We start from the raw sequence: 243,793 nt of genomic DNA, 5'->3' as shown, positions 1-243,793 counted from the left end.
AGAGCTGTTTGAAGACTACAAGGTTAGAAAAGGCCTCAGCAGAGCAGAGCACGGGGAAGCCCAGGAAGATCCTTGAGGGAAGAGCTTAGGGGAGTCAGACTCCAAAGTAGGTGGAGCAGAACCGGGAGGCTGTCAGGGCATCAAGCCTGGCTCTGCTTCTACTAATTAGCTGTGTGATCTCTGGCAAGTTGCTTACCCTCTCTGGGCCTTAAATTGAGGAAAAAAAAGAATTCCCACTTACCTCTCAGGCATAGAGATAGTAGATGTGGAACTTCCAAGGATGCATCAAATGCCAGCAGCTTGGGGCCCAGGGAATCAATGCCCCTCACGCCCGCCCCGTTCCCCAGGCTTCCCCTGGAGCCTGCCTGCCGCGCTGCTCGGGGCTCCGTGCCAGCTCTCAGCCTGCCCTTCAGGTGGTGCTGCAAACGGTCTCTGCCGCAGGCAGCCTGCCACCCAGTCATGAGCCCAGCTGTCTCCAGTGCGGGGCACTGCTGACTCCAGCCCCTCAGCTGCCCTTGGGGGGCTGTGCCTGTCGAGTCAGCGTGTCTCCCCCGACATGGCCCTCACCTTAGGGGGAAAGTGCGTTTTCCATCTTGGTGATCCCTTGGCCTCTCACGCTGGGCTTCTGCGAGGTCAAGGGTGGCTGTGGAAGCCGCGTTCTGAGGAGAAATGAGCGGTAGCGGTTACCATGGCTGTCTCTGCTCTTCCCTGTGGGTCCTTCTTTGTCCTCCGCCCTCCCACCCACTGCCTGGTACCTCAGCTGCCATCCGCTTGTCCTGGAGCAGGCTTGGGCAGCTGCCCCTCGAGGTCCCAGGGCAGCCGTCCCTGGGGCTCACGCCGGGCTGTGGAGAGAAGGCGTAAGGCCGCACCAGCCTTGCCAAAGCCTGACTGTGTGTCTCCAGAGGCTCCCAGGGAAAGGACTGGACTGGACCAAGGTGCCCACGGGGAAGAGGGAGCCACGGAGTAAACTTCCAGGGAACCCAGGAAGAGGAGGATGAGGGGCCTACCCCCACCTGGGCGAGGACAGAAGCTGTGAAGTGGCCCCGGGGAGCCAGACTGTCCAGTTGCCGCGGTGGGCACCACAACTCGAGCGTGCCAGGCCCCGCTGCCCTCTGAGGCCTCGAGTGGCTCTGTGGAGGGCAGCTGCTGCGGAAGCAGTTTCTGGGCACTTCCCTGGCTCCTCCCAGGCAGGGGCTCCTGCGTAAGCTCCAAAAGTCCCAATGGCGGGGGCACCCTTTGCATCCTGAAAATGCAAGATGGGGCCCGGGAAACATGACCAGCTTAGAGGCCGGGTCCCCCTCTGGAAGGTGGGCGAGGCGTCTAACCCTCCCCAACCTCCTCATCCCTGGTGACCCCCTGGTCCCTGGTACTGCAGTGCTGGCTCGGGGTGTGGGCTCCCTACCCTGACGGTCCCTGCCGCGCTCTCCAGGGAGACAGTGGTGGCGAAGGGTATGCGAGGCCCGACGGGGACACGTGGCTGCAGGGCCCCTGTCTCGGTCAGCTGTGCTCCAGGCCACCAGCTTCCCAAGGGCTCTGCTGGAGGGAGGTCAGCCCACTGCCACCTGTCCTGCCTTTCAGCCCCTTCACCTGCGGCTTCTGTTCCACCTTCGGGAGGGGAGCCAGGGGAGCCAGGCCAGGGCTCTGGGGGCTCCGTGCCCCAGCCTCTCCTCCCCACGTGCCTCCCACCCAGAGAGCCCTCGTGTCCTCACTGTTCTTCATCTTTTCCTGCTCCAGCTCAGGAGACTTCCCTCTCATCCCAGTGCACACGGCGCCCTAGCCTACCTGGAGATGTGGGCGACAGGACATGACAGCCAGCAAGGGAAAGAATAGGGCTTTCCTGAGGGTCAGATGTGGGCTCAGTGCCTGGAGAGAGCCTGACTCTCGGGCTGAGACCAGGACTGCCCCCCCCATGGGCCCCCAGGCCCCTATCTCCCAGTGCACCCTCATTTCAACCTCCACTCACCCCTGCCTTCCTCTGCAGTTGGGCAAACTTCTCCTCCTGGGCAGCCAGCAGCTTTTCTAAGTCCTGGTGTCTGCAGAGCAGCCACTCCACATCTGACACGGAGCGCTGGGGAGAAGCAAGCCAGGGTGTGACCCAGCCCTTGGGGGTGTAGAGAGCCATTCCCTCACCCTCTGCAACCTGGCCCGGGGCCCAGGGCGCAGGGGAGCAGCAGGATCTGCCCTTGGCTGTAGCTGCCAGATGGTGCAGCCAGCTAAGGGGCAGGGCCTCAGCTCACCCTGTGGTTGGGGTCCAGCAGGAGGTCCTCCCGGCAGGCCAGCCAGGCCTCAGCCTGGCCCACCCCTGCTGCAGCTTCTGCGGACGTCAGCTCCCCTCACAGCGCTCCCGGTGCAGGGCCCAGGCCTCCCTGAGTGCCCGCGGCTGACCATCCAGCTCCTGCAGGCACTCTGTCATCTGGGGGGACGGGGTGCTGGGGGTGAGATGCTCAGGCAGAGCCACGGGGTGGGGCAGTGCTGGAGTGCCCAGCAGAGGTGTCGAGGGAAGACCGTGAGGCCTGGACCCTCCCCGTCTCGGCCCCCCTCTCTCCGCCCCCTGCCTGGCCTTCTGCTCCTGCTTAGAGGGTAACTGGGCTGTGTGCCCAGCTCAGCCCCAGACCCATCTCTGTGCTCGTACCCCCAGGGACGTGAAGCGGCCATTGTCCACCAGCTGCTGCCCTTCCTGCTGCACAGCCTGGGCTTGACGGCAGTGCCCCTTGATTTGTTGCCCCAGCTCCTCCAGCAGCTCCAGGAGCCGCTCCGTCCCAGACACATCCCCAGCCAGCTCCTCTGAGGACAGCAGCCCCTGCTTCTCCTGAGCCCATGCTCTGCGGGGCAGGGAGGGGAAGCTGCTGTCAGGGCCAGGAGGGCAGACTGGGGTGGGGGGCAGGGCATGAGCTGCATAGGGAGTTGGGGACTATAGCTCTCCAAAGAGCTGGGGTGACCCCCGCCCTGCAGGGCAGAGCTGAGCCAACAGCCGGGGCAGGATGCCACCTACAGCAGTTCCCGACAGCGTCCGAGGAAGGCGTGGCCCTGGGCAGCCTCCTCCAGCTGCCGACCCCGCTCCTGGACCTTCACATTCAGGGTGGCCCAGGCCTCCTGCACCTCAGCCAGTTGCTTGACCAGGCCCTCCTGAGCCACAGCGTGTAGCTGGCCCAGCTGGCAGGTCTCCATCTGCACCTGGGCCACCTCCTTTTCCGTCGCTGCCAGTTCCCTCTGCAGCCAGAACACAGGATCAGGCCTTACCCCCTGGCAACCCGATGCCTGCTCCTCTTCAGGGAGCACCCATCCTCTGAGAAGTCCACCTCCACAGCCTGGGCATGCAGGCCCTCCCTCCCCACCTCTGGGGTCCCCTTACCCAGGGGAGGAAGTCAGACGGGCAGCCCACGGGGCGTGGACCCTTCCTCCAGGCATCTGTGCCGTTGCTGCAGGGTCTGCAACGGTGCTGGGCTGCGGCCACAGGCATCTCTTGCCACCAGGGCCGCCTTCTCCTGCATCCAGCCCCGGAGCTCGGCTACAACCTGCTCAAAGCCGCAGACCTCACGGGCCATGGCCAGGTTCTGAGAGAGCGGGGAGGGCCTGCTCCGGCCAGGGTCCTCTCTCCCTGGAGATGTAGCCTCCCGGGCCACTTCCTTTTAAACAAGGAGGTCCATGGGGCTTGGTGACTCGTTCATGACCACCGGGTACAGGAAATGTCCCAGATGTGGCAGCTGCTCTGTGAATGTGTGATGTTACTGATGACGGGGTAGGGCCCTGGGGGATTCTGTGAGGAGAGGGTCTTCAGTGCCCAACTCATGAGAGGGGCAGAGGTGGGGGCTTGGAAGCAGGTGGGAATGAGTCCACAGGAGGGAGGAGGTTGTTTTGGGGGCATCTGGCTGAGATGAAGAGGGTCGCCTCAGGAGCCTGCCTGCCCAGGACGCTCAGAGGCGGCATCTCTGGGCTGCAGGCTCTGTCAGGGGCTCGGGGACCTGGACTGCTTTTCTAGAAACTACCAGCTGTGGCTGAGAGTGAAGGTCGTGGAGAAATGCTGAGAATGTCCTCAGCACACAGATCCACTCAGAGCATTTAGATGAGAAGAGTGAATGGCTGGAGCGATCTTGCCCAGTTAGTGGGTGTGGTGAAGGACAAGAGACCAACGGGGCCTGTGTCTTAATAAACCTGAAGCCTATGTTTGGAGGGGGCTTTGTGGTGGGTCAGGAGCTGGCCAGACATGCTTCCTGTTTCTCCCTGGAGGTGTGAGCTGCACCAGGGGGAAACCAAATGGGTGGAGAGACTCGGAGAGGGCTGGAGGTGGAAGACTTTGTGACTTTTGATCTGCTTGGCACTGGGAGTTGGAGGCAGCCACCTTGCTCCACACAGACACACACACACACACACACGGCGGGGCTGCCTATCCCTGGCCCAGGCAGATTACACAGCTGTCCCAGCCCCTTGGCTGCCCCTGGCTGAGACTGGGGCACCTACCTGTGTGCGGGCTTTCACTGCCCGGTCCAGTCTGTCCCAAGCGGCCTCGATGTGACTCCGCTGCCCTTGAATCTGGGGAGAGCACCTGGGTGCTGCCCATTCCAAGGAGCCTGGCTGCTTCCACAGGGCCTGCACATTGGCCTGTCCCAGCCTCTGGACTTCCTTTCTGAAAGCATCGAACTTCTCTTCCAGCACCCGCAGGGTGTAGGGCCAGGGAGGTCACTCTGGAGGTGGCGTCCAGCAGCTCTCAAAGCTACTGAAGGGCTCGGCAGTATCTGCCACTTCTGACGTCCCTTGGCCCTGCCTCTAGGACCACGGGGATCCTCCCAGAGCCCCCCACTTCCTGTGTGGCCCCCTCCCCCTTCTCTGCCCTTGCGGGCCACTCAAATCTACGCTCCTCCAGGTTTGCTCAGGAGTGACTCACCTTGACAGCCTCCAGGTCCTGCCTGTAGTCCTGGGACTTGGCAGTGGCCACCTTGCTGGCCAGCCAGGCGTCCAGGAGCAGGGCTTCCCGCTCCAGTTGGTGGAGCTGCAGCTGCTCCCAAAGGCCTTGCCCCCTGCCCTCCACTCTCTGCAACAGCCCCGAGTGGGTGTCCCTCACCGCGAGCATCAGGGCGAGCAACTTGGGGCTACGGCAGGAAGGACAATCCGCCTGGAGCCCTTCCTCTCCAGGCTGGACCGGCCTCGTGCCTCTGTAGGGAGAGCCCCTCCCTGCTCCTCCCTATTTGGGCCTGGCTCCAACGCACGTTTCTGGGTTCTGCCCGCTCTCGAGGAGGACTGCTGTCTGCTGCAGCCTCTGGATGCGCGTGCTGAACCCCTCCAGGTCTCTCCTGGTGGCCGCCAGCCACCGCAGAAAGGCCTGCGTGGCCTCGGCACTCTGGCCCATATCCTCAACGTCCCGTTCTTGAACACAGCCCCGTTCTTCCAGCCAGGATTCTGCCTCTGGGAGCTGGGGTGACATAGAGGACAGGTTTCCCTGGGCGATGCCCTCCAGGGCTCCCAACTTTTGAGTTCATGGCCTCGAGATTTAGAGCAGTGAGTGGTTCTCAACTTGGCTGATGGGGATCACCTGAGAGTTTTAACAACTCGCTACGCCTGGCTCTCACCCCTTAAGATTCTGATTTGGTCTGGAATAGAGCTGAGTGTCAGCACTTCTTAAAAGTTCCAGGTGATACTGATGTGAATCACTGATTGAGAATCATTGGTTTAGAAAAAACAGCAAAACCAAACCAAACCAAACCCAGTGGGCTGTTTCCTGGGAAACATGCTGAAGGAAGATCTTGGGGGCAGGAGACAACTTAGTGGAGGTGACAGAAGATGCACAGAGAGCCCGGAGCCCCACCTGGGGGTTACCTTCCAGCCCTGCCTACCCTCTGGGTGTCCTCATGACCAACCCCCGCCCTTTCGTGCCCCATCACACCCCCTCACCTCCATCAGGAACTGCTGGGCCTCCTGGCCTGCTGCAGCCACCGTCGCCTCTGCGCAGCCTCTGCCTGCAGGTGGCCCACGGCATCCTCCAGCTGCTGCGCCCGGGCAGCCACGTCGCGGGCAGCAAAGCGCCCAGCCTGCACCAGCTCGTGCCCTGTGCCCACTGCCGCCCGGGTCAGAGCCTCTGGGCTGCTCATCTCAGTCTCCAGGTTCTGCAGAGTCGGAGGAAGACGGGGGATGCTCCTGGGTGCTCCTCGGGGGACCCAGAGTCACGTCTCAAGCCCGGTGGGATCCCACAGCTGCCCCCAGAGAGAACCCTGCCCCTGTGACCAACAAAGAATCCAGGGAGAAGCTTCCAGCCCGAGGCGACTGACGACGGGGCAGGGGCACCCTGGTCATCAGGATCAGGGCCACACTATGACCCGCACACCAGCTCACCTGCTCTGTGCCCCTCACCATGGGCAGGGAGGGCCCCGAGGAACCGAGCTGGGGGACAGAGGGGAGGGACGGCTTTACCGCTGAAGTAGCCGCTGGGCCTGCTCTTCCACGTCTTGGGCCAGGCAGTGGCCTTCCCGGACAAAGGCCTGTGCGTGCCTGGCCTGCCTGTCCAGCTCTCCCTGAGCCCCCAGGAGCTCGTCCAGTCCAGGCTGTTCTGGGCCCCCGATGGGGGCTCTCAGTTTGAGCGCCACGGGCTCCAGCCACTTCTCCAGTTCCTCCGCACTCTGCCGGAGACACAGGGCCTGGGGTAGAATGTGAGGTGGGCACGAGGCGGAGAGTCTAGAGCTGCACCCAGCACGCTCCAGGGCCGCACAGCCTCACCTCACGGGCCTCCTGTAGCTTGGCTGCCTTCCTCTGGCAGTTGGCCTGTAGCTCCTCCCAGAATTCTCTCAGCTCCTGTAGCCGCTCCTGCATGGTCTCTGAGAATGTGAGGCCATCCCGCAGCAACCTCTGCCCCTCCTACAGCCACACATGGCACACACCTCATGGACTCAGGACTGCTGGTGTCAGGGCACTCGTGTTGGCTCCAACCACCAGCCCCCCAGCTGCAGAGTCTGTGTGCTAGCTGTGTGATCTTGGGCAAGTTCCTTAACCTCTCTGAGCTCATTTTCCTTATCCATGTAATGGAGATAATAATGGGTATTTTGTTTAAATGAGATCAAACATTTCAAATACTTAGCAGGGTACTTTATATCAGAGAAAGGCAGCCTGGGGTCAGGGCCTGCCCTTTGCAGGTGGAAGAGGGTAAATTTAAAGGGTGCTGTACTTTGACTCCTACACGCACAGGACTGCTGGCTACATACCCTGACTCTGTCCTCTGATGTCTTTCCGAGAGAGCTGTTAAAACTATCACGCCAAAACACCATCTTTAAAATTCTTGAAAAGGCACTATTTTTGGAGAGGGTGCACAGGGAAGCCACCGCGTCTCACGGCCCTTTGGTGCTTAGCACGGCGTTTGAATGCAGAAAGCACTCGACGGTCGGCCATCGCCGGCTGTGATTCAGAGCCAGCTGCCAGGGCTCTGGGGTCACCCTCTGCTCTGGCCTGTAAGCCCGTCCCTGGCCCCCAAGACCTCTCCGTCTGCAACCTTTGCTAGTGGCGTACACTCGTGTCTTGCTCGGCCCGGAGATTCTGCGGCCGCCGCAACTGTGCCTGCAGCCCGGCTGGGTCCTGCCAGCCCTCTTCCAGGACCACCAGGTTCTTCTCCCTCAGCCATGCGGCCACCTGGGCACACCGGGAGGAACAGGCCCTGCTGCCTAGGGCTCTCCTTCACCCTAACCTCTGGGCTGCCCCAAGGAAGAATGGCTTGTCCCGGGGGCAGCCCCTTCTCTCACCACAACCACTCCCCACGCCGGCCAACCTCGTAGAAACCCTGCAGGAAAGGCTGCAGCTGCCCGAGCTCCTCCAGCTGGCGGTGACGGGTCCTGGTTTGCTCCAGGAGTGCCTCTTTCCTGCCGGAAGGAGGGTGTCAGGGGCCTCAGGTCTGCTCACTGGGACCTGGAGCTGCTACGTGTGTGTGTGCGCGCACACATGCACACACAGGTGCATAGGTGTGCCCTTCCAGCCCAGGACAGCCTTTCTTGTGTATCAATATACCCTGAGTCTGTCTCCTCCTGCTGGGGCTGCCAAAGGGTGTGGAGGGCAGAGGAGATGCAGAGAGTCTTGATGGAATGAAAACAGCCCCCTGGAGGATACCAGAAGCCTGAGAGGGAGGGGGTCAAGACGGCACTGTCCTGGGGGACAGCCGGGCCTGCCAGGAACCACCTAAGGGGGCTGGGGGGGGGCAGGGAGTGTTGACAGAGACCAGCAAACCAACATTTTCCATCTGTCAATCAAAGACCTCGGGTACCCAGGTGGGGTCCACCTGCAGGGAAGAGGAGGGGATGGCCGCCAGGGCACCAGCTCAGGAGCCACAAACACAGTGGGCCCTGGTGGGCTCTCTGGGAAGGACGGAGACCCCCACCAATCTGGAATCCAGCTTTTGGCCAAATCTGCCTTGATCTAAACGTCTGAGGGGCTGGACGAGGGGCAGCTGAACCAGATGGGCTTTTATGAGGAAAAAAGGCAGAGACTGGAGTCTCATAGCTGTGCCAGCTTCAGTTAAATGAGCATAAGAAATATGCTCCCTGCATGCAAACCCACTGCGTGCCAGGCACCACACCGGGACATCAAGGATTCCTTTCTCATCCTGACCACAACCGTAAGAGGCAGGTATTTTTATCCCCCCACTGTAGACATGAGACTCTGTGAGGAATCTGCCCTAAGTCCTGCAGTGAAAGGGCAGCACAGGAACTCAGCGCTGTCTGCCTAACTGCTGTGCTCTGGTATTGCCATTTCATGAGGTCGTCTCTCTTTTGGTTTCTTAAACATGTGCTTCTTTTTAAAAGTCCCCTTTATCTCAGCTGAGTGACCATGTGCTGTTTGACTCCATAACAGGTTGACACACTGCAGGTTCAAGAGCGCTGGGGCCCTGGCATCTGAACTCAGCCCTTGGAAAAGCCTGGTAAGCCCAGGCTAAGGGATACAAGGGCAAGGGAAGAGCCTGATGCCTGTGCCAGCCCACCCACGGCTCCCACAGCCAGAGCCAGAGGTACCTCAGGAGCATGGCCTGGCACCGGCCCAGGGCACCCTGGGCCTCGGGCTGTCCACCCTGGTGCAGGCTGTGGGTGGAGGCTCCCAGCGTGCTGATCTTCTCCGCCTGTGCCTCCAGGTCTTGCTCATGCATCTTCTGCTTCCACAGCAGCGTTTCCACGTCAAGCAAGGAGTCCTGGGAAGTGATACTGTCTACAGGGATGCCCCTTCCCAGTCCCAAGCTATCTACTTTCCTACCGGACACATCCCCCCAATCCCTCAAGGCTGTATCTGGCTTTAGGGCAGCGATTCTCAACCAGGAAAGGCATGGGGGATAAGGGTCAAGTGTTAGGTTAGCAGGTGGAACTCCTCCACATAACAGGGACACCCTCTCCTCTGCACTCCCAGTAAGGCTACGTCAGCACAGGAAACGGCCCCTGATCATCCTCTGAGGACCCCCATGAGTCCGGCTTGCCTGCCACAGGGGTTGGGACAGTTGTGGGAAAAGCAAACCTCTGGGTGTAAGGAAGTGACGGGGGCAGAGGAGAGAAGGGTGTTGGGAAAAGGAGGCAAGAATGCGTCAAGGGCCACAGGCTCACCCTCTGAGCCCCCACAGAGGGCCCAGCCCCAGATGCATAAGAACTGCCAGCAATGGACGGGTAAGCCACCGCTCAGTGACCGACGGGCTTGAGGGTCGGGAGATGCCCTTGGCCTGGGGAGCTCTGGCAGCACTGGCTGGTTTGACCTCTAATGCTGCCCTGGCAAACACTCCCTCACTCCTGCTGGGCACCTACCCCCAGACCCTCACTGGCTGGGCAGGCTTCCAGGCTGCAGAGCCAACTTTCCACATGCTCCACAGAGCTCAGAACCAGCTGTTGAGAAAAGAAAAGGCAAGAGGAAGTGAGCAGAGGGTCCAGTCACTGCAGGTGGAGTGACCCTGTTGGTGGCCCAGTGGGAAACCATGGACCTGGGGCCTGGCTCAACAGAAGGAGTCCACAGCAGGCAAGATTTGCCGTGGGTGAGCTGAGTGGTAGGTGGTGGGCGGTGAGTGGTGGGAAAAGCCCCTGGCACGGCAGCCTCTCTGGCTTTGGCTTTGACGAGGGGCAGTGGGTTTAGTACAGGCCCCAGGGGTGGGGGCGGGATGGAGGCTGCTACCTGTAGCTCCAAGGCCGGATGCAGGTGGAGCTGGTGCTCCTGCCAGGCCCCTTCCAGGCTGTTCAGATCCTGGTCTAAACCAGCCGGGGCCTGGCGGGTGTCGGGGGTGGATGGGTGCCCGGCGGCAAGCAGTTGTTGCCCAGTGCTTCGGGCCAGGCTGATGCTGTCTGTTCGGGCATCCAGCTTGGCCTGTAAGAGGACTGGGCTCAGATCCCAGAGGCTGAGGCTTCCTGAGTGGAAGGGAAGCGGCCCAGTGGGAGGGAGGAGAGGTGGGGAAGACAACTGAGGGGGTTAGAGGGAAGAGGAGAAAGGCAGAGGTAGCCGATGCAGAAAGAACCCAAGAGAAAAGTGGGATCACAGTAAGGGGGAAGCCAGAGAGGAGGCGAGATCCCAGGAAAGGCCTCAGGGTCTGGGCCGCTCACCTTGCGATCCTGATGTTCCTGCAACATGCTCTGGACATCCGCGAGGCTGCCGGGGGTGCTCTCGGCGTCCATCTCAGCTCGCAGCCTCTGGGCCCAGATCAGCAATTTCTGCAGCGTTGCCTGTCACTTCTGAGCTTGGTGCAAGGCATCCAGCGACTTCTTCCTGCCATAGGGTTCATCAGCTAGTCCTAGGGCCTCTGAGCCCCTTTCCCCCGCCAGTGCCTTCTGTCCCTGAATCCCCTCAGCCAAAGAAGGGCCCATGGGCTGGGAATTAATAGGGTGGCCATACAGATGGTTATTAGAAGGATGGAGAAAGACTCTTAGGGAAGGGTGGGGATTGAGACGCTGCAGGGGATGGGTCAGCGAGAACAGTGAGGGAAAGAGGCCTGGGGGTTTGTACCGCTTCTGGGCCCCACTCTGGAGCTGCCACCAGCTGCCCATCATCGCCTGATGCTTGCGGCAAGGGTGTGGGCGGCCTCAGGGCTTCTCTGGCAGAAGCGGCCTACCTCATGCTCTACAGGCTGTGTGGGAAGCCAGGGTCAGCGGCTGGGGCAGGGAGGCAGGTGGTGCTCAGGGGAGCCCAGCCTGTGGTTGTACAGCTCAGTGGACCTGGCTGGCCCCCCGCCCCGCCACGTGCCTGCCCAGGGTCCCACGGAGGAGGTGCCCTGGGCCTGGGGCCACCTCCACACCCAGCTGCACACCTCCACCTGGGCCTGGATGAGGTCTATTTCCTGCTCCAACTCCTCGTGTTTCCGCCTCAGCCTCTGCATGCTCTCCAGATCTTTCCCACAGTCCAGGGCCTGGACCAGGGTGGCCTGGGGAGAAAGGGGGCGTTATTATCAGCCTTTTCTCCAGCTCCTCCCTCACTGCAGAGGGGTCGCTGGCCACAGGGTTTCTGTGTGGGAAGCAAGCACCCAGCCTGATTCCCTTCCCAGGGCCCTCCGCGGGCTGGAGCAGGCCGCTGGCCCTGACCACAGGTCCCTTCCTTCTGTGAGGGAGGAAGGTTCCCAGGAGAGACTTAGGGCTGGAGTTTCGCTGGTGGTAGGAACCTCCACGGGCGTGCTGCTTCCACATGTGTGGTCTCACTTGACCCTCGTTCCTTTGCAGGGAACTGAGATGGGCTGGCCTGGGTGAGGCAGGGACCAGAGGGGCAGTAAGAACAGAGCCCTCTGCATGCTCAGAACAGGGCGCCACGTGCTTCACAGGGGGCTTCTCAGGCCACGTACAACTTCCCCACTCCCACCTCTGCCAGCGTCTAGGCCAGGTTTCTCTGTGGCTGCTGACACAATCCCGGGGCAAACCTCCTGCGGGTTCTGGCCTTGCTCGGGGACAACAGAGGAAACGGTGGGGAGCGGGATGCTCTGGCCTCTGGACTCACAGTGCTTCTGGGAGAGAAAGGCGGCAGGTGAGCCAGCCTCCTAGAAGCGAATGGGGGTTTCTAGGTCCGGAGTTGACCCTGAGAACCGCTGGCAGACCCTCGGACGGCCCCTTGATGGGACCTGCCTCCAGGTACCCAGCTGAAGAGGAGAGGCGGGTGAGGCGGGGGACGCACTGGCTCCCTGGCTGCATCAGCAGTTCCACGGCTTACCTTCTCCCAGATCTGCTGAGTGAGGTCATCCAGCGTTTGGGACAACATGTGTATCTCCAGGGCCCCTTCAAGCTGCCACTGGTGGCAGAGCAGGTTGCCATGGAAACTGTTCCACCTGATGGAGAGGGTGTAAGGCTGAGTCTGAGGTGACCCTCCAGCTCCCTCTCCCAGCCCCACTGCTTCCGGCTCTGGGACTGGCCTGTTGTTGAGCTGTTGTCACCGCTGGCAGGTGGTCTTGAGTTGCTCAGGGTCCTGGTTCTTGAACTGCAGGGACAAGTCATTGATGCTCCTGATGTGTGCATCATCCACCATGTCCTGTGGAGGTGCAGGGGGAGGGCATCTGTGGCACCTGCTCCGAGCCCCTTCTTTGCACTGCATCAACACTTGGAGAGTGTGCTCGGGCCTGAGAGAGCTCGAGGGACTGCACGTTTGGGGAGTGGAGGCAGCTGCTTCCTCTGCCGTGGCCATCCCATCCCATGCCAGGTGCACTGAGCAAGATGCACCTGGGGTCTGTAGCCCAGGGTCATCTCTAAGGCTAGGAAATCTGCTCCCCAGGTCGGGACCACGCAGGAGCAGGAGGGCAGGCATGCACTGATGAACAGAAGCTTTTAAAGTTAAAATGCAGCTTCTCAGGATAAGAAAAGCAAAGGGGTTGAATGAAATGGTGAGTGCCAGCCTCCTTAGGTTTGGGTGTCCCTGTCCCTGGGAGTCACTGGGCTGAGGCTGCCACTGCTTAGACACTGGGTGGGGTTCATGGCTACACGGGGCTGGGGACCCTGACAGTGGATGGACTGCAGGTGTCCTGCCCCAGTAAAAGCACCTTGCACTGGTCTACATTTCCAAAGCGCTTCCCAATAGGTGTCTCATAGGTGCGCAGGGAAGGGGGTTTCTCTCTTTTATAGAAGCTGGAGCAGAGATCAGAGACTAACCTGGTGAATTTATGGCAGAGCCAGGACTCAAACCCAGCTCCTCAAGTCTATCTAACACTCTTTCTCCTACAGCATCTGGCACAGTGGCTGTGAAATTCCACCGTTAGTAAAGGCCGTCTTAGATTGGAGCACTGCAGCCTTTTAAAAAAGTCATATACTTACTTCAGGGGGTGAGGTTAGCATGTCTGGGCTCTTAATACATGATTGTGAATGCACTTGGTCAATTTCTTTCCTCTATACCGCATAAGGGAAATTGATTTTGGTGTGTGTATGAGTAGGGGCTGGGGAGGAGATGCTGAATGAGACTTCTGAGCAACTGCAGTTTATTGATTATCTACTACACCCAGGCGTACATGCATCCTTTTTTTTAAATTTTGAAATAATCATAGATGCACAAGGAAATTGCACAAGTATATAATGAAGGCCCATGTACCCTTCCCCCAGCTTCCCCTGATGGTAACATCTTACATAACTATAGTGCAATATGAAAACCAGGACATTGACTTTGGTATAATTGTTAACTAGACTACAGACTTTATTCAGAGTTCAGCAGCTTTTACATGCATGCACTTGTGTGTGTGTGGGAAGGTATAGCCCTAGGCAGTTTTATCACATGTATAGATTCCTGTAACCACCAACATACGTATATGCTCTCTTACCTATGAGATAAGCAGTATCCCCATTTTAAAGATGAAGAAACTAAGGCTTGGTGAGGTGAGGGAGTCTGCCTAAGCGAGTCAGGTCTTAAGCGCGGAGCTGACATGAGGGCCCACATCTGGCTCCACAGCCCATGCACGGTCACTGCTTCCTGATGTGGGATGCACTGGCAGGGTCCCCTTACCCCGGCCCAGACTCCTCGGAGCTTACGGAGCCGCCTGTGGAGCTGCAGGCAGTGCTCAAGGTCCTGGCCCCGGAGAGCCACCCCTGCTTCAGCTTCTCCCAGTGCCTGCAGCCTCTGGGAGACCTCTCCCACCGGAGGGTGGCTCTGTGCTAGGAGAGCCTCGCCCTCCTGGGGAGAGAGGGGACACCAGGAGATGGTGCCTGTCGCTCTCTCTCCTGCTTTTTCTCCATCACAGGCTCCCCCTGCCTCAGACCTTTCCCCTTGGTCATCCTGGCGTCCTCACTTTGGGGCAGGGTGGGGCTGAGGGCCTGGCTGTTACCTTGGCAATAGAGGTTATGATCTCCTCATGGGCCTGGACCTCAGCCTCGAAGGCCTGGTGTTTCTGCATGTGCCTCAACTTATCTTTCAGGTCCCCAGGAGGGACTGGTTCTTTCAGCTGCTGGAGTCACTCCTGGATCCAGTCCTCGGCCTGGTGGGGGAGGGATATGAATCTCATGTTGCTGATGCTGCTTCGGTCCACAGAGATGTCCCACAGGCCTGCCCTCAGCTGTGCCCAGGTAGCTGGCTGCTGGCCCAAGGGTGGGGCTGGGCAGTGCCTGGTAAATAAGATCCAATGGTCTGAGCCCAGGAAGACAGCCCCAGGCCCAGATGGCCCCTCAGCCACACAAAGGGGCTGACCAGGGAGCTTGGGTGGGACCTCATTTTGGAGGTGAGGCTCGCCTGCCCTGGGGCCCTGGACTTCTCTGCCTCTCTTTGCCCCGGCTTTGTGAGAGCTTAGGAAGCAGCGGGGTCTCCACATACAGGGTCTTCAAATCAAATGTCTGGGCTCCAGCATGGCCTCCGGGAAAGCCATTTAACTCTCCAAACTTTAGTATCCTCCTCACAGGGCTGTGGTGAGGCCTGAACGAGCCTGTGAAGGTGGACGTCATCTGTAAACTGGAAAATGTGGCCCAAGTGGAAGAAGGTACTGGGCTGGAGAGGCCCTCTGACCTGGATGGCGGCCCTGATGAAGGCAGTCATCAGCAGGGAGGCATGCAGGGTGTGTCTCCGGCTCTCGTCAGCTCCTCCACCCGAGCCCGGCACTCCACCACGCTGTGGGGCAGGTCCTGCGCCCTGGGACCCCCGAGCATCTTCACCTGCTCACACAGAGCCGCCTCCGGTGGGCGGGGTGGGACTGGGGGGAACTCGGCTCTCGGTTCCTCATTCGGGGAGGCTGGAGCAGGGGCTAGCCCACAGGGGAGCCCCGCCTTCAGCCCTGCATGGCCCAAGGCTGGTCGGTCCTCCCAGCAAGCCAGAACCAGCCCTCAGCTCTCCCCCCACTGCCCCCACTCTGCTCCCCTGGGACTACCTGATCTGGAGCCATGTGGCCCGTGTCCCTACAGTGTGGCCCACCCCATCCCAGGCCCTCCTGAGCCACATGTCCTACTCTGCTCAGTCAGCCCCAGCCAGGTGCCCCTAGCCCCCCAGGCCACCCCCAAACATCAGCATTACCTGTGGGTACACACTGAGCACCCACGTCCCCCACTGAGAACTCTCCAAGTTCCCAGACTCCAACCACCCCACCTTGACCACGCCCAGGATCCCCCAAACCCATTACCTTCTCGTCCTGGGCAGTCAGCACCTTCTGGAATGTCTCATGCTTGCGAATCAACTGCTCCACCTGTTCCACGGAGCTCCCCAGGGCACTGGTTCTCCGGAAGACCTGGCTCAGCCCACGGAAAAGTCAAAGAGGCCATAAGGCACTGTCCAGACAGCCAGCCCCCCACCCCCATTTGCAGCCGTCTGGGTCGAGGCAGTGCACAGCCTCTGGGTTCCACATCGGGGAAAGGGCCAGAGCCCCAGGAAGCAAGAGAGCCGATGGGGGAGAGGCCAGAGGGGAGAAGAGGGCGTGCTGGGAGGCTATGGGGTGAGGGCACCTGCCTCCCGGGCCGTGAGGGTCTCGTCCAGGCGGCCGCACTTTCTGAGGAAGAGCTGCCCCCGGTGCATGGCCTGCAGCCTCTCCTGTTTCTGCTCCCAGGCCTGGAACACCTGCTGCTGCTTGTCCCGCAGGACTTGCAGCCTTTCCTGGACCTGGGCATGAGCATGTGGAGAGCCTGCACTGGGGAGAGCCGCGTGGACCAGATGGAAGTGGGTCCCAAGGGAAGCCTCTGAGGAGAGGCTGGCATGGCGCACTTGGGTAGGGGCACAGTGATCAGGCACAGGCTCAGACGGGGTAGGCTGGGAGGGGGCACCAGGAAAGGGGGGCCCACCTCCTTGATGGAGGTCCCTGCAGCCAAAAGTGCCCGCTGGCCCACCTGGGCACCCTGCTGGCGCAGCTCCTCCTGGGCCTCTGGCACTGCCTGAAGCTACTGGTGGGCGCTGAGCTTCAGCAGGCCACTGCCGGGCTCCTGGGAGATCTCCTCCACCTGCAGCTCCTGTCACACACAGGTGCCCAGGAGGTGCAGTCCCGCACCTGGATCCCAAGGAGGAGGAGGAAGGGAGTTGGGTGAGGGCTGGGCTGGGCGGCAGAGAACCAGCCTCTGAGGCACAACCGCAGCCTGCCTGGATCCACTCACACACTGAAGCGGCCCCGAGCTGTCCCAGCTCAGAGCCCAGGTGAGGTTCACGAGGCCTGTGGTCACCTCGTTGCTCCGCTGTTGTCCAACCCAATCCCCCCAGGGCTACTAAACTTCCACAGGCGCCAGACCAGCCTCCTCCTTGCCCTGCCCATGACTTCTCTCCACCCTAGGCTTCCCCTTGCCCCTCTTGCTTAGAAGTTCTTCTCCTTCCTTCCATCCCTTCCAAGCTCACGTGTTCATCAGGGGCCAAGGCCCTCTTTGCCTTGTGAAGCCTCCCCTGCCCCCCTGCCCCCCTGCCATCTCACTGCGTGCCTTGTCCTCTGAATCTCCAGTTTAATACTTACAAACACTCTTCTGTTGATTTGTGTACAAACACATGTTAGAGCTGGAGCAGTCTTGGATCCTTGTCCCAACACCTCAATGCACAGATGAAGAAGGGTAAATGGCACATCGTGTGTGAGGGAGTTTTGTAACCTCCAGACGCTCACACACAGGGGGTAACAAGCTAGGGGTAAGTGCCTTGCTCGAGCCCACGCTGCTAGAAAGTGGCAGAGTTGGGTCTCTAAACTCAAGCCTTTTTGCTGTGTCATAGTTTGGGTCTCCCTGTCTATCAGGCACCGGGATTAGGGGACTCCTAGGACACCCATAGCCAGGGCCCACTGTCCCAATCTGACTCTCTGGGGTATTAGGCTCATCCCCCCCAGCTAGATAGTCTCCCTGACGGCAGTGATTCCAACTTTCACAGGCTCTATATCACCTTCTCTCCCCACTCACAGCTCCTAGCAGAGAGCTAAACACAGATGTTAAAAAGATGCCGGCTGATCCAGAGGTCACTGTCTAGGACATTCAGATCTCCAGTTCTGGGCTTTCCTGGGCTGTTTCTCCTCCTGAGCTCTGGCTGGGACCCCTGCCTCCTAACTGCACTCTCACTCACCTGGGCTGGTGTTGACCCAAACGTAAGGAGTCACTGCTGCGTCCCCCGCGCTCAGTCCTCTGCCTGGCCAGACGGACACCCGCACATGCCCAGTGCTCTTCCTCCTCGTGTCCCCACTCGTCTTCCCTCCAGGGTTGGAGGGTCTCATTAGTGCACGCGCACTCATGGTACAACACACACACACACACACACACCCAGAGCCCGGGGAGGGAAGAGCCTTCACCGCTGCACGGAAGCGGGCCAGGAGCCATGCCCGCTCCAGCTGGGCCCGGCGCTGCTCCACGTGCAGCTTCAGGGCCTCCCAAGCTTTCAGCAGGGCCCGCTGCCTCTGCTGCACCGCTTGGGCCTGAGGCCTGGGCCCCAGCTTCTGCACCGTTCCTCCAGTCCTGCAGCTCCTGTAGCTGGGGGCAGGGTAGTGATAGGGAGGGAAGGGTCGCGTCCTCTTAGAGGCTGAAGGGCCTGCCTATCCCACGGATCCCTCCTAGGGTCCTGCCCTCCATGCACTATGGGCCTGACTGGCGGCCCCGAGAGCAGGGGAAAAGCTAGAGAGAAGATGGGCAGGCCTGAGGGGGCCTGCGGGGGAGAGGCAGCCAGACCTGGGTTCACCTGCCGCTCAGTGCCCACGAGTTCACGCTCCAGCCCCTCGTGTCTCCTCAGCTGGGCCCCCAGCCCACACAGATCCCGGGCCACACCACAGGGGAGGCTTGTGGCTTTCTCCCGAGGAAAGGAGATGGCCAAGGGGATCAGGACTAGAGGGTGGGGCGCTGATCCACTTCTAGAAAGAACCCCCTTCCTCCTCCTGGGCTCACACCTGGACCTGGGTGAGGGCTTCCAACAGATCTCTGTGAACTTTGAGGGTGATCTCAGCATCTCAGAGCAGGCGGCCGCAGGCCTGGGTCAGCGCCCACAGCTCCAACCAGGCAGCCCTGTGCACGGGCGTGCGGGAGACGGGCAGCAGATCAGCTATTCACCTAGCACCTCGTTCCGCCCCCTTTGCTAGGCTGGTCAGCCCTCCTGCTCTCTGGGCTGCATCCAGGACTGGCCCAAATCTCCCCTTCTTAACCCCCTCTCCTGTCTGGCCCTGGCCCTGGAGCCTCTCCTTCTAGCTTTGCTTTGAGTTCAGTCCTTTGCTGTTGTCACGCTCAGCACTTAACTGATTCCTGTGTTCTTTGATACTCCTTACATCTTGTGCCTTCGAGTCTCAGTAAGTCAATCAGATTATAATCGTTCCTCTCCATTCCTCATTTACTCAGTAAACTCTCCCTGAGCTTCTAAGGCTGGGTCAGGCTCCGCGCTAGGGGTTATGAACGAGGATGACCTTGCCTCAAAGCTCACAGGTTGGGGGAGGATCCAAACCAGCCAGTGGGCAGCTAGGCAGTGTTCCCACAGCCCCTCCTCCAAGTCCTGGGAGCCAGAGGTTTGGAAAAGTGCCCCTGGGGGTCTGGGCAGGACTCTCTGACCTGCACCCCTGGCAGGCTCGGCTTCCCTGGAAGCATCCCCCTTTCCCGACACCTCAGGTGCAGACAGAGCCAGTGTGGCCCCGGGAGCACATGCCCTCTAACAATCCAGGACCTGCCTGCCTAGCACCCTCCCCCAAACCCATGCCCTGGGTCCGCTGGGCACTCACTGCAGATCCTGCTGCATCTGACGGGCCTTGAGGGGCAGCACTGTGCCCACATTCTAGCAGGCTCTCTGCCAGCTGCTGGCAGGTTGCCACCCATTGGCCCCCCATCTCTACTTGGTGCTGAAACTTTGCAAACTTGGTGTAGAAGCGCTGAGGGGAGAGGGGAGTAGGTGACAGAGTGGCCCCTAGCTGGCGAGACAGCAAGCAGCCTGGGGAGTGAGGCACCTCAGTGACATCTGGACCATGGGGGGTTGGATGGCCGCAGGGCCTGCCCACTCTACCTAGAGGGCCTGTCCTCAGCCAGGGCTCATGACCCAGGGCCCCCTTCGCCACACAGCCCAGCCAGCCCCCTGCCTCCAGCGTCCTGCCTTGGGGCTTCCTCCCTACCCCTGGCCTCTTCTCACAAGAACGACGTCCTCAAGGCTCTCTCCTCCTCTGACTGCCTGCTTCTGGCTGGCCAGCCAGCCCTGCAGGTCCTTGGCCTCCCTCATGAACTCGTGCATCTTCAGGGTCCCCTCCAGCTCCCAGTCCCTGTGGGGATAGCCTGTGGTTCCCCAGAAGTTAGCTGCCCACCCCCCTGGGGACAGCTGGCCCAGCCAAAACAGGTGACCTGAAGGAGGAGGTTATTCATGGTCTCTGCCCAAGCTTGAGGCTCTGGATTCAGGGAGAAGTAAACATAAGAAGGCCAGGATAGGGCAGGTGAGGGTGTGGATGTGGGGAAGAGATGGGGAGCTAGGAGCTGGGGGTCCAAGTTTCTGCCCAGTGGGCCCTCACTGAGGAATTTACAGAAAGAGGGGAGCAACACACAGCAAGGAACCATCTGCCATCTCTGTGGGCCTGGGGTCACGGGCTCCTTCCAACTCGGGGTTACGGTATGGATACAGCCAACCGTGGCTAGGTCCCCTAAACCTGGGGAGGGGTACAGCGCCCCTTACCGTGTGGCTGCCAACTCCTGCAGTGCCCGCAGCCTCTCCCGGAGCCTCTCCTGCACCACGCCCAGCTGCATAGGGGCCTCGGGGCCAGTGAGGGTTTGGGCTCTCTGGTCAAGCTCCTCCATGGAGCTCCAATAAGAGGCAGTTCCTGTTGCAGGTCCTGCCAGCACGCAAGGCTCAGACTGGGTGACTCATTCATCTATTCATCTACCTACCCTCCTGTCCGTTCACCCACTGATCGCACACCCATCCTTCTCCTCCTCTACTCATCCACCCACCCCAACCCATCCACTCACTCATGCACCCATCATCAACCTACCCTACAGTGATGGGGTTCCTTACTGTTCCATGAAAGTGAAGACACAGTCTGTGCCCACAGAGGGCTCACTATTTAGCAAGGAAGGGTGAATGATGGGTCATCTGGGCCAAGGAAGAGAGGCCACAGGGGGCATGGTACTGACCTCAGCATCGCAGTAGAAAGAATGGATGGAGGGGCTTCCCTGGTGGCGCAGTGGTTGAGAATCTGCCTGCTAATGCAGGGGACATGGGTTCGAGTCCTGGTCTGGGAGGATCCTACATGCCACGGAGCAACTAGGCCCGTGAGCCACAACTACTGAGCCTACACGTCTGGAGCCTGTGCTCTGCAACAAGAGAGGCCACGATAGTGAGAGGCCCGCGCACCGCGATGAAGAGTGGTCCCCGCTTGCCACAACTAGAGAAAGCCCTCGCACAGAAACGAAGACGCAACACAGCAAAAATAAATAAATTAATTAATAAAAACCTATCCATTGGAGGAACACAAAACAGTTAAAAAAAAAAAAAAAGGATGGAGTTAAGCAAGCTGCCCAGGATGCCTGGGACGCTGAAGCTCCATGAGGCCATGGCTACACGCACGCCCCTTAGGAAAGGCTCCCTGAAAGTCCTCAGTCAGGACCCTGAAACACTGACCACTAGGGCTATGTAGACAAAACGCCCAGACAGCAGGACACTTCAGTGACGAGAGGAACCAGGATTGCTGTGGGCCTCAGGGCTTGTGGTTCTGAGAAACAGATTGCAGGAAGGAGGAGGGGGCTCCAGGCCTCCCTGGCTTTAATCAGGGATGCTTATGAGGTAGGTTTCAGGCACGGTGTTTGGTTAACTCAAATCATGGTATTCAACGTGTGGGAGGAAGGCGGCTGTGGAAGACGTGGGGAGGGCTGGAACAGGTGACCCCCCCAAGAGAGGAGGAAAGTGCCAGGGGGAGGAGAAGAAGCAAGAAGAGAAGGCAGAGAAATCCTGAGGCCACAGGAGTGTGGACCGCTACAGAGATGAAAGAAGGCGGATGGGCTCTTCGAAGGGGTGGTGTCTGAATAAGGGGTGGGGAACTGGGGGTGAGCAGGGGGCCCTGCAGGATTTGGGTGGGGGTGGGGAAGGGGCTGGACAGTCTTCAGGAAGAAAGAGCAGGGCTCTGTGCCTCCGAGAAGCAGGATGTGCCCTTTGGGCGTGTGACAGACCCCTTCCTCATGGCCCATCATCACCCCAGTCCAGACCATGTAGGGGATGCTCAGGACACATTACCTGGTGCTTCTTGATGAGCCTGACCGTGGCTGTCTCGTCCCCGCCACAGTCCTGACTGCTCACCAGAGGCCACTTCTCCTCCACCCAGTCCTCCAGCTCTGATACGTCCAGGAAATACTGTCAAGAATGGTGCCAACTCACCGTGACGATCTCAGATGGGACCCTCCATCACCCCTTGGGGACATCACACCACTGCTCTCCAGCAGGCAGCAAAAAGAGGCTTCTTTGCCGATGGGGACCCAGCAGCTCTGGGCCCAGAGTTCTCACCACTGATCCAGCTCCCTGAGAGTCCCAGGTCCCGCAGACCTCACTCGCAGAGGCTGCCCGACTTTGGCTACTTCCCCTGACCCCATGCCCTCTGCATCCTACCGCGCCTCACAGGCCTGCTCCAGCTCCGCCCAGCGGCCTTCCAGCTTCTGGCACTGCTCCACGATGTGCTGGGCCTGGGGGCGCCCTGAGGCTGCAAGGCTGCGGACGGAACCCAGCACCCGTCGCACCTGTCCCTGGTGGTCTTTCACCTCTGCGTGGAGCTCCTGCTACAGAACAGCATGAGGGGCTGTCGAATCTGGGCTTCCCTTAGCCATGGGGTGCCCAGAACAGAGCCGTGGATGCAGCTCCAGGGCTCAGTCATGGCAAAACTTGCTGGCAGAGAAGGGCTGGGGGCAATCAGGCACTGCTGAGTAGCGGTGGAGGGCGTCTAGGGTCTGGGAATGGGACAACAGGGATCCTGGGAGAAAATGAGGACCATTACCTGTGCTTGCGGAGAAGACTGTGGGCACCATCCAAGTATTTATCGGAGCCAGCGCTGGGTGCAGGCATATGCGCTGCCACCCATGTGAGCTCCATGTCGCCCAGGTGGAGGAACTGGTACAGCTCAACGGAGGCCTGCAGCTGCAGTCGCCGGGCGGCCAGACATCCCTGAAGGGACTCAAACCTGGGTGGAGGGAGCAGATGGGGGATGCTGGGGACAGGTGAGGGGTCACGCGCAGTCCTTTTCTTGGCCCAGCCAGGGACCCATGAAGAAAGAGATGGGGGTTGGGGAAGCCTCATCTGATGATGGGGAGGCAGCTGGAGAGGGCCGAGACCCCAGCTGAGACAGGCTGGGACCTGGGACCCTTTGCTGCAGTGCTGGCACCTGGACAAACGTCTCCTTGTACAAAGGAATACAGAGAAACTATAAGGGACTAAAAATAACTGCGTGCATGTCCCGTTGGGGCAAATTCTGGACAGAAGATATAAAAAGACCAAAAAAGCCCAACTGCCACTTCTGAAGAGCCAGAACAAGAGCAAAAACAGGGTGTCGGGACAGAAGCAGGGTACTGCTCATGCCCTTTGCACTTACCACCACCAGAGCGGGGGGCAAAACACCTAAGCCACCCCTCCAGCCCGACGCCTGGACACACCCCTACCCGCACCCCATATAAGGAACAAGCTCGAGCAGGCAAACAAGGGAACTTGTTGCTTGTTCTCGCTCCCCGCTGCTGCAGCAGGGGCCCCAATAAAGCCTTGCCTGAGTTCCTCGTCTGGCCTCTAGTCAATTTCTATTGAGGGGAATGACTCTACTCATAAGGGAAGGAGGCTTGGACAACCTCAGGGCCTGTAGGTGCCACCCTGCTGGGCTCCCTGGGTGAAACCACCCTCAGGTTCACATGGTGGCAATTACACACAATGGAGTGGCGACGGAGCGAGCAGGCGAGTACCTCTGGAGGTACTTTTGGGTCTCCTCCACGATGGTTTGGGTATTGACCACCTGGTGGGCCTGGGGAACGAGGGCAACCATCTTGCCGGCCAGTGCCTGGCTCTCAGCCTCCAACTGACGGTGCTGTCTCTGCAGCCCCCGGCTTGAGCCCAGGTCCTGCCCCATTTCTGCACTCTGCAGGGCCCCCTTTAGCTGCTCCACCTTCTCCTTGGCTTCCTGGGGAGGGAGGCCGGGCGCTGCATTAGGCTCTCCACATACAGGCCGGCAAGTGGCCCTTCTTGGGCTCTAAGGCTGCAGTGCACACCAAATTCACCAACGGCCTTTTGGGGACCTCCCCCACTCCTAACCCGCACCTTCTCCCAGAGCTTCATGAACAGCCCCATCCCCTCACACTTCTTCCTCTCCGGGGGACTCAAGTTGTGCCGAGCATGCATGGGTACACAGGAGGCAATCCTGGATTGGCCAGTGGTGGGTAAAGCCAGGGTCAACGGGCCGTAGGCCAGAGGCCTCCAAAGGCTGCAGGACTTCCCAGGGCAGCCCCAGAGTCAGAACACCCCGACTTCTCCCCTCTCCTTCCCGTCCTGGCTGTTCTCAGCCCAGCCCAGCTTTGGTCTCCCTCCTGTGTCCCGCCCCTCTCTTCAGCCAACCTGCAACAGCCCCAGGAGCTGGTCCTGCTGCAGAGCCCACCGGAGCTGCTTCCCATGCTCTGCCATTTGACGGTTCAACTCATCCCACTTGCTGCTCAGGCCCTGAAGCCCGGCCTGCACGTCCTCCTGGGCACGGGGCCTGCTGCTCAACAGCTCTCTCCCAACCTGCAGTGGACACAAAGGCCCGGGGCGTCTTGTTGAGCTGCTGGTACCAGGAGGGGCGGTGGCAGGCTGGGCCCAGGGGGCAGCAGTGGTGGTGGCTGGCTGCGAGCTGCATGCCACACGCCACAAGGGCTCGAGCTGTTTGCGTAGCCCTAAATCTGTGGGCAGAGGTGGGGAGGCTTTCCTCTGACGCCTGCGAACAGTGTGGGATGAGCAGGCACCAGATGGCTGGTGGGAGGGCTGAGTTCAGGCAGAGGCGGCAGGCTGCCTCTTAGACCCAAGGGGAAGGGGTGACAGAAGTGTTCTGGGCTAGTTTGGGTGCCAAGACCAGGGGGTGCCTGCTGAGTGAAGGGGGAAACTGGGGGATCCTAATTCCACGGAGACTGAGGTTGATTCTTCCTTCAGTGACTGTGCTCCATGCAAACGTGCTATGCAGTGGAAACGTGAAGCTGAGCAGGCCCTGCACCCTCTGTCCAGTGTCCCGCACCTGCTGCAGGCCCTCCACGTGCCCCTGGGTGGACACCAGCTCACGCTCAGCTGTTTTGTGCCACCTGAGTTTCTGCAGGATGTTGACAGGCTCTTGGGATGGCTCATCCGCCAGCATCCGCCACTTCTCCTCCATCCACAGCATCACCTCTGCCACGTCCTGCTTCCATTCCTGCCCAGGAACCAGGGGAGAGTGGGTATCACAGAGTGGGGGTGAGGGCTGGTATGAGGACCTCTAGGGAAAGGGGTCTTAGGGCACCCCGAGGGGAAGAGCAGGATGCAGAGCCAATCCCAGGGTGCAGGAGAGGTGGGACCTGGGGTTACCGCTCCCAAGAATGGACAGGGAAACCAAGATGGGGAGAAAGATGTCTCAGGGAAAACAGCAGAAAGAGGCCTGGAGAATCAGGGTCTGGCTTCACGGTGCCCTGTGCCCAGATAGGAGAAGCATCTGGCCGCGTCCCCACTGCTCCAGCCGCATCAAATCATGGACGGTCCTCTGTCTCCAAACAGGCTTAATCTCCGGGAGGCCTGTGAAATAGCCCGGCTCTGAGACCCCATCGTGGGCAGAACAAATGTCTGACAGAGTCAAGATCTGCAGCTGGAGCCCATGGCCCATGCAAGAGCCTGGAGTGTGGCCAGAGGCCATGAGGACAGGGAGCAGCCAGCTGAGGGAGGGTGAGGGGGTTATTCAAGAGGCCAAGGCTTTGGGCCCAGCCCTGCCTTTGAGCAGTGTGGCCTGAGCCTCAGTTTTCCTCATCTGGAAAAACTGGAGCCATAATGCCTATCTCACAAGGGATGCTTGGAGGTCAATGACATAACGTGTGGGAAAGTGTTTTGTAAACTAGAGTGCTCCAAATAGCACACGGCTGTTAGTGCAGCAGTGGACTCTTAAGCATCCCTCCCAGGGAGGCCTCATGCACCTGGGCCGGCCCCTCCCCTGGAGCTGGAGGGAAGCCAGCAGCTGCCGAACCCAGGCCGCGCTCTCCTGGAGCCTGGTCCACTATGCCTGGATGCGCGGCAGCTGCTCTCAGACCCGGGAGGGCAGGCAGAGTGGCGGAGGATATGGGGAAGCTCCACTCTGCCTGAGGCTCACCCCGAAGGTCGGACACGCCACAGCCCAGGGTGCACCCCACTATCCCCCCACTCCCTGTGTACTCTCCAAGGCTCAGGCAACGGTCTGTGCAGGCTGAGAAAGAAACCTGGACTCTGCAGGTGCTGCCCAGTCAGGCCCAGGCTCACTTGTGTTGGCTCTGAGCCAGCTTCTTGCCACGTGCCCGCAGATCCTCTGCTCGAGGGCCCAGGGCATCCAGGAGCCGCTCAAACTCCTGGTGCCGCTGCAGCAGGCTCTGGGCCTCCCCCACGTCCTCCTGGAGATGCAGAGACTGGGGTCATGCCGGGAGGATGGGGGTCAGCACCATCTCACCCAGCGCTGACCCAGTGGCCTCCCACCCAGCCTGGCTTCTAAGCTCCTACTTCCTGGGGTAGGAGCATCCCAGCTGCACACCCCGAGCTCCATACCGCGAGGCTGTCCAGCTGTAGAAAGGTCTCATGGTTGGCACAGGTGGCAGTGAAAACATCCACTTCTCGACCAAACCTCTGCAACTTCAACCCCTCCTGCAGCCGCTGCTGTCTTTGCTCCCAGGAGGCCTTCAACTCCCTGCCTTGCTGGCCCAGGAGCCTCAGGGTACTGGCTGCCCCTCGGGAGTCTGGGGAGTCCAAGGCTGCCATGGGCTGGCCCCGAGCCTCCAGCTGCTGCAGCCAGTCCAGGACGACAGACAGAGGGTGAAACCCCGTCTGCTCCCCTTGGCAACATTCCTCCCCTCTCACCTCCACAGATCATTCATCTTGGAGCTCTGATGTAAGGGTAACCAGAAGGGGGTCTGAGGCTGGTGAGCCCAGGGGTCCGCTTGTCCTGTGGGACAGCTGTACCCTGGGCCACTAGTGAGACACTGAATGTAACAAGCCCAGCCCAGTACTTGGGACTCACTAGTTCCCGTGCTCCCTGCATGTCACACCTTTGCTCCAGCTGGCCACGCTGATGACGATGCCCAGGCAAGTGGATGTGCTTAGGCAGCACACCCAGAAAAATCACTCAGACTGCCTACATGCCTGACTGGGGCCACCACAAGCCTGGGTGGAGCCTGGAGTGATTAGGAAAGGCACCCACTCCTCTCTGCCGGGTTTGCCCCCAGGCTCACAGCTTGGGAACAGGCGACACCTTTGTGTGAATTAGGAAGAGGCTCCACTTCTCTGAGCTGATGCAGCCCAGAAGCAGGTAGTGGAGTCTAGTGAGCAGGGGATGGGCTGGATTTCAGTGCCCACTTGGCCACCCGTCAGGCTCCTTCACGTGGGGCACAGCCTGCAGACTGTACCCACCCCTGTAGGAGGAGAGGAGGCATCACCATACTAAGGAGGTGGGTGTCTTATTCCCGGGGGGCGGGGGGCTGAGCCATTTCACTCCAGGGGTCCGTGGGGTCTGCGTTACCCAGAATAGGTGGGGAGGCTTGACCACCCTGACAATCTACCAGGCTCACCTGCATGGGGTATGGCCAGGCCTGGACTGGATAGAACGTTCCAGGAAGCTCAGACTCTGCCCTAGGTCCCTCCCCAAAGTATGCAAGATGCCTGACCAGTCCTTGGTTAAACCCCTCTTTGTAAACCTGCCTGAAGCACCACTCCCCTGGATGACTGGACACTTCCTGCCTCTCCCTTTCCCGTACCCCGTCCCCACCGGTTGTGGCCAGCCTGAAGGGTGCCCCACCCGTGCCCCTGTCCTGACCTCTCCTGCTGCAGGTGAATCTCCTCCAGCAGGTCTTGGTGCTCCGCCAGAAGCCGCTGGGCTGAGGCCACGTCCACCACCTCCTCTTCTTCGCTGTGCAGCTGAGCCTGGACACCGCCTGCCCGCAGCAGCCACCGGCTCCCCTGCAGGAAGCCCTGGAGGGCCTGCGCCTCAGCCTGGGCCCAGGCCCATCAGGTCACTTGCTCCTGCACTTGCTCCAGCGGCCCCTGCGGCGTCTCCACCTGCCCCTGCAGGGACTGGCTCTCTGTGGGGCCCAGCTCCTCGACCCTGTGAGACAGGGCCCACCGCCTAGTCCGGGCCCCGCCCTGGGCCCAGTGCCCGGGCCTGTGCTCCCCAGGGCCAGTCATGGCGACTCTAAGCTGGCCCCTCACCCTCCACCTAGGGGCAGCAAGCACGTGTGGCTCTCCCTTTCACCATGAGCACGTTCTCATACTGTTCCCCAACCTGTGCCCTGCCCTTCGGACAGCACATCCTGCCCGTCCTCCCCACCTCAATTTCTGTCCTCTTCCCCATTCCACAACCCTGCTCAGGCCTTCACGGTGCTGAACCCAGGCCGTACTTGCTAGCTGCCCTTTGCCTCTATCCTGCACCAGCATCTTCTGCTGGCTCACTTGCAGGACGCGGTGGCTGTCCTCTAAGTGCCCCGGCTCCAGGGTTTCTAGCTGGAGTATCATGTCTTGTAGCTGGACCCATGTGGTTCCACACTCCTGCAGAAAACTGCACACGTGTGTGGTGCATGCCAGCTGTGTTTCCTTCTCTTTCTTTAGGGCCTCCAGCTGCTCCCACCTGGGCAGAGGGAGCAGGGCTGTCTCAGGGATGTCACGTCACAGGGACACCACCCCGTCCATCCTGGGGTCTTGGCTGGAGGCTCGCATGACAGAAGCTGCCAGGCTGGCCATCCCCACGCCCTCTCCTCTCTGCCTCTGACATGTCCAGTCTTTCTTCCTGGCATCTTGGGGGTCAGGTGAGCAGGCACTCAGGCCCGGGCACTGCATCCAGGCTGCCCCCCGCGCCTTGCACTCCTTCCTCATGCTCACCTCCAGCTCAGTTCCTCCTGCTGTCGCTGGATTTTGGGGAAATCACCAGGATATCTCTGCTTCAGCTGCTCAGTGGAGCTGCTAACCTTAGCCCAGAGGCCTCTTCCCACAGCCAGGGCAGTGAGGAATTTCTGGGGGAAAGAGATTCCAGGCCTTGAGGGAACTTTTCTCTTCCCACACTTCCCTTAAGACTAGGAATGACCTCAGATAGGGGCTTCTACAGAGGTGTTTGAGCTGCATCCCTCTGGAAGGACAGGGATCTGTGTCCTTAAAGGGCTGGGAAGGCCCTTTAAAAATTCAAGACCAGGCATCCAAATTGGACAGGAAGAAGTAAAACTGTCACTATTTGCAGATGACATGATTTTACATATAGAAAATGCTAAAGACTCCACCAAAAACCTCTTAGAACTAATAAATGAATTCAGTAAAGTAGTATACAAAATCAAGATACAGAAATTTGTTGACTTTCTATACACTAATAACGAACTATCAGAAAGAGGAATTAAAACAGTCCCATTTACAATTACAACAAAAAGAATAAAATACCTAGGAATAAATTTAACCAAGGAGGCAAAAGATTTGTACACTGAAAACTATAAGACATTGATGAAAAAAATTGAAGAAGACACAAATAAATGGAAAGATATTTTGTGTTCATAGATTGGAAGACTAAAATTTGTATGGAACGACAAAAGATCTCAAATAGCCAAAGCAATCTTGAGAAAGAACAAAGCTGGAGGTATCACGTTACCTTGATTTCAAACTATATTACAAAGGCATAGTAATCAAAACAGTATGGAACTGGCATAAAAACAGATACATAGCTCAATGGGGCAGATAGAGAGCCCAGAAATAAACCCATGCATACTTAATTTATGACAAAGGAGCCAAGACTATACAATGGCAAAAGGACAGTCTCTTACTAAATGGTGTTGGGAAAATTGGACAGCCACCTGCAAAAGAATGAAACTGGAACATTATCTTACACTACACATAAAAATTAACACAAAATGGAGTAAAGCCTTGAATGTAAGACCTGAAATCATAAAACTCCTAGTAGAAAACATAGTGGGGTAAGCTCCAAGACATCAGTCAGATGATGATTTTTTGGATTTAACACCAAAAGCAAAGCAACAAAAGCAAAATAAACAAGTGGTACCACATCAAACTAAAAAGCTTCTGCCTAGAAAAGGGAACCATCAGCAACCTATGGAATGGGAGAAAATATTTGAGAATCATATATCTGATAAGGGGTTAATATCCAAAATATAAAAAGAACTCACACAACTCAATTGCAAAAAAAGAAAATACTAATAATATAATTTAAAACTGGGCAGAGGCTCTGAATAGACATTTTTCCAAAGAAGACATACAGATGGCCAAGAGCTATATGAAAAGATGCTCAATATCACCATCATAATGGAAATGCAAATTAAAACCACAATGAGATATCACCTCATACCTGTTAGAATAGCTATTATCAAAAAGCCAAGAAATAACAAGTGTTGGCAAGGATGTGGAGAAAAGGGAACACTTGTGCATTGTTGGTGTGAATGTAAATTGGTGCAACCACTATGAAAAATAGTATGGAGCTTCCTCAAAAAATTAAAAATAGAACTACCATATGATCTAGCAATTCCACTTCTGGGTATTTATCTGAAGGAAATGAAAATACTAACTCAAAAATATATATGCACCCCTATCTTCATTGCAGCATTATTTATAATAGCCAAGACTATGGAAACAATCTAAGTGTCCATCAGTGGATGAATGAACAAAGAAAATGTGATACACACACACATGCGTGTGTGCACGCATGCGTACTTGAACTGGAATACTATTAAGCCATAAAAAAAGAATGAAATCTTGCCATTCAGGACAGTATGGATGGACCTTGACAGCATTATGCTAAGTGAAATAAGTCAGATGGAGAAAGACAAATACCATATGATCTTACTTATATGTGGGATCTAAAAAAAAAAAAAAACAACAGGCTCAGAGATTCAGAGAACACATTGGTGGTTGCCAAAGCGGAGGAGTAACGAATGGGTGAAGGGAGTCAAAAGGTACAAACTTCCAGTTATAAAATAAAAAGTCATGGGGATGTAATATACAGCATGGCAACTATAGTTAATAATACTATATTGCATATTTGAAAGATGCTAAGAGAATAAGTCTTAAAAGTTCTCATCACTAGAAAAATAATTCTGTAACTATGTACGTATGGTGATGGTTGTTACCTAGATTTATTGTTGTGGGCATTTTGCAATAACATACAAACATCTAATTATTACGTTGTACACCTGAAATAATATAGTGTTGTATGCCAATTACACCTCAATTTAAAAACATTCAAGGCCAGCTCCCTCCCTCCCTCCTCCCAGAGAGGACCATGGCTACCATGGAGCGCTGAGAGTGGGTAAGGGGGAGGCAGAAGCATGGTGGGGAGAGAGCAGGGCAGGAATAAAGAGGGGCAGCAGGGCCAAGCAGCTAAGACCCCCCACCGGCTCCAAGAGGACTGTACCTCATACTTGAGCTGCATGACCTCCAAGTTGGGGCCTGGGGCTGCAGTGTTCGGAACAGCACTGTCTGGTTTGCCAGCTCCCCACAGAGGCCACAGAAGCCAAACAGGGCCACCAACCCTGGGCCCTGCGGTGCTGAGGAGAGGCCGGCCCAGAGGCTGGGGTGAGGGTCAGTGCCCGCCACGGGGCGCTCAGAGCAGGTCCCCCATCACCTCCCAACCAGCAGAGCCCAGGGCCAGGGCCAGAAACGGTCCCTGTCCCACAGCTGGGCTCTGTGCCCTCTGTCAGAGGTGGCACAGGGTAGAGGGCCCCAGCAGAATGTGTGCTTTTGTTCTTGTCCTACTCATGTCCTTTGGCTCTTAGGTGCAATCCATGCTTCTCCCATGGGACCTGACGCCGGTCCTGGGCCCCCTCCTCTCCGGGCTCTCCTCTAGCTGCTCCTGGGCTTCACCGCTGTGCTCCAGGCACCCTGGCCCTCATTTCTGCATTGGGTCTCTTTCCTGCCTTTGCACAGGTCCTGCCTAGAACACTCCTCCATGCCATTTCCCCCTGCCCTCTCCCTGGCTCACCTGCTCTCAGCTTCTCGTTGTTCAAGTCTCTGCCTAAATGTCCTTCCCTCAGCGACACCTTCCCTGACTCCCCATCCTGACCTGGGCTCCCCTCGCACGCTCCCATCACACCCGCGTCTGTCTAATGACTTGTTTCACATCTTCTCTGCCATGACGTAAGCTCCCCAAGGTCAGGGAGCAAGTCCAGTCACTGCTCTGTCCCTGGGCTCATGGCTCAGGGTCTAGCCCCCAGTGGGTGCTCTGTGAACGTTTCTTGAACAAGGGGCGTTACCTCTGCCAGGGTCCGCAGGCCCTCATAGTCCTGGCTCAAGTGGTCCTGTGTCTGGAGGATGGTGTTGGGGTCAAAGTCAGGGTCAGGCTCATCTGGGAGGGCCATCTTCTGGGTGCCCCGGGGGCCAGAGTAGCAGGAAACCTCATGTGGGGCCCCTCGGTTTCTTGGGCCTTCTTTCGGAGAGCTCAGAGCAGACACCACCTGTGCGGACAGGACAGAGGGCAGCATGTCCGGAGGGGGCTCCCCGCAAGCAGCAGAAGGCTAGGCTGGGTGGGGCCAGTGGTTGTACCTGGGATTCTTGTTCCATGATGTGGCTGATGGGCACCTGGCCGGGCAGCACCCCCAGTCTTTCAGCTCCCAGGTGTCGGGGCTCGTCTGGTGCAGGGGCTGCAGGGTCTCTCCCGGGAGCTGGGTGAAGTGCATCCCTGTGGGAGCACAGGTTCTGAGGGCTATGCTAGTCCTGCTCCTCTTCTTGACCCAGGAGTTGGCCAGTGGGGATGGGTGGGGGATTACTTATTACTCAGCCCTGTGCCAGCAGCCCTGGGGGCGAGAAGAGGATGAGGGTCAGAGCTTCCTGTTCAGGGCCTTACGATCTTCTCAGGCTTGCAAGCCCACAGACCTAGAGCTGATGGGCCACCTCCCGGGACTGTGCACGAATAAGCAGAATGTGCATTGTGTGAAATAAATACTATGGGTGTCCAGGGGGGAAAAATGGCCAGAACAGTCTGGGGCTGTTGGGAAAGATTTCATGGACAAGGTGGGCCTCAGTGGGTCTGGCTGGCGGAGTAGGATTTGCAGAGGGGGAGGCAGAGTGGCTCTGGTGGTAGGAGATGGGGCAGAGAGGGGTGGGGAAAGCACAGGCTGGCCCTCCCGATGCGGGTGGATGAGCATCTGGTCTCTGTCCCTCTGTGCCTCTGGCCCTGGGCAAGGGTAGGACACAGCAGTGGCAGCCAGGCTGAAGAAAAGGAATAGGCACAGAGAAAGACTGGAAAGGGGAAGGAAACAAGGGAAGACTGAGAATTTCGAGCAGCTTCACATCTTTCTTTCTGCTGAACCCAAAATGGCCTCTTCTTAACTTCCTCCTTTCGGTCTTCAGATGCCCCTGAGAGCCACACAGAATAAATTTATGATGCTCTGTTAAGGTTCCTACATGGGGTCTTGGTCTTATACCTCTGTAGATGAAGCTCATCTGGACCAGAGGGCAGGGGTACTGGCTGCCCGGCAGTGCTAAAATTTGGGTCCCATCCTGAGGTCTCCCAGTCACATCTCCATCAACTCTGCTCTAGCCTTCAGGAGGCTCCCTCTGCATGGAGGAGGGAAGGCTCTGCTTAGCTGCCAAAGTGGTTCCCCACCCCCAGGAGAGGGGGCATTTCTGTATCAACCACCCCCATTGGGCAAAGCAAGGGTCTGGAAATGCCAGAGACTAGGACTAACCTCTCTATCAATGCCAGGGCTGGCTGGGCAGTAGAGGACACAAGAGAAGGATAAGGCACCTCCCATTCATTCATTTAAACAATTAGCTCAGACTGGAGAAGGAGGCCACACAGAACAGGAAAAAGGCAATACCAAAAGCAGTGTGCGTTAATATAACTAAGTGCTGGAGTTAAACCTCATAGCCACACAGGGAAGGATGGGGAGAAACAGCCTCGGACCAGGAGTTGGGAGGCCTCTCCAGCAGCTGTGAGGGCAGTAATTTGGCCTCTGTGAACCTTGGTTACCTCATCTGTAGAGGTAGAGGTAACCAGACAACTGATAACACACTGTGGATCTATTTTCAAAAATTGTTAATTATGTGGTCCAGGGAATAAATGCAAAGGAAAAGAGATAGCTCGACCTCGGCTAAATTAGAACCATAGACTTTCCAGACCCGGTTAGTCTGGTCCTGGTGGTCAGGACCGGAACCCCAGTCAGCTACCGACTACTCCACCAGGCACCCTCCTAAGATACGAGGACCTGAGCTGCAGCTGTGCAGGTGCATGGGACATGGCTGGGCAGAGAGAGGGCATCTGGGAAATGGAGCTCCCTTGGGATGAGGGTAGAGGGACCAAATGTGAGTACAGGGTCTGAGGGCTGTGATTTACGCATCTTGAGCTACATGTATGGCTTCTTGAAAGACAATTGCAAGCCCTCGTAGGGTGGACCGAACTACCCACCAGGTAGGTATGTGTTTCTTTTAAAACTGGAGGTTCAATGAACTGGGGGGGGGGTTCAGAAAGCAGTCTGATGTAGTGATTAGGCCACCCCAAACCTAAAAAGGCCAAGTCAGGGGAGAGAGCCAAATAGGGCTGAAGGCTGAAGGGTCACCTTAGGCCTGGTGGTGAAAGTAAAGGGACACTCCTGGAGGAAACTGATCAGTGCCTGGGAACTGGTGGGCGAAGTGAGCAACGCCAAACTACACTTCGATGGCCTCCAACCGTGAGCAGACAGGACTCCACTACCTGTGGGCAGGTCGGCAGGGGAGATGATCTGAGGAGGGGTGGGCACCTCCAAGCCCAGGGGAAGGCCAGGTCAGGGGCCACAAATGCCCTCCCATTTCCACCCTCTGTGTGACCATGGGAGAGCGGGCACAGCACGCGCATTTGGTGTCGGAGGCCCGTGGGTCTGGGTCCCTGCCCGGTCGGTGCCCCCGCACCAGGAGCGACGACGCCCGGGCTGCGGCCGCCGGCGCGGGCTCGTCCAATCGCCGCAGCTCGGCCCCAAACACGCGCACTGCGCGCTCCAGCCGCAGGTGGCGCCACAGCAGGGCCTCAGCGGCCGCCTGGTCCTGCCCAAAGGACATGCCCTCCGGCGCTGACCGCCGCTCCCGGAGCCACAAGGCTGCCTCCGCCACGTCGGCGAAGTACTGAGGAGGGCAGGCTGGGCACGGGCCAACCCCGCACTCCCCGCCCGGCCGCCCATTGCCCACCCGCCGCCCAGCTACCTGCTGGATGAGCAGGGCCGCCTGCAGCCGCGCGCCCCGCCCTGCCGCCCGGGCCCAGAGCCTCTGCCACGCGCCCTGCACCGCCGCGGCCCGTTCCCGGGGATCCGCCGCGATCGGGGCCCGCGTGTGCCCAGGTCGCGTCCCCTCCGCACGAGATCAGTGCACACGGCCTGGTGGCGGTGGAGCTCGGCTTCTAGGGCCTGGCAGACAGCAGAGCAGGGAGCTGGGTGAGGGGAAGGGCGGGAAGGCAGGGAGAGGGGAACCGGCAGGGCGCAGGGTAGTGGGCACCTTGTGTTGCTGCAGGGCCGCAGCGATCTGGCTGAGACCTGGGCCCAGGGCAGCATCCTCCACCAGCTGTCCCCGCTCCCTCAACCAGGCTTCCTCCTCCTCACAGTTGTGCAGGAGCTCTGCCCGCTCCAGGGTCTGCTCCAGCAAGGCCCGCCTGAGGGACAGCAAGGGCCACAGAGGGGCTCGGGAAGTGATGGGGCTTGGGGAGGGGGTTCCCCAGCAGGCCCAGACACTCCCCCTTAGACAGGAGTTTTCCTTTTCCTGGATGACTCAACAGAGGAGACAGAGGCCTTGGGGATGAGGGTCAGTGTAGAGGAAGTTGCCAGACAGCACTGTTTTAAGCTGGGCAGGGGGTAATTTGGGTTACAGAAAAGTTATGGAGAGGGTAGGGGAGTTCGCGTGAGCTCTTACCGGGACCTGGCAAGAGACACCAGGCTCTGGTGGAGCTGGGCCAGCACCCTGGCCTTGGCCTGCAGCACTTCCACACTAGTGCCCAGGGAAGAATCCAGCTCCATTGTCTGGTGGGCAGGATGACTCATGTGGGCGCCATGAGCCGAGATCTAGGCCTCCAGCAGGTCATGCCCCTGAAGCAGCTCCACTACCTCTGCCAGCTGCTGCCCACAGGCCGTGGAGCTGGCCAGCACCTGGCCAGGGACAGATGAGTGGTCATTAAAGTCCCAGAGTGCTGGGTCCCTGTGAATGTCAGGGCTGGCGCATCCTGCTGTGTTTCCCAGGAATCTGCTGGTCCAGGGCCCACCTGCAGCTGGTTGAGCTGCTTGGAGGCAGTCTACTTCCTGCAGCAGGGTCAGCACAGCCTGCATGCCTGCCATCTGCTTCCTCTGCCCTTGCAGCCACGGAAGGAGCTGCTCCCAGCACTGAGTGATCTCCAACTGCCTGGGGGATGTGAGAATAAGGGTGGTACCCACTGGGCTGGGGTAAGGAAGCTACCTTGGGGTCCACAGTTGCGGGGTGGGGATTGGCTGTCCTGGAGGAGCCTGAGTACCGTGGCTGGAGCTGTGAGCATCCATCCAGTTGGGGCAGTGTCCCCACCTTTTAGACACAGGCAGAGAAGCTGGAAGGAGGGCTTGGGAGGTTCAGGCCTTCACGGACCCCCAAGCCTTCTTTCCAGTCCTCATCTCAGGTGATAGCAACTCCATCCTTCCAGGTGCCCTGGCCAAAACCTTGATAACTCACCTTCTCATGCCCCACATCTAATCTGTGTGCAGATCCTGTTGGATTCAAAATATATGCAGGATCCCACCAATTTCTCATGACCTTCACTGCTTCTCTGGTCTGATTATTATCTCCTTCTGACTTTGCCCTTTCAGTCTATTCCTGACATGGCATCCAGAGTTATCATTGTAAAACAAAAGTTAGATTGTGTCACTCCTCTGCTCAAGCCCTGTCATGACTGCTTATCTTTTGCTGAGTACAAACCAAGTCTTTACTGTGCCCGGCAGGGCCCAGCATGATCTCTGCCACCACCTCTCGCCTCCATACCTCCCTGACCTCAACTACAACTTGTTCACTTGGCCAACACTGGCTTCTGCGCTGTATTTCAAATATGCCACGCGTGTGCCCACCTTGGGACACTGCACTAGTAGAGTCTGTCCTCATATCTGTATGGCTTCTCACTTCTTGCTGGTCTTTGCTCAAAAGTAAACCTCCTCTGACCACCCAATATAATTCCCTCCCCCCACCTTGGCACCTCATATTCCCCTATTCTGCTTTATTATTTTTTAAAATCACTATCTCACATACTATATATTTTTTCTGTTTTCCTTAGTAGTATGTAAGCTCTATGAAGGGAGGGATTTTTGTTTGTCCTCTTCACTGCTAAATCTCTAACACCTAGAATAGTACTTGGGACATAGTAGATACTCAATAAATGTTTAGTGAATGAATTAATAAGAGGCTGTCTAGAAAGAACAGTGCTTTACCAAAAGGGACCAATTACGGATGGTGGAATTTCAGACATCAGTGGGAGCTAGATCTTTCTGTTTTTATTTATTTATTTATTTAGGCCACACCTTGCGGCTGGGAGGATCTCAGTTCCCTGACCAGGGACCGAACCTGGGCCCCGGCAGTGAAAGCGCTGACTCCTAACGAATGGATTGCCAGGGAATTCCCGGAGTTAAATCTTTTTAAAGGGAGCCCCAAACCCATAAATCATCCCTGCCTCTGTGTCCACGAATGGGCTGTGTAAAGACGGGCATGGTAGGAAGGCCCTAGCCTATTTTGAAGACCGTTCACGTGTCTGGGGCTCACCCGCAGGCCACCTCTGCCCAGCCGTGGTAGTGCTCCTGCTGGAGGATGTCTGCAATCTCGGCCAGGGCCTGGAAGCACCCCTCCTGGGGCAGGATGCCGGCATCCAGCATGCGCAGCCTCTGGGTGGCCGCTTCCACTGTGGCCGGGCTGGCTGGTGGGGCTGCGGCCCAGTCCAGCACCTGCTCTGTGTCTGTTAGAAAGCTCTCCTGGAGGGCCGCCTTATGCTGGAAGCACCGGCCCAGGGTTTCCAACCTCTCTAGTTGCAGGAACCTCTGCTGTAGGGCCTGGCTCCACGAGGCCTCTGCCTGCTCCAGGCCTGCCCAGCTCGGGGACAGCTCTGCAGGGCCCAGGCCCTCGTGCGGCAGGAGGTGCCTGCGATTCTGGGCTCGGAGTGCCATCTGCAGCCGGAAGAGCAGTGCCTCCACGGCCCCTCGCTGCTGCAGCCTCGGTGGCTTCTCCTGGGTGTGGAAGGAGGCAAAGGCCACCAGCAGCTGGCACACGCCTGGCAGGGTGTCTGGGAAATCCCGGGCCTCCAGCTGCACCGGCTTCTCCGCGATTTACCACAGGAGGTCGGTCACCAGCTGCTCACACTGGGTCTGCAGCGCCTCTGTCTCCTGGAGCTGAAGCAAGATCTGGCAGAGGGCACGGGAAAGGGTCAGGGCGGCACCTGGGAGCAGGCCCTGGAATCCAGGCTCTGGAAGCCCTCCCCTTTTGGGTGCTGAGTGCCAGCCAGGCTTGCCCAAGTGGGCAGTAGCTCCTGTCCTCAGCTGAGGACACACTAAAGTGGGGTTCCTCCCAGCCCCCAGAGAAGCGGGTCTGCCGCCATTCTACACTGAGACCTGGGAGTATGGGACCCCCTTCGGCCTTCCTCTACCTTATTTTACTCCCTTTGGCCTCAACTCTGGGGGGGCTGTTCTTTTTCTGAGCCTTCTTTCCCCTCCCTGAGGCCGCCACACCCCTAAAGCAGCTCAGAGCCCTTGGCCTGGATCATCTCCCCCATGCCCAGCTGAGACACCAACCCTGAGAACAGGCCTCCCAAGCCTCAGCCTCTGCCATTGTGCCCAGAGGGTAAGAGCCCCCAGAAACATGGACTCAGCCCAGTAGAGCTGCGCTGCGTTTGTCCTTGCAGAGTCCAGCTCTCTGAGCCTTTTGCTCTCTGAGCCTTTTAATCCCATTAGGAGCTTAGCAACCTAAGAGCAGAGGGGGAGGGGGAGGGGCAGGAAGGGGCATCACCCACCTGGCTTTCCTGTGTGCCAGGCACTGTGCTTATGCTCCTTTGCACACTCATAGCAGCCTTCTATTACCCAGAATTAATTAATTATCTATTGCCCAGGAATCATCATCTCCATTTTACAGAGGGAGTGCAGTAAAGGTAGGTGCCACAGCCAAGGCCACACAGCGAGGAAGGGGCAGAGACAGCCTTCAAACTCGGGTGTGTCTGACTCCAGAGCCCATGTTCACCCCACCTCTCCTCGATGCCACCTTCCCTTTGTTACCAACCTTCGCGAGTCTCCTCTGGACAGTCTGCCCTGGTGCAGGTGGGAGAGGTGGTGGCAGTAGAAGGAGACGTGAGTCATGACGGCGCGCTCATCGGGCTGTAGGGCCACCACGTCCTCGGGGTCCAGCAGCTGAGCGATGCCCAGCTCCTGCTCAGCCACATGGAAAGCACAGTGGAGGTGGTGCAGTGGGCGTTGGGACGCAGGGAGCCGTAGTGAAGCAGATCTGGCCTGGGCAGAGAGCAGGCAGGGCTCTTTACCAGAGTCAGTGACTGCTTGGCTTTAAGTGGACTTGTTAAAAAGGCAAACCAGCTCCTATTGGTCATTCATACCTTGCAGTGCATTAGTTTTCCCCTAATGATTATCTGAGACCCCGGCTGAAGGAATAGGGCTCGGAGAGGGGAGGATGAATTTTGCTCAGGAGTCAGGCTCCTGGGTAGGGGAGGAAGCTCCAAAAGGTCAGGTGCTTGCCAGGGAGAGGACAGAAAAGAGAATCAGGGGCACAGAGAGTGGAGGAAGGCAGGGTCAAAGGCAAACCTGGCCAATTCCACGGAAGGGGGTAGGGGTATCACAGACCGGGGCCTCAGCTGTTAGCTGTCTTTATCTCTGTGCCCAGCGCAGGGGCCAGAGGGACATGGGAGAATGGGTGGGTTGAGAACCCAAGTCCTGGAGCAGTTGGCTCAGCAGGTAGAGGCCTCCCAGAAGGAAGCCAAGGGCTGCCTCAGGCCAGGGTCCAGAGGCACTGGGTCCCCTCCCTCATGCACACCTGTGGGCGTGGATGAGGGCACTGAAGCCGAGCCCATCACTCCAGCTGCGGGAGAAGTCAGTGATGTTGGCGTTGGCGTAGCCGGCCGTCTTCCACTGGCACCAGAGCAGCAGAGCCTCCTTGGCAGACAGCAGGGCTGTGCTGGCCCCAAACTCCTCCTGGAAGGACAGGGCAGCGGGTCACCATGCAGGGACAGGTGGGGTGGGGCAGCAGAGCCCGCAAGCCATGGGAGAGGCAGGCTGGGCATGCTGTGATCCTGCCCTCCCACCTGGAGCATCTGACTGTACTCGCTTTCACTCGTGCTGGGGAGGGAATGGGGGTGCGAGAGAAAGATTGTCCTTACAAAGAAGTGGAGTGCTTGAAATCTGTCACCTCTGAGCAGCTGGCTTTGAGTCGCAATTGGTGACAACAGCAGCAGTAAGTCCCTTTTCTCCAGCCTTTCTGATGGGCCAGGCACTGTGCTAACCTACCCTGGGATGCACAGAATTGAGTCTGGGCTTCATCAGACCGGCTCCTGGTCAACACGGGTTTTCTGCCAACCAGCCACCGGCCTGCACACGTGGCTCTCCACCCAGCACAGCCCTCAGAGGTAGGCGCTATTAGTATTTACATTCTAAGGATGGCATATGAGGTGCAGTAAGAGAGGTCAGGAAGTTGCCCTGGGTTCCCCAGCTGATAGGGAAGGGTCTCTCTTGATCCAGAAACATCTGACAGAGCCCATCTCTGACATGGGGAGCCCATCTGTCTGCCCCCACAATGCCTCATGTGATGGCTTCTTCAGACTGGGAAATGACCATCTATAACTGGTTTCAGTCTCCTGGATAATTTCCTTTATTCTGCTACTCTCGGCTTCCACCTGCCCCCACTCCCGGCCCCATCCCTCTTCCACTCGGTGCTCCTTTCCCTTCTTCCTGGCTCCACCTCTTTCCCTGCCTTCCATTCCTCATCCCTGTCCGGCCCTCAGTGGTCCTCCCCTTCCATCCACTCCCTCCCTCGCCCCTCACACCCCAGAGTCCCCATCTCCTTTTCCCTTGACTCTTCCTCTCCTTTTCTCCCCTCTACCAACTCCTGTTTATAAACTCAGAATGTTAAAGCACAGCAGGCTGCATTTCCTTCCCTGCCCTTTGGGCCCCGGAGCTTGGGTAGGAAGGACAAGTGAGCAGCAGCGCAGGGGAGGGGAGGGGGAAAGAGCTTCAGGGCCTGGAGCTGGGCTCTGCCACAGCCAGGCCAGGTCCAGGTCTCCTGAGTGGCTGGGCTAGGCTAGCAGACATGAACCAGGAGAGATTCTGGGGTGAGCACGTGCGGGTGTGAGGTCAGCCTGGTGCCAGACATGTCTGAGTTTTGCAGGGAGCAGAGCCTGCGCTGGCGGCGGACAAGAGAGCCGGTTGGTTGGTTGGTGGCCGGTCAGGGGATGATGTGGACTTGCTGCTCCCAAGGGAAAGGGTGGCAGGGGCACCTGGAACTGGCCTTGGGGGCGGGGGAGGGGAGTGTGGCTTCCTGGAAGGGCTTGAGGTCAGTTAGAAATTCATCCATCCATCCATTCGCCACATACATGCTAGGCTCTGGGGATGTAGCCAGGCAAGGCCCCTGCTCTCCTGGGGCTCACAGTCCCCTCATGAGTGTAAAGGATGCTCCTGGATTTGAGCCAAATCTCTGGCTTCTTTTCATTAGGATTTCATTCTCCAGGTTTGCTTTCCTAACCTACTAGAATCGAGTTTTAGATGGGGTTTTAGAAACCATGAAACTATGAAAATTGATAAATATAAGGACTTAATGTGTTTACTCTTTCTGATCCAGCTGTGGGAAAAAAAGAGGTAGAATGGAGGAAGATGGGGGACCATCTCTTTGGTTTTCAGGATCCTGGGGATTTGGAAACCTCCAGGGCTGGGGCTCCCTCTATATGTTTAATTTCCCCCAACAATACATTAAGGGGTAATGAAAGTTACAGGATTTCAACGCCCTGTAACAAATTGGGGGTGAAAGATGGGTGGTGGGCACATACCTTGACCCCCTCACTAGTGAATGACTCGTCCCAGATCAGGCTTGAAGCCTGTGAATCTAGTTCTCACTTCAGCATATTACAGTCTCTCTGACATTCTGACTTCTTTGCCCATGGTTGAAGAGTGAATAGTAGTTGTGTGGATGCCAAGGATACGTTGTGGGGATCCTAACAGTTGGGTACAACTACTCTGTCCCCAGGGCCCTGAGGTGAGGCCAGGGCTGGGCACTGGGGGCTGAGACATACCCTGTCCAGGGAGATGTGGGAAATCTGGAAACACAGAATGATGACCAGATGAGTCCCAGGATGAGCATCTGGTCTCCATCCACGATGTTCTCTGGCTCAATGAGGGGTGCTGGCACCTGTGGGCAAAGTTGACTGGGCTCAGCTGCAAAGCCCATATACCAGAGAAGACTCATAGTAACCAAATGTCCAGGGGGCTGGCTGCTGTATGGGAGGGTTCTGGAGTCTGTCCTGCCCTAGGAGATCCCCAGGGGAGAAGCAGGCAGGCACAAGGCCAGGCAAGTAAAGCCTTTCTAACTGGTTGGGGCTTTGGTCCCAAGCCCCCTTAGGTAAAGTCCCAACATGGTGAGCTGGGCTGGACCACAGGAGCAGGAGGACTCCCCACACATGGGCTACAGGTAAACCAGGGCCAGGATCAGTGGTTCAGCTACGGAGGTTGAAATGAAGAGTCGTAAAAGTCAATGTATGAGCTCAATAGACAGCATCGACTGTCTGCCTCCACCACCCAGGGCATCTGGGGATCTCCCAGTGAGTGCTTGGGTCCCTGGCTCACATTTGAATCTCAGCCTTCTTCATCAGTGTTCCATCTCCTGTTAAACATTCAGATTCCCAAGCTCCACCCAATCAGACTCTCTTGGACCAGGGCCCAGGGATTTGTATTTGGACGAACACCTCAGTGGTTCTTATGTGCACTGAAGTGGAGAACCTGCTGACCTAGATTTTGCCACTTGGACAGGAAGGGTTGAATCAAGGAGAGAAAGGAACAGAATAAACATGAAAGTCGCATGTGGCTTGGGCCCCTTCACCCTCTGGCTCAATCCTCCTCTTTCAGACCCCATGTCTCTAAGACCCATGGGATTCTTGCAGTTCCCTGAGATTCTAAGCTCAGTCCTTGGGGCTTTTGTACTGGCTATCCCTGTTGTCTGAAAATATTATTCCCCCAGAGAGTTCCATGGCTATTTCCTTCTCTTCCTTTAAGTCTTTACTCAAATGCTACTCTTTCAATGAGGCCTACCCTGGCCACCTTTTAAAAAATCTTCCCGATTTTGTGTTTAGTGACGTCATGGCAGGGGTATGAAGGCCTCAGAAATCAGCAAATGCTACAAACCAGGGATTTTATCTGCCCCCTTCCCCTCAACTCCCCAGCCCAGATAGCTGATTGTTAAACATTTACCAGCATATTGCTGATCTGGGTTCAAATAAACTGTCTCCCCTGAAACTGTAGGGCCCCTAAGCTCAGGTCTGGGCTTTGTGACATGCAGTACCCAGCACAGGGCAAGGGCTCCAGAAATGAGTGCACCCCACATTCTGCTACTTATTAACTGTGTGCTGGGGGCCAAAGTTTGACCATAGCTGCCTCATATATATGGTGGAGACAAGGCTGTCACCTTCATAGGTTACGTATCAGTGACATGCTGTGTCTCTAAGCTTGAGGGGAGCTGCATAGCCTCTGACAAGGGCTGTGGGGCTTGCACCCTCCCCAGGTTCCCAAGAGGAGGTGGCTGGCTCACAGGCCAGCTTTCTGCTCTTCTGTGCACCCAGGGACCGCAGTGCTCCTGTCTGTTGCTTTGGCTTCTCACCTTCCTGGCCTCCCTTCAGCAGGCCAGGCTCGCAGAGGGGCTGGCTGTGACCTCCATTCCAGGACTTAGGCTCAGCCCAGACAGTCCCACCTGTGACTTCTTAGCCTCCAGGGGCAGCCACCTCGTGCTTTAGTACCTGAGGCCAGGAGCCCTTGGGCCTCCCAATTCCTGCTTCTCAATATAAATGACCCCTGCACAGCCCCCTGACACTGGCCGTGAGGGTCCCTCTGTGTCCCTGGAGCTCCTGTCTCCTTTTAGAGACTATTTCTTTGGCCTGTCCCTTTCTCTCAGGGTCCCTCCTGTTTGCTTAGGTCCCTCCCTGCTGTCTGGTCCAGCTTCTCCAAGGTAGCCCTGCATCTCCTCCCTCCACTGCCTGGCTCAGTGTCCGAGGCTCTTCCCCTGTGTCTGACCTTCCCTCACCCCTAGGGCCCCCTATCCAGGATCTGCTGGCCAGTTGACTGTGGGTCTGCCTGGTAAATAATTTCCTTATTTATGAAAAGAGAAGGTTAAGAGTGCACTGAATCTTTCAGCTTAGACTCCACAATCTCTCATTACAGTCAATGGCATATTCCATTTCCACCCACTGGGGATGATGGCTGTTCCACTTCAGCCAGTGGGTGTTCTCTAAACTGGGAGAACTGTGCAAGGAAGGGCTTTGCTTCCTGGACCTCTGTATTGCAGTTGCTCCTCCTGGATCCCGGCTCCAGATCCTCTGCTCTGCCCTGTGGGCAGCCCAGGAAAGATGATCTAGTCATCCAGTCTGTCCCCACTGCCCACCCCAGCACCATGCTCAGAAGCCCTCTCCCCAGTGCCCACCTTGGCCCTGAGGAAGACCAGAGCTCGGCTGCTGTTCTCTAGGAAGTGTATGCGCATGTGGCCCCAGTTGGGGGGTGGCAGGACATCCCCCGAGATGAGCTCCAGCAGCCACAGCAGGTGGGTGCCATCATCCAGCTCTGTGTACAGGTTCTGAATCTTGATGCCCACCTGGGCATGGAGCAGGCATGGGAGAGGATGGAGAAGGCACAGGGTCAGCCTAACCTCACCTGTCTGCCCCATTCCTGGACCTGGGCTATGCAGCCCAGAGCATCTGCCTTGAGGAAGGAGCATTGGCCTCAGCTGTGCTTCGGGGTCGAAAGAAGTAGCCTCAGCCAGATGACCTCATAGTCGGTCCCCCAGGGTCCACTGGCCAGGGAGCTGGGGAGACAGTAGAGATGGACTGTGGGGCATGCCCAGCTACACTCACCTGGTCGTGCTGGAAGATACTGTTGATCCACTTGGTGAAGTCTTCTCCTGCATCTGCATGTGCTGTGCCTGCAGCTTGCAAATGTGGCCCATCCTCATACGCAGAGTCCGTGGTGGGACTGGACTGGGAGAGCGGTCCAGGGCTCTGCCCCTGGCCTCCTGCTTCACGTGCCTGTAGCCCCAAGGAACTTCTGGGGCTTGTGGGGCTTACCAGCCATCAGGCCTGGAGCTCTCTGGGGATGAGGGGCCACTGGACATTTCCCTAAGCTGGGGACGTTGGGGGCATGGAGGTTGGGGGAGGACTGTGGATACTGATGACTCCCTGGGAGTGGGGGCCCCTCCGTGCCAGACAGTCCCACATTTGGTGGGTGGTTGCAGCTTGGAACCTAGCCAGGTAAGGTCTGGTCCTTCTGGCTGGTGTCCTGAACTTGAATGGCCCAGGGCCCCTTTTGTCCCATCCCACTTTCTAAATTCTTCTTCTAGAACTCCTGCTGCCAGAGGTTTCTCCTGGGCCACAGCATTTGGCTGCTGCTCTTTGGGACAAAAAGGGCAGGTGGAAGGAAAACGGGAAACTACTTACCTTGGTGATGTGCAGGCCCTGGGAGGAGACCTGGCTGGATGGTCGGAGATGGCAGATAGGAGGGGCTGAGCGGGGAGGGAGAGACATCAGGAGAGGCCGAGCCTGCAGCTGGGGCTGCGCCATGGCCCTCCTCTTGGGCCAGCAGGGCAGGGGTCACAGCACACAGCCGGCATTGTTCACCCACCTGCCGCAGGGCATGGCCCAGACCGAGGGGGCGGCTCAAGAATGCTCCAGATCAGTTGCTCCAGGGTTTCCTCCTTCATCATCCCCCGCTGCAAATGCCTTCAGCATCAGGTGGGGGTCCTGGCTCCCAAGACGCAGAGGCCCATGGGATGGTCTCCAGTTGGCTCCAGGTGGGAGCACCATGGGGGCACTGCAGTCCAGGTACAAGGTGCCACAGGGCAGAGCCTTTGGTCAGAGCTTCTGCACCCACTTCCGGCAGGCTGGGGCTGCCCTTCTGCACCCCTGCAGAGCCTCTCCGTGAGCACCCACAGGGGCGGGGATGGGAGCGAGCCCGCTGGGCCACGGCCCTCGCATCCTCTCCTGGGGGACGCACCACAGACACACCACAGACTCGGACCAAGGCTGGGCTTTCCAGGCCCTGACGGAAATGCACCTAACCCAGCCCAGGGCTGCAGGGTGGTACTCCCTCAGGGCTGGGGCCACTTTCTGAAGGGGGTTCCCCCTGGGAAGGGGTAACCCGCAAAGTCCGTGGGAACGACAGAGCCTCCTCCAGAGTTGGAGACACGGTGTTCACTCTTTGGGGCCCCAGTGAGGCACCAGCACCTGTGCTCCTTGGCACTGGCTGGGCCTGAGGCTCCGAGGTGGGGGCTGTGGGGGAGCCCCTCCCCTCCCCCCTCTCCCTCCCTTTCCTCTCCTCCCCTCCCTCCCCTCCCCCCTCTCCCCTCCCTCTCCTCCCCTCCCTCCTCTCCCTCCCCTCCCTCCCTCTCCCTCCCTCCTCTCCCTCCCTCCCTCCCCTCCCTCCCCTCCCCTCCCTCCCTCTCCTCCCCTCCCCCCTCTCCCTCCCCTCCCCTCCCTCCCTCTCTCTCCCTCCCTCTTCCTCCCCTTCCCTCTCCTCCCCCTCCCTGCTACCTTGGACCGCATGCCAGAAGGAGAGTGAGTTCTAGTTCAGGTGGCTTCACAGAACAGTCTGGTTACAGACACCGGGCTGGGCTGTGTGTCTGGGTTCATCCACCCAGCAGCCCCAGCAACACTTCAGGGAGGCGTCCCTGACAGCCCAGGCCGGTGAGAGGAGCAGTGGCCATAGCCTGCCCTTGAGAGCTGGGCAGGACCCATCACACCTGAACCCCAGCCTGTGGCTGGGAGCGAGGAGCATGCTGCTCTTGAGTGAGGGCTTCTCCCCTGTATCCGAGAGGAGCCTCCACCCCTGCTGTCCTCTCTGTGAGGTCCCTCCTGCCACTGACTGCTTCCTGGCACTAGGGATGAACCTGAGCTTCTTCCTCCCCCCAGCCCCAGGTCCAGTCAGGTACCAATGGCTGTTGCTGCTGTGCCCCGCAGCGAGTGCTCCACAGTGCACCCCCACCCGGTTACTCCCACTGACCCTGCAGGTCCTCGTCACTGTCCCCAGTTCATTACCCTGCCTGCATGTCAGCTGACGCCCGGCCCAATGTGCCTTCCCAGAGCAAGACACTAGTTCAACTGCAGTAAAGCCACTGCACATGCTGCCAGGATCAGCTCCTCTTGTGCCGTGACTGATAGCAGCCCCTGTTGAAATGAGAATCCCTGCTGGTCAGTACAGTTCTGGAATATTTGTGCTGCAAGTAACTGAAATTTCAAGTCAAATGGGTTTAAATGATATAAAGGGAATGTACTGGTCCACATAACTGAAAAGGCTGGCAGGAGGAGGACTTCAGGTAAGGTTTGATCCAGCAGCTCAAATGATGCCACCACAGGCTTGGATTCCCTTAGTCTTTCTCAGTGCCTTCTTCATCTTCACACTCCACAGGGTGGTTGCCGTCAGCCTAACCTCACTCCTCTGCTTCCAGCACCGCTGGGCACTTCTCTCAATGCTATTTATATTGTTGCATCAATAGGCTCACTTCTTTGCACTGCATGGTTCAGAAGAGAGAATATCTCTCCCAAGAGTTGGAACAGAAGTCTGAGGGGCCTGGCTCTCATAGACACATGTCCATTCCTGAACAATTTCTGTGACCAGGCAGATGAAATACTCTAATTGGCTCAAGACAATCAGGACCCATCCTGGAAAGAAGGGGTGGGGTCTATCTCCCCAAACCTCATGCCTCAGATTGAGGGTGGAGAAGTGGAGAGTGGTCTGCAAAGGAAATTCCAGGTCTGGATCACCAAAAGGGTAGATGCGTGCAAGTGTGAAAACTCCAGATGTCTACTATGGGTGGTCCAGACCTGTGAGGCATGCCAAGAGGCTGGAGCAGTGCCAGCCAGCCAAGCGCTGCACCCTAGCACTACTGCACCCTGAGGTGCTCGGGCCTGCCTCAGCGCCAGACAGAGGACATCTCCTGTGAGTGCTCAGTGATGCCCTGTCCTCAGCCTCGGAAGGATCTCCTCCACGGTCCCCTCCAGTCTTGGTTTCCAGTCACTCTCAGTTGGGGTGTGAACCTCCCTTGGGGCCTGCTCCCAGACCTGGTCCCTGCCCACAGTGGATGGAGCTGCTTTCCTGCTGAAGAAGCCCGAGTCTACCACCCAGGGAAGATGCAGGAAGAGTCAGGGGTCACAGGGATGGCGTGCAAAGGGGCACACCCTCCCCTTAACTCCTCTGCCTCGTTTCAGAATGGTTCCAAGGGATCCCTGCTTTATTCCTGAGACAGCTGGCACACAGTTAACTGAAAAACCAGAGCCAATGGGAAAAAAGTAGTGATTTTTTTTCAGAAGTTTATTGATCAGTAGACTGGGTCTTTTTTTGACAATTCTAAACAAGATTACAAAAAAACAGAAGCATTGTGTATTAATTGCATTGGCTAATTGACACATCGCCTGGTATACTCTTAGATTCTGCCCATGTTTACCTGGAAAAACACAGTGGTTGTCTGTCCTAAGAAAGTTATTTGCCACATTCCATGGAATGGAATGGAAATAAACAGTGCCTCCTTAAATGCTTTCCTTATCTCCAAGGCAATCTGTCCAGGGTATTGTTCTGGGCATCAAAAAGGAATGTAGCCATAAAGCGGGAAGGTTCTGGTGGTGGCTGTCAGGCCATGACTCTGGTGGTTAAACCCCATCCTAGGCGGCAGGCTCCAGTACAAGACATTCCCAGTGTGGTACAGGGGCGGCCCCCCGAGACCCAGCAGACATAGCAAAGGACCGTGGTCTGGACAGTGGGGCCAGGGCTCTGCTGAAGCCTCTCCTGTGGGCTTGTAAGGCGGGCAGCGGTTGGGGGAGAGCACGAGGCCTTTGGCTTCTCCTCACATGCTCTCTGACCCACCTGGACACCAGTCCCATGAGATGGAATAAGAATCCAACTCCTTAAGGCCCACAGCTCTGTGGGAGGAGTCACAGCCCCCAATCCAGGCATTATTGCTGCATGATGACAAGCGTTCTGGAGAAGCCACTCCAGCCCTGGAGAAGTGAAAGCCAACTGAATGCCTGGCCCTCCCCACAGAAGAGCAGCCCCAACCCGGGTCATCCAAGTGTGTGTGACGAGGAAAGAATCCACGTAGGACGCCAAGCGGGTTGGGCATCAGCGTGTGGCCGCGGAGCTGGGGGGTCTCGGCAGGTCTCTGTGCAATGCTTCTGTACAGACGGGTTCAGGAGGGCCTCACCAGCAGGCTCACAGTTTGGAAGTCGACTTCGGGAGGGGTAGGCAGAAGTTTTCATTTTTTCCCCTAAACTCAAGACTGCAGAGGTTTATGTTGTGCGATACCGTGTGCTGTACAGAAAATAGACTCAAGATTCTTAGGTTTTCTTCTGTGAAATCATGGAGAGCATGAAGATAGTTTCAGAGTTCTGGAGTTTACCTACTTCCACGTCCCCCGCCCCATCCGTGAGCACTCTGCAGAGGGGGTACTTGGACGGTGGGGCGGTTCAGGGAGGACAATACGGTCGGTCAAGGTGCCCAGATCCCAAGGGCTCCGTGTTCCCGGCCCTGCTGCACGGGGATCAGGGGATAACGGGTGTTTTGCACACAGACTCGAGGAACTCTGTGTGGGTCCTGGGATGATATGGGTCCTCGCTTGGCCCCCATCCCTAATGTCTTCCAGTGTTTTTCTTTCCAATCAAGTATTTACGATGGGTGACTTCAGGTTTTAAGAGAAGATATTGAGAAAAATGGACATGTGACTTCCTTTTTCTTCCTTTTTTCTCAGCATTCAGCTGCCAGATGTTCTCCCACCAGAGGTCATGGGGGTGGGGTGGGGATCACCTCACCCATGAGGTGCTTCCATCCACGTAGAACCAGAAACCTCCTCTGCTGCTCTTCTGAAGCAGTATTCCTCTACATCCATATATAGACAAAACTTGCCCATAGGTACATATATACACATTAACAAGTGGCCAAAATACATACTCTTGTGACATACGTGTATATATTTATCTTTATATATGACAACTGAGCTGAGTTAAAGAAGATGATTGTGAATGGAAATCATCTAACCTTGGCATCTCTATACCTTTGGACAAATGAACCAACTCTCTCTCCTCCTCTCTCAACCTTGCCCTCTGCTGGATCCACTGTGCTTACACGTCTGTGTGGTCCTCGTGCGTTCACAGAACTGTCTGCTCAGATTACAGTACTGGAATTACAAATGTCTCTTTTCTATGTGTCTAATTAATTTAAAAGTACTCATTAAGACTAAAACCATGTTACGCATTTACTTCTCTTAAAACTAAATTATGTAGAAAGTAAGCTAGGGAGTCTGAGGGCTGGCATCTGGATAAATGCTTCTCTAAAGTAAACATTTTCTTAAGTCTGCTGTTCTGCCCCGGATGTCGCAAGTGACACCAGGAAAAAAAAAAAACGAGTGTTTTGGAAGACTTAGGTGTGACTGTTTGGATTTCATTCATTTTTGGTGCCAGCAGCGTCCCAGGCTATGCAGCCATCACAACAGTGATGAAATATCATGTCTCTCTTATTGCATAAATAATGGTGAAAGGCACCTGCATCCCCCAGCTGGAGCCCACATAGTTGGGAGGGTGACCTCCACTGGACACAGGCATTTGGGCAAGTGGTCCAGAGAGGTTCACACAGGGCACCCAGGGAGGGAACATCAGGAACTGATGTACAGGTAAGGGCCCAGATCCTACCTCGTGAGGCATTCATGGTATGAACCACAGTCTTTTGAAGAAAAGGCTTTATATGAAAGATTGCATATTGTTTCTGTATAAAGGCCTTTATCCTTTATATAGAAACTATATTTAAAAAACTAGTCATAATAAAAATGCCTATTTTTTTATAAAAATAGTGTCTAACGCTAGTAGACTGACCTCTTCTACCTGACAGGCAGCTTGGGCTGGCCCCCCATCCCCTCTGTGGCCACAGGGCCAAGACACTGCACGCACCAAGCCATGTTTTTTCTGGATTTAAATCCTGCCATTGACCAAGGAGCCTTGGGGACGTGTAACCACGCTTACTGACGACTGGGGAGAACCACCTCTTTTCTTACTCTAGTTTAAGTATGATAAACTTTGCTACAACCTATTGCCAGACAAGTAAAGCTAATCTTCAGATTTCAACGTGACTTGAAATGAATACTAGAACTCTTGCCAGGGGTTAATAAAGGTTGTGATTTCCAAATTTCTAACCAAACTCTGCTGGGAAGGCCCCAAGGTTGGGGGAGCCCTGGGAGGGCCGGCCAGCAGGCGCTGGGATGGATGCTCTCTGCGGCCTGGCTGTGGGCTCTGCGGGCCCACAGAAGGGACGGGGACATGCAGAAATGGTGCGTCCTCCTCTCAGAGCTGGGGCAGCAGTCTTCTCTTTGGTAGACAGTTTGGAGAGAACAGAAACCTTCTCAGCTGTTTTTTTTTTCACTCTAAACAGAGCAAGAGACAAAATAAACAAGCTCATCTTTGCTGCTTCCCGGTGCCCTCTGAGGGACAGCCAGGTTCAAAATGAGGGACAGTCCAGTGAAGCCCAGCAGAGCCCCCAGCTGACACCCCGTGGCTCCTGGGATTCCACATCTGGGCCTCTCCAGGCTTTGGAGGATTCCTTGGACAATTTCCCTTTCTCCTCAACGCTTCCACCCCTGTATCCACCCCTTCCCCCCAACATTTTCATAGAGACTCTGGGAATTTTAAGGTGAAAGGATCTCATCTAGTGTCCAGTGTCTGCCCTCCCCGTTCTACAGATGGGAAAACTGAGGCACAGAGAGGGCAGTGTCTCACCCAGGGTTGCTCGGTGAGTCAGTGGCAGCGTGGGCCTCCGGCCCAGGCCCCCCAATTCTAGCCCCACACCGCCCTCCCTGTGTGCAGCCTGCCCCTCAGTCGGCCTTCAGCAAGGATTTCCTGTGGGAGGGCGGCACGAGGTGCGGGGGCAGGATGTTGGGCAGCTCGTAGCCATCGAGCTTGATCTTGATAAGGTGCTTGGCCAGTGCGAATTCCTCCTCGTCCAGCATGCCGTCGCAGTCACAGTCGGCCAGCTTCCAGATCTTGCCCAGGACGCTGTTGGGCAGCTTGGAGGTCACCATCTCCTTCTTGGCGTTGACGCCCGATATCTTGCCGTTGATGGGCGACAGGGTGTAGAAGAGCTCATCGTAGACAGGCTTGTCTTTGGCCACAACCCACTCCTCCTCATCGGCACCCTCCTTGGCGCCCTCCCCGTAGCCCTGGTTGAAGGGGCCCTCGGCCGTGCCGTCGAAGGCACCGCCCTGCACCAGCTGCGTGGGCATGTTCGTCTCCTCCTGGCTGATGAGGCTCATCAGGGAAGAGATCTTGTTGCTCAGCATGTTGTCCACAGCCTCGATCAGCTTGGGCTTCAGCGAGTGGAATTTGGTGAAGTCATAGGTCTCAAGCTGTTCCTGGAAAAGGAGAAACCACAGATTTGGTAAATGTCCTCCCTGCAGGAAGCAAATGAGGAGAGGGATGGCTGGAGGGGACGAATGCTCCCTTAAAGCAGGCAGCCCATACTCTGGGCTGTCCAGGGCTCTCTCTCTTTGGTGGGGTCCCCCCATCCGAACCCACCAGACATAGGAGTGGCTTTTGGAACAAGAGACAAGATGCATGGGATGCAACATTTTCCTACGGTAGCTAATCTGGGCTGGCAGTGGCATGAGGGACGGTGATCCCCTAGGGCTTTGAGACAAAATTCCTTCACCCTTTTTTAAAAAAAGCACTCTAGAGATCTACTATTTTATCTTTTAAAGTATTTTACATACCTTACATACTTCAGCTGATTTTCACAACAATGCTGGGAGTCAGGAAGGGCAGGTGTTAATAACCCATTTCACAGAGAGCACAAGGGGTGTCCTGGCGGAGTCAAGACAATAGCCCATGCCTCCTGCCGCTCGACTAGCCTCTGTGCTGTAACATGAAGCTGCGACAGAGCTGTCAGTAGAACTTATTTAGGTAAAATGATTATTTAAAGACGATGTTGATCAGTTAAAAAAATGTAGTTTAGGGTACAAATAGGTACAGGTTGAAACTGGAAAGAAAGAGAGGAGTAGCGATGGGAAGGGCAAGTATAAATGCAGCCAGTAGAGCTGAGAAGGACTAGCGTGGTCAGGGCAGGTCTTGGCTGCATCTCCCAGGAAAGCTGGGAGGAGCAGATAGAGCACAGGGTTTGCAGACGGCCCTAGGGGACACGGCAACTGCCTGGCCAGGATGGGAGCCAACTGTAGATGCCACAGAGGCTCTGTGGATGGCTCTGTAGAAATAGTCCTTCCTGCCTTGGTTACCCTTCCTTCCTTCCTTCCTTCCTTCCTTCCTTCCTTCCATCCATCCATCCATCCATCCATCCAATTTGTTATGTGCCAGGCCCTGTTCTGGGATATAAATATGAAAAGCCACAGTCTCTGCCTTCAGGGAGCTTATATTTCAAAAACGGCTTGCCTTAGTTTACAGTGAAACAATGATAACATGAAATAGAAGAAAGTCATGAACAAAGGGAAAAGCCAAGTAATTGAAAGGAAGAGGAGGGGAATCATCACATCAGATAATGGAGGCTGAGAAAAGCTACACTCCTCAGCTGCCCTGGCTGGGGAGCCGGGGGTGGGGGGTCACACCTCATTGTCGGAGGGGAGAAACCACCTGTTCATCACAAGAAAGACAAACCTTCTCTGGCTCTGAACTGTGGAAGTCACTTAGGCAATTGTATAAGGGGCCTCAAAGATCTAGTGAAAATGTCTTCAATAGCAGTTTTGCCAAACAAACGCAGAGAATTCCAGGTATGGCAGTTTTTATATGGACTCTACATGAAGTATTTCTGCTTGGACAATCCTAGAGGGCCAGAGAGGGGCCAGCCAGGTGTGCAGTTTTCTGGAGATGAGACAGGGAGCCTCTCAAGGGAAAGAGCTTTCACATTCCCCTCAGACCTGACTGTTCTGGACAGAAGTAATGGGACAGGGAGTTAAGAAAAAACAAAACTTTGTGCTACCATAAATATTACACTTTCATTGTAAAAAATTGGGGAAAAAACTAGTAAACAAAAATAAGAATCTTAAATCACTTATAATACCATCACCCAGCAATGACTTTTGCTAACATTTTTAGGCATACGTTTATAGCCATTTTTACAAACACACACACACGTGCACACACACACACTCTTTAACTGAAATAAGACCACACTATTTAACAACCTGCATTTTAAAGAAATAATGTATCACAGCTTTCCATGATATCAATTTTTATACAACCTTTAAAAATTTTTTTAATTTGAGTTAATTTTTAAATTGAAGTATGGTTGATTTACAATATTGTGTTGGTTTCAGGTATATAGCACATTGATTTAGTTTTATATAAATATAAAGTGATTTGGTTTTATATATACACATACTTTTTTTTAACATCTTTATTGGAGTATAATTGCTTTACAATGGTGTATATATACATATACTTTTTCAGTTTCTTTTATTATAGGTTATTACAAGATATGATATAGTTCCCTGTGCTATACAGTAAAAACCTGTTACTCAGAGCCATAGAAAGGAATGAAATATTGCTATTCGCAGCAACATGGATGGACCTCGAGATTATTATACTAAATGAAGTAAGTCAGACAGAGAAAGAGAAATACCATATGATATCACTTATATGTGGAGCCTAAAAAATAATACAAATAAACTGATTTGCAAAACAGAAACAGACTCAAGATACAGAAAACTTATGATTACCAAAGGGGAAGAAGGGAGAGGGATAAATTAGGAGAATGGGATTAACAGATACACATTAATATATATAAAATAGATAAATAAACTTATTCTCAATAGCTACATGATATTCAAATGTATAGCTGGGCCTTTCCTCATTTACCCTGTCCATGTAATTGGAAATTTAGGTCGTTTCCAATGGAGAATCAAAATTGTGGTCTCTAGGGTGTGCTGGCAGGGCAGACATTCTAGGCTGTTATTCTGAAGTGGAGCCCTGAGCTTTAGATGGTGGAGAGGACAGAGCGGAAAGCAAAACAGCCTGACATATCTTGGAGAGGTGCCCCCAGCACTCTTCTCAGTAGCCAACTCTGTGGCTGTCAAAGCAGGCTGGCCTGGGCTGCCACCTAGCACTCAGCCTGAGCTCAGCTCAGAGTGGTGGGGTAGCACAGGCCTGGTTCTAAGGTACATTCCAGTTTTCATGTCCTCCATCCTCACTGACAGACCACAGTCACCTGCATGTCATCCGAAGATCAGCACCAAACAATGCTGCTAACACTTTGGGGTCCTGCTGCCGGCACCTCGGTCAGCCAAGGGAACTGAGAAGAGAAAGCCCAGGAGGAGGAGAGCAGGCAGCCTACACAAAAATCCCAGTGCTGCTGGGGTAAACAAGTCTGGATTCCCCTGGGTGCATGAACACCTACCCTATTTCCTCATGAATAAGCCTGAGCTCTGGGCACACACAGAGCCTCTGTGTCCGGCCAAGTGGACAAATGAGGGCGGTGTCCACCCAAACTTTCCACCCGCCTGCAGGGGACATGGATTCAGACTGCAAACCTCTGGAAAACTGGCCAGGGGAAATGGCCACATATTTGCAGGGGTGGACGGAAGCAGCGGCAGCAGCCGTTCCCGCCCCGGAGGGCACATAGGAAGTAAGCCTTACACTCTCATCCGTGTGGTACCCGCCTGCCCAGCCCTGGCCAGGGGGGTGGGGTCCAAGTTAAACCACACCATCCCTGCCCTCCACCAGGGTGGCTCCAAAACTTTTTATTGGGATGAACACACACTGGAGAATTTAAAGAGCTACCCGTCAACAACTGTATGCATCAAAGCCACCAAGCCCGGGATCCTGGAATTCCCCCCCAAGAGACAAAGGTCAATCCCAGCCTAGCCTCTTCTGGGCTCTCCCTTGCCTGCTCACTCCCAGCCTGTACCAGAGCTGTTTTTGAATCCACTGGGAGGGTCTGAGCGGATGGGGATGGCTCTGCTGCCCTCTGCTGTTGAAATGTTTTTTTTTATTTTAAGAACTTATTTTATTATTTTAATTTTTTTTAACATCTTTGTTGGAGTATAATTGCTTTACAATGGTGTGTTAGTTTGTGCTTTATAGCAAAGTGAATCAGTTATACATATACATATGTTCTCATATTTCTTCCCTCTTGTATCTCCCTCCCTCCCACCCTCCCTATCCCACCCCTCTAGGTGGTCCCAAAGCACCAAGCTGATCTCCCTGTGCTATGCGCCTGCTTCCCACTAGCTATCTATTTTACGTTTGGTAGTGTATATATGTCCATGCCACTCTCTCACTTTGTCACAGCTTACCCTTCCCCCTCCCCATATCCTCAAGTCCATTCTCTAGTAGGTCTGTGTCCCAGTTCTCCAAGGAGGACAACTGCATCAGCAATCAAGGTGGCCTTGCTAGTGTTCCCTCATTCTGCAGCACGGACACGTCAGCGCAGCAAAGCAGATTCCCTCCCCAGTGGGTGCAGGGCTGACACAGGCAGATGCACCACCAGGTCATGGGCCTCCCCCAGCACCAGGCAAAAGCCTGCAAAATACAATTGGCTCTTTGCTACGGTGAAGAGTCACCCTAACCAGCTTGGAGAACAGAGACTTAAAGCTGGCCCTGGTGAACTCTCCGTGAGATCCTAGGATGTGCAAAGATCATAATCAAGTCATCTCCAAGATTCTGCCCCTGCCGCTGTCCCAGACACAGTAAGGCTGAATGCCTGTGTTGGGGAAGATGTCAGATGCTCAACAGACTCAGGGATGATGGAGGCCTTGACCCACACCAGGAACCCCCGGAGCTTCCTGGGTGACAGCAAACTAGCTTAAAGTAGTAAGCACACCCTCTGGGCTCCAGGCCTGCCTTGCTCCCTGGGGATTCCCTGAAAGGACTGGGGTGGTATGATCAGGGCCTGGCCGGCTTCCCAAGGAAGAATCCTCAGCCAGCTTCCAGGGGTTTGCTCCAGAAACCACTGGTCTATCAGCCCTATGGGAGTCAGGCTTAGGTCAGAGTCTGAGAAACTCATTACCCTAGAGCCTGCTACGATATAAACATACACTAACTTATTAATTAACCTACTCAACACATATTCACTGAGTGCCTGCTACACCCCAGGGGCTGGGGATATGGCCAAGAACAGGACATGGGTCACTGGCTTCATGGAATTACAGCCTTCTATGGGAGACACTAAATAAGACACTGAGTAAATTAATTATACCAAAGCACAGAGACACTTATGTTGTAACAAGGAGCACAAGTCCCCACAAGGGGCTTTGCTGCCAAAACGTCACTGCCAGCTACAGTCATAGCAGCAAAGACTGTAACCCAGAATGGACCTCTGTAGGGGCAAGGATTTTTATTTTTGCTGTTTGTTCAATGATTTATTCCAGGGGCCTAGAACAGTCCCTGACCATAGTAGACTTAATTACTATTCTTAGGTGAACGCACAAATGAACACAGATGATGGTAGGACTGTGTGGATGGTAGGCCCCCGGCAGGTAGGACCCCTGCTCCCAGTCCCAGGGCACCCAGGAGTCCAATGAAGGGGCCAAGGTGCCTGGTGCGGAGCCTAACCACAGTGTTCTCAGTGAAGGTTCAGGCCCTCCCTGTGTTGCCTGGCTACATGGGCCAAGGCTGCTCCTGAGACCTGAGGTGAGGGACTGCCCCTGTGACCAGCTCTGAGAGGTCTGGATGCCCTCTGACCGGCCAGGCCCAGGCTAGCATGGTCAGGAGTAGCTCTGGTCACAGAGTTTGCTCCCTCCGTTCAGGAGCTCCCTGGAGATGGGCAGGGGAGGCCTGTCAGGGAGACTTCAGGTCTCAGGAGCCGCACCTTGTGGGTCGGGTGTCAAGGGAGCCTCAGGAGGCCAATGAGCCACAGACGTCCCATCAGGCCATCGTGAGCACTGTGTATTTACTCACAGCTTTCATTTCAGTCAGGAAACCAATTTCCCTTCCAAAGTATCTGAAGGATGCCAGGAAACAGTGGTCCTTCAGTTTGGTCGCGGGGTACAGGGCATAACCCAAGGGTGTGAAAGCAGAACCTGCTCAGGAAGAGGCCCCAGGAGCCCTCAAATTAGCCATCTTGTGACCAGAAAAATATCCAATTCATCCTATGAGTACAGGAATATCAACTTTACTTCTAGAAAAAAAAGTATTTCTATGTATTTTTTAAGCCGACTAAATCATATTTGACTAGATCGTATATACCAGATGCATTCACCCTGATCCAGGCGTCACAGCAGTAAGTGTAACCCACTCCTATTTCAGTGTGTACTTTATATACAGAGGGTTTATATTCACAAACCCCTTAGGATCGATGCTTCCCCTCCTGTGGCCTGATCTTGCCTCTGTGCTTGTGCTTCCTCCTCCCTGACCCTCCCCCCCAAACCCACCCCCATCCCCACCCCAGGCAGGCTGGCAGCTCACAGGCCCAGAGTCTCCAGGGTGCAGCCAGTATGCTGTACACTCTCTTTGGCCCATGTAGATTCTTTGAAATTCTGAGCCAAAATTTGAAAACCAGGGGACTTTACATACAAATCCAGATCTCCAGCTTCTCGTGAAATATCCAGGCCTGCACTCCCACAGGGCAGTGACCACTGGGCAGGATGGGGCCTCCCCACCGAGGGGGGCAGGGCACACGCTCCCAAATCTGCCCCCACCGTGCGCCCCCGCAAGTCCTCACTCACTGCACTTGCAGAACTGTTTTCCTCCCGGTAGAGACATGTTTCTCAGGACCCACATCTCTACCAAATGTGAGAAAACAAGAGGTGGTCAGAGGGGGCACCCCAGTTTCCTTTGGCGTGGCCCACTTGCCTCACTTGTTTGAGTTACTTCTGGCTGGTGGCTGCAGGCATCTGAGTTGTATTGCCTGCTTTCCAGAGAGGGCTGTGGCCTCCAGGGCAGACGGGTCCTTGCACCGGACAAGGAGATGGTCGGTCAGGCTCTCTGAGGAGCCAGGTGAGGTGGCCTCGCTCGGGAGGGCATGGTAAGCATCGAAATCAAGGTCACCTAACACCACGGCGGGGAGGTCGACACACGGGTCAGGCCAGGGTGGCAGCACCCACTCGGGGTCACCTGGGGCTGCCCAGACACATGTCAGGGAGACTCTGAAATTAGGCCAAAGGCTGCCCGAAGCTGACCTTTAAGCAAACTCTTCAGTGAGCACAGCCTGCTGTGTCTGGTGAACTCCTGCCATGGCCACAGCCCGCCACGGCCTCCGACAAAGCCCGCAGCAGCGACGCTGCCCCAGCGCGTAATCCCACAGCGCTGGGCAGCGCGGGGGAGGGCCGTCTTCAGGAGGCCCCTGGAAGTGACCTCCAAGGTCACTTTCAGCTCTAATTCCCTTAAGGTTCTGGGATTCTAAAAAACAGGTGTCACTTCTGTGCCAAAACAACCTTGAACACAGCCTAAGGGAGCTGTTCATAGGATTTTTTTCAGGTGAGCTTAATTTACTTCTCGAAATGTCTCCCTTTTTGTTTAAATGTTTCAGGAAGCAAGCAATTTCTGCTTTAATCACAGGAGCCTATTATCATGTATTACTAGGAAGACTAATTTACCATGTTCTCCTCCATTCTAAACCATGAAACCCAAATGTGTACCCAGCCACTGGCCGGACAAGGTGGCAGTGCCCCTCCATCCCCACTGGTGACATTGTGATGGGCCTCCGTACCTGCATTGCCTTGACCTCGGGGAAGTCTCCTGCAGAAATCTGGTATTCTCGCTGCAGCTGAGTGTAGATTTCTGGCAACCTGCTGATAAGCTCTCTCTTCTTGTTTTCTTTTCCAAATACACTTGGCATTTCCTTCTTCAGGTGGCTGATGATGTAGGCATGTACCTGAAGGGGTATATGTCAGTGAGGACGGGCCATTTAGAAGTGCACCAGAGAAGGACAAATAAGATGGCATCTTACATGCATCATAGCACATAACAGGCATCCCCGCAAAATCATGGTGCTCAGGACAGGAGGAGGGCAAGGACCTGGGGGAAAGGTATGGGGGCACCTGAGTGGGAAAGACCTTGGTTCTGGTGATTAACCTCAGAAGACCTAGAGAAAGTTTCGCCAGGGCCAGTGCACGGCAGCACCAGCAAATGAAGCTGGAGGCTGTTGGAAATGGCTGATCTGCATGGAAATCTGTGCCCGGTGAACAGTGAGATGAGAACACCCATAACCTCCCCGTGGACAGTTTAGGCCCCGAGATCACTGAAGTCATTTCTGCACAAGACCAGCTGCCTAGGGCCAGGCCAGACAGCAGAAGCTCCGTCTGAGAGAGGGACCCCTGGTACATGAGGGGGGAGCCCCAGAAACCTTGGTCACACAGGGGTAGCAGGCCTGGCACTGTTACCCGAAGGGTGGTGAATCCTGCTGGGAGGGCTCTACTTGGCTTGCGTCACTTCCTCCCCTAACGTTTCCACCCTTCTACTGATTTCCAACCTTAGGATGTTAAGAAACTCTCGCTACAAAAGTTCTCTGTACAGCAGAAACTAACAAAACATTGTAAAGCAATTATACTCCAATAAAGATGTTTTAAAAAAAAAGTTCTCTTTGTATACCTAGAATTCTACAGAGTAATTTAGAAGTCAAGAAAATAACTAAAATAAGAAAAGATGAAAAACAGGGCAGTGATTACAAAAAGAAAATGACTGTGTAGCTATGGAAAATCCTATTAAAGAAAGCAGACGTCTACTATAATCTTGTGGAAGAATGGAAATTGAATAAAGGGGGTAACAAGAAACATCCCATGGCTCAACTGAGGGCCTCTGTGTATGTACATACACTGGGTACAGCCAAAAACATTTTGCTAAGATTTGAACTCTAAAATAAGTGCATAATGCAAATGCTGACAGGCTCAGACCAGACAACGCTAACTTCTCCATCTACATAAAGGTCATTTTAACATAAGCACACACTGAGCTGCCTGACTATTCCTACAAGTATAGATTGGGAGAGATGCTTCTAAACCTTCCTGTCACTAGTAAACTTATTTATTTATTTTTAAACATCTTTATTGGAGTATAATTGCTTTACAATGGTGTGTTAGTTTCTGCTTTATAACAAAGTGAATAGTAAACTTATTTACTTTTCAAATTAAAACAGCTTAAAATATTTACACGATTCTTTAAGATAACCAGAGAAATCCAAGGTTTGGGAATCCTCTTATTTAGAACGACGGGCTTTAACTGCATTCCTGAGGATATGATGAATAAGTGGTAAAAGTAGTAAGACTGGTAATTTCCTTGCCTTAATTAGTGAATGCCTGGCTTGGTTTGGATGAGGCTGGGGATGGCCCTGCGTAGGTCCGAAGGCCTTGGAGGGGCCGCCATATTCCATCGGGGAGAACCAGCTGTCCTTGCATCATTTCCTTGGCCTCGGCCCTCCTGGATCCTCTGGACTGGGCCTGTGGACCCCTCTCTCTTCCGTGCTCTGGCCTGCCCTGCTCTGGAGCCCACCCCAGCTGAAGCAGGAAGTTCTGCTACCTGCTCAGCTTCCCATCCACGAGGGCATCTTTCCAAGACCCCTTCCCAGAGCCCAGGCCTGGGGCAACTGCCAGGCCCCTGCAGGGCTCCCCAAGCCCCCTCCCCACCCATCAGTGTGGTACCTGGGAACTGCCAGGCCCCTGAGCAGGTAAGGCTGACTCCCCAGCCAGCCCCTAGCTCCCCTGGGAATGGCACCCTGCTCTTGAACACTGCCTGGTCCCCAAGGGCCTGCTTTCCCTGGGCTGGGCTGCAGGTGATGTGCCCCTGCCACAGCCCTCCACCCATCGCCTGGCACCTGCTCCCTCATCCCTGCCCTCATGGTGCTCACCGCTGATGACTGAGGTTGCTGGATAATGGGCCAACCTTGGACGCCAGGCCTCCAGGGCCCTGACATAACTGGGGCAGTTCCTGTGCCAGGCCTCAACTCCCTCCTCCTCCCACCTGCCTGGCTCTACCTGAGTCATGACCCTAAGGTGACCTGCTCATGCTGCAGGCTGCTCTCAGCCTCAAACTCTGGCCTGTCTCGTGGAAGTCCCCTGTTGTACTGCCTCTGCATGGCCTCCCCCTCCTGCCCTTCCCTGGACATCCTAAGACAGTAACCCAGGGTCAGATTCTATGCATGGGCCCTGCCTTTAAGAAGCTTATCAAGTTACAAGGTAAATTATAATCCTTAGAATCACAGAGTATTAAATCTGGAAGGGGCTCCCTATATCTGACTGAATTCCTGGTTCCAGGAAGTTCATATGACTTACTCAAGGCCACGCAACTAGTTAGGAGATGCCAAGCCGGCAGCAGCATTTAACTGTCTTACTGCCGCATTCTCTATCTTATAGAATTAACTGCTTTTTGTGGGTATGAATTAAACATTGTACTGCAGCTGCTGAAATCTGGAATTCAAAGTGAACTATGTCCTATGGAACAACTTTGAGGTTTGGCTTCTGATCGTTCCTAACTCACAGGGAAGCTTTGGAAAGGTCATGTACTCTTCCCTCCCCATACATAAAAAAATGGATACGTTATGGCACACACACTGCGAACACCACGCAGAATGTGGGTAAAGACTGCAATCTTCGAGCGGGACGGTGCCTTGTGATTTTCTAAGGACTCTTGGTAAACAAGGGGCAGCCTGGGTGGCTGAAATCCCTAATCAACTTGAAAAGCTCGTGTCTGCCCTTCTGTGTCAAAGATGTGTCTCCAAACACACGCAGGACCTGGGGCCAGATCCGGCGATGGTCCAGGGAAGGAGGTAGAAACAGTCTGATCTTTTGTTCTTTATAATAAGAGAAAATTAATTGAGAGGAAGAGGAATAGGAAGGAGAAGATGGGAAGAAAGAGGAGGTGGGCAGGATGGGACTGCGTGTTTGAAGGCCGGGTCAGGCGCTGCCACCGCTGCCCACACGCTCGCTGAGCAACCCTGGGCAAGCTGTCTCCTCCCGGGCCTTGGCTTGCTCACCCACAACCTGGGGATTACAGCCCTTACCTCACAGGGCTGTGGTTATGAGAATCGAGAGAGAGCACGTATTTGAATGCACTTTGTCCTCTAGAAAGGGGACTAGAAATGTAGTTATTGACTAATGGCCAAAGACCTATAGCTGGAGGGGTAGTAACGCCAGAGGCTTGTGGCTATTTAGTCCTTAATGAATAATGAATAAACTCTATATATTTAAATAGAACATGATGAACTTGGATTCCAAGTTCTTCATTCACAAGTGAATGACACTGAACCCTGGGAGCATTTGAACATCGCTGTCTTGTTCAATTAGCTCTTTCCCTTAATATAAAACTAGAAAAGCCCCAACTCATCAAATGGTGATGACCAAGGGTAAGTCAAATGGCTCAAAATGTCAATTTTTTTCTGGGCTAATAACTCAATGGGCAGAAAAAGATGTACTCCCCTTTAAACGAACAGGGATCTATAGTTCACATCTACACTCTGCCACAATCTCATTAACTGTGTCCATGACAAGTGTTTGTATATCCAAGGCTGAGAAGCATGTACACAGAGTAATACTGGGTATTTCCACTGTGGGCTTGGAGGGCAACCCCCAGCAGCAAGTGCTGGAAGCTTGAGGTGCTCATGGACAATTGGAATGGAAATGCCCATGGAATCTGGATACTGGGGAGCCGTGTGGGGGAAGTCAGGCTGGGATACACTGTTCTGCACTGGGCAACCTTAGAGTTGCCCAGGTTTAATATGACCTGATGGAGATCTGCATCTTTGCAGGCACAGCTGGAAATCCGCATAGAACATTTAACCTTTGGGGATCAGCACATTATATATATATATATATATATATATATTTTAAAAATTTATTATTTATTTGTTTGTTTATTTATGGCTGCGTTGAGTCTTCGTTGCTGCACGCAGGCTTTCTCTAGCTGTGGTGAGTGGGGGCTTCTATTGTTGCGGAGCACGGGTACTAGGCAAGCGGGCTTCAGTAGTTGTGGCACACAGACTCAGTAGTTATGGCTCATGGGCTCTAGAGCGCAGACTCAGTAGTTGTGGCACACGGGCTTAGTTGTTCCGTGGCATGTGACATCTTCCTGGACCAGGGATTGAACCTGTGTCCCCTGCATTGGCAGGCAGATTTTTGTTTTTTTGTTTGTTTTTTTGTTTTTTTTTTTAATGTCAGTTCATTGGTTTGTTTATTTATTTATTTTTGGCGGTGTTGGGTCTTCGTTTCTGTGCGAGGGCTTTCTCCAGTTGTGGCGAGCGGGGGCCGCTCTTCATTGCGGTGCGCGGGCCTCTCACTATCTTGGCCTCTCTTGTTGCGGAGCACAGGCTCCAGACGCGCAGGCTCAGTAGTTGTGGCTCACGGGCCCAGTTGCTCCGCAGCATGTGGGATCTTCCCAGACCAGGGCTCGAACCTGTGTCCCCTGCATCGGCAGGTAGACTCTCAACCACTGCGCCACCAGGGAAGCCCGGCAAGCAGATTCTTAACCACTGCGCCACCAGGGAAGTCCCTGGGGGTCAGCCCATTTTAAAATTGGGTTTATTATGATATAAAAATTTCAGTTCCTAAACTAAAGACCCAGAAGATGAACCCATGGGGTGGTAAGAGTGTGAGGCTTCAAGATGCAGCTGATTGGCTCCCACTTGGGGGTTCGTTATTCTGTTGAAATCAAAGCTGGCACCAACAGCGCGTATGATTCTGCAGAGCCTCAAAGGGCGATGTGGGGGGCCACCCAGTCATCTGGTGTCGGCCTCAAAGAGACAGGCTCCCCTGGGCGGACACAAGTACTGACACACCCTCAGTAGCTGGGGGCTGCCAACTGAGCTAGTTTTAAATGCTCCCTGGAGGACTAAGCATCAAAGGGATAGTCATCAGCCATTGTAGAATGATTTTTACATAACTTAGCTTGGGTCCATGTGGTGAATTTCAAAATGTCTAACTTCTCCCCAGAAGGAATAGGTGGTGTAGACAGACCAGAAAGCTGCCCCTGCACGCTACACTTGACTAAGAGGAGAACACACTTTGAAGACGAAACTAAATTGCACAGAACTATAGTAAAGCCCCCACATCACTGACCTCTCCTTTTCTTTCTCATTTTTAGTTGCTCCTTCCTCAAATGTTGACTCATTTTTAATGAATGAAGGTTTCCAAGTGGGTGGGAACCTTTCCTATCCTTGGGCAGCGTGCTTATAAAGGGTGGGGTCCTACAGTAAACTTGCCTTGCTATTTACCTTTATGCATTTATCCCATAAACCATTATGATTTGGAGTTTGAACCTTATTTCTTTAACTTGGCTATTTTAATTATAGCTGAATAAAACTAAATTCTTATTTTCTAAACGTATTTTGGGCTTTCCCCAAATAGGTTACTTTAAAAAATCATGAAATGAAACTTGACTGGCATCTTAGATTGTTACATCCTTCAAAGAAGGATGTCTACTGAAATCATAAGATATAATCTTTGAGGCTAACCAAAAAACCCACTCTAAAGGTTTCTGTTCCTTGAAATAGAGAGTTGGGAAAAAAATATAAATAGAAAAAGCAGGGAAATCATTAAGTTTCAAGAGATCTTTAGTAAGAGTGCCATTTTTCATATTATTAAAATGCCATCTTGGGCTTCCTTGGTGGTGCAGTGGTTAAGAATCCACCTGCCAGTGCAGGGGACACGGGTTTGAGCCCTGGTCTGGGAAGATCCCACATGCCGTGGAGCAATTAAGCCTGTGCGCCACAACTACTGAGCCTGAGCTCTAGAGCCCATGAGCCACAACTACTGAGCCCTCGTGCCACAACTACTGAAGCCTGAGTGCCTAGAGCCCATGCTCAGCAACAAGAGAAGCCACTGCAATAAAAAGCCTGTGCACCGCAACCATGAGTAGCCCCCACTCGCTGCAACTAGAGAAAGCCCGCGCACAGCAACGAAGACCCAATGCAGCCATGAATGAATGAATGAATGAATGAATGAATGAATAAATGTCATCTTTATGATACCTCAAGTTTGACTACTGCAGAGCCCAGCAGGACATTAGCAACGCAATTCTGGCTTTATTTCTGGATGGGCCACAAATTCTACCTAATTATGGTGGTCTATAAATAGACACACTTCATACCCCAACTCAGATCTGTCACCTCTCAAGTGACATCTGAAAACTTATCCTTTGCATGCTTTCAAAATGACAGCTCGACACACCTCTAAACTTTGTAGGGTTTACGTGGATGGATAATTTTATAGAATAAACAGAATGACAGATTAATGCAGAATGCAAGGGCGTAATAAGGAGCAACCAGATGTTGTCCACTCTGGATTTCAGGCGAATGCCTTCCAGACCAGGGAGTCAGGCTCACTGGAGTTTGAATCTATATTTTGTAACTTCAGGCTGGGGAGCCTTGGGCAAGTTATGTCACCTTTTTGAGCTTCAGTTCCCTTTTGTGAGAAATGAAGAGAATGCCCAACTTTGTGCACTTATTGACAGGATCAGACCCTCAGGAAGGGTTGGCTTACCAAAGGAAAACTGGATCAAGAGAGATAAAGATTAATATATCAAAACCAAAGAGCATTTTTATGAAATATAAACACTGCAAAGAGAAAAACTCAGGTGACTCCTTGTCCATTTCAGCAACAAGTTCACAAATGGAACACAAAACTGCAGATGGTGTATAAAGTGGATGGCACTGGTTAGTGGCCAAGGCCACTGTGCTGAGTTCGGCTTCTTCTCTGCCCAAGACTGTTTCCTGCCCCCCTTTGCAGTGTGGTGCTGCCCCAGGAACACACTGACACTGAGAAGCTCAGGCTGGAAACATCCGTACTTCAAACATTTTCCTTTATGAAAAGGAACAAGACAGATACTATTCTTAGGAAAAAAAAGACAAGCTTTTTTCCTAGAAGTAAGCTCAGCAAGTTGACCGCCCCCTGCCCCTGCCCCCCACCTCTACACAAGGGCTTTCATTATTCCCGGCATCAGTACACAGCAGCATTCTGTGCCTCTCTAAACCCAGGCCATGCTGGTCCCTTCACAGGGCCCAACACTCAAGGATGGCAGCGAAGTCCCATGTGCTTGGCACCCCCAGTGAGCTCTCTGCTCTTTATTTATTTATATGACTAACGACAGCTGCGTCTTCAGTCACTAGGCCCTCAGCAGCAACTGGTAAATTAAAAATGGCCATGGGCATTTAAAAATAGTTTAAAAGATCTTGAAATCTGCAAAGGCTATGACGTCATTTACCAGGCTTGGTTATAAAATCACGTCGGGTACTACATACACTGAAGGTTAAGTTCAGCTGTATCAGCTGGAGGAGAGAAAGACCACACGCTGTGGCGGGGGGCGGTCACTAAATGGGCAAAAACGGACTTCCTGCCACCAAGCATCAGACCCGGGACGAGCAGGGGAGGGAAATCATTTCAGGAGAGCTGCAAATCAGTGGATTTACAAGCCTTGCAGAACTGGAACAAAAGTGGCTGTAGTTCGGGAAGGAAGCAGATGGTACTGAGAAGAAAAGTTAAAACAGCAGTGACTCACAGAGCACAGATGACTACAGATTAGCTGGGCCGCATGGGAGGAGGGCATGAGCACGCACTGGGTGGGCAGCTGAGTAGAGAGGAAAAGAGCAGATCCAGGGACTATGGGTGGGGCTGGGCAGCCAGGGAGGCGTCTCTTTCGACATAGGAGGGATGCTGCCCTGTGAGCATGCTGGCATAAGGGCGGCGATGACGAGCCATGAGGAGGGGTTGGACAGCTGGTCACCTGCCCGGAAGTCACCCTCCGTGGAGCCCTCCCCGTTCCCCATCCCGCCCCAGCGAGGCCCCCTCCTCAGAGCACAGTGTCCACACCCCAGTCACACACAGCTCCCCATTCTGTAAGGGGGGGTTCTGCATCCCCTCCTCCCCCAGACCAGGCTGCCCAGCCCTGGCCCAGGGCTGCTGAGCAGCTGCTGACTGAATGAGGCAAAGTGATGGTGGACTCCAGAAGGCTGGCCCGTGGGCCCCCAGGCCACAGCAGAAGCCACTCTTGGTGCAGCAAGAGGAAGTGGAGGAGACATGGGTTCTCTGCCACCAGCAGATGAAGGAGAAGTGAGCCCACCGCACTTCCTGACCAGGGTAGCTGTGGATTTGGAAAGGCAGGCCCAGGGACCAGTTCTAGCAGAAGAGACAGGCCAAAGCAGAAGACTGAGAAGAAGACTGAGAGCCAGGAGGGCTGTCTTTTAGTCCTAACTTTGTCACTAATGGATTAGGTAACCCTGGAGAAATCACTTAACCTACCTTGTGCTTGTAAAATTAGGGAGTCAGGATAGACCTCTGGTTCCCAAACTTGGCTGATCATCAGAATCACGTGGGGAGCTTTACACACACACACACACACACACACACGCATGCACGCACGCAAATGAATCAGAAGCTCTGGGGATTTTTTGCTTAAAGCTCCTGGGTGCTTCTGATCATCACCAGGACTAGGTAAACTCTGGAGGCACTTGTAGCATTAGAGGAATATGATTTTATGAAATGTACGATAGTTTTTTTTTTTTTTTTTTGCGGTACACGGGCCTCTCACTGTTGTGGCCTCTCCCGTTGCAGAGCACAGGCTCCGGACACGCAGGCCCAGCGGCCATGGCTCAGGGGCCCAGCCGCTCCGCAGCATGCGGGATCCTCCTGGACCGGGGCACGAACCCGTGTCCCCTGCATCGGCAGGCGGACTGTTAACCACTGCGCCACCAGGGAAGTGCTACAAATAGTTTTTAAAGAACCATGTTTTTCTATACTTTTCCTTAGAGGAGTCACATCCTCCTCTCTCTTCAGAGACATGACAAAATCGACTACTTGAGGGTGGTCAGCAGATTACTGCCCACCCCTGTCGGGCACAGACTCCAGGGGCTGCTGAAAGGCTCAGCCACGAGGTGAGGGAGCGGAAGTCACAGCCTGGAATGGGGATGTGGTGTGCCCCCCGCCCCCAAACCGGCACACTTGGTGGGCTGGGCTGAGCCAACCTTCCTCCTGGGGCCCCTCTGTGTCTATGTGTGACACGGGGCTCTATGCCTCAGGCACAGGGTGACAGGTGGTGGCATCTTGGCACCCCACTGGTCCCATCGATGCCACCTCTCTCTGGTTCAGCGGTTACGTTCCCACCATGCTAATATAACAGCAGCATCCAGGTGGTGAGGGCATGGATTCCGCCCTGTGTGCCAGGTACTACACCGAGCACTCTGCAAACCAGGTCACACTAAACACTCCCAAGCACCCTGGGATGTGCTCTTATTAGCTCCATTTTACAGATTAGAAAACAGGTTTGGAAAGGTTGAGTCACTTGCCCAAGATCACAGAGCTAGGAGACAGAATCTAAAGAGGGATACTGATCGTGGGGCTCTCTTCCTAACCCATTCCACGTCCTGTCCCCCGAGGCTCCTGGAGTGGAGCCTCCCTCAAACTTTCCCTTAGAGAGGAGAGTGTGGCGAGGGTCCCCTGCAAAGGCTGCCGCGGGGGGTCTCCAGCTTACCTTGGCCAGCCTCGCTCGCTTGATGAGGTCATTGAGTTTGCGCACCGCCGCCTTCTGAGGAAGGCTCTGGATGTCTCTGAACAGGTCCTGGGCCTCGGCCTCGAAAAGCCAGCGGTTGTCAGTGTTCTGCAGGGGCTGCGCCCAGAAGGAGCCGATGTAGACGCGCAGCACCTCGGGAGTGTTGATGACCTTGCCCAGGGACCACATGAGGGCCCCGTAGACGCGCATCAGCTGCTGCGTGTCCACTTGGTCAGCCTTGTTCAGCACCACGCGGATCTTGTCATCCTGGCCCCGGAAGGCCTTGATGGCCTCCGAGAACTCGTCTGAGATGTCCAGTTTGTGCGCGTCGAAGAGCAGGATGATCCTGTCCACCCGCTCAGCAAACCACTGCAGGACCTGGCAGAAGTCATACCCTGTGGGGAGGGAAGGGCACATTAGTGCAGGCGGCTGCTGCGGGGACACGCTTGCCGGGAGGACTCGGAACTACCTGGCTCTCCAGCAGCTGCCGAGGAGAGAGCCCCGTCTCCAAGCTGGAGGCAGGGGAGGCCTCACTACCTGAGAATCATTTCAAATGGGGCCCTCTGGGCTGGATGCATCGAGTTAATGCTGGGGACCCTGGGAGCCCTTCCATGGAATGAAATAGGGGATACAGAGAGGCTTGTGGTCACTTTGATTGGGCAATACTTACTTCCATATATGTAACTTCATTTAGTCCCCCAGGAGTCTCTTGTTTCACCTAGTACAGTCTTTTGGCTCAATGGCAAAATTGATCAATGGCTCTGTAAAAATGCAGGCCATGGGTCAAAAGCTCTTAATTTCTGTCAAAGTCTCACCTTTCTGAAAGTTCCAGAGCTGGAGAAGGAAGAAAACCTAGAGGCCACTTGGAGTCCCATGGGGTGTCCAGGAAGTACCACAAAAGAGAAATTGCCTTCTCTTTAAGTTTTTAAGAGTGTTAAGGAGATCAAAGGTTGGCCTGGCCAAAACTGACCTATATTTATCATTTGGACTATTTATATCCTAAGTATGTTGTAAATATTTTAAAAATTGTGTCTCACAGCCATTCCGAGAAATGGTCTCTCGCCAATTTAAATTCTGTTTAGTTCACTTTGGCCACGTACCAATACACTCCAAATCATGCAGCTAAATCAACCCTCCTCTGCTCTCGTGGTCAAGATTTTCAGGCATTTCTCCAGGGAGGTAAGTCCCACGAGAAGCAAACAAGAGGGGCCAGTTCCACAGGTTTATTTTTATTCTCAGTCTGATTAGCTCTGGAATCAGAGCCTCAGTGCAGCCCAATCAGAATCCAGATGGGATTCTTCCTGACTCTACTTTAGTGCTCTTGCCTCTTTTTTAGATTTTGAAAACTTCCAAACACATATAACAGTCTAGAGAATAATGTGATGAACGCTGATATACCCACCTTGTACCTTTAAGAAATTATGACACTTGGTCTTTTTTTTTTTTGCAGCACGCAGGCCTCTCACTTGCAGAGCACAGGCTCCGGATGCACAGGCTCAGCAGCCATGGCTCACGGGCCCAGCCGCTCCGCGGCATGTGGGATCTTCCCGGACCGGGGCATGAACCCGTGTCCCCTGCATCGGCAGGCGGACTCTCAACCACTGCACCACCAGGGAAGCCCGACACTTGGTCTTGTTTGCTTCACATACTTAAGAAAATTGAAGTCTAGTTTATTTATATAACAAAATACCACATAGCAGTGCGAATGAACTAGATCTTCACTTGTCAACACAGGCAAATCTCTCACAAATTGGTGAGTAAAAAATCAGTTTCAAAAGGACATGTACAGTTTGAGAACATTCACTTACAATGTAAACAACAAAGGTCCACTCAACAGCCTATGGATATATACTACAGCACAGAAAAAAATAAGTTACACCAGTTTTGGGATTCTGGTTGACTCTGGGGGTGGAGGGAGTGAGGCATCTAAGGTAGATGAGAAAGTGTCTAAAGGAGAATGAGCTATTAGGCAGAAATAAAGGGGGTCTGTGGACTAAAGTTTCCATGAATTGAAGAACAGGTGTAAGGGGAGTAGGTGGACAAGCAAACTGGATTCAGACAAATTTAAATAAAGAAAACATTCAGAAATGCTGAAGCCCTCTATGCACCCCTCCCCAAGCCCCAGCCTCAACCTCCTCTCCAGGGGAAACCACAGCCCCCAGACGCGGGGCTTTATGTCATCACACATGTGCGTATGCTGCCAGCTCAGGCTTTTCACTTCTCTTTCTCTCTGCATCACTCCCTGACTCCACCGGGGACAAGGAGGACAAAGGTAGTTCCCGGAACGTGGGCTAGAGTTTATTTTCACTGCTGTCAGCAGCCAGTTTAGATCAGAGGAAAATCAAAGACCTATTGAACGGGTCACAGAGTAGTATGTGAATATTCAGAGTCAAGATTCCACTCGAGTTCTGTCCCTCTGAGGCCAGAACAAACCTCCTCCTAAGGCAACACAAGTTCTGTCATTCGAAGCTGACTTGTGTGCCAGAGAGCCCAGATCCCAGGTAGCAGATCCTCAGCAGATGAAAGATGGTGCTGTTCCCTGGGCACCAGGAGGGCATTTTGGAACCACCCACTGAGGGCCCTGCTTGTGGATTTACTTTTCCAATAGGGATGATCGACTTATCTCTCTGACCGCAAGCCTCTCTCACTTGGTAACTGAAGGTTCACAAACAGATGAAAGAAAAGGCTGTGTCCAGAGTGCACACTGGAGAGGACACGAGTTGTATTTTGCTGAACGCCCTTCCTGTCCGGTGGGGGTTGTGGGAGGGTCCCTCGGGGGCCACAGACGCTGAAGGCGTGGCAGACAGACTCTTGCCCAACTCGTTAGCAGGCTGGGGTACAGGTAGGTGATCTAGAATCAGACAATCATCTCCTACCAGAGGATGGTGTTGAATCTTGAGGGAATGATGCAAAGACACAGGGAACATGAGCATTTATTTCTGGCAGAGGTGGCTGAGTTTAGACAGTGATGGTGGCTTCCTAACCTAGTTTTTGAGCCCAGCTCTCCAACTTTCCCGTCAATTCTGCGAACAGCCTGATTTTCTGAAAAATTCCTTTTCTGCTTAAGTTAGCCAGAATCAGCTTCTTCGGTTTGCTACCAAGGACCATGACTGGTAAATAATCTATCCCCACATTTGAATATTTCCATACTCTAGATGCTCTTACAGTCAGTGCCAAAAGAAACTTGCCACTCCAATAGCTGTCACCTCCCCCATGTGCATGCACCGTGCAAATCCAGCCATGCAGATACGTCTCTCCTCCTCCAAGGGCCACCTGGGTTCAGCAGTTGGCCTCAATAGTACCTCATGTGTTTAAACTTTCACTTAAATTTGGGTTCCTAATAGTTATTTTTAAAAAGACTTCATTCTAGTGCTTCAGTGAAATAAAAAGTTACTGGAAACGGAACTGCCAGATGTAAGTTTACTATAAGTGAAGCCAGTACTCATCTCAGGAGGAATGGCTGCATGTCTGTATTCTTCTGTTTTAAAGTAATGTTGAAAGCTTAATAAGATTAAGTAGTATAGGGGAGTAGAACTGTTTTGTTTGTCATTAAGCAGGTGTAAAAGGATTGCTTGTTACACATTAGGCAACACAATCAAAGGTGAAAAAAATCACCAAGTGTCTCAGAAGAAAGCAAAGAATTATCAAAGCCAGGAGAGGTTGGTCTGCTCAATTTTTTCCCCACATACAACTGTTGTTATTATTTTATCATTTTTAAGTGTACAGTTTAGTGGCATTAAGTGCATTCATATTGTTGTGCAACTATCACCATTATCAATCTCCAGAACGCTTTTCGTCTTCCCAAACTGAAACTGTACCCACCAAACAATGTGTCCATCCCCTCCTCCCCCAGCCCCTGGCAACCACTATTCTATTTTATGCCTTTATGAATTTGACTGCCCTAAATACGTCATATAAGTGGAATCATACAGTACTTGCCTTTTTGTGACTGGTTGATTTCACTTAACATAATGTCCTCAAGGTTCATCCATGTTATAGCATGTATCAGAATTTCCTTCCATTTTAAGGCTGAATAGGTCTTCTCAATTCTTATACCTTCATGATATAAGAAAGGCACCAAATATCTGTCTACCAAAAAGTTCCAGCTGATTTTTAAAAAAATTATTTATTTATTTATTTATTTTTGGCTGTGTTGGGTCTTCGTTGCTGTGCGCGGGCTTTCTCTAGTTGCGGTGAGCGGGGGCTACTCTTCGTTGCAGTGCGCGGGCTTCTCATTGCGGTGGCTTCTCTTGTTGAGGAGCACGGGCTCTAGGCGCGCGGGCTTCAGTAGTTGTGGCTCGCGGGCTCTAGAGCCCAGGCTCTGTAGCTGTGGCACATGGGCTTAGCTGCTCCACGGCATGTGGGATCTTCCCAGACCAGGGAATGAACCTGTGTCCCCTGCATTGGCAGGTGGATTCTTATCCACTGCGGCCCCAGGGAAGCCTGTTCCAGCTGATTTTAAAGAAAGGATCTAGGGCTTCCCTGGTGGCGCAGCGGTTGAGAGTCCGCCTGCCGATGCAGGGGACACGGGTTCATGCCCCGGTCTGGGAAGATCCCACATGCCGCAGAGCGGCTAGGCCTGTGAGCCATGGCTGCTGGGCCTGCGCGTCCAGAGCCTGTGCTCCGCAACGGGAGAGGCCACAGCAGTGAGAAGCCCCCGTAATGCAAAAAAAAAAAAAAACAAAGAAAGGATCTAGTTTAATGATATGTTATTTAGTTTGCCTGCTGAAGGAAAATTATTCAGAAGGACCTTGAGACCACTGATTCTCAAAGCCTGGTCTTGCATCAGAATCAAGTATGGGGTTTGTTAAAATTTAGACTCCTAGCCTCTCCCTAGAACCATGGAATCAGAATCCCTGGGGCTGGGCTTGGTGACTTGCATTTTATTTTACTTTATTATTACTTTTTAGAGTATACAGATATAATTTTATTTTTGGCTAAATGAGAGTTGTTTACAAAGCCTCTACAACATATTTATACATTATTCTGGCTTTAGTAAGCATAGGATGGTGAATGAAACTGAAGCCTGCAATGATTTATGGTTTCCACTGAGGACTGGTCATCATTCTGAATAGAAAAGATTATATTTTAGGCACAAGGGAAATGAACTATGTAGTAACTTCAAAATATAATATTAGAAATATTTATGCATGCAGTTCTTCAGTAAACTTAAGAGTTTGCTTTCTTGTCATCTGACACTTTCATTACAAAGTCGAGAAGGGTGACCGGCATTTTATAAGCTCTTCAGACAATTGTAATGCCCAGTAAAGTTTGAGGATCACTGCCTTAGAATGAAGACCAAGGCATGGGATGGCAAAGATGTGTCTGTGTTATTGCTGGTCGGTAAAACAAAACACATTTAAAATAGTTTCTTTTTATTCTAAAAAGTTACCAATACATGGTTAGATGGTACAGCACAGAACTAAGGAAACACAGGATTTAAATCTGCTTATTTGAAGACAGATTTTAAAATTCATGAAAGCTCTGCCATCTGTGCTCATGCTGGGCCTAGGCCCTGGCAAGCCCTTCTCCTTTGGCTTAGGACCTAGAAATCTAGCCCAAATCCTCATCATTCTTCAAAACACCTGGGGGAAACTTAAGTGACATATTACTTAACTTGTATAAGCTCCAATTTTCTCATCTGTAAAACCAGGTTGTTGAATGACTGCATAAGAAAATGCTTTTAGGGCTTCCCTGGTGGTGCAGTGGTTGAGAATCTGCCTGCCAGTGCAGGGGACATGGGTTCGAGCCCTGGCCCGGGAAGATCCCACATGCCACGGAGCAACTAGGCCCGTGAGCCACAACTACTGAGCCTGCGCGTCTGGAGCCTGTGCTCCGCAACAAGAGAGGTCGCGACAGCGAGAGGCCCGCGCACCGCAATGAGGCATGGCCCCCACTTCCCACAACTAGAGAAAGCCCGCACACAGAAACGAAGACCCAACACAGCAAAAATAAATAAATAAATAAATAAATTTTTAAAAAAGAAAATGCTTTTAACATGCTCAGCACAGTGCTGAGACTTAGTAAACTTTCAATAAATATAAACTTTCATTATTAATTCTGCCCCCCTCCCTCACAAAGGTGGACTCACTTACTCCCTCTTCTGAGCTCCCAGAGTCCTTTGCTTATTCTCCTACTAAACAACTTTACACAGTGGATTATAATCCAATGGATATACAGGGCTCTCTCATTAGATCATAAATTCTTTAACCGTAGGGACCACATCTTCCTCATGGTGGCACAAGACAGTGATTATCATTGTGGGCTTTGGACTCAGGCTGCCTGGGATCTAATCTATCCCCATTACTTACTAATTCTGTGACCTTGGGCATGTTACTTAACCTCTCATTTCCTCATCTGTAAAATAGGGCTAATAATAGTATCCATATACTTCATGGGGCTGTGGAGTTAATGTATGTGAAGCATTTAGAATCATCTTGGCACCTAGAAAGCTCTCCAAGATGTTATCTACTGGTTATTTAAAAAATCCTCATATCTAGTCCCCAATGCATGGCGGGGGCACAATAAATATTTGTTGAAGGATGCCTGGCTGGGGTGAGGTATAGTCTACAGTCACAGAGAAAACAAAATTAATTAGGGTAAAGGTGACAATGCAATGATGCTTGAGCCAAGTGAGAGAATCAGTGCTCAGAAAATAGCTAATAGAATATACCTACCGAGCACAAACCATTCATATTTTACGAATAGAGCTAGTGGCCTTTCTTTCCTTGCTTGTGAAACAGAGGGAGTTCTACCAGTTGGTCTTAAAGACCCTGGGTTATGCCTGAAACAGAGCGATGATTCCAACCACAGGATTTCCCCTCTGGCTTAGGAAAGGCCTGTGCACATCTGTGTTGGCTGGGACAGCTCAGGGCAAACATTTGTACTCAACAGGCGGAGAGCAAGGAAGTGCCCCAGAAGTTCTGTTACAGGGGGCAGTCAGAGCCCTGTCACCGCTACAGTCAGCCACGCTATGCTAAGTAGGTCTGTGATGAAGCTACCACTTAAAACAACATTGAAAACCAGTGGCCCTCAGACTGAACGTGCCCTTGGCTGCTGTTTTTTTGGCCTACATAGTGTCCTTACATTTTGAGCTGACTGTCTTTGGTCTGGACAGCACTGTCCACCTGGTGCCTACTTCTGAGTGGAAACACTACAGCTCTGACTCAGCCTTAGAGACCCAACTGTGACCTCCAGCCCTCCTGGGCTCCCGCAGCGTGCCCCTAGCCCCCCAGAGAACTGTACTCCGTTAGTTCACAGGTGCCTCCCAACTGGGCCGGGAATGTCTGAGAGGGGGGGCCCTTCCTACCCTGCTTCCTACACTGACTCAATATTTTCTGTGGGAAAATGTTCAAAATCCCCCCCCCCTTTTTTTTGGGCCGCACCTTGCGTAAGCTTCAGTAGTTGTGGCTCGCGGGCTCTAGAACTAAGAGCAGTTCCCCGACCAGGGATCGAACCCAGGCCCTCGGAAGTGAAAGCACAGAATCCTAACCACTGGACCACCAGGGAATTCCCCTAAACTTCCCTGCTTGAAACAATCTTTTTGAACATGTCTCTCTGGAAATCGAAAATACACTAAACATCTTGGAATTTAACAAGACATTTCAAATACAAAAATTTTTTTAATGAATTAATAATTATCAAGTGCCTAGGATATGCTTGGAACTGTTGCTGAGGGACATACTGCCATAAAAATGAGGCTGCTAGCTTTACCCAGAAGAGCCCCAAACTGGAAATAATCCAAATGTCCTTTGGCAGGTGAATGGATAAACTGCAGTGCCTCTGTGCAGTGGATTACTACTCAGTGATACATGGAATGAGCTACTGACACGTGCAGCCACACGGGTGAATCTCAGAAACACGCCGAGTGGGAGAAGCCAGGCACTAAAGAGCACATACTGTACGATTCTATTCATATTAAATTCTAGGACAGGCAAAGCTAAGCTACAGTGACAGAGAGCAGACCAGGAGTTGCCTGTGGCTGAGGATGGGGCCGGGACTGACTGCAAAGTGGCACAAAAGAAGAAGGAACTTCTCAGGGTGACAGAAAGTTTCTATTTCTTGAAGATGGTGGTGGTTACACGAGAAACATGAGTACATGAGTAAATTTGCAAATCTGTCAAAAATCAACAAGCAGTACAATTAAAGTGAGTGCATGACAATGTACTATACTTCAATAAAACTGACTTAAAAAGTAAAAATAAATAAGAAAGAAAGGAAAAGAGAAGAAAGGAAGAAAGGATGGACAGAAGGCTGGAAAGGAGAAAGAAAGGGAGAAGGAAAGAAAGGAAAAAATCCAAGCCTGCTAAACTTGTTTGAAGATATACATCTCTACAAACTGCCGAGTAGATCAGGAAGTTGAAATCTGTTCATCAGGGAACTATGTCACAAATCTGGCCATGTATGGAGCTGGATTTAGCAACAGTCGAAATAGTCTAACCACAGAGGTTAATGTAAAATTTGGCTTGTCCACTGAAACTTTGAGAGTCGTGTAATTTCACAGTGCCTTGCCTCGTGGCCTAGGTGATTAAAGAGCCTTTCATGCCGACAGATCAGGGAAGAGAATGTTCTGAGTTTATGAGAATCAGTTCCAGCTGGGCAAAATGCAACAAGGCCCAGGGTGCACACAGATCTGGAGTGTGTGTGTGTGCGCACGCGCGCAGGTGAGCTTGCATGTGGGTGTAGTGTATGTATGTGCGCAGGTAAGGTGTCCGTGGAGGGCACAAGAGTCGACACAATAATAGAACTGTCCCCATGATGCTCGATATATGTTAAAAATTCATCATTCAATTATAGACATTTCGATTCTATAAGACTTTCCAATGGAACTTTTAACAGTCTGGAACAAAACAGAGATGTAATCAGTCCAGTTGTTTAAAAATACACTTTCTATCTTTGCAAAAGGACCCCAAAGCTATATAGCTTTGCGAGCTGGGAAAGAGACTTTGTCCTGTGGAAGATCCCAGCTTGGCATTCCTGGCTCCACGTTCTGGGAACAAGTGGGGGAGGCAGGAAGGAAGTGGCCCCTTCCACCCAATCAGGGGCTTCCGTCACAGCCCTGTGGAGACCGTGGTCACCATCCCTGCTGAAAAGACCCACCAGGAAATGGCATCTGGGGTTTCAGCAGTGGCCGCCTGGCTCAGGTAAACACAGGGCGGGGACCCTGAGGAAGCAAATTTGGCAGCCTATTTTTAACAGAACAACAGAAAAAAATGCATCAGTTTCTTCCCAAAGCCAAGTTTCCTCTTACGTGAGTTTTAAACAAAATGCGTGTCAATAAAAGGATGCAAGATAATGGAGGACATTCAGACCGAGGCCAGGTTCTCTCTGCCCTTGCCCTTAGTGCCCTTCTTGGGGTGGGCAAGGCCACTCGCCCAGCCAGCCACAGCCCAGGACTCTGCTCAGACCTCTCCTCCTCTTTGGCGGGGCCCTGGCCTGCTCCTCCCAGAGCTAGCAGCTCCGTTGCATGCAGGGCATTCATACCCCTTCCCCAGCACCTACGGTGTTGGTTCGTGTAACACCGGCCCCTCTCCCAGAGTTCCCCGAGGTGTCATGTCCATCTTTGTGTCCCTCCAGCACCTAGTCAGTTGTCCAGCACAGACTGTCCAGACAGCATTGAGAGTGCTGGCAGTGCCCTTAACTGCCCTTCCTGTCCCCGGGGCTCCGTCCTTTGCCATCCAGCCCTCAAATGATCCCCGCCCCTTCTCAGAACTCAGATAATCTCCCCAACTGTGAGTCCCTGATTACTTCTAGAATAAATGTCTACAGAGTCTTGGCGACTAGCCCCAGCTTACCTCCCCAGCCTTTTCTCACAGTTCTCATACTAAACTACCCTCCCCACCCCAGAAACCACACTGGGCTCTTTGCAGCTCCTCCAAAGCATCCTGCAGGTCTCTGCCTCTGACTTTCCCTTCTGCCTGGGATGTCTTCCCTCTTTCCCATCTCCAGTTACGCATCCCTCTGGGGCACTTCCCCCCAGGAGGCCTTCCCCAACCTGAGTGGAGCTGGACCTCCCCACCTCCTGAGAGGGTCTGTTCTCTGCCACAGCCTGTCTTCTAGATGAGACCGTCATCATGTCTAGAACCCAAAAGCCTAACACAGAACACTGTACACTAAGTCAGCTTCCCTGTGCCATATTCTTCCAGCATCAGTGATGTTTCTTTCATAACACTTATTCTCTATAATGATATATTTATTTGGTGATTATACGACAGAAATTCTGAGGGCAAACACCACCCCTCATTCTGCTTACCACCTTACACCCAGGATCTACCACTGAACATAGTAGGTGCTCAATAAATTTGATTTATTCCTCAGAAAAAAAAAAAAAAAACGTAACCCAAGGCTACACAGCTATTTCCCAGGGGAGCCAGGATTCAAACCCAGGGACGCTGATCCCAGAGCCTGCAATTTTATCCACTGCACTGCACTGTGTGTACACCATGATGGTGGGGTTAGAGGTGATTTTTATTTTCTTCTTTTTGGTCTTTAAAAAAGTAGTTGTTGAGGGCCTCCCTGGTGGCGCAGTGGTTGAGAGTCCGCCTGCCGATGCAGGGGATACGGGTTCGTGCCCCGGTCTGGGAGGATCCCATATGCCGCGGAGCGGCTGGGCCCGTGAGCCATGGCCGCTGGGCCTGCGCATCCGGAGCCTGTGCTCCGCAACGGGGGAGGCCACAACAGTGAGAGGCCCGCATACCGCAAAAACAAAACAAAACAAACAAACAAAAAAAACAAACAAAAAAAAATAAATAAAAAAGTAGTTGTTGGGCTTCCCTGGTGGCGCAGCGGTTGAGAATCTGCCTGCTAATGCAGGGGACACGGATTTGAGCCCTGGTCTGGGAGGATCCCACATGCCGTGGAGCAACTAGGCCCGTGAGCCACAACTACTGAGCCTGCGTGTCTGGAGCCTGTGCTCCGCAACAAGAGGCTGCTATAGTGAGAGGCCCGCGCACCGCGATGAAGAGTGGCCCCCGCTTGCCACAACTAGAGAAAGCCCTCGCACAGAAGTCCTCCCAACACAGCAAAAATAAATAAATAAATTAAAAAGTAGGTTTTTTTGTTTGTTTTGTGTTTTTTTTGCGGTATGCGGGCCTCTCACTGTTGTGGCCTCTCCCGTTGCGGAGCACAGGCTCCGGACGCGCAGGCTCATCGGCCATGGCTCACGGGCCCAGCCGCTCCGCGGCATGTGGGATCTTCCCAGACCGGGGTACGAACCCGTGTCCCCTGCATCGGCAGGCGGACTCTCAACCACTGCGCCACCAGGGAAGCCCTAAAAAGTAGTTTTTAAGTGTTTTACGATGAACATATATTATTTTTGTAATAAAAAAAATAACCATGGAAAAAATCATTGGCCCATATAGGACTGGGCTAGCAATATTATTGAGGTGGCATTCCCTTCCTTCTGTACTGGTGTTTACAACTAGGGTCTGGATTTCTAGTGCTTTCCAGCTTACTGCCATCTCAAGAAACCCTGCGGGTGGTGTCTTTGCTACACACCCCGCTGTGGACAGAGGCAGCCCCCCTTCAGCTGTGCCCGAAGAGCAGCGGGAACACACAGGTGTGCAGTGAGTACAGACACTGCTCCTGCCTCCCTCCTCACCTCCCCTCTCTTCTCCAGCCGGCTTTCTCCTCCTCGCAGCTGACCAGACACACAGTTGGGGTGGGTGGCGTGGGGGTGAGCTGATACTAAGCCCCTTCCCGGATCCAACAAGACTCTCAGAGAGGATGGGCACCGCAGCCTCCACATCTGCCCAGCAGTCACCTCTTTTTGTGGAGGCTCAATGTGTTTTCCCCTCAAAGTTTTCAGACGGTGATGGTCACTGCTTGGAGAATGTAACTGGCTACAAGAATATCCCTGCAGTTACAGAGTTCCCTGCCTCCCCGTGCCTGGCCTGAGGGTGGTCTGGGCACTGAACACACCACATTTTAAATTAAACCAGGGACCGAGCCTGTCCTGGGATGGGCTTGATGTTGTTTATCTTCTAGTTTCTCTTCCCACTCCTCTCCCTTTGGAATTTAGTCCAAGACCTTGTGAATTAACTTTTCTGTGCCTGTTTCCTCCTAAAATAAACAAGCCAGCCCCACAGCCTGTCTCTCCTTCCTCTGGGGGATGTTGTGAAGATAATGATGGGGCAGATGGCGCCACGTGACCCCAAAGAGCCCCCACATCATGAAATCACAGCATACCATGGACAGATGGGGAACTGAGAAAGGCTCTACCTGAACATTTAGCACGGTGAACGTGACTGCTTCTGGTCATGTGACCAAGCCAAAGGGAAAATTGGGTTTCATATTTCATTTTCCATTTCAGGTTAAAAATTAGGTTAAGAAGCAGGTCTGAGCCCTAGAAAAAGACAGCAACAGTACACGGCATTTGAGGCTCTTTGCTGGAGAGAGAAGTTGGTGAAAATCTTCTAGGAAAAACCTACATGTCCTGGAGCCTGGTTGAGCCACTTCACTTTACATGGCCTCAGTTTCTACATCTATCAGATGGGTCAGATGATCAATATGGATTCCTTCAAATCTTAAAGATATATATGGTGGTTCTGAATATCAAGCTTTTCTGAAACAAAATGTCAAATTCTCAGGAAAATCCATTTAGTGCCTGTATAGTAGATACCATCAAGTTCCATTACCAGCATAAGAATGTAAAACCATCTGGATGGTTACAGGAATATTTAGTGACTAACTCTAGGGGATAAGATTAGCAAGGAACACATTTCATTTTATTATATTCATTCCACTGGACTCATGTGCTATGACATTTTGGGCTGATCTGAAGGTCCTTGCATGTTTCCATAGCGGCAGTTAGTTGCCCTGAAAGATTAATTTCCTTGTCATTTAATTCCAAACTCCTCTATACTGAAAGAAATTACTAGAGGAAAAGTCACAGAATTTGAGACTTCCAAGGATGCTGAGGAAGTCATCAGATTCAGCCTTCTAATACTATAATTAATAGAGTCCAGGAATCAAGTGTCACACACATGGAAACTGCCTCTTCCTCATTTTCAAGTGGACTTTGTGTACCTCAGGTAAGAAGGTCTCATACAATATGTCTATAAATCAGACAAAGGCAGTTTGTACGTGCATTGGATTTTCTTGAGGCAAAATGCCAATGGTATATAGACTCCACCCAAGTGTGATGAGGCCAAATATTTACAAACAAGGCTTCAACTTTGACAATGCATCTTGTCATTTTGTGGTTCAGAAGGGCAAACAGACAATGTTTCTTCAAGTCATAATTTTCCGCAGAGAAATGTTAAACCCAGAGGGTGACAACTTGGGATCAACAAATGACTTGCAAGCGACCTCTGACCCCAACCCCCTGCCCTGCCCTGTTCCTCCTTTCAAACATTCCCATGAGTGAGTGTTCTGTGAGCATTTGGACAACAGCCATTCATGAACACCAGCTCCAGCAACTAAGTTATCAGCTAACCCACTCCGAAAGCCAAACCATTACTCAGAGATAGTTATTTCTGAGTTTATGTCACAGATAGAAAGACAGATCAAGTCAGGGGGGAGACCATGTAAGCCCACATTGGGGTCTTTATTTTAAAAAAAGACTCACTTATTAATTAAACAAAAGTCCACGTAGTTACCAACAGTATTTCAAAATGGTCAAATATCTCCGGAAAGGAACTGCTTTGAGAAGATTTGTAAATATGAAAAGATGCTCAACCACAAGAACAGTGAGAATGAAATTAGAATTATAATGAGATGCCATTCACCTATCAGACGATGCAAAGATAAAGCGAAGATTAAAACAAACTCGGTAATGCCCTAAACTGGGGAGGATGTGTGGAAACAGGCACTTCTGTATTGTTGGTGGGAATGTGCACAGGCACATCTCCTAGAGAGGGCATCCTGGCGTCAGTTAACACGGTAAACAGACCACAGTTCCTTGTGACCCAGCAAGGCCACTGCTAGCAGTGTATCGTACAGTTACACGACTGTGCAAACTGTATACACTTGCACTGTACGTGCAAAACTATCTGCATTCTGTGGCACTGTCTGTAACAGTAAAAGATTAGAAACTGCCTGAACGTCATCTATCCAAAGGACACCAGCTATTAATTCTGGCACAGCTATATGATGGAATATGAAGGAGGCAGCTCTAAAGTCCCGACCTGCCTGTGCTCCAAGATCTACTAAGTGGAAAAATCTTGGTGCAGAGCAGTGAGCAGAGGACCTTCTTACTCAGAGGAAGCCCAAGAGGCTGCTGCTGGGTTTTGCTCTAGGAGAGGAACTGGGAATGTGGATGGGACAAATGTTCTTCATCATTTAACTTTCTGTCACTTGAATTTTTCATCTCAGCATGTACACACATCCACACAAAATGGTGGTACTTCCGAAGAGTACTTGAGGCAGGCGAAACGCTGAATAAACGGTCTGACTTGTGCTTTGCATCATGATTTGGATTCGAACGGGATGGTTTTGAGAAAGAGACGAAAAGAATCCAGGTGAATTGGAGGTTTCTAGAGGAAAGTGTCACAGCACATGTGAGAAATACCCCCAGATACCAGAAAGAGGATTATGGCAAAAAAATCTGGAAATGTGACAAGAGCCGGGGCCCTTGCCAAAAGAGGACACCTCCTCTGGGTCATTCTCTGAAGCAGGTTCCCCCAACGGCATTCCGTGGCTGCATTCTCTCAGCACCCTTTCTACAGATCTACTGTCAAGTCTATTGTGCTCTCTGCCACCTCCAAATCAAGTGAAGGAAGAGATGATCACAAACTTGGAAAACCTACCAAAATGGACTTGAGCTGTGTCCCACGTCCCTTTCACCAGTGTGAAAGGATAGGGCGGAGCCAACAGCTCCCACCAGCAGCCCCTCCTGACCTCACTGCTCACCACCTCCCAGCCACTCCCCAGCCTCCAGCCTTCCCTGACCTGCCCGCTCCCTCTGGCCTTTGCCTGCAATGCCCTTCCCACAACTCTCTGCCAGGCTAGCCCCTCCATTCTGTAGGTCTGAGCTTAAATGCCACCTCCTCAGAGAGACCTCCTCTCACTACCCATCTAAAGTAGGACCACCCAGGACTTCCCTGGAGGTCCAGTGGTTAAGACTACGCAGTGCTTCCACTGCAGAGGGTGCATGGGGTTGATTCCTGGTCAGGGAACTAGGATCCAAAAAAAAAAAAAAAAAAAGAAGAAGAAGGACTACGCTTGCTGTGGGACTCTGTAATTGTTTCCTTCAACTTTCTGTATCAACTTCATTTGTTCTGCATTTTAGCTCATCCATCTACCTCAACCCCCCCCCATATGTTTCAGAAAGCAGCAACAGGGTCTATCTTGGTGCTGTTAACACTAAAGCGCCTGGTACCTGACACATGGTATGTGTATGAGCAATGGACCAAGAGGACCTAGCAGAGCATGGTGCAGGGTGGATGTTCAACGTAAGGAAGCTTCTTCCTCTTCCCACTACTCTTTTTTTTTTTTTTAAGGATTTTATTTATTTATTTGGCTGTGTTGGGTCTTCGTTGCTGCACGTGGGCTTTCTCTAGTTGCGGTGAGAAGGGGTTACTCTTTCATTGTGGCGCATGTGCTTCTCGTTGTGGTGGCTTCTCTTGTTGCAGAGCACAAGCTCTAGGCACATGGGCTTTAGTAGCTGTGGCACACAGGCTCAGTAGTTGTGGCTCATGGGTTCTAGAGCGTAGGCTCAGTAGTTGTGGCGCACGGGCTTAGTTGCTCCGTGGCATGTGGGATCTTCCCGGACCAGGGCTCGAACCCGTGTCCCCTGCATTGGCAGGCAGATTCCTAACCACTGCGCCACCAGGGAAGTCCCCCACTACCCTTGGAATGAGAATGCAGGGCAGCGTGTACTACCTTTCCCGAAGACTACTACCAAAAACCACTAAAGGGGGCTTCCCTGGTGGCGCAGTGGTTGGGAGTCCGCCTGCCGATGCAGGGGACACGGGTTCGTGCCCCGGTCCAGGAGGATCCCACATGCCGCAGAGCAGCTGGGCCCGTGAGCCATGGCCACTGAGCCTGTGCATCCGGAGCCTGTGCTCTGCAACGGGAGAGGCCACAACAGTGAGAGGCCAGCATACCGCAAAAACAAACAAACAAACAAACAAAAACACTAAAGGAAAAAAACCCAGGAGGTTTGGTGTGTGCAGGGGAGAAGTGTCAGTTATGTGGAAATGTGCCCCAGTGTGTGTGTGTGAGAGATAAAGAGAGAGAGAGAGACAGACAGACAGACGGGCAGGGGTGTTTATGTCATTGTCTCTTGTGGTTAACATCCGGTCTGAGGGTTGACTGGGCTCAGCTGGGTGGGTCTCAATGGGGGTCTGCCATGAGGTGAAAGTCAGGTGGCAGTTGGGGCTGGAATCATCTTAAGGCTCAACTGAGCTGGTCCTCCACGGCTTTGCTCCTATTTCAGCTGGGCCAGTCGGAGGCTGCCTGAGCCTCTCGGCTGCCCCAGGTGACTAGCTTGGGCTTCCCTCACAGTATGGTGGTCTCAGGGCAGCTGGACTTTTAAAATAGTGGTTGGCTTCCCAAGAATAAACATGCCAAGAGCTCCAGGTGGAACCTTCAGGGCTTCTTATGACTTAGACGTGGGAAGTCATACAGCATCACTTCTGCTGAATTCTACTGATCAAAAAGTGAGCCAGAGGCCATCCCAGATTCAAGGGCATGAATACTGCAAGGCATGGTTCATGGTTGGCAGTGGTGGGAGCAAGAGGTGTCTTTGGAGACTGGCTACCACGCTAGCTATAGGGCTGTGGACTTAACTTCTTTGTGTCTCAGTCTTCTCTCCTATAGAATGGGAGGGCAGTTCCTACCTCATACAGCTTTTGTAAGGAGCAAATGAGTTAATAATATATGGAAAACACTTGACAATGCACCGTGCAAGTGTCAGCTATATTATTAGCACTCAAAAGAGTAAGGAGCAAACCTTTTCTCTGATTAATCTCTGTATCCCAATGTCTATGAAATGTTTTATGAGCATGAGCTGCTCTCTATGGGAAGTACCCTTTCTCCAATTAAAAAAAAATTCATTTTTCATTTAAAAGTCTAGGTAGGTTTAAAATTTGGGTAGAAGCAGTCATTTCTCACGGAGTATGCATTTAAGGTATTAACAAAAACTAAAGATATCTTCCAGGGCTTGGCAAATGCCATTCTGAGTCATGGTCATGATGCGCTCACAGTAGGGGCAGAAGGAGCCACACTCATGGTGTGGAATTTCCTGTGGCACCGACGGAAAAGGAGTCTGAATGTGTTTGTCAGCAAACTTCCCTGAAACAAAAAGAAAGCAGGATTTCCTGTTGGAGGCCCAAGAAGCAAGTGATGTCCAGGACCTCACAACCCAACCTCAGACTGGCCTTAGCTCTGGCCAGAAAACAGGGTCTGCCAACAAATTCATCAGCAATCAGCCCCAGGCACTGGGGATGCACCCTTTTCTGTTGTTGCCAAATTCAAACAAAGCTCAGAGACAAGTCATTGAGTTCAAGCTCTAAATATAAAAATGGCTTCATGATCCGAGCCTGTGGACATAAGTAAGTTCTACTCTACAGAATTCCTACAGAATTCTCTACCATGTCATCCTCTACCTCATACTCCTCAGTATTCCACGCAGCCTCCAGGATAAACCCAGTCTCTTGACGTGTGCATCCACCCGCCACATACACACACTCCAGCCACAGGCATGACTCACATTCCTCCAGAGGGTTCTGAGCTCACACATCTTCCCGTTGTTGCAACCTCCTTCCATTGTCTCGAGGAGAATAACAGTAGTTAGGGCAGCCAGGTTATCTTTCCCTTGACTGTGCACCAGATAAGTACCGTGACAAGATGTCACATCAACTCACTTTATCCTCACCTCATCCTGTACGGCCCTGACCTTGTGGGTTGATGAACTCACACGTTTACCTGGAGTCTCTGATCAAGAAGAGCTGCATCATAAGGTCAGACATACAGATCATTGAAATAGAATTGAGAATCCAGAAATAAGCCTCCACATTTATAGCCAACTGATTTTCAATAAGGGTGCCAAGACAATTCAGTGGAGAAAGTACTATCTTTTCAACAAATGGTGCCGGGACAACTAGATACACACATGCGAAAGAATGAAGGTGGGCCCTAAAGTCACACCATATACAAAAATTAACTTAAAATGGATCAATGACCTAAATGTAAGTGCTAAAACTATAAACCTCTTAGAAAAATATAGGAGTGAATTTTCATGAGCTTGGGTTAGGACAAAAGCACAAGTGGCAAAAATTTAAACAGATAAATTAGACTTCATTAAAATTAAAAACTTTTAATGCTTCAGGCTAGACCATAAAGAAAGTGAAAAGACAACACAGAAAATGAGACAAAATATTTGCAAGTCATATATTTGACTAGTACATAGGACATATAAAGAATGTTAAAACTCGGGCTTCCTGGTGGCGCAGCAGTTAAGAATCCGCCTGCCAACGCAGGGCACATGGGTTCGAGCCCTGGTCTGGGAAGATCCCACATGCCGCGGAGCAACTAAGCCCGTGTGCTATAACTGAGCCTGCGCTCTAGAGCCCGTGAGCCACAACTACTGAGCCCGCATGCCACAACTACTGAAGCCCACATGCCTAGAGCCCGTGCTCTGCAGTAAGAGAAGCCACTGCAATGAGAAGCCCACACACTGCAATGAAGAGTAGCTCCTGCTCACCACAACTAGAGAAAGCCCGCACACCGCAATGAAGAGTAGCCCCTACTCACCACAACTAGAGAAAGCCCGCACACAGCAACAAAGACCCAACGTAGCCAAAAATTAAAATAAATAAATTAATTTTAAAAATAAAGAATGTTAAAACTCAACAATTAAAAGACAAATAATCCAATTAAAAACGGGCAAAGCCTCTATATATACATTTCTTCAAAGAAAATATAGAAGTGGCCACAATGCACATGAAAAGATGCTCAACGTCATTAACCATTAGCGAAATGTAAATTGAAACCACGGTGAAATATCCCTCATGCCTATGAGGATGGCTCTAAGCAAAATGACAGTGTTGAGGAGAATGTGGAGAAACTGGAACCCTCGTACACTACTGGTGTATGAAAATATAAAATGATGCAGTCACTTTGGAAAACAGTCTGGCAGTTTCTCAAAACATTAAATACTGAGTTACCATATAATTCAGCAATTCTGCTCCTAGATTTATACCCAAGAGAATCAAGAACATACGTTTTCTCACTCACTTTTTTTTTTTTTTTTGCCTGTGCCCTGCGTCATGTGGGATCTTAGTTCCCCAACCAGGGATCGAACCCACCCATGCCCCCTGCAGTAGAAATGCAGAGTCTTAACCACTGGACCGCCAGGGAAGCCCCAAGAATGCACATCTTCACAAAAACTCATACATGAATGATCATAGCAGCATTATTCAAAATAGCCAAAAAAGTGCAAACAACCCGAATGTTCACCAACTTATGAATGAATAAAACGTGGTACAGCTGTACAATGGAATCTTTATTCAACCATAAAAAGGAATGAAGCACTGTTTGACTCAGATGAACCTTGAAAACATTTTGCTAAGTGAAAGGAGCCAGACACAAGAGCCACATGCTGTATGATTCCATTTATATGAAATGTCCAGAGTAGGTAAATCCAGAGACAGAAGGTAGATTAGTGGTTGCCAGGGTCTGGGGGGAGGAGAATGGGTAGCGATTGCTAATGAGGACAATGTTTCTTTTTGGGGTGATGAAAATTTTCTAAAAGTCATTGTGGTGATGATTGCACAACTCTGTAAATATACAAAAACAAACAAACAAAAAAACCCCACTGAACTGTTCAGAGAGAGAAAAGTCAGATTTTTTTAAAAAGGGGAAGAAGAGTCCCTTCCCTTAGCAGCTTTGCTGACAGCCTACTTCCCATACCCCACTTCTTGTTCAGAACTCCTGTAGTGCACAGTTCAGAGTGGCTTGTTTGCAGGTCCATCCACCCCAGCCAAGTGTGCGCACCAGGGCCAGGGGCTGTGCCTCATTCCTTTTGAATCCAGGACAGTGCTTGGCACCCAGCAGGCAATCAATATAAATGTGTGTTGAACGAATAGTCTCTAGCACGCCCCTACTATTACCCATTGCTTTTTATACCATCACTTCTAAGATAAAGGAGTGCCAAAAAGATCACACACACAATATCTGTCCATTATTTTAAAATTCTTTTTCCACCAAATATTTTTTAAACCGGATGATCAATTAGTGTTGTCTCTTTTCCACTTCCAGAGAAACATGTGATTTCAAAATTTAAAAGCTAATTATCAATAAAATGACCGAGGTATGGGGAAAAAAGGTAAAAACGCTTAGCCAAACACAGCATATTCAGTCCCTGACCAACAAACTCCATATTTCAAATAACTTGACAAAAATTTCCCCTACTCTGAGACAGAAGACTTTAAGAGGCAAGAAACCAGTACCAACCAATATTAAATTCAGCCTTTGAAAACTCTGGCCTATACCACCACCACCACATTGAGATGGTGAGAGTAATAATAACAGCTAACATTTATTGAGCACTTACTATGTGCTAGGCTGGGTATTATTTTCTGCTTTCTAGGTATTAACTCAGTTACAACAGCATTATGTGGTAGATACTATTATTACCCTCATTTCCCACAGAGATTCACAACTTTCCCAAGGCTGCACGGCTGGTAGATGGCTGAGCTAAACTGGAACCCAGGAAGTCCAATTCTCCTGCCCGCGTGTTTCCCGCTATATGACATAGGACAGCCCACAGGGACTTCAGTCCCTTGACTGGACCTAGAAAAGCAACATGTTTGACTCTGGGTTTACAGACTGAATAGTGTAGGTTCTAAAAAAAAGGGCCTCAGAAAAAAACATGAATATGCAGGAATTGAAATCCATGGGTGAATATCTGATACTTGAAAGTCTATTCTTTTATATATCTTTGGTCAGCCAAAACCTGCAAAACCTTGACCTGCCCACCTCTGCAAGGCCGCCGCCTTCTGAACTTTCAGCCACAGGCCTCCGCCACCTTCCGAGACTGTGGTCCTCCCACCTCACCCCTTCTCATTGAGCTCAATGCCTTATCTATTTCCTTCCTGGCACTCATCACTATTTACAATGATTTTATTCATTTGTTTACCTGCTTTTCTTGTCTGACTCTCCCATTCCATAAGGGCAGTGACCATGTCCATCTTTTTTGCCTAGTGTTTGTTGAATGAATAATAATTCTCTATGTAGGTGACAGCTTTCTTTCAGAACAATTTGGTGCATCAGTGACTGGCTGGATGACCACACTAGGCTGTAGCAACTCCAAGGCAGGGGCGGCACCTTGTTCATCTTTCTGCTCCCAATTCCTAGCTTAGTACCTGGCACACAGGAGCTCATTGCATCTCGACTGAACTTGTTCATTAATCAACTGCTGTCAACGTGGAGGGCAGTCTCTACTGGAGTACCTCAAGGCTCCACCTTGGGTCCTGTCCGCTCAACTTCTGGATCCAAGGGCGAAGGTAGAAGGGCGTGCTGATGAAGCCTGGGGATGCCTTAAAGCTGGGAGGAGCGGCAGTGGACAGGGAGAGGAGCTAAGAGAGCCTGAACAGTCGTAAACCCAAAACCCCAGAAACAGAACAAAAAATTAAGAAACCCTGTACCAGGGTGGGAGGAGGGAGAATTAGATGAAGGTTGTCAAAAGGTAAAAAATTCCAGTTATAAGATAAATAACTACTAGTGATATAATGTACAACATGATAGAGATAATTAACACTGCTGTATGTTATAAATGAAAGTTGAGTTCTCATCACAAGGAAAAGAATTTCTTCTATTTCTTTAATGTTGTATCTGTGTAAGATGATGGATGTTCATTAAGCCTATTGTGTAACCATTTCGTGATGTATGTAAGTCAAATCCTTATGTGGTACCCCTTAAGCTTAAACAGTGCCATATGTCAATTCTATCTCAATAAAACTGAAAAAAGAAAAAAACACCCTGTACCAACCACAGGATGGGAAGGCAGGGACAGGAGTAGCACCTGTAATGAGGGTCACATGTCCAGTGAGCTCAGGTGACCACAGTCTGAGATGCTGGGATGGTCCTGAGCCGTGTCTGTATTGGGTGGTGGTGAACAGAATGAAGGAGGGGATAGTGCTGCCTCGACTCTCCCTTTATTTAATGATTATTTCTACTCTTATTTATAATACTACCCAAGTAAGGCCTGAACTTCTTCTCCTGGGGTACTCAGCAGGCATGGCAGGCCCCCCTCAGAAACTCTCTGTGAAGTCCAGCCTTGGGCTGTGTGGTCCACCTGGAGGACAGGAAGCACCTGCCGTAACCGCCTGGCCCTGGGAGCCGCCAGCCTCTTCAGCCTCCAGCTCTCAGCTCTCCAGGTGCTTCTCAGAAGAGCCTCTGCTGCTGTGGGACCTGGCTAATATCTCGCTCCAAGCCTTCTCACTCTTCTAGGGAAAAAGACTCATTCCTCCATGTACGTGTGTGTTTTCCGCTCTAGTCCTCCCTGTTCCAAAAGCACAAGAGGGGAAGTCACTCTTATCTGGACCTTTCTAAATGTTCTCTCTCCTGTCTTGCGCAGCCTTCAAAACCCAGTCTTTTGTCTTTCAAGCTCAAAAAATGTGTCAGGTAAGTGTGTTTGGACTTCCCTGATTACAGTTTTCGTCATCGTTATTTTTTTAGCATCTTTAAGGATTACCAGTTGGATTTCCATTCCCTGTTTCCTGTTCTGTCAATTCTTTTGTGATGTTATGTTTGGGCACCTCCACTGTGTTGGCATATCCTTGACCTGCTCACGTGTACCTGTCAGTATTCAGATGTCTTTTTTATTCTTGAGTGCTTTCCTTAATGCTGCCAAAATCAGGAGGACATAAGGATGTCTATATGTAAATGTTAAGACATTAATCAATGATTTTGAAGCTAATGTTATGGCCTGTTACGTTATTTGAAGCACAGTTAGATCTCTTCTGTTTTATTCATTATCATCATTGATTGCTTTTACTAGCAGGACATTTTCTGCCCTTCTATTTTTCACTGTCTTCTCAGTTCTATTCACTGATTTATAATGAGAAAGGCTTATAGAGAGAAGGGCTTAAACATCAGAAGAAGGTGCCCTTAGACTTTCATTTGACAAGCTGCTGGTCCTAGGTCCTAGGTCCGACCTGCTGGTAGACCTGTTGGAAAATTCAGATCAAGAGTTTTTTTCTTCTAGAGTTATTTAAATTTTTAAAAGGGAAAAATTGTACTATTTTTGTTATCAAAGTCAAGTCTGTTGAAGGTTACACAAAACCTCATGCTCTCAGGAAACCACAGGAATAATTACTTGCTGCTAAAATAGCACCTTCCAAATGCTTATGTGCTAAGTAGATGGACAAGTATACCAGCTGCCACATTAGAATTTTTCAGTCTTCTCCTTGTCAGAGAGGGATGTTATAATTGCAGCCAGAACCCAGAGGTCTGTACCACGCAGTTGGGAACACACCTGTGTTCATGCCAAGTCCAGAAATAAATCCTAGATGATGTTTAGGTTCAGCACGACATAAACAGTATTTTAGGAAGCAAACAGTTCAGGAGCCGGAATAATAAGAGATTGGGAATGAAAATAAGGATGTGTGGATAAATGTGCTCTTTTCTTATCACATAGAGTCAAAAATCTGGACGCCATCATCAGGGCAAATGATGTTCTCAAGACTGAACCTGGTCAGATTTCACCCACCCACTTCAAGAAAATAACTTAGAAAATCTTAAGAACTCAAAACATTTCTTTATTGGCTACAAGAATCAAGAAAAGTTTGTAGGAATTTTAGGTAGCTCTTACTTCAGTAGAATAAAGTTATTAAAAATATATCAGAATATTTTAACTCCTGCTTGATGGGAATTCTCTATGTCAGGCAAGAAAACTACAAGTTAGTATCTAAGCTCACCCTTCTGTTCCTAAAGATTTTCTGTTAACTATAATTAAACCAAGGAACGTCAGAAGGGTAATGGGTTTCCATATGGAGTAGTATACTAAAAATTGCTTCAAAATCAATTACTCTAGGGGGTTTTATTTATAGAACTCCCAAAGAGGAGATTCAGACATTTACTCCCCTCCAATGCTGACTATGCATTCTTGTTTCACTCTGGAGCACAGAGCAGGGACCTGACTTCTAGGGTCCATGTTAAGGACCTGCTGATGAGAAGGCTGTGCTAAGACACATTCTAATTGGTAAAGGTCACTTCTAACATAAGAGTGGGTTTGCCATGTTTTGCCTCAAACTGAACACCCCAAAATACGAATCATCATGTAGAAATGTCAACTGTTTCTTCTGGTCACCTATGACTTTGGCCAAGAGAAGAGCAATGTCCTCCATGTAATCACACTTGCCCCCTCTACTCAGCACAGAGTAAAAAGGAAGCAGGCTTAGGATGTCACGAGAGAGAAGAATGAACAAGGAAGAAGGGAGCCACAGGTAAGGGGAGGCACGTGACTGAACCCGGGTTCAGGACTCCTTCCTGGAGATATACCCTCACTAGGCCATCTGGTTCCCAGAGCTCGGGGTACCTGGGCAGTTCCCTGGGGTGCCCAAGGGCTGCCAGTGATGACGAGGCCAGCTCCCCAGCTTAGGTCCCTCCTTCCCTGTTCGACCACCAGCAAAGTAGCACGATGCTCCACTGCCCCACCTGCCATCTGCCTCATCCCATGCGGACGGGGAGAACTCTGAGTGTGATGCAGTCAGCAGGTCTTCTTGGGGGTGCTCTGCAGTCACCCCATGCTCATCACCTCCTCCTGCAGCTGCACTGTCTGCCCAGCGTGTGCTCAGTCAGGGCTGCACAACCCTGCAGGCTAGAGGGTAGACTAGGTCCACACAGCAGGGTCAGCCTGCAGCCACTGCCTGAAGCACACAACCCCTCAGCTTGTTCTCCAAAAGCAGCACCTCGTTAACAGCTTTTACTCTGTCCACTCCCCGGATGTCAAGCCTGGTTGCCCATCTGCCCAGCAGCTGGGGAAAGAATTCTTACAATCGCTGTTAGGCTCCGCTTTCCCAGAGGAGTGAGGGCGAGGGGTTCCCTAGTCAGGGCTGGGCTCCTGTCTGTGCAGGACTGTGTGCAGGTTTAACTTAGCAAGTCCTAAATGAAGAGCACACTGTAGACACACAGCAAGGGCTCAACACCTGGTGGCTATTCTCATACTGCTATTGTGAATACACACGTCAAGGAGACGCTACATGTGTAAGAGGGACCTGCTTGATGAGACTCTGCCTGCTGAGGGTTAATCCATCAACTGCACTAGGGGACAAGACGAGGGGCAGCAGCTGCCCCCTTCCTCTTGCACAGACGAAACACCCATCAGGGAGGCAAAGCCCCACCAATACGGTCAATGGCGGATGTTTCAAATGTTCTGTGGGGTCACAGTTTGTCTCCGTGCCTCATCCAGTGTTGACACAGATGACTGGCGAAGGTGGTGCTGTGATTTAGGAGCTGGAGGGATGGAAGCAGACAGGAGCGTGTGTGAGAAGGCAGCGCTGTTTGCAATAGTTTAAGCTGAAGCAGCTTTAAAACAGTACACATCCTTCGGGGTTAATATTCTTTGGGGTTGAAACTGTCAGCTAAGTGACTCCAACCAGCCACGGTGCCTGAACACGGTATGGCACCTAAGCCTGGGGACCCTGGCCACATTGCCCGGTGCTGCCATTGTTTGCCGCTCTGGGTCCTTCCCCATCAGCTGCTGTCTGTCAGGGCGGCAGGGACCAGCTGACTGGTTGGAACCATATGTGCTATTTCTGGGCATAGGATGTGAAGAAGGACATGCCACAGTAAGTCAGGATATGAGTCAGTTATTATAAAGTGTTAAAAAGAACTGTCTTCAAAGCATCCTGAGAGCATTACACCACGCTAACTACTCTGAAGGAGCTATAGGTTGAAAGACACTTAGAATCACTAAGCCCAGGAGAAACCCTGAAGAACATGGATGATTAGCATTGGTCAAAGGCCTGCCAATGAAAAGGAATGGATAAGGCTGAAGCTAAAATCCAGAGGTCCTAAAATTTAGAGGCAAAAAGAAAATTTCCAGGACCACATATATCTCCGGCATACTTCCGTCAGACACGCAGAAGCAGCGGAAACACAGGCAGCTTGAAAAAGCTGTGGGACGTGGGTTTGCTTTATTTTCCTTTTAAAACAAAACATTGTATTTTCAGAGCAATGTTTAATGGGGCCAAATTAATGGTCCTAAATTGGTTTTTAAAAAAATCTATTGGCACCGAGGTGTAAAGATACAAAAAAGATGTCTCTCTGGAGTGCTGTCTGCAAGAGGGAAAATTATTAACCACACGACATCCACAAATCAGTTTAAATAAATGATGTTATGTCCCTTTGATAGAACCTAAGCAGCTGTCAAAAGGAATAAAGTAATTTAAATATACTGGCATAGAATGATCCGCGATAGCTGTTATGGCAAAAAATCAAGTTGTAGCAAATGTGCGTGGCAATCACATTTCTGTTAAAAAAGGTATGTTTGTATATGCCGAAGAAAAAGTCACTAAGGAGCTGGAGAAAACCATTAACAACTGTTATTTGTGGCTTTTTCTACAAGTGCAATGTTCTTGGAGGCCTCAGGGAGGCCTCATGGCTCACTAAGTCCCTGAACGAATGGGTGAAGGCACAGCAAGGCAGTCGGAGGCCGCAAAATCAGCATTTCTCAAACGGCACGAGAAGAGAAGGCTTATAGACATGGGGAGCCCTTTCTTTAACCCTGTCACGGGACCCCTGCTTTCTAGCTCCCAGGTGTGTCCCAGGGCCTGTGTAACGTTCTCTGGCTGCAGGAGTGGGGCAGCTCGCTGGCTGGCCGTAACCCCACTGCTCCTGTTCAGGGGCTGTAAAGAGGCACCAGTGAGAACTGACAGCAGCAGCGCACCCTCCCCAGCCTCCCCCTCCCAGCAAAGCCTCCAGGAACTGTCCTGTTTCAAGGGCCAGGGTGAGGGAACTTGACCTGCCTCTGGGACCACAGGAATCCATCCTAGTGCCCTCGCTGTCAGGCATTTCCTCTCTGTAAGTAAACAGTCCTCTGGTCTGCTCCCAACAGCCCCTTCACCGGGACGGTGGGGGAGACTGCAGGCCCACAGTGCATGGATCCGGAAACAGTACCGCCTCAGCCTTGTGTTGGGAAGGCTGAAGAAGCCCAGACATCCCTGTTCTTCACAAGCGTTTTCTATTCTCCACAAATCTCCTCTGAACGCCTTATTGTCTCTCCTTTCCCACCCCAGAGCTTCCCTTAGGTAATTCCTATTCATCCTCCAGATTCTGGCTCCAATGTCTCTTCCTCTGGATAGCCTTTCCCAACACGCCAAGGCCAGATATCCTCCTTACACTCTGATAGACAGTCCCCATCGCAGAGTGAGTATCCCAGCTCTTGTTCTCTATTTATTTCTGTGATAACGAAACTAATGTCCATCTTCCTCATTAGAACACAAGCTCCCCCAGGGCAGAAACCGCACCTGTTCTTTCTGCAACCCCGGGGCGCGGTACAGCGTCTGGCACCAAGCAGATAGCAATAAAGACTCACTCAATAGAAGGCTGCTGCAGAGGTGACTGGGGTGGAATACACGGCACTGGGGGAGGGAGGAAGAGCAGCTGGGAGGGCTCTCTCCTTTGCTGTCACTAGCTGGCCTTCTTTATTTTTTGTCATGTGTCCAAGCGAGTGGTCAGCAAGCGGTCCCCTCTTAAAGTCTGAAGATTTATGTGAGGTGGGTACTAGTATTACATGACAGTGTTTAAAGGAATTAAGGGGTTATGGCTAAGGCTCCAGAAAGTTTCTCAGTTGAAAGAGCAGAACCTTTGACCATATGACTTCCTGGTTATTTCCTGGGACCTCTTCAGCTCTGGACCCTGGGGCTGCCCAGGGATGCTGGGGTTGCCCTGGAGGATGGATAGGATACGACAGGGGCAGAAATCCTCTGCCAACGTCAGAGAAAGACTCAGCCAGCCCCGGGTGAGGAGTGGGGGGCACGGAAGGGCAGGGTGGGCACTGACCTCGGCTGATGCGCTGCTTCTCCCCAGACAGGATGCCGGGGCTGTCGATGATGCTGATGCTCTTCAGGACCTGATTGGGCAGCTGGGAGCACATGAACCTGGAAGAAAGGGATCAAAGGTGGGATCAGAACCGCACGTTGCAGAGTGCTCTAACCTCGGAGCTCCTTGGCCTCTCCTGGCTACTGACATCTTCTGAAAAGCGGGGGCTTGGGGGAGATTGATGGCACCTCCACTGGAGACTAGATGCTGGTCCACAGGGCAGCCTGGCACCGGCTGCTCCGTACCACCAGATCCCTTACTGTTAATTTTATTTTAGCTAACGTTTATTGAACACAGGTATTTTACAAACATCATCTCATTTGTTCCTCATATTAATCTCATGAGGAAGACATTAGCATCTACCTCCAGGAGGTTATGCAACTTGCTCAGGGTCACTCAGAGCTAAGCTTTAAACCCAGGTCGGTGTGACTCCAAAGGCCACCAGCCCCACCCGCCCCTCCTCTAACCTGCTCCTTAGACAAATGTCCCAGGCTTTTCCTCCCCGGGAATCCCATGCTTCCTTCAGGGTCACTGCCCCACTGGGCTGGAGTATCCCAAGCTCTGTCCAGCCCCTGCTCACTCCCTAATGTGCCAGCGGAGGTACTAGGGCCTGTTTTCACTGCCCGATGCCCCAGGGACATGCTATGGCTCCAGGCTCAGGGTGGGGCAAGCACCTGTGGGCAACACCCCAAATCCTCCAGGTGCTTTGGTGCCCTAAGAGTGGACGAAGGGGCAGGGGTGGTCAGGGCCCTGGCCAAGCATCTCCCAGCCTCCTTCCTTGTCCATCACCTTCCCGCTACTACCTCCTCCTTCTCATCCCCATCCCTCTGCTGTGGTTCCAGTCGGCTGCCCTGGTGTTGGCCTTGGAAGCAGAGTGAAGTGGCAGGAAAATTGCGGCCTGTGCGTCAGCAGACCTGGGTTCAGGTTCAGCTCATCCTTTGCCAATAACTTGCCTGGGACCCTGGGCAAGGGCTTCCCCATTCTGGGCCTCAGTTTTCTCATGTGTCAATGGAGACACTTGGACCAGGGGCTGGCGAGGTTCTTTTAGCTTTAACACGGTGTAACTCTACAGGACCAGAGGGAAATGCTTCGTTACTTCCACCCCAGGCAACCTGGGGGGATCTCTGTTAGGCACTGTGTATGTTTTAAGGCAGAAACTAGAGTGTCTCTCCTTCTCCTATATTGTAAATGGCTAACTTTGGTATCTGTGTGGGCAGAAGGCTTGAAAATCCTTGGGGAAAGCTCAGTTCTTCCATTCAGTGGAAAAGGTGGGATGACTCAGAAAGTAAATATGCTGGGAATGCAGGAGAGGGAGGCCTGCCCGGCCCTCACAGTGCACACATGGACAGCACAGCCCCCAGGCAGGCGTGGGCAGCCCTGAGAGAGACGTGCAATTACTGACATTGCAAATGAACTTTCACTGAAGGTGCTTGGGACAAGTTTCTCAGATATTGTTTCCCACATTTTCAAGTCATCCCAGGAAGATGTAGGAATGATAACTATGATCATTTTGCAGCTGGAAAAGTTGAAGCACAGAGCAGTTACGACATGCGAGGCCATGCCACTAATGCGTGGCTGGCTGGGGACTGCAGCCTGATATTTCTGATGTCAGGTGAGTAGAACTCAACCTGTAAAGTTAAAAACCTTGTAACATTAAAAATAAGGGGTCAAGTTAATTTATGAGAAGCCCCTCATTTCTGATTTTCTCCTGCCCCTCCACCTTTATAAACCCTACTGCCCAATACTCAGACAGCAGATCTGTGAGAATAAAGTGCACCGGGATCACTACACATTCTCTGTAAGTTCACAGAGCAAAAAACGCCATATTCAAGTCTCTAGAACTGGGGTAGGAACAGAGTTCTGAGCACATCTGTGGTGGACTGCATTTCTTGTGGTAATTCGGTCTCTTATCATAGTCCCATCCTTTTTATCAGATGGCTCAAGACATCTGGCAATGCTGAGAAGACTGCACATACGTGAAACTTTTTCACATAAAGTATTCCTGGGAGAGGCAGACCTTTTTCCGGAACCACAAGCTCACACTTGATACCAATTTTTCCAAAACACAAAACCCCTGGATTCTAATGTGAAGTTAACAGAGGGACTCAAAATTTAGAAACCATCCACTCCCTCCGTACAAAGAGACAAGGTTTCAACGATTCCCATGCCTCCTGACGTGACAGCAGAGACAAAATGTGTAAGCCACAAAACAAGATGGTCTGATGTGGTGACATCACCATGCAACATACAGGGAGCAGGTCCAGGGCCAGGAGGGATGACTGCAGACAAAAGGGGGGAGGGGAAGGGGGAGGGGGAAGAAAAGAAGAGGGAGGGGAAGGAGGATGGGGGAGGGGGAGGAGGAGGGGGAGGGGGAGGGGAGGGGGAGGGGAGGGGAGGGGAGGGGAGGGGAGGGGAGGAGGGGAGGAGGGAGAGGGGAGGAGGGGGAGGAGGGGGAGGAGGGGGAGGAGGGGGGAGGAGGGGGAGGGGAGGGGGAGGGGGCTCTCCAGGGGCACCCTGAGAGAGGGTGACAGGGGTTGTGTGTGCAGAGCTGGACTTTGCACAGCCTGCCCAGCATGTGTGTGGGGGAGGTGGGGAGGTGGGCAAAGGAGCACAGGGCACAGTCAGCTTTCAGACCCCTGTGTGGGGGCATGGCCCACACTCTAGGGGTTAGAACCACACATGGTTTTCTTAAATGGTTGTACTATAATCAGAAAAAACTCTAATGCAATGCTGTTAGAGCAATCTTGTCTTCCTTTGATGTTCCATGAAAGGAAGGTGAAAAGTGGGTTATTTATTGGATATAACACAGTCAGCCTTGGGTCAGGCCTTTCCCTGATCTGTCTGATGCAATGTTTCCAAGCACAGATTTGCTGTCCCGAGATGGATTTTCTACTTCTTTCAGAGGGACTAACAAGCACGAAGTGTATCCGTGCCTTGCCTTCTGCATTTCACGTGAAATACGCACACGTGCCAGTTAAGCCCAGGAGCCTCACGTAAGCTTTATGAAATATGTCCCTCACCCAGGGCTGGCTTGATATATTTTATTTTTGATAAAAGGAGAGGAGGAGGGGATCGAACCCTACATTGGACCCAAGTTCCCCATCACCCCACAACCAAGGAAGGCTTAGGGGTAGCAGAGAGGGGGTGAGAAAAGGAATGGTCTGGGCTATAAGGTCTCAGGCCGGTGGCTAGAAGTCCTGCGGCACAGTAAGACAAGGAGGTAAGGGGATTTCAGTTCCTAAAATCACCTCCAAACACTAACATTCCAATTCAGTGATCAACATTTTAAAAGGGCCAGGCAGTAGCTTAACAGTGATGTGATTTCCAGTGCAGTGATACCCAGCAGTTGCAGCAATAATCAAATGGCACAAGCATCCACTGACCACTTACTGTGTGCCAGGCACTGTCCTAAGCACTTTCCATTAACACACTCAATCATGGCCACAGCCTTCAGCAGTGGGGCTGTGTGCCTCCATTCTACAAAGGATCAGACTGGGGTGGAGGGGAGCAAATCTGGCCACCCCGAAAATGTGTCTCATTGGCATGAGGATTAATTTAGGCTGATTATTTTTAAGGCCCAGAAAGACTCAGGAAGAATCTTTGACCTCCCCTCTCACTGCCTAAGGAATGTAGACAGAGGACCTGTTCCAGGAAGGGAGCTGTCACCAGAGATAAACAGTATGAACTAGCTGCTTATATGGGGGGAACCTCCCAAAGCCCATTTGTTAAAACTCCTCGCTGTGTCCCATTGTCTCTGCATGGCCCAGTGAACATTTGTTTACCAAACATTATTTTCCAGTTCCACGTCAATTGCCTTCTTCCCCTTACAGGTTCCAAACCACTACCCCCAACATCCTCTTTTGTCTTTAACTGAAGATGGTATTTAAGGTGAGGGCTTCAGCCATCTGGGGGAGTTAGTTACTCGGTTTTCCTGGATCTCTCCCATGTATACACGTAATTAAATTTTTGTTTGATTTTCTCCTGGTCATCTGTCTCATGTCATCTTAACTCTTGGACCAGCCAGAAGAACCTAGAAGGGTAGAGGAAAATCTCTTCCTCCCCAACAAGGGCACAGAAGGGTCACATGCCATAACTTGCCAAGTCACATAGCTGGTAGGTGATGGAGCTGGGATGCAAACCTGGCAGTTCTGACCCCAGTCCGGCTCTTAACTGTTAGGCTGCTACTGCCATTTCATGCATTTGAATCACCGCTGTTTATCTTTATCAACAGAAGGCAACATCCTAAAATAAAGGAGTGACATGCCATAGCCCTGGAATTCCCCACCAAAGAGGCCCCTTTGTGTGACCTGCTCTCAATCCATTGGTGGAGGGCGGAGCTGTGACAGGGAAGCAGAAGATCTGGTTCTGGCCGTCTTCCTTCTCACTCACCTCTTGGCCTTGGTCAGGTCTCTGAGCAATTCTACCAGCCTGAGGACTCCCAGGTTCAAATAAACCTAAGCTTACAATGGAAGAGAGTATGGAGCTGTTTTTGCCCCAGTTCACTTTACTGATAAGAGTAAGATCAGAGAGATTACACGACTTCCTAAATTGGCAGAGTGAATAGCACCCAATATGCAAAAAGACTTTGACAACTAACCTGTAATAACCAATTATTATTACATGGTCCTACCACAAAGACCTGATCTAAACTTCTACTGCCCAAGAGGAATTTATTTTCACATCCAGACTATAAAAAGCCCACGGTTACCCCTTAGACTGAGTCCTATGGAACTACCACTTCTACAAGCAAAAGGATGGTTGAATATTGGCAATTCCATGCAGTTCGACCTAAACATAGACTTTTCTAAATCAAACCTCCCTCTCCCAACCACCACAGGGGAAAAAGCTGGTTTTCTGGGATGACAGGACCAGGGCTGTGCAGGCACCTGCCAACAAAGAACAATGGCTTGATGATCCAGGAGCCACCACAAATCCTGAGGTTAAAGATTAACGGGAAGGGCTTCAGGGAGTTTATCATGGATAAGCACACCACAAAACCCCAAACAAAACACCCTCCACCCCTAACCAGCTAATCTCTCATGTTTAAAAAAAAAAAAAAAAAAAGTTTTGCTAGTGAATCAAGAGTGATTTTGGCAAGAGCCTATTTTCCTTAATTTCTGCAGCTAAATTATCTGGTGGAGCCAGCATGTGTGTGGACCGATGCTGTTTACTTGCATTAAATCAGTTCTTTAAAAAATCCCAATGGTACTAAGTGACTATGTAATATTAACAGTCTAAAAAAAGTCTATTGAATGGAGCCTCATTCAGTTACAAACATAGAGGTAATGATGAGTCCAAAAATACATATATGTATTCTATTATTGCTAAATCATTATGCAAATTTAAGACAGTGGCGTTTTTTTGTGTTGTTTTTTTTATTGGTTTGTTTTTATCACACCATCACCACCATCAGGCCTGGCTAAAATGACAGGAGCATTGGAAGTACTGTTTAGATTCCTTCCGCTCAAAAGGAAGTTTCAAAATTTCAAGCCCTAGGGCCAGCAATTAAAGTTATTTTTCAAAGAGAAACAGAAGTAAATGAGATTAATAATTTCTTCTGTGGAAGTCTACAATTTAATCTTAAATTGTAGATCCTAAACTGAAAATGATGTCTGTAGCTATCTGGATTAAAAAAAAAAAAAAGATTACCATTTTCAGAAAAGTAGATTGAGGGAAAAATTTAACATGCGATCCAAATGCAGGCTGCAGGGGGAAGTGTCAGAGGCCAACTCCTGACATTTCTTGAACTGACCAAAACACGCTGCTGTCCCCCAGGGCTTGTGCCCTCAGTGTGCTGCTGGGTTGTCCCTCCCCTCTGTGAGGTGGAACTGCCTTTTGACAACAGACTTTGGAACCTCACATTCCCAGGGAGCAACTCCGAGACAGGTTGCCTGTGGAATTCCTCTAGAAAGTAGAGCAGCACGGTGGAGTCTCAGAATGTCACATGAAGGTATTTTCCATAGAACTTTGTTCCAGACTCAACTCCTTTTCTTTTTCTATTGTTCAGGTATGGAATTTCTATCATTCAAAGCTGTCTTTTTGGGAATTTGTCTTCATTCCTCAGAAGTGCACTGTAAACCTCCCGTTATCTTCTTAGAAACCAGCCTTAGAGACTGAGGCTTAAGCTCCACTGGTTTGTTTAATGCTTCGAGGCTGGTACCAACTTGCGAAGTACTAAGCTCTTTTAAAGACTCCCCAGGGCGGGGCAGATGCCCAAGCCCACACCCTGTAACGGGAGGGCCAGAATGATGAGCCCTATCCCCTACGGGTAGGGGGGACAGGTGGTTGCTCAGTAGGGTGGGGGGTGGAAGTTCTCCACAGAGGACAACCAGTTCTCCTCCCTACTAAGTATTGTATTTTGACCTAATTCCCAGAAAGTATGCTATGTAGAAAGAAGTTTGCCTGCCTTTAGAGCTAAGTCTGCTGCTGTTCCCACAGGGATGCTATAATTACATACACACATTTGAGCACCCCATGCTAACTGACCCTCTTCCTTGTGTTAGTGCTGGGTGAAACGGCAGCACTGTCGTGTAGATACAACTTAAGCAGGCTGTTTACTCTTAAGTACGCTATCAGTTTCCAGGTGGTACATCCCTGACATGTGAGCTTCAGGTATACACGGCCACCAGGTGGCTAGAAGGATAGGAACTCTTCTTTGCTGGTGCTTTGTGAGGTGCAGGGCAATAGGTAAAAGGGAAGAGGGAGCCTGAATTCTAGCCCTGTCTCTGCATCTTCTTGGGCAAGTCATTTTACTTCTTTGCTCTCAGTTTTCTCATCTGTAAAATGGCCCTAGTATCATCTGTCTTATTAGCCCTGAAAAGAGGGTGTATGTGAAATTATTAATCTATAATTTAGGACATAATCATTATCATCTTCATCATCATTGTTGGCGGGCTAGATTGAGGACAGCCTTAAATGACAGAGGGCAGTAGGCAGTGATTCTCAGTCCAAACGTCCTCCCATTGGGCAGCTCAGTACAGCAGTCACTAGCAGGACTCTAGACAGATGGCCTGGGTTCCAATCCCAGCACTGCCATTTATCAGCCGAGTGGCCCTGTGGAAGTTAAATGAACCTCTCTCTGCATCAATTCCTCCTCTCTACATTGGGGATAATAGTAGCACCTATGTCACAGGGTTTTTGTGAGAATTTAGAGCTAATTTACAAGTAAAGTTTAGACACATAGTAAATGCCATATAAATATTTGCTATTACTTTTCTATGTATTCTGAATTCAATTAACATGATTATATAAAGCATGGGTTATTTTCAGCAAGTTTTAAATTCTGAGATAAAGAACCTTGCCATTCAAAATCTTTCCTGAGGGACTTCCCTGGCAGTCCAGTGGATAAGACTTTGCCTTCCAATGCAGGGGGCATGGGGTCCATCACTGGTCTGGGAGTTAAGATCCTACAAGCCTCGTGACCAAAAAACCAAAACATAAAACAGAAGCAGTATTGTAACAAAGTCAATAAAGACTTTAAAAATGGTCCACATCAAAAAAAACCCCAAAAAAACAAAAACCAAAGTCTTTCCTGAATGCTTCTTTTCCACTCTCATCTGCTGTATGCTTGGGATTTGAGAAAAAATAAATTTGTTAGGGAAGTAAATCATCTGCCGAAATAAAAGAAGCCAATAGCCACTCTCTCTAGTTTTTCCCTTGTGAATACAGACTTTATAACATGGGAATTCTAAAAAGGTGGCAGCTTATTTCTTTTTTAAGCCTTTGTCAGGCAAAAAGAAAATAAGACTAAGGACAGTGGTAATGAATTCGAGGGACTCCAGGCAGCCTTTCATGGAGAAGGATCCTGTGCCCTGCACTTTCCAGGGCCTCCGGAACCTTCCAGGGTCAGTCTTGGGACAGGAAGCCTGGCTGTTGCCTGCCCCAGGACCACGGCTCCTGGGAGGCCCTGCTGGGGGGAGCTTCTTGTTCCACTTCCCCTCAGCTGTGGTCCACTTGTCCCGAGAGACCCTCTGGTGTTCTCCCTCCTGGGCTCAACCCTTATTTCTCCTACAAGGAGGCACGCTGGTGCCAACCAAGGCTGCCCCAGAGTTGAGGAGGACACTTCTGCTAGAGGAGAGACTCTGCAGGTGGAAAAAGTCATCTGGACAGTATTATGCCAATCACCGCCAGCAACAAGATGGAATTTCTCTGCAACTCCACCTACATCATCTGTACATTTCTATTTATCCCGCAGCCAAGTTCCCTTGGTGCTCCTTGGATGCCTTCTTTGATCTGCTCTGGGAGCATAAACAAGCTCTTAGAGGAGAGTACAGATCCCTAGAGAGGTGCCTGTGGAGGTCGCCTGGGCCACTCTTTTTTTTTTTTTTTTTTTTTTTTTTTTTTTTTTTTTTTGCAGTACGTGGGCTTCTCACTGTTGTGGCCTCTCCCGTTGCGGAGCACAGGCTCCGGACGCGCAGGCTCAGCGGCCATGGCTCACGGGCCCAGCCGCTCCGCGGCACGTGGGACCCTCCCAGACCGGGGCACGAACCCGCGTCCCCTGCATCGGCAGGCGGACTCCCAACCACTGCGCCACCAGGGAAGCCCATCCTGGGCCACTCTTGGCAAGAGCCATTGCACAGCACGTGGGCACGTCATTCATTCCACAGTCCTTGTGAATGGCGCACCCTGGAGTTGTGCGATCAGGCACCTCAGCCTCTGGAAGGACAGCAGTCAGCGGGGAGGATCTGTTCCTTTTTTTTTTTTTTAAATCTAAAAAGTAGAAGTGCAGTTCAAGTCTCTTATCTGTCAGCTCTAGTTCCATGCCTCCCTAAAGGGGTTTGGAGGACCCCTCCCTGGCTCTGCACTCCCATAGCCCACTCCCCGCAACCAAGCAGTTTGAAGTGGTAGACTCCTACAAGAGGGGAAGGGAGGGGTGAGGGAAACACAAGAAAGAAGAAAGAGAAAAGCATTTAAAAAAATAGGCTAGGGGCTTCCCTGGTGGTGCAGTGGTTAAGAGTCTGCCGGCCCATGCAGGGGACACAGGTTCGAGCCCTGGTATGGGAAGATCCCACATGCCGCAGAGCAACTAAGCCTATGTGCCACAACTACTGAGCCTGCGCTCTAGAGCCTGCGAGCCACAACTACTGAGGCTGCGTGCCACAACTACTGAAGCCCACGCATCTAGAGCCTGTGCTCCGCAACAAGAGAAGCCACCACAATGAGAAGCCCGCGCACTGCAATGAAGAGTAGTCCCCACTCGCCACAACTAGAGAAAGCCCGCGCGCAGCAACGAAGACCCAACGTAGCCAAAAATAAACAAATAAATTAATTAGTTAATTAGAAAAAAATAGGCTAGGAGTGTCAAAGAAGAAGAGGGAAGGGAAGGTAAGAGCAGGTGGTGCCTGAAAGTGCATAGCTGCATCCAGGACAACCTGCCAACTTGTCCTCTGTCCTGTACCCCACTGTGTCATTGGGCACTCTGGTGAAAGGTAGTACAAATAAAACATATCTCCAATCAAGACAGAACCTCAGCTATCCTACAACTTCACATCTGTGAAATAATGACTATGCAACAAAATTAACGTTTTGTGTATTCTGACTCTATCTCCCCTGCCTTGCTCTAATGAATGAGGAAGCAGCTCAAAGCATGGGACTGAGAAGCAAAAGGGACAGCCAGGGAGGTGGGGTGACCAGTCCTGGAAAAACCAAGACTAAGTCTGGGTGTCAGGAGAACTTCAGTGGTCCTCTGGGCTCAGCTCTCTGTGCAGGAGGCCCCAGCACACAATGACTGAGATGCGGTCATCCAGCTACCATGTAACATTGCCAGCCACAGGGAGCTCACTACCTCACAAGGCAACTTGACCTATTTCTGTGAGGCTCAAATTATTAGAAATTTGTTCCTTATATTGTGTGGCCTTATAATGTCCAAACCTGGGTCTTAGCTTTGCCCTCTGAAGTCACCCAGAGTAAGTATAAATGATCACTTCCTAAGAGAATTTTTCTAGTATTTGAATATGATAGTGAATTTTCTCATAACTTCTCTCTTTCAGAACACACATGCTCTGTTCTTCTGGTTTTGGACCTTTACGTGTAATGGGCAAGAATTCCAAGAACAGGTTTAAACAACCTGACCAAAGATGGCAGTTTGCTGGTCCTTACCGGTTGAGGAAAGCATTTCCAAAGCGACTGAGCTTTCGAAATGGCTTTTTGGGGTCCACGACTAAAGCGTTCCCTGGGGTGCTGCCCTCAGTCTCCCCATACATCACGGCGATGAAGGAGTCGGTGGTGGGCTCTGGACCAATCCTCATGCCTGGGAAATCTTGCTCCAGTAAGTATCTGGGAGAGGGGAAAAGAAAAGAAAAGAAACTTAGCATGTGGTCACAAAGCAAGAGGCCAGAAAGCTTCCTGGGGCTACCAATTTGTAACGTAATCATTTGAAAACCTAGAATATAACCCCCAAGAAAAAGAGAATGATTGGCATTGTACTCTTTTGCTAATAATGAATTTTCAAAGCTTAGAATCTACAGACCTATTTTTCCCCCAGTGTAAGGAGCCTAGTGAAAGAGGCAAACATCTTGCAGACCTGCTGGGCCTTCTCAAAGTGGACCTTAGCTCAGCACAGCCATTCCCGGTCACGGTTCCATTGGCACAATAGATACTACCCCAGAGAAGAGTACTCAGCCAGCTCCTATGCATCCTGGAAGACCCTGCTCAGGCCCACCTCCTTTAGGGAAGCATCCCCGTCCCTCTGGCATATTGGGGACACCTGCTCTGTGGGCCCCAGGCACCCTGCGCCTGTGGCCATCGTGGTGTTCACCGTGGGTGCTGCATTTCTCTGTTTGTGGGCCTTGAAGGCAGGCCCATATCTATGGCCAGATGTATATTCCCAGGACCCAGCACTATGCCTGCCCACAAAGGGCACCCAATGTAGTGAATGAAATGATGAACCATCTCCTTCCTGATCACTGGCAGTCAGTGTGGCCCCAAAAGCCTCCCTTGAGCATTTTACAGCTCCCTTGGGATCCTGGAAGTCGTGGCCATGGAAGATGATTGCCAAAGAATTAAGCAGCAACGGAGACTGCTAAGGGGAGGGCTTGGATTAGATATCACCAGGGCCATCCCTAGCTTTCTGTGCAAATTGGAAAAAGATGCCCCTTCCTCTAGGCAGACCCAGCCCTGTGCCAGGGCTCACAGCTTAGTGAGCAGGACTCTTGCTGGATTTTTACCCTCATGTGTCCCGTTGCCCAGGTGCCCTCATGCAGTTTAACCTGCATACAGTGGCCCTAGCAGATGTCACTGAGGATGTTCATCCAGGGCGCTGAAGAGACCAAATGATGTGCTACAGAGCATAGGACTGGCTCAGTGGCATGGCTGGCGTGGGGCAAGGGAGCCAGAGGTAGAGCTATGGGGAAAGTCTGTTCTCTGTGGGAAATGGCTGTGTCCTAACATAGCTCCCCCCTACCTCCACCAGCACATCATTCAGCTGAAGCCACTCAGAGCCCCTCCCTTCCTCCCCACCAAGATTTCCTTTCCAGGATGTAGGGACACACTTAGGTATATGTATGCCTATATGGATGGAATGGGATGGGGGATGCAAAGACAACTCCCTCCTTCCTTTGCAACCAAGGGGAACATAAGGAGGGAGTATTTTGGAATACTTTTCACTGATCACCAAGCAACAGGTGGAAACGCAACACCTTCAGAGGACACTTGGCAGGGACAGTGAATGGCAACTGGGGGTGGCGGCAGTGGAAGAGAATGCCTGTTTGAGGTGACAGAGCCTTGTCCCAGCCCTGCCAGGGAGATGATTCTTCACCCTGGGAGGAGGCTCAGGGCAGAAACATGCACAACTTTCTACAACTCCCCATTCCTGCAGCTTACAGTCTGTTTGGTCCTAAACCATTTCTTTTGTTTCTAAAATGTCTTGACTGATCAAATTGAAGCCCAGAACCTACGATTTTATTTCCAGGGTTAGAGGGAAAGAACGAACTACCAACCATCCAACACCATTTTGCCATTTTTCTAAGAATAAGAAGTTAAGCCACCCTTTAGACTCATTTTTTCTCTGTAAATAAAACGGAAATTGTTTAGCACTCTTAGCAGGCTGTACTCTAAACGTTTGATCTTTTTTTTTTTAATCTAAAGTTTCTACATTTCTATGAACTTGTAGAGCACCAGAATAGACACAGCATTTAAATATGTCCCTTAAATTTAGAGTAAATGTGAAAAAAATCAGATAACAGCACCCAGCATTCACCAAGTACAGTCGACCCTTGAACAACATGGGTTTGAACTGCACAGGTCCACTTACATGTGGATTTTTTTTGGTAGTAAATACTACAGTACTACATGGTCCACAGGTGGTTGAATCTGTGGATGTGGAAGTACTGGGGATATAGAGGAAACGTGGGTATGGAGGGCTAACCATATGCTATATGTGGATTTTTGACTCCTCAGAGGGTTGGCACTCCTAACCTGTGTTGTTCAAGGGTCAACTGTTCTCACTATTTACCTGGTGTAGTACAATACTCTGGTGGAGTATACACTATCTACCTGGTGTATACTAACATTACCCCCATTTTATAGGTGGGAAAACTGAGGCACCAGAGAGGCTAAGCAACATGCCCAAGGTCACACAGTAAGTGTTTTAGTGGAGATGGAATGCAGGCAGTCAGCCTCTAGGTCTTGTGCTGTCTCCAGATACGTTTAAACCTGGGCTTCAGCTGGTAGTTTGTTCAGAGATGAGGAGCACAAGGGGAGTTTCAGGGTGCCTCCATAAGGCACTATGGCCCAATTATTTCCTCCAAAGTGAGGGAAAAGAGCTCTCCAAACCATCCTCCTGCATGGTCCCTGGGCTGCCCTAACAACAAGGGGCCAGCTCTCCCCATTCTCCCTGGAGAAAAGCTGGGGAGAGAAGATGCTATTTTTCAAAACATATTCAAACTTAATTTTTAAAAAATCTCAAAACTTTTTCAGGCACCTAGTAGACAAGTAAATATTCTTAGGAGCAGAAAGGTTCATGTTTATAATCTCATGAAATTCCACACAAATCTTAGACATACTGATAAAAGCTACAGTGAGAGCACCGCACATTTTGTGAAACTCCAGCACTTATAGAGCGTATGCAGAATGTGTGGATTCCACACACACAGATGAATCTAGAAATTTAAGTGTTACAGCCACTCTGAGATCTTAAGTCTGAAACCATTCAACAGCAAAGATAGAAGTCAAGTCCAGATCACACCCATCCCACGTGCAGTTAGATTTCCACACCCCGTTGCCTGGATGAGGCAGTGCCAGGAGGCCTGTGGGAGACATGGAGGAGGGGGGACGACTGGGGAGAGGTGCCGATGTCAGCAGCCAATGTCACCAGGCTTCCTGCAGCGCACGACTCACAAAAAGGTTAGGTCCAAGTGTTGGTTTGAAACTTGACAGGCACTTTCCCATAGAGTCAATGTTAACAGCAATGGCTGGCTTGCCAAGATAGCCAAAAAAGGGGCTTGTTGCTGGTCAAACTCATGAGTGGCCATGCAGGACTGGAAGCCTGGAGCTCCTTCCTCCTGGCCAGAGGCTTTTGCTTTTATACCAGGCTCAGCCCCATAGCCTTGGGGTCCCACATAGCGTCCAGCTTCTGGGACTCCAAGTAGGACCTGTCAGATACATGAGTTAATACATGACACTCTCAGCTGATTGCCCAGAAGAGTCTTTACACTGGGGGATTGAGGGACTTGCCTGGCGGACCAGTGGTTAGGACTCAGTGCTTTCACTGCCAGGGCCCAGTTTCAGCCCCTGTTCGGGGAACTAAGATCCCACAAGCTGCATGGAGCAGCCAAAAAGACCCCCCCCCCCAAAAAAAAAGAAAAACAAATGCATTGCTACACTGGGGGACTGTGAAACTCAGATATACTTCAGTCACACCCCTGGGCAGGCAGGCATGTGTCACATGCGGTGAGGGAACTAAGAATAGCCAGGAAACAAAGTATCTGATGTGAACAAAGTGAGAATGAAGAGATGAGGTTCCAACCCAGCAACCTTGAAAGGAAGAGTCTGAGTGAATCCTGAGGTGTGATGCACCGAAACGGCTTACCCACCCAGCCACATGCACGACACTGATCAACTGTGATACTATTTTTTTTTTTTTGGACACCTCAGAGGCTTTCCCAAAGCTACAAGTTCCAGAGACTTTGTGGTGTTATCTGCAGTAACAGGAATTCAAAGGAACAAGAGGCCATAGGAAGATTGCAGAAAAGACTCCCCTGCAGTCCAGAGTCGGCAAGCCCACTGCACGAGCATCCTGTGCGTTGGGCTGGGTTTTGTCCCCGGCTCCACCTCACTCTCCTTTTCCTGTGTTCTCAGAGAGGGCTGCTAACTCCAGTGGCGACTGATCCCAAGAGTCTCCAGCCAAGTCATCAATGAAAAAAGGGACAGACATATGGACTATAAGCAGCTGGACAGAGGGGGTGCTGGGACCTGACACTGCTTTGTCCCTGTCTGCTGAGGGCCACGGTTCAGTTGCATCCAAGTGGCTCCTGGCACCCTGGCTGCTGTGCTCAGCCCAGGTCAAGGAGCTGCTTTCATGCAAGGCTATATGTAGACAGCATCTTTCTTCTTCCATTGCTTAGGTTAGAAAATTTCTTTTTGACTTCATAGAAAAAATTGTCATTTGTGATGGGACCTAATGAAACTTAAAAGCTTTTGCACAGCAAAGAAAACCATAAACAAGACGAAAAGACAACCCTCAGAATGGGAGAAAATATTTGCAAATGAAGCAACTGACAAAGGATTAATCTCCAAAACATACAAGCAGCTCATGCAGCTCAATATCAAAAAAACAAACAACCCAATCCAAAAACAGGCAGAAGACTTAGACATTTCTCCAAAGAAGATACACAGATTGCCCATAAACACATGAAAGGATGCTCAACATCACTAATCATTAGAGAAATGCAAATCAAAAGTACAATGAGGTATCACCTCACACCAGTTAGAATGGCCATCATCAAAAAATCTACAAACAATAAATGTTGGAGAGGGTGTGGAGAAAAGGGAACCCTCTTGCATTGTTGGTGGGAATGTAAATTGATACAGCCACTATGGAGAACACTATGGAGGCTCCTTAAAAAACTAAAAATAGGGCTTCCCTGGTGGTGCAGTGGTTGAGAGTCTGCCTGCCGATGCAGGGGACACAAGTTCGTGTCCCGGTCCGGGAAGATCCCGCATGCTGTGGAGTGGCTGGGCCCGTGAGCCATGGCCACTGAGCCTGTGCATCCAGAGCCTGTGCTCTGCAACGGGAGAGGCCACAACAGTGGGAGGCCCACGTACTGCAAAAAAAAAAAAAAACAACTAAAAATAGAACTACCATAGGACCCAGCAATCCCACTACTGGGCATATACCCTGAGAAAACCATAATTCAGAAAGAGACATATACCACAGTATTCACTGCAGCTCTATTTACAATAGCCAGGACATGGAAGCAACCTGAGTGTCCATCGACAGATGAATGGATAAAAAAGATGTGGCATATACATACAACGGAATATTACCCAGCCATAAAAAGAAATGAAATTGAGTTATTTGTAGTGAGGTGGATGGACTTAGAGTCTGTCATACAGAGTGAAGTAAGTCAGAAAGAGAAAAACATATACCATATGCTAACACATATATATGGAATCTAAAAAAAAAAAAAAAAGGTTCTGAAGAACCTAGGGGTAGGACAGGAATAAAGATGCAGATGTAGAGAATGGGGTTGAGGACATGGGGAGGTGGAAGGGTAAGCTGGGATGAAGTGAGAGAGTGGCATGGACATATATACACTACCAAATGTAAAATAGATAGCTAGTGGGAAGCAGCCGCATAGCACAGGGAGATCAGCTCAGTGCTTTGTGTCCACCTAGAGGGGTTGGGATAGGGAGGGTGGGAGGGAGACGCAAGAGGGAGGAGATATGGGGGTATATGTATATGTATAGCTGATTCACTTTGTTATACAGCAGAAACTAACACACCACTGTAAAGCAATTATACTCCAATAAAGATGCTAAAAAAAAAAATTGTCATTTGTGACAGGGGAAGAACAAAAATCTTCAAGACCATGAAAGTCCCTCAACATACCCAAGCACCATCTTCTCAAAGATGAGCTTAAGAATAACTAAAAAACAAGCAAACAAACAAACTAGAAGAGGCACATTACTCTATGATAGACATCCAAAATTCCAGCTGCAAACCTCGTCTCCCCTGGGTATTCACCCATGCATTCTGTCTGGGTTTTGTCTGTCACACTTGTGCTTGGAATAATGGAAAAGGTATTAATTATTTTAGTAATACACCTAACGTTTGAGAACTTGTTATGTACTAAAGTCTTTATATGAATAAACTTATTTCATCCTAAGTTCCTTATGGGGTAGGTACTATTTTTACCCCCCATTTTACAGATGAGAAAACAAAGGTTCAAATAGATTAAATCATTTATTAGAACCTAGGATTTCTATTAGTCCTGTGAGAGCACTACCTGCCTTAAATCAGAGCTTAAGAGGCTATCAACCTCCAACAGACATGTTTACAGGAATGGGTTTTGTGAATCATAACAAATATACAAATCTAAGACATTTTAGTTGGTATTCAATCATTAAGTAAGCACTCTAAAAAGCAATATGGCACATCTATCTGGGGTGTTTTATGAACATTATTTTTTAAATTCTCAAGCCAGAAACGAGAGAACTGGCTTCTGTAATGCTAAATGAGATTTTAAAATATTTGTGCATACACTGGCATCTGTGCAGACAGTTTAGAGGTTTAATTCATTGCTGTGGTCTGGGACATTTTTTAAAAGAGCAGTTAACTCCAACGGTCATTTTGTTCCTTTGAGCATTACTAAGGTTTTAAACCATAGAGATGTGAAAAAAATACCTGAAGTATACAACTTTTGAGTTCAGCAAGAGAAACAGTTTTATTTCCTGATTTTTAAATCCAGGGCTATGAATTTAAATACATTTCAATTTATAATGTGTTGGAAGGTTTTACATAATGTATTTTTGACTGATAATACCTGACCCACCATTTCACTAGGAAAGGGACTGAAAAGAAAGTGTTAGTCTTTCAACTTTGATTTGTCCTAAATCTGGAAATGATGTTTTTAAAGCAGTTTTTTTTTGTTTATCCTCATGTTTAATACCAAGAAATGGAAATGCCAGAAGAATCAAACATTTATTATTACAAAAGTCTTATAAAAATGGTCCAGAATATATAATTACTTCCTAGCAATGAGTACCCCCACCACCACCACTACCACCACTGCTTGTGGACACCACCAAACAACAGAGTATGAAGAAATACTAATAATAATGATAATAATCTTACAAACAACGGTTTATAAGGCATTTCACACATAGGCTAAAGCCTTTCCTTTACCTCCTTTCACCCTCCCTGTTGCTGGAGCAGGTATTTTTGTCCCTAGCTTATAGAAAACTGCGCTTATGACAAGTTAAGCAGCTTGCACACATTAATACAGGACAATGATTAATTTGAACATTTTGATATACTTCCATCCAGTCATTTTCTGCAGGTATAATTTTTTCTTTATAAAATTGGGATCAAAGCATTTAAACAATTTTGCAGCTAGACTTTTCACCATTAGTTTTTCCTCACACTATTAAAAATTATTTGAAAACACAAGTTTTAATGGCTGCATACTATTCTGAGGTGAGTATGCATCAATTTAGCCTGACATTTCCTTTCTGTTGGGCACTGAAATAGCTTCCCGTTTCTTGCTATTGAAAATAATGCTGATAGGGCTTCCCTGGTGGCGCAGTGGTTGAGAGTCCGCCTGCCGATGCAGGGGACGCGGGTTCGTGCCCCGGTCTGGGAAGATCCCACATGCCGCGGAGCGGCTGGGCCCATGAGCCATGGCTGCTGAGCCTGTGCGTCCAGAGCCTCTGCTCCGCAACGGGAGAGGCCACAACAGTGAGAGGCCCGCTTACCGTAAAAAAATAAAATAAAATAAAATAAGTAAATAATGCTGATAGAAAACAAACTTATGGTTACCAAAGGGGAAAGGGCAGGGGGGAGGGTAAATTGGGAGCCTGGGATTAACAGATACACACTACTATATATAAAATAGATAAACACGGACCTACAATACAGCACAGGGAACTATAGTCGATATCTTGTATTAACCTATAATGGAAAAGAATCTGGAAAAGAATTTATATATATATATATATATATATATATATATATCTGAATTACTTTGCTGTACACTAGAAACTAACACAACATTGTACATCAACTATACTTCAAATAAATAAATAATGCTGAGATAAATATCTCTGAGGAAACATCTACTTTAAAAAGTTTTTAGCTTATTTATTTATTTTTATTGAATTATAGTTGATTTACATTATATTAGTTTCAGGTGTGCAGCATAGTGATCTAGTATTTTTACATATTATATTCCATTAAAAGTTATTACAAGATTACTTTAAATATTTAATCTTCTTTGAGTTATTGAAAAACTAAGTCAGGCCAAGCTTCACTTCCATTTTAAAACTCTATGTCTTCCTTAAGTGTGAAATCTAACTTTTCTTTTCATTTTTGTCTTCCCTTAGTTAAATCATTGACATATTATCACCAGGACTGTTTGTTCAGATGACATCATCCTTGTAACTGCTCTACATATTAAGGGAGTGGACCAAGAAAAACTGGAATGGCCTGTTGGACCAAGTATTTGGAATTTGCTGGGTAAAGCCTTTCACATCTCTATTTTTCCAGCTATGAGTGGAATTTAAACTACTTCAGGCTGGGATATGCTGAAGGCACAGTGCTGTCTAACCTATGTCATCATCTGGAGCTGCTCCTCTCCACATTCCACGCTGCTCTGGAAGGAGGGTGGAAGAAAGGGAAAGGAAGGAAAGGAGAACAAAGGGAGAGGAAGTTTACAGGAATCAAAAGCAGCATACTTCCGTGGGCAGGCCCCACACTTGCACACCTGCTATCAAGGGGAAATGGCCAGCACATGCTGAGGAAAGAGACAGCAAGCATCCAAACCAAAAACAGCCCTCGTGCAAAAATATATTAAACCCCCACAAGCTATTCAGGGATGCTCCCTCATATAAATAGCCCTCCAAGACTACAGTAAGATAATTGTTTCTCCTAAACTCACAGAATAAGAGAAATAAAAGCAAAATGAAGAAGCAGAGGAACCACGCCCAGTTAAAAGACCAAGAGAATTCCCCTGAAGGAACAAACAATGAAACAGACCTCTTCAGTCTAATAGACACGGGGTTCAAAAAATGCATATGCAAAAAATGCAGATTACTGTAAAAAGGAACTAGAAACTAAAAGGAGGAGCCAAGAAAAATTAGAAAATTGATTTGCTGAGATGAAAGCTGAGCTAAAGGCACTCAATAGCAGAATGAATAATGCAGAAGAAAGGATAAGGATGCAGATATTCTATCTGGAAGACAGAATAATGGAAATTACCCAATCAAAACAGCAGACAAAAAGCAGAATTAAAAAAAAAATGAAAGCAATACAAGAGACCTATGGGCTAATATAAAGTGGTTCAGTCTACGCATAATAGGGATTCCAGAAGGAGAAGAGAAAAGGGGATTGAAAATGTATTTGAAGAAATTATGGCTGAAAACTTCCCAAATCTAAAGAAGGAAACAGATATCCAGATATAGGAAGCACAGAGGGTCCCAAACAAGATGAACCCAAACAGACCTACACTAAGACATATTATAATAAAAATGGCAAAAATTAAAGATAAAGAGAGGATTCTAAAGGCAGCAAGAGAAAAACAAAGAGTTAATTACAAGGGAACACCCATATGGCTATTAGCTGATTTCTCTACAGAAACACTGCAGGCCAGAAGGGAGTGGCAAAACATATTCAAAGTCTTGAAAGGGAAAAATATGTGACCTAGAATACTCTACCCAGCAAGATTATCATTTAAAATAGGAGGAGAAATAAAGAATTTCTCAGACAAGCAAAAACTAAAAGAATACAGCAATACTAAACCTATCCTAAAAGAAATATTGAAAGGTCTTCTCTAAATAGAAAAGGAGCAGGAAGATACAGGAAGGAGGAAATCACAACTGGAAAGTAAATCACTTAAATTAGCCAGTATACAGATCAAAAAGAAAAAAAAAACCTACTTGTGAAAGCGATGATAAACACAAAGAACATCAAAAGGATAAACATGAAGATGTAAAAAAGGACATCAAAATCATAAAATGTGGGGAAGGAGAGTAAGAAAATGCAGATTTTTTTTTTTTTTTAAGAATGTGTTTGAGCCCATATGACTATCAGTCTAAAGCAAGCAGATATAGGAAGGGGTTAACATACTTGAAAAACAGGGCAACTACAAATTAAAAACACACAATAGATTCACAAAAACCAAAAAGAAGAGACCACAACCATAAAATAAAAGGAAATAATCAAACCACAAAAAGAAAAACAAAAAGAAAGGAACAAAGAAGAAACAATCAACTGGAAAACAAGGTTTAAAACGGCAATAAGTATGTGTGTATCAAGTGTGTATCAATAACTACCTTAAATGTCAATGGACTGAATGCTCCAATCAAAAGACGTAACATGGCAGACTGGATTAAAAAAAACAAGAGCCTACAATATGCTGCCTGTAAGAGACCCACCCTAGGGCAAAGAGCACACATAGATTGAAAGTGAGGGGATGGAAAAAGATATTTCATGCAAACAGAAATGACAAGAAAACAGGAGTTGCAATACTCATATCAGAAAACAAAGACTTTAAAACAAAGGTTATAAAGAAAGATAAAGAAGGGCACTATGTAATGATAAAAAGATCAATACAAGAAGAGGATTTTATACTCGTCAACACATATGCACGTAATTTAGGAGCACCCAGATACCTAAAACAAATACTAACAGACATAAATTGATGGGAAAACAGTAATAGTAGGAAACTTTAACACCTCACTCACATCAATGGACAGATCGTCTAGAAGAAAATCAATAAGGCAACAGAGATCCTAAATGATACAATAGAACAGTTAGACTTAATTGATATTTTCAGCACATTATGTCCCCAAAAAACAGAATACACATTCTTTTCAAGTGCACATGGAACATTCTCTAGGACTGGCCACATACTAAGGCACAAAACTAACCTCAACGAATTTAAGAGTACAGAAATTATTTCAAGCATCTTCTCTGACCACAATGACATGAAACTAGGAATCAACCATGGGAAAAGAAATGAGAAAAAAACGACTTCATGGAGACTGAACAACATGTTACTAAAAAAAACAATGGGTCAAAGAAGAAATCAAAAAGGAAATTAAAAAAATACCTTGAGACAAATGACAATGAAAACACAGCCATACAAAATCTATGGGATACTGCAAAAGCAGTTCTTAAAGGGAAGTTCATAGTGATACAGGCCTTCCTCAAAAAAAAGAAAAATCTCAAATAAACAACCTAAACTACCACCTAAAAGAATTAGAAAAAGAAGAACAAACAAAACCTAAAGTCAGCAGAAGGAAGGAAATAATAAAAATCAGGGAAGAAATAAATAAAATTGAGATTTAAAAAACAATAGAAAAAGCCAATAAACCAAGAGCTCGTTCTTTGAAAGGGTAAACAAAATTGATAAACCTCTGGCCAGGCTCACCAAGAAAAGAGAGAGAACCCAAATAAACAAAATAAGAAATGAAAAAGGAGAAATCTTAACTGATACCGGAGAAATACAAAACACCATAAGAGAATACCATGCACAATTATATGCCAACAAATTTGACAACCTAGAAGAAATGGACAACTTTCTAGAAATATACAGCCCATCAAAAGTGAATCAAGAAGAAACAGATGACTTGAATACACTGATCACTAAAAGTAAAATCGAATCCGTAATTTAAAAAAAGCTCCCTACAAACAAAAGTCCAAGAACAGGGACTTCCCTGGTGGCACAGTGGCTAAGGATCCACCTGCCAATACATGGGACATGGGTTCAAGCCCTGGTCCAGGAAGATCCCACGTTCCACAGAGCAACTAAGCCTGTGCGCCACAACTACTGGGCCTGTGCTCTAGAGCCCACGTGCCACAACTACTGAAGCCCATGTGCCTAGAGCCTATGCCCCACAACAAGAGAAGCCACCACAATGAGAAGCCCGCACACTGCAATGAAGAGTAGCCCCCACTCGCCACAACTATAGAAAGCCCGTGTGTAGCAACGGAGACCCAACACAGCCAAAAATAAATAAATAAATTTATATTTAAAAAAAAAAAGTCCAAGACCAGATGGCTTCGTGAGCAAATTCTACCAAATACACAAAGAACTTATATCGATTCTTTTCAAACTCTTCCAAAAGACTGAAGATGAGGGAACACTCTCAAAGACATTCTATGAAGCCACCATCACCGTGATACCAAAACCAAAGATAACACCAAAAAAGAAAATTACATGCCAATATCTTTGATGAATATAGATGCAAAAATTCTCAACAAAATATTAGCAAAACAAATCCAACAACACATAAAAAAGGTCACACACCACAACCAAGGTGGGATTCATCCCAAGTTCACAAGGATGGCTCAACATACACAAATCAATCAATGTGATACACCACATAAATAAAAGTCAAAAACCACATGATCATCTCAATAGATGCAGAAAAAGCATTTGACAAAACTAAACATCCATTCATGATAAAAACTCTCACCAAATTGGGTAAAGAGGGAACACATCTCACATAATAAAAGCCATTTATGACAAACCCACAGCCAATATAACACTCAATCGTGAAAAGCCGAAAGTCTTCCCACTAAAATCTGAAACAAGACAAGGATGCCCACCCTCACCACTTCTATTTGACATAGTATTGGAAGTCCTAGCCACAACAGTTAGACAAGAAAAAGAAGTAAAAGGTATTCAAATTGGAAGGGAAGAGGTGAAATTGTCACTATATGCAGATGACATGATACTGTATATAGAAAACCCTAAGGACTCCACCCAAAAACTACTAGATCTAATAAATGAATTTAGCCAAGTAGCAGGATACAAGATTAACATTCAGAAATTGATTGCATTTCTTTACACTAACAATGAAATATCAGAAAGGGAATGTAAAAAAACAATACCTTTTAAAATCACACACACACACACACACACACACACACACACACAAAATACCTAGGAATAAACCTGACCAAGGAGGTGAAAGACTTATACACTGAGAACTATAAAACATTAATAAAGGAAATTAAAGAGGATTCAAAGAAATGGAAAGATACACAATGCTCTTGGATTGTAAGAATTAATATTGTTAAAATGGCTATGCTACCCAAAGGAATCTACAGATTTAATGCAATCCTTATCAAATTACCCATGACATTTTTCAAAAAACTAGAACAAATAATCAAAAAATTTATATGGAACCATATAAACCATATTGCCAAAGCAATCCTGGGGGGCGGGGGAACAAAGCAGGAGGCATAACTCTCCCAGACTTTAGACAATACTACAAAGCTACAATAAACAAAACAGTGTGGTATTGGTACAAAAATAGACATACGGATCAATGGAACAGAATAGAGAGCCCAGAAATAAACCCACACACCTACAGTCAATTAATCTTCGAAAAAGGAGGCAAGAATATAAAACGGGAAAAAGTCTCTTCAGCAAGTGTTGCTGGGAAAGTTGGACAGCTGCTTGTAAATTTGATGAATTTAGAACACAACCTCACAGCATGCACAAAAATAAACTCAAAATGGCTTATAGATTTAAACATAAGATATAACACCATAAAACTCCTAGAAGAGAGCATAGGCAAAACATTCTCTGACATAAATTGTACCAATGTTTTCTTAGGTCAGTCTCCCAAGGCAATAGAAATAAAAACAAAAATAAACTAATGGGACCTAATCAAACTTACAAGCTTTTGCACAACAAAGGAAATCATTAAAACAAAAACAAAAACGAAAAGACAACCTAGGAATGGGAGAAAACATTTGCAAGTGATGTGACTGACAAGGGCTTAATCTCCAAAATACACAAACAGCTCATACAACTCAACAACAAAAAAAACACCCAACCCAATTGAAAGATAGACAGAAGACCTTAACAGACATTTCTCCAAAGTAAACATACAGATGGCCAATAGGCACATGAAAAGATGCTCAACATCACTAATTATTAGAGAAATGCAAATTAAAACTATGATGAGGTATCACCTCACAACAGTCAGAATGGCCATCATTAAAAAGTCTACAAATAACAAACACTGGAGAGGGTATGGAGAAAAGGGAACCCTCCTATACTGTTGGTGGGAACGTAAGTTGGTACAGCCACTATGGAAAACGGTATGGCAGTTACTCAGAAAACTAAAAGTAGTATTACCATATGATCCAGCAATCCTACTCCTGGGCATATTCCTGGACAAAATCATAATTCAAAAAGATACATGCACCCCTATGTTAACAGCACCAATATTCACAATAGCCAAAACATGGAAACAACCTAAATGTCCACTGATAGATGAATGGATAAAGAAGATATGGTACATATATATAATGGAATACTACTAAGCCATAAAAAGAATGAAATAATGCCATTTGCAGCAACATGGATGCAACTAGACATTATTATACTAAGTGAAGTATGTCAGAAAGAGAAAGACAAATACCATATGATATCACTTATATGTGGAATCTAAAATATGGCACAAATGAACTTATCTACAAAACAGAAATAGACCTACAGACATAGAGATCAGACTTGTGGTTGCCAAGGGGGTGGTCAGAGGGGGAGAGGGATGGACTGGGAGTTTGGGATTGGTAGATGCAAACTATTACATTTAGAATGGATAAACACCAAGGTCCTACTGTATAGCACAGGGAACTATAACCAATCTCCTGGGATAAACCAAAATGGAAAAGAATATATAGGATTATTCCATAAATAGAGTTAAAAAATAAAAAACCAAAAAAAGAATACTTTCAAAACAGATTTTACTTCCAAGTGGATAAAAGAGTTAAATATTTTTCAAAATCTATTTAAAAAAAGAAAATACAGGTGAATATTTTCTAAATCTTAGGATAAACAAGGATTTTCTAGGCATAAGAGAGATAAAAGACATCTTTTTTTTTTTTTTTTTTTGCGGTACGCGGGCCTCCCACCGCTGTGGCCTCTCCCATTGCGGAGCACAGGCTCCGGACGCGCAGGCTCAGCGGCCATGGCTCACGGGCCCAGCCGCTCCGCGGCATGTGGGATCTTCCCGGACCGGGGCACGAACCCGTGTCCCCTACATCGTCAGGCGGACTCTCAACCGCTGTGCCACCAGGGAAGCCTAAGACATCTTTTATGGAGGAAAAAAATGCTAGATTTGACCACAAATGTTACATATTTCTGCGCGTCAAAAATTATCATAAAAATTAAAAAGGCAAACCTCAAACTGGAAAAAAAACTTATAATAACTATGACAAAGGACTGACAGCCATTACTGAGTAAAATATTTAAATATCTGCAAAATAAAGACTAATACTCCAAATGAAAATTGGTCCAAGTTCATATACAATTCACAAAAAAATATAGATGTTGGCTATATATTTTATGAGTTCAGCTTCACTAGTTAAAAAAAAAAAAGAAACTTTTTCCTATCATATTTATTCATTTTTAATAGTAATACTTAGTTTTATCAATGGTTTAATGAAATAATAATCCTTATATTAGACTCCCTAATGGGAGTCTAATTTGAAATAACTTTTCTGAATATGAATATATATACACACACATACACTCCTTTGTGTGTGTGTGTATATATATATATATATAATATATACAGCATATATATATATATATATATACACACACACACAAACACGTACATTTGTCAAGAGTATATATAGGGACTTCCCTGGTGGCGCAGTGGTTAAGAATCAGCCTGCCAATGCAGGGGTCACGGATTCAAGCCCTGGTCTGGGAAGATCCCACATGCTGCAGAGGACCTAAGCCCATGTGCCACAACAACTAAACCTGCACTCTAGGCCCGCAAGCCACAACTACTGAAGCCTGCGTGCCTAGAGCCTGTGCTCCACAAGAGAAGCCACAACGAGAAGCCCTTGCACTGCAATGAAAAGTAGCCCCTGCTCACTGCAACTAGAGAAAGCCTGTGTGCCGCAACGAAGACCCAATGCAGCCAAAAATAAATAAATTAATATAAAAAAAGAGTATAGATAAACTTGAAAAATATTCATAACTTTTGATGCAGTAATTCATGCTCAGACTGCTACTCTAAGAAAAAAGCTAGATATACTAAGATTTATAGCCAAGAATATTCACTGCAATATTAGGCATAACAGCATAAAATTAAAAACAATGTTCCTATAGAAATCAGTTGTATTTCTTTACAATAGTAATGAAGTATCAGAAAGGGAATGTAAAAAAAAATACCTTTCAAAATCATGCCCCCCAAAATAAAATACTTAGAAATAAACTGGACCAAGGAGGTGAAAGACATCTGCTGAGAACTATAAAACGTTAATAAAGGAAACTGAAGATGATTCAAAGAAATGGAAAGATATACAATGCTCTTGGATTGGAAGAACAAATATTGTTAAAATGGACATACTACCAATGCAGATTTAATGTGATCCCTATCAAATTACCCATGACATTTTTCACAGATCTAGAACAAATCCTAAAATTTATATGTAACCATAAAAGACCCAGAATTGCCAAAGCAATCTTGAATTGCTAAAAGCAATCTTGAAGAAAAACAATAAAGCAGGAGTCATAACCCTCCTAGACTTCAGACAATACTACAAAGCTACAGTAATCAAAACAGCATGGTATTAGAACAAAAACAGACTCAGGGGGCAATGGAACAGAATAGAGAGCCCAGAAATAAACCCAAACACCTACAGTCAATTAATCTTTGACAAAGGAGGCAAGAATATAAAACGGGAAAAAGACAGTCTCTTCAGCAAGTGCTGTTGGTAAAGTTGGACAGCCGCATGTAAATCTGATGAATTTAGAACACACCCTCTCACCAAATACAAGAATAAACTCAAAATGACTTAAAGACTTAAACATAAGACATGACACCATAAAACTCCTAGAAGAGAGCATAGGCAAAAATTCTCTGACATAAATTGTACCAGTGTTTTCTTAGGTCAGTCTCCCAAGGCCACAGAAATAAAAACAAAAATAAACAAATGGGACCTAATCAAATTTATAAGCTTTTGCACAACAAAGGTAACCATAAAAAAACAAAAAGACAACCTACGGAACAGGACAAAATATTTCCAAATGATGCAACCAACAAAGGCTTAATTTCCAAAATATACAAACAGCTCATACAACCCAACAACAAAAAACAAACAACCCAATTGAAAAATGGGCAGAACACCTAAACAGACATTTCTCCAAAGAAGAAATACATATGGCCAGTAGGCACATGAAAAGATTCTCAACATCACTAATTATTAGAGAAATGCAAATCAGAACTACATGAGGTACCACCTCACACTGGTCAGAATGGCCATCATTAAAAACTCTACAAATAACAAATGCTGGACAGGATGCTGAGAAAAGGGAACACTTCTACACTGTTGGTGGGAATGTAAGTTGGTACAGCCACTGTGGAAAACAGTATGCTGGTTCCTCAAAAACTAAAAATAGAATTACGATATGATCCAGCAATCCCTCTCCCGGGCATATTCCCAGACAAGACTTTAATCCAAAAAGATACACACACACCCATGTTCACAGCACCACTATTCACAATAGCCAAGACAAGAAACAGCCTAAATGTCCATTGACAGATGAATGGATAAAGAAGATGTGGTACATATATACAATGGAATACTACTCAGCCAAAATGAAATAATGCTATTTGCAGCAACATGGATGCAACTAGAGATTATCATACTAAGTGAAGTCAGAGAAAGGCAGATACCATATGATATCACTTATATGTGGAATCTAAAATATGACACAAATGAACCTATCTTCGAAACAGAAAGAGACTCACAGATATAGAGAATGGACTTGTGGTTGCCAAGTGGGAAGGGGTTGGGGGAGGGATGGAGTGGGAGGTTGGGGTTAGCATATGTAAGGTATTATATATGGAATGGATAAACAACAAGGTCCTACTGTACAGCACAGAGAACTATATTCAGTATCCCACGATAAACCATAATGGAAAAGATTATAAAAAAGAATGTATATATATGTATAATGGAATCACTTTGCTGTACAGCAGAAATTAACACATTGTAATTGAAATGAAAACTACACTAGAAGGAATCAATAGCAGAATAACTGAGGCAGAAGAACGGATAAGTGACCTGGAAGACAGAATGGTGGAACTCACTGCTGTGGAACAGAATAAAGACCAAAGAATGAAAAGAATTGAAGACAGCCTAAGAGACCTCTGGGACAACATTAAACACAACAACATTCGCATTATAGGGGTCCCAGAAGGAGAAGAGAGAGAGAAAGGACCACAGAAAATATTTGAAGAGATTATAGTCAAAAACTTCGCTAACATGGGAAAGGAAAGAGCCACCCAAGTCCAGGAAGCACAGCAAGTCCCATACAGGATAAACCAAGAAGAAACATGCTGAGACACATAGTAATCAAATTGGCAAAAATTAAAGAAAAAGAAAAATTATTGAAAGCAGCAAGGGAAAAATGACAAATAACACATAAGGAAACTCCCATATGGTTAACAGCTGATTTCTCAGCAGAAACTCTACAAGCCAGAAGGGAGTGGCATGATATACTTAAAGTGATGAAAGGGAAGAACCTACAACCAAGACTACTCCACCCGGCAAGAATCTCATTCAGATTTGATGGAGAAATCGAAAGCTTTACAGCCAAGCAAAAGCTAAGACAATTCAGCACCACCAAACCAGCTCTACAACGAATACTAAAGGAACTTCTGTAAGTGGGAAACACAAGAGAAGAAAAGGACCTACAAAAACAAACCCAAAACAATTAAGAAAATGGTCATAGGAACATACATATCAATAATTACCTTAAACGTGAATGGATTAAATGCTCCAATCAAAAGACACAGGCTTGCTGAATGGATACAAAAACAACACCCATATATATGCTGTCTGCAAGAGACCCACTTCAGACCTAGGGACACATACAGACTGAAAGTGAGGGGGTGGAAAAAGATATTCCATACAAATGGAAATCAAAAGAAAGCTGGAGTAGCTATACTCATATCAGATAAAATAGACTTTAAAATAAAGAATGTTACAAGAGACAAGGAAGAATACTCCATAATGATCAAGGGATCAATCCAAGAAGAAGATATAACAATTATAAATATATATGCACCCAACATAGGAGCACCTCCATACATAAGGCAACTGCTAACAGCTATAAAAGAGGAAATTGACAGTAATGCAATAATAGTGGGGGACTTTAACACCTCACTTACACCAATGGACAAATCAACCAAAATGAAAATAAATAAGGAAACAGAAGCTTTAAATGTCACAATAGACCAGATAGACTTAATTGATATTTATAGGACATTCCATTCAAAAACAGCAGATTACACTTTCTTCTCAAGGGCTCACAGAACATTCTCCAGGATAGATCACATCTTGGGTCACAATTCAAGCCTCAGTAAATTTAAGAAAATTGAAATCATGTCAAGCATCTTTTCCGACCACAATGCTATGTGAGATTAGAAATGAATTACAGGGAAAAAAACACAAACACATGGAGGCTAAAAATACGTTACTAAATAACCAAGAGATCACTGAAGAAATCAAAGAGGAAATCAAAAAATACCTAGAGACAAATGACAATGAAAACACGACGATCCAAAACCTATGGGATGCAGCAAAAGCAGTTCTAAGAGGGAAGTTTATAGCTATACAAGCCTACCTCAAGAAACAAGAAAAATCTCAAGTAAACAATCTAACATTACACCTAAAGGAACTAGAGAAAGAAGAACAAACAAAACCTAAAGTTAGAAGAAGGAAAGAGATCATAAAGATCAGAGCAGAAATAAATGAAATAGAAACAAAGAAAACAATAGCAAAGATCAATAAAACTAAAAGCTGGTTCTTTGAGAAGATAAACAAAATTGATAAACCATTAGCCAGACTCATCAAGAAAAAGAGGGAGAGGACTCAAATCAATAAAATTAGAAATGAAAAAGGAGAAGTTACAACAGACACCACAGAAATATAAAGCCTCCTAAGAGACTACTACAAGCAACTCTATGCCAATAAAATGGACAACCTGGAAGAAATGGACAAATTCTTAGAAAGGTATAACCTTCCAAGACTGAACCAGGAAGAAACAGAAAATATGAACAGACCATTCACAAGTAATGAAATTGAAACTGTGATTAAAAATCTTCCAACAAACAAAAGTCCAGGACCAGATGGCTTCACAGGTGAATTCTATCAAACATTTAGAGGAGAGCTAACACCCACCCTCTCAAACTCTTCCAAAAAATTGCAGAGGAAGGAACACTCCCAAACTCATTCTACGAGGCCACCATCACCCTGATACCAAAACCAGACAAAGATACTACAAAAAAAGAAAATTACAGACCAATATCACTGATGAATATAGATGCAAAAATCCTCAACAAAATACCAGCAAACAGAATCCAACAACACATTAAAAGGATTATACACCATGATCAAGTGGGAGTTATTCCAGGGATGCAAGGATTCTTCAATACATGCAAATCAATTGATGTGATACACCATATTAACAAATTGAAGAATAAAAACCATATGATCATCTCAATAGATGCAGAAAAAGCTTTTGACAAAATTCAACACCCATTTATGATAAAAACTCTCCAGAAAGTGGGCAGAGAGGGAACCTACCTCAACATAATAAAGGCCATATATGACAAACCCACAGCAAACATCATTCTCAATGGTGAAAAACTGTAAGCATTTCCTCTAAGATCAGGAACGAGACAAGGATGTCCACTCTCACCACTATTATTCAACGTAGTGTTGGAAGTCCTAGCCATGGCAATCAGAGAAGAAAAAGAAATAAAAGGAATACAAATTGGAAATGAAAAAGTAAAACTGTCACTGTTTGCAGATGACATGATACTATACATAGAGAATCCTAAAAATGCCACCAGAAAACTACTAGAGCTAATCAATGAATTTGGTAAAGTTTCAGGATACAAAATTAATGAACAGAAGTCTCTTGCATTCCTATATACTAATGATGAAAAATCTGAAAGAGAAATTATGGAAACACTCTCATTTACCATTGCAACAAAAGAGTAAAATACCTAGGAATAAACCTACCTAGGGAGACAAAAGACCTGTATGCAGAAAACTATAAGACACTGATGAAAGAAATTAAAGATGATACCAACAGATGGAGGGATATACCATGTTCTTGGATTGGAAGAATCAATATTGTGAAAATGACTATACTACCCAAAGCAATCTACAGATTCAGTGGAATCCCTAGCAAATTACCAATGGCATTTCTTACAGAACTGGAACAAATAATCTTAAAATTTGTATGGAGACACAAAAGACCCTGAATAGCCAAAGCAGCCTTGAAGGAAAAAAACGGAGCTGGAGGAATCAGACTCCCTGACTTCAGACTATACTACAAAGCTACAGTAATCAAGACAATATGGTACTGGCACAAAAACAGAAACATATATCAATGGAACAAGATAGAAAGCTCAGAGATAAACACACACACCTATGGTCAACTAATCTATGACAAAGGAGGCAAAGATATACAATGGAGAAAAGACAGTCTCTTCAATAAGTGGTGCTGGGAAAACTGGACAGCTACATGTAAAAGAATGAAATTAGAACACTCCCTAACACCATCCACAAAAATAAACTCAAAATGGATTAGAGACCTAAATGTAAGACCAGACACTATAAAACTCTTAGAGGAAAACATAGGAAGACATAAATCACAGCAAGATCTTTTTTGATCCACCTCCTAGAGTACTGGAAATAAGAACAAAAATAAACAAATGGGACCTAATGAAACTTCAAAGCTTTTGCACAGCAAAGGAAACCATAAACAAGACCGAAAGACAACCCTCAGAATGGGAGAAAATATTTACAAATGAAGCAACTGACAAAGGATTAATCTCCAAAATTTATAAGCAGCTCATGCAGCTCAATAGCAAAAAAACAAACAACCCAATCCAAAAATGGGCAGAAGACCTAAATAGACATTTCTCCAAAGAAGACATACAGATGGCCAAGAAGCACATGAAAAGCTGCTCAACATTGCTAATTATTAGAGAACTGCAAATCAAAACTACAATGAGGTATCACCTCACACCAGTTAGAATGGGCATCTTCAGGAAATCTACAAACAACAAATGCTGGAGAGGGTGTGGAGAAAAAGGAACCCTCTTGCACTGTTGGTGGGAATGTGAATTGATACAGCTACTATGGAGAACAGTATGGAGGTTCCTTAAAAAACTGAAAATAGAATTACCATATGACCCAGCAATCCCACTACTGGGCATATACCCAGAGTAAACCGTAATTCAAAAAGACACATGCACCCCAATGTTCATTGCAGTGCTATTTACAATAGTCAGGTCATGGAAGCAACCTAAATGCCCATTAACAGACGAATGGATAAAGAAGATGTGGTACATATATACAATGGAATATTACTCAGCCATAAAAAGGGACGAAATTGAGTCATTTGTTGAGACGTGGATGGATCTAGAGACTGTCATACAGAGTGAAGTAAGTCAGTGAGAGAAAAACAAATATCGTATATTAACGCATGTATGTGGAACCTAGAAAAATGGTACAGATGAACCGGTTTGCAGGGCAGATGTTGAGACACAGATGTAGAGAACAAACGTATGGTCACCAAGGGGAAAAACTGCGGTAGGGTGGGGATGGTAGTGTGCTGAATTGGGCAATTGGGATTGACATGTATACACTGATGTGTATAAAATTGATGACTAATAAGAACCTGCAGTATAAAAAAACAAACCAAAAAAACAACTAATACTAAACTTTCTTTGGGTTATTTGTATGGAAATATGTTAATATAAATGTTTCAGACATTACATGAAATTTCTAAAAATCTTATATGTTCTGGTATAACGTTATGTCATAATTCTAGTTATTACTTTAAAATGTATATCTCAGAAATAACTAAATTTCCTTGTCAATTACATTACTATGAACTTTCATCAAATCTTTAACCGTGGTCATTTTTAAGTCTTTTGTCATTTACAGACAGTTCTGGGTGTACTCTGATGCTTTTGTAAAAATGTTCCTATAAAAGGGTTTCATCTTCAAGGAATTTATGGAAAAGACTCTGACAAGTACAGGTTTCTGGTAACTGACTATACTGCTGAACAGAATGAATGAGCATTTTCAGAACTCTAATGGAAAACTGATGAATTCATAAAAGTGCTAACAAAAGATCAAGATAAAAAAATTAATTACATGGGACTGAGTGAACTGATGAGGATGGTTATAATTTTTGTGACTTTCTGTTTGAATTAAAAAAAAAAGACCCAACACAGCCATAAATAAATAAATAAATATTAAAAGAAAAAAACTCACTGGATTTTCCAACTTGAATATTGGGATTGAAATAAAAACATATCAAAATCAAAAAAAAGAAATTAACACATTGTAAATCAACTATATTTCAATTAAAAAATGGGAAAAATATTAAAAACAATGTTCCAAGCTTTACGATAGAATATGAGGCAAACATTAGTTATTTTTGAAGATTACTTAATGACACAAGAAAAAATTCATCATATTGTATTAAGTGAAAAAGGCTGTTTATTAAACTGCATTTATTGCATAATCCCCAGTTTTGTAATCATGACTTCTATGTCTTCTTCTATGTCATCTGCTAAAAATGTGAACAGATGGAGCTTGGACCATATGCCATGGAAGGTCCACCACAGTGAGCCTCTCTCTTCAGGCTTGATGGTTCTAGTGTCATGATCCCATCAACTGAATCTTCATGTAGCAATGGCTCTCAAATGTTTCCTGGGGGAGGCTGCCTAAGAATCACCTTGAGACGTAGTTTATAAAAACAAAAACAGATTTCTCAGTCTCATCCACAGAGATTCCAATTCATAAGGTCTGGGATGAAGCCCTGGAATCTGTTTCAGAAGGTGTCCTGGTGATCCTTACCTGCAGACAGATCCAGGAACCACAGCTCTCTAGTTCACAATTTTCCAAGGTTTTGAAAAGTATATTGAATGCCTTTTAGAAGTAAGCTTCTAAATGTCACTTCTCCTAATCCTCGGGTACCGCTGCCCTTTGTCAGGTAGACGATGTAATGAGTGGATGACAAGCCAACCTACGGCGTCTCGCTGAGCTGACTGATGCCGCCAATGCCACAGTCAACCTGGCCGGTACCGGCCCCTGCCTCAGAATCCTTGCTCCAAGTCCTGCCTCCTCTTGGGCTTCTGAAATGCCAGCTGCTCCTCCTCCACGGGCCCCTTCCATCAACTTCTAACTCTGCTGAGGTCACGCTCATCAACCAAACCTCCGGAATGCCCATGACCAGGGCACGATTCCACGCCTTCAGTGCCCAGCTGCTGAGAGTTTTCTATATTTGACGATTCACCTCCCACTCATTCCTCAACCCTCTGTCACCTGGCTTCCATCACCACCACTTACTGACTCTTACCAAGGTCACCCTGGCTCCTGGTGGCTAATCCACTGGTTCCGTTTCCCCGAGGCATCTGATGCTGCTGACCACCCCGCCCTCTTTCCCTGGCTTTTGTGGGGGTTGTCTGCTGTTTCACCTGTCTAGCATCCATTTCTCCTATTTGATAGCCGTGCCCTGAGGAGCTGCCTCTCCCCACCCTTAGTCCGTGAGGTTTGGGGGCTGACCACCCCACTCCAGGCACAGGTACTTCATTCCCCTGGCTTGAGAGATTGGTGCAAGGATGGGCAGACGGCCAAAGTTGAGCCAATAATACTCAAACCTGAGACTTTCCGAGAAACTATGGGGAAAGGGGTTCTCTTTTTCCCTACTGGGGTTGCTGAGCTGTCAGAATGTGAGTCTGGAATTAGAGAGGGTCTGCCCACCTCACGAGGAACTGCCTGAGAAGGAAGCCAGCGTGAGGAAGGCAGCAGAGCTGAGACAGCGAGTCCTGATGGCACCACATGGGGTCCTAGGCCAGGCCTGAAGCCAGCACACCCTGGTTCAAACAGTTTTGTGAGAAAAGGTATACCCTTTTTTTTTAAAGATAGATTTTATTTTTTCGAGCGGTTTTACATTCATAGCAAAATTGAGTGGAAAATACAGAGGTTTCCCATACACCCCCTGCCTTGACATAGGCATCGCCTCCCCCATTATCAACATCCACCAATACAGTGGTGTGCTTATTACAACTGATGAACCCACCCTGACACAGCATTATCACCGAGAGTCCACAGTTTACATTAGGGTTCACTCTTGGTGATGTACATTCTATGGGCTAAGGTATACCTTTTTACTTAAGATTTTTTTAGTTGAATAGCTGTCACTTGCAACCAAAAGAGCCCTAAGATGGCTCTGAACCATCATCCTCCCCTGGCATTACTCCACCTACTTGGTGACATTTTCCCCAGCATCTCCACAAGCTCCTCTTCCTCTCATTCCAGACCCATATGTCTGACCCCTCACGGACTCTACACCTGGGTGTCCAGTTACGCACAGGCTTAAATCTAAACTCGTAAGTATGCCCCTACTCTTCCTCCTCTTGTGTCCCCATCTCAGCAGATAGCTCAACCACCCACCCAGCTACCCAAACCTGGGCCTCATCATTGACACTTTCTCACTTTCCCTTCCCCATCTCCTTGGGGCACCGAATTCTGGCTCATTCCGTAGGGTTCAGCTTTTAGGTTGTATCCTCAGGGAGGCCTTTTCCAACATCCAAACCTGCAGGAAGGGTCCCTCCTATGCTCCCATCCCACACTGTGCTTTAGTGTCACAGCTCTTATCACCCAGAGCCCTCACGGTTTGATTCTTCTCCATAGTCTGTGATAGCTGGGCCCATCCCTGAAATCAATAGTATTTGAGTAAAGAAACACTAGGCTGTGTAGGTATGACCTTATATTGTATATTGTAAATAAAGTCTATTGTTTGGTGAAAATTAAATATTTCAGTATTTCGGCGAGATCTGTAAAAGGTATGGTACTTGACACACATGACTATGACTTTCAGGGGTCCAGCACTTGAATGGGGGTGAGAACCACTCCATTGGACCCACAGTGTTTCCCTAAAGGAACTTTTTAAGATTATTTTTGATGTGGACCGTTTAGTTTTGAAGTCTTTATTGAATTTGTTACAATATTGCTTCTGTTTTATGTTTTGTTATTTTGGCCCCAAGGCATGTGGTATCTTAGCTCCCTGACCAGGGATCGAACCTGCATCCCCTGCATTGGAAGGTGAAGTCTTAACCACTGGACCACCAACCAGACTGCCTCCTAGTGAGTGCCTTCACTTCTCTTTAATAACTGAGTCTAGAGCCTATCAAAGGAATGGAGCAGAGCTTTGTCCTTAAACAAAATCTATTTCCCCCCATTTTTGAAAACTGGGACATTTGCCTGCTTCTAATTTTCTGATACTTTGCACATTCTTCATAATTTCTTAGAAATCACCAAACACAGTTCTTAGAGCACAACTGCAAGTTCGTCCTGTAAGGGCCTCCCATCTATCTATCCACCCGGGTATTTACTTGGTCTTGCCTGTGCCAGGCCCTGGAGAACTCCTCGCAGTCTGGGTTTGAGTCCCTCTCAAACATGGCTGGCCTCCCTTTACCATCCCTGGAGCATTTTCTTTGAGAGAAAAGGAGGAAGCAAAATAATAGTTGAGTAGTTCTGCTTTCTGTTAATGTTATAGTAAGAGTTCCAAGCAGTGAGCCTATCACTTCCTGATTCTTTTTCTTGTTCTAATCATACCTAAAAAGGCTTTTTTATTGTCTGAGGCATTTTTGCCCTCTCAGCCCACTCACTCCAGCTTCTTAGTGCTTTGTACTGTCCATAAACCTTGTTTTCACCCTTGTGTGTGGAACCCCGGCTCCCTTTTCCCCTATTAATGCTATATTTAATATTTAAAGTTTTAAAACATAATTACTTTTTCAAGCATTTTATAGGAAAACATCATAACTTGATTTTACTAACTTGAGTGTTATGAAGAATGCACGTTTATACACTGACAAGACCATACAAGGGAAAAAACGTAGGGATTGTGTGATGGCTATTTGTACGCCTTTTTTCTCAGGTCTACCCCTTAGTTCCTTCTGTCCTTGTGTTCTTTCAGCTTACTTCCACTTTTTTTTTCATTTGTTTTCATTCTGGCATCCACGTTTTGTTGTTTTTTTTTTTTTGCGGTACACGGGCCTCTCACTGTTGTGGCCTCTCCCGTTGCGGAGCACAGGCTCCGGACGCGCAGGCTCAGCGGCCATGGCTCACGGGCCCAGAGGCTCCGCGGCATGTGGGATCTTCCCAGACCTGGGCACGAACCCGTGTCCCCTGCATCGGCAGGCGGACTCTCAACCACTGCGCCACCAGGGAAGCCCCTGGCATCCATTTTTATTTTAAATTATTGTACACAAATGCAGAAATTACTTGACTAGCACTAACTGCAGAATTTATATAAAGTAAATAAATCATAGGATGCTTAATACTGAAAGACTGAATTGTTTTATATTTTTTATCGAGATATAATTCATATACCATAAAATTCACACTCTTAAAAGGCACAATTCTGTGGTTTTTATTATACTCACAGAGTTGTGCAACTAATACCATTATCTAATTTCAGAACATTTTTATCACCCAAAAGAAAATGCTGTACCCACTGTACCCATTAGAAGTCACTTCCTATTCTTTTTTGCAGTGTGGATATCCAGTTGTCCCACCATCATTTGTTAAAAAGAATATTTTCCCCCATTGAATTGTCTTGGAACCCTTGTAAAAACATATTTATCATAGATGTATGGGTTTATTTCTGGACTCTCAATTCTATTCAGTTTATCTATATGTTTATCTTTAGCTAGTATCACACTGTCTTGTTTACTGTAGCTTTGTGGTAAGTTTTGAAATCAGAAGTATGAGAAATGCAATTTTTTTTTCAAGATTGTTTTGGCTATTCTGGATCCCTTACATTTCCATGTGAATTTTAGGATCAGCTTGTCAATTTCTGTAAAGAAGGCAACTGGGATTTTGCTAGGGATTGCCGTGAATCTGCAGGTCACTTTGAGTACTACTGCCATTCTAAACTTATTAAGTTTTCCAATCCATGAACATGGAATGTCTTTCTTTTTTTTTTTAAGCCTTTCTTTAATTTCTTTCAACAAAGTTTTATAGTTTTCAGTGCATAAGTTTTACATTACTTTTGTTAAATTTATTTCTAAGTATTTTATAAGGTATTATAAATGGAATTTTCTTAATTTCATTTTCAGATTGTTCATTGCTAGTGTATAGAAATATAATTGATTCTGTATATTAATCTTATATCCTGACATCTTGCTGAACTTGTTTGTTAGTTTTAAGAGTTTTTTAAGGCTTTTCCTAAATCCTTAGGATTTTTCTATATACAGGATCATGTCCTCTGTGAATAGAGATGGTTTTACTTCTTCCTTTCCAATCTACAAGCCTCCTGTTTCTTTTTCTTGCCTAATTTCCTTGGTCTCTACCCTTTAAAAGCCTATATAGCTTCTTGAGTGACTTCCTTTTTTTTCCTCATTAGAATAAATTTTTTGAGAGAACAGGACAGGGTGTAGGAGGAAGAGAGAAAGTGGAGCTCTTAAAAATCAGAAGTTGCAGTTGTGTGGTTTGAATAGATTTTTGGTGAACCTCACATCCTCTCAGTGGAAATGTCTTCCTTCATAGCACCTGGGCCCAGGGACTTTCTGGGGGAATCTCTGAAATCTCTTTTCCTCAGGTTTTGGACATAAGCCTGGCTGAACCCAATATCCAGCCTTCCTTGGCTGTTAAAGAGTCTACCATGACATGGCCACTTCCCCCGTGCCCATCTCTTCTCCTTCTCTGGTCAGTTCTTTCTTGCTGGTCAGAGGCAGAGCACCAACAGCTCCTCCCATTGCATCCTCTGTCTTCTGAGAAATAAAACTGTCAACGAGACAATAGGCTGTTTGTTTCTACCTCCTAAAGACTTTGACAAACATCTCCTGAAGTTCTGGGCCAGCTTTGAGACCCATGTGAGGAGAGTCCACCAAGACTCTCCTTCTATCCGTCCTCCTCCTCACACTTGAGTCCTTCATGGTGATCTTCCATGCAGGAGTGAGCACAACTTCTTGACACTCAGGTTCTCCATCCACCCCATTTAGGAGACCTCTTGATCAGAACATGGCACACACTTAATTTCTTCACTCTTGGTGAATGTCCTGGCTCACCATGTTTCAGTGGGGCTCTTAGTTCTTCCCAGTTATGGGACAAAAGGAAGAAAGAGTAAGGTTTCATCAAGGGTGTGGAATGTACACCAAAGGTCTTGCTGAGTGGCTTTACAAGGAGAGAAGTTTCCCTCCATATCATTGCAGGTTCTGTGTTACCAGTGACCTCTTGGGATATGCAGGAAGCCAGGTAGATAAGAATCTCTGACTATGCAGGTAGGTGCACCCCATAGCCAAATATGAGCTTCCAGTGCTCACTGGCTAGAAGCAAACAACCCAGGCACTGAGAAAAGACAGCCACGGATGCAGGCATGTTCCAGGACTGTCAGCATCCTGGGCCAACACCTCTGGCCCCCAGTTCCAGTGCAGGACTCTAGAGGGCAGCTGCCCTTTTGTTTGGGGCTTTCCTCCCAGAAGCTACATCTTTTCCTCCTAGCTCCACTCCGAAACCAAACTCAGGTCTCCGGTGCTCACCAACCTTCCTGTCTACCCTGATTTTCTTCTACCCTGTCTACCTCACAGGTCCACTTTAGTGCCTGCTGCCTAACGACAAAGTCACTTTGTCGTTAGGGAAGGTCTCAAGAGCAAGTGACTTCCTGATAAGGTGACTCCTTCCTCACCCTGGTGTTGCACATGGGGCTCCAGTGCCTCCTGAGAAGTAGTTCATTTGGATGGAGTTGCCAGACCTCAAAATCCATCTTTAACTATGCTTAGTTATTCCACAAAGCTCCCCACAAATGATGAAACAGAAAAACAGTAAACTGAAAAAAAAGATCGATTCATGTTCCTGTGGGTTTGTTCTCCTGCCTTTGGCTTGCTTACTATCCAGGCTGCGGGAGCAGAGAGAGGGCCACATCACATCTGGGTTGCCATAGTATCAACCATGGCTCCCTAATCACACAATAAAGCTCTCATGGCAAGGACAGATGGGAGGAACTACCCGGGGTGCTGTGAACATGCCACCGCTAATGTCTGAGACTATTATAACAATGCTTACCTTCTTATCCTTTATTTGTATATTTCAAAAAAGTCCACTGACCACTCTTGTACCACTTGGTCATAATACTTCATTGTCCCATATACTTAAAAACTGGTTAGTATTACTGAGACCTTAAATGTATTGTGCCTCATCTTTCAAGGTATCAGTTACTGTAATATTTCTATGGTTCATTTTGAGTGTCTTAGGTGACATATTCAGTACTGTTTTCAGCTTACTAATAAGCACCAAATAGAGCAATTTAAAATTATTTTCTTCCATCTTCCTTCACATTCAATATAGTATATTTGTTTTGCTGAATTCATTCATAGTGTATCTGCAGGCCTATATTTTCTGTAGTGACAACTACTCTATTTGTGGGAACTATTTAGGTCACTGGAAGGGAGAAAAAGAGGTCACTACTTAATAGAAATGGGATGTATCCAAATACCGACGCAGTTTTCTGAACACCTGTTGAACATCAATGATGAAGAGACTGTTACAATTTCCAAAACCCTGGATCAAAACCTTAAATGATTACTTTGTTTCAACTGACACAGTTTAACCCAGGAAAACAAGTCTCCTAACCAAAGAAAGTGAGTCTTAATATGCCAGCTGCTTTAAAAGTAAAATAGCCTCTTCAAAAAGCTATCTGTTACAATGTAAATGATTTCCCATCAAAAATCACTAGGAAGGAGCTATACGATTTGAATGTCAAGGCATGCCCAGTAACTGTTTGCTTTTGGAGACACAGCGAGCATGACAATATTGTCAGCTGTCAAGGGTGAGGGAGGAGGGACTGACCCACCTAAGAAATGGAAACTAACGAATAGTAATATGACACTCCCCCTTAGTTCCACTGGGCATCCGCTGGTGCGGCGGCTACACACAGCTAACTTCCTAACGCACAGTAAAGGGAGGCTGTGCAAGAGCTGAATGAAGGCGGCCTCTCTACCCTGTTCCCCGAACACTGTGGTGGAGGCGGCGTGCAAGGACCGCAAGGGAAGGGGGAGTGGGCAATACCCTCTACTGTTGCCATTCATTCTTTCTTTCTTTCATTCATCCAACAAATAGTTATTCGCGGGGCACTGTGCTAGGGGCTTAACTTTCCAACTTTGACTCAATAACACATTCTGATACCCCACACCTCTGTCCCCATTTCCAGCCGTAGCCCTCACTAGCTCATCAAGAAGGTACTTACTATAACCTCGCTCTCCCTCCCTTCCCCGGGTTTCCAGGCTAGGGTGACAAGATAATGCCAACCAGAGAAGTGCCTTTCCAAAAGCAAGGAAGGAGGGCTCGGAGTACGCAGACAGGGGCGGGGGGCGGTTTCGAGGACCCTCCTGGCCGCTAGGGAGAGCCGGCCCCTACTTTGTCGGCCGCGCCCCGGGTGGGGCTTCGGACACCCGGGCACCGCGCTCGGACGGGGAACCTGAGGTCACGCCGATACTGGAGGAGGAAGCAGCGGAGACGGGGTTCCTCCAAGGGAAGGTGGGCGCTTCAGGAAGCCCGAGGGAGGCGGGAGGCTGGTGACAATACGCACACACGTGGGGAGGACCGCCTCCACCTAGGTGGTGGGGACAGGTGCGCAGGCAGGGGTGAGGAGCGGGCGGGGAGGGTTACCTGATGAACGTGGTCTTGCCCGTGCTGTACTGGCCCACCAGCAGGACCATGGGCTTGTTCTCAAAGTCGGCGTCCTCCAGCGCGGGTGAGTGGAACTCGTGGAAGCGGTACGCCTCCTCCAGCGGCAGCACCTTGCGCAGGTAGAGCGAGCGCAGGCCGCCCGTCACCGTCTGCACGGCGTCCGCGCCGCCCATTCGTTCGCGGCCGCCCGCCTGCCGCCCCAACCAGCTAAACATCCTGCCGCCGGTCCGCCCGTCCGCACCCCACGCTCGCCCTCTCAGTGCAGGTCCAGCTATCCGTCCCCACTCCTGACTCGACCCTCCCCAGCTCGCACTGAGCGCCCCAGGCCGTCCTAGCCACCGCCCGAGCTGGCCCCGCCTCGCGCCGTCTCAGCCAATCCCCAGTCTCTACGTCACGGGAGCTCGTTCACTATTCAGAAGAGCTCTCTCAAGTCCTTCCTCATTGGGCTGTTGCCAGCGCGGGTGGAGGCGCCAACCAATGGAGAGGAGGCTCTTAATGAATTATTGATGACGGAGCCCTTCTGGAGGACTGGGAAGGGGAAGAGGGTGTTTCTCGAAACCACCAGCGTAGACCGGCCAAAGGAGGGGCCCTCTTTTGGTCTACTCGGCCGCACCTCTGGCCAGGTGGCGTCGGCTTCCGGGCAAATCTGAGCTGGTAATAAAAAAGCCTCCGGAGGCTGCTTAGTCTCCCGGAACGTTTACTCATTCCAGCCCTATGGACGTCGATGCTGGGGACAAATGTTCAGAAAGTTGACAGGCAGGTTCTTTCTACCTACTGGCAGGTTATTACACTCATTTTATTGGTGAAGAGACCCTGACTCACGGACACAGTTGACAATAGTTGAAGTAGGGGAAGTAGACTTCAATCTACTTGGGCATATGTTTCTCCACACTGCCTCCACTAAATTCTGGGTCGATTGAAGACCTTTTGCCCTTAGTTTTCTTTATCTGATTTTCTGTAAATTTGAAGATTTAGTGATCCTTATTATTACAACCTCATTGCCACATAGTAACATAAAAAGACTGTTACCTCCTAGCTGTCTCTTTTTCAGGTGAAAAGGGTACATCTAAATTGAGTTGGGAGAAGTAATCAGCCATCACTTTTGGTGTCCTAGGTTACAGTTTTAAAATGTCTCAGTTGTTTCAGAGCATTTCTCAAGTGTGGTGGAGGGGGGCACCTGCATAAGAATAACCTGGGATACTTGTTAAAAATGCAGATTTCTGGTCATCACCCCAGACCTGCTGAATTAAAATATTGAAGAGGGATGGAGCTCAACAACTACCCCCAGGTGATTCTAATGTATCCTAAATGTGAGGTAATAGGATCACAACAGACTTCTCACATTTGATAGCAATGCAGTCTGATTCAGTGGGTATGGGATGGGACCCAAGACTGCATTTCTAACAAGCCCCCAGGAGATGGATCTGCTTGTTCATGGATCATAATTTGAGTATCAAGGCTGTGGTGGAGAGAACAGGATTTGGCATCAAAAGACCTGGGTTTGAATTCTGACTATATAAATTAATGGCTATGTGATCTTAAATGCAATGAGTTGTCTCTCTGCCTCAGTTTTCTTGTTTGTAAATTGGGAATTCCTTTGGAGTTGTGTGGATAAAGTATTTAGAGGGAGCTATGTGTGACTAAGGAAGTGAAAAGAAAGCCAAGGGAAAATGTAGTTAGATATCTGCCTCATGTCAAAATAAAGACTGAAATGTAAAAATAAAATGAAACCATAGACCTACTAGAATAAGAACTACTACTTCAGAAGCTACCGAAGATTTGTAAAATTTGGAAGGGAAAAGCTTTTCTAATCAAAATCAAAGATAGAAATTATGAAAAAAAAAGTTGATAGATTTGTCAACAAAAAAGTAAAGGCTTCATTTTTTAAAAAAATACATACAAACAAACCCATATAAACATACTCTTGCCATGTGATCCAGAATTTGCTCTCCTTGGTATTTACCCAAATGAGTTGAAAACTTATGCCCACAGGAGAACTGCACACGTGTTTATAGCAGCATTATTGATAATTGCCAAAACTAGGAAGCAACTAAGATGTCCTTAACGAGGTGAATGGGTAAGTAAACTGTGGTACATTTAGACAATGAAATATTATTCAGCTAAAAATAAATGAGTTGTCAAGCCAGGAAAAGACATGGAGGAAACTTAAAACTATATTACTAAGTGAAAGAAGCCAGTCTAAAAAGCCTACATACTATATTATTGCAACTGTATGACAGTTTGGAAAAGGCAAAACTATGGAGACTGTAAAAAGATCAGTGGTTGCCAGGGGTTAGAGAGGAGGGAAGGATGAGTAGGAAGGGCACAGGTTTGTAGGGCAGTGAAACTATTCTGTGTGATAATGTAATTGTGGATACATATCATTATACATTTGTCCAAATCCATAGAATACATAACACCAAGAGGGAACCCTAATGTAAACTGTGGATTTGGGGTGATAATCATGTGTCAGTGTAGGTTAGGTTCATTGATTGTAACACTCTGGTGTAGGATGTTGATCATGTGGGATGCTGATAGTGGGAAGGCTGTGTTGCAAGGATAAGGGATACATGGGAACTCTCTGTACTTTATACTTAATTTTGCTGTGAATTTAAGACTGCTTTAAAAAATTCTATTAAAAATAGTATATATAAAAAACAAAACAAGTCCATAAACAAAAGTAAAGGGCAAAAGACAAATTGGGTAAAATATTACAGACATATGTGATATACATATTTAATTAAGGGCATTAGAACTTTAAAAAGCTACTATGAAGTTATTAAGAAAGAAATGAATAAAACTGAACATCGCATTAGACAAATGAGCAAAGGACATAGACAACTAAAAAAACTAATACAACTGGCTAGTAAACATTAAATGATGATGATCTCCATTAATAATCAAAGAAACAAATTTAAAATGAACAGATAACATTAAGAATGGCAGACTTTTATTTTTCTAAGTTGATGCCTAATGTTGGCAAGGGTGTAGGAAAAGGTACCTTCTCATACATTGCTGGAGATGGTGTAAATTGGAACTTCTCTGGAGTCCATACTTATCAAAAATCTTGAAAATGCACATTCAAGACTTCTACTTCTCAACATCATAATTAAGGTGAAATGACTGAAAGCTTTCCCTCTACAATCAGGAACAAGGTAAAGATGTCTGATTTTACCACTTCTGTTTAATATCCTACTAGAGGTTCTAGTCACTACAATAAGGCAAGTAAAAGAAAAGGTATCTAGATTGGATAGGACGGAGTAAAACTCTATTTGCAGAAAATATGATCATCTATGTAGAAAATTCTATGCAATATACAAAAAAAGCTAGCAGAACTAAGTGAGCCTAGCAAGGTTGCTGGGTATAAGACAAGAACCTGCTGTATTTTTATATACTAGAAATGAAGTAAAAATAATCAATAGCATTTACAATAGCATTGAAAATATTAAATACTTAAGGATAAACCTAATTTTACAAATGTACAAGGCCTGTACACTGAGAACTACAAAGCATTTCCGGGAGAAATAAAGAAGGTCTAAATAAATGGAGATATATATCATGCTTGTGGCTCACAAGACTCAATATTGTTAAGATGTCAATTTTCTCCAAACTGATATATATAGATTTAGTGCAATCCCAGCAGGCTTTTATCTTTGTTAATTGACACGCTGATTCTAAATTCACATGTAAATGCAAAGGACCTAAAATAGCCAGAACAACTTTGAAAAATAACAAAGTTGGAAAACATACTGCCTAATTTCAAAACTCATTGTAAAGCTACAGAAATCAAGACAGCATGGTATTGGTATAGAGATAGACTAATATATCAAAAGAACAAAATAGAGTCTAGAAACAGACTCACACATACATGGTCAATTGATTTTTCACAAAGTGCAAAGGCAATTCAATGGATAAAGGAAAGTCTTTTCAACCAATAATGCTAGAACAGTTGGACATCCATATGTGAAAAAATGAACTTTGATCTCTACCTTGCACTATATGTAAAAATTATCTCAAAATGATTATAAACAGAAATGTAAGACTTAAAGTTATAAAACTTCTAGACAAAAACATAGCAGAAAACCTTTGTGACCTTACATAGGGAAAGGTTTCTTAGATGATACTAAAAGCATGATCCATAAAAGAAAAAAATTGATAAATTGGACTTGATCAAAATTAAGAACTCCTGGCCTTTGAAAGATACTGAAAAGAGAATGAAAAGACAAATCACAGACTAGGAGAATACATTTGCAAATTACATATCTGATAAAGGACTTGTATCCAGAATATATAAAGACCTCTTAAATCTCAATATCAAGAACACAGGGAGTTCCCTGGCAGTCCAGTGGTTAGGACTCGGCGCTTTCACTGCCGTGGCCCAGGTTCAACCCCTGGTCAGGGAACTAAGATTCCGCAAGCCAGGCGGTGCAGGGGGAAGAAAAAAACACACCAAGATACTGTTATATACCTATTAGAATGTCTGAAATTAAGTATGATCATACCAGTTGTTGGTGAGGATGTGGAACAACTGGAACCCTCATTCATTTGCCAGTGGAATGTAAAATGGTACAACCACTTTGGAAAACAGTTTGGCAGTGTCTTAAAAAGTGAAGCATACACCTACCACGTGACCCAGCAGGGGAGGAGCAGAGGGAAGGATTACAAAGGGCATGAGAAGAAGAAGACTTTTGCTGGCCTGAAGGATTTACTCATTACCTTGATTGTGGTTATGGTTGACAGTTGGTTATATCTGTTGAAACTCAACAAATTGCGTACTTTAAATATGTGCAGTTTATTGTACATCAATTATACCTTTACTAGTTGTTAGAAATGCTCACACTTCTCAGGAATTTTATCCTGAGGGAATAATGAATGTAGAGATTTATCAAAGGAATGTCTATCAGCATATCATTTATAAGTGACAAGCTGTGACTAGTTGTCCCCCCCATGAAGGACTAGTTAAGCAGATGATGGATTCCTACGCAGTCTCTGAAAATTGTTTTATAAGAAGAGTATTAGTGACCTGAGAAAATGCTCAGAATATATTTTTAAGTGGAAAAAAGCAGATTACAGAAGTGAATCCATGTAATTGCTATGGCAAACAGTATGGCAGTTCCTCAAATAATTAAAGATAGAAGTACCATATTATCCAGCAATCCCATTTCTGGGTATATATCCAAAAGAATTGAAGGTAGGGTCTCTAAGACATATTTGCATACTCATGTTCATAGCAGTTCCACTCACAATACTCAAGAGGTGGAAGCAACCTAAGTGTCGATTGATGGATGAATGGATAAACAAAATATGTGTATATACATACAATGAAATATTATTCAGCCTTAAAAATGAAGGAAATTCTGTCTTATGTCACAATCTCAATGAACCTTGAAAACATTATGCTACATGAAATATGCTGAGACCCCTTTATCCTTCCTGCTGCCTGGAATGTGGGCATGATGGGTGGAGCTCCAACAGCCATACTGGACCAGAAGGAAAACTTGAGGATGGCAGAAGCAAGAGCTGAAAGGAGCCTGGGTCTCCGATAAGAAAAAGAAAAATAAACTTCTTCTGTCTTGTTTAAGCCTCTTTAGATCCTTTTTGGTTATGTAGCAAAAGCAATGTTAACTGATACAGAATTTGAATACATGAATCAAGAACTTAGGACATTACCTTGGCTAGAACTAAAGGGTTGCGAGTTTTCAAAATAGAAGCAGTAGTAGAAGACCTGGGTGTAGATGAGATTGCTTAAGGAGAGTATAGAGTGAGAAGGGGGGAGAGCTAAGGAAAGAGCCTCAAGGAATACTAGCAGTTAAAGGAGAGAGGGGAGGTGAGGCCAGGGAAGAGGCTTGAAAATGTCCAAGCACATGTGGCCCCTTCCCTCTAGGGCTGGGTTGGCAGCCCCTAATGTGTGCCCCTGTGTACACAGCTAATATGGAACTTCTTCGTATTGCAAGCCTCTGTTTCCATGGAGGTCTCCTGCATGGGACCAGAAGGAAGCTCCTTGAAGTGTGGGGTCAATTGTTCATCCTTTTTTTTTGTTGTTGTCCCAGTGCCTACAGCAGTGACTGGCACGTAGTGGGAAGGCAATAAATATTTGCAAGCGGAACTGAACTGCTTGCTGTTGGCAAGGAAGTCATGGGAAAGGGAGGGTTTCAGGAAGGAGGGAGTGGTCTGCAGGGCCAAATGCGGTGAACAATCGAGTAAGATAAGGCCTGTAAAGGGCTGGTGCCATTTAGCTCAGTGTATTGGCAATTAGGAGGGCATCGGTGACCTCGGGGAGAAGTGTTTTCATGGAGACATAAGGGCAGAAAACATCCACTGTGGGGCAGGGTGACTGGGCTGCGTGGCAGTGTGGTGTGCTGGCTGCTCTCAGGAAGGAAAGGGGAGACAGGGAGGGAGGGACATTGGGGGAGAAAGGAGTTTTATTTAATTTTTCTATTAAATCATGTTATAGATGGAGAGCAGGGAACCTGAGGAGGGAGCCTCCCTGTCCTCCCCAGGACCCTATGCTCTTGCCCCTCTCGAAGCTGATGACACTTTGTCCTTATCCCTTGTGTGGCCCTTACTCATCCCCTGCTCTGTGACATTGCCAGCATTGTTTTAGAAGCTAAGTCACTATTTAACTTCTCGAGTCTGTATACAAATCTTTTCATGTTTTACCCCCCAACCCAAATCTGAGTTCCTGGAAAGCAGAGGCTGTTCACAGACTGCTGTGTATCAGGTAGGTGCTAGGCTGATGCTGGCCGCCCTTCTTTCCTCTACATCAATCAGTGCTTCGTGAAAACCATCTGAGCTTCAAACAGCATAAGTCAGCAAGGGCTGGTGCTCTACTAGTCGCTGACACGGCTTCACAAAAACAGAAGGGCACCCCACCACACAAGAAAGGGGGAACCCCTGCAGGAGGAGAGGAGGACTGGGATGAAAACAGCCTTCTCACACCTCTGGCAGTGCGTGTGGGAAGCCCAGGCAGGGATGAGAGCAGGAGTTATGCAGATTTTGCAGCCCCATCTGATGAAAGCTGATGAGTCGACAGCATTTACCCACATGGCCAGTTTATTCTGTGCTCAAAGAATACAATGATTTTATAAACCTCGTTTTACATACTTTGATGAATCCAAGGCAGGGCTGCCTTCACCTTACAATAAACACCCAGGTCTTCCCCAGTGGCTCACTCTGATCATTTTAAGGAGAACCTGTTTCTTGCAGATGGAAAGAAAAGATGGCAAAGTGGAGGCAGCTGGCTGCTCTGGTGCTGGAGCAGGGTGGGGTCCCAAGTCAGCATTCTCTGGGTTGGGACCAGCTTTGCAGGTCCAGGAGTCCAGTTTATCAGTGGCTCAGGGGAAGTGATGGATTCATGCTTTCCAGCTTATGAGTGAGCATGGCATATACCCTCTCCTCTCAGACTTTCATATGCATAAGCGTCACCTGAAGGCAGTGGAGAGGAGGTGAAAATCTCCTTAAAATGCAGATTCTGAATTCAGTATGGCTAGGGTGGGGCCTGAGATTCTGCATTTCTAACCAGTTCCCCACCACACTTTGGGTAGCAAGGATGTAAATCAGAGGACAATTTTGGTAAACTTCTGACACCTGTCACCACACATCTCCTAACATCCAAAGGACTGCTTAGGGAGCATGGTGGCCCAGAGAGAGGGCCATGTCTTCCAGGTTTGCTGGGCTTCATGTAGACCACATGCCTTTCTGGTCACGCCTTCCATCAGCACACGCATCTCAATGGCTCAGGTTACACATTTTTTAAAAAAATAAATTTATTTTTGGTTGCATTGTGTCTTTGCTGCTGTGCAAGGGCTTTGTCTAGTTGTGGAGAGCGGGGGGCTACTCTTCGTTGCGGTGCATGGGCTTCTCATTGTGGTGGCTTCTCTTGTTGTGGAGCAAGGGCTCTAGGCGCATGGGCTTCAGTAGTTGTGGCATGCGGGCTCAGCAGTTGTGGTGCATGGGCTTAGTTGCTCCACGGCATGTGGGATCTTCCCGGACCAGGGCTCGAACCCATGTCCCCTGCATTGGCAGGCGGATTCTTAACCACTGCGCCACCAGGGAAGTCCTACACATTTCTTTAGTTAAGTTCCCAGCCTGATGGGAGATGTGGATACTTTGAGCTTCTGTGTCCCAGGGCTTTCCCAGAGATTCACCTGGAAACCATCTCCAAAGATGAGCATTTCCCTCAGGGTTAACCTAGTCCTTTCTGGGTTGATCCTTTCCAGTTTTGTTATCTCAGGGTGACTCTTCAAGAGTTGGGATGTTCTGGCCATGGTGTTTACATAATAAATGAGAGAAATGCTGCTTAGAAATAAGTAATACCATCTGGAAACCAGAGAGGAGGTGGTAAGAGGATGGAGAAATGCCTCTGGAGCAGGTTGGTCAGCGAGTGGTGGCCCCGTGGAGTGGCGGCACCAGGCAGCATCACTCACCTTATGACTCGTGTACCTGCCCAGACGTCCCAGAGCTGCATCCCAGATCCTTGTTTGGTGAACTGGAGCTGCAGACTTGGGCTTTCCCTGGCATCTTGCCAGAGCTGGATGCTCAGTCGAGGCTGCCCAGTGGAGATCACAGGGATCACTTGTCCCGGGCCTTTGAGTGGTTGCAGAGGGGCTGCTGAAAACCCATCACCTGTTTGTGTTTGTTGTTGAAGAGACCAGGATGTCTCTAGTGCTCCATCTAGATCTTCAAGCATTATGCTTCCTATTAATAAGCTGATTCATAAAAATAAAAATCACAAAATGCAATCACATTAAATTTTAAAAAGCATTTGAAGTAAGTCAGAAAGAGAAAAACACCGTATGCTAACACGTATACATGGAATCTAAAAAAAAAAAATGGTTACGAAGAACCTAGGGGCAGGACAGCAATAAAGACGCAGACATAGAGAATGGACTTGAGGACACGGGGAGGAGGAAGGGGAAGCCGGGACAAAGTGAGAGAGTGGCATGGACATATATACACTACCAAATGTAAAACAGATAGCTAGTGGGAAGCAGCTGCATTGTACAGGGAGATCAGCTTGGTGCTTTGTGACCACCTAGAGGGGTGGGATAGGGAGGGTGGGAGGGAGGTGCAAGAGGGAGGAGATATGGGGATATATGTATATGTATAGCTGATTCATCTTGTTATAAAGCAGAAACTAACACACCATTGTAAAGCAATTATACTCCAATAAAGATGTTAAAAAATTTTAAAAAAATAAAGACCACCTTCAGAAATAAAAAAAATTAAAAAACATTTTTCCAGAGAACCCAGAATGCTTCTCAGGTCCTCTTGTGCATTTCCCGGGCAGAGAGGAGTAGTGAGGGGAGGGCTTTGAGTTCCAGCTCTGAATCCAAGGTTTCTGGGGAACCAGCCTCTTATATAAATAAAATTGGGCCATGCTATTATTCTCCACACTTCAGGCATGTGTGGGAGCCTGTGGCTCTTGGATCCCCTTCCATGCAGGGAAGGTTTAAAAAAATTCCAGTGGGTATACTACTGGGCATATACTCTGAGAAAACCATAATTCAAATAGACATGTACCACAATGTTCATTGCAGCACTATGTACAATAGCCAGAACACGGAAGCAACCTAAGTGTCCATCAACAGACAGATGGATAAAGAAGATGTGGCACATATACACAATGGAATATTACTCAGCCATAAAAAGAAATGAAATTGAACTATCTGTAGTGAGCTGGATGGACCTAGAGTCTGTCATACAGAGTGAAGTAAGTCAGAAAGAGAACAACAAACTATACATGTATGCTAACACATATATATGGAATCTAAAAAAAAAAAAAAAAAGGTTCTGATGTACCTAGGGGCAGGACAGGAATAAAGACACAGACATAGAGAATGGACTTGAGGACACGGGGAGGGGGAAGGGGAAGCTGGGACGAAGTGAGAGAGTGGCATGGACATATACACACTACCAAATGTAAAATAGAAAGCTAGTGGGAAGCAGCTGCATAGCACAGGGAGATCAGCTCGGTGCTTTGTGACCACCTAGGGGGTGGGATAGGGAGGGTGGGAGGGAGACGCAAGAGGGAGGAGATATGGGGATGTATGTATACATATAGCTGATTCACTTTGTTATACAGCAGCAACTAACACAACCGTGTAAAGCAATTATACTCCAATAAAGATGTTTAAAAAAAATTTTCGGTGGGGTATAAAGCTCCAGTACATCCCCTTGTTGTTTTCCTTTGTCTCTTTCTCTTTCTCCCTCAACTTTTTTTTTTCATTTTAATTTTTTGATAGAAAGCCCAGGCCAGCCTGCCTGCAGCCCTTGCTAGAGAACGGAGCTGGCTCTGAGGACCGGTCAGCCCTGGGTTCTGCACCTCTGATGCTAGAAGCAGACACAGGATTGTCCTGGGACTTTAGGGGGGACTCTTTAGGGGTGTCCTGGGACTTTAGTGGGACACTGGCTCTTCAGGCGTTTCTTCTTCTCTACTGCCAGTCGCAAGGCCTGAAGGAGCTTGTCCTTGTTATTCAGGATGTTATATTCAGAGAGCTTCACCAGCTTGTCGAAGGCGGCCCCCGTGTACGTCAGCTCCTTGGTGGCGTAGGGAGTTTTGGGACCATAGATGTCAACCTGGCCCTGCTCCAGCTCCTCGGGGCTTCGCTCCACACCTGGAGGAGCAGAAGGACTTGCTGTAGCCCCTTATCACGTGAGGTTGTAATGGTTTGTTTCTGTCCCTCTCCCCGAGGCCCACCCCTGCACACCCACAAGAAAACGTGCCCATGTGCACACTCACACACGCAGATGCGCACGCACACCTCCTAGCCCCCCAGGGTGGGGACATAGCTTGCCCATCTCAGGACCTCCCTGGCACTGCACAGTGCCAGCCTGTGAATGACTGAAAGAGTAGAGCTTGACATCACCAGTGCACGGGGGCATGGCGGGCTGTTCTTTCTCGCCAAAGCCAAGTTGGGCTCAGACAGGAGCTATGCCAGGCTTCCCCGTTAGTGCTGTCGGAAGACGGCACACGTCTAAGAACAGGAGCTCTCCGTCCAAGGCCAGTTGGGGTGGGACCCGAGCTCACGGTGGCTTACCAGGGGCCTTGTACTTTTGGAAGGTGTTGTTGATGAGTGGGAAGAAAATCACAGTGGGGGCATCGGGTTCCTGGGAGTTCTCCAGCAGGTAGCACTCCTTGAGGTTATCATCCTCCTCCTGCACCTCATATTTGGGGAAGGGGATGTTCTGCTCGGTGCAGTACTTGCAGGTTTGTTTCATGGGCTGGAACATCACAGGAGGACATGTTTGAGTATCAGGAGGGGTGAGGGTGGGCAAGAAACACAGAATTCTTAGGTCCAGCTTTCTGATTTCCCCAGCTAACAACTCAGGTCTCCAACTGCTTTGCCTATTTGTGCTATTTTTAGGACAAACCCAGATCAGGATGAAGAGCCTAAGGCAGTAGGCTGGTGTGTGTCCGACTGCAAGCTCCTTCCCCAAGTCAACTGGACAGAAGCCCTTCCGATGACGCTTCACCCACAGACCTGGAGGTGTGGCTGGCTCCCTAAGAGGGTGACGGCCATGGCTGGTCAGGCTCCCGCGGGACACGCATGGGCTTTGGAACATGACAGGGCCAGAAAGGACTCTGAAAGGGCATCTTTATAAACAGGATGTAACAGAAAAAGCAGCAGACTTGGAGTATCAGAATCCCCTTAGTTCTTCCCCGTTCTAAGCTCACTAGCTGTGCGATCTTAAGCAAGCCATTGACCCTCTCTGTGCCTCACCTTCCTCACCTATAACATAGGAATAATAGCAGTTGTGCCATCTACCTCAAAGAGCTGGTGTAAGGATCAAGTGAGATCATGTGTAGGAAAGCATGTTGTCCCTTGTTTATAAACTTAGGTCATTATCATTGGTGTCATCCTTGCCATCTGTCTATACTCCCCTTTCCCTGGCCTCAGGATAGGACTGTATTAAAGTAGAGCAGGGAGAGGAACCAAAATGGAGGAGTAGAAGGACATGCTCTCACTCCCTCTTGCAAGAACACGAGAATCACAACTAGCTGCTGGACAATCATCGACAGGAAGACACTGGAACTCACCAAAAATGATACCCCACATCCAAAGACAAAGGAGAAGCCACAATGAGATGGTAGGAGGGGTGTAATCACAGTAAAATCAAATCCCTTAACTGCTGGGTGGGTGACTCACAGACTGGAGAACACTTATACCACAGAAGTCCACCCACTGGAGTAAAGGTTCTGAGCCCTACATCAGGCTTCCCAACCTGGGGATCTGGCAATAGGAGGAGGGATTCCTAGAGAATCAGACTTTGAAGCCTAGTGGGAATTGATTTCAGGACTTCGACAGGACTGGGGGAATCAGAGACTCCACTCTTGGAGGGCACACATAAAGTAGTGTGTGCATCAGGGCCCAGGGGAAGGAGCAGTGACCCCAGGGGAGACTGAACCAGACCTACCTGCTAGTGTTGGAGGGTCTCCTGCAGAGGCAGGTGTGTGTGTGTGTGTGTGTGTGTGTGTGTGTGTGTGTGGCTGTGGCTCACTGTGGGGATAAGGACACTGGCAGCAGAAGTTCTGGGAAGTAATCCTTGGTGTGAGCCCTCCCAGAGTCTGTCCTTAGCCCCACCAAAGAGGCCAGGTAGGTTCCAGTGTTGGGTTGCCTCAGGCCAAACAACCAACAAGGAGGGAACCAAGCCCCACCCATCAACACTCAAGCGGATTAAAGTTTTACTGAGCTCTGCCCACCAAGGCAACAGTCAGCTCTACCCACCACCAGTCCCTCCCATCAGGAAACTTACACAAGTCCCCTAGATAGCCGCATCCACCAGAGGGCAGACAGCAGAAGCAAGAAGAACTACAATCCTGCAGCCTGTGGAACAAAAACAACATTCACAGAAAGATAGACAAGATGAAAAGGCAGAGGGCTATGTACCAGATGAAGGAACAAGAAAAAATCCCAGAAAAACAACTAAATGAAGTGGAGATAGGCAACCTTCCAGGAAAATAATTCAGAATAATGATAGTGAAGATGATCCAGGACCTCAGAAAAAGAATGGAGGCAAAGATCAAGAAGATGCAAGAAATGTTTAACAAAGAACTAGAAGAATTAAAGAACAAACAAACAGAGACGAACAACACAATAACTGAAATGAAAACTACACTAGAAGGAATCAATAGCAGAATAACTGAGGCAGAAGAATGGAAAAGCGACCTGGAAGACAGAATGGTGGAATTCACTGTTGTGGAACAGAATAAAGAAAAAAGCACGAAAAGAAATGAAGACAGCCTAAGAGCCCTCTGGGACAACATTAAACGCAACAACATTTGCATTATAGAGAGAAAGGACCAGGGTAAATATTTGAAGAGATTATAGTAGAAAACTTCCCTAACATGGGAAAGGAAGTAGCCACCCAAGTCCAGGAAGCGCAGCGAGTCCCATACAGGATAAACCCAAGGAGAAACATGCTGAGACACATAGTAATCAAATTGGCAAAAATTAAAGACAAAGAAAAATTATTGAAAGCACCAAGGGAAAAATGACAAATAACATACAAGGGAACTCCCATAAGGTTAACAGCCGATTTCTCAGCAGAAACTCTACAAGCCAGAAGGGACTGGCATGATATACTTAAAGTGATGAAAGGGAAGAACCTACAACCAAGATTACTCTACCCGGCAAGAATCTCATTCAGATTCGATGGAGAAATCAAAAGCTTTACAGACAAGCAAAAGTGAAGAGAATTCAGCACCACCAAACCAGCTCTACAACGAATGCTAAAGGAACTTCTGTAAGTGGGAAACACAAGAGAAGAAAAGGATCTACAAAAACAAACCCAAAACAATTAAGAAAATGGTCATAGGAACATACATATTGATAATTACCTTAAACGTGAATGGATTAAATGCTCCAACCAAAAGACACAGGCTTGCTGAATGGATACAAAAACAAGACCCATATACACGCTCTCTACAAGAGACCCACTTCAGACCTAGGGACACATACAGACTGAAAGTGAGGGGATGGAAAAAGATATTCCATGCAAATGGAAATCAAAAGAAAGCTGGAGTAGCTATACTCATATCAGATAAAATAGACTTTAAAATAAAGAATGTTACAAGAGACAAGGAAGGACACTCCATAATGATCAAGGGATCAATCCAAGAAGAAGATATAACAATTATAAATATATATGCACCCAACATAGGAGCACCTCCATACATAAGGCAACTGCTAACAGCTATAAAACAGGAAATCGACAGTAACACAATATTAGTGGGGGACTTAAACACCTCACTTACACCAATGGACATATCATCCAAAATGAAAATAAATAAGGAAACAGAAGCTTTAAATGTCACAATAGACCAGATAGATTTAATTGATATTTACAGGATATTCCATCCCAAAACAGCAGATTACACTTTCTTCTCAAGTGCGCACAGTACATTCTCCAGGATAGATCACATCTTGGGTCACAACTCAAGCCTCAGTAAATTTAAGAAAACTGAAATCATATCAATCATCTTTTCTGACCACAATGCTATGAGATTAGAAATGAATTACAGGGAAAAAATGTAAAAAACACAAACAATGGAGGCTAAACAATACATTACTAAATAACCAAGACACCACTGAAGAAATCAAAGTGGAAATCAAAAAATACCTAGAGACAAATGACAGTGAAAACACGATGATCCAAAACCTATGGGATGCAGCAAAAGCAGCTCTAAGAGGGAAGTTTATAGCTATACAAGCCTACCTCAAGAAACAAGAAAAATCTCAAATAAAAAATCTAACCTTACACCTAAAGGAACTAGAGAAAGAAGAACAAACAAAACCTAAAGTTAGCAGAAGGAAAGAAATCATAAAGATCAGAGCAGAAATAAATGAAATAGAAACAAAGAAAACAATAGCAAAGATCAATAAAACTAAAAGCTCGTTCTTTAAGAAGATAAACAAAATTGATAAACCATTAGCCAGACTCATTAAGAAAAAGAGGGAGAGGACTCAAATCAATAAAATTAGAAATGAAAAAGGAAAAGTTACAACAGACACCACAGAAATACAAAGCATCCTAAGAAACTACTACAAGCAACTCTATGCCAATAAAATGGACAACCTGGAAGAAACGGGCAAATTCTTAGAAAGGTATAAACTTCCAAGACTGAACCCAGAAGAAATAGAAAATATGAACAGACCAATCACAAGTAATGAAATTGAAACTGTGATTAAAAATCTTCCAACAAACAAAAGTCCAGGACCAGATGGCTTCACAGGTGAAATCTATCAAACATTTAGAGAAAACCTAACACCCACCCTTCTCAAACTCTTCCAAAAAACTGTAGAGGAAGGAACACTCCCAAACTCATTCTATGAGGCCACCGTCACCCTGATACCCAAACCAGACAAAGATACTACAAAAAAAGAAAATTACAGACCAATATCACTGATGAATATAGATGCAAAAATCCTCAACAAAATACCAGCAAACAGAATCCAACAACACATTAAAAGGATCATACACCATGATCAAGTGGGATTTATCCCAGGGATGCAAGGATTCTTCAATATATGCAAATCAATTGATGTGATACACCATATTAACAAATTGAAGAATAAAAACCATATGATCATCTCAATAGATGCAGAAAAAGCTTTTGACAAAATTCAACACTCATTTATGATAAAAACTCTCCAGAAAGTGGGCATAGAGGGAACCTACCTCAACATAATAAAGGCCATATATGACAAACCCACAGCAAACATCATTCTCAATGGTGAAAAACTGTAAGCATTTCCTCTAAGATCAGGAAGAAGACAAGGATGTCCACTCTCACCACTATTATTCAACATAGTCTTGGAAGACCTAGCCATGGCAATCAGAGAAGAAAAAGAAATAAAAGGAATACAAAATTGGAAAAGAAGAAGTAAAACTGTCACTGTTTGCAGGTGACATGATACTATACAAAGAGAATCCTAAAAATGCCACCAGAAAACTACTAGAGCTCATCAATGAATTTGGTAAAGTTTCAGGATACAAAATTAATGCACAGAAACCTCTTGCATTCCTATACACTAATGATGAAAAATCTGAAAGAGAAATTAAGGAAACACTCCCATTTACCACTGCAACAAAAAGAATAAAATACCTAGGAATAAACCTACCTAGGGAGACAAAAGACCTGTATGCAGAAAACTATAAGACACTGATGAAAGAAATTAAAGATGATACCAACAGATGGAGAGATATACCATGTTCTAGGATTGGAAGAATCAATATTGTGAAAATGACTATACTACCCAAAGCAATCTACAGATTCAATGCAATCCCTATCAAATTACCAATGGCATTTTTTACAGAACTAGAACAAATCATCTTAAAATTTGTATGGAGACACAAAAGACCCCGAATAGCCAAAGCAGTCTTGAGGGGAAAAAACGGAGCTGAAGGAATCAGACTCTCGGACTTCAGACTATACTACAAAGCTACAGTAATCAAGACAATATGGTACTGGCACAAAAACAGAAACATATATCAATGGAACAAGATAGAAAGCTCAGAGATAAACCCACGCACCTATGGTCAACTAATCTATGACAAAGGAGACAAAGATATACAATGGAGAAAAGACAGTCTCTTCAATAAGTGGTACTGGGAAAACTGAACAGCTACATGCAAAAGAATGAAATTAGAACACTCTAACACCATACACAAAAATAAACTCAAAATGGATTTGAGACCTAAATGTAAGACCGGACACTATAAATCTCTTAGAGGAAAACATAGGAAGAACACTCTTTGACATACATCACAGCAAGATCTTTTTTGATCCACCTCCTAGAGTACTGGAAATAAAACAAAAGTAAACAAATGGGACCTAATGAAATTTCAAAGCTTTTGCACAGCAAAGGAAACCATAAACAAGACGAAAAGACAACCCTCAGAATGGGAGAAAATATTTGCAAATGAATCAATGGACAAAGGATTAATCTCCAAAATATATAAACAGCTCATGCAGCTCAATATTAAAGGAACAAACAACCCAATCCAAAAATGGGCAGAAGACCTAAATAGACATTTCTCCAAAGAAGACATACAGATGGCCAAGAAGCACATGAAAAGCTGCTCAACATCACTAATTATTAGAGAAATGCAAATCAAAACTACAATGAGGTATCACTTCACACCAGCTAGAATGGGCATCATGAGAAAATCTACAAACAGGGGCTTCCCTGGTGGCGCAGTGGTTGAGAGTCCACCTGCCGATGCGGGGGACACGGGTTCATGTCCCGGACCGGGAAGATCCCACATGCTGCGAAGCGGCTGGGCCCATATGCCATGGCCGCTGAGCCTGCGCATCTGGAGCCTGTGCTCCGCAACAGGAGAGGGCACAACAGCGAGAGGCCTGCATACCATAAAAAAAAAAAAGAAAATCTACAAACAACAAATGCTGGAGAGGGTGTGGAGAAAAGGGAACCCTCTTGCACTGTTGGTGGGAATGTAAATTGATACAGCCACTATGGAGAACAGTATGGAGGTTCTTTAAAAAACTAAAAATAGAATTACCATATGATCCAGCAATCCAACTACTGGGCATATACCCAGAGAAAACCATAATTTAAAAAGACACATGCACCCCAATGTTCACTGCAGCACTATTTACAATGGCGAGGTCATGGAAGCAACCTAAATTCCCATCGACAGATGAACGGATAAAGAAGATGTAGTACATATATACAATGGAATATTACTCAGCCATAAAAAGGAACGAAACTGAGTCATTTGTTGAGACGTGGATGGATCTAGAGACTGTCATACAGAGTGAAGTAAGTCAGAAAGAGAAAAACAAATATCGTATATTAATGCATGTATGTGGAACCTAGAAAAATGGTACAGATGAACCGGTTTGCAGGGCAGAAGTTGAGACACAGATGTAGAGAACAAACGTATGGACACCAATGGGGGAAAACCCCAGGGGTGTGGGGATGGTAGTGTGCTGAATTGGGCGATTGGGATTGACATGTATACACTGATGTATATAAAATTGATGACTAATAAGAACGTGCTGTATAAAAATAATAATAATAATAATAATAAAATAAATAAAGTAGACCAAAAAACGATTTCTTTCCCTTGAAAATCCAGAACTTTTCAAAAGGAAATAAATAAAAATAAATAAAAATCTCTGGTCTTAACTCTTTGGTGTAATTACATGGAAGCTCATACTTCCTGGTACTAGGGAGACCATGATCACTTTGAACATAGGAAATTACAAGCTCCTGAAGTGGTACAAAACTTTACAGTTGACTGGGCTCTATTAAGCTTATTATTTTTTAAAAAAAATAAATTTATATATTTATTTATTTTTGGCTGCATTGGGTCTTCGTTGCTGTGTGTGGGCTTCTCACTGCGGAGGCTTCTCTTGTTGCAGAGCACGGGCTCTAGGCACGCGGGCTTCAGTAGTTGTGACACGTGGGCTCAGCAGTTGTGGCTCGCGGGCTCTAGAGCACGGGCTCGGTAGTTGTAGTGCACGGGCTTAGTTGCTCCGCGGCACGTGGGTCCTTCCTGGACATGGGCTCGAATCCGTGTTCCCTGAGTTGGCAGGCAGATTCTTCACCACTGTGCCACCAGGGAAGCCCTAAGCTTATTTTTTAAACTACTTTTTTCTTTGCAGCTAAAGAATTACCAAATATGGGAAATGCTCAAATGTAAGAATAAAATTGGAATTAGCTTAGTGAATCTAGTAAACCCATTGCGTGAGGGCCAGCGGGCTAAGCCCCTGAGGTTTGGAGGTCTAACCTCCATCAGGGATAGTGGCTTGAGCTTCTCCGATGCTAAGTCTAGGAGCCTGTGGGGAGTGGGACGAGAGACTTTCTTTGCCAAACTTGCCTTTGTCTGGGACCCAGCACAGTAATTGAGGTGGATGATGAGGTCAGCTTTTCTCTCTGGCCTGAGGATGGGCGGGTAGCTGGAGTTGACGACGAATGCAGTGTCCAGCAGGCTCAAGTGGTTCACGGACCCTGTCAGCTGGTTTGGGAAGCCATCTAGCACCGTGTCTGAAAGTCAAGGCTTGTGGTTATCCTTACTCCTTGGCGCCCTGATCTCAGCAGATGGTCAGAGGCACCTGGTGGGGATGGGATGCCCTGCCCAGAGCTCATCCACTTCAGCCTGGCCTCCAGCCCTCCCCTTGGCCAGGATGCCCGGTGAGTCCCAGTGTCCCCCTGAGTAGGCTGAAGAAGAACAGCATTATCTGGGGGGTTTAGCAAGTCTTTTATGGAACGTGCACAGAAAGCCCACTACGGCTCAGTCACAGAATTTGTGGTGTAGCAGGGGCTTAAGAATATCCTATAAATTAGTGCAAACCGTGGGCCCAGAGCCAGCTGCCTTTTCTGCCCCAGATAGTGAGGACAAAGATTATTAGCCCAGGCTCAAGCAGCCATTGCAGGCTGTGGCCAAGTAAAATACCAAAGATGGTGGAAAGTCAAATTTAGAGCCTCAGCAGGGTGGGGACGAAGTCCTGAGTTGAAGCTGCAAGACCACAGTTTACGAGCCAGCTCTGCCACTCACCATTTGGAGGTGCCTGGGCTGGGCCATCCCTGCCCAACTCCGGGGGCAGCACTTACATTAAAAGGTGTCCCCAGGGGCTTCCCTGGTGGCGCAGTGGTTAAGAATCCACCTGCCAATGCAGGGGACATGAGTTCGAGCCCTGGTCCGGGAAGATCCCACATGCCGCGGAGCAACTAAGCCTGTGCGCCACAACTACTGAGCCCACATGCCATAACTGCTGAAGCCCGTGTGCCTAGAGCCCATGCTCTGCCGCAAGAGAAGCCACCGCAATGAGAGGCCCGTGCACCGCAACGAAGAGTAGCCCCCACTTGCAGCAACTAGAGAAAACCTGCGCACAGCAACGAAGACCCAACGCAGCCAAAAATAAATAAAACAAAATAAATACATTTTTGAAAAAAATGAAGAAAATAAAAAGGTGCCCCCAGAACACAACTGTAGAAAGTCAGGGCCCATATTTCCCCAACTGTAAAACGGGGTCAACTTCTACCTGCTGGGATTGTTATATAGATGCTGTATAGAGTCATTGTACAGATTCAATTAATTAAATACACCACCACTCCACCCACTGTTCAAGGCTTCACCAGATGTAGAATACACCATGGGGAGCGTCTGCCACTTGGGCCCAATGAACATGGGCAAAGGAGTTTTCTCATCCTTTCTCCCTCCACATCCACTTCCCCTTCCTCTAAACAGAGGTAGGCCTCAAGGGGCAGCAGGTAAGGTTACCTTTCCACTTGGAGAACTGGCCATTCTGTTGGTAGTCGGTGTGCAGCTGCAGCCCCAGCAGGAAGTTGTGGAACTCAGACACAAAGGCCCGGTAGGTGAGGATGTTGCGGAAAGTATTGGACAGCCATGACCCTGGCATCACCACTGTGGTGTCCAGGATGTTGGCATCACATTTGGGGATTTCAGGTAGGAGTGGCTCGTCTTCTGCAGGGGAGCGGGGGTGGGGGGGGATGAAGGACAGGTCACAGAGCTGGAGTCCCCAGATTGCCCAGGTGAAGCACCGCATGGTTGCCCTGCACCCAGGGGTCAGCCTGTAAGTGCAGTGCACACCTTCCTTGTCTAGTTCTCAGAGCCAGGAGGACCCAGGGGAGAGACATAGAACAGGGGCAGGATAGAGGAGAAGGAGTGGGGTGACAGGCAAGGAGGGGTTCCAGAGAAAACAGAGAGTCCAGAAGGGTGACCTTTAACTGCATTCATAGATCCCCACCCTCTGCAGCTCTCCTGGGTGCCGTGCAGCTCTTCCAAGCCTACCACACGGTGCATCCACTCCCCTGGGCCAGGCCAGAGCTGGCAAAGGTGTGTCCAACTGTAATCACCCTCCCTTCCAGGCAGGGAAGACCCCCTAGCTGCCCTCCTATCTCCGTGGGCCATAGGGATGACGTTGAAACACGTGGCAGGTGGACTGGTCCTCAGTTGCTGATCCACCTTCCCCACCCCCCCCATCGCCCAACCAGGAGGGGAAGCCGGTGCGTCACCCACCGATATCATGCACTCTCTCCCTTGTCCACCTGTGGAAAAACTCCTCCGAGGTGTGGGACAAATTCCAGGCATCGAGCAGGTTCAGGGAGAAGATGCTGCTCCACAAACCTAGGGAGCAGGACCAGCGGTGAGCCGCTCTGCCCAAGAGCCTCCAGGCCCACCCAAATACTGATTGATTCCGCCTTGGACTTGATGCCCCCTCCAAGTCAAGCTGCTCAGGGAGTGGGACAGGCTTTCATTTCCCTCTCCCCACAGTGCAGCTCGACATAAGTGACTCAGCTCTTCTCCACCCTCCTCTTGGAACTGGGAGAGGGTATGAAGGCATATAAGGCACAGCCCCAGGAGAAACTTAATGCTGACAAGTGCAGGCTTCAAGTTCAAGTCCAGAAATCACCCCTTGCATCAGTTAACACACTAGTTTAGGACAGTGCCTGGCACATGGTGAGCACTCGATAAATGTAACACCATCTCTTATTATGATTTAAAAAATGCAACACAGGGCTTTCCTGGTGGCGCAGTGGTTGAGAGTCTGCCTGTCGATGCAGGGGACACGGGTTCGTGCCCTGGTCCGGGAAGATCCCACATGCTGCGGAGCGGATGGGCCTGTGAGCCATGGCCGCTGAGCCTGCGCGTCCAGAGCCTGTGCTCCGCAACGGGAGAGGCCACAACAGTGAGAGGCCCGCGTAGCGCAAAAAAAAAAAAAAAAAAAAAAAAAAGCAAAACAGTAATAATAATACTCATGTGAAATCTTTCACATATATTGACCCATTTGAATCCTCCATAAGGTTGGTTTTACTCTTAAGCCAAATTTACAGATGAGAACACTGAAGCTCAGGAAGGTTAGGTAATTTGGCCTACTTTGCACAGCTAATAAATGAGGAACCAGAGCTCAAGTCCGAGTGTCTCACCTACAGATCTCTGAGCCACATGCTCAACAGCATAGGTGTTCAGAGGAAGGAGAGGCTGCTGGGGGCTGGGGGCTTCGGGGCTGACTTCCCAGAAGAAATGGGGCTTAAGTGGGACTTTCTGGGATGGGTTGGATTTGGGATAGATGGAAGGGAGGGGGAGGCAGACAACTAGTTTAAATAAGGGCATAACTGTTGTTGAGGCTGTAAAGATGGGTCCGTTTTTTGCGGTTGCCCTTTGACAGATGTACTTCGGGCTCTGAAGGGGAGAACTCTATGAGTGGACATCACAGTCAGGCCCCTGCACTCAGTGGGCCTGGCTTCTGGAGGACCAGGGAACATAGTGTTGGGAGCTGGGCCAGGCTTCCTCAGAGACTCTGTCTTCACCCTGAGGTCCCCTCTGGCCCCTTGGATCCCAGGGGCTGGTTCAAGCCCTGGAAACAGGCATGTTGCTTCCTGGAACCAGGGGGAAGGAGGTAGAAGTTCCAGAAGCTTTCATCTCAGCCTGCAACTCCCAGTCTGGTTCTGAATGGACACCAGGGAGACGACTGGAGACCAGGACATTGGAAGAGTCCCCTCTGTTCCCCAGTGACCCAGGAGCCCCTGTCAGGTCCTTCTGGGCCCACAGGGTCACAGGGAGATCAGGGCAGTCTGGGAGGCTGGGAGGCTCAGGAGTCTCTCCTGGAATGAGGGTATGCTGACAAATGCCAGGAGAGTCACATGCCCAAGGGATAATCCAAACCAGCACCAGCACCTGGCACATGATCCTGGGGGAACAGACCGTGTCTCCTCGTCATTCCTCTAATCAAACGCGGAGCCTGTTCCGCACGGGGCGGGGTTCCCAGGGGCCTCCCCCAGCCAGAGGTCACCTAGCATGTAGCATATCCGCGACTCTGGGATCCTCCTCATCAGCCGCCCCATGAAGAACTCGGAGCCGAAGAGCTCGGTGGGAATGAAGGCTCCATACTTCTGCAGGCCCACCTCGTAGGGGGAGAACTCGAACCACTCTGCACACGAAGCAGCAGGGCAGGGTATCAGTCTCAGGCCGGGACGGCCCCGCCCATCCTTCTCCCTGCTCGCGCTGTCTCCCCGGCCGCGAGGAGCCTGGGATGGGGAGGCCGCAGTTCCCCCGCAGGGCACAGGGGGGCGCCCGTGACCGGCTTCTGCTGGCCCGGCAAGACTCAGTTTTGCAAGCTGCACAGGCTCGTTTGCGCCTCATAAACCCGGACCAAAACCGGACTCCGAAGCAGGGCAGATCTCTAGAGTCCCTCCATCCTGGCAGCTTAAGAAATGTCTAGGACTCTTTCCCTTCACGACCTTTATTTCCTCTGTCCCATCAAATCTCTGCTCAGGGGAGCCACAGGACCCCTGCTGCCCACCGGCTACATGCATCTGGGCAGAAGGGGATAGCCAAGTGGATTTCTTCGGCTGTCAGCACATTCTTGGTGTGGAGGCTGGCAAAGGTATGGTGGCGGGATGTGTGTGCTGGGGTACTGAGTGCCTTTGCCTGCTGAGAAGGGACCCACCCTGCCCCAGGGAAATTGCTAGCCACCAGTGTTACCTCTGAAATCCTGGTTGCTTACATCATCCTTGACATTGATGGTGAGGTAGACGGGCAGGGGGTTCTGGCCCTGACACAAAGCAGCACTCTGATCTGACAGTTTGCATTCATTTCTCTGTGTGGAAAAATAATGGTTAAGGAGAAGCAGCAGACAAGCAGCCAGGAAGAGGTGCAGAATAAGACAGTCTAGACCTCTGGCAGCCCACCAGGCTCCTGAGCCCACCAGGCTGCTCTGGAGGTCTCACTTGACACCAGTCAAAGCTGCTCTTAAAATGTACCCAGAAAATGTTCACTCATCCTTGGGCCGTTCATCCCCCCAGACACATGGACAGGGTGGGACTGGATCTGCAGTTTAGGGCTGTCCTTCAGAGTCCTGGGGTTCTCCTTGAGTCTCAGGGAGCAGAGAATGAAAAGGTAGGGGTGGAGGAGGCCACCACTGCCCCCTCTTCATCCTCATCATCTTCCACCCTACTCAAACCAGAGCAGCTCCATTTTTTTAAAAATCTGCTTTGCATGTTGGGCTCTCTCATAAATTCATTTGGGAGGAAAAAAAAGATTCTTCTCTTTAAACAAAAGATTTGGAAACTTGGCACCGGATGGCAGTCAAATTCCCTCTAAGTCCCCAGAGCACTAAGTGGTGTAATCAAAGTGGGAGTCCTGCAGAACAGCCTGGACCACAGGCCACCTCCCAAAGTGAATCAGCCAGTGTAGACAAGCCCAGTGGAGGTTTTAGAGGACCAGGCTCTGACCCCAGGCCAAGCAGCTGCCTGGTGGGTGACATCCATGGTTGCCCGAGTGTGTAAAGGCCACAGAACCTGTGTGGGATGGTAAACACGTGTGGGTCAAACAACTCTTAGGCCTCCCTTGCAAGGCCAACAGGATGCCTGTCAGAACTGGGCCCAGAGATATGGGCACCACAGCAATGACCGTCATGGAAGGAGAGGAAGTTGCAGACTCAGGGAAGAGCCCAATCCACACTCATTGTCAAGGGGGCTTGAGGCAAAGGAGCTCCTGCCTTGGCCAGAGTGGAAGAGCAGAGGCCTCCTTCCATCACTCCTAGACTTGCTTTCCAGGAACCTAGGCTCCTTCCTACACCAAACCCTGGGCAATGCTCAGACTCTAATGTTAAAAGCTTTCCTCCTCACCACATGGAGCACTAACTACTGTAAGAAATATTAACTGTTGACGAAATAGTTGATGAAATTCCCATTTAAGGAATAGCACAGAGCAGAGCCAGAATTCAAACCCTGTCCTGCCTGAGTCCAAAAGCCAACACCCTCAGCCTCTGCCTGCCCTGCTCCATCATGTGGACAGAGTAGACAGGGGGTTATCAGAAGGGGCAGGGATCCATCAAAGGCTGTGAGTGCCCGCGTTTGAATCCCCACTGTCTAGCACAGTTCCTGGCATGCAGGAGGTACTTAATTTTTGTTGAAAGAATGAATGAGGGAATGAATGAATGTTGAAGATGAGGTTTGGTCCATCCTTGGTTGCTCAAATTGTCTGTCTTTTCTGCAAGAGGGGATCTACTAGAAAGTAATTTGCTGTCCCTCTTCCTTCTGGTAAGTTCTGATTTGAATTCAGAACTCTCAAGACACCTTTGGGAGTGGGGCAGATAGCCCTAGGCCTGGATAGAAATTAGATGGGAAGCCTCGCTCTGGGGTCAAGCAACAGCCAAAGTTGGTTCCACCCTGGGGCCTGGGCAGTTGGAAGGGTCCAGGTGTTAGCTGAGCTCACCCCGATGTCCGGGATGGCAGCATCCCATGGGGATCCCACTGCCCTACCACGGCCCACATGGCTCTCACAGCAGCTGGGTCCCAACACAGGCTGCTTCTCTTCTGGGGCACACATTGCTCAGATCATTGGATATCAGAGCTGGAAGGAACCTCACTGGGCTCATCTCCGTGTGGTGGCCATGAGAAGGGGCCCAGCAGACCTCCAACTACAGGAGTGTAATTGGCTGATGGCCCAGCTACCATGCTCTGAAATCCAGGGCGGAGTTTGTTCTAAGGCCACACTTCCCGCTGGGCTGGTCCCAGCCCATGACTGAGCGTGGCAGGGATCCTGAGGCAGGTCCACTGTGGTGGAGGGGAGGGGGCGGTGCCAGACTCCTCTGATGGCCAACTTGGCTGGGGGATTCTCCAAGGGTCACTGTGCTGACCTTTCAGACCGCACAGTGGGCTAGGATGCTTCCAGCTGGCCTTTCCTTCCCTCTCTCCTCCACTTGGGGTCAGGCTTACATCACACTCTGATGGCTCCCTCCCCGTTTTCTCTCACAGGTTCTCAGAAGGCCCGCTGCTTCTCCGAAAGGTTGCACCTAAGCCACCCCTGATGTGAGGGTCTCAGTCATACTCTAAAGGGACTCGGGAAGACAATCCCACCATCTGCGTGCATCATGCGTTCTGATGCCTCATGCTTCTTAAGGCCCAAGGGTGCATCTGCAGGTCTAACCTAACTCCCTCCTGCTGTGATGTACCTCCCGGTGCCCCAGTGAAGGCGGAAGGCTGGGCATCAGCCCTGGCTGAGTTGGGCCCCAGAGGAAGCTGAGCACCTACCTCGTCCCCCAGACAGGCCTCGACCAGCAGGCCCCAGAAGTCTGTGAAGGTGACTTTGTAGCCTTCCTGCTTGCGCTGCTGCAGCTCCTCCTGGAATTTGAGGAGCTTATCTGGGGACAGAGTGGGCATCTTGTCCTTGACTACGTGCCTCCGCGCCTCGAGGATGGCAAGCTCCAGGTTTTTGGAGGACCAGTCAGGGTCACGGTACAAGGTAGCCATGGTCCTGGAGAGAGACAGGCGTGGCTGAGAAAGCTGAGCCAGCCCTGGTCTGATCGACCCTGGACCCTGGCAGGAAAGGAGGTGGGCAGGTCATGGGAAACCCTCACCCACCAGGAGAGGAGCCTGGAGGAAATGGGGTGAGGCCTGGTTGGGGAGGGGAGAACATTCTTACTCGAAGTCACAATTGCTGCCATATCTTGACTGCCTGCTATGTGCCAGGTGGAGTACAGTGCTTAACAGTGAAGATTCTGGACCCAGATCTTCCTGGGTTCAAAACCAGACTCTGCCACTCACCAGCCATGTGATCTGGGCAAAGGTACCTAACTGCTCCTCACCTCAGTTTTCCCATCTGTGGATTCGGGAGAAGGATGATAACTGTACCTACCTCACAGCGTTATTGTGAAGATGACGTGAGTCAATGTAAAATGATTAGGACAGTACCGGGCACGAAGTAAGTGCTGGGGCCAGCATTTGACCCCAGGCTTTGCTGATTCCAAATCCTGGACTCTTCCCACTCTGCCACATTAATTCCCATAATTGTGATGCCAGCTAAAGACTTACTTCCCTTCTTCTTCTTAACTTCTATGTGGGCAGTGGGGAGGAGTAAAACAAAGATAGATATTCCCCTAGCCCTGGGTCTTTGCCTCTGTCTGCCTCTGCTTGGCCTGGACCCGGCTTTTCTCAGACTAGGTCAGGACAGCACCCAGGAATCCCCCTCCCCACAGTGGACCTGGTCTACAGCTGCACAGCTGTCTGAGCAGCAGCCTCTCCCTTCAGGAGATTTCTTCAACAAAAAGGACCCTGCTCTCCATAAGGTTCACGCTGTTACTTTCATACCTTTAAAAAGCTTTAAAAAACATTACAAATGATTGCTTTTGATTTTACAGAACTCCTTCCCAGTGCTTTCCCAGGCCAGGAGACACCCTACCCCCACCCCAACTGGGTCTGAGGTCCTCCCAGTTTCCTGCCTGGCCCAGAGGTAGGCCAGGAGGGTGCAGGTGCCCCTCTACCCTGGTGCAAGCGGGTTTATCTCCTTAACCTACTTCCCATGGGCAGTGGTTCATCGGTGAGATTAAGAATGTGGGCCCCCTCCCCCCCCCCCGCCGACAAAAAAATAGAAGGTGGGCCCTGGACTCAGACAGCCTGGGTTGAAATCCCAGCTCTACCGCTCATTAGCTGAGTGACCCTGGGCACATTCCTTTCTTTCTCCAGCTGTAAAATGAGCATAATGACAACATCTTCCTCATAGCCTTCTTGTGAAGAGGAAATGAGATAGTCCATTGGAAGCAGTCACCCCAGTGCTCGGTGCAGAGGCAATGCCGGTAATCGTCAGCTATCCTTCTCTCCCACCTGGGCTGAAGCCTCGGGGCCTCTGGTACACCAGGAACCCTTGGTTTTCCTCACATCCACCCCCTCAAATGAGAGTTACCCAGAGCCCCTCCAGGATGAGGGACACAGCTTGGGACGTTGAGGGCTCTGAGGCCCACTAGTTACACACAGAATAAGATGCAGCCCTGGCTGAGAGGATGTGGGTGGTCACAAGGCCTGGGTCACCCTAGACCAGGGCTGCATCATGACTTCGGTGGGCCCCTTCCACCATAAAAATATTAAAAGTTATCTTCTATGACTGTTGTATAAAGACAAATATAGTGATATATTACTATATATTAAAACACTTTCTTCAACCTAGAAGGTTTCTTATAAAGAACCTAAAAGAAATTACAACATCTTTGTGGGCCGCCACCGGCATCGTGAATCCCAGGTGCCATGGCTCCTGTGGAGAAGCCGGCCTCACGCTGGCCTTACCTGTCGGGTGAGCTGAGGGCTCACTCTCCCTGCTCACCAGCAAGAGTGAGGACGGGGAACCCAAGGATGCCTGCAGGGCAGAGGGAGCACGCAGGGCTGGGGGTGGGCTGGAATGTGGCAGCCAGAGCAGCGGGAGACCTGGCACAGTCTGAGAGAGGGCAGCTGCTGGGGAGATGCACCAGTGGCATCAGCGGTTCACTCATAACTGGCTGCCACGCTCCTGGGACCCTGCCATAGTAATGGAGTCATGACCAACACGTGTCCCTGGTGTACCCAGTACTGGGAGAGCATCTCACAACAACCCCATGAGGTCAGGGCTATTACTATCCCCACTTTACAGATACAGAAAATGAGACTCAGAGAAGTTCAGCTGCAGTCCCAAGGTCACACAGCTGTGAGGGGTAGAGCTGCCCAGGTGTCATGAGTCACTCTAACTTCGGGCGGATGAGCCTTCCCAGAGACCCCACCCCCGCCCACCGGCCAGCCTGTTGGCTGCTTGCTCTGGGCTTCACCAGACGGTGGCCCCCGGCTCCTTACCAGGTGGCCCCTGACAGGCCAGTGATGTAGCTGGCACAGTTCAGGACGTTCAGCTTCTGCAGCCCCAGAAGGTGGCCGTACATGGCAGTCATGGATCTTATTCCACCCCCGGTGGCCATGATGGCTATCAGTGGGACCTGGGGGCACATGGAGGCAGACTGCTGGGGCAATGCTGGGTAGGAGAAGACTTGGAGAGACAGGAGCTTAGAAAGAACAGTGGAAGAGGAAGAGCTGGCCACAGAGAGCAGAGAGTGGGGACTGAGTGACCTGAAAACTGCCTTTCACAGAGTGTCAAGCCGCCTGGTAGGTCTAGAACTGGACCTTAGTTCCAAACCCAATGGTTGGTGTCGGGCTTGGTAAATGAGAAAGCCGTGGCTGGAAGAGTTCTTGGCGCTGTTAATCTAGCTCTCAGTTAACAGATGATGAACTGGGGCCAGAGGGCTGGGTGGCTCACTCAAGACCCCAGCTTGGGCTTCCCTGGTGGCGCAGTGGTTGAGAGTCCGCCTGCCAATGCAGGGGACACGGGTTCGTGCCCTGGTCCGGGAAGATCCCACATGCCGCGGAGCGGCCGGGCCTGTGAGCCATGGCCGCTGAGCCTGCGTGTCTGGAGCCTGTGCTCCACAACGGGAGAGGCTGCAACAGTGAGAGGCCTGCATACCGCAAAAAAAAAAAAAAAAAAAAAAAAGACCCCAGCTAGTGTGTGATTCCCTAATGGTTGCAAATCAGCACCTGCTGTAGAGGCACTTGATGTCAGGCTCAGGCCTGGCACATGATATGTGGTCCCTATAGACCATATGTGTAAAAGCAGGAGTAAATGGATTTTTGATGTGGGAAGGAGCACAGTTGTCACCTCTGGGTTTACTTAGGTTTAAGATGTCCTCAGTGTGTTTCCCTATAGATGGGAGAGCGAGGCGTGGAGTCTTTGCCAAGACTCACTCAGTTTTCATCTGAGTGGGGACTGTAAGGCCTACTGTCGGCCGAAGTCCCATCACAGCCCTCCTCAGGGATGAGGTCTCTGTCTACACCTGTGGTTGGCCTCTGAAGTGCGAGCTCTCCGAGGGCTGACCTGCTGCTCAGGGGAGTGTGAGCCTCAGCCCCTACCAGGGAGGTGACAGAGGGCTCTGGCAAAGGTACCATCATCTACCCTGTGCGCAGAAGCTGGCCCTGCGTGAGGAAGCTGCCTCTCTCCAGCCCCCCAATGCTGTTCATTCTGTGGGTGTGTGTGTATCTGTGTGCGTACGTGTGTGTGTGTGTGTGTGTGTGCATGTGTGCATACATTTATGGGAAGGGAGAATTGAAGAATGAAAGGCCCAGGGCCTTTTGGGTGGAGGTGTGTAGAACGTGGGAGGTGGTGGAGCTTCCAGTGTTTTCCTGGCTGGGGAAAGGATGCCACATTGTCCCGTGTAGGTAAGACATCATTCATCATCTCAGGATCTGTTAGTGCACGGGGAGCAGCTGGGGCTCCTTCCTTTCTCTCTACTCTGCCCTTCCTGCCCTTTGCGAACACACAACTGAATCACAGCCAGCACAGCCCTCACCTGGGCACCTGGAACCTCAGCAGTAAGGGCCACCAGGAAAGGCCGTGCTGAGGCTGCCCTGGGGCAAGGGAGGGACTGCAGGGGGCAGTTGGCAGGCACAGTGTTCGAAGGACAAGCCGGGCTCTGAGCGGACCTCTGCTCACCCACCTCATCTGCCTGCAGGTCCTCCTCCAGCTGCAACACCTGCTTCAGCGCCTCAGCCACCACCACCCTCCGCTTCTGCAAGAACTCCAGCTCTGCCTGGCACAGGCTGAAGCCTAGACGCACGTCCAGTGCCTTGGAGCTGTGGAGACAGAGGACCCTGGCTGAGCGGGTCTGTAGACTCCACCTCCATGGAGAAGACATGGCTTTAGGGTCAGTTGGACCTAGGCTCGAAGCCTGGTTCTGCCAGGAATCACCTTTGTGACCTTGGGCCCCTGCTTTCTCATCTGTAAAATGGGGCTAATCATGCTTAACTCCTGGCACTGTCTTCAGCACTTAATGAGATAACAAATGTAAAGCCCCAAAGCCTTAGCTGGTGCACTGTAAGCAGGTACTTAACACAATTAGGGACTCACTGAACCCTCTGCCTCTTCAACGAGATCTGGAAAGTCTTGAAAGGCTCCCCCCAGGCACCTTCTAGAGTCCAAGGCCAGACTTGGGTGACAAGAGGCCCTGAGATCCTTTTGGCCAGTCCCTCTGAATAAGGCTCTACAGTAGGGCTCTTCTGAGCTGGATAAACAAGTTCCTGTTCTCATGGAGCTCATATTCCTTGGTGAGCTTTTCCTGCTCCCAGAGTAAAAGTCATCCTGTGTGACAAAAACCCTTCACATCCCTGATCTCACCCTGTCACCCCCACAGGTCTGCAAGGTGGGTGGGGCAGGAAGAGCATGCCCAATGCTTGCCCTCTTTTTATCACATCCCTGATGTGAGCAAGTCCAGGCTTCTGGCCTGGCATCCAAGCCCCCACCTGATCTGTCCAACCTCACCTCCTGCTACTTCCTGGAAGGGTCCATCGGCTCTCAGAGCCCAGGAGTAGTCTGGGTTCTGAGCCTCCTCCTTCTGCCCACCAACATCCCTTGCATCCTCCAAGGCCCTGCTCCCCAGTGACTCCAGGAGAATGGACCTTGACAATTTCCAGCCTGATTCTTAGTGACCCGAGTAACTATAAAGGTCACATCTCCTTGAAGGCAGAGCCTGGGAGCTCTCCCATTATGTTTCCTTCATGTCTGGTATAGGTCTGCAGACACAGCTGTGAGGAAATCTTCCCTTGGCCTCAACAAGGAATGAATAATAAAACAGCAATAATAATAACATTTGTTAATATTTTCTGAGTTTCCCACTTTGCAGATCACTGATTTCTTCACATGTGTTATCTCACTGGATCCTCAAAGCAACCCAAGGAGAGACAGTACTCTTGGTATTGCTCTAATTTACAGGTGAGAAAAACTGAGATTTAGAGAGGCTTAATAACTTGACCAAGGACAAACAGCTATCAAATTGTAAATGGAAACTACAGTCACTTGATTTTCAACAAGGGTACCAGGACAATTCAAAGGGGGAAAGAACAGTCTTTTCACCAAATGATGCTGTGACAACTGGATATCCACATGCAAAAGAATGAAATTGGACCCCTATTTCACACTGTATATACAAATTAACTCAAAATTGATCATAGACCCAAATTGAGAGCTAAAACTATAAAACTCTTAAAAGAAAACATGGGAGTAAATCTTCATGACCTTCGATTAGGCAATGGTTTTTTAAGTATGTCACCAGAAGCACAAGTGACAAAAGAAAAAAATATACATACACTGAAAACTGAAAACTTCTGTGCTTCAAAGAACACCATTAAGAATGTGAAAGACAGTCTCCAGAACAGGAAAAATATTTAGAAATCATATATCTGACAAGGGGCTTATATCTAGAATGTACAAAGAACTTTTACAATAAAAGGCAAATCACCCACTTTAAAAATGGGTAAAGGATTTGAATAGATAGTTCTCTGAAGAAGATATACAAATGGTCCATAAGCCTGTGAAAAGATGCTCAACATCCCTGGCCATCAGGGAAATGCAAATCAACACCACAACAAGATACCACTTTAAGTCCCTAAAGATAAATAAGTCAGAGGGACAGACGGAAAGAGGGCACTTTACCAGGGTGTAGACTTCATGTGTAATTCACAATTCTTGTTCTGGGAATTGAAAGATGAAAAGTTTGTCAGGGATGACAGTTCAGAGCCAAGTGGTCCCAACCAAATAAGTGGAGACTCACCACACGGTGCCCCCTCCGCCCCGCACCCCGGGGCGCTTGACTTAGCGCATGCAGCGCCCCGCCCACGCATGCGCACACAGGTTCTCTTCTGGACGTCCCTCGCCCCCGACCTGGCTCAGTTTCTACACCGTGTCTTTGGCTCCACGCTGCAGCTCAGCAGTCTCCTATCCCCCAAGACTCCTATACCCTGCCTGAGAGACCCGCCACGAGCCATGCTCCCCCCTGGACCCCCCAGGCTCTTCCCGTCTCCCTTCCACAGGCACTCCAGGCTACGCTGCTCAGGGACCCCTTCCCAGACCCAGGCCCTCACCACAGGCAGGGTCACCGCCTGGCTGTCAGGGAAGCAATCCATGGGCTGGCACACAGGGCCGTTCTTGTACGCACCGCAGCAGCAAAGCTGGAAGGATGGGCGGTTTTGTGAGGGGAGGGGCTCCTCCCAACTCGCTTCTGAACCAGCCCCTAACCCCCTATTGCCGCATCCTACTACTGCAGAGTTCCACTTGCTCTTGGGCACCTCAACGTGGACCTGGGGCTGGAAGTACTTGGGGTAGTGGAAGCAGGCAGGGTTTGGGCCGCAGGGCTCCAGGCAGTGTGAGATGTGCTGGGTGTGCTCGAAGGACTCTGTCACTGTCACCAGGAGGTCCTTCACTGGAAGAGAGGACGAGAGGGCTAAGACCCCGGGGAAGCCTCCCACTTCCCACCCCAGCTCTGCCCAGTAAGAGGCCTAGGGGAGGCACCCAGGACAGGGGTTTAGAATTACTGAGGGCACTGGTTAAAATGCCCCAGAGAGTCTCATTCTGAAGGGCCAGGTGGGGCCCAGGAATCTGCGTTTTTACAAGGGTGTGTGTGTGTGTGCGTGCGTGCGTGTGTGTGTGTGTGTGTGTGTGTGTGTTCTGAGAGGCTGAGTTTTCTGGACTAGTCCTCCTAGGTTCTGCTCCTCCACAAGGTGCCCCGAAGTTACCTTCCCACTTCACTGAAAGCAGGCCCTCTCCTTGCTGCCAATTTGGGGGCAGAGCCTCTTCCTTTCCCCTCCCTCCCCCATGCCAGTGGGGCTGTGCCGCTCTCCTCTCTGCAGACAGGGCTGGAAGCCTTGCATGGGGGGGATGGGGTGGAGTGGTGAGAGGGAGAGTCGCGTATTTGTGGATCTCTTAGGTCCCTGCCAGCTATAAAATGCTAGGACTCCATGAATTGCAGTCTGACTAGAGGAAGGGGTGCAGCTAGAGGGGACTTGGGTGTTGTCGGGGCCCTCCTGCCCTGGGTGCTGACCACTGCTCTAGACCCAGGGAATCCCCCATCTGGCAGGCGAAGACTGGTGTGGACAGATGAGCAGTGCTGTGTCACTGACCCCTGGTCCAGGGCGTTCATCAAGCCCGGGAAACTCTGAGAGTCTTGTGGGCACCTGAAGAGGGAGCCCTTTTTAGAGCAGGGGGAGGACAGTGGTTAATGACCCCTGAGGGTGAAGCGATCCCAAGGAGTCTCAACTAAGCTTTTGGTTCCCCATGGAGCCCAGGGCAGCCATGGAGCAGCCAACTCTGGTGTTGACAGGTTTGGGAAGTGGCACTGCCCTCCCCACCCCCCCAGCAGGCAGAGGTAGTCAAAGGGCTCACTTTTCCTGTTCTTCTGTCTCCTGGATTCTGCATGAACCTCCAGGCAGGACATTTGTCGAGACTGAAACAAAGGAAGGGGAGGTCATTTTGAGCACAAGCTGCCCGGGATGCTCTACCAGGCCACAAACTCCCAAAGACTGATTTTTGGGGGAGAGATTTCCTTGAATCCTGAGGCTTTAGATGCATCTAATTGAAATGGCTGTACCAACAGCCTAATTATGAAAATCTTTTTAATTCTGAATTTGTGCTTATAGAGAGATTGGAGTTGGGGGAAAATGGGACGAGACTGATTCTGAGAGTGGGTGCTTTATTAGGGAGGTTCCTGAGGTCATCGTTTTAGGAGATGGGATGCTGGTCCAGGTGTTTCCTCCCCAGGAGCAGGAGCCCAGCTGCTGCCCCCACCACTGCCCGCAACCCCTTTGTCTGGCTTCAGTTAGTCTGATTCCTAGTGAGCTCTGGGACAAGGGCCCAAGTTGGGCCTGGTTTCCACCACCCCCCCACAGTTCTGTTTCCAAGAGCAGCAGCCACAGGTGGCCTCTGGAGCCACAGGAGCCTGGAAGGACAATTACCACCAGCACGCCATTGGTGATGAGACTCTCAGGTGGAGAGGGGCTGAAAAACAAAACGAGAACTCCTGGTCAGTCATATCGTTCTTTCTAAAAATTTATTTTATTGAAGTATAGTTGATTTACAACATTGTGTTAATTTCTACTGTGCAGCAAAGTGACTCAGTTATATACATTCTTTTTCATATTCTTCTCCATTATGGTTTATCACAGGATATTGAATATAGTTCCCTGTGCTATACAGTAGGACCTTGTTGTTTATCCATCCTATATACAATAGTTTGCACCTGCTAATTCCAAATTCCCAATCCAACCCTCCCCTACCCCCTCTTCCCCTTGGCAAACACAAGTCTATTCTCTAAGTCATATCATTTTTGACTGATTTCTCACAAAGGTGACGAAAAACCTACGTAGGGTCAATAAGGAGATAGCAGAGCCTTCTTAATCCTTGTGAAAAATATTGGCTTAAGAAACCTTAGATCTGCAGATTGTCAAGGAGAAAACTGGCATACATTTTAAATAGAATGTCCAGAAAAAAAAAAGATTTATAGGTTAGAGGGAGTAGGAGAGTTTCTTTTCTTTTTCTTCCTTAAAGGATGGCTGTTCTTTATGTCCATCCAGATGCAACTGCATGGAGTTATGAGGATAAACAGGTTGCAGGAAAAGGCCAGAGCCCCCCATCGCGAGCAGATGTAAACAGTTCTGGTAGCAAAACTGACTCATCCTATTTAATTTGCACATTTAACAAATAGTTTTGACCCAGCTAGAGAGGGGCCTGGTGAGTGTGAAATGTCCTTGTGTTACAAAGCTGAGAAAGCCTCCAAGGTTACAATTCGCCTAGGGGAGTCCACAGCCTCCATGGTCAAAATTAAGCCCAAGAGGACTGTGTTTCCAGATCAACTCTGATGACCAATGCTGACGTATTTCATTTTGTAAGCCACTTTCTCATTCACCCAAGGAATGTTTTTCCCCCTAAAAGTCCCATCAAACCAAGAACTGAAGGAGAGAGCCCAGATTTTCTTTAATGTGAAACAAATAAAGTTGATTTTAATTTGTCAAATTTAATTTAAATTTTAATTTAAGTTGATTTTAATGAGGCACCTCAAATAGTTCCAAGACCCCCTATGCAGAGGATTCTCTGGGTGGAATTTGACAAGCCCTCTTGTTCTAGTTCCTGCCTCTCATTGTCCCCCTGTCCCTGGGCTGATCATAAGTCCAGGGGACTCAGTTCTGCCAGGGTTAAGAAGCTGGTTTCCCAATCACAAGGCACACTGCTGCCCCAGGGCAGGCTTGTCCCCTCCCGGCAGCGGCCCTACTCCCCTCCCTCACCGCCCTTTCCTTTCCTTTCTCTCTCTGTGTCCTCTTCTTCCCACACTCCAGCTCTGTGACCCAATTCCACTTGAGTCCATGGCATAGTCATACCTCCAGGACGCTGGACCTTTTTCTTAACTGGACATGGTGAGAAATAACCCCACATCTCTGTCCTGAGCCTCCCCTTGACTTGGTTCCAGAGTTGGCTGCAGAGGGGCATGGCCTCTGCTTCAGGCCAGGGTTTGGAGGAGTTTGTTCTAACAGTCCTGGGTCCAGGAGGAGACGCCTTGGTCCTGACCTCTTTCTCAGCATGGCCTCAAGAAGGCCCCATCCCCATGGTGGCAGGAAGTCTTCCCAGAGGCCACTCTCAGAAATGCTGGGGAGCTGAGGCAGGTGATCTGGCCAGAGTACTAGATCTTTAAAGCAATACTGACATCAGTAGGCCTGGATGAGAAGGGGTGGGACGCAGGCACTTACGGGATTTAGAAGTTCCCAAGTGATTCTTCTTTTTTTTTTTTTCCTGTTTTTTTTTTTTTTTTGCATTTTTTATTAGTTTCTGCTTTATAACAAAGTGAGTCAGTCATACATATACATCTGTTCCCACATCCCTTCCCTCCTGCGTCTCCCTCCCTCCCACCCTCCCCATCCCACCCCTCCAGGCGGTCACAAAGCACCGAGCTGATCTCCCTGTGCATGCACAGTGAGGAGCATCAGGGGTGGGAGTAGAAGTGGGGGTGGGGAACTGCAGAAAGGAGGACCCAGCTGTACAATGCCTGTGCCCAGAAGATGCTTTGGGGTCAGGACCTTGGTGGAATCCTGGGGGATTGGGTCCTACTCACCTCTCCTCCAGCAGGAACTCCACCTCCAGCTCCTCCATGCCCTGCAGGGGGAGGAGGAGACTGCAGTTGTGAGCTGTGCCTACACCTCTCTGCAGACCAGGATCCTGTGCCATCCCAGGAGACCCTGTGGACCTGCCCCTGCCCTTCGCACACGGCGGTCCTGCTGTCTTGGTGTGGGGGCAGCTGCTCCTGGCTCTTTTTGTCCCCTCTGCCTCCCTCTGTCCCCAAGTCTTTGATATCAGGAACATCACTGAACACCCAGGGGAGGGTCAGGGTGTGGAGTTGACCCCTAGACCCAGCAGGTAAATCTCTCTGCCCCAGAACATTTTCCTTTCATCTTCTCCCTCCAGCTTCCATTGCTCTCCTTCTTCCCCAAGGGGCTCAGGGCCTGGGGCAAGGGAGATATTGCCCCCAGCAAACTCAACTCTGAAGGCTTGGAGCCCCTTCCTTCAGCTACTGCTTTGCATCTCTTGCTGTGTAACTTCAGGAAGTCATGACCTCCCTCACTGGACCTTAATTTCCCCACAGAGTATAAGCCAGGTGAGGGCAGGGATGCTTGTCCCTGAGGTGTCGCCACTGCATGGAACAGTGCCTGGCCCATAGGGCATTCAAATACTTGTTGAATGAATTGATAACATCCTGGGCCTTTTCAGCTCTGACTTTCTCTGATTTGAAGATTTGCACTCCTTTATCCTTATCTGTCCTTTGTCCCCTGGGACCATCCCAGAAGCAGGACTCTAAGGAAAGAAAGGGAATCAACACTTATTCTGTCTCCATTTTGTACTGTGAACAGTGCTACATGCCTTAATTTTGTATTCTCATTTAAGTCTCACAGTGACCCTGTGTGGTAGGTATTACTATCACTATTGTATAGACGAGGAAACAGAACTCAGAGGAATTAAGTAATTTCTGCAGGGTCACAGAGCTATTGATAGTAAGCCAGAGCGCTGGGATTTGAACAGCAGTGCTATCTTCTGACGTGGCTACAGAGAGAGGATCCCATAGAACAGCATCATAGGAATAAACAGCTGCCCTCGTGAAGGAGGAGGCTGAGGGCTGGGGCACCTGCATTCACCTCTGTGTTGAGTGGGAAATTCATGTGGGTTTTCTCTCGGAAGCAGAGCTTGGTGAGGTCATAGAGAACTGTCAAGAAATGGTCATCTGGTGTCACCGTGTCTTCATCACAGATGCTCAGCTCTAGCACGTTCTAGGGGAGAACGGAGGGTGCAAATCTGGTTACCAAGGTTACCTCAACCCATTCCCAGGATGAGAGGCCTGACCTCAGTCCTAGTGAGGAGGTGGGTCTGAGGGATGGGGACCAGCACAGCTCAGGTGTGAGGGACATCTGTAGGGACATGAATTAAGAGAGGAAAGTGTCTATTCCCTTCTTTGTAACTCTCTGAAGCCTTCCTGCCCTTCTTCTCTGATTCTCCTACTGGGAAATTTTGCTCTTTTGCAAGCTTGGCAGGGGCTTGTGAAGTGTGAGGGATTTCATTTCACCTGGGGGAGAGATGGAAGGGCACAGCAGACAAGACCCCTGTCAAGTCATAGAATGTATCCGGCATTGGGACCCAGGAGCTGAAGACAGTTCCTTTGGCACTAGAAATCCAAGCTAAGGGAAGCTAACATCTTCACACTCCAGAGGAGTGATGTGGCAAAGATTATAGAGGGTTTGATTGGGTTGGGATGACGTATTGGAACTCCATCCTTTGGCTCATCAGCCCCTAAAGAGGTCTCATGGATGGTCCCAAAGCAGTATGTCAAGGATGGAGCAGCTACCCTGTCATCTGGCTGAACTCTAAGGTCAATGATTTTAGGTGACATGGATTGGCCTCTGAGGCCACTTTTTCCAAGGATCCTGAGAGATGTAGGTTGGGGCTGGGTTTGCCTCTTTGGTCCCTATCTAGTGGACATGAGGTGGTTTTGGGGGTTCCCAGCTGAATGAGATCTGTTGACTTTGTAATGACCAGAAACCAGGTATGTCCCTGAACCAACCCAGCAGCCCCATAGATCTTCAGGCAAAAGAAACACGAATTCTGGTTTCAAGATGGTAGGCTGAGCCCAAACTGAAATCCCCCTTTCTCACCAAAAACCATATATATGATAGAAAAGATATTTTTAAAACAATAAATATAAAGCCCTTCTTGAAAACAAAAAGGATATGTTATTAACTCAGAATGGAGAAGCATCCCTAAAATATGAAAGCAGTAAGCTTGATGGAGCTGTCAAGCCTCAAATGCCTCAAGACTGGGTTTGATACCTCCATGATGAGCCCAAGCTTGTCTTAAGGGCACCCTGCTGAAGCTGTCACAACTCAGGATGTTCAAGAGAGGACTCTCCCTCAGGAGATGTGAGCTCAACTTAGAGTCACCATATATCTGAAGAAGACAAATACCATGAAACAGCAACTCAACAAATGAAGAACACACACCCAAGGAATTAGAAATAATAAAGCCATCTAAAAAGGATTTAAGATAGGGAAAGCCCTCTGGCCGGAATTAGACTGGTCTCGGACCTAGTGAGTAGAATGGCTGTTCTCTATATTCTCCTGCTTGGAGTATGTTCTGGAATATACTGGAAACACACTCTATTTTGGGGCAGGAGACATCCAGTTCCAGTGACAATTAGGTAGAAGGACAAGAGAAACAGGAAAGAGGGTAGAAGGATAAGTATGCCTAGAGGGACAAGCGTGAGACAGGCAGAAGGAAGGAGTGGGTGAGTGGGGAGACAGGTTGATAGGAGGACAAGAAGTTGGTAGAAAGGAAGACAAGTAGGGACTTCCCTGGTGATGCAGTGGTTAAGAATCTGCCTGCTGATGCAGGGGACACAGGTTCGATCCCTGGTCTGAGAAGATCCCACATGCCATGGAGCAGTTAAGCCTGTGTGGCGCAACTGCTGAGCCTGCGCTCCGGAGCCCGCAAGCCACGACTATTGAGCCTGCGTGCCACAACTACTGAAGTCTGCATGCCTAGAGCCCGTGCTCCGCAACAAGAGAAACCACCGCAATGAGAAGTCTGCACACCGTAATGAAGAGTAGCCCCCACTCGCTGCAACTAGAGAAAGCCTGCACACAGCAACAAGGACCAAATGCAGCCAAAATAATAAATAAACAAACAAATTTATTTATTTATTTAAAAAATACAAATAGTCATTATACTACAAAGTCACAGTAACCAAAACAGTATGGTACTGGCACAAAAACAGAAATATAGATCAATGGAACAGGATAGAAAGTCCTGAAATAAACCCATGCACTTATGGCCACCTAACCTATGACAAAAGAGGCAAGAATATACAATGGAGAAAAGACAGTCTCTTCAATAACTGGGGCTGGGACAACTGGACAGCTACATGTAAAAGAATGAAATTAGAACACTCCCTAAAACCATACACAAAAATAAACTCAAAATGGATGAAAGACCTAAGGCTGGATACTATAAAACTCTTGGAGGAAAATGTAGGCAGAACATTCTCTGACATAAATCACAGCAAGATCTTTTTCAATCCACCTCCTAGAGTAATGAAAACAAAAACAAAAATAAACAAATGGGGCCTAATTAAACTTAAAACCTTTTGCACAGCAAAGGAAACCATAAACAAAACGAAAAGACAACCTTCAGAATGGGAGAAAATATTTGCAAATGAAGCAACTGACAAGGGATTAATCTCCAAAATATATCAACTGCTCATGCAGCTCAATAAAAAAAAAAGAAAAAAACCAAAAAAAACTAAACAACCCAATCAAAAAATGGGCAGAAGATCTAAATAGACATTTCTCCAAAGAAGACATAGAGATGGCCATAAAGCACAAGAAAAAGTGTTCAACATCTCTAATTATTAGAGAAATGCAAATCAAAACTGCAATGAGGTATCATTTCACACCAGTCGGAATAGCCATCATCAAAAAGTCTAAAAACGATAAATGCTGGAGAAGGTGTGGAGAAAGGGGAACCCTCTTACACTGTTGGTGGGAATGTAAATTGCTATAGTCACTATGGAGAACAGTATGGAGGTTCTTTAAAAAACTAAAAATAGAGCTACTGTATGACCTAGCAATCCCATTCCTAGGTATATATCCAGAGAAGACCATAATTCGAAAGGATGCATCCACCCCAATGTTCATTGCAGCACTATTTACGATAGCCAGGACATGGAAACAACCTAAATATCCATCAACAGAGGAATGGATAAAGAAGATGTGGTACATATATACAATGGAATATTACTCAGCCATAAAAAGGAATGAAATAGTGCCATATGCAGAGACGTGGATGGACCTAGAAACTGTCAGAGTGAAGTCAGAAAGAGAAAAAGAAATATAGTATAATATCACTTATACGTGCAATCTAGAAAAACAGTAGAGATGAACTTATTTGCAAAGAAGAAATAGAGTCACAGATGTAGAGAACAAACTTATGGTTACTAAGGGGGGAAGGTGGGTGGGATGAAGTGGGAAATTGGGACTGACATATACACACTACTATAGATAAAATAGATAAGTAATGAGAACCTACTGTATAGCACGGGGAACTCTACTCAGTGCTCTGTGGTGACCTAAGTGGGAAGGAAATCTAAAAAAGAGGGGATATATGTATACGTATAACTGATTTACTTTGCTGTACAGCAAGAAACTAACACAACATTGTAAAGCAACTATACTCCAACAAAAATTAATTAAAAAAAGAAAGAAAGACAGATAGTCATAAGAAGGCACATGATCAAAGAGAAGGACAAGCAGGCAAGGAGGGGAATAGCAAGCAGGGCAGGCAGGTGCTGTCCCCCACGTCTCACCTTCACTTGGGTCTGGATCTGGAACTTGAAGGTTTCATTCCACTCTGGGTTTCGGCAGTTGGAAATGGTCCTAGTCCTCAGCCTCTTATGAGAGGTGGTGGGCAGCCAGAGGCTCACAAAGCAGTCTGTCTGGCTTACTGTCCGAGGAAGACAAGGGTGGGAGGGGAGGGTGAGGAGCCAACCCAGGTCCAGAGAGGAGAGAGTGTGGAGGCAGAGCCAGCTTCTGGTCCCCTCCTGACTCATGGCTCTGACTCTCCAGAGACCTTTGTCCCAGAACACTGAGAAGGTCACGGACTGCAGGCTAGAGGTTTCACAGAGGGGACCCAAGTCCCACTGACTGTTCTCATGGACACAGATGGCCTCTGGCTCTTCTCAGCAGCACCCTGGCTCTCTGAGCAAACACCTGTTGGTTTGGGACAAGGTACAGTTGCACAATTTTCCCTCTGCCAGGGGAAGATCTGGAGGACTAGCCCCCAAGGGTCCAGTTTATCTCTTGCCTTAGCCCAGGGCACCAGGGAAACCACAGTAGGGCCCAGCTCTTCCTCTGGGCTGAGGAGCAGCAAGGATTAGAAGGGACACCATCGGCTGGGAGTCAGCCTAGAGGGCCCCAGCTGGGAAGGGCTTGAGTGGAACAAGCTATTCAGCAGGATCTAGCGGCAGGGACTACCATCCACACATGACTAACGTCTCAGTTACACCCCGACGGGCTTTTCATATCTCTGCTGGTCTCCCCACATGGGGTGTGTGACCCAAGAAACCCTCACATCTAAGACCACATACTTTATTTTTCATTTGAAAGAACAACCCAACTGTGATGATGCTGTAAGTGCTCTGGAGAAGGACAAAGGCTGTGACCTCAACAGGCCCTCCTAAAGTGAAAGAAGGCCTCCTGGGTCTTCTGTTTGGAGCAGCAGAAGGTATACAGTGAAAAATGGCAGCCCAGCCAAGCTCCTTCCCTCCACTCTACCTGGGAGGAGGGAGGAAGAGGTGCCACAATTGCCCTTGTCACTCTTCTGGCACTCTGCTTAGGTCATTCCCAGGGTACCCACCCAATTCATAGAGAACGAGAACAGTCAATACAGTTTCCAGTGTCAGAGAGTCTTCTAGATAGTAAAGCTGGGCAGGGATGAGAGTTTTGTACTGATAAGACTCATCCAAACTACCTCCTAATTATAATTAATAATGTCCTGTGAGAGTGGAACCAGAGGTGACCCCCTCCCCAGACTGACTTAGTCCTATATTGTCTCTATACTGAGAACTTTACAGACTTAATAACCATGGTTTGTATCACAAGCATCCCTAGTTTCTGATTTCATCCCCTCTGTCTGGTTAATCTGTGAGGGCTCACCATTCAATGAATTGGAATTCATGGCCTTCCTCCCATTGAATAGAGGTGAGATGACACTGTCCTTTAGATGTCATAATCATCATTAATCCAAACACAAAGAATGATCCAAACCCAACAGAATCAAAAGAAAATGATGACATCATCCCTATCTTTCCTTCCACACCCAACCTGTTCTTCCTCACCGTCAACTCAGGTGTCCTGACTAGACACCAAATATCGCCCTTGACTCTTACCTTGAGTCGACTTAACTCCTTGGAGCTCTCCAGCCTGTCCACTTCTCCCTACTTGCATGGCCACTGCCTTGGTGCAAGCCACCTTCATCTCTGCTGCCACTGCCCCAATGGGTGCCCTGTCTTCTGTCCTGCCCCACTCTAATCTTTTCTATTTAGAGAAACCAGAGGGCTCTTTTCCCATCTGACCATGTCACTCTCCAGTTTAAGATCCTTTAGTGGCTCCCATATGCCTTCAGGAAGGAGTCCCACCCATTCAGCATGGATGCCCCTCCCACTTCCCCAGCCTCAGCTTCATCTTTCCATCTTCCCTATCACCCCAGCCCCTGCCCTGCCCACAAACACACACACACACATGCACACGCACACACACACACACACAGAGGTACGTGCACACATGCACACACGTAAATACTAACACACATGTGCCACCACTCACACTCCAGACTCCAACCAAACCCAGTGCCTTATAGGTCTCAAAGGCCATGCCATTTTGCAATGAACACCCTTCTGTTCCTCTTTCACGCCATCCTTCCTTGGTTAGCCCCTTTAGGTTGCAGAAGAGACCTCCTCTGGAAGCCTTGTCTGAACCTGCAAGTCTGGGCCAGGTGCCCCTTGTAGCCCAGGGCCCTCTGCTCTCCTCCCAATGGAGCACTGGCTACAGTTCACTGCAATGGCAGGTCGGTGCATCTGTCTCCACCTCCCACTGCACCCTGGGAAGCTCAGGAGACCCATGTTGGCACTGCTAGATATTTGTTGAATAAATGAATGATAGAAAAGCCCAACTTCCTGCTATTGGGCTGTATCAGTACCCAAGAAATTCTGGGCTGAGTCACCACAGATATAGATAGGCAAGTTGGCATGTTTAATGGCTCTGCTCAGAGGGAGACTCCCTGGGGACCTGCTTAGTCCTCCTGGACCCCTCCCTTGGTTTTTCCTGGGCTCTGGAGCACCTCCTGCTGGTCTGCCTCCTGTGCACAAGGAGCCTGCAGGCAGGGACTCACCAGCCCTACACCCACTTGCTTAGCATGATTTGAAGGACCCTGTAAAGGCCCCTTTCCCTCTAACGTCCCTTTCCTATCATCAGTCCATGCCTAAAATTGTCCCATTAAATCCACTAAATAAAGTTTCAGGATTTTTGGCCGAAGGCTTAAATCTCTAATTAAGATAAAAAGACTTCTGGAAGAGCCAGGATTGATCAGACACCCACATGTCAAGCATTAATTTATTTCCCAGTCCTTTTGCAGGGAGCCGTGCCACCTCCTCCCCCACAAGGTTGGGAAGGAGAGTGCAACCCGAGAGGGGATAATCCTGGGGAAGGAGGGATGATGAGGTAGCCACCAGGCCCAGATGACGATCTGGGGCATGGGCATCATTAGCTGACTGTAAGGAGTGACCGTCGAGCTGGCAATGAAGAGTGGTTAAGCAAGGATGACCCAATTCTGAGAATTTCAGGGACTTCAGGGAATTTCCTAAGCACAGATAGGTTCTAATCCTTGTTCTTCATGAAGTGACAGAGGGCTTGGTCATCAGAATGACATGTCTCTTTTCCCAGAATGTGGGTGGCCAAGATGACTCAATGATCTCTACAGGTATCAAGAACATTATCTTCCTAATACCTTAGAGACACCTGCCTCACACCCCCTGGGAGTGCTGGTTTGAGTTTATTTTCCCAAGAGGAATAAAAACTCTTGACAGAGGGGAGATTTCCGGGCTGATCTCCCAGCCCTGGCCCAGGGCTGGGTGGTGTGCTCCTTGATGGGGCCGTCACCCCTGAATCTCATCCCTGAATCTCATCCCTTTCAGCTCCTGGAAATCTTAGAAACTCAGGCACCCATTACAGGACTGAACCAGAGAGGAGCTTGTTTTTGATCCAAGCTGGAAGGCACAATGTGGGGCGAGGGCAACCCAGGACCTGCAAGAGGTTAGGATAGACTCAACCCAGGAGGCAGCAACAGAGCCCAGCCTGTGACAACTGTGGATCCAGAAACGTGACCTGGGCTGCTGACACCCCCAGACACCATGGCTGCCCCTGGACCCTGTTCTTTAGGGAAATGAGGAAAACATAAAAAGGGGTTCCCAAAGGGGCCAGGGTGTCCCCGAAGGGCAGCCTGTGTGCCAGAGGCGTGTGTGGGGAAGGAGGAGAGGAGGGTGGTGGAGCAGACCTCAGCCTGTTTCTCTGGTTTCTGTTCCCCATCCCACCCCCACCTCTAGGGCTTGTAGGCAACGGGTGTAGCAGGGAGAAGACAAAAGGAAGGGCCCTGGACGGGGTGGGGGGGAAGGTCTGAGCACACAGGTGTAGGCACGCCGTGAAAGTGTGAGGCCCGCATGATGCACAGGGCTGGGACAGACACGCCTCCAGAGGAGCCGAGGCAGGCGAGGCAGCTGTGGGCATGTGAGAGCTGTGGCCATCCCTGAGGGAAACGGGGTGAGGTGTCTGATGACCCACACTGGCACGGCAGGAAAGGCAGAAGAGGCAGCCAGGTCCTGGGTCCAGCGGACACTTCCAGGCTCCTCAGGTCACTCACTGGTGGCCTGAGAGGTCCCGAGAAGCCCAAGAAGTCTGTGGCCCTCTGGCTGGCCTTGTGACAGAGCCAGGCCCAAACTGATGCTGGCTGCAATTGCTCCCCTGGCATGGGCTCTGGACACTCACCCTCCCAGGGGCCCAGTCTGAATGCTGCCTGATCCCTTTGTTCTCTCTGGGGCTCCAGGGCCCTCCTTCCTCCACCCTCTACACTCATCCTTACATTGCAGTGTTGCAGCGACAGCTTCCCAGAAGGTTTGTCAGCCTCTCCCACCTGTGCTCCTGCACAATCGCATATAAGCCCTCGGGAGGTCATGCAATCCCTTCCTCAAGAGCTCAGGTGCCCATCACTTAGATTCCTATCCACCCTCTGAATGGCCCTGACCTCCTCCTCCTGGCTTGTCTCCCCTAACCCCCAGCGGTCCAGACATGGCATCAAACACTGATTCTGCTTTCGGCAGTTAATCCTCAATGTGCAAAATGGGCCCCACAGCCCTGCCCTCAGGTTGTGCGGAGGATGAATGGTGTTTGGATGTCTGGCCCCAGGTAGCTCCCAGCAGGGGCTCGGGGGGACGCAGTTCCTCTCCCTCAGACTGGGCTCCCCAGGCCTCTGGATGCTCACACCCTGTCCCCTCAAAGCAGCTTTCCTCAGCTACTCCCAGCTTTCAGTGTCCTCCTCCAGTTCTAAATTCTGTGGTGACAAGAAGAGAATGTCATCCTCTATTACTACTCTATAATTGCTTTGGGCATAGACACCTCCCTGTGTGTCACGGCTCTCCCAGGCTAATTGAATCCTGGGGTGAAGGCAGTATAACAGAGCTTTGGGGAAACTGGAGCCCTTGGGTGATTCCTGTGTGGTCACCAGTGAGTGGGGACCCCCTCAGCCATGGGCCTTGACACAGAGCTTTCTCCTCCTTGAGGGCCAAGCTTCCTCACTGGATGGGGTGGGGGGAGATGAGGGCAGCATAGGGAGGGGCTTTTGTTCTGCCCACCCAGATGCCTTCATTTCTTCCTGAAGCCAAAGACTTCCCTGCGCCCCTGTGGTCTGGGAATGCAGCAGGGGCTGGGATGAAAGGGACATTAAAGCTGCAAGAAGACACTGCACAAAGAGCCCTGGTGAGTCAAACCACATCCATGGCCTGAACTGAGGAAGTTGGCGCTATGGGGCACCTGGCATGCACTGTAGAACCCGTTTGAGATCCAGGTCCTGAGAAGGGCACCGGGGCTGGCCGGCAGCCAGCTCCATGGTACTCAAGGGCCCTTCCTTCCCTGCCACTCCTAACAGCCCCTAAACTCATGCAGAGGCAAGGAGTGCTCAGTGTGGGAGAAGCTACTCCTGGAACGGATCCCAGGGAGGGGAGAGTGGGGAGGAGAGAGCGAAGTGAGCCGTTGGAGGAGGCCGACTGCAGGCGCCGGTCGTGCCAAGGGTGCAGCTAGAGGGAGGGGCCTGGGAAAATGATACAAACCCCAAAGTCTGAAGTACAACTTGAACATAGAGCGTGCACACACACACACACTCATGCACACACACAGAGTCACACCTGACCATTTCTCCCCTGGGGCCTGTCTCCATCCTGGCCCCAGACGCAGAGAAGAAGGAGGGAAGAGGGAGGGGGATACTTACTCACGTCAGCCTGTCGGACATTTTTCATCCGGATGACCCTCACTGTCAGCAGGTGGCATGGCGACAGCTCCTCCTGTGGATTGAGAGGACAGTGGACTCACTCTTTGGGCGATCGTGGAAGATGGCCTTGACGGAGAGAGCAGCACAGGCTCCCACTGCCCAGGCTCAAGTAACCTCCCCACTGTCCATCGGTGTTTCTGGGCTCTGGAGGATGCTTCTGGTCCCCAGGGGGCCCGAGGCTGTGGACGTGAGGGGCTTTGTCCTCACCCCACTCTGAGCAGGCACACCCGGGAAGAGGGACAGCTTCATGCCTGTTCCGTCCCTGTCTTGCTTGTTTGGATCTTGAAATTGGAAGCCCTTTTCCTGAGCATTTTACCCAGGCTTAGACGAGTCTTTTTACTGTCCACTCCTAGCCCATGCCCATGGCAGACACCATCGGACTCCTCCAACCCACCCAATGACATTTATAGAGGCCTCTGAACTGGAACCCTTTACTCTCCACATCGTCCACTCTATGTTACTAGAATCACTTTCTACCCTTCCAAGAAGATGCAATTCTTCTCTATTTAAAATAATATTGGGGGACTTCCCTGGTGGCACAGTGGTTAAAAATCCGCCTGCCAATGTAGGGGACACGGGTTCGAGCCCTGGTCCGGGAAGATCCCACATGCCTCAGAGCAACTAAGCCCGTGCGCCACAACTACTGAGCCTGCGCTCTAGAGCCTGTGAGCCACAACTACTGAAGCCCGTGTGCTGCAACTACTGAAGCCCGGGCGCCTAGAGCCCGTGCTCTACAACGAGAGAAGCCATGGCAATGAGAAGCCTGCACACTGCAACGAAGAGCAGCCCCTGCTCACTGCAACTAGAAAAAGCCCGTGCGCAACAACGAAGACCCAATGCAGACAAATAAATAAATAAATAAATATTAAAAAATATATAACTTTGGGATTTAGGGAAAAACATGAGAGTATGAAGGAAAAAAGTCGCCATAATGCCACCACGCAGAGAAGGTCACTGTTTATAATTATTTTTATTTTCAACTCAGACTGTCCACAGATAGTTCATCTGCCTTGGCTGTTATCAGAGATAATACTATTTGTAACGGCATCTACTGAACATGTATTGCAGTTGGGGGGGGGCAGAGCAGGCACCGACCCTTAGCATGAGACCCTGAGCTCAGGGGTTAGAGGTTCAGATCAGGGGGGGTCCTGGGGCAGAGAGTGCAGTGGAGGCGGACAGCGGCCTTCTCCCCAGGGCCCTCCAGCCTCAGGCCAGTGGGTGAGCTGGGCGCCTGGGGAACAGGCTGAGGACTGGGTCCTGCAGAGCTCCAGAGCCCTCGCCATGGCCGCCCACTGGCCGGGCCCAGGCCTCGAAGAAGCAGCGAACCTCTCCGCAGTCCCCACCTCCACGACCTAATGGCGGCAGGGTCTCCATGGGTCACAGGCCGTGGGACCCACCCCTGTCTGGGTGGCCTGAGGAGCCCGAGGGCCAGCTGGTTCCTGGGTGCCTGGCTTCCTCAGTGATGAGATCTGGGCAGGGTCTGGGGATCTGGCCCTGAGGGCGCCTCCAGCTGAGATCTGCCTCCTCAGCCGGGCCTGGGCACTGGCAGGAGGACCTAGACTGGAGGCTGGTCCAACGCTGCCAGGGAGGGAACCAGCCCACATAGGGACCCCCCTCCTCTTACCAGAGCCTGGACCTCGGAGGGCAAAAGTTGAGCCTTGGGACCTTGCCCTTTCTTGTTAGAAGAGAGAATAACACTTGTTTTGGTGGAGGTTTACAGGAACATCGTGACCTGACCTCAAGAACAAAGGATCGGACACCAAGAAGTCTGCAACAACTAACCATGCCCCTCCGTCACCTTTCCTATAAAAGGGCTTTGCTGAAAGCTTTCAGGGAGTTTGGGAATTTTTAAGGCATGAGCCACCGGTCTCCTTGCATGGCGCTACAGTAAACTTTCCTCTGCTCCAAACTCCGACGTTTTGGTATTGTTTGGCCTCACTGTGCATCGGGTACACGGACTTGCATTTGGTAACCTCACTATTTGCTAGACACTTCTCTTATAGTTTCTAATCCTCATAAAACCTTTATAATAGAGGTATTAGGATCTTTTTAAAAGTTAAGAAATAATTGACATATAACATTGTATAAGGTTGAGGTATGCAACATAATGATTTGATATATGTATTTAGTATTGCCTTATGATTACCACAAGAAGTTTAGTTATCTATCATCACACATAGTTAAAAATTTTTTTTTCCTTGTCATGAGAACTGTTATTTTGATGGCTGTGCTTCCAGCCTCTTCTGGGGCTTAATTCTGACCAGGAACAATAGGAGATGGCTGGGAAGACAGTAGCTTAGTCCCTGAGATAGATACATACGTCAGTTTTAGGGCTTCTTCCTCTCTCCCCAACAGCTGCCTCACAATCGGAACAAAAGCCACACTGGCAGACACATACAGGCCTGAGGATTCCTTCTGTGAGATTAACTCTGAAATGTTGAATATATTCATGGTCAATAACTTGCTCTAATGGGATTGCCTTTTGAGCTTTGTAACTGGGCCAAAGGCTGCAACACTGCTTCTCTTTGGGTTCTGGAAATACGGCTCAGCCTCTGGGCACGTGGGCTCGTCATTCTCACTCCCCACCCGGGCAGAGCCTGTGTCCTGGTTTGATCTGGTGAGGAGGCAGGAGTCAGCTTTCGTCCAGGAGAGCAATCCTGGTGAAACCTGTTCCCCCTGGCCCACTTTCTCAGAAGGCAGCTAGAGGGCTACAAGTGGGGAGCCACCTGAGGCCTCAGCCCAGGCAGGGGTCACTCCTCATGTCTCTGAACCCAGGGTCACGATCCTCTTGGCCATCACAGGTCCTCTCCCACCTCCAGGAGGGGCTGCCCTTGGCCCTGCCCAGCTCCCTTGTGTCTTCGCTGCGAGAGAATGAGCATCCACAGCTTCCCGCAGGACCTCACTTGAGGTCTCCCTGCCTTCCAGGAAAAGCTCTCTGCCGTCATCTAACACGATACCTTCCGATGAGGCTGACCATTGCTTTCTACTCTAACTCAGCCCCATTAACAATACAGCTGCCATCTGCTGAGTGTCTTCCAAATGCTAAGTGTTGTGTATATAATCTCTATATTTTATCTTACTATTAGCCTTGCTTTACAGATAGAGAATCTGAGCCTAAGTCCTTTGACTTTGGGCACTCAGCAAGAATCAAAGGAAACTGACTTTGAATCCAGCTCTAATTCTTAAGCCCGTGTTCATAACCACAATTATACTGTCACCTTACTTGAAAGCGACCGTCAGCAAACATGAAGACAGGTGCTGCTTGCCCTGATCTCCTCGTGCTTGGTCTTGTCCTCTGAAAATCTGTTTTCCTGGCAGAGTCTTCTTTTCACCCTTCATTCCCCCAAAGCCCCCAAATAATCCCCACACTCTGGCAGTCCTTCTATTTACAGTGCTCTTCTGACACATTTCATCACCTCTCTCTTTTTTAAACAGCCAGAGCACATCAGAACAGTAAGGGTACTTGGAGAAGTTCTCACTTTCTAGTAGCCACAGATGGCTCCTTTGTGGTCAACCTGGAGCCTCAGATTACACCTTTAACCCAGGAATTTGCAGAAGATACCCAGTTGCAAAGCACTCTGCAAAGCACTCTTACATCTGCCAGCAGGGAGGGTTTGAGAGAGAGCCCAGAGGGGCCGTGGGGAGAGGAAGGCAGTGGGAACATGGGACTCAGGACTTGGGCCCAGATGATTCCAGAAATGAGGTCTGTGAAAAATGACCTTCTGGGATTAACATGAGTGTACATATTTTGCTCCTGATATAATCAGCTCAATTGGAGTGGTGCTAGACATAAGCAAAACTTCATGGCCCCAGAGGTAATGAATAGAAAGATGTAGAAAGACGTAATACAGTAGAAAGACATAATAGATCAAAGTACAGCGTCTGTGACTATGGGAACCTGAAACCAGTGACCTTATGGAACCCAAGTGTACGGGGTAGCTTATGGGATCCAGGTAAGAACTTCAGGGACTTGGACAAGCTCATCCCTCCAATAGGATGCCCTGGCTGGGTATCAGGGTGAAAATTTAACAACAGGCATGGCCAGGCTGCGGCCCTGGAGTTGGAATGGGCAGTAATCCTCCAGTTCATGGAGGTATTGGAGGGTCCTGGGATAAGGACCAGGGAGCACTCAGAGGGCTAGAACTGAAGGCAGGGATTATTTGGCAACCAGTGGAGAAGTGTATTTAGACACTTTAATAACCAGAACAGCTGTGCAGGGAGGGTGGCTGGATGGCAGTTTGCTGGGACGTCACCGCTCAGGCTGCAGACACACCTGGCTCCAGCCTCCTCCCTCGCCTCGGTCCCTGGGGCTGGACTTGCCAGGACTCCATTTCCCCCGAAAACCCCTCAGGAAATTGGCATCTTACCAGCTCATATGGAAAAGAGCTTGACTCTCAGCACTGGCTATTGTGCAATCCAATATTACCCCTTCCCAAACCCTCACTTTAGAGATAGGACTTTGGCGGGGAAGTTGGGAATACGATTCATTACCCTCCTCTAGTGCGCTGGGCTCTGCTCTACCTGGGGTTGCTGCATCTGTTCTCAACTACCGCCCCCCATCCCAACCAGACTCTGAGGAAGGTACTATTATCCTGCGTTGCAGAGGAGAAGACCGAGGTTAGAGAGCTTGCATCTCACATGGGGTCACGCAGCCCAGAAGGGGCAGGGCCGGGACTCAGATGCAGACCCACCTGACTGCCAGGCACAGCCCTTTCCATCCACCTGGAGGCTGGCTCTCACCATGAATTAACCAATTCAGTTAAAAGCTTGCTCCAGGTCATGCACTAGACTAGTTAATAGCAGAGGCAGGAGTAAAACCCTCAGTTCCCATTTTGGGGCTGTCCTCACACCCCAAGAAACTAGCTATCATCACAAATTAGAAGAATATTTAGTTACAGATGGGCTCCCAGGGCCTGGCTCCCAGGTGTGGGTGAGGGTTGGGAGGAGGGTCTGACAACCCTGTTTCAGAAATGGTTAGGGTCAGACATACCCTAACCACACCAGCGCATGAGGTCTGGGTGCTGACAAGGGAGGACAACTCCCGGGGACCCTGTGGGAACTCCCCTCCGCGGGGCTTCTCAGGGCAGGCCCGGCTGGCGATGCCACCTCCTCCTCCCTAGAGAGCTGGGTGTATCCATCAGTTCCCTGCAACACCTGTGTCAGAGCTCAGACCAGCCTGGCGATAGCTTCCAGGAGGTAAGGGCCCTCCCTAAAAGGAGAGCATGGGGATGGGAACTCTGTGGGATCCCAGAGCATTTCACTGCTAGTCTGAGCAGCACCCCAGACCAGGGGTCACCTGGGAGGAGCCACTATGGCTGTTTTCCTTTTTATCACCCAGGCTAGGTGAGAGGTCAGGGCAAGAAATCCCAGCTTTGAGTCATGGACCCTCCAGGACCTGAGAGGGATGGACACAGCTCTCAATTGCTTCATTCCCACTTCAAGGTAAGCTCTGTCCCTCTGTGGAGGTTTCTCCTTGCCCAAGCTCCAGGAGACTCAATGAGACAGGAGAGGCAGGAGCACGTGTGGAGCAGAGGCTATCTCAGCCCCCTGAGGGCTGTGGAGAAACACAGCCCAGAAGGCGACGTCTATCCTGGCCCAGGCAGCGGGACACCAGGCACCATACAGCATGGGGCTTCCCTCCTGGGCTCCTTGGAGACTGAGCAGGGCCACTACCTCCCACCCCAAAGGGACAAGACACTTTCAGGGCATCAGTCACCTCATTACATGATTTAGTGTGGGCCGGGAGAAGGTAAGGAGGAAGATGTTGCTGCTGACAGCCCTTGCCATGGCATGCCTACAGCAAATTGGAAGACAGAGACGATGGGAAAGCCAAGGCAGAGCTGGTCTAGAGCCCTGGAAACCTGACCCATGAACCTGGGGTGTCTCTGCAAGGCTGTGAGGGGCTGCATAGACCCAGGAGTCTGGACCACAGACCCAGGAGGGGTGCCTCATGGCCAATGGAGACAGGTTGGCAATGGCACCGATCCTCACCGGACACCACACCACACACTCTCACAGCAGGCAGTTCAAGACAGTTCAAGACGTCCACAAGGTAAATGCCTGCTCACCGTTAGGACAGGCCAAATGTGACCCACCCCCAGCAGTGCTGAGTGCTGTCCTCCTGGGTGCTGCTGGGCCCAGGACGTCCCTGAGCCACTCCATAGAGTCTTGTCAATCCCATGGGTACCCGCAGCTGGGCCATCCACCCAGGAGCCCAGCCCCAACTGGGCCAGACTGTGCCCCCTGGTGCCGGGCAGGGGCTGCCCTAGCTGAGGTGCTCCATGTCTCTGGAGTCTGCAGTGCCCCCAGCCCTCCCTGAACCCGTCTCCTGCTCTCAGCTCCGGACCCACCCAGCCCTGCTCCCTCACCTCCAAGGTGCAGGTGGCTGCCATCTTCCGCTTGGCTTGGGTGTGACGGGTAGTGGAAGACTGAGACGAGCGTCTGCTTCTGGAGCATTGTGTGCCTCTGCTGTTGGGCAGTGAGATGGGGAACTTATACTCTGACTCAGAGCTCCGCCCTCTGGAAGACTCTTGGCAGTGTCTCGGACTGCCCGGGGAAGGGGTTTAGGTGGGTAGACAGATGGGGTTCCTGGGCACAGGCTTCTTAGTATCAAGGGACCCTCAGGTCTTCAGATCCTGGAAATGCAGGGACCAGCAGAGTCAGTGGTCTGCTGCCCCAAGAAGAATGACCAGGCTGTCCATTGCCCCAGAGAATGGCAGGAAGAGGCTGCTGCACCCTCATGACTTCAGGATTAGCCCAGCCATGATGTGGAAAAGCTGTCTCTACAGCTTGTCAAGGTCATGGCTCAGAGGTGCCCCTCTGGAGGATATGCCCTCCCTCCTAACTCTACTTAGCTCCATGGCTCAGTGCCCCAGGAGCTGTAGGCAGGGACCTCAGGAGAGGCAGGGACCATGACCAGGACTCAAAGTTAGAGGATGAAGAAGGAAAGTAATCGCCTGAATCCCTGGTGAGGAAAGAGTCAAGAGCTAGTGCTCCCTGTCCTCCCAGGCAGATGGAGAAAGGGTGAGCCCAGCCCCTGCCTGGGCTCAGAGGTGCTCTCGCCCCATGCAGCTGATCCCTATCTCTGTCCTGGTGGCTGGCTCACTCCAGGGGTCTGGTGAGGCAGCTTTGCTTGCTCAGCTGCGCAGCTGGGAGCGTTGGGAATTTCCTGCCTGAGCTATTGCCTGGGGGCCCACAACCGGCTTTTCTGGCCCATGGATTAAAGTGATTTTAAGAAACAAAGGGTGAGATCTGAATGCAGGGCTGACTGGGCTTGAATGCAGGGATGGAACCTGGTCAGTGGCATCCGTGGGGCCTCTCCATATGCCAGGTGGAGGACATCCCCACCCTGCTCCTCTCTGCTTGCCAGGCTCTCCAGAGGGGGGATGGGGCCTTAGCTTGGACCCTTCCCAGCTTGCACCCTTCCCTGCCGCAGCCATAGCGCACTGCCAGGGACACAAACAGCATCCGCACCCCTCGGTGGACTCTACCAAATTCAACTTAGTTCACAGTGCTTAGTGAGCACCTACTGCATACATGCTACTAAGAGAGGAAATTCCAGGCTTGAAGCTGCTGACAGTCCAGCTGGGGAGCCAAATGCTTCCAACCCCTCAGAAGCTTGGAGGTCTGAGTCTCCTGTGGTAACGGGGGTATCCTAGAAGGAGCAATATAAACCCTTTACATTTGTAAAAATCTGTGGTTTGCAGACCTAATAACTGGCTATGGAGCACAGAAACGGGGAAATGAGTGTCAGCTGAGGAGGGAAAGAGTGGGCATGAGAAGGCTTCATGGAAGAGGCAGCATCTGAATTGGGTCTTGGAGGATAGACGGGATTGCAGTAGCTAACAATGGGTGAGAAGGGCATCATGGGCAGAAGGAACAGTAGGAGCAGGAATAAGGAGGCCAGAAAGCAGGCTACGCTCAGGTATGTAAGTGGGCTGGTATCAGAGTAGCGAGTTGTGTGGGAGGAGGTATGGTGGGGTGGAGGGTGGGACACAGAAGGTAGTGGAAGTTGGGCAGAGAGAAGGGAGGCTCTGTGAAGGAACAAATCTGGCAAGATATATTAGGGCCCCATAGTTGTGACCTTTAAAAGGCGTGCTTTAGGGACTTCCCTGGTGGTCCAGTGGTTAAGACTCTGTGCTTCCAATGCAGGGGGCCCAGGTTCGATCCCTGGTCGGGGAACTAGATCCCTCATGCCGCAACTAAATAACCTGCACATATCAAGGAAGATCCCGTGTGCTGCAACTAAGACCTGGAGCAGCCAGATAAATAAATAAATATTTTTAAAAATTAAAGAAAAATAAAAGGTGTGCTTTAAATTTGGACTTATTCTCTAGGCAATGGGGAGCCATCAATGGTTTTTGAGCAGGACAGTGACATGATCAGAGCTGAAATTTCAGAAGGCAATGGTGATTGATGTTGTAGACAACCCAGCCCACAGCACTACAATGTCCTGAATGTGATGTGGTAAGGGCTATGGTGAGGGAAGGGGGACCCTCCCCCCAACGGAGGTGTCCGCCTGGTACCCATTCCCTCCACTCCCCCACCCTTCACCATCAAATGGGCCCAGGGAAAGCCCCAAATTCCAAAGCATTCCTCAAAGCCTAGAACTTGAAGGAGCCTAGCCACAAACACCCACCCTACCCCACTCCATCCATCCTCGGCAGCCTATGAAAAATCTGGGTCTCCAATCCTTGTATTTCCTCATTCTGCATAAACTCCTCAAGAGCAGGGCCTCACTTCAGCTGAATGAAATCAAATTGAATAGGAAGCTAACAGGAGGTGGGGTGGAAGCTTCTTCCTGCACACCCTCTACACAGCCTCTGACCCAGGTGGGAGCTGGTGCAACAGAAAACAGAGTGGACTCACCTGCCAGCATTTACTGCCTGGCTCTGAGCTGACAGGGTGCAGTCGGGAAGGAAACAACAAAGAATTTGAGATCTAGTGAGGGGAGCTGGGAGGGCTGAGTTAAGTGGTGAATTGTCCAGTGTGGACTCTAAGTAGGGCAGGAGGGGACAGAGGCCTTGGTGGGAGCAGTGGGAGCGGGCTGGGAAGGTGGGGAGTGCCAGGCATAAGGCAACGTCCAACTATGGGGTGAGGGGAGCCTAACCCCCTCCTCTGATCCAGTGTGTCTCTGAATGAACACACAATTAAAGCTACAACAGTGTTCTTGGTACACAACTGATGCTCCAAGTCAGTGCCCCTGCCCCCAGAGCTCCTTCCTGTGGAAATTCTGAAGCCATCTCCGCACAAAGTGGAGGGGTCTTGGTTTCTTTCTACCCACCGCCCTTTCCTCCCTAATGAGCAGAAAGCCTGAGATCTCCCCAGAGCCCCACAACCAGCTCTTGTGAGCCTCCACCTCTGGCTGTGTCCGGGGGTCTTGTTAACTGGCTCCCATTGATCAGGGTGACCAGGAGCTGCCTTCGCCAGCCGCCTCTTGGCCTCAGGTAACCAACCCGGCATTGAAAAGTACATTCCTCCCAGGGGCTCAGCTGACATCACTCCCAGGAGAACCAGCAAGGATGAATTCTTCACCTTTCCTCTTCAAGATGCCTCGGGTGCCTGTCCCTTCCGTCCCACCCCATCAGCAGCATCTGATTCTCAGCCTCTTGCCTCTCACGAGTTCTTGCCCCACACACCTGGCTGGCCAGTGAGCTTCATAACCACGCCCTCAACCTGTCATTCTCCTGCTCAACACACCTAATGCTTTTCCATTCTTGCCAACAAATTCTGGATTCCAATACCTTCCAAGCAGAGCCCAGAAACAGCCTTACGTACACATGAAATTTCATTATATAATAAAGGAAGTATTTCAAATCACTGATGAAAGGATGGACTATTCATTACTGGAAAAAGTATTATAGCTTACTATTTGGAATAATATAAAGTTAGTTATAAAGTTAAAATGAACTTCATAACCACACAAAAATAAATTCCAGACAGATTAAATATCTAAATGTTAAAATAACACTATAGAAGTTTTAAAATAAAATATTAGAGAATGAGGAGGATTTTCCTAAACAAGGTATAAAACCTAGAAACCAATAGGGAAATGCTGCCAGATTTTTTTTTAACTTTAAAAAAAAATTTATTTATTTTTGGCTACGTTGGTTCTTTGCTGCTGCGCACAGGCTTTCTCTAGTTGTGGCGAGCAGGGGCCACTCCTTGCTATGGTGTGCAGACCTCTCACCATGGCAGCCTCTCTTGTTGTGGAGCATGGGCTCTAGGCGCATAGGCCTCAGTAGCTGTGGCTCACGGGCTCAGTGGTTGTGGCACACGGGCCTAGCTGCTCCTCAGCATGGGGGATCTTCCTGGACCAGGGATCGAACCCGTGTCCCCTGCATTGGCAGGCGGACTCTTAACCACTGCACTACCAGGGAAGTCCCTGTTGCCAGATTTAAATACATAGAAAGGGACTTCTCTGGTGGTGCAGTGGTTAAGAGTCCACCTGCCAATGCAGGGGACACACTTCGATCCCTGGTCTGGGAAGATCCCACGTCCCGTGGAGCAACTAGACCTGTGCACCACAACTACTGAGCCTGCACTCTAGAGCCCTCAAGCCACAACTACTGAAGCCCATGCACTGCAACTACTGAGCCCACGTGCTGCAACTACTGAAGCCTACACGCCTAGATCCCGTGCTCCGCAACAAGAGAAGCCACCGCAATGAGAAGTCTGCGCACCGCAACGAAGAGTAGCCCCCACTCGCTGCAACTAGAGAAAGCCCACGTGCAGCAACGAAGACCCAACACAGCCAAAGACAGAACAAAACAAACAAAAAACATAGAAATGTAAAACTGGGGTAAAGCAAAAGATGCCATAAGCACCGTTCTACCTCCAAAACGTATCCCAAATTCCTTCCTCTTAATAAATATCTGTGGGTAACAAACCACTCCTAAAAAATAACAGTAAAAGGGAGAGTCTTACCCTGCCTGATACTAAAATAAACTACAAAGCCACACTAACACAAGCAGTAGGGTGTTGGTGCAAGAACAGGACCAATGGAACAAAGTAGAGGGGGCAGAGACCCCGATATTTAAGGGAACTTAAAATACGAGAAAATTGGCACCACAAATCAATAGAAAAAGGACAGATTGTTTAAGAGGTGACATGGTCATGAGTGGCTCAGTGTATAATGTAAAATAAAACAGCATCCTCACCTGTCCCCATATAAAAAGATGGGCTGTAAATGGGGTGAACATAAGAAAGGGAAAACTATGAAGCTGGCAGAAGATAACACAGGAGAGTCTATTTGTGGTCTTGGGGACGAGGATTTCTTCAACATCATTTTGAATCCACAAACCACAAGGAAAAAATTTCTAAATTTGATTACATAAGAATTAAGGGTTTCTGTCAACTAAGAACACAGAGAAACAGTTAATAGACAGCCGACAGAATAACAGAAGACATTCGCACCACAGTTGCAAATCACAAAAGGATTAATGTCTAGTATATAGGAAGAATTCTTACCTACTCCACAAGAAAGACGGCCATGCCAACACAAAAGTGAACCAAAGATTTGAACCTGCAATATATAGGAGGGGAAACCCAAAAAACTAACAAGCATTTGAGGAGACGCTCAAAATCATTGGTAATCAGAGAAATTAAAACAAAAATGAAATTTCACTGCAGCTATTAAATTGGAAAGCACTGAGAACGTTGAATAAAGATTGCCTTTCTTCGGGGAGAGAATGGGAAAGGATGTGTGGGTTCAGGGAAGTAACAATCAAGAAGACAAACTCGGGGCTCATGGGCACCAAGGGTAATAACAGGCCATGTCCTCAGCCCTCTGCACTCGAGTGAAATTATCTTCCCTCCAGCTTTTCCCTGGAGTCACTGCCACTGCTCCAGCCTGAGTCATCATCATCTCCCTCATCTCAGCTATGGCATTAGCCTAACTGGTCTTCCTGCTTCCACTTTTGCCTTGTTATAAGCCATTCTCTACAGAATCTCCTAAAAACTTAACTAGATTATTCGACAGCCCTGGTTAGAACCCTCCCAAAACTTCTGATGGCTTTTACTTCTTGCCATGGCTTCTCACATTCTACTCCTTCCCTTGAACACAGTTCAGCTTGTGAAGTGGAGATGCTGCTTTATTTCACCCTGTATAGTGAGCCACCTGTACCCATGTCATCTGTTAAACAGTGTGTCCTTTTCCTATTGATCCGTGGTGCCAATTTTATCATATAGTAAGTTTCCTTAAATATCAGGGTCTGTCTCATGGCCCTCCATGCCCTGAATGGGGTAAATCCTTTTCCACATCAGGGATTCTTGCGCTTGCCGTTCCCTTGCCCAAAGTCCTTGACTTTCTGCTCTGTGCATAGCTGGCTCTTTCTGCTCTCTCATGGCTCTGCTCAAGTGTCATTTTTGCCTGCCCTGACCACCCTTTATAACATGTGTGCCTTTCAACCACTTACTTGCTTCCGTGTTTCTCTGGTTATTAATTAAGTTAAATTGGATCAAATCTAATTCAATATATCATATATTGAATTATCATGTTCATCTTTTTGCCTCGTTCCACCAGACCATAACCCTTTTCAGGGCAGGAGCATTGCTGGTCTTGTTCATCAACTGGAAACACCTAACACCCATCAGTAAGAAGATGGTTAGTTATGGCACATTCACCACTGGACCATCACACAGATGCTGAGAGGAACAAAGTGGCTACCATCTATTGAATGTTTACAAAGTGATGGGGACTATTCTTCATATCTTGTATTACCTGTGAAGTAGATACTATTATTATCTCATTTTAAAGAATAATTGAGACAAGGAGAGGGTAACCCACTTCCTCAGAGTCACATAGTAAGTGACAGGGCTGTGATGCAAATCAGTCTGTCCCAGAACTTCTGGCTTTAACCCTCATACACTCAGCCTTTTGGGAGACGCTACTGCCCTGGAAAATCAAGATTCTCCATTATGTTTTTTTTTGTGTGTGTGTGTGGTACGCGGGCCTCTCACTCCCGTGGCCTCTCCCGTTGCGGAGCACAGGCTCCAGACGCGCAGGTCCAGCGGCCGTGGCTCACGGGCCCAGCCACTCCGGGGCATGTGGGATCCCCCCGGACCGAGGCACGAACCCGTGTCCCCTGCATCGGCAGGCAGACTCTCAACCACTGTGCCACCAGGGAAGCCCCCATTATGTTTTTTAAATGTCTCTTTATGTTCCTGTGTTCATTGATAAAGCTCAATTTCCTAAAACAAATATATAGTGAGTAGCACAGACATAGAAAACAAACTTATGATTACCTTAAAGGGAAAAGGGGGTAAGGGAGGGATAAATTAGGAGTTTGGGATTAACAGATACAAACTATTGTATATAAAATAGGTAAACAACAAGGTCCTGCTGTATAGCACAGGGAACTATACTCAATATCCTGTAATAAACCATAATGGAAAAGAATATGAAAAAGAATGTATATATATGTATAACTGAATCACTTTGCTGTACATCAGAAACTAACACAACATTGTAAATCAACTATACTTCAATTAAAAAAACATACAGTGAGTAAATACAGCTTTGACAACGTAAAGTAAAGCAAATATTATACCCTCCAAGTAACGGGAGATAAAAAAAAAATCAACCATTGAAGTTAATGTGTCAAGATGTCTCAGAACTTCTGGTCGACAGATTAGATGTGACTATTTCATGATGACAAGATATAAAATAAGGATAAATATGACAAGAAAGGCTCTTTATTCCAACGTAGGTAGTATTTATGTTCCTAATGTTGTCAACAGATCCTGCCCTTCTTTATCTTTATAAGCAGATGTTAAAGTCCTACTCAGTGCTTTGTATTCTCAAAGCACTTGTGTCCATAACTCAACATTTCTCAATCTTGTGAGGTTTCTGCTACTAAAACTTGTGCCTCTGGTTTCAGCTGGATGATAGGTTTTATCATCCTGCTCCTGACTCTCTCTCACACATAGCAAGACTGCCTGGAGCTTTCTGTACACTGAGTTTGCTCTTTGTCACCAGTCACCTCTGTGAGGATGACATTCTCCAGTTAGTTCAAGGTCTAGATGTTGAAGTTTCACAGACCTGGATCTGAACATTTGTTCTGCCACATGTTAGCTGCATGAACTTGGGTAAGTTTATCCCTCTGAGCCTGAGTTTCTCCATCTGAAAAGTGGGAAGCAAAATAATTCCTACCTCATAGGGTGGCTGTGATGACTAAATGAGATAAAGTCATAGCACATGGCCGGCCCTTAGTTAGCGATGGATTCCATACAAGTGCTATGACCCACAGTACGGCAACCTCAGACACCAAGATGTCATCTGCCCAAAGAGCTCACAATGTACATTGGGTGAGACAGGAAGGTCATACAAATGGTCTCAGGATGATCATGTCACATGTGAGGAGAGGTGTGAAAATATGCTGCTTGGGGATCACAGCCACCCAGGGCTGGGAAGGTCAGAAGAGGCTGCCTGGAATAGGAAAAACTTGAACTTGCCCTCGAAGGAAGGATAAGGACCCAGGAAAGAGCATTTTTGTCAGGTGAAACAGCACGAGCAAAGGTATGAAGACTCAGAAAGGATATTAAATAAGGTACCAGGGGCTTCCCTGGTGGCGCAGTGGTTGAGAGTCCGCCTGCCGATGCAGGGGACACGGGTTCGTGCCCCGATCCGGGAAGATCCCACATGCCGTGGAGCGGCTAGGCCCGTGAGCCATGGCCGCTGAGCCTGTGCATCCGGAGCCTGTGCTCCGCAACGGGAGAGGCCACAACAGTGAAAGGCCTGTGTACCGCAAAAATAAATACATACATACATACAGACATACAGACATACATACATACCAGATGTCAAGTGTAAGAATCATGATGATTCTTCTGTTGGCAGTGGTGACTCATGAGCAGAGAATATTTAAGAACGAGAGAAAATCCTACTCCTACAGGCAGAACAGGTGGCCATCAGCACTGTGTGGTTTGGGTGAGCTGGAAGGCAGGCATGCCTCCTTCATCAGCCCAGGGTGGCTCCTTGGCGCAAGCCGTGGCCTGCAAAAGCCCCCTGATAAATAAATGCCTCTCCCTCTTGACGAGCCGGGAGTGGCCGCTGGTCTCGTCCTACCCAAATGCCCTGCAGTCTCCCAGGGCCCCCGGTTCCATGCAGACTCTGCCTCAGCTTCTCTAGCTGTCACTCTGGGCCCGAGGGGATGGTACTCAGGAAGGATAAACATGCACGTCTGTGGAGGAGGAGGAGGAATCCGGAGCAGGGCCTGTGAGTGTCAGAGGGAGACGATGGGAAGCAAGGTTGCAGCCTCCATTCGTTTTTTCATGGCCTCTGGTCACCTGGCCAGAGCAGAGTCCCATCCATCTGTGTTTAGGTCAGGCTAAGTCTACACAGGCAGACACTGCCTTTCTATCTGGTCACTTTACAGAGATGGAAGGGCTTCCTGCTGGCCTCAAGGCCGGATGTGGGCAGAGACCAGGTAGGGCAGGAGTCACCTGGCCATGGAGCCCGCAGGGCTCCAAGTGCCAGCAGCAGGTGGCATTGCTCAGTGGAGGAGACAGCTGATGTGACATAGGTGGAGAACATTCACTGAGCACTCAGGAAGTGCCCAGCACCGGCTCTAATTCTGGACAGACTGACTCTGAACAGAGATTTCTTGTATGTAAGGAACTCTTTGGTGAGTCTCTCCTGGGAATCAAAGACTTACCAAAGAGTTTAAAAAAAAAAAAAGGATGAAATGTGAACATTTTAACCTGTATGGTTTTGTTTTATGTTTTTGTCCCTGAAATCCTTTTGGTCCTTTCTTCCCTCAAACTGGCCCCTGGCCTCCGCTGCCCTGAGGAAGGAGACCGTCTTCAAAATACAAAGAGAAACAGAAGATAAATCTTGGCTTCTAAATTTCTCTAGGCCTCAGTTTTCCTGTAAATAACAGATATGGAAAAATACATAGGCAGTCACTTATCCTTGCCCCACCTCTGCCATCCGACAGCTGGTGTAACAACGAGAAACTCTTGGGATCCAGAGCAGAGAGCACGTCTGACCTCTGGGAGATGTAGCCTCACAGACGTGCCCTTTGGCCCCCAGAGAGTAAAGGGAAGAGGCCTGGGCAGACTCATGGAAACTCCGCAAGGCTGCCTGAGGGGGCCTGGAAGTTAGGAGAGCTGTGGGCCTGTGGGCGATGGTGGGGCTGAGTGAACCAACAGTGAGAACTGCTGGGCTGGGGTTGCTGGAGCCTGAGGACCCAGCTCGGTAAAAGCCACATGAGGGCATCTTGGCGGACGGCCCAGTAGAACGATTGCGCTTTTGGCAAACTCATCATTTGGTGAATTGACTTTTTTTTTTACTTTAAAAATCAACTTTACTGAGGTATAATTTAACACAATAAAGTGTATCCATTTGATGGGTTTTGACAACTATATACAAATGTGCAACCACTGCCACAATCAAGACGGAGATCATTTCCTTCGCTCCCAAAATTTGCCTCATAGCCCTTTTGGTCAACGCTTCCACTTCTCCCTGGGCCTCAGGGAACCACTGACCTGCTTTCTGTTGCTGTCCATTAGATGGGTCTTTTCTAGAGCTTCACATAAGTGGAGTCATACTGTTCAATCTTTTGTGGTGACTTCTTTTGTTTGGTGTGAAGTTTTTGAGATTTATCTATGTTGTTGTATGAGTTCTTTCTTTTTCACTGCTGTGTAGTTTTCCATTGTAAAAATTACAATTTGTTTATTCATTTGTCAGTTAAAGGATAAAGGTGCTTCCAATTTTCAGCAATTATGAATAAAGCTGTTATAAATACACATATACAGGTGTTTGTGTAAATATGAGTCTTCATTGCTCTTGGGAAAATAACTACGACTGGAATGACTAGGTCTGATTGATTTTTACCTAGTGACCCAGAACTAGTGTGATGTCACATCTGGGCTCTTCTGACAATCCCAGCCTCCTGTCCTCGGTACTTCTCCACTCTCCCTGGGGGTGGGAAGATGAGTTGTAGTGGTTCAGACGGGAAACCCATGGTGACTCAGGCCAGGGTGAGTGGCAGGGAGGGAGAGAAGTGATGGGATTCAGGACATATTTCGGGGGACTTCCCTGGTGGTGCAGTGCTTAAGAATACGCCTGCCAATGCAGGGGACACGGGTTTAAGCCCTTCTGGGAAGATTCTACGTGCTGCGGAGCAACTAAGCCCATGCACCACAACTACTGAACCTGCGCTCTAGAGCCCACAAGCTACAACTACTGAGCCCACGTGCCACAACTACTGAAGTCCCTGTGCTCTAGAGCCCACGCACTGCAACTACTGAAGGCCGCGCGCCTAGAGCCTGTGCTCCACAACAAGAGAAGCCACTGCAACGAGAAGCCTGCTCACTGCAACGAAGAGTAGCCCCCGCTCGCCGCAACTAGAGAAAGCCCACGTGCAGCAACGAAGACCCAACGTAGCCAAAAAAAAAAAAAAAAAAGACAAATTTCGGGGTAGAACCATCACAGTATGATGGTTTAGATATGGAGGGCGGGGCAGAAGATGTCCAGTGGGCTTCAGTAACATGAGGTGAAAAGATGTAATGCACAGGGGTGGTCCTGAGGGAAATCCATCAAGTACAAAAGTAGAGGGCAGATGGGGAGAGACTGGGGAAATGAGCTTTGAGCTGGGCCTGAAATGTGGGCCAGGCTAGGAAAGGCAGCAGGAAGGGAGGGCATTCCAGGCAGGGAAGCAGTGGAATCCAGGTGAAGAGGTGGGAATGAGCTTGCCTTACACCATGTAGGCGGCACAGAGTAGGGCAAGTCCTGCCAGGAGGGAAGGGTGGGCGCCGGGCCATAGGGTGGGCACCTGGGGTGGGGTCTGATTTCGTCAGGCCTCTGGAGCCAGGCAGAGGTATCAGCCTTGATGTCAGAGATAATGGGAAGCCGCGTGGGCTCTGAGGCCCGCAGTCAGCCAGCCAGCCCCCTGTCACTCAACGTTCCAGGTGTGCACCAGAGGCTGCAAAGACACTAACAAGCAGCCACAAAGCTTGTGCTTCCTGAAGATATTTACTGACAACCCACTCTGATAAAAGTATGGGTCGTTTATAGACAAAGTTTCTTGGCTTCCTTGGTTTCTTCCAACCTCATTGGCGATTCCTTCTCAGTCTTCTTTGGTGGCTCTTCTGTCTCCACCAGGCATCTAGAAGGTGGGGAGCAAAAGGGCATAGGCTTCTGCTTCTTCCCTCTGTCCGCCACCCCCCCCCCATTTTTGGGAGACCTCATCCAGCTTCATGGCTTCAACAACCATCTATATTCTGCTTCATGTAGTCAACACAATTATCTCCCTGACCTATCTCCCAAGTTCCAGACTTGTGTGTGCATCTGCCCACTTGACATCTCTGCTCGGATATGCATATATCAAGCACCTCAAATTTAAAATGTCCAACACAGAAACCTCCAGTCTCCTCCATCCCAGCCCATTTGGGGAACCCTACCTTGGGGTTCCCTAGCTGACTAAGGGGTACCTCCCAGTTATTAAGGCAAAAACCTAGGAGGCGTCTTTGTGTTCTCATTCCATATCCAATCTATCAGCAAGATAGAAGTTCTGCCTCCAGAAAAATCCAGAATTTGTTCAGAATCTGTATTTAAGCTGCCTCCATTTCCTCCTGGACCACAGCCAGAGCCTCTTCACTTGCCTCCCTGTTTCCCCTCAGGCAGTCCATTCCACAGACCAGCCGCAGTGATCGGTGTAAAACATAAATCAGATAAAGTCCACCCTCAGATTAGAAGCTTCCAGTGGCTCCCGCCTGATGCCTCAGAACAACCCCAAAGCTGCCTCCTGCTGCACTGGGTCAGCATAAGGCTCTGACTACTTCCTCTCTTCCCCTGCTCTCTGCTCTCCAGACACACTGGTCTTCTCTCTCTTTCCAGAACAGACCAGCCTTGTGCCCACCTCAGGGTCTTTGCACTTAGAATTTGCTCTCTGTGGAACATTTTCCCACCGGTCTTCTTATGGTTCAGATCTTGGTTCCGATGTCACCATCCTACCTCCTGTCCCCTCCCTGCTGAAAGTCACCCTCTATCACATGTTTAGTTCCAGTAGCTTTGACATAGAACCAGTCATGTATTTATTTACTGTTTGTCTCCCCCATTAGAATGTAAGTTTCAAGAGAACTGGATGCTGTCTGACCTGCTCAGTGCTCTATCTTCCACTCCTAGAATAATACCGTGGGCACAGTGGGACCTTGATAAATATTTGTTCAAGGAATGAATACGTGCTTCAGATGTGGTTCCTGGTCTTCCTGAGATGGAAGACATGTAACAAGCCACAGGAAGAGTTGCCTAAGAACACAGTGCAGGAAATGGTAACTCTGAAAACTAATCTGATAAACTCATTTTTGCTGAAGTATTGCTGGATGACGATATGCTACCCAGTAATGCCAACCTCCACGGGGCCCTAGAAAGATGAAGACGTAATCTACAGGGTGGTCCTGGAGGGAAACCCTTCAAGGACCAAAATGGAGGGCAGATGAGAAACTATTTGAAGATTGGTGGGTCCCTGTGGGTCCTTGTGGGTCCCTCAAAATTTGCCATATGGAGGATTCCTCTGTCACCGAATGCAGACACATCCTCCCCAATCATACACGTTCCCCTCACATACATACATTCCCTAATATTACACCCCCTCTTGCAGAGCTGACTGTGATTCTTCTTATCTTGTTCAGGTATTTCATACTGGTCTTAGGGAAGAACCAATTGACAAGCTTCTGAGAAATTCCATGGAAATTTGCAAAAATAAAGCACCTAGGGCTTCCCTGGTGGCGCAGTGGTTGGGAGTCCGCCTGCCGATGCGGGGGACACGGGTTCGTGCCCTGGTCCGGGAAGAACCCACATGCCACGGAGCGGCTGGGCCCGTGAGCCACGGCTGCTGAGCCTGCTCGTCCGGAGCCTGTGCTCCGCAACGGGAGAGGCCACAACAATGAGAGGCCCGCGTACCGCAAAAATAAATAAATAAATAAAGCACCTATAAACTCTGACATTTCACCATAAATCGTAACAAATTACAGTACAGGCACACAATGGAATATTATTCTGCCATTGAGGTGACAATTATGAAGTTTAAGTATCAACCAAGAAAACATTCACGGCTGTAATTTTAGGTTAAGACAAAAAACCTGGACATAGATCTGGTATAAGTATTATAAGCACAACTATATCAACATTACCTAAGGAGAAAAAAGACTGAAAGGGAATAGTTATTGTATTGAGTTAATGTGATTACAATGGGTTTTTCCTTTATGTTTCCAGACATTTTTTGAAATTACTTTTACACACATAAAAAAGAAAATATTAAGGTTAAGCACAGTGTCTTTGTGTGGTTGCCTCTGTCCCAGCCCTGTGGCCTTCCTGCTCTTCCCTCAAGCAGCTGAAACAAGACGAGGGCACAGCCTCATTCCTGAACCATGTCAGGCATGGGGATGACAGGGCAGAGGGGAGAAAGAATTGTAACGTCACAACAACGACGACGACAGCGGTCAGCATGGTTCCAGCTTCCTGTGCTCCAAACACTCTGCTATCTTCACCTGACATGATTTTGCCCCAGAGGTGAAGAAACTGAGAGGTGAAGTCTGAGAGGTTAAGGAACTGGTCTGAGGTCACAGGGTTGACAACTGACAAAGAAAGTTATGGAAGCCCTGGTCTGATTTCACAGCCCACACTCTCAACCACTCTAAGGAGGATGGCACTCTTACAGATACCGAACCCCTATGTTTCAATGGCTGTCACAGCTTTGAGGGGCCACCTCTGAGTCAGAAGGCCTCTGATGCCTGGGAGGGGCAGGGGGTGCAGGCCCCTGACCTCCCAGCAGGGCTGTAGCTGGTGCATCTCCCCCTGCAGCACATCAAGAGCAGGTCTGGCCTACTGGACCACAGGGACTCCCCCACTGGGGGACAGGGGGCTACAGGAAGGGCGGGAAGGTGTGGGGCAGAGAGGGGGAGAGGAGCCACCACTCTTCACCTGTGACTCTGAGAGAGGTCACCGGCAGGGGCCCTGGTGCTTCCATGGGGCAGTCAGTCTGGTCAAGGGGACGAATCTTGGGGGGACTGGTCATCTGCCCAGCTGCCCTCAGGTACCTTGGATGGTGGACACTGGGTTGACAGCCACAGCTATGAAGTGGGACCTACTGGGGCCAGGCAAGGTGACCCCGTGGTGGAGGGCCAGGATGGAGCCAGCAAGCCAGGGTCCAGACAGAATGGGACAGAGGCAGAGGAGTCCACATGGGGCAAAGTGACCATGACCCAGTGCTCCTGTGAACAAGGCCCATGGACGGAGCCTTGCCCCCTGCTGAGCTCACCCTGGCACTGCTGCTGAGACCAGAGCGGCCAGAGGGGCACAAGAACACGGACCCCTCCCCATTGTTGGGAGCCCACAGGAAGCTCACACACCTGCCCGGCAGAGAAGCTGGGGAGGCAGATCTGGATCTACTGATGATGGCCTAAAGCCACGGTTCAATTTTTGTAGCCCACTCAATTCACCAGATGGGACTGACTTAGTCAAGGTTTTCTCTTCACTGGCCCATAGGTGGGGTCCGTGAGGAAGGCCAAATCAGTACATTCCCTCCAACTTCCTCAGAGCTGTGTGTGGGTACAGTTATGACCCTGCCCTGCCACTAGGCTAGATGGCACAGGCTTAGAATCTATTATGTGCCAGGTGGTCTGTTAAGTCATTCACCTGCATGATCCTGACCCCTCTTCTCAGTATCGTATCAATAGAAACACCTGCCATCTCAGCTCTCCTATCAACTTAGCTGTGTGACCTTAACCCCACTGAGCCTGTTTCATCATCAGCACTAATCCCTCCCAAGCACACAGAGTGCACGCAGTAAAAGGTCATCACTGTCAGAGTTAACAACTCTTTGGGGCACAGAGACAGGTAAGGACAGGTAGGTGATGGGGCGGGGCCAAAGGGACGCATCTGGGAAAGAAAGAAATTAACAAAAACACAACCTCTTAAGTCTGCAGCAATGCAGGTGATCTTACTTACATTCAGGAAAGCGGGGGTAAAATTTAAGGGGCCAGGAGCACTCCCCAGAAATGCAGACATACCTGAGAGCCCCCAGGAGCCATGGGAAGTAGAGGTGGGAGATGGGGAGTTTCCAGGACCTGTGTCTGCTCCGACTCACTGACACTCCTTCCTGCTGTGCTGCCTTCTTCATCCCCTTGTAGGCTCTGCAGGACAAACACATCAGTTCCTGAGCCAGGGTGGCCTTCTGAGGTCTGGAGAGTCATTCCAGCCACATCCACCTCTCTGGGGCTTAGAACAGGCTGTTTGGTACTGGGCTGGTCCTTAACAGCGAGGCAAATGGCGAATATCCTTGGGAAATTTCAAGGGAGTTTTGCAAAACAGCAAAAGCAATGTCATCGGATTCCTCCTGAAGATAAATGAGCCTGATGAATTATTAAAGAGGTGAAGGAAGTCAGTGCTTAGCTAAAAGAGTCCCACATCTCTGTGAATACATCAGCCAACCTGGGCCGACTTTGGTGGAGAGAATGTTCTTGCGCTGCGTAGAAAGTCAGCAGCAAGCTACAATTACATTCACCTGGAGCAGCTCTCCTCAGGGGAGGCCTGCATTTCTGAGCTCGGATGCAGGCTCCTCATTGCTCAGGGCTATTTTTAAAAGCGAGACACTCAATATGTCAGTGGGGAGGGAAGAGGGAGCAAGGGCTGAGGGTCACGTGGCTGAGACCATCTAGGCCCCCGGTGGAGTCCCTGGCTCTTGGCTGACACCCCCAGATCTCTCTTCTGAGCCCTGAAAATAAATCCCTAACCTGGTGTTCAACGCTGATGGAGGGGCCACAGGCCAGAAGGGAATTCAATAATCTAGTCTGCCTCTCATTTTCAGCCCTTTCTTTGGTTTGATAGGTGCCGTTTCTGGCAGCTTAAAGACAATGCATCACAGCTCCACAGTAAAAACAAAAATGCAAAAATATAAACAAAAAACAAACCCTCTTTGTGTTTGTTTACAAGTGTTTTAAAATATACATTCAAAATGTGCATCTTTCTGTTTCTCTGTGTGTGGGCTCTGAGTGATCCAGCATCCTCTCTAGTTGGGGACACTCCATCATCCCCCTCCCCATTTCAAGACTCTCTTTTCTGAGGCTGTGGTTCTCCAGTGGGGACTGCCTCTGGCCTAAACAGCCCTATCAGATATCAAGCAGCAGCCAGACTCCCAGTCTGACTGACTACAGTCGTGTTTGGGGGGTGGGGGGGAGATGTATGTAAAGTGCCATTTTTCTGTTTGTGCTAAAAGGTAGCAGAATTCGCACCCTCTACCCCCAATTAAGTCACTTAGCATTAAGGATTATTTTCAGCTGAAAGCAATTAAGAAGAAGCCGATACAAGAAAAGCTTTCTGCTCTCCCTCTATTTGCCTAAAAGCAGGACATATGTTTCCTTCCCTCTCCACCAGTTAGAACAGAACTTAATCAGCAGAGACAATTCCAGACCTTCATCAGCCCACAGAAGCGCCAGCTCTATGACAGTAAATTATAGAAAATTATGAAACTAGGAAGATAAGGGTTAATGTAACCAGGTCTGTTTGTGCCTCTACTCCTCATCTTTAGTGATAAGGATGTTTCTTTCCTCCTAGTATATCTTCTAAACACATGGAGTTTTTAAAAAATTTTTATTTATTGATTTATTTTTTGCTGCATTGGGTCTTTGTTGCTGCGGGTTTTCTCTAGTTGAGGTGAGCGGGGGCTACTCTTCGTTGCGGTGCACGGGCTTCTCATTACGGTGGCTTCTTTTGCTGTGGAGCATGGGCTCTAGGTGCATGGGCTCAGTAGTTGTGGCTTGCGGGCTCTAGAGCACAGACTCAGTAGTTGTGGCACACAGGCTTGATTGCTCCGCGGCATGTGGGATCTTCCCGGACCAGGGATTGAACCCGTGTCCCCTGCATTGGCAGGCGGATTCTTAACCAATGCACCACCAGGGAAGTCCCTTTGTGGGCGTTTTATCTCCAGCTTGTAGGAAGAAAAAGAAAGGTCAGCGTATCCTTATACATTTGCTATTTTTTTCCAGTGCCTTTAACTCAAAATAATCAATATGCAGAGCAGCATATTTGAGGGCAAATCTGGTTTCCTTCAATAACTTCACCTTTGTGAATTTTCTTTTGTGGCCTCTATTTCTTGACAAGTCTAATTTTTTCCAGGTCATTTTTTTAAATCTCCAAGACATGATTCTTTAAAAGTTTACCATGTGAGGGACTTCCCTGGTGGCGCACTGGTTAAGAATCCACCTGCCAATGCAGGGGACACGGATTTGAGCCCTGGTCCGCGAAGATCCCACATGCCGCGGAGCAACCAAGCCTGTGCGCCACAACTACTGAGCCTGTGCTCTAGAGCCTGCAAGCCACAACTACTGAGCCCACGTGCCACAACTACTGAAGCCTGTGTGCCTAGAGCCCATGCTCCGCAATAATAGAAGCCACTGCAATGAGAAGCCCCGCTCGCCGCAACTAGAGAAAGCCCATGCGCTGCAACGAAGACCCAACGCAGCCAAAATTAATTAATTAATTAATTTTTAAAAAGTTTACCATGTGACATTTTAGCTGTTCCTGGTTTTATTTTGCATTGACTAATCCTAAAAGTAATGCTCACTCGAAATTAGATAAAAGACTGATTTTTAAAAATCTAATTTTTTTCTTTCCAGTTTTATTGAGATAGAATCTACAAACAGCAGTGTATAAGTTTAAGATGTATTGCTTTTCTTTTTTAATTGCAAAAAGCATTGATAAGGAAAAAGCATTTTCCATGGTATGGCTAAATGGCAGGGTGCTTTGTTAGGTTAAAATAATCTTTTAGAATGTGGGAAGTCCTACAGATTAAAAAAAAAAGGCATCCTCAGTTTCCAGGGGAAGGTTCTTTAAAGAAGGAAGTTTTCCAACAAGAAAGTCCCCATACTGAGAAATAGAGGGAGAAAACCATGCAGAGAAAGGGGTTGTCAAATAGACAAGCGATACCAAACCATTCCATAATAATTATCCCATTTGTGTTTACATTAAATTACATTACATTCTAGAACTGGCTCCTGGCACAGTGAACTAATTAATCGTGTAGGGGTACATTGTGTCTTGAGGTTTTGGAAGCTAAGGACTAAATAAGTATTTTGTGCACCTGCAGGCCTTCAATTTTAGGGAACAAAAAAGAAAAAATTTACAAACATAAACATAATATGCATCAAAATGTGTGTGTTTAAATGAAAAATGGTTCTGGTTTCATTGTTAGGAGGACTGTCTCTTCTCAAATATCTGTATCTAGCAGGAAAGGAGGCTTTGACAGAGTATAGCTGGGGACAGTTAGTGAGAAAAATAACATTGTTTCATATTTACCCCATGAACTGGTTCCCTTTGTAAAGGGCTCAGAGTGCAGTGGTGCCTGGCAAGCCCCCAGGGCACAGTAGCTGTCACCCCATCAGCTGTGGGCAGGGTCTCCCAAAGGCACTTTCGTCTCAGGCAACAAATACTCACTTCATTTTGCTCAACAAAAAGGGAGGTGGGGCTTTATCAAAAGGAGCTGATTTGTCTGTAGCCAGGGATACAGGGAGGTAATAATTAGAATATCTCATTACAGGTCCAGGGAGAAAATATCTGGTGACATCAGGAGAGACGCAAAAGGCTAGGTGCCTCTCCTGCAGGCCTGGATCCCACTCTGGACGGAGCAAGCCCGCCAAGGGCCCGGTATGGGCTCGTGGGGCAGAAAGGGGTTCCCACGGCTCCAGAGCAAACTATTGGCAAGTTACCAACCTTTCTGAGACTTGGTTTCTTTTTTTTTTTTTTTTTTCTTTTTTTTTTTGCGGTACGCGGGCCTCTCACTGTTGTGGCCTCTCCCGTTGCGGAGCACAGGCTCTGGACGCGCAGGTCCAGCGGCCATGGCCCTCAGGCCCAGCCACTCCGCGGCACGTGGTATCCTCCCGGACCGGGGCACGAACCCGTGTCCCCTGCATTGGTAGGCGGACTCTCAACCACTGTGCCACCAGGGAAGCCCCAAGAGACTTGGTTTCTTCATTTGTAAAATAGGGATAATGATGACGATGCTGACCTCGTAGAAGTGTAAGAATTAACACCCAGCAAACAGTGGCCTGCAGTCAATGTTAGCTCCTTTCCTGCTCAATCCCCATTACAGAAAGTGTGGCTTCAATAACCCAGCTTAATATCAGAACTGATTCATGTAAATATCATAGTTCTGTTGGGACTAAAATGATCTCAAATAACAATGATTTTTTTTTTTTTTTTACAGAAAAAAAGATATATCGTCTTTTTTGTCTTATCCCATGAAGGGGAGAGTGGACATTTTCCTAATTTTTCCTTCAAGAACTAGCCTTGATGGGGGTGCACTTATCACCCCCACCCTCATCCCTGTCCCCTCCCCCCAACAGGAATTCTTCATCACAGAGCAGGAAATGGGACAGGGCTTGGCTCGAGTTAAAATTTCCCTCATTCCTGGGGCCAGAATGCAGAAATAAGGAAAGGAAGGTAGCTCAGAGCCAGTATGGGGCTGAAGCTGCAGTGTAGAAACCCTTTGGGACGCTGCCACCTTGGCATGTCAGGCCTTGAAGAAAGTGGCTGTGGGCTGGTGCCAGCATCATGAGCTGAGGAAGCCAGAGTGGGTCTGAGTCAGGGAAATGGCAGACAAGCCAAAGCCACCTGCCCTGGGGGGCGCGGAGCCTGTGGGTACGTGCTCTGCAAAGTCCTCTCAGCTTCATTCCCCAAGAGGCGCGCAGGGGCAAGCCAGGCAGCAGACCTGGTGGGGTCCCCTGTCATCCCCAGCTTGTCCAGTAGTGGGCAAAGAGGACAAGCCCAGAGCAGCTGGAGCACCTGTCTTTCATCATCAATGCTTCAGGACAAGAGCAGAGGGCAGTAGCAGGTGTTAGCATTGCCTGTGCTTCAACAGTGACACCATGTGGCACTGACTATATGTAAAATAGATAAACAACAAGGACCTACTGTATAACAGAGGGAGCTATATTCAAAATCTTAAACAACCTAAATGAAAAAGAATCTGGGGGGCGGGATAAATTAGGAGGTTGGGATTAACATATACACACTGCTGTATGTAAAACAGGTAACCAACAAGGACATACTGTGTAGCACAGGGAACTCTACTCAATACTTTGTAATAACCTATAAGGGAAAAGAATCTGAAAAAGAATATATATGTATAACTGAGTCACTGTGCTGTACACCTGAAACTAACACAACATTGTGAAATAACTATACTTCAATAAAAAAAAAACAAAAAAGCTGAAAAGTCAGCTGAAAACCTTGGCTGAAGGGAGGCTGCCCAGTTTCCTCCCCTCACGATTTTAATGGCCAGGACCCACCTCTTTGGACTAATAAGCAGCCCTGGATGTTTTGTGGTTATCACTGACGGGAGAAATCCAGGAAGGAAAAACATATTTCTAAGCTCGATTAGTTGGAGGCTTGAAGTCAATTAGATTGATAATTAAAAAGAGTATAATCTCAATCTGAACTCCCAGCTGGAGGAGTGATTACACATTATTACATTGGGGGTTAATCATCACCCCAGGTGTAGACAAAAATCACATAAAACACCAACGCCAACTTGTGAAACTTCCTGACAACCAGAAGAGTCCTCATTCCCTTCCTGGATGAGATGGACTCACAGTGATCACACTTTCTGCAGAAGAGGATTCTCCTCCACTTCCTGTTGCCTACTTCAGTGGCCCTGTCATCCATCCAGTTGCTCAACGGATTAGTCAGAACTCTTTCAGTTGAAGGTGTCGGGAGCAAGCTTAAGCATCAACAGGAATGTATTGCCTTATCTAGCTGGGAAAGATGCTGGATTAACTCACAAAATTGAGAAATGAAGATCCTGGGAAGTTGAGAAAGGAGAGAACCTGGGATTTGGAGCAGTAGAACTCTTTCTCTGTCCTGTTCTCCTCTCCTCTTCCTCTGCTTCTCTTTGCCCTGGACCTCAGTCTCTCCTAGTGTAGACAGTTCCCCTCCACCAGCAGGGGATATAGTTATTAGCAGCCCAAGCTTCCCAAGCCAACCAAGGGAGAAGTTTTCTCACCAGGCACCTTTATCCTAGGGAAGGGCTCTGATCGGCTTGCAGTGGGTCAATGTCTACCCCTGGGTCAACTAGTGCCAAGGAGATGACATATGTGATAGGTCAGTCCTGGTCACACCCTCTCACCTGAGGCCACTGAGCAGGGGTTGTGGGCAGAGAAGAGTGATGGGAACTCTCATTTTCTGGGAGCAAATTGAAGACTAGCACAGTCCACCCTGAAGATGCTGGTATCCACAGCATTTTAAATAAACTCCCAATTGGACCTTAACATACATACAGAAAAGCACATGAATCATAAGTGTGTAGTTTGATGAATTTTCACTATTGAACACACTCACAGAACCAGCACCTTGATCAAGGGACAGACATTATCAGTATCCTAGAAATCTACCTTATGCTTCCTTCCAATCACCACTCTCCTGACCCCCCAAAGGAAAACACTATCCTGATTTCTAATATGGTAATTAATTTGATCAATTTGGGAACTTTATATAAATGCAGTCATTCAGTATTATTCTTTTATACCTAGTTTCTTACACTCAATATTATGTTTATGAAATCTATCCATATTATTGCATGTAGACACAAAGTGTTCATTTTACAGCTGCATAGCATTGCATTGCATGAATATGCCAAAATTTTTGCATCTTAGAGGCTTTACCTAGGCGTTTACGTCCTTGAATTTTGCTCTGAATTACATCCTTCTTTGGATATACGTGTAAATGCTGGTTACTAATTAATATTTTTTAATTAATTTTTATTGGAGTATAGTTGCTTTACAGTGTTGTGTTAGTTTCTACTGTAGGGCAAAGTGAATCAGCTATACGTATACATGTATCTCCTCTTTTATGGATTTCCTTCCCATTTAGGTCACCACAGAATACTGAGTAGAGTTCCCTGTGCTATACAGTAGGATATCATTAGTTATCTATTTTATACACAGTATCAATAGTGTATATATGTCAATCCCAATCTCCCAATTTATCCCAGCCACCCTCTCTTTCCCCCTTGGTATCCATACATTTGTTCTCTACGTCTGTGTCACTAATTAATATTTAAGGTTGCTACATGAGCTTAAAAGCATATTTTGTGGAAAGGTGTACAGAAGGATGAGGATGCTCTGCACACTTGAGGTCCACCTTTCCTCACCTCTTTTCGTCTGGGCAACAATCATTTGTCAACACAGCCCCTTGGTGGCGACTGCCTGAACTGCAACCACGGCTCATAGCAGAAGTTAATTACCGGCTTTTCAAAGTATTATATAAAGTAACCGGTAATATTTATGTAAATAAAAGTGCTCCATCTCCATCTCACAATCTAAAATACTGATAAAAATTTCGGGGCTTCCCCGGTGGCGCAGTGGTTGAGAGTCCGCCTGCCGATGCAGGGGATACGGGTTCGTGCCCCGGTCCAGGAAGATCCCACATGCCGCGGAGCGGCTGGGCCTGTGAACCATGGCCGCTGAGCCTGCGCGTCCGGAGCCTGTGCTCCGCAACGGGAGAGGCCACAGCGGTGGGAGGCCCGCGTATCACAAACAAACAAATAAATAAATAAAATACTGATAAAAATTTAAAATAACAACTACCATTTATCAAGTACCTACTATGTGTCAGATATTATGTCAATTTCAACACAGTATTCTGTGCACTCCTTCCAGCAAGGCTATGAACTGTTTATTGTTGTCTCGTTTTTGAGGTGAGAAAACAGACTGAAGGAAGTTCAATACTCACTCAAGGTTCATGCCCCCCGAGGAGGTCTGGGGTTGGACAAGAGCTTGCACCCCTCCTGGGGCTATCTGCTGGGAGGCAAGTGCTTCCAGCTCCTCTTCTCACATCTCCCTCTCTGTCCAAGAGGAAGGGACTTGCACTCCTGCTTTCCCCCGTCCATTCCCGCAAGGGGACGCGTTGTTTTTGTGATTGGCAGAGGCTCGAGACATTGACTGGGTCATGCCGTACTAGTGGATGGGTTAATACACCTATAGATCAAGAGTCGTGTGGGTGTTTTCTCCGTCTTCCTGCACCTGCGCAGCATCAGGTCAGCCTCTCCTCTGTTCTTGCTAACTGCTCCAGACCAGGTATTAGGGAGGATGACAAACCTTTCTTGGTTTGCTGGGGACTTTCCCCACTGTGCACTGAAATTCCCAAGTCACAGGAACTGCCTCAGTCCCCAAGCAACTTGACTTCCCTTCTCAACTGTGGGCAGGTCAGGACCAAGTTGTGCCACAGACTCAGCTGTTCTAGATTCTCTAAGAGGATGAGACATTCTTTAGGCCTCCTGGTTCGTGACACATGAGCCAATCAGCAATCAGCAACTACCATTAGGAATGAGGATTATCAGGTGAGCTTTGCCAGCATATTCTCCTTCCGCCTCAGAGTTCCGAGTTCAAAACTCGCATTTCCACTAAACCCTCTTTCCCTGTGTATTAGTTAGGATTCATGATTGCGAGTGACAAAAATCCCAACTGAAGTGAGATTAAGCCAAAAAATGTGTGTGTGTGTGTGTGTGTGTGGTGAGGCAGGGGTGCAGGAGGAACGTGTTGGAATGAATGTATGATTGAGCAGTCAGGAGGGGGACTGATTTAAACTAGTACACCTCTGCAGCCCTAAAAAAAAGTGTCCCTCTGGCTGGTCACCTACTCATTCTTGAGCCAGTCCCTGTGGCCAGGGGAGCACAGTGTGCTGCTCTGATGGACCAGGCTGAGCTACAAGCCCAGCCCTGGAGCTGGGGGGTGGGTCAGAGCCCTATGCTTGTGGGCTGAGAGTAAAGGAGAAGGGAGTTCCTCACCTGGAGATGGGTACTGCTCCTAAAAGAAGGGTCATGACCACAAAGTAGCCTAAAACAGTGAGTGTCTGACTCACCCTGGGCTTGCATGGGGCTGGACAAGGTATATCGCATCCTCAGTGCCTGTTTCTTTCTGCGTGGCTGAGGGTGATGAGCTGAAGGTCCCTGAGATCTCTTCTGGCTCTGAACTCCGACTGTGGGCTCTGGCTGCCTCGTCACCCTCCTCCTTGCTCCTCTTGTGTCTTTTAAAATCATAGCTGGGGGCTTCCCAGGTGGCGCAGTGGTTGAGAGTCTGCCTGCCGATGCAGGGGACGCGGGTTCGTGCCCCGGTCCGGGAAGATCCCACATGCCGCTGAGCGGCTGGGCCCGTGAGCCATGGCTGCTGAGCCTGCGCTTTCAGTGCCTGTGCTCCGCAAGGGGAGAGGCCACAACAGTGAGAGGCCCGCGTACCACAAAACAAAACAAAAAAAAAAAAAAAAAAATCATAGCTGGGCCCAACCTCTGTGGTGCTGCAAGGTCAGCCTTTGCTTCTCCAGTCTTCCAGAGCATTCCCCATGGAAGTTCTCAGATATGCCAGGCTGCAGTTCTCAGCTCACCTCCACGGCACATTCATCTGACCACATGACGTGACTTCTCAGAGGCCGCTCACCCACCGCAGGACAACTTCTCAAGCTAAGCCCACCACGAAGACCAGAAGTCTTTCTAAAGCACCTCATCGTTCTCACCACAACCTTTCTTTCAGGCTGCAACCTTCAGAGTCTTCTGTGGACCTTCACCTTCCTTACGCCCCTGAATCCAATCTGTCACACAATTTGGTCATTTCCTTCCTCTATTATGCCCCTCAGGCCCCCTCTCTGCTTCTTATTGCTTTGCTCACTTTGATGAAGGCGGCTGCCATGCTGTGACCTGCCCTGTGGACAGGCCCGGTGACAGGGAACTGGGGGCAGCCTCAGGCCAACAGCCCATGGGGACCTGAGTCCTGTCAGCAGCCACATGTGTCAGTTTGGAGGTAATCCTTCCCCAGGGGAGCCTTGAGCTGATCACAGCCCCAGCCAATGCCTTGACTGCGGAGGAACGGCTACATCACGCCTGGGCTCCGCCCACAGAAACCAAATCAGCTGCAGGCAATTGTTGTCAAGAGGTGGAGATAGCAGACATCCTGATCTTGTACCTGAACTTTAAGAAAATGAATCTAAGATTTCACCATTCAGGATGAAAGGGATTTTTTTTTCTTCTTCTAATGGACACTGTATTAGTCAGGGTTCTTCCGAGAAATGGAAAAGAGAGAGCGATTTGGGGAGTCCAAAATCTGCAGGGAAGGCTAGGAGGCCAGAGACTCAGAAAAGAGCTGCGGCCTGAGGCCAAAGGCCATCTGCTGGCAGAATTCCCTCTTGCTTGGGGGAGGTCAGTCTTTGTTCTATTAAGGCCTTCAGCAGATTGAATGAGGCCCATCCACATTATGTAGGGTAATCTGCTTTACTAAAGGTCCAGCTGATTTAAATGTTAATCTCATTTGCAAAACACCTTCATGGAAACATCCAGGATACTGTTTGACCAAATATCCGGGCACTGTGGCCCAGCCAAGTTGACATAAAATTAACCATCACAGATACCCTGTACCAGTTAAGTAAATGCCTTTCTATTCCTAATTTATTAAGGGCTTTTCATAAGTCCTGAGTTTGTGTTGAATTTTATCAAACAATACTTTAAAAAAAAATTTATTTATTTGGCTGTGTTGGGTCTTTGTTGCTGCATGTGGGCTTTCTCTAGTTGAGGTGAGTGGGGGCTACTCTTCGTTGCAGTGCACAGGCTTCTCATTGTGGTGGCTTCTCTTGTGCAGCAAGGGCTCTAGGCCTGTGGGCTCAGTACTTGTGGCACATGGGCTCAGTAGTTGTGGCTCGTGGGCTCTAGGGCTCAGGCTCAGTAGTTGTGGTGCAGGTTCAGTAGTTGTGGTGCATGGGCTTAGTTGCTCTGCAGCATGTGGGATCTTCCCGGACCAGGGCTTGAACCCATGTCCCCTGCATTGGCAGGTGGATTCTTAACCACTGTGCCACCAGGGAAGTCCCTCAAGCAACACTTTTATATTACTATTCTCATTTGATCTATATGTTATTACATAAAATTTATAAGTTTTCTAAAACCCTTCTTGCATTGTTGAAGTAAATCCAACTTGATCAGGAAACAGAAATGTTTCTCAATTCACCATTTGCTCACCATTCCCACCGCCACCACATGTGCTGGCCAGAAAGCAGAGTGCCAGCCCAGTGCCAGGACTAGGGATGAGACCCCCTGCAGAGCCTTCTGGTCCCTGCCCATCCCCAACCCCAGCCATCTTTGGGCTTGGCCCAGGACGGCCCACAGGCTGCATGAAGAGACTTGCACAATCTACCCGGAGCCTGTGGGTGGGACCTGACAGCTGTCCAAGTCACAGTCCTCACCCAAATAAAGTGGAGCTGACAGGATGTCCTGGTAGTCAAGAGGCCTGGGGTAACAGCAGGTAGCTGGTGGTTGGGGGGTGAAACAGACAAATACTCTCACATGCACACTCATGTACCAGGTAAGGCCTTGAGCTTCAGCCATGGGCTGCGTAGCACTCCTTGGCTCTGTGGCTCTCCGGCTTTATTGAAAGTTCCCCAAATGGGACAAGTCTTTTTTTCTGCTTATGCCCTCTTCTCAGTCTGCAGAGCATAGGCACTGAGTCAGCCAGACTGCAAGGTTGAAGGCACAGTCCTCCAGACTGCCAGGAATTCTGACCCACTTTTAGAGGAGCTTACCCAACTGTGCAGTCTCAGGGGATAGCCCCTACACGACTGTCCACACTTCAGACACCAGCTGCAAGTTCAGGGGTCCCCAGGACCACCCTCACTTTAGACCAGCTGGCTACAAATTCAGAGGTCCCCAGGACCACCCTCAGGTTTGATCATTTGCTAGGATGACGCACAGAACTCAGGAAAGCTCTACACCTAGGATTACAGTGTGTTAGTTTGTTTTTTTTTATAGTGAAAGGATACAAATTGAAACAAGCCAAAGAAGGAGACCACAGGGCAGAGTCTGGGAGAGGCTAAACCGGAACTTCCAGCTGTCCCTCCTCCGTGGAGTCACCTCTTCCCAGCTACAGTGAGTGACAGTACGCCCAGAGTATTACTAACTGGGTGCCTTGAGCCTTTGGTGTCCAGAGTGTTTACCGGGGCTCCATCACCTACTGCCCACATGGCTGACCTTTAGTCTCCAAGCCCTCTGGGAGGTCAGGCTAATAGCTTTAGTCCCAGTTCCTCTGGAGGTTGGAACTGATAACAGTCTCTTTCAGAGGCCTCATCACAGATCACACTGTCAGACTGTCCAGCGGCCAAAGCCCCCAGGCAAACAAAGACTCTCCCATCAGGCAGGCCATTCCAGGGGCCAGACCCCTCTTTAAGTCAGGTTAATTCTTCACAGTTCAATAGGGCAAGCTCCAAAGTAAGTGCCCAAAGACACAGGGTGGTGTGGCTGTTAGAAGCCTGGCCTTGATTTTAAAGCCTCCATTTCCAGCTCTGGCTTTGCCACTCCTGAGTTTAGTGATCTTAGCAAGTTGCTTAACCCCTGTTGATACCCACCAGCCAAAGACACCCAGGAACATCACTGTAGTTGAATGGACTTGAGTTTATTGGTACTTGTTGCAACCAAGGAGACCGTACACTGTGGGGCACCATGGAGTGTCTCAGTAAGTAGGAGGTAGGAGGGGTTTATTGTAGGATTTGGGCTTGTGTGAGGTGATTTACAGTGTAAAAAATTAATAAACAGAAACCTCAGGTAGAGTCGGGAGGCCGGAAGGGGGTGTTCTCATGCACTATTAACAATAGCAGAGACCAACAGGAAGAAGAAAGACTCCTTTCCTGGCAAGGACTCAGCCAATGAAAAGCCATGGACTCTGTTTACTAGAGCCCTCCCAGCTTCCTTTTCCTCTCTGTAAAAGCATTCTCTTTCCACTGCAGTGTAGGGGCTTGCACACACACACACCCCAACTCCACAGAGACAGAAGCTCCTGCACTTGGGACCCTTCCAAACCTCACCCTATGCCCTTCTTCAGGCTGTTCATCTGTATCGAATAAACTGGTAAACATGTTTCCCTGTATCCTGTAAGCCACTCTAGCTAATTATCGAATCCAAGAAAGGGGTCATGGGAACCCTGACTTATAGCTGGCTAGTCAGAAATACAGATAACAACCTGGGACTTGCAATTGACATGTGAAGCGGACGCAGTCTCATGGGGCTGACCCCTTAACCTGTGATCTGATGCTAACTCCAGGTAGATAGTGTCAGAATTGAGGTGAATTGTAGGACACCCAGCTGGTGTTGCAGAGAATCGCTTGGTGTGGAAGAAAGCCCCACTCATTTGGTGACCAGAAGTGTCAGAGGTGTTCTGTTTGAGAAATAAAGGAGAAACTGGAGTGTTTTTTCCTACTCAAGCCAGTAGATACTGTCATCAACATCACTGAAAAATAAGAGTTTGTGATAAAATGGAGAAATTGTAGAATCAAAATAAAGCCAAATACATGAGAGACAGAGGGAAGGATGTCCTGAGGAGAGGTCATCAGATGAGGGCCACGGTCTGTCACTGTGACACCTACCTGGTGCCAGGGCAGCGAGGGTTGTATGTGAGTTTGTGTGTGTGTGTCCCCTTTGAGTGTGGGAGATCATAAGTGAGTATAGTAGCAATACATAAACTGGATTATATACCATGACCAAGTGGGATTTATCCAGTAGTGCCAAGTTGGTTTAACATCCAAAAAATCCATTATTGCCACATAGCACATTAAAGAATAAAGGGGAAAAATATAATTGTCTCAATAGACACAGAAAAAGCATTTGACAAAATTCAACACCTTGCATGATAAAAAACACCAAAGGAGCTAGGAATAGAAGGGAACTACCTCAACCTGCTAAAGGGCATCTAAGAAAAAATGCTTTCCTTCCAATATTATGTACAAGACAAGTATGTCTGCTCTTGCCACTTCTATTCAACATTATGCTGCTCTAGTCAGGAAAAGAAAAAGAAATAAATGGCATTTGGAGCAGAAATAAAGAAGTAAGACCATCTCTATTTGCAGGTGACATGATCTTATATGTAGAGAATCTTAAGGAGCCAAAAAAAAAAGAGAAAACTATTAGAGCCATTAAACAAGTTCAGCAAGATTACAGGATGCAAGATTAATACACAAAAGCATCCATTTTATTTCTTTATAATAGAAATGAGCAATTCAAAGAGAAAATTAAGAAAAGAACTCAATTGATAATAGCATTAAAGAGAACAAAATACTTAGGAATAAACTTAACAAAACAAGTGTAAGACTTGCTCACTGAAAACTACAAAACACTGTAGAAGGAAATTAAAGACCTAAATAAATGTAAAGACAGCACATGTTCATGAATTGGAAAACTTAAAATTAAGACACAGTGCCCCCAAATTCATCTATAGATTCAATTCAATCTCCATCAAAATCCCCAGCTATCTTCTTTGCACAAATTGACAAGTTAATCCTAATATTCATATGGAGATTCAAGGGACCCTGAATAGCCAAAACAATCTTGAAAAGGAAGAACAAAGTTGGAGGACTCACACTTCCTGATTTCAAAACTTACTACAAAGCTACCATAATCAAGACACTGTGATAGGAGCATAAGGATAGACAAACAGATCAATGAAATAGAATCAGAGTCCAGAAATAAACGCTCACATTTACAGCTAAATGATTTTCAACGGAAGGTGTCAAGACAATTCAATGGGAAAAGAACGGCCTTTTCAACAAATGGCTGGAAGAACTGGATATTCACTTGCAAAAGAATGAAGTTGAACCCCTACTTCACACATATACAAATGTTAACTCAAAATGATGGAAGACCTAAATGTAAGAGCTAAAACGATAAAACCATTAGAAGAAAGCATAGGTGTAAATCTTCATGATCTTGGATTAGGCAATGGCTTCTTAAATACGATACCAAAAGTACAAGCAGCAAAAGAAAATTTAAATAAACTGGGAACCATCAAAATCAGAAACTTCCGTGCTTCAGAGGATATCATCAAGAAAGTGAAAAGACAACCCACAGACTGGGAGAAAAACTTTGCAACTCATACATCAAATAAGAGAACATATAAAGAACTTTTTCAATTCAACAAAATGACAAATAACCCAATTAAAATGGGCAAAAGATCCAAATAGATATTTCTCTAAAGAAGATATACAGGGACTTCCCTGGTGGCACAGTGGTTAAGAATCCACCTGCCAATGCAGGGGACATGGGTTCAAGCCCTGGTCTGGGAAGATCCCACATGCCATGGAGCAACTAAGCCTGTGTACCACAACTACTGAGCCTGCGCTCTGGAGCCCACGAGCTACAACTACTGAGCCCACGTGCCACAACTACTGAGCCCACGTGCCACAACTACTGAAGCCCGCATGCCTAGAGCCCGTGCTCCGCAACAAGAGAAGCCACTGCAATGAGAAGCCTGCACACTGCAACGAAGAGTAGCCCCCGCTCGCTGCAACTACAGAAAAGCCTGCACACAGCAATGAATAACCAATGCAGCCAAAAATAAATAAATACATACATTTATAAAAAAAAAAGAAGATATACAAAAGGCCAATAAATATGTGAAAAGATCCTTAACATCAACATTATGGAAATGCATACAAGATACCACTTCACACACACTAGGATAGTTATAATAAAACAGACAGACAAATAACAAGAGGTGGCAAAGATGTGGAGAAAGTGGAACCCTCATACAATGCTGACAGGAATGTAAAATGGTGCAGATACTTTGGAAAACAGTCTGGCAGTTCCTCAAAAGATTAAGCGAAGAATTACCATATGACCCAGGAATTTCACTCCTAGGTGTACATGCAAGAGAATTAAAAACATTGTCCACATAAAAAAATTGTATATGAATGTTCATAGCAGCATTATTCATAATAACCAAAAATAGCAGAAACAATCCAAATGTCCATCAACCCATGAATAAAGTGTGGTATATCTATACAATGGAGTGTTACACAGCCATAAAAGGGATGAAGTACCTATACCTGCTACATCATGGATGAATCCTGAAAATATTATGCTAAGTGAAAGAAACCAGACACAAAAGGCCACATATTCTATGATTCCATTTATATGAAATGTCCAAAATAAGCAAATCTAAGGAAACAGAAAGTAGATTAGTGGTTGCCTAGGGCTGGGGTGGGTGTGGTTTGAGGTTGACAGTTAAGGGATGAGGGGTTCCTTTTTGGGTTAATGAAAATGTTCTCAAATTGATTGTGGTGATGCTTTCACAACTCTGAATATATAGTAAAAGCCATTGAATTGCATACTTTAGATGGATGAATTATATGGCATGTGGATTATAGCTCACTAAAGTTGCCTAAAAATAGTATAAGAGGAGGAGGAGCAGAGGGAGTAAGGGGAGCCTGTCAGGACGTACTGTGATTCCTGATACCTGGAGCCACCTTCCAGGCCCTTCCCTGCCCTGCCTGTCCCCACTCCTGCTCTGGCACCTCCAGCTTGCAACTCAAATCCATTCTGTTCAGGCGTGAAAAGAACTACGTGTAAATGTTTGGTCGAACCAGCTGTTCTATATGCTGGCCTGGTAAGGGGTTTGTTGTCAGCTCCTCCCAAACCAGCTATGAAGGTGAGGGAGAATTCTGGATGGGACACACAGCCCCTCTGGGCAATGAGACCAGTGGCAGAGGCGGCCCAGGCCTGAGAGAGCCCGTGAACTCCAGCCCCGTGAGGGCCGTGGCTATACCCACTGCAGGTGGGTTAAGCCCCCAGCCCTCAGGATCAGAGTGTGGCCCTCAAATCTTGGGGACCCCGAGAAGTCTCAAGTCTGCGGCCCTGGAGGCCTGGCCCCTGGGACCCGGTGGCTCAGAGAGGTCCTCAAAGCCTGCAGGATGGTGCCCTGGCTGTTCCGTACGTTGTAGTCACTGAGCTGCAGCAGGCGGTCAAAGTCTTCCTCCTTGTAGGTCATGTTGAACATGGAATAGGGGGAGGTGACCCCCATGAGATCCACCTGGCCAGCCGGGAGCTCTGCGGGGCTGCGCTGGACACCTGTCCAGGGGTGGAAGGGAGTTAGGTGCAGGGCCCAGAGGCCTCCACAGCTGGCAGAACAGCTCCTGGTGGCTGGACACAGGGGTGAGCTGCTCCCCACTGAAGGGGTTCCTCCCAGCCCCGTGTCCTTTGCCCAGAAGTATAACTGTGGATAGCAGGATGCTATTTTGAGAAATGAAGTGTGTGCTGCTTCCCACATTTTCTCACAGCATTACACATCTTTCACTGTTCAGGCCCCACCCCGCACCCCGGTATCCACCTCACCCGCAGGGGTAAGGCGGAAGCAGCAGAAAAACAAAGTCATTTAGGTTAGTGAGTGGATTCTTAAAACTCATGATGGAAGCAAGCTTCTGAAAACCAAAGAGCTTCTGCTTTGCAAGAAACTGCCTTTGTTGAGAGAGAAAGAGAATTCCAAGATGCGGGCTGAGCATGTTAAGAGTAAAGCTGGAAGGTTTGGAATTATGACAGGAACTAGAAAGCCAGAAGATTGCACAAAGGCAGAATTAGGTCTTCCCATCAAAAGGGGATAAAAGTCTGACCAGTTGGTGGGAGGCGAGGATTAGAAGGAATGTGATGAGAGTTCAGATTTCGGGGATCCTGCAGTAGAGGCCCAGCTCCCTGAGAAAGGACCCCAGAATGGTCTGCGGTAGAATGACAGAGCGGCCAATTGTGACCCCAGACAGGTTTAGGGGAATCTGAGAGAGAGGGCACCGGGGCCTCTCTTTTCTGGCTGTCCAGGCTGGGGGGCCTTTAGGAAGTCCTCCAACAATGTGGTGCGGAGTAGTGGTGGACGGTGACAGTGCAGGGATTCCCATACATGGCCCCTGCCATAGAGCGGGTGAGCAGAGCCCAGTTGTAGCGACGGGCATTGGGAGGGGGAGGCCAAAGGAGCCTGGGGTCATGACAAAGAGGACACCAGCCCAGTGGCTTTGCAGACGGAGGGCCTCTGCAGGGATCTGGGCATCCACAACAGGCCAGGGTATTGTCATGTCCCAGACTGGGTGGGACTAGCCTTAAGACTCCTCCCTCTGCTGGCTGCAGGGGCACTAGGAGGGCCCAGAGTGGTGCCTCTGAGGGGCCAGGCTTCCAGGCTGTTAGGAAGGGGGGCTGCCTCACCTGGGGCTGAGTGGTCCTTGAAGGAGGCGTTTACCAGCGGGAAGTGAAGCAGGACAGGGGCATCAGGGCAGGTAGGGTCTGAGAAGAGGTGGCACTCCTGGGGCTGGCATTGGTCCTGAGGACTGGGCTCCACACGGGGGAACGGCAGCCCCCGGCCCCGGCAGTCTAGCTCCGTCTGCTGCAGCACCTGGCGGGGCAGAGGGGGGCTCAGAGAGCAATGGCTACTTCCCAGTCATCCCAGGTCAGCACTCTAGAAGATGCTAGGACAGCTCCAGCCCAAACTGACTGCTCAAGACCCAGTCAAGCTACACAGTGCCTCGGAGGGAAGCAAAGGATCCCGGTGGTCTGCAGTATTGTTTGGCTAAAATCTTTAGGTGGGGTACAGATCCAGCACCCCATTTGGGATTGCTGTTTCTGGGATATTCAATCTCAGAGCCTCGAGGGCCTCAGTAGGGGACCCACTTCTGTCTCACAGCCCTACCCACACCCTCCCCAGAGTCCCCAGGGAGGCCCCTGGGAGGATGGATGTGGACAGGCCAGGCTTTCCTCCTAGCTCTGTACAGTGGTTCCGCTTGGGGTGGGCATGGTGAGCTTCCTCCCTGTCTACTGTCCTTGGGAGCCCAGGGCCCCAGCACCTTCACAGCCCTTCCCAACCCTGGCAGGAGCCTTTGAGTCACAGCCTGTCATCTCTCCCTCCCCCTGGGGACCCAGAAGGTCTGGGCCAGTGGCCCTGCTGCTCGTCCCTGGAGCGTGGCCTGGGCGGGCGAAGGGTCTGGGGTTCTCATGGGGTGACCAGCAGCACCTCAAAGGGCGAGGATACAGAGTAGTCAAAGGATAGTATGAGGTCCAGCCTGCGGCCTGGCCGGAACATGGAGGGACAGCTGGTGTTGAGGAAGTAGCCGGCATCCACCAAGCAGAGCTGGGGCTTCTGCGGGGTCAGCTGGCCGGCGGAGGCGTCTACCTGGCAGTCTGATGGGAGAGGTAGCAATAGTCAGGGGTAGCCAGTCCAACACAGATCATCCACCCACCCCTTACACTGCATTCGCCTCCACATCCCCTTCTAACCCCTGGTGTCACTCCCTAAATGCACGTGCCACCCCAGCCCTTCCCAAGACCTCCTCCAAGCCACACCCCAGAAGTGGATGCTGGGACCCCCCCCCAAGCCTCTGCCAGCCCCAGCCATGGTCCACCTCCACCCAGGAGCCCAACCTTGTTATCTGGGGACACATGGCTGTGGCCCTTACCTGCCCAAGTGGAGAAGTCCTTCTGGGCACAGTAGTCCTGGTGCAGCTGCAGGCCCTGGAGGAAGTTGGAGGTGTGCTGGTAGAGTGGTCTGCTCGTCAGGAAGCCCTTCAACATCTGGGCCAGTGCTGTTCCAGGCTGGAGCCACAAGGCCTCCGGCCCTGAGGAGGTCCCCGAGGAGGGAGGGGATTCCTCTGAGGCCAGAGAAGCAGACATTGGTCCATTGAGGGGTCTGGAAATGCCTGGCCCTCCCTCCCCCAACAGTCCCCCCCGCCAACCCTGTAGCATCTGAAGGGGAAGCGGCTTCACCACAGGCTCCCCTCAGTGCCTCCCTTTCCTACCCAGGTTCCTGATCTTGTCCTTGATGTGCTGCTTCCAGTAGTCACCGGAGCTGGTGAGGTCATACCAGGCGTCCAGCAAGTTCAGGGAGAAAATGTTGCTCCAGATACCTGAAGGCCAAACTCCCAAGAGAGGTCAGCCTCAGGCCTCAGTGCCCTGCCCCCCATCACTTGGAAGCCAGTGGTCCCCACCCTTGAGTGCACATGGAGAATAGGAGGGGGAGCAGGCTGCCTCTGCAGTGGCCCTTCCCCCCAGCTCAATATCTGCCCTCCCCGGGTGCTCGGCCCAGACCCAGGTACAGGGCGTTCAGAGTGATGACCACTCACCTTCCAGGAAGCAGATTCGGGACTCAGGGATCCTCCTCATCAGCCGCCCCATGAAGAACTCCGAGCCGAAGAGCTCAGAGGGGATGAAGGCGCCGTACTTCAGGAACCCGACCTCATAGGGGGAGAACTCGACCCACTCTGAGGGGGCAGGAGGGAAAGGCAGGAATGAGAGGACAGTGGGCTGGGGGGAGCCCCAGCTCTGACAAGGGCCAAAGCCACTGCCCCCCAGCAGGTCTCAGCCTCCTCCCCGCCCGGCTGACTATTGAGCTGACCTCTCTCCCACCCAGCCCCTTGTCTACATCCTCACCACCACAGCCCTGCCCCAGGATGGCGGGCTCTGCTGGCTGCCTCATCAGCCCATCAGAACCACCATCCTTCCAGAAGGCTGGCCATCTGTGCAGGAGTTTCCTGTGTGAATTCTCTGGGGGCCCTCAGGGTGCAAAGGAGGTGTGCATGCACGTGTGTGTGTGTGTTGGAGGGTGGAGTGGACAGGACTGAGGACTGTACCCTTGAAGTCCAGGGTCTGCAGATTGTTCTCTTTGACATTGAGGCTCAAGTAGAGGGGCAGAGGGTTCTGGCCCTGCTCCAGCGCAGCTCTCTGTCCTGACAGCTTCTGATCCATCACCTGGGGTGGGCCAAAGTAAGGTTGGGAGCACCCTGGAGGCAGGGTGGGAGCACAGACTGGGGGTGAGGAGCGTCGGGGTCTGGGTGGCATGGGTGGGTACACGTTCCCGCTCCTGCCCCCATGTTCTGACCGGCTCTACATGCAGGGTCTCCATGTAGGGCTGTGCACTGCGTATCTGCAGACAGCACCGTTCACAAGGACCACAGTGTCAACAGTGACACCCACCCCTGCATCCTGTGGTTCCAGTGGCCCATCTTTATGGGCTGAAGCGTGGGGGGTACATGGACCCTGATGCACAGGCACAAAGGCACATGCGCGCGCGTGCGCGCACACACACACACACACACACACGCTGCTTTCCAGAAAGGACTCAGAAATCCCCCTTCAGTGTACATTGTAAGCTTTGCCAGGGGATGGGCTGCCCCTTCTAGGTTCACCTGGACCAGTTCAAGTTTCAGCCCCTACCAAACACTCTCCTGACATCCTCGCCTCCTCCTCATCTCCTTTCCTGCTTTGCACAGTACAAAGTTGTACCCCACTATTTATCCTTGCCTTTTGTTTCTAATTTTCTCTCCAATAGAACTCCAAACTCTGGCAAGGACTCTGGCTTGCCTTTTGGGGAAGCCTCCACAGAGCCTCACTGAATTCTAGGGGAACAGAAAGGTCTCCTTCTATCCCAGACCAGAAATGAAAATAGGGTTCATCTCAAGCCTCAGCAAGGTGGTGACTACCTGGAACCCCACCTGGGGAGGATCCTGCTGCCACAGGCCCTGGGTTGTTTCTCATGGAGAAGTATGTGTACCATGAACGCACCACCTCTCTCTTAGGCTCTCTGAGCTGGAAGGCACTCCACTCAGCAGCTAGACCTAGGAGGTTCCCACCCTGCCATATCAACCTTTATCATCAGATTTACTTAGAGTTAAATATACAGATTACTGGGTCTCTTCTGAGAATCATCAGAAGCCACTTAGGAATTTGTCTTTTTAAAACCTCCCCAGGTGATTCTGATGATCAGCCAGATGTGCATCCCAGGACTCTAGCTTAGCCCATCCCACAAGGAGTCCGGCTCCTGCAACCAAGACAAAGCCTCAGCACACCTGGTGTGCTTCCCTTCCCCTGGCAGCCCTCTGTCACACAGTGAGAGCACTCAGGTCACAGTCATCTTTTCCTCCAGTTCTTCAGTGGTACCCAATATGACTTGAGTTATGGGGAATCCACAGGAAATTCTCCAAATACGGCTCAAGCGGCCTGGCACTGAGGATTTGTTATATTTACAAGTTAGTCCTGTGGGTGTGAGTATGTGTGGGTGTTGAGGAGGGAGGGGGCTTGATGAATACCTGTGATTTCCCTTCTCAAAGTCTTTTATTTAGGAATCCTATTTGCCTGCTCTTTTGACATGTACAATCTTTCACTACAGATGCAATTTCTGTCCTGGGAAAGCCTTGGAAAAGGGTCAGCACACCTCTCTATCAACTGAAACAGCACCCAGTATTCCTTTTCCTTTTAATAGCTCACCAGTAAGTCATGGCAAGTCTCTGGATCTCTACCCCACGCCCCCCTCAGTTTCCAAATGAGGATCCCCAACCCTGCAGAACACCACTCTGATGACTCAAGGGTCCCACCTGGAGTGTGGGAGCTGGGTGCAGTTGGTGGTGTGTCAGTGTGATCTGGGTCTTGCACAGGGTGGCACTAAAGTGTATATAAAACCTTTTGTCCAGAGTTAAAGAAAAATATGTAAGACCTTTTTAACTCAGGAAAAGATAGGAGAAAAACTATAAGTTTCTCCTTGAAGAATGGTGAGCAGCTTCTAAGCCTTTCAGTGCTTGCCAGCAAGAGAGTAAAAACAAAGTTTCAAAGAGATAATTTGAGAAGCACTGATTACAATAGGTGTATTTTGTAAGTGGGTTTTTATAAAAACTGAAGTAATATTATAAAAGTATATAGACTAAGTAAGTTGTTCTAAGTTTCAGGGTATAATATTTCTCTAATAATACTTAGTATTAATGAAATTGTGATTTGTTATATATGGAGTTATATTTTCTGATGACTTAAAATGACTTTCGGTACGGTAGCTCAGTGTAGTATAGAGATAATAAATACTTATTTTTATCTCAAGGCAAATTTGAAATCAACACTAAATTTTTCTCAATAAAGAATTATTTTAAAAATGTGAGCTTTAAGAGATAAAGCATGATGGCTAAGGAAAAAAAGAAACAATATTTGCAAAGCTTTCACATTGTGACAAAATTTTTTAAACTGCATGGGTACTCATTTTAAAGAATGCATCGTTGTTCAATAATATCACAAGGATTTTTATTCTGTGAACAATAATTTTAAAAACTAATTAAGTTTGTCTTTTTTAAAATGACTACAAACTGTGTACATAAAACCATGTATTAAGTCATTACTGGAGGATCAAATGTAATTAAATATGTCTTCTTTATAGCCCAGGATCAAATTGCATTTTCTAGCACCTAATAAAGTGAACTGTTAAAACAAGCTTCCCCCACTCTAGAGTAATTAATTGTTGCCACCAGGCAGAAAAGTCAGTTAATAAAACACAGCACCCTCAAAACCAAACAGGAACTTAAACAGTAGATCCAAAGAATACATGGGATATATTAATAAAATAAAAACATTTCAAGTAATTATGTTGGTTTTATAAATTCCATGCCATTTCGACAAAGATCCCAACAATATTTATCATGAAACTTGACTAACTGATTCTATTATGTATATAGAAGGGCAAAGGGCCAAAAGTGGCCAAGATAATTCTGAGAACCAAGGTGGCAGATGGGGGTAAATTTGCCCTATCAGAAACTGAGATTTATCACAAAGGTAGTAACTAAGCCAGGGCAGGATTGGCACAGGGATAGAGAATGAGTCCCATTAGAATGGAATAGAGGGACTCCCTATTGGCTAAGAATCTGCCTGCCAATGCAGGGGACGAGCCCTGGTCCGGGAAGATTCCACATGCCGCAGAGCAACTAAGCCAATGCACCACAACTCCTGAGCCTGCGCTCTAGAGCCCGCAAGCCACAACTACTGAGCCCACGTGCCACAACTACTGAAGCCCGCGCGCCTAGAGCCCATGCTCCGCAATGAGATGCCACCGCAATGAAAAGCCGCAACAAAGAGTAGCCTCTGCTCGCCGCAACTAGAGAAACCCCATGCGCAGCAATGAAGACCCAAAGCAGCCAAAAATAAATAACTAAAATAAATCAATTTATATATATATAAAAAAGAATGGAATAGAGAACTCAGGAAAAGTCCCATGAGTGTATGAGTTATTATAGATTCATGCTGACACTTGCTGACACATGACAGAAGTAGCAATGCAGATCAGTGGGAAAAAAATCAATAAGTGATCCTGGGAAAGTTTGCTATCCATATGGAAAAAAATAAAATTGAATTCCTACTCTCATAATACCTGAAGATAAATTCTGGGTGGATTAAAGCCCTAATTGTGAAAAAGAAATCTTTAAAACTTTTATAAGAATATATAAAAGGATATTTTATAACTTTAGGGGAGGGAAAGATTTCTCAAGGAAACTCTAAAAGTACAAACCATAAAGGAAAAGAATGATACATTGAATTATATTAAAAGTATGCATAAAGTCTATTAGAACTGATAAAGGATTAATACCCTGAATTTATAAAGAATTCTTATAATATTAAAAAGATGAATTAAATAGAAAAATAGAAAAGGATTTGAGTAGGTAATTCATCCAACGTGGCGCAGTGGTTAAGAATCCACCTGCCAATGCAGGGGACATGGGTTCAAGCCCTGGTCCAGGAAGATCCCACATGCTGCGGAGCAACTAAACCCATGCACCACAACTACTGAGCCTGTGCTCTAGAGCCTGCAAGCCACAACTACTGAGCCCGTGTGCCACAACTACTAAAGCCCACGCACCTAGAGCCCGTGCTCCGCAACAAGGGAAGCCACAGCAGTGAGAAGCCTGCACACCTCAACGAAGAGTAGCCCCTGCTCGCTGCAACTAGAGAAAGCCCATGCACAGCAACGAAGACCCAACGCAGCCAAAAATAAATAAATAAAATATTTTTTAAAAATTAGCATTAAAAAAAGAGGATGTCCCAATGGCAAATATACTTGAAAATATGCTCACTCTCACTAAAAACCAAGAAAATGGAAAACTACAATAAAATTTCCTTTCACACCCATAAAATGAACAAACATTTAAAAGTGTGAAGAGCATGTAGAGAAAAAGAAACTATGATACACTGGTGGTGCGAGTGTGAATTAATACAACCTTTTTGGAGAACAACTTGTCAGTAGCTGGAAAAGTTGAAGATACACTACCCAATGGCCTAACAACTCCACTACTGGCTATCTATCTTCAAGGCTTAGAGAATCTCTAACACATGGGCACAAGAAGACTTGTACAAAACCATTGTACAAATAATATTACATTTTTCTTAAGGATATATATTTTTAATAAAAGTATGTGTAATAAATGTATATCTAATAAAGTATAAAGGCTTATAAAATATGTTATGTATTATATAATATTATAAAGTGTACAGATTGCAGATATGTATGTGATGATAAAACTAAATTTAGGATGGTGGTTACCTCTGGGGGTGGGAGGGAAATGGGACTGAAGGGGGGGTCCAAAGGGGGGGCTTTGGCTCTTTCTGTAATATTTCACTTCTTAGGCTGATTAGTGAGATCATGCATATTCCTTATATTATTCTTCATGCTTTATGCATTTTCTTAAGTCTGAAGATTATTGTGATAAATATTTAATAATAAATATTTTTAAACTAATAACTAAAAAACAAGAATGGTTGGTAATTTCCAAGTAGCACTGTGCTTGCCAACAAGAATAAAATTTAAAGAAAAAAGTTAAAACAAATTCACTTTTGGCATTAGTTTACATGCTAATCATTCTTGGTCAAACACCTGATATCCAAAGATAAGAAAGGTAAGAATTTTTCCTCTGCTAATATATTTGATAGTTTACCTTTTTGTTATACATGTTAAAAATACTTCCTGTGTTTTAGCTGTTTCAAATGCTTTAAAAGAAACTTTGTTCAGATAACTATATGTGGTAAAACAACAATGTGAAAAAAATCCCCGATTTTAATAATTACATCAGTTAATGTAAGATTCAGCAATTTAACTTACTAAGCTTTCCTTAAAGAAGCAACGCATAAAAAATTTATTTGCTCAGTTTTGTATTAATGGTGTTAGGATAATAGTAAAGAAATAGAATAGCTAACACTTAATGCTTACTCTATGCCAATGCGCCACTGAGTACTCACAACAACCCTATGTGGTAAGCATTCTTCTCATCCTCATTGTACAGATGAAAAAAACTGAGGCACAGAGAGGTTAAGTAGTTTGCCTAAGGACACATAGCTAGTAAGAGGCACTGGGATTAGAATCTAGGAAATCTGGCTCCAGAGTCTGTGCTTTTAACACTACCATGATGATGAAGAAAAATACTTTTCATATTACAGTATAAATAAAATAAAATGAAAGCTGTTCCAAAAACCTCACTGACTCTTAAACACGATGCTTAACTGACTTTGACATTGGTCCCTAGCTCTTGGGAGACCCAGAAATTTCTGTTTCATGGCAATCAATTGAAGAATAACCTGATTCAAAATGTCGGCATCCCAAAGTTGGCAGGCAAGGAAGTACAGCAGTTCCCACATCCTTTAACCACTGGCCTCTTACCCAGCAGGAAATGTGCACGCGCGCGCTCGTGTCAGCTAGTTACAAGGCTGCCCCAGCCCTCACCCTTGCACATAGGCTCCACCTCGCATGCGCAGGGGCCCTACCTGTCCGTGCAGCACGAACTCCAGCACCAGACCCCACAGGTCCACAGAGGTCGTGGGGTGGCCCTGCTCAGCCCGTTGCTCCAGCTCCCGATAGTAGCTCGCCAGGCGTTCAGGAGAGAAGGCCTCTAGCTTGCTCTTGGCCAGGTGCTCCCGGGCGTGTCCGATGGGTTCCTTCAGGTCCCTCTGCGACCACTCAGGGTCCCCATACAGATGGGCCATTGTCCTGAGAGAACAAAGGGACATTACAGTCTGAAGTCAAGGCCCAGCATGGGTTGCTGCAGCTCCAACTTCCACCCTCCCGACTTCTCCCAACACGTGGCTCCCGCTGCCAAAGCCCCACCTATCTGGAAACTGCCTCAGGGCATTCTCTCCTTCTTGATCCTTACTGTCCAATATAAATAGAATGTGAGCCACATATGTAATTTAAAGTTTTGTAGTAACCACATTTTCTAAAAGTAAAAAAAGATCTGAAAAATTAATTTTAACAGTATATTTCATTTAATTCAGTATCTAAAATTATCATTTCAGTGTGTAATTGATATGAAAATTAATATAAATATTCTTTTCAAACTGTTTTTTCAGAATTCACTGTGCATTTTATATTTATAACACATCTCAGTTTGGACTAGCCACATTTCAAGTGGTCAATAACCACACGTGACTAGTGGCTACTGTATTGTACAGCACAGCTGTAGACCCCTTTTTATAGATCCGTCCTGAAGCCCTTTAAGACTCTGCTTGTCAACAGCTGTCACCTAAACTCTGAGTTTACTCCTCTTTTACTCCTTAAAGTCACATTTCGAAAAGACTCAAAGGAATGAATCTCTAATAGTGAAAAGTTCCACTTCGTCATAGGCAGAGTGGAGCATAGGGTGGCAATGTTGTCTTTAGGTAAAATAGCATCTCTTGACCTCAGTTTCCTCATCTATACTATACAATAAGAGAAACGACCCCAGAGAGTGTCGTGAGGATTAAATGAGGCAACGACAATTAAAGGGAAAAAAGCTACCAATATGGAGCTCCTGGTACGTGTCAGACATGTTAAGTGCTTTACTTGGGCTGTCCCACTCCAGTCCTATGGAGTATGTACTATTATTTCCCCCACTTTGGAGATGAGTCAACTGAGAATCAGAGGAAATAAGTTGCTCAAAGTCACCTAGCCAGTAAGTAGTGTTGCACAAACTCAAACCCAGCTCCTTCTGGATCAGTAGCATGGAATGGATGTCCTGCAATGCCTTGCTCATGGCAGGACCTCTGAATGTCCATTTCCTCCTTTTTGAGAAAGTCGCTTGGCACCCATCAGAACATACTGCTCACACCCACTTAGAGGGTCCCTCTGATGTCCACTCCATTTCCCCTTGGGGCCTGATCATGTCTGCTCTTCCAAGTCCCAAGGGCCCTCACCATGTAGAGCCCGAGATGCCGCTGAAGTAGGTCACACAGTCCAGAAGGCCCAGCTTCTGCAGGGCCAACAGGTGGCCATAGAGAGAGGTCATGGCCCGGGCACCTCCTCCTGTGGCCATGATGCCCACGACAGGGACCTGGGTTGCACAGACACAGGTTGGCTTAACAAGGACAGGAATGGAGCTGCCTCCTGCCTCCAGGGAAGAGACCTCGAGATCAGAGCCTGAAGGAGTCAGGGTTAGAGCTAGCACCCGGCTCCTCCCCAGCAAATGACAGCTCTCAGCCTTGGATAGATCCCCAAAGAGAGCTTCCCCATGCCCCACATCTCCCCACATATGCCCACTCCTCAGTCTCTGCTGACTGGAGTATCTGGAGAGGGCATAGCAATCAGGTACTCCCTTAAGGCGAGTGCAAGGTACCTGCACCCCCATCCCCCTTCCCCCACAAACCTCATCTTCCTGTAGGTCTCTGTCCAGCTGCAAGGCCTGCTTCAGGGCCTTGGCCACCACCTGCTTCCTCCTGCTCAGGAAGACTTTCTCCTCCGCACACAAATCGAAGCCCAGATGCACAGCCAGCTCCTTCGGGCTGGGGCAGTGGAGGATCCAAGGGTCAGGGGGCACCTGCATAGCTCAGCTACTGGCTGGTCAAGCCCACAATAACTGCCAAATAAACTCCTTGCTCCCAACCCCCAGGACCACACTTTCCACATACTCCCCAGCCCCGTGACTACCCCTGTCCCCCACAGATATGAATGTCCCTTACCAGCTCTCAGCCTTGAGCTGCAGCTTCACTCCTGGGGCCTGAAATCAAAACAAGAGACCCCACTCAGAATGTCCTAGACCCTGAAGGGAGTGTGGGTATCCCCTGGGGGCCTTGGAGTCTTTATTCTCACTGGCACTTCCCATCCAGCTGAGGCCACTTACATTTGTAGCAGGAACTTCAACTGTCTCCTCCTTCCCCATGGCCAAGGACCTCAGGGGCACAGTGAGGACCCCAACTGAGTTGCCTGAGTTCCAGCCATTGCTTTTAGAGGTCTGGAAAGAAAAGTCATTCATTCACTCACTCAACAAATCCTTACTGAGTATCTAGTCAGCGATCTGGACAGACACAGGCCCTCCCTGATAATACAAAAATAATTACAGTATTTACAATTATTGTAATTAAAATAATTACAATTACTACTCATTACAAAAATAATAATAGCTAACCGAATCACTTTGCTATACACCTGAAACTAACATAATATTATAAATCAACTAAACTTCAATAAAAAATAATAAGCATAGGGGGCTTCCCTGGTGGCGCAGTGGTTGAGAGTCCACCTGCCAATGCAGGGGACACTGGTTCGTGCCCCGGTCCAGGAAGATCCCACATGCCGCGGAGCGGCTGGGCCTGTGAGCCGTGGTCGCTGAGCCTGCGTGTCTGGAGCCTGTGCTCCGCAACGGGAGAGGCCACAACAGCGAGAGGCCCGCGTACCGCAAAAGAAAAAAAAAGAATAATACTAAACATAGCTTATATTTATTTAGTGTATTAATAGCTGATATGTGTTTATTTATTATTCTGAGTCATGTGCATGAACTTATAAAGAAACAGGTAACGAACTGACGTTAGTAAGTATTGTAAAGGAAATAAGCAGGGTGATGTGATAGAGTAACCAAAGGTGGGGTATGTAGAATCTGTTTAAGATGGGCGGTCAAGGAGGGCCTCTGAAGAGATGCCATCTGAGCTGAGATCTAAAGGAGGAGGAGAAAGAGGAGCAGGCAGCCTCAGAAGGAGCTGCAGGAGGACAGGGAAAGCACTTGGTGTGTTGAAAAAGCAAGAAGAGACAAATATGGCTGGAGCATCGTGAATGAGGGGGAGCATGGAAGAAAATGAGGCGGCAGAGGTGCACAGGCGCCAGGTTACACAGGGCCTATGGACGCAGACATGGGATTTTATTCTAGGAGCATTATCGGAGGAGCCATTGAAGACTTCAAAGACTGACATGGCACAGCAGCCCCCCGTGCCCACGCGAGGCCCCTGGTGATCCTCCCTGTCTGCCAAGGGTATGGTGCCTAACTGGGGGAGGCTGACAAGACCACAGGGCCCTGGCCTTGGCAGGAGGATAGCCAGAGAGGAGCCTGCAGCAGGTGGAGCTGGCCCAAGGCTGGGGTCGGCAGGGGAGCTCCAGAGCCAAAACCTACCCTCAGGCACCCACTCAGCTCTGCCTCTTGGGCCGTCATGTAGTGGAAGCGGAAGGCAGAGGCTGTTCCCAGGGCAGATGTCTGTGTGTCCTCATATGAGCCCTTCAGCACCAGCTCCAGCTCCAGCTCGTCCTGATCTAGGGAGAGAGTGGACAGGTTAGCACAAGGGAAACAAGAGCCCGGAAACCCAGCTAGGATCCAGGAAACTGGCAGTACTGCCCAAGACATGGGGAGGCCGGGTGGCTGGACCATGGCAAACAGCATTCTGGAAAGGGCTCTCCCCACATCCCCCATGGGACTCCCACCTCCAGCGACAGGCCTTCCCCCAGGTCAGGGGGACTCTCCTGCCCAGAGGAGACCAGTTGCCTTTGCGCTGTGTGGGCAGCCTCCTGCTGTACAGGTTCCCCAGCCACACCCAGCAACCCTCCACACTCCAGGCAGAGGCCAGACCTCATCCTGAGGAGGTCTCACCTGCAGCCTCGGCTGTGCTCCTCGTGCTGTCCAGATGGACATCCAGGCATGACAGTTCTCGGGCCTGGGACAGACCACATCATGGGCAGGGGGCTCTGCAGGAGAAGCTGAGGTCTCCCCTCAACCTCACCCCCGGAGCCCCCTGTCCCAAATCCACCACACGTAGAACCAGAAGTAGGGTCCAGGGCAGGACCAGTCCTCCCGTTGACCGACTTGCCAAGTGAGCCTGCTGCGTTCTCTCTGTAATGCGTGCCAGCTGATGCCTGTAGCCCACTCAGCTCTGGCCACTACCCTCTCCCTTAGAACTGCTCACCTCAGATAAAAGGCAGCTGCCATAGGTGTGGCTATTTTAAGGTATATTTGAAAAAGTAATACTAGCTCATCAAACAGGCACTCGTAGGACCCCGAGGGTGGATGCCTGCTTCAGTTTTGAACGCCAGCTGCCTTACTACATGCAGGGCCTGGCCTAGCTCCCAGGTCATGCCTGTGTTGCTTGCGGAGGGTGTTCCTTTGAGTAGAAAGTTTCTAATCCTCCCTCACCACCCATTCCTGTCCACTGCAGCTTCGTGAGCTCGCTATGCTTTAGGAGAGCTGACCCTCCACTGTGCCGAGGAGAAGCTGATTGACCCCTGATCCTATCTCCAACCTCCCTGACTGGAAACGCACCACACTGTAACCTGAGCCTGCTGGCCTGGCCTGCGAGAGACTTCCTCACCCCTTTCAGGGCTAAGAACTATGAAGTCATCACACAGAACTAAACACCACCAGGAAATGCCTAAAATTCCCCCAATGTTCCCTCGACCCTCCTGCCTTGGGCCAGAATTCCTCTCAGCAGAGCCTCGGTCTCCCCTCTCTCTCTCTGAGTTCCCTTTAGCCCCAGGCCCCTCCGAGGCCAGACTGCAGCCCCAGGTGACCACCTAGCAGGGAGGTGGACTGGTCTTACTGCAAAGCCCTGTCCTTGCCTTGTCCCTTGCGGCCCACCCGCCAGGCAGCCCCGCCCCTACCCCAGTGTCTGCTCTGGGGCCCCTCCCTTAGCGCACCCCACCCCACAGGCTTGGGGAAGGTGGTTACCTACCACAAGTACGTTGTTGGTGATGAGGTTTTCTGGGCAGCCTGACCTGGAAAAATCAAACCATCCAAAGTCCGGCCTTGCAAAGGCAAAGGCTTCCTGCACTGATGTGCCCCCTCCCAGCCAGGCTGCACCCAGGTGGGGCCTCCCTGGGTGACACTGAGGGCTCTCTACGTCCTGGGTATGATCCAGGGTGTGGGGAGATGCTTCTGAAGAGTGAAAGGTGAGGAGAGAGAGAGGGAGAGCATGGCAGACAAAGCACCAGCCTTCCTCTCCTCATTTCTCTGAGGGTCCCCCCAACCCAACTGGAAGGAGTAGGAGATGAGGAACAGCAAATCTGGGTTGTTCAGACCAATGGGAAGATCTGGGTCAAAGGCATTTTCCTAAGGAAAGCCTGGGTCCTGAGACACCCCCTGAACTGTGTAGTATTACGTTTTCTCCATCAGGAACTCCACGTCCAGCTCCTCCGTTCCCTGAAATTAAAGATGAGCAAGCTGTCAACATGCACACATGTCTTTAGAGTTGACACAGCTCCTTTATATATCTCATCATCCCGAGCAGCCTCTAAGGGAGGCACGGTGTTACAACCCTTCCCATTTTACAGATGAGGAAATCGAGTCTTGGGGAAAGATGGACTACCTGCCCAAGTTACCCACAGCTAGCTAGATCCCTGCCTGGCAAGGCTGAAGGGGAAGATGAGGAGCCCAAGCCAAAGGAGGCTTGAAGACGCCCAGGGCCCATTTCATCTTCCTCTCGAGGGGACCAACCCCAGAACTCTGCCCTCCCTCCAGGTCTTGGGCACCATGAGAGGGTCAGAGGCAGTAAGCAAGAGTGATGAGCCCACACCCCCCGAAGAGTTGGTCACACCGAGCTGTGTTTTGTGGCACATGAGGAGGTTTGCCATCACCCAAAACCTTCCTTCCCCATAGATGACTAGAATTCCTCCCTTAAGCGTTTCAGCCAGTAACAGTCAAGTTAACCTCCTCCTTTCCTATGAAAATGTAAATATCTCTGGGTGGGCCTTCCGTCTTCCTGCAAAGGAGTTCAACCCAGCAGCATCCCAACAGACGGGAGAAACTGTGCCACTTCCTCAGCCTGGAGCTGAGCGGTAGGGCTGGCGGGAACCTCCACCCACCTGGGGATGCAGGGAGAAGGTCTTCCGGAGCAACCTGCCAGGGAGGACTTCAGAGACATCACAGAGAACCTTGAAGCAGGCGTCGTCCTTCTTGATGGCATCCTTGTCATAGATGCTCAGCTCCAGAACATTCTAAGGACCCGAGAACAGCAACGTAGCACGTTATTAACACATAGTGTGGCTCACACCTGTTGAATCCTCACTTGATGCCGAGGGCCGGAAAAGATGATTATGCCACTGCACTTTGTACTTCAAAATAAAAATACTGGTAAAACCTAGAAGTGGTGAAAGGAAATCCAGCAAAGTTCCTAATTCCCCCCTGCTAATTTTTGTTTTTATAAAAAATAAAACTCTTTTGAAGTTTCCCCAGCCCAAGCCCACCCCTGCTTTGCTGGTTCCCTAAGGCCTGGTAGGTCCTGGGAGTCCTCTGTGCGTGATCGCATTTAACCTCAAACAACCCAAGCAGGAGGGCCCGTGCTGCCTCCACTCCACAGATGGGTTTAGTAGCTTGCCATTCACACATTCTCTCACACACAGCACATCCAGGCTGGGGTACAAAGACACCCCCTTCCCCAGTTTCTCTGCCTGAGCTCTGGAGGAAGGTGTACTCTACCCCAGGAACCTTCCCAGTGTGGGGTACAGCCTGTCCTCAGGGGGGTGGCCAGGGGTCCTCTGGCCTTTACCTTGACCTGACTTTGGATCAGGAAAGTGAAGGTCTCGTTCCACACAGGATGACTGGAGTTGGTGACTGTTTTGGTCTTAAACTTTGTTCCAGGTGCGGTTGGCAGCTGTAGGATCACATAGGGGTCTGCCTCGCTCACTGCCAACAACAAGAGAACCGTTGTGAGAGAGAATTCCTCACACCCCTCTCCAAGGGCCTCACCAGGTTCCTCCCAAGACCCCTGCAGCCACTCCGGGCAGCCCAGACCAGCCCAGCCCAGCCCCAAGGCACTGGGCCTTTCCCATAGGACCTGGTCCTCCCCACACCCCTGAGGCCCAGGACACAGTTACTCACAGAGGTCAGCCCAGCCCAGGCCCCGCGCCTCCAGGACCCTCACGGTGAGCTGCCAGCAGGCAGAGGTCTCCCCCTGGAGAGAAATAGGCCACAGAGTCCCTCCTGCTCAGTTACAAGCCCCCCCCCAATTGGTACCGAGGCTTCTCCTGAGATGCTGCTCGCTGACGCTGCCAGGCATTCTGGGGCCAAACAGCCTTTGCCCATCCCTGTCCCTAGGGCCACGGTCCTGGGCCACAGCAGTCAGGGAATGGTGGTAGAATTTGTGGGACGCCCCCCCTTCAGGGATAGGATTGCACAGTAAAGAAAGCAGGGAGCAGACGGCCAAGGAACGGCCACCACACTGGACATGTCAGTTTGGGGTCAGCCACCCCCAGAGCTCACAGGGAGGGCAGCCTTTTGGTGAAGCATGGGACCCTGCTGCCAGGCGTTCCCCCGGCCTCTGGACAGGAAGTGGGCACGTGAATCCAGGACCCTGAGCTCTGGGGATCCCAGTGCTCTGTGATGGCCTCAGGTATAAACTGTCTCTTGGGTGTGAATTGGGAAACTCCAAGAGCATCAGGCTGTTACCGTGAGCAGGGGGTGAAAGTTATTAAGATGCTGGCGAGGCCACATCAGCCCACAGGCAAGCCCAATAAGGTGGAAGAAGAAACGGAGTGGGCAGAAGCTCGGAGGGACCAAGAAGACCAGCAGTAGTAGGTGGCAGGAGGAAAAGCAGAGGGCAGGGGGGACGTGGCTGAATCCTGCTGGGACAGCGCCCGGGGAGGTGGGCTGGGTATCTCAAACCCCTACTGCTGAGGTCCTTGGCATTGCTGGGATCCAGGGGGCCCTTGGGTTTCTGTTCTTCCTGAGGCCCCGCTGAGTAGATTTTTCTGGGCACCCTGCACACGTTTCGTATGATAAGGCCCTGTGATCTGACAGCACCTTGCTTACATGGTGGACATTCAGCCTTGCATGGTTGGGAGACAGCGCTGCGATGAAACCAAAGCTCTTTCCTGCTCTGTAACCTCCCACGACCAGTCCCACTTCTGTGCGTGTGATCTGAAAGTCTAGGCTCCCACCAGGAACCGTCTCTGCTCTACACAGGTGCTACCTGCCAGGGGCTGGCTCAGTGTCCACGGCACCGGCTCTCCATGCCCCACAGAGAAGCTTAAAGGACAACAGGCCACAGCAAAGCCAATCAGGCTTGTGCCCTTGCCCCGACCCTGCTACGCTGTGTCCCCACATCATCCCTGTCTTGTGGCTTCTTGCTAAGTGTCTTTGTCATCCTTGTCAGCTCTCTGGCAGAGCACACATGACCCTCCCAACAAGGTAGGCTCATTTCTCCCTTCTTGGGGATCAATGCTAGTGACATCCATAGGCCTTAAGCCAGAGGTTGTAGTTGACAGGGATTTAGTGTCATTTTAGGCACCTGGCTCCGTTTCCTCCCCACACCCAGATTCCATCACCGTGCATCACAGAGGTGGTGCTGGCTGGGACCTGGGTTCCTGTGAGGAGTTGTGGTTCAATGCCCGCTCCAAGCCAGGGCGAGGCAGAGGCAGGCAAGCTGCACCGCAGCTCCCACCCCGATCCTCAGGGCCACAGCCTGTGGGCTGCTCTAAAGCCACTTGGGACTACTAAGAATGGCCCCCAATTGCTCACTTTCCAGCCAGCCACCATACCCAAATTGGGTGTTGCTGCCCATTTCCCCCTCTGGTCACTGAGAGCCTCTCAACTTCAGAAAGCCCACCGTTTCCTGGAGGATATTTTTCCTAAGATGGAACCCCATTCTCCTCACCTCTAAGAGTGTCACTAACACAGAGCACCTGGAGGATGGGCTGTGACAATCACTATAATGACTGGCCATTGCTGGGGCAGAAGAGCAGGTTCCCAGCCAGGTTGTCTGGAGCTAAACCCTGGTCCTCTGCTTACTTGCTGTGTGAGCCTGGACAAGTCACTAAACTTCCTGGTGCCTCTGTTTCCTCATTGTAGTGGGACAAATAATAGT

The 243,793-nt window shown here is 49.1% G+C and overlaps 4 protein-coding genes across 4 annotated transcripts in view; all 4 read right to left on the bottom strand.

Annotated features, from left to right (window-relative positions):
• Window positions 1-754: 754 nt before the first annotated feature.
• On the bottom strand, window positions 755-45,336 carry SPTBN5 (spectrin beta, non-erythrocytic 5; the record flags this gene model as incomplete). The annotated part of the gene is given in 89 exon segments (XM_082618760.1): window positions 755-842; window positions 1,014-1,243; window positions 1,964-2,068; window positions 2,238-2,327; window positions 2,363-2,413; window positions 2,633-2,822; window positions 2,993-3,210; window positions 3,353-3,508; window positions 3,730-3,757; window positions 4,409-4,653; window positions 4,883-5,087; window positions 5,205-5,407; window positions 5,887-5,915; window positions 5,918-6,153; window positions 6,403-6,626; window positions 6,706-6,843; window positions 7,489-7,608; window positions 7,745-7,835; window positions 8,080-8,134; window positions 8,788-9,151; window positions 9,750-9,827; window positions 10,111-10,299; window positions 10,533-10,655; window positions 10,659-10,763; window positions 10,991-11,053; window positions 11,234-11,347; window positions 12,121-12,235; window positions 12,320-12,336; window positions 12,340-12,435; window positions 13,891-14,058; window positions 14,210-14,335; window positions 14,339-14,359; window positions 14,881-14,948; window positions 14,951-15,026; window positions 15,488-15,592; window positions 15,811-15,960; window positions 16,140-16,235; window positions 16,239-16,304; window positions 17,606-17,771; window positions 17,773-17,783; window positions 17,989-18,157; window positions 18,192-18,253; window positions 18,257-18,308; window positions 19,010-19,035; window positions 19,037-19,156; window positions 19,411-19,537; window positions 19,942-20,077; window positions 20,080-20,098; window positions 21,496-21,612; window positions 21,870-22,031; window positions 22,249-22,429; window positions 23,196-23,410; window positions 23,842-24,006; window positions 24,491-24,661; window positions 25,427-25,481; window positions 25,729-25,856; window positions 26,008-26,241; window positions 26,708-26,774; window positions 27,269-27,459; window positions 27,463-27,556; window positions 27,661-27,667; window positions 27,849-28,075; window positions 28,327-28,457; window positions 30,851-30,882; window positions 30,885-30,966; window positions 30,969-30,983; window positions 31,689-31,889; window positions 34,321-34,530; window positions 34,609-34,715; window positions 34,718-34,808; window positions 34,897-35,050; window positions 35,308-35,456; window positions 35,460-35,540; window positions 35,654-35,681; window positions 35,683-35,790; window positions 37,165-37,721; window positions 37,725-37,796; window positions 38,665-38,696; window positions 38,699-38,857; window positions 38,860-38,891; window positions 39,427-39,584; window positions 41,672-41,715; window positions 41,718-41,787; window positions 44,065-44,232; window positions 44,492-44,532; window positions 44,535-44,614; window positions 44,702-44,757; window positions 45,071-45,135; window positions 45,255-45,336. Coding segments are annotated over 89 exon segments (10,671 nt in total). The 3' UTR covers window positions 755-832.
• Window positions 45,337-47,921: 2,585 nt separating this feature from the next.
• Window positions 47,922-139,244, bottom strand: EHD4 (EH domain containing 4). Its single transcript, XM_082618908.1, has 6 exons — window positions 138,906-139,244; window positions 107,102-107,278; window positions 96,965-97,062; window positions 68,996-69,408; window positions 59,256-59,420; window positions 47,922-52,014 (listed from the first exon to the last, which is right to left on the bottom strand). Exons 1-6 carry the CDS (start codon window positions 139,139-139,141, stop codon window positions 51,478-51,480), a joined length of 1,626 nt encoding a protein of 541 aa, XP_082475034.1. The 5' UTR covers window positions 139,142-139,244; the 3' UTR covers window positions 47,922-51,477.
• Window positions 139,245-149,007: 9,763 nt separating this feature from the next.
• PLA2G4E (phospholipase A2 group IVE) lies at window positions 149,008-192,668 on the bottom strand (the record flags this gene model as incomplete). The annotated part of the gene is given in 21 exon segments (XM_082618713.1): window positions 149,008-149,542; window positions 149,966-150,149; window positions 157,776-157,942; window positions 159,180-159,383; window positions 159,939-160,046; window positions 161,713-161,850; window positions 162,405-162,519; window positions 164,957-165,179; window positions 167,519-167,655; window positions 169,204-169,339; window positions 171,195-171,232; window positions 171,623-171,709; window positions 171,800-171,960; window positions 172,920-172,980; window positions 173,489-173,531; window positions 175,636-175,676; window positions 176,711-176,842; window positions 180,427-180,563; window positions 186,153-186,225; window positions 192,581-192,602; window positions 192,604-192,668. Coding segments are annotated over 21 exon segments (2,511 nt in total). The 3' UTR covers window positions 149,008-149,303.
• Window positions 192,669-223,260: 30,592 nt separating this feature from the next.
• The window catches only part of PLA2G4D (phospholipase A2 group IVD), a 22,018-nt gene continuing 1,485 nt past the window's right edge, over window positions 223,261-243,793 (bottom strand). Inside the window, exons 2-20 of the mRNA XM_082617047.1 lie at window positions 241,810-241,882; window positions 241,478-241,614; window positions 240,795-240,926; window positions 240,092-240,132; window positions 239,666-239,708; window positions 238,591-238,654; window positions 238,120-238,256; window positions 236,860-236,970; window positions 236,699-236,736; window positions 236,386-236,521; window positions 235,937-236,073; window positions 234,533-234,755; window positions 228,604-228,721; window positions 228,097-228,234; window positions 227,773-227,880; window positions 227,434-227,625; window positions 226,992-227,158; window positions 226,190-226,376; window positions 223,261-225,073 (exon numbers count right to left, since the gene is read on the bottom strand). Coding sequence (XP_082473173.1) covers window positions 224,847-225,073; window positions 226,190-226,376; window positions 226,992-227,158; window positions 227,434-227,625; window positions 227,773-227,880; window positions 228,097-228,234; window positions 228,604-228,721; window positions 234,533-234,755; window positions 235,937-236,073; window positions 236,386-236,521; window positions 236,699-236,736; window positions 236,860-236,970; window positions 238,120-238,256; window positions 238,591-238,654; window positions 239,666-239,708; window positions 240,092-240,132; window positions 240,795-240,926; window positions 241,478-241,614; window positions 241,810-241,882 — 2,409 coding nt within the window. The 3' untranslated portion in view covers window positions 223,261-224,846. The remainder of the gene's footprint in view (window positions 225,074-226,189; window positions 226,377-226,991; window positions 227,159-227,433; window positions 227,626-227,772; window positions 227,881-228,096; window positions 228,235-228,603; window positions 228,722-234,532; window positions 234,756-235,936; window positions 236,074-236,385; window positions 236,522-236,698; window positions 236,737-236,859; window positions 236,971-238,119; window positions 238,257-238,590; window positions 238,655-239,665; window positions 239,709-240,091; window positions 240,133-240,794; window positions 240,927-241,477; window positions 241,615-241,809; window positions 241,883-243,793) is intronic.

Source organism: Mesoplodon mirus (genome assembly GCF_964341445.2).
Source record: "Mesoplodon mirus genome assembly, chromosome: 4".
Classification (NCBI taxonomy): Eukaryota; Metazoa; Chordata; class Mammalia; order Artiodactyla; family Ziphiidae; genus Mesoplodon; species Mesoplodon mirus.
The sequence above is the reverse complement of the archived record's forward strand: the minus strand, read 5'-3'. Positions and strand labels throughout refer to the sequence as shown.

Coding starts and splice junctions, on each gene's coding strand:
- EHD4 (XM_082618908.1), bottom strand. CDS start 139,141: ATGTTTAGCTGGTTGGGGCGGCAGGCGGGCGGCCGCGAACGAATGGGC. Junction 59,421..68,995: donor AGCGAGCGAGGCTGGCCAAG/GTAAGCTGGAGA, acceptor ATACCCCTTCAG/GTACATGCCTACATCATCAG. Junction 52,015..59,255: donor CCGAGGTCAAGGCAATGCAG/GTACGGAGGCCC, acceptor CTCCTTTTCCAG/GAACAGCTTGAGACCTATGA.